This window comes from Drosophila guanche, unplaced genomic scaffold, assembly GCF_900245975.1.
Source record: "Drosophila guanche unplaced genomic scaffold, DGUA_6, whole genome shotgun sequence".
Classification (NCBI taxonomy): Eukaryota; Metazoa; Arthropoda; class Insecta; order Diptera; family Drosophilidae; genus Drosophila; species Drosophila guanche.
In genome coordinates this window covers 2480901-2756210 of record NW_022995751.1, presented here as the reverse complement: position 1 = coordinate 2756210, position 275310 = coordinate 2480901, and the positions used below count along the sequence as shown (strand labels likewise).

General features: G+C 43.0%; 32 protein-coding genes across 80 annotated transcripts; 14 read left to right on the top strand and 18 right to left on the bottom strand.

Annotated features, from left to right (window-relative positions):
- The first annotated feature begins 20212 nt into the window (after positions 1-20212).
- Positions 20213-36566, top strand: LOC117587021 (iroquois-class homeodomain protein IRX-4). The gene is made up of 5 exons (XM_034277435.1): positions 20213-21052; positions 24162-24662; positions 31523-31629; positions 33997-34295; positions 34390-36566. The coding sequence occupies exons 1-5, from the start codon at positions 21011-21013 to the stop codon at positions 35370-35372; spliced, it is 1932 nt and encodes a 643-aa protein (XP_034133326.1). The 5' UTR covers positions 20213-21010; the 3' UTR covers positions 35373-36566.
- Positions 36567-52572: 16006 nt separating this feature from the next.
- On the bottom strand, positions 52573-55508 carry LOC117587051 (protein ABHD18). Its single transcript, XM_034277486.1, has 7 exons — positions 55334-55508; positions 54226-54493; positions 54053-54165; positions 53797-53935; positions 53654-53743; positions 52888-53588; positions 52573-52827 (listed from the first exon to the last, which is right to left on the bottom strand). The coding sequence occupies exons 1-7, from the start codon at positions 55423-55425 to the stop codon at positions 52707-52709; spliced, it is 1524 nt and encodes a 507-aa protein (XP_034133377.1). The 5' UTR covers positions 55426-55508; the 3' UTR covers positions 52573-52706.
- A 159-nt stretch (positions 55509-55667) lies between these two features.
- LOC117586968 (tyrosine-protein phosphatase 69D) lies at positions 55668-62305 on the top strand. The gene is made up of 12 exons (XM_034277343.1): positions 55668-55955; positions 57102-57204; positions 57303-59137; positions 59199-59444; positions 59510-59753; positions 59819-60707; positions 60775-60921; positions 60991-61101; positions 61164-61343; positions 61400-61707; positions 61776-61911; positions 61967-62305. Exons 1-12 carry the CDS (start codon positions 55856-55858, stop codon positions 62042-62044), a joined length of 4377 nt encoding a protein of 1458 aa, XP_034133234.1. The 5' UTR covers positions 55668-55855; the 3' UTR covers positions 62045-62305.
- Positions 62306-62638: 333 nt separating this feature from the next.
- On the top strand, positions 62639-63871 carry LOC117587061. The gene is made up of 4 exons (XM_034277502.1): positions 62639-62778; positions 62998-63194; positions 63256-63544; positions 63603-63871. The coding sequence occupies exons 1-4, from the start codon at positions 62718-62720 to the stop codon at positions 63788-63790; spliced, it is 735 nt and encodes a 244-aa protein (XP_034133393.1). The 5' UTR covers positions 62639-62717; the 3' UTR covers positions 63791-63871.
- Positions 63872-64102: 231 nt separating this feature from the next.
- Positions 64103-65377, bottom strand: LOC117587062 (probable small nuclear ribonucleoprotein Sm D1). The gene is made up of 2 exons (XM_034277503.1): positions 65236-65377; positions 64103-64619 (listed from the first exon to the last, which is right to left on the bottom strand). Exons 1-2 carry the CDS (start codon positions 65247-65249, stop codon positions 64253-64255), a joined length of 381 nt encoding a protein of 126 aa, XP_034133394.1. The 5' UTR covers positions 65250-65377; the 3' UTR covers positions 64103-64252.
- Positions 65378-65991: 614 nt separating this feature from the next.
- LOC117587311 (ankyrin repeat domain-containing protein 11) lies at positions 65992-72998 on the top strand. 3 transcript variants are annotated; one of them, XM_034277935.1, is made up of 4 exons: positions 65992-66007; positions 70337-70528; positions 71112-72736; positions 72800-72998. In XM_034277935.1, exons 2-4 carry the CDS (start codon positions 70396-70398, stop codon positions 72971-72973), a joined length of 1932 nt encoding a protein of 643 aa, XP_034133826.1. In that variant the 5' UTR covers positions 65992-66007; positions 70337-70395; the 3' UTR covers positions 72974-72998. The 3 variants fall into 3 exon arrangements, with proteins under 3 accessions (XP_034133826.1, XP_034133827.1, XP_034133825.1); XM_034277936.1 differs by lacking the exons at positions 65992-66007; positions 70337-70528 and adding an exon at positions 69239-69305; XM_034277934.1 differs by lacking the exon at positions 65992-66007 and having other exon boundaries at positions 70126-70528.
- On the bottom strand, positions 65998-69019 carry LOC117587315 (kinesin light chain). 4 transcript variants are annotated; one of them, XM_034277944.1, is made up of 6 exons: positions 68951-69019; positions 67246-67872; positions 67054-67174; positions 66508-66987; positions 66140-66445; positions 65998-66072 (listed from the first exon to the last, which is right to left on the bottom strand). In XM_034277944.1, exons 2-6 carry the CDS (start codon positions 67845-67847, stop codon positions 66055-66057), a joined length of 1527 nt encoding a protein of 508 aa, XP_034133835.1. In that variant the 5' UTR covers positions 67848-67872; positions 68951-69019; the 3' UTR covers positions 65998-66054. The 4 variants fall into 4 exon arrangements, with proteins under 4 accessions (XP_034133835.1, XP_034133836.1, XP_034133837.1 ...); XM_034277945.1 differs by lacking the exon at positions 68951-69019 and adding an exon at positions 68807-68824; XM_034277946.1 differs by lacking the exon at positions 68951-69019 and adding an exon at positions 68030-68036.
- Positions 72999-73170: 172 nt separating the features above from the next.
- Positions 73171-75267, bottom strand: LOC117587318 (hsp70 nucleotide exchange factor fes1). Its single transcript, XM_034277949.1, has 5 exons — positions 75151-75267; positions 75019-75096; positions 73995-74541; positions 73728-73936; positions 73171-73656 (listed from the first exon to the last, which is right to left on the bottom strand). Exons 1-5 carry the CDS (start codon positions 75187-75189, stop codon positions 73612-73614), a joined length of 918 nt encoding a protein of 305 aa, XP_034133840.1. The 5' UTR covers positions 75190-75267; the 3' UTR covers positions 73171-73611.
- Positions 75268-75529: 262 nt separating this feature from the next.
- Positions 75530-88861, top strand: LOC117587306 (vacuolar protein sorting-associated protein 13D). 2 transcript variants are annotated; one of them, XM_034277901.1, is made up of 18 exons: positions 75530-75734; positions 75795-76585; positions 76641-77687; positions 77749-78692; positions 78751-78863; positions 78923-79703; positions 79774-79902; positions 79957-80287; positions 80350-81141; positions 81202-81458; positions 81515-81659; positions 81714-85052; positions 85107-85310; positions 85372-86235; positions 86297-86611; positions 86674-87168; positions 87227-88339; positions 88435-88861. In XM_034277901.1, exons 1-18 carry the CDS (start codon positions 75638-75640, stop codon positions 88483-88485), a joined length of 11808 nt encoding a protein of 3935 aa, XP_034133792.1. In that variant the 5' UTR covers positions 75530-75637; the 3' UTR covers positions 88486-88861. The 2 variants fall into 2 exon arrangements, with proteins under 2 accessions (XP_034133792.1, XP_034133791.1); XM_034277900.1 differs by having other exon boundaries at positions 80350-81145; positions 81206-81458.
- Positions 88427-94229, bottom strand: LOC117587307 (huntingtin-interacting protein 1). Of its 3 annotated transcripts, XM_034277902.1 has the most exons (9): positions 93986-94228; positions 92958-93376; positions 92161-92891; positions 91542-91651; positions 90948-91481; positions 90526-90885; positions 90028-90463; positions 89562-89966; positions 88427-89502 (listed from the first exon to the last, which is right to left on the bottom strand). In XM_034277902.1, the coding sequence occupies exons 1-9, from the start codon at positions 94019-94021 to the stop codon at positions 89015-89017; spliced, it is 3519 nt and encodes a 1172-aa protein (XP_034133793.1). In that variant the 5' UTR covers positions 94022-94228; the 3' UTR covers positions 88427-89014. The 3 variants fall into 3 exon arrangements, with proteins under 3 accessions (XP_034133793.1, XP_034133794.1, XP_034133795.1); XM_034277903.1 differs by lacking the exon at positions 90526-90885 and having other exon boundaries at positions 93986-94229; XM_034277904.1 differs by lacking the exons at positions 92161-92891; positions 92958-93376; positions 93986-94228 and adding an exon at positions 91730-91865.
- Positions 94230-94972: 743 nt separating this feature from the next.
- Positions 94973-100072, bottom strand: LOC117587148 (ATP-binding cassette sub-family A member 2-like). Its single transcript, XM_034277655.1, has 9 exons — positions 99855-100072; positions 99216-99795; positions 99013-99156; positions 97760-98956; positions 97045-97703; positions 96910-96969; positions 96476-96852; positions 95881-96013; positions 94973-95633 (listed from the first exon to the last, which is right to left on the bottom strand). The coding sequence occupies exons 1-9, from the start codon at positions 100052-100054 to the stop codon at positions 94973-94975; spliced, it is 4011 nt and encodes a 1336-aa protein (XP_034133546.1). The 5' UTR covers positions 100055-100072.
- Positions 100073-100192: 120 nt separating this feature from the next.
- LOC117587321 lies at positions 100193-100799 on the top strand. The gene is made up of 2 exons (XM_034277952.1): positions 100193-100432; positions 100495-100799. The coding sequence occupies exons 1-2, from the start codon at positions 100399-100401 to the stop codon at positions 100764-100766; spliced, it is 306 nt and encodes a 101-aa protein (XP_034133843.1). The 5' UTR covers positions 100193-100398; the 3' UTR covers positions 100767-100799.
- A 68-nt stretch (positions 100800-100867) lies between these two features.
- On the bottom strand, positions 100868-115337 carry LOC117587310 (mRNA-decapping enzyme 2). 3 transcript variants are annotated; one of them, XM_034277933.1, is made up of 6 exons: positions 114424-115337; positions 112813-113621; positions 112529-112747; positions 111723-112469; positions 103402-103492; positions 100868-100889 (listed from the first exon to the last, which is right to left on the bottom strand). In XM_034277933.1, coding segments are annotated over exons 1-6 (2010 nt in total). In that variant the 5' UTR covers positions 114566-115337; the 3' UTR covers positions 100868-100887. The 3 variants fall into 3 exon arrangements, with proteins under 3 accessions (XP_034133824.1, XP_034133823.1, XP_034133822.1); XM_034277932.1 differs by lacking the exon at positions 100868-100889 and having other exon boundaries at positions 103349-103492; XM_034277931.1 differs by lacking the exons at positions 100868-100889; positions 103402-103492 and adding an exon at positions 108769-111643 and having other exon boundaries at positions 111702-112469.
- On the bottom strand, positions 101394-106632 carry LOC117587319 (calcium channel flower). Of its 2 annotated transcripts, none has more exons than XM_034277950.1 (5): positions 106476-106632; positions 106125-106248; positions 104189-104396; positions 103997-104104; positions 101394-101729 (listed from the first exon to the last, which is right to left on the bottom strand). In XM_034277950.1, exons 1-5 carry the CDS (start codon positions 106476-106478, stop codon positions 101576-101578), a joined length of 597 nt encoding a protein of 198 aa, XP_034133841.1. In that variant the 5' UTR covers positions 106479-106632; the 3' UTR covers positions 101394-101575. The 2 variants fall into 2 exon arrangements, with proteins under 2 accessions (XP_034133841.1, XP_034133842.1); XM_034277951.1 differs by lacking the exon at positions 101394-101729 and adding an exon at positions 103486-103759.
- LOC117587316 (zinc finger protein 184) lies at positions 107076-108637 on the top strand. The gene is made up of 2 exons (XM_034277947.1): positions 107076-107282; positions 107352-108637. Exons 1-2 carry the CDS (start codon positions 107157-107159, stop codon positions 108366-108368), a joined length of 1143 nt encoding a protein of 380 aa, XP_034133838.1. The 5' UTR covers positions 107076-107156; the 3' UTR covers positions 108369-108637.
- Positions 115338-115842: 505 nt separating the features above from the next.
- LOC117587312 (kelch-like protein diablo) lies at positions 115843-120060 on the top strand. 3 transcript variants are annotated; one of them, XM_034277939.1, is made up of 7 exons: positions 115843-116050; positions 116252-116788; positions 116855-117148; positions 117215-117906; positions 117971-118160; positions 118232-118419; positions 119525-120060. In XM_034277939.1, coding segments are annotated over exons 2-7 (1845 nt in total). In that variant the 5' UTR covers positions 115843-116050; positions 116252-116308; the 3' UTR covers positions 119526-120060. The 3 variants fall into 3 exon arrangements, with proteins under 3 accessions (XP_034133830.1, XP_034133829.1, XP_034133828.1); XM_034277938.1 differs by having other exon boundaries at positions 118597-120006; XM_034277937.1 differs by having other exon boundaries at positions 118232-120006.
- A 213-nt stretch (positions 120061-120273) lies between these two features.
- Positions 120274-121856, top strand: LOC117587317 (protein C15orf41 homolog). The gene is made up of 3 exons (XM_034277948.1): positions 120274-120580; positions 120652-121134; positions 121194-121856. Exons 1-3 carry the CDS (start codon positions 120345-120347, stop codon positions 121417-121419), a joined length of 945 nt encoding a protein of 314 aa, XP_034133839.1. The 5' UTR covers positions 120274-120344; the 3' UTR covers positions 121420-121856.
- A 13-nt stretch (positions 121857-121869) lies between these two features.
- On the bottom strand, positions 121870-123109 carry LOC117587322 (zinc finger protein 706-like). Its single transcript, XM_034277953.1, has 3 exons — positions 122954-123109; positions 122387-122536; positions 121870-122326 (listed from the first exon to the last, which is right to left on the bottom strand). Exons 2-3 carry the CDS (start codon positions 122528-122530, stop codon positions 122237-122239), a joined length of 234 nt encoding a protein of 77 aa, XP_034133844.1. The 5' UTR covers positions 122531-122536; positions 122954-123109; the 3' UTR covers positions 121870-122236.
- Positions 123110-126582: 3473 nt separating this feature from the next.
- On the bottom strand, positions 126583-132347 carry LOC117587314. 2 transcript variants are annotated; one of them, XM_034277940.1, is made up of 5 exons: positions 131756-132347; positions 129371-129770; positions 128637-128805; positions 128187-128377; positions 126583-127592 (listed from the first exon to the last, which is right to left on the bottom strand). In XM_034277940.1, the coding sequence occupies exons 2-5, from the start codon at positions 129689-129691 to the stop codon at positions 126660-126662; spliced, it is 1614 nt and encodes a 537-aa protein (XP_034133831.1). In that variant the 5' UTR covers positions 129692-129770; positions 131756-132347; the 3' UTR covers positions 126583-126659. The 2 variants fall into 2 exon arrangements, with proteins under 2 accessions (XP_034133831.1, XP_034133832.1); XM_034277941.1 differs by lacking the exons at positions 128187-128377; positions 129371-129770; positions 131756-132347 and having other exon boundaries at positions 128637-128763.
- Positions 132348-137098: 4751 nt separating this feature from the next.
- Positions 137099-183469, bottom strand: LOC117587308 (glutamate-gated chloride channel). 24 transcript variants are annotated; one of them, XM_034277911.1, is made up of 18 exons: positions 183177-183468; positions 178309-178701; positions 165569-165626; positions 156513-157679; positions 156171-156191; positions 155399-155487; positions 154766-154840; positions 154420-154484; positions 154117-154337; positions 152772-152854; positions 151745-151882; positions 150194-150346; positions 147351-147565; positions 145420-145470; positions 143207-143791; positions 140232-140234; positions 139588-139698; positions 137099-139507 (listed from the first exon to the last, which is right to left on the bottom strand). In XM_034277911.1, exons 4-18 carry the CDS (start codon positions 157667-157669, stop codon positions 139361-139363), a joined length of 3114 nt encoding a protein of 1037 aa, XP_034133802.1. In that variant the 5' UTR covers positions 157670-157679; positions 165569-165626; positions 178309-178701; positions 183177-183468; the 3' UTR covers positions 137099-139360. The 24 variants fall into 24 exon arrangements, with proteins under 24 accessions (XP_034133802.1, XP_034133797.1, XP_034133796.1 ...); XM_034277906.1 differs by lacking the exons at positions 140232-140234; positions 150194-150346 and adding an exon at positions 151140-151292 and having other exon boundaries at positions 139588-139725; XM_034277905.1 differs by lacking the exon at positions 140232-140234 and having other exon boundaries at positions 139588-139725.
- Positions 183470-185654: 2185 nt separating this feature from the next.
- LOC117587022 (serine/threonine-protein kinase BRSK1) lies at positions 185655-209103 on the bottom strand. 7 transcript variants are annotated; one of them, XM_034277439.1, is made up of 16 exons: positions 208381-209103; positions 195109-195751; positions 194486-194580; positions 192754-192980; positions 192534-192684; positions 190322-190537; positions 189815-190014; positions 189523-189747; positions 188997-189460; positions 188709-188867; positions 188479-188645; positions 188310-188414; positions 188175-188250; positions 187939-188111; positions 187748-187878; positions 185655-187696 (listed from the first exon to the last, which is right to left on the bottom strand). In XM_034277439.1, the coding sequence occupies exons 2-16, from the start codon at positions 195194-195196 to the stop codon at positions 187588-187590; spliced, it is 2586 nt and encodes an 861-aa protein (XP_034133330.1). In that variant the 5' UTR covers positions 195197-195751; positions 208381-209103; the 3' UTR covers positions 185655-187587. The 7 variants fall into 7 exon arrangements, with proteins under 7 accessions (XP_034133330.1, XP_034133327.1, XP_034133332.1 ...); XM_034277436.1 differs by having other exon boundaries at positions 188967-189460; positions 208381-209102; XM_034277441.1 differs by having other exon boundaries at positions 185655-187672; positions 208381-209102.
- Positions 209104-210662: 1559 nt separating this feature from the next.
- Positions 210663-227489, bottom strand: LOC117587020 (cAMP-dependent protein kinase catalytic subunit 3). Of its 3 annotated transcripts, none has more exons than XM_034277433.1 (8): positions 227377-227489; positions 220824-221575; positions 213038-213206; positions 212795-212904; positions 212494-212739; positions 212250-212431; positions 211441-211518; positions 210663-210790 (listed from the first exon to the last, which is right to left on the bottom strand). In XM_034277433.1, the coding sequence occupies exons 2-8, from the start codon at positions 221467-221469 to the stop codon at positions 210665-210667; spliced, it is 1557 nt and encodes a 518-aa protein (XP_034133324.1). In that variant the 5' UTR covers positions 221470-221575; positions 227377-227489; the 3' UTR covers positions 210663-210664. The 3 variants fall into 3 exon arrangements, with proteins under 3 accessions (XP_034133324.1, XP_034133325.1, XP_034133323.1); XM_034277434.1 differs by lacking the exon at positions 227377-227489 and adding an exon at positions 226223-226237; XM_034277432.1 differs by lacking the exon at positions 227377-227489 and adding an exon at positions 225533-225963.
- A 674-nt stretch (positions 227490-228163) lies between these two features.
- On the top strand, positions 228164-229319 carry LOC117586862 (group XIIA secretory phospholipase A2). 2 transcript variants are annotated; one of them, XM_034277157.1, is made up of 3 exons: positions 228164-228323; positions 228380-228563; positions 228651-229319. In XM_034277157.1, exons 1-3 carry the CDS (start codon positions 228234-228236, stop codon positions 229085-229087), a joined length of 711 nt encoding a protein of 236 aa, XP_034133048.1. In that variant the 5' UTR covers positions 228164-228233; the 3' UTR covers positions 229088-229319. The 2 variants fall into 2 exon arrangements, with proteins under 2 accessions (XP_034133048.1, XP_034133050.1); XM_034277159.1 differs by having other exon boundaries at positions 228167-228323; positions 228404-228563.
- Positions 229320-229748: 429 nt separating this feature from the next.
- LOC117587267 (E3 ubiquitin-protein ligase NRDP1) lies at positions 229749-231403 on the top strand. Its single transcript, XM_034277842.1, has 5 exons — positions 229749-229940; positions 230003-230145; positions 230211-230655; positions 230720-230885; positions 230946-231403. The coding sequence occupies exons 1-5, from the start codon at positions 229824-229826 to the stop codon at positions 231047-231049; spliced, it is 975 nt and encodes a 324-aa protein (XP_034133733.1). The 5' UTR covers positions 229749-229823; the 3' UTR covers positions 231050-231403.
- A 692-nt stretch (positions 231404-232095) lies between these two features.
- Positions 232096-233251, top strand: LOC117587268 (keratin, type I cytoskeletal 9). Its single transcript, XM_034277843.1, has 2 exons — positions 232096-232354; positions 232424-233251. Exons 1-2 carry the CDS (start codon positions 232237-232239, stop codon positions 233158-233160), a joined length of 855 nt encoding a protein of 284 aa, XP_034133734.1. The 5' UTR covers positions 232096-232236; the 3' UTR covers positions 233161-233251.
- Positions 233252-234035: 784 nt separating this feature from the next.
- Positions 234036-241025, bottom strand: LOC117587264 (putative U5 small nuclear ribonucleoprotein 200 kDa helicase). Its single transcript, XM_034277838.1, has 6 exons — positions 240869-241025; positions 240046-240741; positions 235242-239985; positions 235012-235186; positions 234664-234946; positions 234036-234599 (listed from the first exon to the last, which is right to left on the bottom strand). The coding sequence occupies exons 1-6, from the start codon at positions 240911-240913 to the stop codon at positions 234114-234116; spliced, it is 6429 nt and encodes a 2142-aa protein (XP_034133729.1). The 5' UTR covers positions 240914-241025; the 3' UTR covers positions 234036-234113.
- Positions 241026-242012: 987 nt separating this feature from the next.
- Positions 242013-253751, bottom strand: LOC117587265 (chromosomal serine/threonine-protein kinase JIL-1). Of its 3 annotated transcripts, none has more exons than XM_034277841.1 (9): positions 253248-253751; positions 251583-252672; positions 248587-248655; positions 248373-248506; positions 246734-246818; positions 245856-246667; positions 245332-245789; positions 244717-245246; positions 242013-242733 (listed from the first exon to the last, which is right to left on the bottom strand). In XM_034277841.1, exons 2-9 carry the CDS (start codon positions 252502-252504, stop codon positions 242564-242566), a joined length of 3180 nt encoding a protein of 1059 aa, XP_034133732.1. In that variant the 5' UTR covers positions 252505-252672; positions 253248-253751; the 3' UTR covers positions 242013-242563. The 3 variants fall into 3 exon arrangements, with proteins under 3 accessions (XP_034133732.1, XP_034133731.1, XP_034133730.1); XM_034277840.1 differs by lacking the exon at positions 242013-242733 and adding an exon at positions 243107-244653; XM_034277839.1 differs by lacking the exon at positions 242013-242733 and having other exon boundaries at positions 243107-245246.
- Positions 253752-253856: 105 nt separating this feature from the next.
- LOC117586991 lies at positions 253857-256650 on the bottom strand. Its single transcript, XM_034277391.1, is given in 3 exon segments — positions 253857-254591; positions 254649-254925; positions 254927-256650. Coding segments are annotated over 3 exon segments (2466 nt in total). The 5' UTR covers positions 256412-256650; the 3' UTR covers positions 253857-253887.
- Positions 256651-257250: 600 nt separating this feature from the next.
- Positions 257251-257970, bottom strand: LOC117586989 (CCAAT/enhancer-binding protein gamma). Its single transcript, XM_034277389.1, has 2 exons — positions 257819-257970; positions 257251-257696 (listed from the first exon to the last, which is right to left on the bottom strand). The coding sequence occupies exons 1-2, from the start codon at positions 257936-257938 to the stop codon at positions 257445-257447; spliced, it is 372 nt and encodes a 123-aa protein (XP_034133280.1). The 5' UTR covers positions 257939-257970; the 3' UTR covers positions 257251-257444.
- LOC117586990 lies at positions 257288-258191 on the top strand. Its single transcript, XM_034277390.1, has 2 exons — positions 257288-257345; positions 257920-258191. Exons 1-2 carry the CDS (start codon positions 257297-257299, stop codon positions 257967-257969), a joined length of 99 nt encoding a protein of 32 aa, XP_034133281.1. The 5' UTR covers positions 257288-257296; the 3' UTR covers positions 257970-258191.
- Positions 258192-258732: 541 nt separating this feature from the next.
- Positions 258733-260644, top strand: LOC117587054 (nedd8-activating enzyme E1 regulatory subunit). Its single transcript, XM_034277492.1, has 6 exons — positions 258733-258812; positions 258872-259036; positions 259088-259733; positions 259790-260123; positions 260185-260433; positions 260507-260644. The coding sequence occupies exons 1-6, from the start codon at positions 258745-258747 to the stop codon at positions 260617-260619; spliced, it is 1575 nt and encodes a 524-aa protein (XP_034133383.1). The 5' UTR covers positions 258733-258744; the 3' UTR covers positions 260620-260644.
- LOC117587055 (elongation of very long chain fatty acids protein 4) lies at positions 260538-261685 on the bottom strand. Its single transcript, XM_034277493.1, has 4 exons — positions 261498-261685; positions 261268-261430; positions 261023-261194; positions 260538-260961 (listed from the first exon to the last, which is right to left on the bottom strand). The coding sequence occupies exons 1-4, from the start codon at positions 261677-261679 to the stop codon at positions 260642-260644; spliced, it is 837 nt and encodes a 278-aa protein (XP_034133384.1). The 5' UTR covers positions 261680-261685; the 3' UTR covers positions 260538-260641.
- Between the last annotated feature and the right edge of the window lie 13625 nt (positions 261686-275310).

Sequence of the window (275310 nt, the reverse complement as noted above, 5' to 3'; positions counted from 1 at the left end):
TATGTAGAGACGATGTAATTGTCTTCCTACTCTTTGTTGCAGTAATTATTTTAGGCAAAATCGGAATACCATCTTCCAAAGTATGTATTTACATACACAAGTGTATGTACAAATAGGACATGCACACATTTATGGCATACAAGCCCGTACATACTGTCATTGTAGCGTATCTGCATCGATGAGTGTCGCCAGCTCAGCGATTGATCTTTGCCCAGGTCTTTGTTTGGCCGTTAATTTGCGTGTATTACAAAATTTGCATAGCTATTGTGCGTGCTGTATAGAGCCGCCACCCAGCTGTGTAACCCCACCCCACAGCTGTGGGAGTTGGGAGGTGGGGAATGCGTCGTGCGTCATGCGCTTCGCAACTTGCATACATATGCCGCACCTGCGCCTACATGCCAAAAGCCACTGGATATGGATACGCCAAAGAAGGCGTTTTTTAATTGCGGCGACATGCCTCCACTGCCAATGACTCCTGTTGTCACTTGTGTGTGCCGATTGTTCGTTCGTTCGTTCGTTCGTTCGTTCGATCGCCAGATAGTTATGACTCTGTCGCCACCAAGTGGCACCCGCTGCTAGTTGCACGCAAAAAAAGCAACAACAAAACCTGCTAATCCGCACATGTTGTGTGTTTTGTGGTCGATTAGGTATGCATATGCGTATGCGAATCCAGCAAAAGTACGTCAGGCATCGGGCGAACACTTGGCGTCGTCGGAGTGTGTGTGGAGTGGAGTACTTGTCTTGTTTGATTTTGCATTTGCATTTGCATTTGCATTTGCATTTTGCTTGTGCCCTACTGTCAAACCTATAAACGGACTTTGTCCTTCCTATTGCAATGCTTTCTGTAGTCGAAGAACACGCATTCCAATCGCCCTAAACTCCTCCTCCGCTCTGGCGGCAACAGCTTATGGATTGTCTTAACTGATTGTTTGTTTGCACGTGTACTTTTGACCAGAGATCTATCTGTCTGTCACTAGGAGCTTGTATCTATGTAAGAGCCATCGCAGATGCGCGCCCGATGTGCCCGATGTGCCCGATTAGGGAAATTGTGTGAGAAACTAACTCAAATATTTGCCCACAGCCCTGTCCCTGTCGGGTTTCCATTATGACATTCGACACTACAGCTATTTGCTCACATTTAACGGATTGCTGGGTTTGTCCCGACTCTCGAGAGTGGTTGCTGATGGCGATGGCGGATACGTTTAGCAAATAAAAGCACACATCTTCCATGGGATCTTCCATATTCAACGAGGCAAGCCCGCCCAGATCATACATAGATCTTCGGCTTGCATCTGCCATTGAGCAAATAGAAATCGATGAATCCATGTCCGCTGGTGGACTGCCTCTTCAGAGCTCTTCAGCCGAGCTGTGAGCGGTTCCGAGTCATTGAATGACAAGTGTTCAAATACCAAAAGAGCCGCCGCTGCGCTGTTCCTCAATCGTCAGCGATGTTTTGGCTTTGCTTTTGCTTTTGCTTTTGCTGCATTTTATCATTTGTCTTACTCTTCCCTTTCGAGCTGCATATTTGCATTGGCCGTGTTTGTGCCAGGGTTCAGTCCCGCAGTCCCAGCGATTTGCATGGCCATGGCGTGTTTTCCCCGCTAATGCTGTGGCTGAAAACGCATTAGCAGTGGCTTAAGAGCACATCGCTCTGTGGTTGCTGGTGCTGCTGCTGGTGCTGCTGCTGCTGCTGCTGCCATTGCAGCTTGCAAAACAGAAACAGACGCCGATAGTTTGTTTAGTGCGCGTGCGCGTGTACATGGGCCGTTGTGGCTGGTCTGGGCTGGTCTGGTCTGGTCTGGGCTGGCGCATGCACACACAAGACTCGGAGATGGTGGAGCGTTGTAGCTGTTGCTGGTTGATCCGCGGCACTTTTTAAAGGAATGCTTGAAATGCTCATGGCCGTGCTGTGCTGTGCTGTGGGGATTACTGGCGTCCAAACATCGGTACAGATCAAAGAGCCTGGGGTAACATTTGATGGTAATTGCCGCTAAACGATTTTCAATGTTAGCTTGTGGAAACGTTAACATTTTAAATTTGTGTTATATACTCACTGGGACATGCGTACGTTGATGCCACCAAAACATCGCCTCAACATCGTACATCCAGACATACATACATACATACATACATCTGTCTGTCGTAAAGTTTTGCGTTCTTTCTCATTAGTGGAAATGGAAAGATTCGTTCTTGGGCATCGATACTAAATATTGATTTCGTATTCATTTGCATCGCGTTTCTGCATTTCATTTAATTTCAATAAATTGTGGCTTGAAAGGATTAATACCGCTGCAAGGACTTGGCTTACATTTGCATTAAGTAATGGATTTATTGTGCTCCAGGAGAACGTATGGGAACATCATTTCAATGGCATAAATAACCAAGCGACTGTTCGCTTCTTTTACAAGTGTCATCGCGGGACACAGTTTCATACATATGCACCTATTTATGTATGTAAATATGTAACTGTATGCATTGTCGAATAATATTGATGACTGCCGATGACTTTTCGATCATAATGAATGTATGTAGAGTGCTGCAGAGTAGAATTCTCCAATCAAAATCAGCTCATTACGGAGGCTAATGTAAGCACAACAAAGCCTCTTTCTGGCGAGAGATTTATTCAACAGCTTTAAGTGGTTCGTTGCTTCACTTGGCAGGAGGATGATGCAGCGCTAATGACATTGAGCACGACTTCTTACAATGACCTGAAGACTCGATCGATGTTGGGATCAGATATTGTAAGCGCGGTGTCAGTAAACGGATCGATGCAGTCAAAGCCAGAAAAGTATTAATACAAAAAGAAGTACATTTTTTGAATAAGAATTCTGAAAGGGAGCTGGGAGCAGGGAGCAGGGAGCACACCAAGAACTGGACGTAGGGCGGTGTGAAAAGGCTTTCATTTGAAACGCAAACAATCGCGTTGAGTAGGAATTGAAATTAATTTCATGTATCATCATTAATCAAAACACTCGCTGCCAACAAGGCAGCCAAAGTGCCTTCAGAGACGCTGATACGAATCGAATATGAATACACACATACATACATACATACAATTTATGTACAAATGTATGGCTGCTGTGTTGAAGAAGTTTCCTTGTGTATAACGATATTCATTCTGCAATCGAGACTCGAAAACGAAGTCTCTATCGCTGTGCCTGTGCTGAGGGGCATTCCCCGGTCTCGAACTAATCAGCATGCAAAGAAAACAACATTAAAGAGTCAACAACAACCGTCTGTGAGTCTCAACACAATTATGAGAACTGACGTTGCAAGACTTTCCATCCATGCTTAATGGCAAGTCACTTTCAGCGCCCCAGTTCAGTCATTGTCATTCGAACCAAACTGAACCGAACTGGAGCTGTGCCAGTTGGATATACATATGCGGATGAGTCTTATCTTGTCTCTCGCCCCCTCTCTAATGATGTTTTCTTTGGAAAGCTAGAAGCCGCAACCAGTAGTTCAATTACAACTTCACCTTTCTTTAAAGTGTTTAAAAATCGTAACAATTATTGGGTGAAAGGTATGCCGTATGCCCGTATGCCCCCGCTGGCTAAATTTATTAGCGAATCTCGTAGCTATTTTGTGTACATTTAGCCATGAATAATATGCATAATTGGAAACCAGTGGCAGCCGAAATGCTTCATTTACATCTATTTATTTTGTCTCCTTTTCGGATCACTATAAAATACATTAACAAAGTGTGCGCCCCCAGGGCGAGACCTCCAGCAACAGCAGCTCGAACACCGATACGAACAACAAGAGTAACACTGGTTGGAGTTGCCTTTTGTCTGTTCACCTCCACCTTTCTCTCTCTCTCTCTCTCTCTCTCTCTCCCTGTGCCTCTCTCTGTGTGTAGGTTGATGCTGACAATTTTGGGAACGGCTCCGGTTTCGGCCGTTAACAAAACATGACATTTAATAATACGTGTACAATATACAACATGAGTGTTATCGCCGACTAAAAAGCTTTTTGTTGCCACTCTCCTCGCCTCTCGATTGTTGCCGCTGTGTTGCTGTTATTTTCTGTATGTGTTTTCCGTTGTCATTTGTGTATCGTATCGGATTTTCTGTGTGTGTTTTGTTGCTGTGTCCAACATTCGGAATTCATAGCCGAATCTGAATCTGTTGCCCTGACTACTGCTGCCCCCGAGCCGAAAGGTTCAAATAAATGGGTTCTCCATATTCGGCTTTATTCGCCTTTTATCACTATTATTAATACTGTAGATTTCAAATGACACACGTCTGTATTTCCACTCGTATTTGGTGTGTGTTTTTGATGTTTGTTGTGCCTAATGGCTAGTACCTGCTCCGCTTTATCTTTCCGCGCGATAAGCATTCAAATTTGTATTTTAAGCGGGGCCTCGCTTTTTGTATAGACATTTTGTAGTTCTATGCTTAAGCTTAAGAAGGAAAATTATCCGTCGGGCTATCTATTGATTGAATCTACAGAGCCCCCAGAAATGGCTATCAAAGAAACTGCCGCAGTAGCCGCTGTAACGATGAGTTTTATAGGCTTGCAAATAAGAAGAAATATAAGAGAACAATTCATTAAAAATAGAAAAACAATTTTAGGTGGAAATATATTAATAAATTCATAATAAAATACTCTTTAGAAATCTTTAACCAATGTCCAAACATATCTAATCCTTTATGCATTCCGCTTGCAACTATTGTGAGTCCTCATGCCAGCCCCACAAAATAGTTTCTGATGTCTGTTGAATATATCTGTTATATATCCGCTGTCTCCACATGAAATATGAAATATCGAACCTGGTGGTCGTCGTCCCGCCATTTATTTCTACTTATTTACCAAAAACTCTATCTCTCCATCCGGTAGGGGCTGGCAGGGTTGGGCCACATTTGACGCATCAGAAAATAGTGGCTGACAATGAGTGTTGAATGGATGCCATTCCCTGTACCTCCCCAGCTGGCTGAAGTTCACGTGCATAGGGAATAGGATCTGTACACGCACATAGACATATATATTGTACATCTGTGTGTGTGTGTGTGTGTGTGTGTGTGTGTGTGTCTGCTCGCTTGTGTCAATACAGGCAAAAGTCGAACAATGCGGTTCAGTTCCGACAGTCGTCATCCTGTCAAAACAAAGTGTGATTATTGATAATTTATGATGTCACGGCGTTTTTTCCGGTCTTCGAATTATTATTTTACTGTGCTGGTTGGCCCACCGATATACACACACTCGTATGGAGTTCCTATTGCTTTAAGCTGCTGCAGGAAAATCACTCAATTTCCGCACAGATCGATTTGGAACTTTAAATCTCTGTGGTGGTTTTTATTGCCTAATAGTAGGAGGAGTCTGTGCCAAGCCGGGTCCAACTATTGCTAAAATACTAAAATTAATGTGACACTGTCTACTCTCTACTTTGTGTCTGCTGTTTTCCTGGCAGCACACGACCTCTCAGGTCATTCTCTGTGGCTGCGCATGCGCAAGATCACACAGCCCTAAGCAAATATTAGCCGTTTGTGGCTTTAGTCCAGGGACCAGGACAATGCTTATGGGTTTTGTGTGTTATTTGCTTAGCGACTGTTTTGCCAGGGATTTAGTGGTTGCTGCCACAGTGGTTATTGTGTGAAAATCTCTGTTTGTGCCTAGCGCTTAAATTTATTGACGTTGTAGGCATGAAAATACCAATGTAAATACGATCCTTAATGCGTTTTGTCTGGTTGTGTTTGGGTACAGGCTACACGCAACGCAAGGAATCAAATGGCAAAACGGAAGTTACGCAGGCAAAACAAGCCGGAAAAGTGCTGAAGATGTCACTGCAGCTCCTTAGCTGATATATCTATGAAATGTTATCAAATTTGATGGATTTATGCACAAATAATATTTATGAAGAATATTTATATGGAACCCAACCGGAAATGGGTTTGCCTTTAGTGCCTTGCACACATCTGGGACAAATCATGGTTGCCTCTTCTCTGTAGGGGTTTAATTAACGCCTTCGTCTGGCAAATGAAAGTACACACATATATGTCTGGCTGTATATAGGAAGTGCCTCCAGCAAGTGCGTTGCCCGCATGCGCGCCATGTTGCAGCTTCAATTCAGAGCTACGCGGAGCCATAAACGCCATAATTTGTTCTCAAGCGAGCCGCGTCGGGAACGAGAGTCAGTAAATCCATTTAGATCGCCTCGCCCTGCCCTGCCCTGCCCTGACCAAATATGACGCGCCACAGCGAGAGACAGAGCTGCGGCTCAGACAATACTCGTGCCGCATGGGGCACGCGACGCAACGTAACGCGTTCGCCACTTCGCCTCGGCTTATTAGGTTAATTACGAGTTTTTGATTGGTAAATTAAGGCTGTGCGCCCAGGGCGGGCTTTGTTGTCGTTGCGTTGCTATCGGCTGCCCCTGCCACAGACTCAGGCGGGGGCCCGTAATGCGGCACGCGGCACGCGGCAACCCGCTGCTATGGCCAGCCATTTCGAAATCAGTTCTTAAATGGATGCCTCAATTCAAATGCGTAAATAATTAATTTAGAAGGCATTTAAGAGCTGCTGCTGGCTGTCCAAAGCCATTGACGACGCTCTCGGCTGCGAGTATCTCAGAGATACAGATAAGCCACCCGCCGTGCCTCATAATTGGCTCCGCTTTTTTGTGAGGCCCAGAGGCACGGGCCAGCCAGGCCCGACACAGGAGCTAAGCCAAAACACCTACCGTTTAATGTCATTGTGGGGAGCCTGGCAGGAAACTCTTTTGAGAGCTCCTCTCCTTTTCCCAATAAATGCGCGTATATCGAGGAATTTGTGTCCTAATTAAACTTTGTTTTGTTTGCCAACTACGTGGGTAAAGTGATTACTCTGAAATTATTGAAATGGTAATCAGATAAACGAGACTCAACTCCACGCGCTATCACAGTCTGCCAAATGTATGTACTATCATTTATTTCTCTATTTACTTTCATCTGCCAAATATAATCTATAATTTTAATGTATGACAATGAAAGCAAAGATAGCACGGCGCAGAGCGATTTATTATCAGAGTTGAGAGGCGATAATGAACACACAATTACCGCGCCCCAAACAATGCGGTCAGCAAATATATTCGTAATCGTTTTTCCCTCACAAAATGCACAAATAAATAACCGAATGTCTGTTCTGCTCTGCTCTGCTCTGCTCTGTGGTGTTAAAAGGTGTAATTCCCTTAGTTGGACATTGTGTTTCCTTCATTGATTCTTCGCTAGTGGCAAGGAGCTGTGTTTCAGCCACTCGAATAGCTTCATTTGTGAATAGACAGCCAGGCAGCTGTGCCACTCGAGGGTTGTTACGGCACTGAAACATTTGTCCCCCAACAAAATGTTATAGGAAATTTATGTGGTTTTTCTTTTATACGAAACACTTTCCTTAAGCCCCAAGAAACACGCTTACAATAAGTAAAATTGCAATTGGCAGAAGGTGGCTACAGTATATAATTGTGTGTGTCACAAGGAGAGACACTGGCGCTGTAATTTTAGTGTCTAGCCCCGCACTTAAATGGAACCGGAAGGGGTCTGGAGTCGCCCCCAAATACTTGCAATTACCTATGTACATTTGTATGTATACATTCACGCACCTACACATTAACCCAATGCATACTTCAGCATAACCGCGAACACGCAATGATCAAATAAATCAAACAAAATAATTGCTTTTGTTTCAACACCGAGAACATAACATTCACTTTACTTCTGGATTGTTGGAGCTGCAGCAGGACCCCCGTTTGCAGGCGGTAGCACCGCGGCCTGTCGACCTGAAAATATGTTTCGCACCTGTTCAATAGTGTACGGGTATGTTTGTTTGTAGTTGCCCGAAGAAGTTCGACTTCTACCTCAGCCAACCTCCAAGCAAAACGCAAATTTACGACACGCAACTTGGTTCTTCTCTGTGCCGTTCTGTGCCGCTCTCTGGGGCTGTGCTGCGGGTGTACCTCGTACCTCGTACCTCGTACTCGTGTCTTGTGTCTCGTGTTCTCTGTCAGCGCCAAAGACGCTTGCCGACATGCCGACTGTCCTCTTAAGTGCACCAAAAATGAAAATTAACAGCACCTGCGCCTGTACGCGATTGTGGCAGGATTGGCAGGGAAGAGGATCCCATTGGTACGACCTTTTGCGGCTAAAACATGGCAGAAGTTCCCTTAAAAGAGCTTCATTTTGGTACGATTTTTGGGTGAATATTTACAGAAAGACTCAGAAAAATTGTAAAGCCAAATTAGAGCCTCAACACATGGGCACACACCAAATGCGATTATGCGAGTATCGCCCTGCAAAGCTGATAAAAAAGCGGGCTGATGTTTTTTTCCGTGTTCCGAGTTCTCGTAACGCTGGAATGGCGGCAGCTCGGGCGAGGCATCGACCTTGGTTATAATGGTCGGCCATATTTTATTGAAATCCTCCCATTGTCATTGCTGCCCCTCCACTAACGAGGTTGCCAGGGAGGCCTACCTACCACCCTTCACGCTGTATGCCGTGTCTCTGCCATGTATTTATCACTTCTCGTATGCCTATTCTCTCCCATTCGATCATTGGCGAGGCGAGGCGAGGCGAGGCTACGGCTGACGTCTATGGCATTATGGGTTACGGGTTATGGACGCTGCACCACAGGGTGCGGGCATTGAAAGAACTGGAAATGCTTTCAATCGGAACTGGCGATAGGGTGGGACTTTTGGCCATCAGCATTATAGTTGTGTGTCGTGGCTTTGGGTTAGGGTTGGTTCCGCCTTAGCCAATTTGTATCTATGCTACTCCATTTAGGTACTTACAAAATTATTGCAGGGATTGTCATTGCAGGGAGATCTGGGATCTATTTGTCTACATATGTATCCAAAGTTTCTGCTCATACATAAATATTAATAGCTTTAAATTTATCAAATAAATTACAAGTTTTTCCGCTTGATTTTTGAGAGCAAAACTGGAACCAGAAATTTCTTATTGGTGTAAAGAGGCGCGCACCTGGAAGATTTATTTTAATTTGTATCTTTTTCGCCACAGTAATATAAGAGACATTTATTACAAAAGTCGCTAATCAAATTGGCAACAAAAAAAGAGCGAAATAAAATGTGTTAACCTTGCACCTAAAACATGCGCTCTCTCCTCTCTCCTCTGTTTGTACTAAGCCACAAATACAAGTATTAACCAACAGAAAATCAATAATTAAAATCAATATTGGCTAGATTATTCCTCGTCGTAAGTAGCACAATTATTAATAAGCGTGATAGTGCTGGTGTAAATGGCTGCTCGCCCCAGGGGCTTATCTCAGGCTGCTACACGCTCCTGTTCCGACTCAAATGAATCGATGCGATGCCAACATTAACGAGCATCCTTCTCGCTGTGTGTGTGTGTGTGTGAATCCTGTGAGGAGTGGCACAGTCCCAATCGATTCGAATATGCCGCACACTCATTTCTGCTTGCTCTGACTCTGTACCGAACGGGCCGTAATGCGTTCCGGATTTTGAAATGCGATTGGCTTCGTCACGTCAATGACATCGGGAGTACAGAGACCGGAGTGCCTGTGCCGCAGGATATGGGCGTTGCATTGTCATTGTCATTGTGGACGTTAGTTAACAGTGCTGTTCAATTTTTCCGCACTAATTAGATTAAAGGGGGCTACAGACAAAAATCAAGGCTGCTCCTTTTGATGGAAATGCGAAAAGGCGAACGAGCGAGCGAATGCAGGGCTCAAAAGGGAGAACAATCAAAGAGGAGTTTGTGCGGAATTCCTGTATCGGCAGCCGGCGATAAAAAGGTCAAAACAACTGGCAAATACTTTAATCCTATTAAGGACATAATTCAACTATAACAGAGACACATGTTGCCAGCGCAGACGACAGGAAGGATAAAGAGAGCCGGTGAGATTGTCCTTTTTGCGCCGTTGTTGCCGTTAAAAAATAAAATTCTATCAAATGTGGAGAAATAAAATCGACCGAAGGGATAATGCCACATAATGGAACAGCATATCTGCAATCAAAATAAATCAAGTCCAAATATGGAACATTATTTTAGCGAGTTTCTGCCTTAAGTTTTGAGGGGAAACTTTTCACTTCACTGAACCGCTGAGAACCTGTGGCTCTGGAATAATTCTATTAGGCTGTGACAATCAAAAATGTTCGGCTATTCACACCGATCGGGAGAAGATTAAAAATATCTTTGCTCATTTCATGGGTTTTCCCATTTTCAGCCAAATCCTCTCGCTCCTTTGTGTCTCCTCCGCTCCGGCCGGCTGTCACACTGTCAGTGGTCCTTTGTTCGACATTGTTTGTTTGCATCCGTTTAATAATTGCAATGTTGCTTTTGCAACAGCGATGATGTCTCTTTTGCCAGTTTGTTCGCCCATTCTAATTTCCATCTGTTCTGGCAGTCCATCTCCGATGGCTGTGCCTGTCCACACTGCCTGAGTAGGGATATCCCAGAGACAGACAGACAGACAGACAGACAGACAGACAGACACACAGACAGAGAGTTTGTTTTGCCGATTGTCTGCAGTTAATGCGAAATCCGCTTAGGGTCTCTCTGGTCTCTGTACATATTTGTGCATTTCACAGAGTTAATACTTAAATTTGCAACTTTTTAATTATTGTAAGCGGATTCGCCGCACGGGAGGAACTTGTACAGGACATTCCCAAAAAGGGTACTCGCTTGGGAAGGCATGTGACATGTCCACACACTTACTTATATTGCTTATGTTTTGGCACAGACTTGCAGGCATTAAAGCAGCTCTGAAATATTTTATTTAAAATATGAAAGAAAGGGAAAAATGGGGAGCCAACAGCAGCAGTGGCTGCATAATATGTAATATGCATAGATAATAGCTTATTGTTAGAAACTTTTTTAATATGAATATGCATATTGTACGTACAACGGCATCCGGCGAATGCCGCATATCCTGATGTCTCTGAAAGAATACTCCTTCGCTGCTGCTGCCTCTGCTGCTGCCTCCGCTGCTGCGTTATTGTTAATCATTGAACAAAAAGTGAAACGAGGCAAAAATATACCCAGCTGGGGCATAATTAAACTCAGGCGCTGTTTGAAAATGAAAATAGAAGAGCGCCAAAAGGATGGCGCTGACAAAAAAGGAAAAAGAAAAATAGGTATATGTATGATGTATGTATAATGTATGTAAAATGTATGTATATGCATGTGTTTGATTCCAAAAAGGAGCAGCACAAATAAAAAGTTCTGGCTGCAAAAAGGACTGCGGCTAAATCTGAACAAAACCGAAAATATTTTAATGACAAAACCAAATGTTCGCAAACAAAGCGAGGGGCATATATGCATTCAAGGCTCCCCCAAAAAGAATATCCCAATGTCTGCCTCTGGTATGTGGCAGCAACAATTCAGAGCAAAAGCAAAATGCCACAGCCAGCAACCCATTATGTGTGCTCGTACGTAATTATTTGCATAAAAATATATATGCAGAGGTCTAAACAAAACAGTTTAGCAATCAATTATGAAAACACGTTAAATAGCTGAGAGCAAGCGAGGAGCAGCGAATGGGAATGCCGGAGGTACAGGCAGGGGTGGCAGGCAAAAGCATCTGAAACAGAGGCTGCTGGCAGGGAGGGGCTGCCAAAGGAAGGCAACAAATGGATGAGGGCTTTGCGCGCACTGGAGACAACAAGACAACAAGACAACAAGCGGCAGACAGATGCCATTGTCACTTCGAACTCTATTTACCTTTGAAAGCAGTCTCACAGGCCCAGACCCATGCCCAAGGCCCAAGGCCTACCAATACGCAGTCTCGTGTGGACAAAACTAACACGCTGCAACCAGTGCCAGGCACAGCAGAATGTGTGGCTCTTCGGTAACCAAAACCCAAACAACACCCAAACCCAAACCCAAACCCAAACCGATAAGTGAAGGCAAATACGAGTAGGTGAGAGAGGTGATAAACGACTGTTTGCTAAATTAAACAAAAGTAACGCCTCATGAGAAATGGCCAGAGGAAAGCACAGAAAATATCACCAATCAGAGTGTGTAATGATGGGAATCATTGATAGTTGATTAAGCCAACTTAAGAGCTACAAATTTCTTCCATTTTTCAACTGCGAATTGCTCAAACTTTTACACACGCATATTTCTATTATAAACGTTTAATAATTACTATTTTGGTTATATTAAACACATAAAATGTACCAAAAATATTACAAAACTTCTATGAATGGTGGGGTGCACTCATATATTATGTTTCTTTATCAGCCTGTTTGGTAAATTACTTTTTTTGGGCATATGAAAACTCCATTAGATGCGAGCATTTCACTGCCATTTGGTGAATATTTCCATTCAGCTCAAAATCAAATCCTACACCCTACAAACTCAACGATTTATGAGTCTACATAAATTCAGAGGGAATATTGTATGACGCTGCTTCTACCCACCGCAGTTAATCGGATTATAAAACGCAGTGTTTGCCTTGGCCACCTCGGGCTGGGCTCTTGGCCAATGCTGCCGCTGCTGATGATGATGATGGTGGTGGTGGTCTGGACGCTGATAATATATCACACATTATGCTGCCTTGCCTTGCAAATACATTATCTAAATATTTACACCTGCCTAGAAAAGAAACCTTTCACGAATGTAAACCCGATTGCGGCTTCCCCAGTCGAACGTTGATTATCTTGTTAGAGAGCTGAAGCGAATAAAGCTTTAAAAGTCGCGCCACTAAATTTGTGCGTTTCTTTTTTATTCATTTTTGTTTTCCCCCATAAACTCCTTGAGGACTGTTGGCTTGACAGTGAATCCTTCGCTCAAGTTGAGTTGTTATGCCCCGAAGTTGAGTGTTGGCAAATATTTAATGTACATAGCAAGTATGTACATATGTATGTACATCTCTCGGTCTCTCTCTTCCCATCTCTGTCTATCTTGAAGCATTGTTATCTGCGCCCATCCATGGGGTATTTCTTTTTGTCGGGGGTGGAAAGTAAAGTCCTCTTGCTCTGCCCTGCCTCTGTCTTGTGTATAACACAGAAAAAATCTAATTTTCCAACTTTTTACGACATTCGCGTTGCCAGTTCTGCGGCAATTTCATAAATATTTTCCGCTTCTTTGCGTTTTGCATACTTTGTATGCAAAAAAACATGCCATCATCAGAACATTATCCCGCCGCGTGTAAATGAAATTCTCCTTGTCTGGCCAACCGCCCGTCTGTCCGTCCGTCCGTCCTCTGGCAACGATTGTGGCAGCCACAGTGGCTGTGGCAGTGGCAGCAAAACGCAAATGGGGGAGCATCGCGAGCGAACGAACGACTGGAGGGTTGTTGACTTATATCATTTATCATAAGGAATTAGGTTCAAGCTTGTTATTAATATTAGACTCGGGTATACCCCTGCCCCTGCCACTGCCCCTGCCCTCCTGCCCGTACATTTTCCGCCTGGTCGGCGTGAAGCCGTTAACGTGCGAAGAGCGTTAATAAAGTTCATAAAATAAACAGAGTCCCGCAGTCAACATGTGAAATTAAAATCCTGCCAAACAAAGCTCTTGGCAAGTCTATTAAAAGCAGAGCCAAGACTTTGGGTGGTGGATAAGAGGGCATGGCTCTGGGCTTATCTGCCGGATAAGCTTAGTAACTTGACAAGTTTATGTATCAATCAATTTCGGATGTTTTCATAATTGAAGTGTTCCAAGAAAGTGAAATACTTGGAGCGCTGGAAGTCAGGCAGAACTCTTGAGATTTATGACTTGAAAATTTGCGTTTATTTCTAGATGACAGCTAAAACCCTTCTAGCAAAAGTAAACAAATCTAAATTAATTTGTGCGGCTAGCGCTGTCTTGGCCACAAATGAATTCCTTTCGAACCTCTTTTAATTCCGCGGCGGCTGCCATCCTTTGCCCCGACATGGCGGCCCTGCCTGCCCTGCCTGCCCTGCCTGCAACCCCCTAAGCGAGCTTGCGCGCAGCTACAGATATATTTTCTTGCTTCTTTTCTTTTTATTGTAAATTTTCGCTGACCATAAGCCACGCCCTGTGCATGTAGCAGCGAGTGCAACAACACGACTGGGGAGAGAGCGGAAAAAGTCAGTTGGCATGAAGGAGCCAAGACAAACACTTGAGCCTAACAAAAAACGATAAAACAGAGCCACCACATACATACACCCATGCGAGTAGGAAAAGTTGCAAACGGTAACAATCTATGTAGAATGCTGAATGTTTTATGGCCGCGCAGAGAGCCCAGAGGCAGTGGGGCCCAGGGAGCACCAGGGTGGGTTGAAGCCACACACATGTCCAATATTCGCTTAACGCGATAAAAATGAAGTAGCAACATTGAAAATCTGGCAAGGCATGGCCCAGGGGCCTCCGAGGTGGCAACAGACGACGGCGCAACATACACAGTAAAAAAACATCAGTTACATTTTGTGTTTTTTGTTATGCAGAGAGTCAAAACACACACACACACACACACACACACACACACACACACCAGCAGCTAGTTGTGTATCTATGCGGATGGCTAACCATAACGAATGCTAGACCAACCCATCCCGTGACTACTTTCACCCACACCCAAGCCCCCGCCCTGTGCTGGTGGGCACTCCCCAACTCCGGCATGAAATTTCGGCCATCTCTGTGCCGAAAAAACGAACGAATCAAATAAAATAAAAAAGATAGCGTGGTTAAACGCGCTTATTTCGGTTTATGATTAAATTTATTACATGTACAACGGAACCACAAGGCAGGAGTGGGGCAGCAGCAGCAAGCCCACCCAAAAAAATAGAAAGGGAAAAGGCAAAGGCAGAGGCAAAAAGGGAGCAAATGGAGAAAGAGGCTACCGAAATATAAAAGAAAACTTTGGCTTCCTTTTTAGATTTAATTACGACCCGTAAAAAGTGGCAAAAGTTTTGATCTAATTGGTCATTCATTTAAGCTTAACCCTTATTATTTTTGATGAGCACTTTTTCTAATTACGAGCCCCAAAAATTGATTCGAATTCGGCAGATTCCTGGCCACCATCTCCCAGTTCCCTTGGGTATCTCGCAGCTATTGAACTTTCGTGTTCAACCGCCAAGTGGCAGGCAGGCAGCTCGTTCGCTCGCTCTCTGTAAGTGCCTCCCCCCACACACATCTACAGACCCAGCCCGGACCCTTTTTGTGTGCCCCATTCGACGTGTGTGTGTCTGTGCGAGTGTGTGTGTGTGAGTGAGATGCAGCAACGTGTGTAGCTGTCGCCCGTGTGCAAAAGTATCTTTTTATCTGGCTCGCAGTGTTTCTACGATTGCCAGCCAGGGATAGGGATTGGGATTGGGATGGGACTGGGGATGTGGCTGTGTGCTGTGTGCTGCGGCCGTGTGCCCCTGCGCTACCAATCGAACGCTGCTCGGCAATGGGGAGTTGCAGGAAGGGAAGGAACCACAGGGTCCGACCGACCCCGGCGCTAGTTCTGGCGCTCGTGTTCGTGCTTGCTGGCTCTTTCGTACTCGCCACAGTCTCGAGCGCTCTCTCGCTCTCTGTCTATCTCTTGGCAAAGCTTTCGTTCGTTCTGCTGCATATCGTCCTGTCTCTGTCTTGTCTTTTAAGCCCGTTCACGTAGCTCGTTTTTCCTCGCTCGTCCGCCGTTGCCCCGTTGCCTCGTTTATTTATGATTATCTGTGTACAACTTGTTTCATGTTCATCGCATGTCGATGATGGCTGTGCTCCAGCATAGAGAGAGCATCAGGCAGTATCTATCTGGTCTGGTCGTTACACTCCAGCATTAAACCCTGCCCCAGGTGCACACATAGACACGGACACAGCTACAGATACAGAGATAGTGATAGAGCAAAGGCAGAGGCAGAGACAGAGGCAGAGACAGAGGAACACACCTTTTGCCGAGTTGTTTTTGCCGTTTGCTGGCAGCTTGCTGCTTGCTGCTTGCTGGTTCTTCTTCATTAATGGCTGGTTGGTCGGTTAGCTGGTTGGCTGCATTTCTGGCCCACTTGCAACTTGCAACATCCTCGGATTGTAGTGCTGCAGTTATGGTGTTATGGCCAAGCCATAAGACACAAGCCCAAGACGAATGCAAAGGTTTGCTCCTCCCAGACAACAGTCAAGGCCCCAACTTGATGTACACACATCTATTTCTGTACATATGTTCCCATTTCATTCCAGCATTTGTATCTTAATAATGAACTCGCAACTCCTTTAAGAAAATCAATCAAAAACTTTGCCACAGCCCAAAACTTTGCCTGAAGGAAAACAGAAGGCTGCCTGCAGATACCCGAGTAAATCAATATCCGATCCACTTGATTTTGGTGGATTGGTGCGGACTGGGAGGTGGTAAAACAAACCGCAGTCTCAGTCTGAGTCTCAGCCCTTCCTCTAAGCTCCAAGCGACGATGCCGACGAGTCAAAGCGATTACACCAGAGCGGAGCACCCAAGCACCTTTTCATTTGTATCTATTAGATTAAGATTCGTGTCGTACGCACACACGGCGCTGCCTGGCTACACGCGCTTCCCTTGTACACACACACACACACACACACACACACACACACACACACAGAGAGAGAGAGAGAGATACAAGAGATACGGGGAGCTGGGGCAGAACTGTGAGAAAAGTGCCGAGAAAGTTGAGCCTCAAAGCTCACAATCGTCATTGGCTCTGCACAAACACAAATGCCAAATGCCTTCTGGTAGTAACAACCTGAGCGGTGCTGTTGCTGCCACTGCCACTGCCACTGCTGTTGCAAGCACAAGAAAAGATACACACGTACACACAGGTACATATGTACACACAATCTGTGTGTGTGTGTGTGTGTGTGTGTGTGTGTGTGACGAGGCGAAAAGATACGAAAGGCAGCCCAAAAGCTGCCACTGCTGCTGCTGCTGCTGCCATCAATACTCGTACAACTACAACACACAGAGAGATACAACGCTGCCTCGCTGCCTGCCTCATGCTCTGTGGCAACACGAAAAACACAAAGGATACAAATATATCTCGTGTTCGAAATATAAAAATCGTTAAACAAAGACTGAACGTTGTTTCTGGATTTGGATCGACTGCGACTAACGACTGCGGACTGGCAGTGGCAGTGGGATGGCAGCGTGGCAGTGGCATGTGGCAAGCGGAGTGGGCGACTCCGGGCATCATCTTGCCCTCCCGCTTTTGCTTGCGGCCTTTGGGGGCAACTTTTCCATGCCATATCTAGCTCTCGCTCTCTCTCTCTCGTTCTCTGGCCTCTTAGCGCCAGTAAGCGACTGTGTGCCCGCCCCCCCCTTGGGGCTGAGCCCGAAAAAGACTGGTGGCCAATCTCGCGCCTCCCCCTCCTGCACCACACACACCGCCCCACGACTCCAGTTGCGGCTCTGCGGTTGCGAGTGTCATGGCCGAGCCGTGCCGGGGAGCTGCTGCTTGGAGTTTGTTGTTGGAGTCCCCGTGGAGAAGGCGACGGCAATTTTGTAGTCGCGCCAATGACTTGACGTGATCTGAATTTGTTGCCTGCTCGCGAGCCAATTAAGGCCGCACAACGTTGAAAGATGCTCTGCGCCGGGGATCCTTTTCTCAGTTGGCAGGATCTGCCAAATGATTATCAATTATATTCACGGGGTATGCAGTACAATATTTTCACTGATTTTGGTTTACATTTGCTGTTGTGGTGTGCCTGGCAATGTCCGTTAGCAATGTGAATGCGGGAAAAGGTGGAGGTCTGGGAAGGAATTTTAGTAAGTAAAGGGAAGTCAATTTTCGGTTTAAATTTATTTGATTACAAATGTATAATAAAGGGGAACCAAATCTAGATATGGAAGTTTTTTTCCATATTTTATTTTATATTTTTACCGAAATCGAATGTATGTTTCTCTTTATAATATTTGTATATTTTTTAGATGTTCCACAAATAATGCTTAATCATGAATTGATGCCCCTTCTGACCTTCAAAATTAACTGCATTTCCGTGTTGACAATATTGCGTATACGTAATGCAAATGCCTATACGAAGAACGCCTCTTCAAACAGCTTTTTGATGGGAATCGCAATGCTTAAGGATTCCATTAAAGATCTCAAACTTATCCTATTGGTAATATGAGTACCTCCACCATTGATCTCTGCACATGCAGCGCAGAAGTACGAGTATGTTGCAGGCAACTTTGGCGATCGAAAGATCGTTGAAAAACAAATGACTATTGAGGCAAACTAGTTGTTAATGGCTTAAGGAGGAGGGAGCAGGGGCTGGAGCTGGAGCTGGAGCTGGAGTACACGTACAAAGTGACTTCATTCAAATGTTGTAAGACTTTGTTTACTGCGTGTGCGACACCATGTGGCAGTGGCAGGGGGTAGGGGGTGTGCCACCGATTGCCTGCCACGACAAAGTAGCTTTCGAATATAGTCTACATCCATCCCATTTGTGTGTACGAGTACGAGTAGCTGAGTACATAGGTACATTTGTAGAGGGGGTTGGATGGTTGGATGGTTGGATGGTTGCACGGTTGGAGGGGGTGTGCGAGGGGTACATGGGATATACAGACTTATAAACGACGTGTCAGTGGTGTAGCCATCCCGCTCTAGCAGGCAGGCAGCGCCGTCACTCCTCTCGAGTGGCGTTTCAATTAATTAGAAAAAGTTAAAGAAACGCCACGGAAAGAGGCGAAAAACAGAGCACAAAAAACAGAAGAAAGAAACAAAAAAAAAGCAGAAACAAATACCTACATAATAAAATGTAAGAGCGTATGTTGTAGATGTAGCAGCAGCAGCAGAGGCAGCAGAGACAGCAGCAGCAGCAAACGTTGACTGCGGCAGCGCGAAAGATGCCACCAATCCCAGCAGCAGCAAACAGCCAAAGCGGTCAGTGGCAGTGGGAATGGCAGTTGGCGGGTGGCAGATGATAAAACATTACCCATCGCCACAGTGTACAGAGGTACTACGTGCAACGACAGCAGCAGCAGCAGCAGCAGCAGCAGCAACGGCAGCAGCATTTGGCCCAACCTCTTCTTCACGACTTTCGTTTCGTTTCGTTCATGTTCATCAAGCTTTTTCTTATTTCATCGAGCAGCAGGCAGCAAGAGAGTGAGTGGGAGAGTGGAGCGGAGCGGAGCCAAACACTTTGCTTTCATACGTCGCGACGTTCTCGTGTTGTTGTTGTGTTGTTTATGGCAACAAATACACGGCAGCAACACCCACGGCAGCAGCAGCAGCAGTCGCAGTCGTAGCAGCAGCAGCAGCAGCAGCAGCAAGTAGCAGCGTTGCAACGGAGGCAGCAACAGCAACAAAAACATTGCCTTACAAATACATACATCGGCATTTACAACAACACGCAATAACAGCCATTTTTCTAGTTGTTAAGTTAATTTTTTCATGTTCTCTCTCTGGCCGGGGCCACATCTTGCCGCACCGCTCGCACTCAGCGCCAAGTGCCAAAGAGCGAGGCGAAGCGCAGCCAACAGCCAACAACTGCCCTGGTCGTTGTCGTCGCTGCTGCTGCTGCTTGTGCTGCTGCCGAATGCGATTCGTGGCCCAGACCGGGCACTTGCTATCTCACTCTAGCACACCGCAACTGCCAGATACTTTATTTATGGTCACAGCAGCAGCAGCAGCAGCAGCAGCAGCAGCAGCAGCACAGGCAGACCAAGCAGCAGTTGAGATACTTTTTGTATGTTGGCCTGCCCCTCCGTCCGGATGTGTTCCCATGACGCAACCGGTTCTCGGTTACCATCTTCTCGCTCGCACTCACAGTACGTGTCACACACACACACACACACAGCTACAGCTTTAGCCACAGAGCCTGCCCCAGCGCCAGCCCACTTATAATGATAATCATTATTGCCGTTGTTACGCTCCGTGTTGGCTGTTCGTCGTCATCGTTCGTACGAGTACGAGAACTCGGAGTACACACACATGCACACTCGTTCTTTTTCAGATACTCACACACACATACAGAGAGAGCCACCACCACCACCAGATACAACAGCAATACCAGCGCACACTGCTGTGTGTGTGTGTGTGTGTGCCTGCAGAAAGAGTAAAAAGTAAGGGGGAGAAACAAGTTTTCTGTCGCTCTCTCTCTGTCGCTCGCTCACCAATACCTTGAGGCTGTGCACTGGTATGGAGTATCTGTGTGCTGCTGCTGCTGCTGCTGCCACTGCTGCTCTCGTCGTGGTGGTGGTGGTGTGCGGCATGTAGCTGTTGTTGTTGCTGCCTGCTGCTTGCTGCTTGCTGCTGTTGCTGTTTTTCGCTGTTTTCGATTGTCGGTTGTCGTGTAATTCCCATTTGTCGTACACTTTGTAGTTGCTCAAGAAACTCATGTTAGTCTACTTTCGACTGTTACGCAGATTGTTCGTATCGTTCGTGTGCTGTGCCGACTGTGCTGTGCTGTGCTGTGCTGTGCCGCCCGTGCTTGTGCCCTGTGCCTGTGCCTGTGACTGCCTGCCGCTTGGGTTTCGTCTGCTGCGCGCCGTCGCTTCAGGTTGTGCTGCCTGTGTGCCTGTGTGCCTGACTGCCTGCCAGCTCCTCCGCATTGGTTCGTATTCCGACAACACACACGACTCTTCGGTCTGGTCTCCAAACTCCGGCTCCAACCCATCATCGTCGTCGTCTTCCGTTGCCGCCGCCGTCACACAGCCGTCGCGGATTTGTGCATCTCCACTAAGCCGTGCCCGTGCCCGTGTACGTGCCCGTGTACGTGCCCTGCCGTGCCGTGCCCCGTAGTACTGGATTGCTATTTGTGGCTGCAACTGAAACTGAAACTGTAACAACGCTCGAGCCGTCGGCAAAGTGTCTCGCCGCGCCCCCACACAGTGTGCAAAAACATCCCACAACAAATACTGAGACTCCGTCGCGCCAATGTGCTAAAGCAAAAAAAACAACAAAATATTCAACCATTAAAAGGCAATTGTGAAATAATTATACATAAATGAAATCCCCACAAGTATTCGACATGCAATCAGCTCACAGCTAAAGTTTACAACAAAACAAACAGCACCAACAAAATCACTTATCGAATTATTTGGCAGTGCGTTAGTTTGCCCGTGAATTTGAGAGTTCTAGATCTAGATCGGGACTTCCAGAATACTTTCAAGTTTAAGTTAAGAGCGAGTAAAAAATAAATATTAAATGACAGTGCACAGTAATGAAACCGGTATCTGTTTAGTAATGGTGCGTATAAAACTTGGAATTACTACTACTTTTTTACAGCCATTTGGGGATATTTCTCAAGATGCTGGAACCACTAAATGTTGGCATAATTCAGCGTTCATTCATAGAGAAAACTATTGTGTAATTCTCTCTATGTGGGAGAGAGCAAAGTCTAAACTGACTGAGGCAAAATTCTGCCTATCCCGATCAAGATGATCATTAAGAAAGGATTAAGCTGCGGAATTTTAGATGATGTACCTTTGAACCACCTTCCCGTACTAACTACATTTGCCATTTGGATACACATCTACAGAGAGTTACATAAATTCTATTGTCAGACAGCACTTGTTGATCAAAGACAGACCACAACACGAATTTACTAGATTTGAAATCAACGGCAGGCTAAAGAGCGAAAGGAACATAGAACCGAGCACTTGTCAGACACAGTATTTAAATATATAAAAATATATAAGATAAAATGTATGTACCTTTGTTTCACTCGCTCGTTGAGCGTGTAAATTGATTTGGCAAAAGGAAATGTACTTAAAAATAAATTAAAGTGGATGCCTTACAATCGATTGTCTGCCAAGTCCACAGTGGATTTGGCAAATGTCAGGACCACAAATGTGCTACATTTGTTCTTAGCCACTCAACGACAACTACAAACGTCAGACATCATTCTACAGTGTGGAATCTAAAGAGAAAATGTCTCTCGAAGGTCAGCAAATTTCAATCCAATAAGATTCTGAGACACCCGAGACTCTTCCTCGGCTCAGACTCGTAAATAGTACATGAGCAAGAGGCCTGTTTGGTAATCCGATCGACTGGAAAATGTGGCAAGTTAATGCTGTATGGTTGCGCCTCTCTTTCTTGCCCAAATGTAAACTTGGAATGCAACTTGTGGCATGGCTGCAACCGCAAATGCAACTCTCAGCGAGAACTCTTTCTTCTCATTAAGTTCCATTAATCTTGGAGTAAATATTACTGAAAAATATGATTATTCCCTTGCCCCCATCACTTGTGTCATTCTATCCATCATCTATGCATCGCTTTCGTTTCCAATTTCAATGTTCGAGGAGTTGGAGTGCTACGCTTATTGGAACCTCTATAGATATACGTACCACTGGGAAGCGATAATCATCGGCGGCGGATTCAAAGTGGCAGCTGATAACACCCGCCGCTGCTGGCGATACATTTTCCATTGGGCAACACAAACACCGGGAATTAATTTTTAATCGTATAGGGCCACTTGAGTTGTCACTCGATGAAAGCACGAGACGGGCAGAGGGAAACGATCCCTATGCATGTACTGCAGGGCGTTTCATCTAGGGCCAGGCGGCGGAGTATCAATCATTGTTTGGTCTCGGCCGCCGTCCCGATACATGGAGCGAGCGATTTGACCGTCGGTTCTGCGATAAAAATCGTATCTTACGCCTTGGATCATTTGTAAAATGTTAAATGGGAAATGCAAAGAGAGAGAGAGAGAGAGAGAGAGGGAGAGAGAAGAAGCAACCCAAAGCACCAAACCGAAACCCAGGAAAAAGTTAACACAAGCAAACCAAAGAGACAGCAGTCAAGTCAACGATAAACAAACCTGAAAACTTGTCCGCGGATGCGTCCCTCCATGTCTCCACCATGTACACACGAGTATTGGCTGCAAGTATTGGTGTGTGTTGTGTTGTGTTGTGTAGTGTAATGTGTATTGTGTTCTCTTTGCCGTCTAAAAGTGTTGACAAAAGTGCGCGATAGGCTTATGTGCCGGCAGTGTGCACACAGCGCCGCAGAGTCCAAGTCCGAGTACGAGTACGAGTACGATCCCCGGCCAGTCATTGGACAACTTACAATCAAATTGCTCTTAGGACGTTGTTGCCGTTTGCCATCGATGTTGTATGTTGGCCTGTGGATGTTGTCGATGTCTTGAGGCACTGCAGAGTGCAGTTCAGCTGTTGTTGCTGTTGCTGTTGCTGTTGCCGCTGTCGTCGTTGGCAGCAATCGGCTGTGTAATTTAAATCAATGTTGTCAATCGAAAACATGATTTGTTGGTAATGGCGGCCCCACTTTGAAGATCCGTCCGCCGATCCATCGAAGGGGTCTTCGAGTTCAGCGAGAGAGTTCCATTTTATTGACTGAGACAGCAGCAGCAGCAGCAGCAGCAGCAGCAGTGGAGATGGTTTTGAAGGGCCCCAGTGCAGGCCCATAGACTTGTATTATGTATACCTACGAGGAGACGCGCTTATCGCATTGATAAGAGTCAACGTTTTTAATTAAGTTTTAGTGCCAGCTGGTAGCTGGTAGCTGCAAACACGGTACAGTAGACAGACAGACACACAAACCCACTGTAGACCATCGAACTTGTATCCAGTGAAAGAAAAAGCAACAGCAGCCACTGCCATCAACTGCCATCAACTGCCATCGGCTGCCATCGCTTTTAATGGTTCGCCATAAACTCAAAAATGAATTGGATAACAAAAAACTAATTTGAGGATCTTTTTTTAAAAGATAGAAGCCAAAAAATAGAAACCCTTTTAGTGATGATCTTGCTCTAAAGCTTTTTTGGTTGTGAAAATGATTAGCATAATTTTAGTAATTTAATTCAGATTTATGATAATTCAAATGAAAAAAAATTGACTCATTGGCGGATGATCATGAAATCTTGTAGATCATGAGCTCCCACTCGCCAATCGCTGAGGTGCACATTGCGGAGACAAGAACTTCAATTGGGAAATTGACAGAGATAGATCATTGAAGATATCAAATAAAACAAATCACTTATCATCTTATCACTTATCAAATCAATTTTTATATTCAATTATGATCGTAGAAATTACAGATTAAATATTAGAGCAGTTTTACTCGTAGTTCTTTGGAATGCATTAAGCAAATTTTAGTGTATAGAATTCTGCATTACATTTGAGAGCTCGTGGGTTAAATATGTACAGACTTATGTAAATGCACTATAGATGTACATTTTTACATAAATACGTACATATTTATTGCTGCAAGTGTTTGATCTTGACATCTTAATAGCGAAACAGCAACACCCCTTCAATTATTTAAATGTATATTAAAACCAAGTTCTCACTACGAATACTGATCACATTTATTGCTTTTATCTTTTATATATTGACAGAATGCCGTTTCAACTCACCTTGCCACTTCATCGCCCAACACACCTCCAACCAACGCGCCGTCGCAGACCCCTCCGTCGACGGTGGCGACACTAGCTTGCCCCGCCAACCAGCAGCCATTGGGTACGCCCGTGTCCGGGCCCGGTCACAGTGGCATGGTGACGTCTACGGTGCCGCAGGGAGCGCGCTCCACCTCGCCATGCGGTGCGGCAGCGGGACTGCCGGCACTGCCCGTGCTCGGCCAGCCGCCACCGGGACAGCCGCACTCATCCGGTCCACAGCCACCGCCCGCCTCTGCCAATCCGAATCGCTGCTGCGACACGGGTCGCACCATCTACACGGATCCCGTCAGTGGTCAGACGATCTGTTCCTGCCAGTACGATATGCTCAACTACCAGCGGCTGGCGGCGGCGGGTGGCGTACCGCTCGGCGTCTACCCCGAGGGCATGTCTGCATACCTTTCGGGCATTGCCGGCGATCAACCTCCGTTCTACGCTAATCCGGTAAGTAGTACCCCTCCTCCTCCCCGATCCTCAGACTCCGACTCGGACTCGGACTCGTGCTCGGTCCAGTCTGGTCTGTTCATAAGTCATATGACTGAACAATGGTGCAATAAATTTGTGAATTTGTCCAGCGTCGGAGCGGCAGACCACCATCGGCGTCCACGTCCACGTCCACGTCCACGTTGGCGTCTGCGTCTGCGTCGTCGGTTCGTTGTCGTCTCCTTCGTCATTTGATCGTGTACCCAGTCTATGGGCTACACTGGCTTCCGAACCAGTGTTGTCCGTCGTCTGCTCTTGGCTTTTGGTTTGCGCTTTAAGCAGCCCAGCGAGCGATTTGTCAGGCCTTGGAGCCTAGAGCCTCTATGGCAGGCTGACCTCTCATTTGGCCCGTGTGGTGTGCGCTTTGGGTGATATTTCAAGCCACATTGTGTGTGGCAGGCTCGACCTGGGAGACTCCAGCAGAGACTGGCCCGAGCCTAAAGTAGACATTTTTCTCGACAATGGGACACGTCTCTGACTCGGCCCACATGTCCGGCGCTTTGGCCGCCGACGGCCCTTTTGTTCGTCCTTTTACTTCTAATAGAACATCGTGTAATTTGGCCTTGTGTGTGTGTGTTGCCAACAATTCTATTTGGTTACAATACTTGGGGACCACATGCGGCGCACAATGATTCAGGTACGGCACCCATTTAGTTACCCACAAATTTGTAGTTGAAATTGGAGAAATATTCGTATCAATATCCATCTGGAGGAGGCCCCTTTTTTGCACTCAACTTGCCTCAAAAATGAGCCAATAAAATGTGAACACATTAATTTATTTGCTTACAAGTCAAAAAAAAAAACCAAAAAGAGAATCTCAAAAGTTGACAAACAGCAAAAAGAACAGAAGCAGAGACAGAACTCGCAAGAGAAATGCTGACATTCGCTGAAACTGAAACTCGCGGTTTAATGAATGGTATGATCCGTTGCGTACATATATCTTGTATATATGTATCTATATCTGGTGTATTTGTCACTACCGGGGTTCAGTAAATTGAGCTTCAGTCTTCGCACATACTTTTCCCCGCTCGATTATTGCATATTTCAACAAAATTAGATCCAACTTTGTTTTAGTGGAACAAACTCTAGTAAATCATTGAGGCTCGTGTTTTGGTGTTGCTCGCATCGTTTCGGCTATCAACAATGCCCAAAATTAAATATGCAATATTCATTCGCATTTGAACTCGTTTTTTGGGCACAACAAACACTGCAACAACAGCGAATAAAAACTTGTATATAGTAAAAACCGGTCGAGTGCCACAGTAGCCGCTATTTTGTATAAATTTTAGTTGCGTGTATTTGCGGTATTCTTTGTGTATTGTGCTGTGTGCTGTGTGCTGTGTTGGAAATCATGAGAGTGGCATTCGAAAATCCATCGATAAATGATTAAGCGCTGCCCAAACCCCAGCTCCCTGGCACAGACTTGTGCCCAAGAGCGCTGACACAGCCATTTGATGGAAATGTCAGCACTACGACGAGTAATTCCACGCACTTCTTCAATGGATCGAGGATTTACACACACACACAAATACAATTGCCATACGAGTGTGCCCATATTGATAGCACCATTTAAAAGACAAACTGTATGGGTCGCGTCTTTGGTAATATAAATCATCCGTGCCTCGTAATTAGTCACTTTTGGGTGTTGCTGCGACGCTCTGGCACTTTGCCGCCGGCGCTTAGATCCAACGCCTAAACTGGAGCAATTTCTCTTTGCATCTTCCAGGGGGTTTTCGGTGGAGAGCATATGATTCCGGCAGAGTTGTAAAAGTGTCTGCTCAATGCGGTGGATTCATTACTTTGACACGAGCTGTCAAGCGGCTGTCAGTTTGCCGCAGCGCGGGAATATATTTCTATATATTTCACGGCACGGCACGGGACTACCACTGGCACGGGGACTCTTTGACTTTTGCTCTAAATGGGAAGATGGTGTACAAATGGTCGAAGGTGGATGTCGCATGGTGTAGGATATGCTGAATGGTGGATGATGGTGCAACCGCGCTGTAGCGGCATCGCTGTCAAGATACATTTGAAGAGCCGCCGCCGCCCGCTAACAAATAGGCCGACCCAAAGGCCGCGCCCGGAGTTTCCTCCTGCTCTGTGCTCTGTGCTGTGTGTGTGTGTGTGTGTGTGTCGGGGGCGTCGTCGACTGCTGCTGCTGCTGTAACGTACCTTATTAATAAATTTGTCAACACGCAAGTGACAGGCTGTCCGCCTGCGACTTGCCCCCAGCCTGCCGTCACATCACTATCCGTCAAATTATTTATCCCTAAGGTTGAAGTTGTCGACGACCCGAACTCTGTATGTCTGTCTGTCTTACTTAGAGCAGGCAGGCAGCAGCACAATGTTGCATGCTACTTACTCGTACATAGGTTCAGCTGCACTTTTTATAATTAGTTTCCTTAGAAGTCTAATGAGGGAATGGAACACATTCCCAACGATCTGCATGCAATGGCAGCGCCTGCTTTTAATAAAGTTCCTTGGGAGAGAACGATTTCTCGTTTATTAATTGAGTTGAAGCTACTCAGCTACTCAGGGACAACCATTTGGCTTCATTTGTACACAGCAAGGATGGCATCTAAACACACTCAGAACACTCTCTGTGTGGGGTGTCTAAGCACTTGACGCTTGAGGAGAGGATGCTACATGGTATATTGACTTTTCCATAGCTTAAGTGCCGCTACATCATCAACGACAACAATGCAAGCATGAAATTTCACACTCGGCAACATAGTACAACTCTCTCTCTCTCTCTCTCTCTGTGACGACAACAAAGGAGGCTGCTGCTGTCGGGCCAAATGTGCTACATTCATGTCCTGTGGGAGCTACAAAAACTTTTGCCTTTTGCCTCCTTCTGGCTTTTTGGCAAAGTTCTCTTACAGAATGTAACAGCAAGGCACCAACTACAAATCGGACCACAGGCCGTAGTACCCCACTTGCATTATGCCCGAAAAACCAACCCCCAAAAACAAGACCCCAACACTCCAGATTCACAGCCAGAACCAGAATCAGCCTAGCCTCTCCTCTCTATCTCTCTCACTCTCTTTCTCGCTGTCTCTCCTCTGTACATCTCCATCTCCAAAGCTCACTTTGAGCTTCGGTCTCTCCATGCCGTTGTGTGTTCCTGCTTGCTGCTGGAGGGGGGTGCTGGAACTGGAGGGGGGGTACATGCACTGATTTGTCAACTTTCAAAATGTCGAAGTGGTGTCGTGTTGTTTTGGGGGTTGCTCCAGGGCTCTGGGGCTCTAATGGTTGAGGCGACGGTTGGGAGCAGGAGGGGGGCTTGAGCCTGGCAAGTACTAAATACATTTACGGGCTCTCCCTCTCCCTTACACTCTCTGACACCCATCCTCGTTGTTGTTGCAGTAAGTGTTGTGGAAAGTTTTTGTGTTGCTGCCGTTGTTGTTTGGCTTTTTGGCAAAGTTGAGAATGTTCGTTAACAGTAAATTTTGCACTTTTATATGGTACACACTCACGCACACACACACACACACAGCACATTATACACACCCACAAATGAGGGACGCGAAGAAGGGCAGGAAAAGGCAACCCCAGAGGCAGGGCAGGGCAGGCTCTGCTCTGTACGCTGTAAGCCTGAATGGTTGCCTACAACAAACAAATTAGCAGTCATGGCAACAGAACATACAAGAGCCACAATACCAAGGCGGCAACTACAGCAACAACAACAACCACAACAATTGTACAACTTTATAAACTTAATAAGAAACGAGCCAAGAAAATGTCACCGAGCTGGGTTCCAACTAGCACTAGGCACTCGGAAGTCGCAACTCCAAGACTCGTAGACTCGTCAATTTCAATTTCAATTTCAATTTTCTCGATTGTGATTCTGATGCCCATTCTGATTCCGATTCCGATTCCGATTCCGAAATCCAAATACGATTCCATTCATTCTTTAGGTCGGTCGTGGCCGTCGCCGACGGCAGAGCTGCCTCGGGGCGGGAATGCGCCGGATAAACGTGCGTTTATTTTTAAATCGAAGCAGCAATTAATTAACTCGACCCGTCATTACGCGCATCGTTCAAATTGTGGCGCATCAGGGCGACAGACCACAGGAGCCGGTCGCGGAGCGAGCAGCGCACCAAGTCGTTCCTTTACATTGTCGTCGCCTGTCGTTAGGTCTAACCAGAACAAAAATGTCCATTGACGTTTTTCGGTGTGAAGGGTACACAGTCTCAGAATTTTCAGTCGTAATGAAGATAAACAGTCGCTCGCAATTCAATTTGAATTATTTAATTTGCCAGTCACAGCCAGCAGTGGAGGAGAGGCAGCAGAACAGCAAACAGAAATCGCAACATACATTTGCTGCAGCTCAAAAGTGGGGTAATCTGTGCTTGGATTATCTTAGATAGTGCATAAATACTACTTACGGAATGTACACGTATCGTTTCGGTGCAATCTTCAGTACAAAACTTGTAAATACAAACTGCAGTTGTTCGCTGGTAATGCAATATGGAACCCAAGCCCGAAGACAAGTGGCAGCAGGCAGCAGGCTGCAGGCTGGAGGCTGGAGGCTGACTTCTGCATTGCATGACACTGTGTATTGGTAATAATAAACGCAGATGCGAACATGTCGAATCTTGTTAATATTAACCACCGCAAGCGCATTCGCAAGTCGACACAAGAGGCGTGCAGTTGCAGTTGCAGTTGCAGCAACTGTGTCTCCCGGCTGTGTTCCTGGCAACAGTAGCGCTGAGGACGCGCAGAACTTGCCGCTCTATTGCTGTGTGTAGTAGCCGGGTCCCAGCTACAATTTATTATGTACGCTTTACCCGCATGGACATGGCCAGTACACGCACTCCACACCGCTCCAAACACGCACGACACAGATTCAAAAGAGCCAAAAAGCAACACAGAGACACAGAGACACAGAGCTTGCAACTCTGTTGCAGGCTGGCTCTCTGGTTTTGGCCGGGCCTCACTTTTGGCAGTGGACTCGCGAATGATTGTTGTAAAGGTTGTAAGAAACCGGTTCGGATTTCGGCCCATTGAGAAATAGGAACCGAACCGAACCCAACGCAACGCAACGCCGAAGCAGAGCGCAGAGCGCAGAGATCAGCGCCCATCCGTTCGCTGTAATTTAATATAGTGTACGATGTTGTGTACGGATGTGTGTAAGGATGTAGTGTACGATGCCCAGGCTAAATGACTGCTCTTGGGTACCGTTCTGGTCTGCTCCGACATGGATTTCTGAACTGCAGTTTGTTGGTTTTGGCCTGCAGTAGGCTTGGACCTGTCAAAGGGCCTTGCCTTGGGCACTGCCATCGCCTTTGGCTTTGCTTTTGCCTTTGCCTGCTGATCTTTCTGTTGCTGTTTATCAGTCTATCGTCGCTGTACTTGTACTCAACCCCATGCTGCGCGAACCAGGACCTGAACAAACCCCACCTCTCTCCCAATCCCTATAGCAAACCCAATCCAAGTGCAAGAGGCACAGCCACAGTCGCAGTCGCAGTCGCAGTCAGAACCCGTCGATGGTCGATGGTCGGTTGATAGCGGTTGGGAACAGCAAACATTTTCGTGTTGGCGACATAAAAATATTTCCGCTTTGGCAGTAATCTTGCCAGACGTTCGTCGAGACGACCGACACCGACGGGTAATGGCAGGGCAACGGGAACGGCATCAGTTTGGTGTCGCCTCTGCCTCTGCCAGACAATAGATTTTGTATTGTACAGAAAAGTGAGGAGAAGAGACCTGCATACTGTGGTGCATCCTGCCTGCCTGACTGCGTCGTCGTCGTCGTCCTGCGGTGCCATGTAGATGTCTATCGCTCAATTCTTATTGATTTCGCATCTTGTTTTGTGGTACACCCGCTGACCAGCCTAAACCAAACGACATTGACTGAATTTTGACGGTGCATTTCATTTGGCAATATATAAAATGTACACACAGTAAAGCCAAATGAATACTGGTCTAGTTTTCAGTTCGGAAATGAGCATTAAATAAAGTATATGCATGCAGGCAGGCAGCCAAGTGTCTGTCTGTCTGTCTGTCTACGCCAGACAATATTCTGTGCGCCATCTTCGCTTCATTATCTGTTGGAAAACGGCAAACAGCTGACAACTGTCGCATCGAATTAAGTCAAGACAAGACAGTATTAGTAGTAAACGTGTAGCCTTATCTATATACTATAAAACAGAACACAGACAACGTACAGGAGGCTCTGTTGAAGTGCTCTATAGCCATGGAAGAGGAATGCTCTAATGCTCTTTCCATTGGACATTTATCGAGACATGCAAATAGCGATTTCCATGGGGCATAGGTATACTATTTATGTGCACGCTGAGACTTAACACAGAAATGCAGACACAATGCTGATGTTGAGCTTTCCAGTTGCTGCTGAAGCCCCACGTCTGGGGCACATGTTCAGCGATGCTGTTCAGATTGTCGCCTTATCAGTTAACGCAGCACTCGTCACAGTGGGCTGAAAACATGCTAAAACTCACACTAAATACATGTAGAAAATACCATTTATTTATATGTTCCATCAGCTTTAACTCAAACGCATTTAATACAATTTTTGCTAGAATTTTGACTTGTTAAAAGACTCCACAAAAATATTGGTTTTTATTCCACGACGTATCTCTTCCTGATAACAGCCCAAAAATAAATGTGGTACAAAAATAAACTTGGAAGATGTTTCAATTATTTGTTTAACATGATTTTTTATAATTTTAGTTCAAGGTCCAGCCAATTGGTCTTTAGTTCAGATCCAATCAGTAATTCGACTTTGAAATTTGTCTTGAAATTAATTCTAAAAAATATTAATCTATATTTATTTTCGTTTTTGCTTTGTCATCTTGCAGGCTGGAATCGATCTGAAGGAGAACCTTGTGGCCGGCGCATCACCCTGGCCATATCCATCGATGTATCATCCATATGATGCGGCATTCGCTGGCTATCCATTTAATAGGTAAGATTTGATTTTCAATTAAATTCCCCTGAGCAACCCAAAAGTACTGACAAAGGCGCGAACTCTTATGGTGGTCTCTCTGGCCTAAGGCGTTGATCGCCCCATCTGCAGCGGATCGTGAGTTGCATCCAAGCGAAGGGCAGGGGCAAGTGCGTGCAGGTGCATTCAAATGACTACCGAATCGGGTCGGGTTATGTACTTTTTTGTATTCTCCACGGAAAGTGCGTTGAAATAGTAAAAGCCATGCATATTAGCACGCATGCCCATTCCGATCTTCCATCCTCAAACACACACAATTTATTCGCTTGTAATTGATCGTATGCACGTCGGACTGAGCCTCGACTGTTGCTTCCGCCGAAACCACAAGCGCACAAGCCCACAAGTTGCTACTGTCGATAAGTACTACTTCTGGCGACTGGCTACTGCTGCTGTTGGCCACTGTGACATAAATTTCCAAACACAATTGTCGGTTAAACAATCGACAACATCCCGTCACGTCAGCCTCACGTTTCGGACAGGTACAATGCTTCCACTCATTGTTTCTACTGTAATTGACACTCATAACAAATTTTGAAAGTTGACTCATACATGCCCCCCGGACCCACGTCACTGTCCCCAAACCCCAAACCCCGAACAGTCGTTGTTGGTGTTGTCGTTATGGGTCTATCAGCAAATATATTCACGATAAATCAATTTTGAGTTATTTCGCCGTGACGTGTTGGTTACTGTGTTTTGTTTTATGTATGCGGCGTTTGCGTATACGTACTTTGGGGTGTATACAATTTACTGGCGAATTTTTTGATTCAAAATTCAAAAGGTATAACCTGCGCGAAATGCCGAGCCGAGCCGAGTCGGGCTGGGCCGGTCCGGGCCCTACCTTTTGCGACTAGGAGCGTGGCGGCGGCGACACTGTAACACAGCTTTGGCCTCGGGAATCGATCTGTAAGAATGCTAAAGAGGGAGAAAATATCAACTAGAAGATACCTTTTAATGGAGAACTTTTATAGGAGGACTCTTAGATGAAGCAGAACAATTATAAACATATTTCCAAAGACAACTTATTTATTTGAATTTGTGCCTGCGTTATTGAATTCTAAATTAATTAATTAACCAAAATAAAACCATTTTGAGGCTCAGCAAAAACAGAAATTTGCCAATACATTCGCTCAAAATATTTTATACATTTGTGGGGGCGGCAGATGCGGATTTCTAATGTTTCTAAGAAGGAACATGCACACTCTGACTGTTGCCCATAACCGCAAATACATTCTACAATCACAAATCGTATAAGCCCCCTCGTGCTGTACCGTGTAGTGGGGGGTATAATGAGCTGCTGGCAACGGCGGCACACTGATGGGAGAATTAAAAAAATATATTCAGCTGTCGTGTGATCAAAGGCAGAGTAGCTGTCTGCGCAGGTGTTTCGCACTCGGCGACTCTTCGCACTCAAACTTAAATTAATTAATGCAACAGAGCAGGCAGGCAGCATATACATATGTATATGTATATGTATATGTACATATGTATATGTATATGTAGCATCGGTTGACATTCGTTGTCAGCGTTGCAGTCACAGAGGAGCAGGGAACACTACAAATGAGACAGCTACACATGTAGATATAACTTCTCCTCCATCTGTACCTTCTCCGCTGCTGCTTTGCCTTCCCACATGGCATACCCAGAAAAGTATATTCAAACATTCACACAGCATTCACATCTGCACAATGTATGGTACATACATATATGTACGTATACATTTTATACTAAAAACGTTCATGTTAACTGCCCACAAAAAGCGATAAAGGACAGTTGTTGTATCCATCGAAATTCGCGCTGCATGCCGCAGTCAGGCACTGGGCACTGAGCACTGCTGGGGGGTACAGCAGGGGACAATGTGTCAGACCGCAAACTGCACATACATAAATGTTCCCGGCCATGCAAATGCGTTTATGATGAACAAATTTCACGCAGAAGAGAGACCAACCGACTGACCGACCGACCGCCCACCACCAATGAAGCGCTTGGACCCTTTGGCCTCTCTCGGACTGCGACAATGCCACCAGTTTAACAAATTGCAACAATTGTGTGTGAGTGTGTGTGTGTGTGGGGGAGGAGGCACATACACACACACACATACAACAAAACAGACGGTCATGGAAGGAACTTCAGGCGACAAACTGGCAACAGCTGGGTACAGGCCGTAAAGGCCAGGCTGGTCGCTTGGTCGCTCGTTCGGTCTGCATTCCATTTGCCTTTAATCACCTGCCTTGCAATTCGGGGAATGGTTTCGCCCAGTCCCATCGCTGTATTAATGTATTTGAATAACTCTTTAACCTGCTGCATTTTTGGTTCTGTGTTTCGTTTCAGTTATGGCATGGACTTGAATGGGGCTAGACGTAAGAATGCGACCCGCGAGACAACATCCACGCTGAAGGCCTGGCTGAACGAGCACAAGAAGAATCCGTATCCCACCAAGGGTGAGAAGATAATGCTGGCCATCATCACCAAGATGACGCTCACCCAGGTGTCCACGTGGTTTGCCAATGCGAGAAGAAGACTGAAAAAAGAAAACAAAATGACGTGGGAGCCAAGGAATCGTGTGGACGATGATGATGCCAATATCGATGATGATGATGACAAGAATACGGAAGAGAATGATTTGTTAGGTGAGCTTCAAACTCCTCTCGATGCACCATCGAAGCTTTCAAATACTTTATGCTAACAATTCCCTTTTCAATTTTATTCCCCATTCCCTTGCAGATGCTAAAGATTCTGGTGTGGGTTCTACAGATGATAAAGACCGTTCCGGACGCTTGGGTGATATGATGACGGATCGACCCGGCGAGAGCAACAACAGCGAGTGGTCCGAGTCGCGGCCTGGCTCGCCCAATGGCTCACCCGATCTGTATGATCGTCCAGGCAGCATGCCGCCGGGCGCCCATCCCCTGTTCCATCCTGCGGCGTTGCATCATCACTTCCGCCCGCCGGCGGGCTCACCGCCAGACATTGCCGCCTACCATCACCATCAGCAGCAACTGTTGCAGCAGCACCAGCAGGCGCAGCAGAACTCCCTGCAGACAGCCGTCGGGGGTACGGCGAAGCCGCGCATTTGGTCGCTCGCCGACATGGCCTCCAAGGACACCAGCAAAGAGTCCAGCTCGGCGCCCAAGGATGGTCTGGACAGAGCAGAGCTGCCACCGTCGCATCCGGGCTTCTATGGCCACCCTAGTCAGCAGCCGTCGCCGGGCAAGATCCTCTCCCCGCTGGCTGCCCGCATGCCCAACTATTCGCCGTATGTGCGGCCCGACCTGTACCGCGGCTTCTACGGTCCGGCGGCGGCGCATTTGAGTGCTCCCACGCAGGAGTTCCTCGAGCATCAGCGCTCCTTCAACGCCAGTTTGGCGGCGCACAATGGTCTCGGCATGAATCCGCTGCTGTGGAAGGCAGCCGTCTCGGGAGCGGCCAATGGTCCGCACTTTGCACCACTCAGCCTGACGACGACGGGCGGTATGGTCGGTGGGCCGCAGCAGCTGGCACCGCCGCCTGTGGCATCGCCGTCGGCCTCCAGTTCGTCCTCATCGATGGGCTGTGACGTGGTGCACATTCCCACATCGAGCGGACAGTCGGCTGCCCAGAATATGATGGGACCAATTTCCAGTAACTCCACCGCCTCGTCATCGTCCTCGCAGTCGGGCAAAATATCGCCGGGCGTGAATGTGACTTCGCTGTGCGCAAAGCCATGACCCCAATCGTCACCATGTGCGTCCCCAGATCCGACGGCGATGGTTAACCATGGCGCAGCAGCGGGAGGAGTAGCCTCCCCAATCTCTGCCTTTCGCTCCCTAATTGCTTTTCGGGAGCAACATCTGCAGCAGCAGACGCCAAAGCTGACGCTGCTGCGGCCATAATGGGGCTGTCGCTGATCGCCTACTGATCGCAGGAACCGGGCAAAGGAAAGGTATCATAAATAATACACTTTCGGACAATAATTTACAATGTGATTATTCGGTATTTTGATTAAAGCCGCTTTATACCAAATAGCAAGCAACAAAAGAAAGAAAACCAGCTGAAACATGGCGCGGTTCGGGCATTTGGCATTGAGAGAAAGAAACCCAAATCCCAACCGCCGCTGCACCACCCTTCCTACCCCTGACGTTGTGCAATTTTTTGTGGAGAACGATAGTCCAAAAATCATTTGAAACTAATTTAATTTTAATTAAATACACACACACAAACCAACACACACACACACACACACTTATGCAATCAGAGCTTATAGGATGTAAATTTTTGAGAAAATATAGCAGGGGGCGACCATCATCAATGAGAAAAAATAAATAAACTACTCGACAAAACTAAAAAAAAAAACATAACCAAAAGAAAGAAGGGAGTAATAAAAAGAGACACCCCTTAGAACAGCTTATAGAGGTGCACTTTCTACCCATCTATAACTGTCAGTTAATCAATTTTATGATTTTAATTTGAGTTAGTTCTAAGCTTGGGCTTAGTTTTGGTGGCTAGCTCATTGCGGAACTTCTAAAGGAAACCTGGCGGGTTAGGACATAAAACATATCAACCAGAAGCGATCACTTATCATCAGTCCAGAGTCCAGGGTCCAGTCCGAGAGCCCCGAGCCTTAACCCCAAGCCAAATGTACACGAGCAATCATTGATTTTTAGCAGCTGTTATCGTATTGTTTTTATCGTCTTAAGTTTTTTGAAAAAATTGTTCCTGTCGTTTGTAAACATAATTTATTCTACTTAATGTGTACCATAATTTTCGTCTGTAGTGTCTGTAATTATTTCCTAAACTATAGATCTATGTACGATGTACGATGTACGATGTACGAGTATTCGATGTACGTATGTATGCACAAGTTGTAAGTATGTAAGCTCGCGTAATTATAGCTCCCTAAGCGTATAGTGTAAATTAGTAAAGCAAAACTGTATATAAATACCAACAACAACAATAATAAAAAGAAAAACGATAAAGAGATAAATTCAAAAAACAACAAACGCCCGATTATTCCATCAAGCAATCAATCAGCGCCCATGGGGGACAACAATCACAGGAATTACTCCAACATATAGTCTCATCAATTTTTGTCTAATAAAGATCAAAGTATTGAGTAAAAAGTATGGGATGATTCTGGCATAATGATTCGAGATTTGCAGAGCAATTTACCCAACACAAGAAGCCAGAAGGAAACTCTTTAGATGCAAATAAAAGCTGCCAGAGTCACACATTATTAAATTGATCATTCAGGTATCCTTTTTGTTTCACATCATCAAATGGTTAGCTGGGGCTGCTAGAGCTACAGAAATTCCAAAAGCGCCCCCCGACAGTGGATAAATGTATCGCAAAAACATAAAGGAATTAAATATAGTATTAGTAATGTACACAAGACATAGCTATAAAGAACTAACTGAAGAAAAAGGCACACACAAAAGTGTGTAAATAAATTGGAAACATATAAAAACTGACGGTACGTTTTATTTGTAGACTAAACTCCAGTAAAAGTCAATTCAAAAAGGGAATCAATATTTAAAACAATAATAAAGTCCACAGAAGGCTTTCATTTTGTTGTCATAAATGGATGTTCAGATTTTAATTCTCGGGTATTTTTGCTGTTTAAGCATAGTTGTTGGCTTTGCTAGAAGCGGCGTTTTCCTGTGTCACTGACCGGAAACGCATTCGCAAACATAAACAAAACAACGGAGGAGCAGTGTGAGCACAAAACTTATGAATGGCACTGTGTAGTAGCAGAAGGTGCGCTCGGTGGGGTGTGCCATTTTTTATTGAGTTAGTTTTGAACCAAAAAAAAGAGAGCAATGCAAAATGATCCTGGTACTCAGACTGCGAGTAGCAATGGGATGGCTCAGCAAGAGGAATGTGAGAGTATTCCTTCTCAAGTTCAAGACACGCTCAAAATTGATATTTACTTCTCAAAATATAATGCATAATATCTTACTTCAATCAAATCGTACCTGCCCCGAGGGCAACGCAACTCAATCAAAGCAATCCAAGCTCCTAATGGAAATAATAGAACGCAGACAACAACAACGAAAAATCAGAAAAACCAGTAGCAGCCAAAAAGGTGAACCGAAATGCTAAGCTGACATCTGTTCCTATGAAGTAGATTATTGATTCCAGAGCGTATAACGCTTTGTTGTGTCTCTGTTTTCTGGTCGGGCTGTTTGCTGCATTGTCGAGTCACACAAAAAGCCTTTGCGCCTCCAAAAATATCAAAATCTGAAATTGTCAGCGCCGTTAAGAGTCAATGGGCATTGGGAAATTGGAACGGATTCGGGCTGTCAGCTTTATGCTTCAGTCTTGTATCTTCTTATAGTTTTAACATGAGAATAATTTAATTTTTACAGATGCGACGCGGCGTGGCGTGTCGTGTATAATTTACATCACAAAACACAAACTTTCTTCTCAGGGCCAGCTTAGGGAAATTCCAATATTATGTCTCCATTTGAAGTTCCAAGGCAAACTAATCGGTTTAGTGCATTCTCAAAGCCCACAGATCACAGTGCATAGTGAGCTGCAGCTACTGTATAGTAAGTGTATAACCACGTCTTATTGATAAGCTGTCGACATTCGTTCCATGGAGAATTATGACCTTTATAATTTTCCAGCTTAGGCTTGTTTTCCGATTGTTTGCATTAATTTCTTTGGGCGCTCCACAATGGGGGATTGGTCACGGTAGCGTTTCGCGTAACAAAAATTCGAGTAATCACCAAATAAAAGATATGTTTTGTGCGCTTATAAAGTGATTTCTCTTGCCCACGGATGTGTGTGGGATATGTGAATAAAATTCTACATATCTTTGGGAAGAGCATTTTACAATGATTGAAATGTTATACATTCCACCATCAAGGCGTATATTTAAGTACTCTGCTGCCCTGAATGTGTTTTTAAAAATTGTCCGAGGGTGTAGCCTACAATTATGCTAATCTTAGCAGCCAGCCAGCCACACTCGACATACGCGAGTAAGAACATGTGTTTCAACCATTTAGCACATTTGCCTTGGAAGCTTCACTTACCATCCGGAGCATACGGACTTGGCGTTATCCCTGAAGATACCTCAAAAACTGGCAAACAAATAAAATGATAATGACATGTTATTATGCAGACAACGATCACACTGAAACCTTAAACAATGATGAGACTGAGGGAACCGAAGGCACTGTAGCGACTCACTCACTCGTGGAGTCAATAGTTGATGTGTTCAGTGCAGCATTTTTCGCGCAGAAGCAAAATCCACATTTCCGTGTTCAACCAAGTGGAACCGAAACTCAAAAACATGTCCAAACCTTTCAACCAAAGACACTTCATTGTTTTTAACTGAAATTAAATGTAGGAACATCTTAATCATAGGTGGCTCACATATCATATCTTATATTTATTTTCTTCATTTGTTTTGAGGTAAGGTTTGAGGTAATTTATAATGCAATTTCTGCACTGGATTTTGGCCTTTTCTCTACTGAGATGAATTATTGGAACCAAAGGTTCCAGAAATATATTTTCTTAATTTTCTTACACCTCTGCATAACTGAATAAATAAAATAAATATTTTCCTGCGATCTACCAAGTAGCAAGTCTTGTTTTTATCCCAGCAACTTGCATCTACACAAGTCCACATGTGTATGTACATTGTGCATTGCCAAAAGGGGTGAACGCGGGTAATTATAATGCGGTATATCAACAATAATTTTGTTAATGGTGTCACAAATATTTTGACACGTGGCTGAGTGTACGGCTTCCGCGGCTTTCCTTTGATTTAAACCGTATTTTTGCAGGGAAAAATAAAGAGATCAAAGAGATCGTTTCCTGCTCTCATATTTACCTCAATTATAGTTGTACTGGCCTGTGCAAGAGTGTATATATCTGTGGCATACATGAATTTGCCAGAAACTAAACGGAAACCGAACATATACTTGGCTGAGTGCTGACTAAGATAAACTGCCTGGCAATGGGCACCGATGAGAACACAACAGCAGACTTGATTTCTTTCACTCTTTTTGTTGCTCAAATTGACTGAAATGTTCCACTGTCGTCACCGCGGGAGGAGCGTAACTGGGATTTACTGCAGATTGCTGACTGCTGACTGCTGACTGCTGTTTGGGTGCGAGTCGATCGTCGCCTGATCGTCAGAACACAACGATACAAAACAAAACAAAACAAAACACAACATGAGCTCTTGTTCATTGCCACATGTGGGTGGAGAGTGTCTGTGGTACAAGTATCTGGCCTGGTGGTGGTGCTAGGAAGGAGCCTACCACTCGGCACCCTCAATGATTGCCACATTTCAATGGCTCTCGCAAGAGATTGCTGTCGCTGATATCGCCACAAACTCGGATGTTCCTCTTCCTTGCATGTCGTGAGTGTGTCAGCGTTTTCGCGCTGTGCAGACAAAATTAAGCGGCAACCAATCATTGTTATATACTCGTATATATAATGCTCAAGCGACTGTAGGTTGTGTGTTGCAAAAGTTGTAAATTATCAAGCACTGCCATCAAAATCGAATCAGGCCAATTAAATTTGAATACAATCCGTTTTGTGACGTTCCACAGCAGATATCCCAAGGGGTACTCCACTCATTGATGCACTTGGCAAAACCGGTTTAGCGACTCAATCGTTGCAGTCTATAACTCACTCTTTCACTCACTCTTTTCCTTTATGATTGTTTGTCACATTTGGAATCAGTGCTGCTCAGTGCGCAGACAGGCAGTCAGCATAATATCTGTATCAAATGATTGGCTGTTTATATAGCAATACTTGGTAATAGTTCTATAGGAGCCAAGGCAATTTGTTTGTATGTAAAGTAAGTGCTACAGGCCGCTGCTACATGCTTCCCTATGGGGGCAAACTGAATTTGTTGTCAGCGTGATCGCGCCACATGAACATGATGATTCTGTTGATGTGGATGATCTTAATCAGGCATCATCTTCTACGAAGGACGCAGAGAGGGCCTCGTTAAGTGCATGCATACCCATATCATCGCATTGTCGTTGTCGGGCCAAAGTTTTTGGCTGGACAGACCAGACAGACCAGACAGAGCGATACGGAGAGAGGTGTGTGTGCGTCAGATGCTTAATTTAAATTACTCAAGGGGCGGGACAAGCGAGTCGGAGTCGACTGGAGTGGAGACTTCGAGCAGAGGCACAGCATGAGTAGCTGCGATTTGACACCTCGACTGACAGCTGGAATTGGGGAAAATTATTGAGCACATTGGAGAGCACAAGGGGGCGCCCATTAGAGATGGGCAATGCCGTAAAAAGAAAACAACTCACTTCCCCAAAGAACCTAAAGACTTGAGTGTGGTGTGCGGTGTGCGGTGTGTGTCGAGGCAGTTGCACAGTTGGAACTGGAAGTGGAAGTGGAAGTTGTGAACAGGAGAGACAAGACCGAGCCAGACCGCTAATTTATTCCACATAAATTAGTCATATAATTAAAATGTTTATACAAACCTCTCTCTCTCTCTCTCTCTCTCTCTCTCTCGCCGTTGTGCTTCACTTGAAGCGTGGGGCTTTACGATTCCACAAAACAGATAATCAAATATTTTGTAACTCAATCCGCCCATCATTTCTGTACACGTCTGCACACCCAACACACACACACACACGCGCGAATGCCACCTCGTACTCGCACTCGTATATTGTACATCCAACCAACAACTCGGATGGCATGAAATTCTATCTTTTATAAGCGGCTACTGGTGGCGCATTCATTTAGATGTATTTAAGAGCCCAGCAGAAAGCAATTTCAATGCCATAAAGTTGAGGAGTTCCCAGTTTTGTCTTTATTTTTGGAAAGTTTTTCCATCAGTCTCTAGAGAGTGCATCAGAGAACTGCTGTTTGCTAATAAACAATCAGCTCCTACCTTAGAAACTCTCTTTGCTTTCATCGTTCCTGCCTGCAGCCTCTGGGTTCTGTGTGCTTCGCTTTTAAACTCAATTTATAAACCATTAATAATTTCAAAATCATGTCTTTTGTCGCCAAAACATTTACCGCAACGAGAGGAACATAAAACTGTCATATGTTTGATGACTTTATATTTATGAAGGCCAAAAAATGTTGATCGCCTGCACACAAAAAGCAAAGCGCAACTGGTTTTCGAATTATGATGAGCATATCCCGAAAGGAGTCACAAAAATATGAACGTCGCCGAACGACTGTTCAGAACACACAGGCAGTACGTGCTTTACATTCAAAATGATTGTCAAGTCAGGAGCACTAATTGGTCGCTTTCGTGGAGCGTGGAATCTTCGGCAAAGTCCAGTCCACTCCACTCCACTCCAGTCCACTCCAGTCCTGTCCTGTTGCAGTCCCAATGATGCCCTGGTTGAGATGTACTCTCATGTCCCTTGTCAAAGAACTAGATTATTACGATGTCTCTCGTACGACAACATTGCCGACTCGTCGACATTTATTAGCTGATGCATTTCCACTCTCCCCACAGCAGCTTTGCTGCTTTCGTTAGTTTTGTGCGCCCCAAATTTCGCAATATTGGGTCTGAAGATTTATTAATTTATGCCATTTGGTCATGTTCCTCATAAAAATGATGCTGCAACAGAGTGAACACATGTTTTACGACTAGATGTTACCTGTTGCTTACATTTTTGAGATTTTTAGCAACATTTAACCAGCAAAAGAACAATATTAATGGGGACTTTGAAGGCAGCGAATTAGAATTATATTCTCAGGGCTAGCTGAGCTCCAGCTCCCACAATATTGTTTAACTTTGGTAAATTTAAACTAATGTACTTATGTACACTATGTACTAATGTACTGACTAATGCTTACTTATATGGGTTTATATAGACTCCTAAAGCCTAATTAAAACTAAAACAAATCTTAATTATAAGCATGTTTACAATACCTTTAAATGGCGCAAAATATGAACTCTGACTGGCACACATCATGGACACGGCTTAGCTTGGGAAGGTATAACAACAACAAAATATACACAAAAATAAACCATAGTTTTTTCTGCTGAGTTCTCAAATCCGTGGAGTATATACCATATATCAACAGTGTCAACACCGCTGTCGTTTGCCGTTTACCTGTGCTCTGCTCTGCTCTGCTGTGCTCTGCTGTGCTGTGCTCCTCGGCTAGGACGTGTCTGATTTCCAGACTGGGCCAAGCGAGTCCAAGCCGGGTACCCGGGGTTTGGCTGTCGCCGTAACACGAGTCTGCTGACCATTGGGTTTCAGCTTTCTGTTCTTGCTTTACACCGAATTCCGGTACATTTTCTCGGAATGAATTTTTCCCAAGCATTCTTTGGGCACAAAACGAGCCACAAACAATGTACAATGCCGCATGAATTTATAATTATCATTATTATTATTTCGGAATGGCTCAATTCTCGCTCAAAGACATGTGTCCAAGGCGGACAAAAAAGAAAAATAAATTGATGAGCGCTATAAAATGATTTTTTTTTTTTGTATCCATCAAAAGTTACGCATGAAGCGGGTAATTTGTTGTGGTTTGTAGGTGGAGTGATCCTGCCTAATGGGTCACACATACTCGATAACGATGTCTGCACTTTCGCTTTGGCTGGCATAAAGGTGTACTTATGATTTCCTTTTCTGTGCCCATTTGCTGCACGTGCTGCTGTCACAATCAATTGAATTTTCCCTTTCCTTTGTAAAATTTTAGCAATGTTCTACATTGAGTAGCTCAACATTAAGTGGAGGAGGAGTAGTAGTGGTGGTTGGAGGCAAACTTCTTAACCCCGAAAAGTAATGAAACTAAAATTTCTCTGCAGAGCAGAACGAAATGCCGCACACACTTTGCCCCATACATTCGGTATGTATTAAATATAATATATATAAATGTATGTATTATGATTGTGCAGTTGTGTAAAGGATTGCCGGAATGGCCTGTTGTTGCCACGCTTTTGGGCAAATGTTCAAATGGGAACAATGTGCGCGGCGCTACATTGTGTAAAGTGTTCAGACAACCGGAGCTGCCACTGCCACTGCCTCTGCCTCTACGTTGACGGGAAAATCTACAAAACACGGTGCCGGCCCTCAAAAACGTTTCAAACATTGTCGTGTGTTGCTGTTGTTGGAGCCAAAGCAAAGCTATACAAAACAGAAAGAAAATGAGGAACATTGTCGACAAGCCAGAACTGGGACTGGGACTGTGGCTGGGGCCTGGGGCCCGGGGGGCGCGCGAAGAAAATAAATGGCTTAAAAACTGTAATGATTATTGACGCTCTTTATGTTTTAATAATGTGTCAGAGAAATATACATTTATATATATTTGAAGGGTTAAATGGGGGCGGGAGCCCACCCACGTCAGCAGCACTCGTGACGCTCTTTCTTTCTTTTTTTTGCAGCAATAAAACTTTGAAATTCGTTTTAAAACGTCGCCGGCTGTTTGAAATTTATAGCATAATTCTCTGGCAACAGACGCTAAATGTGTTCATTGAAATGTTGGAATAATAACACCCCCAAAAAACCAGAGAAGGGTTAGGTTTGGGTGGTGTACCTTAAGGAATGAATACCCTTGCCTCGATATTGATTTTAAATTCATATTTTTCACAAGTATAATTCGATGAAGGAGATTTCAGGGGAAAATAAATACATTTGTCATTTGTCGCCCAGGAACTGGAGACCGGCTGCTGGACCACCCGTGGCTGCCTAAGGAGTACATCCTGTCGATCCTGTGGCACGGTTGTCGAAGTTGCCACGTATTTGCGCCTGCGTCCGCTGTTGCTGCTACCGCTGTGGTGGTCCATGGTGTGTGGACCAAAATATTCTGGTTTTCCTGTCCAAATTGCCACAATATCCTTTATGTCCATCGACATGGGACAGACAGCACACAACAGACAACAGACAACCGACAGCACACAGCGCTGGGTTATTGTCATCCCAGAGAAGAGGCCACAGTGCCCGCTGTGGAATAAGTCCCCCCACAGGTCGAGTCTGTGTATCCTTACCATGCCATATACAAGAATAATACACAAGCCATTTATCACTTTGGCATATTGTCCAACTCCAAGATTGGCATCGTATTGAACCCATTTCCCGCTTCAGTGCCACACATTTCCCTCTCCATCTCCCTCTCCCCCATTGGCATCATCATTTCTGGCCGCCACATGCGCTTCGCACTATCATAATAAATAAATACCAAGCTGTCCAGCGATATTCGATTGAATAGGATGACCTTTTCGCTCTCATTTAATTTCGAGCATTGTCTATTCGCTTTGGGAACGGAAACCCCTAATCTGCCCATGATGTTATTCGAAGTGCTATCATTAGGATGGACGGGCCGAGCCAGAGACCTCTCCTTTCAAGGGATGAAACAGAAAATAATGCCTGAATGAAAGCGAATCGAGTCGAGTCCGTTTGTCTTATTATATTTACTCTCTCCTCTCGCGCAGTGTCTCTCCTCTGGATACGGGAAACACAACACATTTGAAGTCAAAATATTTACTGTCAGCATTTTTCTTACTTCGAAAACCTTCCTGCACCAGTCCTCAGTCCTCGCTCTTCCAATAAGTGACCCTTATTGAGACAGCTCCATTACAGTTGTATTAGGGAATGTCAAGATTCATTATTATTTATGACATTCGCTTGCAAATCTGAAATCTTAATTAATTGTCAAAATATCAGAGGCTGTCTCTGATAGCTATGGGATGATAGTTGGGAAAGTACTAGCGATCGAGAATTGTGTCTGAACAGAGAGACAGCCACAGTCGATACAGCTGCTATGTGCTGCCCAGAATTTAGATGGATAAATAATATTCCTTTCCTGCAGGAACATCAGGCACATTCCTAGTTTTGGAATACGTTTATTTGTGATCAGCTTTAGCTACCGATTCATCTAATTGAATTCCTTGAACAAAGCACAACAGAAGAGGCTGCTTAAAAAGCATAGAAAAAGAAAGGATGCAGCTTTATCTGTTCAGTTACTAGAGAGAAAATATATCACTAAAAGGTACTCCAACGTCGGTAGAGTGTGACTCATTCGTTGCTTCTCTCTAACTTATTGTGTTTTGTGGTTGCCGAAGGACATCATCCCGCTGGCTGCTGTAGTTACAGAGCAAAAGCATACTGGAAGGGCCCTTCGTGACTTTTTGACGTTGTTTGGGATAATCAAAATTATATTTTGACTGATTACCCAAGCAGGCTCAGGCTCAGGCCCATGCCCACTCTCTCCATGTAGCCGCCGTGTGGATGGGCAGACACAGACTCGCACATAAGCTGACATATGAATAGCTTCATTCTACATCATGTTTACGTGGGTTCACACAACGCACACACAGACACATCCGAAAAGGGAAATTCTACACGATTCACGATGTGTGCCCAAAACCCCTTGGATAATGCTCGACAGCAGAGTTTAGATGATTTCATTGGGGCAAGTGATGTTTTGAATGTCATTAGAACATGGTAGAGAATATAAACAGAGTCTGGAACTACAAATGATATGCATTTGGAATACTTTACCATGTAGAAAGTACTTTCAAAACCTTCCATTTGCATGTGCATAGCAAGCTTCGACCCCCTATAAAATATCCATTTATATATATTAAATTATTTTCTTCAGTTTTTCCTGCGTTATCCGCAAAAGGGTTGGTTACGCATAAATTACCTTATAGCTGTGCTATGGGAAAGCACAGCAATTTCCATACTATCGCGAAAAACGTGTACACTCTGCTGCTGGCCACGTGCCACATGGTCGGCCAGAAATATTTTGCAGCTCACTTATTATGCATGGGAAGTTGCCCTTTAGCTAGTTGGTGTTTTTGTAAATTTGTATGTTTTCCTTGCTAATTAGCACATTTGTGCGGCTCCATTAGGACAGGACACGTGACGTTGGGGTAATCCAGAGTCCACAATCCACGATTGACCAGCAAAAACTTTTAGTAATTGGACAACTGTCGAAGCAGCATCCAGACTGCCAGACTGCCAGACGATACACAAATTCGAAGTGGAGCGTAGGCAAAAATCCAATCGCAAAGGTAAAAGAAACCCCAAATGATGTAACGGTGTGGCCTGTTTGGTGTCCCCTCTAGGCATTTACTCGTACAAGATGGGTGGGTGCGCCACAGCCCCAGGGATAATACGAAACATGTGTTGACGTTGCCGCAAAAACTCTAGCCTCCAGCCTCATGGCTGCCATGCCCATGCCCCGTGCATGCAGGGCGACAGGTGTAGCTGTTCGGACTGAGTGTGTGTATGCACATGCATGCCTCAGGGGTGTACACATTTACAGGTGTACTCGCCATGGTATGCCTCTCCATAATGCTCACAAAAATCATCGAACGATGGCAATGGAGTTGTCTCATTAAAGTGTGTTTGGCGCGCAGCTGCGGCAGCCGCCAGGCTGCAAATTTCCATATGGAAATTGAATTTTCACTGTCCTTGATGTGGTTTTTCGTCCTACAGGACGCCCTAATGGGCAGGGCGGGGCCTGTGTGACAATGTTTTAAATTGCACTTTTGGTTATGGGGAAATATGCGGCTACAGTTGTCACTTTGGCGGCCGTAATGGCTCAGACTTGCAGTCAGATGGATTAACCCCGCGAAGAACACAGCATAATTTAATTAAAATTGTAAAATATTTGTCGGATTTTGCATAAGCTACCCAAAATCCCATTAATTCACAGAGCAACCCATTGTTGACCGCAACACAATCAAAATATGCAAATTTATCGCATTAACTCGAGAAACTTCGAATGGCTGGCAGGCTGCTCGCTGGCTGGCTGGCTGGCTGCTGGCTGTCGCTGCCTTGTACCGCGGACCAACCAACAAATCGCGATGCTTTTAGTAAACAACTGCCAGAGATATATTTAATTGGGAAATGAGCAGCGTCTCACAGTCAGAAAATAAATGAAAAAGGATCAAGGGGAAAATGGTGGGCGTTCGCCCTTTGGACTCATTGGCGGCTGTTTGGCTGTTGGCTGTTGGCTGTTGGCTGGTTCCACCCACACAGATTTGCATTTTTAATTCTTTGGACAATCTACGGGCTTTACTTACAATTTCAGGTTATGTTTTGACGGTCAGTTTGGCTATCCTAGTTTAATGGAATAGTAGCCGTAAAAAGCGGCCATAGAATAAATTTGGCAACCGATCCGTGGAGCATTTCCCACTGAGGTTTACCGTCAAAGCCGTCACTCAGTTATCCATTAACCCCAAAGCGCTATCTCAGGGAGCTGGGGACCAACTTTGATTGCACATTTCAATGGAACAATGCCAACAGATAGTTGGACACGGGCATGTTTACACTCTGATATCGATTCATTGGGGAACACACGTCCGTCCGTAACCACTTTGAGTGATAAGAACTGTCCTGCGATATAGAGCACAGAGGGTATAACCATTTGGCTTATAGCACATAAAGTGCGAGAGTACAAACCCTTGTAAAAATATGCCTCCATGTATAAGGACTTTCGGTGTATTTGTCACAAACACATGTTTGCATTTTCCAATGAAAGATTTTGGCAGAGGAGGAGCGACAGAGCATAAGCGAACATTTGTGTTATTTTTAGAGTGCTTGTCGAATGAGTAATAATATAATGCAAATGTAATGAGAAAAGCATCATCAATTTCCAGTTTGAGAGAAAAGAAAATCCCCTTAAAGCACCCAACGAGCAAACGAACGAACGAACGAACAGAAACGACAAATGAAATTGTCTAGTTTGTGAGATTCTTTTTCTCGCCTATTCTAATCCTTCAGTGCATATAAATGAAATCAAATCCGAAAATTGGATTGGAAGGCAACGCCCACCCATTGTCACGACAGCTAGCACATATCCCTGGTCCGTGGCTCGCTCGGCTTCCACCCCGTATATGTATAGTCCCTTCGTACACTTAATGTGGCAGACAAATGTTCAATTGCGGTGTCGCAGGACATGCCGAAGTGAGCCCAGAACGGGATTTACATTCGGCTGCCATTGTGCTGATGCTGCTGCTGCTTCTGCTGCTGCTGCCGAGTCGAAGTGGCGTAAAGTGGCGATGCCGAAAATGTAAACAGAACCAAATAGAGATCCAATTACTTAAACGGTTAGTCCATTGTTGAATACCAAACCAAATTTGCATATTTCTTGCTTGTTTTGTTTATTTGTTTAGGCGCTGACTCGAAGACCGCGACGAAGTGCGAGTACCATTTTCAGTTTAAGGTGACCCAAAATTATTCCAATTCTATATTGAACGTTGCCACTAAGACAAAGGAAACTCAAGAGGTAGAGGATTACAAAGCGACTTTCAACGCCGACACTCCATGGTGTACAATGGCTGCGATTTGTATGGCCAAAAAGGCATCCATGTATCCATATCCACTTTGTTTTGAAATCAGGCAAAGACCCACAGGATTGTAACGCAGCTACTGGGCATAGAAATTGTATCATAAGAAAGATTTTCTTTATTTTTTTTTTTTAGAATTTTGGCACGTCATATGGGTGTAAAAAGAAAGCAAGAGATCTGGAACAAGAAGTGTTTGTTTGGCTACTCAACTCTCACATTATTTTGAAGGCTGTTGGAATGACTTTGCCATTATGCGCTCCGCTCTTGTGTCCATTCAGTAAAACATGTGGCTGGGGATTTTGAGACATGACAACGACTATCGTGGTGGTCGTCGTGTACCCAAAATACTTACCCCTGTAAGTGGTCTTTTGAAATCTTTGTCACATGTTCTACATTTTCGAATGTGTAAATCGAAGAATGAAATGAAATCCAATGCTGACAAGAGCTGCAGAAGAAAGTATTTTTATTGGACAATATTCTAAAAAAGAAACCTCCCGTTTAATGTTTGCTATTGATTCGCAAACATATTTAAAAGCACTTTGGTTTCGGAAAATGAAAGGAAAGGATGTGCCAGTCAGTCAGTCAGACTGACTGACTGTGGCTCACGCGGCCCCAGGGGGTCGGTCGGTTGGTTAAGGATGCGAACTAATGCCCCCAGGCCATATTCAGGCAACCCTCATGTCATCCCATTGTTTCGACTTGTTCTTGTGAAACAATCCCAACACGATACCCACAGCGGACAAGGAAATAAGACAACGAAAACGACAACTTGGAAGCATTCGCTATAGATTAGCTGGCCGTAGCCAGCCGATCACTGCATCACAGTTCGAGTAAACAAGTTCACAAATAAGTAACCAGCAATGGGGAGAGAGCGAGAGAGAGCAAAGAGCATTGTGTATCGTGGTGCCACATTGCGGATGAGATCAGAACCAAGAGTCAAGTCAACTAGCGCCTGCTGTGCCGGTCAAACACGGGCCTGCACTGCATGATACTCCTCGGTCGCTGTGCCAGCGGATGGGATCCCACAGATGGGATCAGCACAGGCAGGCACCGCGGCAGACAGACAGACAAAACAGTTTTTCTTCTCCCTATAATTGCACAAACAATAAATAATTATTATGTTTATTTTGACTGTCTCTGTTTCGGTTCCTGTTATGACAATCAAATTGTGGAGAACTTGCAAAAAAGTGCCAGAGGCTCGGTAGACGATGCATAGAGCAGACCCAGAAGCAAGCGCACCTTGCTGTGGTAACACCTTTATGGAAGTGCTAGAAAAGTGTCAAAAGTTATTCCTGACGTCACACAATTTGTTCCGCAAAATAAGAGCACACACACACATTGTAGCTCTTAGCTCGTATTATTCCTGGCAAATGTTTCACTATACATTGTACTTTTAGCAGCGTTAAAAGGGTTTGAGTTTGCAGTGGGATGTTTTATATATACTTACTTCTTGGTGAATGCCATTGTTTGGGCAGGACACTGTGTGAGACACGTGCCGAGGGTGCCATATTGTTACCGTTCATGTTGCTGCTGCTGCTGCTGCTGCTACTGATGCCCAACGGCCTGGCTACGCATGGGTTGGGTGTTAACACAATGATTCTATGCCTGGTTTGAAGTTTCCAAGCCCGCCCTCGCTGATGCTGCAAATGATGAGTTGTGCCTAATTCATAACCACATCGAACGAATTAACTCGCAGTATGGAACCGCCCGACAGATTTTGATAGCAGGGTGGGACATCATCTCGCACAACATGTTTAAATCCGGAGACGACTCTGATGATACACGTGTCTCAATTCGTTTGGGTGAGATACTTACAACCGAGAGAGAGACCGAGAGAGACCGGGACACCGGTACGGGGCGCCTTGAAAGTGAAATTAATTACGGTAACGAAGGGTAAGTGTCACCAACCGGATGCATGCCAAATGGAAAGCTGAGAATCTTTATTTATTGCAAAGAACAAAGTATCTGCGCCCCCAGCAAAGCAGATTATATTCCACCTCCTTCAGGCAGTCAGAATTATTCGATCGCCACGAATTTTTGGTGGATTATGTAGGCAAGACGGTAGCTAGAATGCAGTAGGAAAAGTTTCTATGAGGCAATGTATCATTAGCACTAAATATTCCATACACGTTTATGGAGTACGAGTATTTGTTAGCAGACACAGAAATATTCATTAAATTGAAATATCATACAACCCGGAGCTCGGACAAGTGTTTACACAATTCTTGAGTTTTAACTGAATACAACATAATTTACAGTCTGAGGACGGTCATAGCATCAAGTGCTGCCAGAGCCCAGAGACGCCAAAGGTTGGGGGAGAGCTTCTGCCAGCTGGCAGTATTTGCTGAAGAAACACTAATTAATATAATGAAATTCTGTATGTTGCCCAGAAAACCCACTCTACTCTGCAGAGCAGATACTTCATTTGCTTGCGTATTTGCACAGATTTTGATGTGTGTAATATATAAATTATTATATATGATGACTCGCTACTCGGATTTAATTGCAAATTACAAAGCGCAAAAATTAGTTACAAATAAATTTGTCTGCTATTATTGTTCCTAACATTTCCATTCGTCGTACAACTATTTTTATATATTTATTAAACTACATAATCGAAACATTTCTACCTTCCTACAGGCACCCCAAAAACTTTGCCCTTTGCTTTGCCCTCCCCACAGTTTGGTGCAACTTTTTGTATCAATATATTTATTATTATTTTGTTTATACCTTATCGCAATGCAAAGCCGCGGCACGTGTACAACACAAAATGTCTCTATTGAAGTTAAAAACAAATCTATGAATATATTAGAGAAATAATTAACAGTATCGGGAAGCAATAATCAAACGCGTGCGCGCCAGGACAGGCAACGGGGACGGGGACTCGCTCTAATCATTCTTATCTATTAAGGGCAAATGGAAATGTTAGGTAACCAGCGTCATTCAACAAATATTTGTCTACTTCAATCCGTCATTTGGAAGTCACATGCGTGAGAACTGTAAACAAAACTCCCTGTGGGCCAGGCACAAGTACACTCTAAATAGGAAAGTAGAAGCTGAATCACACCCCTATACTAGCCCTGTGCCGACTGTCGCGGAGGCTGGCTGGGATTTGTGCTGAACGAACTAGGACATACCAGGCTGGAAAAGTCAACGGTCGAGTCAGTGGGTGACTGACTACAAAGCGGTTTGCAGGACGCTGTGTGCCTTTTCGTGGATGTTTCATCCGCAACACGTGTCGCTTGGTCGACGCTTGACGCTTCAAGTTAAGCGTGGGCCAGTGGTAGTAGTAGATACGATACGATACGATACGAAACGATACGCAGTGTGCACACAGAAAATTCCAAGCGACGCTCACATAAAAAGCAATAAACTAAAATTAAGTCAGAAAACGTGTCAAAGTCAGTACTCACAGGCACTGACAGTGATGCAAAGACAAACACAAACAGCGAACGTTGGTCCTTGTTTACCTTAATAAAGCCAAAGCCGCTTCGTTTCTTTTGCATCGAAAAACTTTCCCAATCATTGGGCGCTCTTGTTCCTTCATAAAATATTGCAACAATCCATTTATAAGTAGATGAAAACCACCCACCGTAGCCACTAAATCATCACAAGTTGTATGATTGCAACATTTATTGAACTTCGAGTCATCTAAGCAGCAAAACATCAAACGGAAATTCACATTGCCGATCGTTAGGCAAAGCTAAAACGTCGTAAAAGTTATTATTTCTTTGCTAGGAAACATGTCTAGATTGTATCTGGACAGAGTTAATAATAATTTATTAAATATTGTCGTTTAAAACTATTCCGATTAAATATTTTTGTCATATTTATTCAAAAGCTCCTGATATGTAATGGCACACTTTAGGTCCTCACCAACATCCTTCCCATAGATCTTTTTAGCCCTATCAAAGGCTTCGATGATGCACGATCTGTCAGAGTTATCAATTATTCATACGAAAAGTTAGCAAATAAAGTTTTTTGTGACTCACCTGAATAGTTTCTGGTGTAGGACATATGCACTCACATGACCAGCATCCAAATATCGCACCTCTGCTCCCGGCCATATATCCTCGAGGCTGGAGCAGCCCTCTCGCGGCACATACGCATCCTCCTTGGCACACACGGCAATTATCAGCGAGGTGTCGAATGGTACGGAGAAGTTCTTCAGGTGCGTACACTCGTCCATCATGCCCCGCATGAACTGCAGAGCCTCGCGCTCCCACCAATTCGTTTTGGTAATGTCAATTTTATCACTTTTTTGTTGCGCCGCCAGGGGCAAAATGTACTTCATAAGGTTGGTCAATGTCGAGCTGGAGCCTTTCGTCGAAACGGGCACAATTTTTGAACTGGGTTCCTCCTTCAATGGCAATGTCAAATTTCCAGAGTCAAGTTTAATGTTTTGCAGCGACTTTGATAGGAATATCGAATTACTGCCATCTTTTGAGCTTGTATTTTTGGTTTCATAGTTATTGCCGACGGTGTCGCTGTTCAGTTCTTGGATTTTTCTAGTATCATTTATGTCCTCCTTCAGCTCGTGCAGAGATTGGTTAAAGTTCTTAATGAACCGCTGACCCGCCTCGAACGCGTCATCGATCACCGTCACCATTTTGGACAGACGCTCGCGGTACTGTCCGTCCGAGAAATACTGCATCTCGAGCATATCCCAGTTAATGGATTGACTCATGACACCCTTCAACAGCAGAGTGTGCAAGGAGGTTAACATCTGAGGGGCACAACAAATCCCATTTCACTTACAGTTGTAAACACTGCCGATGCCGTGGACCAGGATAAGCAGGGCACAAGTACCAGAGGTTTAGGCCAATTTGTAGCCGCCAAAGATGCCATCTGTAAGAAACATTCTTAAATTCTTGTATTTATTTAATAATGAGTCAACTTACGTGTCCTCCCATGGACAATCCAGTCACTCCGAGAGGCCCGAATCCATTCCTTTCACACCAATGCAGTAGTACTAGGCATTCAAGGATAAGACATCCTCCCATTACGAATATATCCGACACATTATGTAGATTAGAACGTCTATGAAAAGAGAATATGCGCATTATTAATAAAAGTTAATACAATCAATTAAAATTTCTGCCATTGCTGGGAGAGCGGTTTGCTACAAATTTGTATCTATCCTATAGTTAATATTACTTTTGATCCTCTGGTTTTCTTAACCCATAAAATGGGTTTTCCAATATGATGGATCCAATGTTGGCATCTTTGAGCAGCGGCTTCGCTATGAAATTTCTTCGCCGCCAAAAAAACTGTGGAATATAAAAATATTAATTAGAAATTAAATCAGCAACAGGTAAATTACAACTCACATGATCTCCAGTTCCAGCTAGATGTATGCATATCGGTTTATGCTGCTCGTTCTTCCAAGTGTTGGGTAACAACAGCTGAAAGTATGCGTTCCTCGAGGCCTTGGGCACAACTCCTGGTAAATGTAACTCCAGTGGAGATATGAATTTGCCCTCTATTAAGGTGCTCTCCGCATAGATTTCCTTTTTAGTTATCTCCACTGGATAGTCGCGGGGTACGAGTTTAAAGCAACTTTCTCTATTGGAGATTATTTTACGGAACTGAAATACTCTAAAAACGGGGGGTGGACCAGCATTTGTATAATTTATAATGTGTGTGTGTGTGTGTTGTGTTAAGTAGTAATCCCAGGTATATGTATATATTCCCACTTTTTCTTACAAATCATTCGCACCAGTGTCAGTGATGTGCATTATAAATATGACTTAATACTTAGTGATACGATTTGGGTCTGATTGAAGCTTAGTTGTGCACATTTTGTAACTTTTGATTGGATTATCTTTATGTAATTAGTTTCCAGAGGAGATCTTAAAAACTATTCCACTGAGAAGTCACCATGAACTGATCTTACTTAAATGTATACTCTAGGCACAGAAATATAGACATTCAAATGCTGTGTTTTCCATACCTGAACTACGAGGAAGTACTGAAGTGTTGGCATGGAGCCACTATTATTTCCTTCGTCGCTTTTTACGAACGGTAGGTACCTCACAAAGCTCTTGTTTTTCAACCGACTTTTCCTTGATAGTGTTGTTGTCGGTTCCAAAGTGCAGATCCCATATAGGCAGGATCATAACGTAGGAAAAGTCGGTGGTAAAACAATGCTTTGTGAGTGAAACTCAACTTTTACTGAAAATAGTCCAAAAACATTTTAAATTGTATTATCTCGTGCTCGGAGCCGTCACAACAATGAAGTGATCGCAAAATGATCCACAAACCGAAGATAATCCAAACAATTGTCAAATTTTGTAGTGAATCTGCATATACCGACTGCTACTAAGTACATGCCTCTACGCGTACGTTCATTTTATTAACAAAATAATATCCTCCGCCTGCGATTCGCCTATTACGTAAAGATGCTTAATTAGATACAGTTTTCAGTGTATCACTCACCTACGTAGGTTCTCAGGTTTCCCCCATCCTTTCTCGAAGAATCGAGTTATCAGCATTCGCCGATATAGGCTGTCGAGTTTACTTGGCGGCATTACGAAAGAATTTTGTTTTGCCTTTCGGCAAATTTTTATAAACAACAATATGCCAAATGGAGATGGTAGATTCGTATCGATTACGAAGTATCGATGGGAAAATGCATCAGGCAGAGATGCCAGAAATGTTGCCACATATCGGAGTACTTCTTGGAATTCCACTGTTCCAAATCGTTGGAGTGCAATCGATTAAGAGATGAAACATCGGGATGCAATATCGTATCGTCTGGCCTAATCATTAATCGAAAACTATCAGTATTAACAAAAAAAAAAATAACAAAGCAATTAAATTCGTATGCGTTGTGCCGACAAACAAATCAGTGTTTAAACCCCAAAGAGACCTTAAAATATTAATTAAATATACTTTGTTTCAACGGTTACAAGATCTGACATATGAATTTCCCCGGCTCGAAGTGAGAACTGGCGAGCCATGGCGTTGTTACTCTTCCGACGCATGTCAATGCTTTCAAATAGTATCCTCATATATATTTTCCTTTGCACAATATTTGTGCATGGATACAAAAAGCAAGGTATTACACAGTTTAAATACGCTAAAGTTGAACAAAAACACCCAAATATGTGTACAACAAAGCATTAACAAGACATTAACTGCAAAAAAATTTTGAGCGGCGCTCGCAAAAAACGTCTGGTTTTTTTTCGAGTTATTTTAACAATAAATTGTGCTGTTTAAGTGTTTGTTTGTGCCTTGGATGGGCGTACATGTATGATGCTGAACTTTCATCTATTAATTCTAGCGTTAAGCTACAATTGTACATACATATGCGTGTACATACATCGGTAACGCCCAAGATTGCCATTTTTTGTACACTGAGTACTTACCCCCATATGATGTGCAATTGGGTGGTTAGTGTACTAGCATCCGTTTAATTGAAGCGCAAGTAAATTGAAGGCAGGCGCCGTGATTTTCGACGCTGCTCCGCCTTGTCTCTGTTTCCGAAAGGCCTTTAATATGCACATCTTATTGCATACAGAAGTACCGTACGCACAGATATGTACATATGTGTGTACAGTGGTGTGGGTGACAATCTATCAATCCAGTAATCCATAGATATGAAATTCCATTAGTTAAGAGAGAAATGATTAAGAAGGTTGTCGAATTTTCATATCTTATATTTTCCTTATAGTACATTAAAGTAAGTAGTTGGCCGGCATTTAAGTGTGTGTGTTTTTTAGTGCAACAGTCTGCTATACACTCATATTTATGTATGTACATACAGATGTGCTTATTAAGTACAGGGGGCGGATATGGTGACCTGGTCCTAGAGCATGTACTGGCTGTCCGAAATTCCTATTCGGTATGGCTTTTACATACAAATGCTATTTTCTGCTAAATTAAAAGACAAGCAAGACTGCCAGACAGGCTGCAAGATTCTCGAATCCCATTAGCAAGAGAGCCCATGCCCTCGTGCAGTATGTGCAAATTGGTCACCTTCTGTTCCCTCCGTGCTGAGTGGTCATCCGGGTTATCCCCGCTCTTTCGCAGACATCAGTTTCTAGCTAATATTTGGAGCCAGCAACAGTGCAGCCAAGGCAAACGTCTTAGAAAAGCCCCTACTGAGCCCTGCCAATAAAACTAGTTGCTTCAGTATTAAGCCTTGGATTCCTAAGTTATTTTCACAAAATCAAACACTCAACCTTTTCTTTACCTATTTAAGAATGGGCTGAAATCGGGAGAAACTTCTCCTTGGAGTGTACGACGGAAGATGAAAAAGCCACCTGGATATTTGGCAACAAGACTATTGATGAAAAGACTACAAGGTAAGTAAAACAGAGAAATATTTAATATACATTTAAATACTCTCAACTAATAGCCATGCTTGAACACTAACCAATTATAAATAATTTATAACCTGCAGATTGAAAATCCAAACGATGCCCAACGCAAATGTTAGTGAAACGGAAAACAGGACTCACGCTTTTGTCAGTCGTCTGCTGTTTGCCGATGTGAATATGTCAGACGCTGGCAACTACACGTGCAAACATTCGGCAACAAATGATTCCATTGCATTTAATGTACAGACATACCTGCCAGCGAAGATTGTGCACAGCACAGCTGATAAAATAAGGAGAAAAATCGGCCAGGATGTTGTATTGTTTTGTTTGGTGGAAGTCTATCCACAAAATGAAACGATCCACAAGAATCTCAAGTGGCTGAAGGACGGCAGCACCTATGAGTTCATGGACAACTTCTCATCGATTGTAAAGCTCAATGAAACTCATCTAAACTTTACGCTGGAGTTTACTGAAGTCTACAAGAAGGAGAATGGCACGTATAAGTGTGTGGTGTATGGGAATGCTGGCACTGAGGATACTTCCAAGGAGATAAACGTATTCGTCATGGAAGTGCCACAAGTGAGCATTGATTTCGCCAAGGCTGTGGGTGCCAGCAAGATATTCCTCAATTGGACCGTAAACGACGGCAACGATCCCATCCAGAAGTACTTCATTTCCTTCTCCCAACAAGGATCACCCACATACACTTACTACAAGGATATAATTAATGGCAACAATACGTCGTACATTCTGGAATCATTCCTGCCCAACACCACCTACTCGCTGCGCATCCTTGGCAAGAACTCAATCGGTGATGGAGCACCCAACCAATATCCCGTGGCCATAACAACCCTCTCCTTTGATCCCATATTTATTCCGAAAGTGGAAACGACTGGCAGCACAGCATCCACAATAACCATAGGCTGGAGTCCGCCGCCCCAAGATATCATAGAATACATCCAATACTACGAACTGATTGTGTCCGAGTCGGGAGAGGTGCCCAAGCTGATTGAGGAGACAATTCACCAGCAAAACTCCAGGAATCTGCCCTACATGTTTGACAATCTGAAAACGGCCACAGAGTACGAGTTCAGAGTGCGTGCCTGCAGTGATCTAACCAAGACCTGTGGTCCCTGGTCGGAGGTCGTGAATGGCACCACCATGGACGGTGTGTCGACAAAGCCCACAAATCTGACCATCAACTGCCATCATCACAACAATTCCAGACTCAATTCCATATCGATAAGTTGGAATTACCCCAAGGTGCCAAATGGGAAGATTATTTCATATCTGATCACGTTAGAGGGCAACTATAGGTACACACTCGAGAGCAATGTATTCAACGAGAAGTGGGGACCAAAGATACGACGCGTGGATGAGCCACACCACAAGACTACCTATGACGGTGTTAGCCCAAACACAAACTACTCCGTGACCGTTTCGGCCATCACGCGACACAAGAAGAACGGGGAACTGGCGGGCGGACATTGTATGATGCCCGTGTCAACGCCTGATGTCGTTGGCCGCACAATGTGGTCCAAGATTAAGCATGGCTCGAAATATCTCTTGAAATTGTATCTGCCCAAAATCAGCGAACGCAACGGACCCATATGCTGCTATAGATTGTATCTGGTGAAGATAACGAACGCCAACAAGGAATTGCCAACGCCAGACAAGCTCAACATCGACACATACCATCAGGTGCACAGCGAGAATGCCACCAAGGCGTACGCCTATATAGCGGAGATGATCAGCAGCAAATACTTTAAGCCGGAGATCTTTCTGGGCGATGGAAATCGATTTGTGGAGCACGCAGAACTCATGGACAACGATGAAATATGCCGCAGGTGCTTAGAGGGCACGGCATTCCTTAGGAAATCTGAGCTGCCACAGAAAACACCAATGGGTTCCCTTTCCCGTAAGATATCCTCAGACTTTGTAGTACCCAAAATGCTAATATTTAGCTTTTTTTCTTGCAGATTCCGAATTCCGCATTTCATCGCAAAAGGAGCAATTGCTTAAAGCCGGCAACTTGACAGAAAATGCATTTAAAATATTGGAAAATAAAAAGCGCATCAGACGCAACACAATTAATCCAAACAGCGAACAGAATTCCAGCTCCAATCCGATCCAAGATGTCTTGCCAACGCCTGCGGCTGTCCATGAAATATGGGATGGCGAGATAGATATTAATGCCAATTATACAGGATTTCTGGAAATAGTCGGTAAGCGTTGCTGGCATGCCCTTTAAATGCATTCTTTCTAATTCCATTTATTATATTTTCAACAGTGCGCGACGTGAATGGTCCGCTCTTGGCATACAGCGATTATTTTGATGTAATTACGCCAGCCACAGAAGCGGAGCCAAATCATGCGATGAAGGATATGGACTACTATTTAAACATTGGCATTAAAGCGGGTGCCATACTGTTTGGCTTAATCATTGTCTTCTTTACACTATGGATATTCCATCACAATAAAACTAAAAATGCAATGCCTGGAGAGGATGCATTGACATTAAGAGATTCCTTGAGGTAAGCTACTCATTGCAGATGGAGTTTGCATAAAAACTTATATATTTCCCTCTGTCTATGATTAGAGCCTTCTTTGGACGTCGTAGCCACAATCACAGTCACTTTATTACGTCTGGAAACCACAAGGGTTTCGATACTGGACCCATACAACGATTTGAACTGGAAACTGCTTATAAAAATCGTCACAAAGACACGGATTATGGCTTCTTGCGAGAATATGAAATGCTGCCGAATCGCTTTAGCGACCGAACAACGAAAAATAGTGACATTAAGGAGAACGCATGCAAAAATAGATACCCCGACATTAAGGCCTATGATCAGACTCGCGTGAAACTGGCCACAGCCAACGGACTGCAATCAACTGATTATATTAATGCCAACTTTGTCATTGGCTATAAGGAGAGGAAGAAGTTTATCTGTGCACAGGGGCCTATGGAGAGCACCATAGATGACTTCTGGCGCATGATATGGGAACAGCATCTGGAAATTATTGTAATGCTGACCAATTTGGAGGAATATAATAAGGCAAAGTGCGCCAAGTATTGGCCTGAGAAAGTATTTGATACGAAGCAGTTTGGAGATATTTTAGTGAAATTCACACAAGAACGAAAGACTGGCGACTATGTTGTACGCACTTTGAATGTTTCGAAGAGCAACCTAATTGGCGATGAGGAAGATCGCAGAGAGATTACCCAATACCACTATTTAACGTGGAAGGATTTTATGGCACCCGAACACCCGCATGGAATTATCAAATTTATACGACAGATTAACTCTGTTTACTCGCTGCAACGGGGACCCATTTTAGTGCATTGCAGTGCCGGTGTGGGTAGAACTGGTACGCTGGTCGCTTTAGATTCGCTTATACAACAATTGGAGGAAGAAGACTCGGTTTCGATATACAACACAGTCTGTGACTTGCGGCATCAGCGCAATTTTTTAGTTCAGTCTCTGGTAGGTCGAAAAATGATCAATATTCATTTGTATAATATAATAATTTAATTTTTAAATGTTCTTCCAGAAACAATACATTTTTCTATATCGCGCTTTGCTAGACACTGGAACTTTTGGAAATACGGATTTATGTATTAACTCAATGGCATCAACAATTGAATCACTGAAGCGAAAACCAAATGAGGGTAAATGCAAATTGGAAATGGAATTCGAGGTAAGTGATATGAAGAGATTTTAATTTATATTAGTGGAAGGCAGAATATTACATTATAAATTATTTCAGAAACTATTAATCACCATGGAAGAGGTAAACAAATCATGCTCGGTGGGCGAAAACGAAGAGAACAATTCAAAGAATCGAAGCCTGGAGATTATTCCATACGATCGTAATAGAGTGAGTCAACAATAAGGTTATTTATGTTGCATTATAAGCCTTAAGTTTATATTGAATTCTAGGTAATATTGACCCCACTTCCTATGAGAGAAAACTCGACTTATATTAACGCCTCGTTTATTGAGGGCTATGACAATAGTGAAACCTTCATTATTGCCCAGGATCCACTTGAGGGCACCGTTGGCGACTTCTGGAGAATGATCTCAGAGCAAAGTATTTCCACGCTTGTAATGATATCCGAAGTAAGTCAGAAAACTATTACCAAAGTCCATTATTATAAGTCCATTTTTTTGCACAGATTGGAGATGGTCAAAGGAAATGTCCACGCTATTGGGCCGATGATGAGATCCAATATGATCATATACTTGTGAAATATGTGCACAGCGAGAACTGCCCCTACTATACGCGGCGTGAATTCTATGTAACGAACTGCAAAATCGACGATACATTGAAGGTAACACAATTCCAGTACAATGGATGGCCAACCGTCGATGGGGAAGTTCCTGAAGTATGTCGAGGAATCATCGAACTTGTGGATCAAGCATACAACCATTACAAAAGCCATAAAAATATTGGTTGTCGATCGCCCCTTACAGTTCATTGCAGGTAATTGACTTTAATGAGGAAACTTTTATCATTTCCGATTTAATATGCTTTCAATATTTATCCCACAGTCTCGGAACTGATCGAAGTTCTATATTCGTGGCCATGTGCATTTTAGTCCAGCATCTTAGATTAGAGAAATCAGTTGACATTTGTGCAACAACAAGGAAATTAAGATCTCAGCGACCGGGACTTATCAACTCATACGTAAGCTAAAAACTGTAATATTTTGGTATATATATTACCATTAATTTATTTTCAGGCACAATACGAGTTCCTACATCGCGCAATAATGAATTATTCAGACTTACACCATTTATCGGAGTCGATAGAGGATTGAGTGGGTTATGTATAAGCGACAGTTCATGGCACCACGTGGGTGGTATGTCAAAGCGCAGTGTGTGTTTTGGTAAATTATTTGTATATTTAACTATCTTTTAATGAACGTATTTAAGTAAATTCAGTTTTGCCTGAATATAATTTACACACAAAATATGTATGTATGTAGGTGTATACGTATAATGCTACCAAAGGAAATTAAGAAGACATATATTTTATAAGACGAAATAAATTACAAAACTAAGATTACAAATTTCATATAAATATTAAAGAGTTTTTCATTTGTATCAAGTTTTTTAAAATATCCCAATATACAGTACATAGTATATGGGGTTGGGCGCGTTCATCAGCACATTGGGGCTGAAAATCCAGCGATGGTTTTTTGACTATCGATATATCATTTAATAGATTAATTATTATTTAGAAGTACAACAATCTAATTATACGCTTTTGTAAAGGATGTGGAGGCTACTTCTAAATGTATTGTATATTGTGAACTATCCTGAGTTATATATATTTAATCTGAACTAAGATTTTGCAGATTTGAAACAGCGGAATGTGGAATGCGATACGCATCGATTTACTTATCCCGATGGATTTCTGACATTGCTCCCTGTTGGTCACACTGGTGTTTACATTTTGTGGTAGCTAATAACTAGAAGAAAAAAACCGAAATGGATCCGATCGTTTTAATCCTGTCTTATGGCTCCAAGACACCCCTGGAAATTGCCGAAGGTAAGACAGACCTAAAAGCATATGTTGAAAGACACCTAACTAATGTCACGTGCAGCTCGTTTGATTTAATTTCTAAAACGGCGCTAAGCGGGTCTCGTGCCTGTGTCAGTTCTGTTCTATCTTTTGGATCAATTAATATTTAAGAAATAATATGGATACACCGCTATTTACTTATTTATCACCATTTTCATCAATGTTTTAATATTTATTTTGTTTTAGGCATCCTGTCGGAAATGGATCAACCAAAGACACCGATAAATAACGAAGTTTATTCACATTTTTATAAATGCAAGATTAAAACCAAATATTTTAACACCTCAGTGAATCTAATTCCTTTCGATGGAAAGTGGGAAAATGTTCCGACCGAAATTACTAAAGAAACTGAAGCTGTAATAGTATTTTTTGACGCCAATGATGTAAGTGCAACCAAACTTTATAAGTAAAACAAAACTACAAATTCTTCCTTCTTTCTTTCAGCTGAACTTTTTGAACACTTTCTCAGATACTTTCTTAAAGGATTGTCCCTTGAAACTTGGGTTCCTCTTGACAACTTCGTTTCCATGTGAGGAAAATGGAATTTCCCTGTCCGACCTGAAGAAGCGCACGAGTTTCATTTTCGATTTTATATCTCTAAGGAGCAATAACGAAAGCGATACCGAATCCACAGCGACATCGACTGCTGATCAAGCAGAAGATGATTATAAAGAAATTGTGGATGGCCTGAGAAATGTGGTTTGGTCGAATGTGGAGATAAGCACAAAATCGGGTTAGTACGCTGAATAAGTCTAAAAGTACGAACCCTCTAAAAATACTTTACCTTACAGGCTCCCATCAAAAGAAATCGTTGAGCTCTGAGGATTTGGATGCGCAATTAAATGATTTCGAAACCCTTTTGATTTCCGCGCAAAGCTTACGCAGTGACACGCGCTTGACAAGAGACGAGTTCCTCGACAAGGCGGAGGAGCTGGCCGGCGTAATGTCCAACATTCTAAATGATAATGATAGCGACTAAGCCTTTGTCTAACGTATCGTTAGGCGAACATATCTATCGCATTATTTGGTTACAATATACATATGCTAAAATCAGACAAAAATAACTTTATACTTTATAACAATTAAGCATTAGTCGCATGTTCTTGTCTGGCTAAAGGCATGGAACTATTGGCATTTATTCCATTCCACGACGCTTCCTGTATCTGCAGAATAGAAGCTGACTCTAGGCTAATGGAAAATCGTAGTCTTAACCGGCTATAATACATATTATCATTATTCTAATGTATCAAAGTATCAAAAACCTTTAGACTTTTATATGCAAGTCCACAAGTAGTATTCTATTCGTTTTATTGAATCATTTTTCAGACGGTTCTCCAGTTTGAACAGCTTTGTTTTTTTGTATCAATAAATACAGTTGAGTAAATCCAACAAACATGTATTTAAAATGTTTTCATTTTTATTAAATTTAGGAGTTACAAAATCAACGTCCTCCTCTGGATCCTCCCCTACCTCGTCCGCGTCCTCTGGGTCCCCCACGTCCGCGCGCGCCTCTTCCACGGCCACGGTTACCAACGCGTCCGCTGTCTTTCTTCTTAGTCTTCGATTTCGGGGTGTCATCTATCAGCAAAGTTTCCAACGGCAAGCTGTCGGGCAGTATGAAGTACCTTATGTTGTTGCCACGGATGCTCAGCGACTCCAGGTGAACAGGATCTCTGTTCTTGATGGTCATCCGCACACTCTTCAAGTGAGTGTTCATGGCTACATCTACGCCTGTTATTGTGCCGTGTATTTGAGTGCCATTCTTCAGCTCGATTGTCACCGTCTCGTGGCTGAGCTTCATCAAAAATCTGCAAGAAACGAAGGTTATTAGTGATATTGTTATAAACTGTGTTTACAAGACAGCCCGATCAGTCCGATTCTGCTGCTCATGCTATTGCATTTAAGACCATCAAGCTACATGTGAATAATTTCGTCTGTGGGATGTAAGAAAACTCGTGGGCATCCATGTGCACAAATTATCTTCGCATTTGAATACATTTATGTTAATCGACACATCCAAACGCACTTTAAAAGGATAAACATCTTCCTTCCACTGCACACAGACGCACACACACATGCAAACTCTTATTCTACATGAGCCCCCGGTCTACGTATGTGTGCGTGTATGCGGCAACGTTTGGTCAAACTATGGACGCCACCATTCGCAGAAGCAATACTTAATACACTAACTAAAACTCAAGCCGGAAATAGCTAAGAAACCACTGGAACACAGTCTTGAACTGTTTAATAAAGTCAAATGCGAGCCAAAGACATTTTCTTGCTCCAAAACGCGCGGCAAGAAAGTGGCTGTGGGTGCTACACTTTGGTATTTGCACAAACAACAAATTACACCACGCGCTCGAGAAAACATGTAACTGCAACCAACAGTAAATGTAACATAATGACAAATAAAATGTATCTTACCGCACTAATTTCATTTTATATGTTTATTTTTAATCTTATTCTTCAGAAATTCGAACGCCGGCAATAAAAAATGGTTCACAAATTGTGCATGGTATGTTAAGATAGCAACCGCATTCAGCCGAAAATTCATCGATAGTTGTTCATATGCATATGAATCGCGGTCATGGAACGTTTTGGAAATTTAATTAATTAATAATTAGTGAGGTTAACAAATATTAGCTTTGAAATTATAAATAAGATAGCTTAACTATCTGAAATAATTTAAATGTATACACTTTGTTAGTAAAAATCTACCAGACTCGCAGTACAGTGTGACCAGGCACAATTTCTTTATCGATTGAATCTGACTGAACTACAAAACTCCTTTGATTTGCTTTCTATGTTGCTTTTGACTTGAATTGAATTTAACTATTATTTTTATGGAATTGTTGCAGCAAAATATATATATATATACATATATTCAATATACGATGATATATCAGATCTAGCAGTTAAAGGTTTTGTTCTATATCCATAAAGTACTCATTATATTATAGAAATATATGTACTGAAATACCTTATTTTATTTCTGGAATATTTGCAGCAACAAAAATAGAAGCAAGCGATTTAGACGATTCCGTTATTATTTTTGGTTTATTATTAAAAGCGGTACATATATTTTTCGATATAACAAGGTATAAAACTTTGTTTATTTGCTAAAAATATGCTTGGGAAAATAACTTAGGTATATTAAGGAATGAATAAAAAAATTGTTTTTTTTTGTATTAAATTTTAATCATAAACATAAAGATTCCAGTTTCGACGAAACGATTAATATTTTCATGGTTTTCCATTTTTCTGTAACGATTAAATATTCATAATTGTAATTTTATAGAGCCAGAAAACACCATAAGTATACTTTTACCTCCTCTGAGAAATCCATATCTTCTTTAATTTGCTTTGATCGTCGTTTTTCATTGGATGTTAAAAGTTGTGAGACCTTAGTTTGTTTAGCTAGATCGTAGGCTTCTTTTTTACTCCGCATTGCACAGTCTTCCAGGGTTTCGGCAGCTTCAAACATGCCCTGTCTCCGGTACAGCGCACCCAGATTTTTTAGAGTGGTTGTAACTGTGGGAGAGTCCACTTTGGCAGCTTTATGCCATCCACCATACTCGCCATATGGTGTGTTTTCCCTATTATCAAATTTGTGCTCCTCACGCTCTTCGGCCACCTGAAAGCAATCAATTTTTAAATTGTGCTATCCATAAAATAATACTCCAATTCCGAACTTACCTGCCAAATAGGCTTGTTTTTGCTATCAATTGCTCCGAACTCTCGCTCGTGCGCCCTGGTCAGCACCTGCTTGTAGAGAATTTCGGCTTCCGTGTACCTTCCCTGCTTCAAATAGCAGCCAGCTAGGTTATTTTTTGTCTTTGCCACATTGGGATCGTCTGGGCCAAGCTTTGACTCATAGATGTCCAGGGCTCTTTGATAATATTTCTCCACTTCGTCGTATTTGCCTTGATTTTGGCAGAGCAAAGCGAGATTATTAAGTTGCTTGGCAACATCTGGATGGTCCTTTCCAAGAACTTTTTCGCGAATTTCCAAGGCACGCTTACAAAGGGGCTCAGCATCTTTGTACTTGCCACGTTTGCCATAGAGCACTGCTAAATTATTTAAAGTGGCAGCCACGGCAGGATGATTCTCTCCAAGAGTTTTTCCCCTAATAGACAAGGCGTCATTCAATAAGTTTGCAGCCTCCTTGTACTTGTTCTGGATTGGACAAATATATATGATTAGATAATGTTCGCTTGTTTAATTGAGAGCATATGATCGCACCTGATCTCTATACACAAGAGCCAAAATGTTTAACATAGTCGCAACATCCGGATGATCGTGGCCACTGGTCTTTTCAAGATCTTCCAATGCTTGCTTGCAGAGTGGAACGGCTACCTCATACCTGGAAATATACAAATTAATTGGTTGCAATTGGATTGTTATTTTCTTTCCCTTAAGCATTAAATACAGTACCTGCCCTGCGATGCATATTGAATGACCAGATTGTGAAGTGTTCGCAAGCGTGCTGGAATTTCATATCCTGAAGTTTGGTTGGCAAACTGGCTCGGAGGAGTGGGAGACATATTATTTCTATCCTCATTGTCTTCATCGGGAAAGAGCTCAACCACAGGATCCGTTCGACTCTTTTCGCAAGTGTCATCCTGGTCCTGATTCTCATCGTACTTCTTCACAGAAGCCATGAACTCCAGGTGCTTCTTTTCTTCTTCCAGCTGGGCCACCAACTGCTCGGATGCCTGGAACTTCTGTTGGGTATTGGCCAGCTCGTCGCGCAGCCAGGCGTTTTCCTGGTGCAGACGGCGCACTTGTGTCTTCAGCTTCTGCTTCTCGGCCTCGATGTTCTGCAGATGCGATGTGAGGGCCATCATAACCTGAGCTTCACTCAGCCCCAGCTCAATATTTTCGATGTTCTTTCTGAGTATATCCCACTTTTCATTGTCCTTCTGCACTTCAGCAATGCCATTCATAATCGAGACATGTTCCACTCGCAATGCCTCGAGGCCTTGCAATACTGTTTTTGTATTGGTTATTATTTCGTCCTGAGACATTTGCGTCATTTTGCCGATTTTTTCAATTTTCTGTCTAGAAGGATATAAAAACACGATTAGGCTTTAGTTGAATGTGCAAACTTATGTTAATGTTTTCTGGGATATTATGTTAGAATAGTGAAATTTTAAATGTGTTTTTACATCCTGTATGTTTTTATAGCTTTTGAGGCAATCATTTTAACGAAATATACATGTATACGTATTATTCACGATGCGGAAATCAATACTATAAAAATGAAAATTCTACTGCGCATGACTACCAGCCAAGAGGGGTTGCACGGAAGTAAATCGAGTTCGAAAGTAACCGAATCTTATGCCATTGATGAGGTTAGCACCCTTACAGAAGGGATTACAATATATCATTTTAGTTTGAATAAATCAGTGGTATATAATAAGCATTGCGATGACGAATAAATCTATCATAGTGCTAGTAATGGTGCAAAATACCTAGAGATTTCTTAGTACTTTCTAAAAACAATTTGTTTCAAGTAAATCTGCTTCAACAGCTGATTGATTGGAACACCGTTATTTGAAGAATTTCTAAAATCAAATTGGAATAAAGAGAAAGCATGTTGTTCTGCATAGAAAAATCACAGAAAATTTCATGAAATAGTAATCTTAGTACATTTAACTAACTTGCGATTACCTATCACACGGTTCGATCGGACTATCGTCATGGACTTGTAATTTTAGCTACATATGTACGCACATATGTAGGCACATCAATGTACATATATATGTTTTAGCTGCTGCCTTCGTGCAGCTTTCGTCACTAGCGTGTGGTGCCTTTCACAGTAAAAAATTGAATTTTGTGTGTAAGTGCAGACCGTGGTTGACTAATAACAATATACATATGAACATATCTATGTTTATATGTATGTACATAAGTAATAAGTATGTGAGCACTTGCATTTGTGGAAATAAGCAGCCTGCATATGTACATATACATCTACATGTCACTCACGCACCGTGAATAATAGAAGAGGTTAGTTAATATAACACAGTTTAATTAGATGGCACTCTCTCTTGTTTCAATTGAATGCAGGACACCAAGTTCTCGGTTAAATATTAATTTTCTAACACAATAGGAAAGTACAATAACAATAACTTACTTTGCAACACTCCAACGAAAAAAAACGATAAAACATAAGTATATATGTACATATGCAATTGTACTATCGAGTACACTTCCCTCCAGATGCGATTGCCGATAGAAACAAAATGGAAACAATGGAACAAATAAATTGAAATTAGTTATATTCTATAACTTAATAATTTGCATTAATTAATTAATATTGTTATTTAACATAATTTCATTAAATATTTTATTTGAGTTGAGCCATCCCTGTTTGAAACAATATGGGAAACATTGGACTACTGAAGCTACTTGGTGAGAATCATTATTTCTCAAAAAGATGGACACACCCATCATCCTTATCTCGCATCCTGGACACCGTCATACCAAAGGTAAGATTACAGGTGGAACGCAAATCAATCTCTTATTATTGTTTAATTATGTTCGCTACTTGTTGCCATAGTTTCGTTTCCAAATTGTTTCAGGCATAAAAAACAGTAATTTGTTACACCATCTAATGTAGTTTTCGATTAAATTGGATTTCCAGATAAATTTACAATGTAATTGCTTATTTTGTATTATTATTGTATTATTGCAAAATTAAATAAATTATTTGTCCATATTGGGTGTCATTGAAGATTTTGGAAACCGACCTTGTTTACCTTACACACCTTGCATTTTTTTAGAATTGCCTTGTCCAATGCACCAACGTAGAAAGTGTTGAAATTATATTTAAATTATATTAAGTTACGTCCCAGGCTACAACAGACACTTCTTTCGCTATCGGCATTAAATTCTTTATTGTTTGCCAGCAAAATAGCAATTTTCCCAAAAAAGGCGCAAAAAATGGAATGTAGAAATATTGATAACGGAGGTTATTCACACTGGCGCTTCCACAAGCGGTATATGAAAAAATACGGCGAAACTTGTCAACACGTCCTCGTCAGGTGTCTCTGTCGATAATTACATAAATATGTAGTTCATTTGTAGTTCCTGTGTAGTCACAAAGTAATAACATATACATTTTGTGGACATATTTTGTTAAAACCCTTTTTCCATTAACATTTCCTTACAAATAAGCCCTTAAAATAAGCCAGTCTTGTAGGAAATTGATGAATTTATCGGGTGCAATAATATGATCAGATATAATGGCTCCATCTAGTTGTAATACTCAGAAGAATATCAAAATCGATAAATATGTTTCCACGGAAGGCAGCGCTGCCGGCGTTGCTGTGTTTTTTTTAACACGCAAGAAGTAACAAAATAAATTTAACAAAAAAACCTTTTAGTTTAATTAGACACAAAATGCAGCATATTGAGCTGCATAAATAGTTACCAAAAGTGTGTACGAGTGCACTGTTCACATATTAAATATTTGTCTTGGTTTTCGCTTTCATTTTTCGGGCACAACGAACGCCCCTCCGTGTTTTCTTTTGTTTCTATATTTTATTGTTACCGTATTAAACTGAACAACAACATAGTATGCCACCCCCAAGACCTAAGGGGACAGGATTTACTACAGGAGTTACCCCAGCCAGACCAAACTCAAACACGCCCATGTCCGAAAGACAGCAAATGGCTCTCTTAATGCAAATGACTGCTACATCCTCCACAGGTAAACAGTACATATATGCACATATACATGTATGTACACATGTATAAAGATAGTGATTTATGAATAATGCCAGTCAAAACGCAGCGAAAAAGCCATCTCCAATGCGTAATAAACGCATCCGTGATTGCGCGGGGCCTGCGGGAACCAGCAATTGCACACAAAAAGTAGGCCGCAAGGGCTAGCACTAGTTATAAAGTGTTTTTAGAATATTAATACATTAAAGCTAATATAGACGCCCCATAGTTTCCATTATATGATCTTCTAAAAGCTGCAAATCGCTTAGCAACTTCAATGCTTTCATTTCCATGATCCCACAGCTTATTTCGTACTCGTGGAGCCTGTACGCTTTTCATACATACATATGTACATATGGACACACCAACGCACACATATACAAACAGTACAGTCGGCAAGAGGAGTTTCCTTTCACTTAAACTGGGAGGTCCATCAGACTGGGTGCTAACTGGAAGCACTAACCAAATAATATAGTATATATACTATTTGGTTAGTGCTGGAAGCTCCCATATTCAATATTTAGGAAAATTTTGATACTAATGGATATCACCTAATTGTTTAATTACAGACTCAACCCGAACAACTATAAAGAAGAGCGAATCGAAGAAAGGAGACATAGAGATTGAGGAGACTAATTCCACGGATAAGCAAGAAGTGAATGACTCGAAAGACAAAACATCAGCGGATGAAAACAGCTCGGATGGCAAAAACGCTGATGCGGCCAACCAAGGTACGCCCGGTACAAAACGAAGCTTCTCAGACATAGAGGAGGAGTTCGAGGAATCTGGCGAAGAGCTAAAAAAGAAGAAGCGCAAGGACTCGGAACATTCAAAGGACTCGAAGGGTGCCTCCGTAAAAGTATCCGCCAGAGTGGAAAAGGGCTCAAAGCTAGCGGCGACCAAGGCCTCACCTTCCGGCAGTAAAGCCAACGCATCGAGTGCCGATAAGGAGCAGGTGGAGATTAATAAGAATGTCGATATTGAGAATGAAACGGAATGCAGCGATGATTATAAGAGTAATGATAGCATATACAATGGAGGACTCAAGGTGCCGCCATTGAAGATTGTGATTCCGCAACAGAATTGCTCGATTGATACCGAGGGAAATGTTCTGCGAACTGGCAAGGTGGCTGCCTCGCGAAGTGCGGCCCTGCCCTATGTTGTGAGCTCAAACAGTGACTCGATTGATGCCGTCATAACGACCACCCAATGCATGAGCCCACACGAAAGCCCACAAAAAGGTAGCAACATCATTTGCTCCACCGTCCTTGATGACAAGAACATTAAGCTATTCAATGATGAGAAGAATTTAAGAGTTCTGCGAAGCTCCCATCGGTCTGGTGTGGCCAGTGCCGAACGCAGTTCGAACAACTCATCCCCACAAATGCAGAGCAGCTCCCCGTCGCCGGCGTCGTCGCATCATGCCAATGATAATGTGGATGTGAAATTATCCTACGGTAACATGACTTCCAGTCCCATACCGCAGAGTGCCCAGTTTGACCAGGACGCGCTAACCAATGTGCCGAGTCCATCCACGTCGTCGACATCGTCGTCAAAGGATGTCAATCCCTCCTCAAACGTTGACGTCCATCCGCGAAAGCGTAAAATACGGCCAAAAACTAGCACCGATGATGCCTCAAAAAACACAAACCTGGATGCTGCTGCGAATGCTGAAGAATCTCATCCTCATGATTCCCCCTTCACAAATGGATTTCAAATGTTCTTGAGTATTCGAAGACAGATTGAAAAGAAGTGGAAGAACTTGTATCCCATTAAGCCACGGCCACCCCAAGGCTACAATGAGTATCTGTTGACAAAGAGAACGTATCTGTTGAGAAAAACGGCGGGAAAAATAGAGATTCAAATACCGAAAACATTGCCCGAGAGCATGCACAAGATTTATGAGGTTCAGGAAACGGCCAGACGTCATTTGAATCGGCAACATACGGTGGAGCGCGAGAAGCTTTGCTTGAATGTAGAACAGGAGATAATTCGTGTGCATTCAAAGGCGGCCAGAAGTATATCCGGCCAACTGGCACCGTACTCCGTTTGTACTTATCTGAAAGATGACGAGGTCTACAATATGTTTACGCCAGAGCAGGACGAAAAGGAAAAGAGTGCACGCTGCCGTTTCAATGGGCGTTTGTTACTCAGCTGGCTGCAAGATGTGGACGATAAATGGGAGAAAATTAAGGTAGGAATGAAGTTCGAAGGTAACTTAGGTAATTGCTACAATCTCTGGTTTCCTTTTGTTTAGGAATCTATGGTTTTACGGCATCACAATGAGGCGGAAAGCCTGCATGCCGTCCAACGTATGGATTGGAATATCTGTGCGAGAAGAAAATATCTATCGGATGCGCAACTGGAAGCGACTTTAGAATATATACCCATTGTTTCTGTTGGTGATGATTTTGACATACTGCCTAACTAACAAATAAAGTTATAAAAGAAAGCAATCTCATCGAATTCTGTCGGTTTGGTGGCTTCAATGAGAGATAAGGATGACCCAGAGTGTGTGCTTTGGTTGCTCCTCTCAAGCTGCAGACATATTTGCAAGATCACATGTAAGAATCAAATCTATTATTTGTATTCGATTTAGTACTTAAGTACTATTTTCGGTATAGATTTCATTGGAGCTCAAGTTCGAGTTTCGCCAATCCCAGTACTGTTTAAAATTGCATTATGAACAGACAGGTGATTACGGAACGGAGCCTACAAACTGTCCACTGTCGCACGGGGATCAGCGCTCCAAGAGGAATATGTTTCGTAAGTTTAAATCAAAACTGCAATCCACGTAATCGGCCTAACAAGCGCACAATTCATGTGGATCACTGGTTGATCCAAGACTACGCAACCCACTGCCATTGGAGCGCGGACTTCCGGGAGACAGTAGATCAGCTTGTAGGCCCTGTTCCAGCTAATCTTGTACTGAAATTTCCAATAATACTGAGCCAAAATGCATTAACAATTTGACGAGACTCTTGCGTGATCCCTTTTAAGATTTCTACCAACTAAATTAATATATTTAACCGTTTCTGTGATTGTTATATCGAGCAAGGCAGTGCTCTTTCAATTCAAGTTGTCCAAAATTTCCTTTGCATAATTAACTATGTCCTAAAAGTATAGAAAAGGAAACAAAATGCTTTAGAGAAATGGTCAACTGAATTTCTGTGGATAAACCTTACCTCACAATCTTCGTTTTGTTTGTTGTTGGAGATTACTTGTGCCAAGATAAGCTCCAAGTTCTTGCGTTTCTCCGCAGACAGTTTCAAATTCGTCTTCGTTGAGAGCGTGGACAGTGCATGGAGGGTGGTCTCCTGTTTCACATCAAAGTCATCGATGGGTTTCACGTTCTCCATTAACATAGAAAATGCGTCGGAATTAACAAAAGCATCTGCAAAATAAATGGTATTTAAATGTCTTCTGTTATATATTTTTAATAATGTTCGTACCTCTCAGCGACTTATCCAGTGAGGACAAGGATGCTATGAGAAATGCTGATTTTATATAGACATCTGAATTGGCGGACTTCAGGCACGGCAGTAGCGCCTTAACACCATTTATTCGCTTGAACTCATTCATGCCTGGCGGAAAGCTGCGTATTATCGATGAGATGGCATAGATGGAACACCGAACTATATTCTCATTACTCTTCGCTTCACTCAAATTTCGTGCAAGCGCAGGCAAGAATTTATCCTTGGTGAATATGTCCTGACAAAATATGTTATTTTGTGCCATTTCAGCGACAATATTAATGGACAATGCCTGCAGCTCCCTTTGCGGCGCTGTTACATATCGGATTAAAGTCTTTGTGCCGCCCATTTTGGCCAGGGCATTCGCCAGATCGATGTCATCAATGTGGCTCCTTAGATGATCCAGACTCTCCTTCTTTTCCTCTACACTCGTCGCTAGGCTGTCTAGAATTTCTAATGCGGTTTTAAAGTCATTCGATGCGCCGACTGTGAGTGAATTAAGTGCACCCTCTAGGAATCGACTTTTCTGAAAGTAAATAAATAATGGTTAGCCTTTTCGTGGAGAATTTTAATGTACACAGAAATAATCAGATTTGTTTGTCACCATTTACTGAAGAAATAAATCATTTAATCACGCCAGATCTATAAACAAGATTGGCTTCTGGCAGCCCTTACTTTCAGAATTTCCACGAATTGCAGCATAAACAAACAGAATTCGGTTCGAATTCGAAATGCGATCTAGTTAGAACCAAAGCGGCTATCGCTAAAATAAACGGTTGATTGTGAATCATTGTCATTTATGGAGTTACTTCTATGGTTCCTTCTAGAATCTAGATCATTCGCGAAGCCAAATTCCATGACAAATCGAAAACTGAATGAATTTTACTGGCTGCCAGGCGACACTGAGCCTGCGGAATCTTCTTTGATGAAAATATGTTGCATCTATTATCTTTACAGCTTTATGGGGATACAAATGACATAGTTTATTAGAAGATTCACATACCTCTTCATCTAGATCGGTGCTTAGCTGTGCATCGGCTTCTGTGTTTGTAGTGTGTTCAACCGAATATTTCAGCACACTCTACAAATGGAAAACATTAGAAACGCTAACTGATTAATCCTTTGTTTGACTTGCCTGTAAATTTAATGCTCTTCTCGGTGAATTACCAGACATTTTTTAAGATTTGTATTTCAGCTGGGCACTTTTTGGCGAACTTCACATGCTATTAGGTATGGAACTCGCTGACAGCAGTCGTGATGATTGAGATGGTACAGAAACTTATCGAAAATGGATTGAGGCAACTCTACACAATATATATTTCACTTATTTCAGTTGAATTGAAATGTTAGTTGTCTAAAATAAGTTGCCATGGTTTATTATGCATTAATATTTTTCGCTCGTTTAAAGTAGTTTGATATATATAAGTTTTGATTTACAATTTGTCTCAGACCACTCCACGTTCCTATTCATCGAAACGAGTGGAATAATTCATTTACCGTATTTACGACATGTAGATAGTTCCCATCATATGGTGGCAATTACACTACACCCATATGTTTGTTTGGAAATAAGTTAAACGTAAATAAAAAGCCGTAACAGCGGCTGCGGTGATTCAACAACCATGTTAAGAGACCTTATAACGTGGGTCTTGAATACCTATCTGGGCAAATACCTGGAAAACTTAAACTCGGCGCAATTATCTGTTGCTCTTTTGACAGGTAACGGCACATTCTTGCATATTTCATAATTGCATTGTGAAATTGTTTGTTCTCTTGTAGGCGAGGTGGAGCTTGAGAACATACCGATACGAAAAGATGCACTACGAGCGCTCAACCTACCGGTGGAGGTGGCCGGTGGCAGCATACGTAAAATCAAACTCCAAATACCTGTCCGGCAGTTCCGAACCTCCCCTTGGTGCATATCGGTGGAGGGGCTGTTCTGCATCATTTGCCCAAAGAACCTGGAGAACTGGGACTATACCAAAGAGAAACTACAGGATCTGGAATACAAGCTAGCTGTCTTGGACAATGCTGAGGCAGGCTGGCGGTCCGAGAAGGGAATGCAAATGGATGCATATTACTTTTCCTCCTACAACAACTGGATTAAATATGGCACGAATATGGCCACCAACATTATAGACAACATTGAGCTGAAGATATTTGATGTGCACTTTCGATACGAGGACAGTGTGGATGCGGGAAAAACCAAAATAGCAACCGGCATCAAAATTGCATCGTTAACCGCCCAGACCTGCGATTCTAATTGGACAAGCGGCTCGTTTAAGGCTGCCAACAACGAAATGAACTACAAACTAGTGGAGCTGAAGGAGCTGTCCGTTTACTGGGACATACTGCATGAAGACATTACGTGCCAGTCGTTCACCAATCAGGAAATTCTGAGTAAATTGCACTCGACCTGCGAGCTGCGGCCCCACAACTTTATCATTAAGCCGATTTGCGCAACTGCACGATGGAAACGAGACAAGTGCAAACAGGTTATACGCACAAAAGACAAGCCAAGAGTCTCGTGTGAGATTATAGTTCCTGAAGTAATTATAGATATATCTAAGGTAAGTTTTCCCACTCCATTAGATACCCTCTCTACAAATATTTGGATATTTTTAGGATCAGCGTCTGCAAATGTTGGACAAACTTGCAAGAATACGTAAAATTAAGGAAATCAGACAGTACAGACTTAAGAGGCCAAGTTGTAGTGTGGCAGAGGATCCGAAATTGTGGTGGAAATATGCCCTAGTTTGCCATGGCTTTATATTTAAAACGAGAGAAGAAAACTTTGCCATTATGAGCGAGAATCTGCGCTACATGCTGCTCTACAAGCTGATCATAATGAATCCAAATCATATTCTGTCGGACGAAGACAAAGAATTTAAAATGTATATCGAAAGCGACAGAAACGTTTCGGATCTAAGTATTCTGAGACGAATATGCTTTGACAAAGTCTTTAGCAAAGGTCTCGCGTTCAAGTCGCAAAATGTAAAGGTCAAGAAAATGTTTTTCCTTTGGTTTCCCAACTGGAAGGGCTGGTACACCATCATGCCAACGAGCCCTGCGAGTAACGAGCCGGATGAGTCAATCAAACATTTGGAAGACGACATTTTGGTGGCCCTAGAGGACTCCATGCAAAATTCCTCCGATCTCAAGTGTGATGCTGTCTTTGGACACTTTGAAATTAAGCTACTGAAAGGCCTGCTAATCGTGCGATCCGATAAGACGATTAAAGATGCTAAGAGCCAAAAGTCGATGGAAATGCAATTCAATAATTTTTCATCGTTTCTTCAGCTAAGTCCGCTCTTTACTTCTTACACTGTGGGCGTAGCCCTAGAGGAAGTTTATTTATTAGATAAAACCAACAGCAATACCAAACACAAATACCTAATTAAGCCACAGACCGAGAACGCTCCAAACGTGAATACACTCGAAAAGGATGTTCTATTTCAACTGCGATACGAAAATGCAAATCAATTGCGATTTCAACTAAATATTAAGTCAAAGGGTTTGGATCTAACATACAACAAGGATGCGATTTACTGGATTTTGGATTTCATAACCGATTCAAGTGAAGAAAATGCTTCAACAATAGCCTCGAGCCGCGCCGGAAAGCGACGGAAGAACTTTTTGAAAAACTGGAATCAATTGTTCATTGGCAATGAGGCAAGTAGGCAAAAACTCCTTTATAATGTGTTTTTTTTTAATAGCTACTCTTTATCCATAGGTTAATCGCAAGACCTGGTTGTTTGAGATTGAGATATTTGCACCGCGCATCATATTTCTGGAAAACTACAAAATTGGCAACTCGCTGATGGTTCTGTTGGACTTTGGAAAGTTTGAAATGAGAAAAATGGAGGCGAAGAAATGTCTTCCTGCTGTGGTAATAGATCCAGCAGCAGATAACCTTCAACAAATAGTTAACAATGATGATGATGACGACGATGATGAGGAAACTTATATGACGCCATGCTCTACGCCGCCTGCATCGCAAAAAAGTGGCTCGGTATCACCCACCATCCGTGAGAATGTTCAACATTTTCTCAACAAGAATGTAGAGCTGGAATATGTGCTGCACAATAAGATCTACGACAAATACTCTATCAACTTTTCAAATCTGCAAGTGCTGGTCTGCAAGTACGAGGAGAGGTGGCAAGCTTGCTTAAAAACCTCCTCGAACTTTCACTTAATTGATAAATTTGATATAACGATCACGCTGGAGCAACGCAATATATTTACAGTGGATCCCGAGTATCCGTCATTCACTTTGTTCGGCTCCTGTCCCACCATCCTAATACACGGAAATGAATTGCTCATCAATAACTTCTTTGGCATAATGAATCCAACTGTAGATACGCTCAAAGATGTGGGCAAAGTGTATAGAGGAGGAAACCAAACGTATGCCAGTGAGCAGAGGGTAAACAATCTTGACAGCATTGACGACAAAAGTCGAGTCGTGGTTGAGTTTGCCATTGGACAACTAGCCATAGAGATGCAGTCCAAGGAAAAAAGCATAGCTGAGTTGCAGATAATCGGTGCGAGAGCGGGTCTAATCAAGGAATCAAATGAAACAAATATAACAATGTCTGTGCATGGACTTCTGCTGGTGGATGCCATACAATCCTTTGGACCGGACTTTGAGCTACTAGTGGCCAGTCATCGACATGTGGGGTAGGTGCAGAAAACTTCCCAAATCAAATATGTATTCTATTTGGTTTTGCACTTGCAGAATGGATAGTCTTTCGGGCAGCCTAAAACATAGTCCAATCGCTTCGCCTATTACTCCTGGATCGCCTTTGCCTTTTGCATTTTCAGAAAATGCAGCAAGCAATCTACAAATGGGTATTAAAAAAAAACTTAACTCTTTATCTATTTTATTTCATTTATATTTATTTTTGTAGATGATCCAATTGCTGCCTTCTGTGACGATGAGGAATCTGCTTTAATTTCTGTAAAAGTAAAAATTGTTGGGCCCACTGCTAGCAATGCAACGCAACTTCACTCCACAGACATTACCTTCAATAATTTGGATATAATCGCCAATCAGGATACTATTCTTGAGATTTTAAATTTTGCCAAACGAACGATCTTAAGTCAAACTACGAGCACATTGCAAGACGAAAGTTGTGGCATCAAGGAAGAGGCCTTGACAGAGCCAACCGAATTGGATGAGCCCGATGCCACTCAGCAGAACCACAACGAAATATTCTTCGACTTTTTTCGACTGAATATTTTATTGTTATATAAAATAAATCATGGAGGTCGCAAAGTTGGAACACTGACCTTGACGGAAGCCAAGATAAATGCTTCTTTTCAGACGGAACTGACAGTATTTGGATCACTGGGCGGCATACAGATCATCGACATAACACCAGAGGCCTTTTTCCTGCCAAGAATTCTGTCCGTCGGCCGCGATCAAATACTGAGGACCTCCGACTTGAATCGACAAACAGTTCTGAACAGACTCTCGCATGAAATATATTCAAAAAATTTGGATGATGTAGATGAAGATGAAGAAGATGTAAAGTGCGATGAAATCGATGCGTTCAGCTTTAAGAGTCACTGGAGCGATAAAACCACATGCAGCGTTCAAGTACGAATGGCATCGGTGTCCTATACACATTGTCCCCGATTTTTGCAAGATGTAAATGCCTGTATAACATATTTCAAGAAAAGTTTGCGGTACGTTTAGAAGTAATTTATGTATGAATATTTAATGAAGTTAACTTTGAACCTATTTGTACATTTTCAGAGAGTTTTTGACTTCCATCGGCAACAAGGCAACAGATATGGCTAAAGAATTTGTGCAACAAATCCGCGCAACGGATGTCAATGATCAAACACGGCCAGTTAATCCACAGAAGAATCGGCATAACAATCGGTAAGTACCCGAATATAATTGCATTTTTATCACCTAATTTATCTTTTATTATAGATTGGATATCATCATCAATAGTCCCATTATACTATTGCCAATATCGAGTACTAGCACGCATGTTTTAATTGCAAATTTGGGCAAGATGACGTGCTCGAATATGATTGTAAATGACTCAAATGAGTTTGACGAATCATACACCATAAAGATCAAAAACATTTACGTATATTCGATGACAATTGATGAGCGTGAGAACTGCTTTAATGTGCATCCATCGAAGAATAAGGATGCTATTCCCATACTGCCCGACACGGCCATCACTTTGCAGCTGTCTGTGGGCTATAACGACGGGAACGGGAATGGTGAGGAGCGAAAACTAGATACGGTTTCAGTAAGTATTTTGTTAAAGGAAAAATGCAGAACATATGCTAATAAGTTCCGTTATACTTATAGATTGAAGGCAGCATGGTGGAAGCCCTTAAGGTTTCACTCAATCGCAAACGTTACGAGCTCCTCAATGAGTCCATTACATATGCTACGAATTTTTCCAATGGTAAAGCAAATGAGTTTGCACACCCCGATCCAAGTGGAGTTATAATGCCGGATTCGGATGCCACAGATGAGCACACCATTAGCACTATTATTCAGTTTTCGGTGCCGGTTTTTCAAATCAATTTGCAGAACCAACACCACGAAGACCTGATAAATATCACCTTTAAAGACTTCAACGTGAAACATCGCGTTAAAGGCTATGACAAGGATATAGAAATAATATTAAAGTCTGTGCTGATGGAGGACCTAAAATCGGATAATGCATCACCATTCAGAAATATGGTGACTTCCGTAAATCATGATAAAACCATCAAAAAGAAAGCTTCGGCTTCATCATCGTGCCCGGACATACCCACTCACTGTAACTATCGGAAAAGCCGATCCACTTCGGTGCCCTCGTGCTTCCAAGACAATAATCCATTTCAAAATCTTGATGGAGCCAAGAAATCTGAGTTCTCCAAGAAAAACGATAAAGGCAACAAGAAGGAAGGTCAAACTTTGGTCACCTACAATTCGCACAGAGGACGACCAGCCAAAGGCTCCACCGAGATGGATCAATTCAGTTATATTCAATTTAATTGTCTCAATTTGGCCATTTGCGTGGAGCGTTGGTACACAGTATTTGACTTTTTCGGTCTAATATCCGCAGAGAGCGATAGTCACAAAGTTACACAGGAAAAGAAGCTGGTTAAAAAGGGTAAAAAAGGTCATTCTGCAGCATAAACAACTAATCAACCATCAAATTTTCTTTTTATAGACACAGACGATATCTTTAGCACGCTGAAGGTGTCTATAAGATCCTTCAACTTTACGTTGATTCGAAATGATTCGTTATTATCGAGAGTGAATATGTCAAACGCTTTATTTAAAATCACCAATGACCAATTTGGTAAATCTGTTGAGGGCCACTTGGGCTCTCTGTCGGTTTTTGACCTCACACAGTATGGAAACATTTACAAACAAAAGTTTGTCACTAGCGGCACAGAAGCATTGAACTTCTTTTATAGAAAGTGAGTGGCCCCCTTCCCGGAAAGACTTATATTAATAAAACTTTGTGTATTCACAGAAAGCCGTGCGATGTGGAAGAACTAAAGACGTTGGATGTGGATTCTACATTGAAAATCGGCATGTCGGCAGTGCATTATATCCACACAAAGAGGTTTGCCACAGAGCTACATTTATTTGTAAAGGATCTGCTGCAATTGCAAACGGTAATGGACAGCATATTTTAGTGATTTGATTACTTAAAGATTGACTTCTTTTAGCCTGTGATTCGTAAGCTTAAAAAACAAAATGTGGAAAACGACCGAAGTTTGCGGCCAACACAAATGAAACTTTTCATACAGGCGGACTCGCCGGTTATCGTGCTGCCGGCATCGTATAACAACAAACAAGTAATAATTGCCAATCTTGGGCAGCTTACGCTTACGAATAGCTTCCATTTAGCGAGCGAGCCATGTGTCATAAGCAAGAAGTTGAATTCAGCAAAGACAAACGAAGTCTTGGACGTGATTCGCATCGATTTGGTCAACATTAATTTATTCTCGGGCGAAAGAAGTTCGGTGAAGTCAGTGGATCGAATAATCATTGCCAATACGAAGTTTGTACGCTTGGGAGAGGAGTTCTTCAAGGAATCTTGTTACCTCAACCTGCAGCTGGAGAGGAATCTATCAACGGAGAGCATTCGCGTGTGCCCCGATATTAGCACGAAGGGAACCTTCTCCAAAGTGAATGGCGTAATCAACATTGAGCAATACAAGCTGATTCGCAGCTTTTTGAGTAACAACATTGGAGAACAAATAGACGATGTGTACATTAAGTACACCAATAATGTCTCCAGTTCTATTGAAATGCTCTCCTCGATTAGTTTGGTGTCCAAGAGCGAAGTGTCGCAGACAATTTTGAACTTGATTTCAATACAAATTCTACTGGAAGACGTTTCTATATTGCTGACTCTGAATACGACACAAAATACGCCCATTGAACCACTGGCATGTATTCACTTTATTAAGTCGACGCTGGAAATTGATTTGTTCAGCGATGGTTCGCAGGATATAGATCTAATATCGACCAACATACTGATCGTGGACGAACGAAATGGCTGGGGCATAGGCAATGATAATGTTTTTAGAAATATTCTGCAGCCGTCAAAGAAGGAGGCTGTCAGTGCGACGCCCAGAAATGCTGTTCAAGTGGAAATTCATTGCAGAAAGAAGGCAAATCTATCAAAGTACACCATTATGTTGAATAATATGAGAGTGTTCGCTTTGATGGATATTCTGGAACAGCTCAAAGCATACTTGATGGAGGATTCGACGTCGGATACTGCTGTGGCAAATCCAATAGTGCAAAAGCCGATGCCCCAACCGATTTCGGTCACAGAATTCATTGTGTATATCACAGACTCTGAGATTATATTCACGGAAGACTGTAGTCGTCTGGACTCGGAGGCAATCATATTGAAAAGCACCACACTAATATCGTACAAGCCAAGTAGTGTCTCTGTTCCGGTATCTTTGAATATCAATCACTTGGAAATCTTTTCCTGCACCCTCGATGAAGAAGATGACAGTGCGCTGTCCATCATTGATCCGTTCACACTAAACATCGAACTGCGAAGCAATTGCTTGAGCATTCTCGTGCAGAAACCTTTGAATATTCGGCTATCCTATGTGGACGTGAAACTATTCTCCAGAATGGCAAGACTCTTGCCCGCGCAAACATCCAGAGTGCAAAAGGTTATATCCAAAGACGAGTCGGACCTGGAGAGAGTTGCGCCCCTTGTGGCCATGGGATTTCCCATCAATGATTGCCTGTATGCCATGCAAATAAACAATTGGAAGATCAACGACGCTGCTCTATGGCTATCCCAGCAGAAGCAAAATGCCAATCGCAACCCAGCGCTAGAACTGAAGGAGCTAGTGGTCGATGCGAATGTTATATCGGTGTTTATAATTGACGACTGCATGGATGCGGATGTGCCCCTGCTTGAGATTTCACTCTCCAAGGTGCTCTTTAAGCTGACTTTGAAGGCAAAGGAACATCAGTCCAAAATGCAATATTATAGCCTGGCCAATGTCGACACAGAAGTGGCGCTAAATTATTATAATCGTCGGCTCAGCGGCTGGGAACCTGTGGCCGAAACGTGGGAGTGCAATGCCAAGTGTAAATACACCAAAGGTCACGTGGAGAACAGGAAACGATTCGAGATTGAGATCTTCAGCAAACAGTTGCTTAAGCTGAATATAACATCCACATTTATAGAGCTGTTCCACATGGTGCTAAAGAACTGGACAAACGATTTCAATGACAATGGGGCCAAGAATTTCCGTCAGCGCTCGCCGTTTATTCCGTTTGCGCTGCAAAATCTAACTGGTACGCCGCTGCTGTTCAAGCCAATTTACGCACCACTTGGGGACATGTCCTGTTTGGATGTGCATCAACTGGAGATCATTAAGAACTGGCACTCGGTGCCGCCAAACGAGACGAAAACCTTTGATTTCATACAGAAGAGCAAACTGCGGCACATTCACTCGCATCAGCTGAACTTACATCAGATATTCGTACAGATTCATGGCTGGACATTGATAGGACCACTGTCAGTAGACAAAGTTGGTGTATTCTTCCGAACAACCAGCTTAGATTCCCTTGATTTGGCCACAAAGTGCCGAATAATCTTCGATATCTCGCTGATTGGTTCTGCACAGAAGCTGATCAAAGTAAAATCATCATTGGGGCTGATAAACAAACTGGATCGAAGTGTTTTTCTAAAGACATCGCTGAGGAGTGACTACGGTGATGGATTGTCCTCCATAAATGTTATCAAACCCAACGATGAGATGTCGCTGCCGCTTAAATTCATCGACGCTTCTATATACATTGCGCATTGTTCCAGCGAAAATCAAGTGCTTTCTGGCAATTATACCGACGATATTGGCTTCAGCAATAGGGAGATTTTATGGAAACTGTGCGGCGACGACAACATGCAGGAGCTGCAAGTGTGCTATGACAAAAATCGAACAATATTGTATACTCTAATCAGCATTAACAGGGAAATCTATCACTGCAAGGAGCCGACTCTGCCCGGGCACAAAATCACTCTGCTGCCTCCATTGAAAATAAATAACATGCTCTGCTGCGATCTAATGTTTAAGATACACGAAAGTGCCACGGGGAGGATCAGTGCCTCGGAGAGTACAAATATCTATAATGTCAATATATACGAGCCCTTTAACCTGAGCATTACACTGGACAACTTCCAGCTTTCGGGCCACGTGAAGGTTCCCAGCAGGCACATTGGCATTGTTGAACCAAAATTAAAGCTGATCGACATCAAGAAGCGGGAACTCCACTTACGCATATCTATTCAATCTTTTCAAGGCAAGGGCATGGAGGTGTACATAAGTGCGCCCGTTTGGATCATCAATAAGTCGGGTCTCCCACTGATTTACAAGCAAGAAGGCACCAATCACACGGCGGCGGGACAATTCGATGAGCACGAAACCGCACGGCAAGTTGCACCGCTCATGTTTTCATTCTCTGATCAAGAGGGATCGCCGGCACTTGAAGTGCGCTTGGGCTGTGCCTTTGGCAACAACAATTTGGTATGCTAAAATGATATTTTTATAAACAATTATTATAACAATTACCTTTTGCAGTGGTGCAAAAGTTTTAGCATGCACAAGGACCTCAGTCACAGGGAATTGCGTGCTGAAAATACCAAAGGGAGCTATGCCATTGGCATAAGCGTGCGACGTGGCAGAGGACTATATGCCTGCACAACATTCGTGACATTATCACCCAGATTCCATTTACACAACAGAAGTGGCTACAAGCTGGAATTTATACAACGCTGCGATATTGTAAGTAAACATTAGATCAGATCTAAAATCATTCCTGTAATGTCTCTTGTTGCCCTTTCAGGATCATCCCAGTACGAGGAACATAATTTCAGCGCCAATCGATTGCAATTTCGCCTTTCACTGGCCCAATTGGGATCAAGAGCAGTACATTTGCGTGCGCATACCGGATGTGGAGTGCTGCTGCTGGTCGAAGGGAATACCCATCAATGAGGTGCAAAGTCTGTACATAAATGTGCGAAATGATTGGAGTGAAATGTTTTTCCTGCGCTTGGAAGTCATTTCCAAAGATGCCACATATATTCTGTTGTTTACGGACGCACGAACATTACCACCGCCGATACGCATTGATAATTGCTCGGAAGTTGCCATTAATTTCTCACAAATGGGCACCAGACCGTCGTGGATAACGCCAGTGCGTGCTCAATCCTCGCTGGCCTATGTATTGGATGATCCCTCAGGCACACAAACATTGCTGGTGGAAGCGCCGGGCGGGAATATGGTAGAGTTTCCCATAAACAAGACGAACATCAAGAGATCCTTGACGTACTCGAACTTTATCTACATCGCCTTTCACGACACATTCGACCGATCAAGCGAACACGAGCGAAAACCCGACCAAATCTATCAGCAGCTGGTCTTGGGTGTACGAGGGAAAAAAGTTATCATAATGGAGAAGAACTCTGGTGATCGTTCTCAGCTGTGGCTCATGAACTCCAATGGCCAATTGGAGCACGAAGGATCCACGCCACCAATACAGTCCAACGAGGCGCATGATGTACGCTTAGTGCTGGATCTTGAGCGGCCACCCAATCCCACAGAGTTTACCACTTTGGTGGTACGAACACCGAACAAGCAGCGCGTCACCACACAGACATGGCGATTCGAAAGTGGAAGATTAATGTGTCATGCCAATATGTGTGTGCAGGTAGAAGCTATCTTTCATAATCGATTCATTCTGAAATTCACTTTTGGATTTTAATTTTCAGTCCCGCTGTGGTGCCCAGGGTTTGCAGCCCAACTCTGAAGCGGTTTTGGGTCGCATTGAGAACACCAGCTTGAAAAGAAACAATCAAACCATTCCAATCGGACAACATATAGTGGCGCAAAAGTTAAGACCTGGATCGGGGCAATTGGAGCTGTCAATGAAGATGGATGGTCCCATATGCACCATCGAGATTGGCGACATAAAAACTAAACAAAATTCTGTATATTTAGCGCCTGATTTAGTATGGATGCATGCCTCGCTGAACAATAGACAAATGGCCAATGAAACGAAGGTATCAGCACAGCATGAGTATCAGGTAAGAGATTAAATGTTAACTTACCTCAACGTCCATAAAAAACACAATATTTTATATTGCAGATTAAGGTGGAGTTGCTCAAGGGTATTGGTATATCGATAATTTCACGCAAACCCTGCGAAGAGATTATGTTCATCAGCCTGGATCTCATACATTGTGATTTTGTGCAGAGTGTGTTTGAGAATTCATTGGATCTGAACATTTCGTACATACAAATCGACAATCAGCTACTGGATGCGGGTACCCAAGTGGCACTACACACGTACAATCGCACTGAACAGGATCAACAGAATAGCGCTGTGGTTCTGAAACTGAAAATGTTACCCTGTCCCAACAAGAACGCCATCATCTTCAAGTATCTCACGCTGGACCTGAAGCCATCGATTGCGAATTTGGAGGAGAAACTCATACTGAAGGTTGCCTCCTTTCTAGGCTATGGAAAATCCAACAGGCAAAGCCTAAGCGTGGCCTACGATTTCGAGAACTTTGAGGAGAAATTGATACTCAAAAATATGAAAAGATATTATTTTGAAAATTTAAATATTGGCTCAACTCAGGTGTGTTTTGGTTTTGGCTTTATATAATTTAATTTGTAACTAAACAGCTTCTTCCTAGGTGCGCCTGTCGGCAAGTACTTCCTCCAAGTTGCCCAGCGAATTATCAGAAACCAAAAAAGTATTGGGACTTACGCTCATTAAGTTCGAAGATGCCCTCATAGAGCTCGATAGCTACTCGGATAAATTTCACTTTGAGACATTGAATGTGTACCTGAAGGGCATGAAGCGGCACTACATTAACCAAGTCAAGTGGCACGCAGCTTCGATATTGGGGAGTGTGGATTTTCTAGGCAACCCCCTGGGATTTGCCAACGATCTCTCCGAAGGTGTATCTGGATTAATTTTTGAAGGCTCAGTCAAGAGTCTAGTCAAGAATGTAGCCCATGGCCTATCAAATTCCACAGCAAAGCTCACGGAAACATTATCTGATAGTCTGGGCAAAGTGGTACTCGATGAGCATGACAATGACACGAGACTGCGCATCATCGAGCCACAGACAAACACTTCTGGCGGCCACCTGGCAGCAGGTTTGAAGGGATTCGGATTTGGTCTACTTGGAGGAGTGACCAGTATTGTACGACACACCTACGACGGTGCTCAATCGGATGGTGTTCCCGGCTTTCTGAGTGGCCTGGGAAAAGGCCTAGTGGGCACTGTCACAAAGCCACTTATTGGAGTGCTTGACCTGGCCTCAGAGACAGCAAGTGCGGTACGGGAAACGAGTCGAGGTACGGCTAGAATTTGTACAGAGAGAAAACGGCTACCCAGATGCGTGACTGGTGCCACTGGCGGACTCCTGCCCATGTATTCGAGTCGTCAGAGTAAGGGACAGCAGTATTTGTATCTTATAAATCGTCGGAACTTTGATGAGAAAATAATTTCGTACGAACCGAATCTGTGGAGCGATAAAGAGGCGAGACTGCGTTTGCTTGTGTCCACAGAATATGTTCGTATATTCTCACTTACTGACGGAACTCCAAACAATGTGCTTCATTGCCATTTGAGTGAAATACTCTCATGCCATCCCCTGGTCACCAATATGGGTGCTACCCCATCGACAAGCAGGCAATCTTCCTGCCATTACATTGAAATTTCAACCAATCTTCCAAAGATTACGAGGCCAAGGATACGATGTCGATCGGAGGAATGTGCTGAAGCTGCATCCAGATGCGTAAGTTACCTATTATTTTTGTTTTATACAAAAATATGAAACAATTTATTAATGAAAACACAATCATACATATTTACGTTTCGTTTCTCTTTCAGATAAACTACGCAAAGAGTGTGTTTCATGAACATGAACATGCCGTTTTATAAATAGCAATAAGCCTTTTCGTGATAATACAAAATTAGAGCTAAAAAGAGTGTATATAAAATATTTATGGTTGCAGCAATCGTTTTAAATTAAATGTATGTATGGGTTACAGAATGTAATCGATTAATCAGTTTACTTGATTTTTGGAAAAGTACAATGTGATAGAAGAGCTAAGTTAAACAAAACTCTAATTGTTTAAATAAATGAGAATATATAAAAATAAGAACAGAGAGCTTTAAAAGTAAATGAACCAAGTTGGAAGGTCGAAAGATATACGAAACTCTCTTTGGCTGTTTTTACATGATCTAATGATCTAATTCTGATAAGGATAACTCTATCTACATCTGTGCATTGGGTATACTAAATAATTTAATGAATTTCTTGTTCCACCACGAATTTGGATAGCTTACAGCAAAACAAACGCAGTTGTTAGGATAATCTTAGAGAGCCCTTGCCATCGCTTTGATCTGTTGATCTGCCCTTAAATGTACAAACAGAAAATACATAATACTTAGGTACAATTGAACATATTTAGTAATCGGTGTTTTTGTAGTGCTCCCTCCTAAACGCCGACAGTTTCATGCGCTGTGTCTGCAGCGCCTGCTCCGTTTCGAGAACTTTAACATGAATTTCCATTTCCATGGTTTTTATTTGGGATGGTGTTAGATTGGAGAGTTCCTTCTCGTTTAGCTCTTCCAGTTGGGAATTGCAATCTTTAACAGTGGCCACCAACGTTCCTGTGGCCTGAGTAACGCTTCGCGAGGCTTTCGTTAGATCCGTCAGATTTTGGCTATTACGATTAGCCTTGACTTTACTGGCAATAACCATTTGGGCAGTGCAGGCAGCAATTTCCTGGGCAGCGACTATAAGCTCAAAGTTCTTTCCAGATTCACTTTCAATGGCATTATTTGCGGCCTCCACTAGGTAATTTGCTGCCTTGGCAACGCTTTTTGAAGCCGATATCAAACCGTCCGACCATTGACTGTTGCGCTTATAAAACTCGTTAGCACTTGCGTTTCCTGTAACAAAGAAATGCGAATTAAAACCATTGAATATTAAATTTCGCTGCACGTCTTACCTTTTTGAGATGCGACAATTTCTTGCTGTAGCACGCGGGATTTCAAAATCAAGACTTTAACACATTGCATGAGGGTTGTGCATGCATCCACAATTTTTCCATTGACTTCCAAGTTGGTTTTGTCATCCTTCTCGCGTGCCTTTGCCAACAGGTTTATAATCTTTGATGCTGCCTCATCGATCGCACTATCCATCTCACGAAGCTCTATCTCAAGCAGCTTGTCAAAGTCCATTTTATGCTCAAAGGTCTGTTTAATTTTATCAACTAATTTTCGTATATCCGACAGTTTTGATTGAGCATCGCTTAAAGCCTTTTGCGTTTCCCTATCCCTCGGTTCATCGCTGAGAGAATATTGGAAAAAGGTGCCTATGTCTGCGCATATGGATGAGGCCTTCGTTAAAATATCTAAAATTGGAAATAAGTCAGTAAATATTTAGTGGGAAAATGGAGTGCTTCAACGACATACCTTGACCAGTCTCAATCTCTGTTGTTGATTTGTAGATGACATCGCACTGGTCATATAATTTAATAAACGTATAGCCAAAATACATAGCAGCCTGCAATCCCTCAATGGATTTCGCCTTTTGCAGTTCAGGCGTGGAAATAAATCTAACTATGAGCCCATCAATTTCTGTTGTAATTTTTGGTATAGCATCTAGCGGCTGTTCGGCGGAATCGCTCAATTTGGCACTGCAAATATCCTTCACAGTTTGCACAACCAACTTTCTCACATCATTAAGATTGGAATGGCAGTTTTGATATGATTCCGTAATGGAATCTACTTGTTTCGTTGTTTGTTGGAAGTTTTCTTCCAGAGCCGCATGCTTGCCCTGCAAATCCTCGTATTGTTGAGTCACAGCAAGCTTTTCTTGCTTTAGTAGCGCCAGAGCACCAGTCGTTTCCTGTGTGAAAGCATACGAATATAAGTAAATGTAAGAAAAAAGGAGATTATATATGGTTCTACCTGTAGCGATGTCTCCTTTTGGTTAAGGTTATTTATAGTTTGCTGCAATTCTTCCCTTTGAGCCTCAAATGTTGTTTTATGCTCCAGTTTCAGTTGCTCATTCTGTGCTAAAAGAGTTTCCTTTTCCGTTTCATGCGCCTTCAATTGCTTTTGTAGCTCCTCGGTTTTCTGGATTATTCGTTCTTCAGCAAGTGAAACTTTTTCATTGGCCTCATTAAGGGACGAATTCAGCTTCTCAATGACCAAAGAATTTTCTGTTAATCTCGCAGAAGTCGAAATGGAATCCTGCTCTTGTATTTCCTTTTGTTTTGCTACACTGCTAAATTCCTGCTTTAGTAGCGCCAGAGCTTCAGTTAGTTCCTGTGTGAAAGCAAACATTTGTAAGAAATTGTAATGCAATGGATTATCTAGGGATTATCTACCTGTAGCGATGTTTCCTTTTGGTTAAGGCTATTTATAGTTTGCTGCAACTCTTCCTTTTGAGCCTCAAATGTTGTTTTATGCTCCAGTTTTAGTTGCTCGTTCAGTGCTAGGAGTGTTTCCTTTTCCGTTTCATGCGCCTTCAAGTGTCGTTGTAGTTCTTCGTTTTTCTTCACTATTTGGTTTTCCGCAAGTGAAGCCTTTTCTTCCGCTTCTCTTAGGGTCTCATTTAGTTTCTCAATAACTACACTATTTTCGCTTAATCTCTCAGACGTGGATATGGAATCCAGCTCTTGTATTTCCTTTTGTTTTACTACATTATCAAATTGCTCCTTAATCTCATTCCTAACCGATTCAAGCTGCGAAAGCTGGTCCTTTTGGTCTTCTATCTGTTGCAGCAAATCAAAGTTTATTTTATTCTTCTCTTCGACATCGCCCTTTATCTTTAGTATTTCATTGTTGAGAACTTTTGTTTGCAGTAGTAGCTCGGAGTTGGTTTGCTTTTCTTTATTTAAAACCTTTGTGGATTCACTTTGCTGAAATGGTAAAGGATTCATTTAGTACAAATCGTTGGAAGGATAGAAATGTTTGCTTACCTCACGCAATAATTTAATATGCTCATCCCGAATTTGCGTGTAAAGTGTTTTCAGTTTGTTAAACTTTTCTGAAGATTGTTTCTGCTTTTCCTCCTCTTCCATTACCTTTTCTGTAAAGTAGATTTAATTTTGGTTAGATACTAATTTAAACTATGAACATGTCATTAATTCTAGCATATTTTAATTACCTTTTTGATAAATATGTTTTTATTTTAAACTAGCTGAACCCTCGGCGACATTTTAAATCTTTTTGATTCCAGACAATGCCCTCGGGGTCCGAGTCCTGCCACAGCTTTGCACTGTTCCTTTTGTTCTTTATATGTACAATCATTTTATTTACACGCCTGAATATGCTAATAGAAGATCTCAATTTAATTCGATAAATAAAAGAGAGTCTCTAGAGTCATTCGAGTATTTTGAACAGTTTGGCGAGCTCTTTGTACTAGTCAGAAGTATAGTTGCTTCGGGTTCAGCTGGTTAAATGTATATCAGATACATATTTTTGCATATATCAGATGGAAAATACCTCTCGATATATATATGTAGATATTTACAGACAAAAGCTGGCTCTATATATTAGGAATTATATTTTCTAATATAAAAGATATTTTTTACTCACGTATTAACATGGGATTCTGATTTAATTGTGCCTCAAGATCGTCGTTTTGCATCCGTATATTTTCGCACATTTCCCTGGATATTAACAGATCGTTAGATAGCAGCGCATTCGTTTTCTGCATTTCGGTCACTTCACGTTGGTAGCTCTGTCCAAGCTCATCGAAATTTTGTTGTAATGAATTCAATCGGAATTTAAGCTCCTCAATTGTGGCTTCCTTTTCATTGACAATGCTCTCCAGTGTATTCAGCTGCTGCTGCGTTTGGCTATAATCTGGCTCTGAGGGACTGCTGGTTTCCACGAGATCTTCCACAACTGGTTCGGGCTCTGGTTGCACATAGACTACTGGCGGTATATAGCTACTGAAATCCACTTGTGATCTGAAATTTGGACTGGATGCGGGCAGTTCCGGAACCGAAATAAGGCTTTTAAAATACTGAAGCGGTCGCACATTCTCATAGAAGTCTTTTAACTTTAAAAATAAAACGTTAAACCGATCCCTGTGGCCGCTCAGGACGTCGTTCGGTAGGTTTTCATGCAGTTTAAACATAATCCTTACACTATTATCATAGAGAGCGTTTGAGTCTTGAATAAGACAAATCATGGGAGCCAGTCTACACTGACCCTGCTGCGTCATGGACGACATTCGGTAGGTGTTTATAGAAGCGAATATTTGTAACTGCAGTGCAATGATATCCTCCAAGTAATCAAAGATCTCCACGCACAATTGAAAGCTAAAATGAAGTCACAAAGACTGGTGTTAATATATAAAATATCTGCATGATTATGTCAAGACTTACAAGTAATTTAAATCCCGATCGGCGGCTTTCGAAAGTTCCTTAAATGAAACGATTAGAGTTCCGGGAAATGGATTCTTTTCATGGAAATTTAGTTTAGTGACCAGCAGCTTGCAGTAGGCGTTTATACAGAGTCCAATATCGTCCTGCAGCAGGCCCCACATTTTGCCCACTTCTAAAATCATTTTCCTGTGACTTTGAGAGTGTTTTATAGCACATGGATGACCCTCTCTGAGGACCTTGTGCAGCAGATGGCAAAACTTCCAGGCAGTGAATCTGCTCTGCATTAAGGACTGCCGCGAGATGGTGTTCCAAAATGATTTTGCTTCTTTGGTTTTGTGTATCATAATAATAATGGATCGAGCATGTTTTATTTTTAATGGTGCCTCTATGCCATTTAAAGCTTTGTTCGTGCTGACAGTCTGTAAGAGAAGAAAAACAGGTTAATAGGGACAAGAAGCGCCAACCCTTAAGCTTATGGTCATTGAAAGGTGCTACGCTTATACGAAAAATCATCCCTTGCCAGCTGTTTCGAAGGTTCCCCGCAACGCACGATTGCTATCTACATACATAAAGCATTTGCGCAACCGCGAATGGCGGCCCTATCTGATGGCCATCGATCATTCCATTGATAGTGGCGCTCCCTTGGGGAGCACTTTTATTTGGGTCAGATGTTTCCAAGGCATCGAGTCCATCCATATTGTAGGGCAAGATCGGGTCCAAATATTGGTTGCTATGGCAACAGATTTCGTTTTTCTTTGTGTTGTAGTTAATGAGCCTCAACGTTTAAAACATTCACTCTGCACTTGCAGCTGCTTGCAGACATGGACTAGATCGACTCGATTGTTGTTGATGATCCACACATACATACAGACATGAATATGTAGGCAACTTTAGCTTAATCCATTCGCATTCCCATCCACTTGCAAAAATGCTAATCGCTGTTGACTGGTTTCCCATATCTCTTGGCATTCGGAGCACATAACCATCTTTGGAAAACTGCATTAAAGTAAACTGCATGGACTACATACCAACTGGTAAAAGTCCTTTTCGGCTAGAGTTGACATTGTGTTGATGGAATCCTAAGCGAACGTGTGGGAGTAGCGTATTGGGCTGGCTTGTGGTTTATTCGTCAGCTCATGAGTAAACTGCAGACTGTTTGTTCAAATGAATGAGAGCTATCTTATCTTATCACAATGCTTTCATTTGTTGTTCTGCAGAAATTCATATTTCACCGATTCGTGTGTGTGTGTGTGCATGTGTAGGTATGTGAATCATAACAAGTGTTACCGTATCTGGAATTAGTGATGGATATCGCATCGATATTTTGCATCAACAAAACTGCATATTTTCATATTAAAAAAACACAAATTCTTAATATTAATAATAATTATAGTTATTTTGTTATAGGCTAAAAGTCGTAACTAAACTGTTGATTAAGTAAAATATTTTCAGACCTTTTTAAGTGTATGTTTACGTATGCAGACCTGATTTCAAAATGCCGCCGATATTAAAAGCTATCGCACAAATATACCGATAATGTTTTTGCAACATATGCAGGCTATCGATCTGCAAAATATCGGAGAAAACAAGAAGGACGTTAACAGTTATTCCAATTAATGAACATTTATTTTAGAATTCGAAAGTTTTGAGTGACAAAGGTTAGTTCCATGTTCTCGTGTTTTAAATAAAAGTCCGAAATGAAAAGGTCGTGTCGGTTTTGCTCTATTATTTTGAAGGCGTCCGCGAGTGGAATCGTAGTGTTGTGTATGTAATACAAAAGATCTCCCTGGATTTCCTCGCTGCAGAGACTCGAACACAAAGTGTTAAGGGATTTTCAGTGAAAAGATATAAACAATACCTACAGCAAATAAACATTTTGGAATCTGTGCAACAGGAATGCAGTTATATTGGCAACAATTTCTTGCTCGCTGGCTTGGAAGCGTCCATTTCTGTGAGTACATTTTGTTATTGGATTACGGTTTACGGTACATTACAGTTATTAAAAAGTCAATGGCTTACCTCACACTTTGTATTATGGCATGTGGCCTGACTTTTACCATGAGAATCAGTCCTGGGGTTAAACTGTTTCGGAAGCTCTCCACTGATCCAATGCCAATGACTTTTCCCCGCTTCAGCAGTGCCATTCGGTTGCACAGAGATTGAAAATCTTCAACATTGTTTGAGGATAGCAAAATGGTGCTGCCACATTCGTTGACACTCTTGATCACATCCAAAACATCCGCTCGATGCGCCTTCTCCACTCCAGCGGTGGGTTCATCCAATATGATGAGTGGGGGAGTTCCTATCACAGATATTGCAGTACTCAGTTTTCGCCTATCACTGACCGTATACTTCCACGATTGTTTATCCAAATGTTCTCGAAAGTTGAGATTTTCGGCCAGTTCCTCGGATACTTCGTGCACTTTATCCGCCCTTAAGCCACGTATAAGGCAGAATATTTTTAAATTTTCACGACCCGTAAATTTGGGCTCAAAACAATCATTTTGTGGGCAATAACCCATATATTTGTAGGCCCTGTATCGGTTTATTTTCTTGCTGTGTACGTCGACACCTTTGACTAGAACACGACCCGAAGATAGCTTGATATTCGATACAATTACTTTGTTAATGCTAGTCTTGCCAGAACGTTCACCCACTAGTCCAAGGACATCCATGCTAAAAACAGAGATTAGAAAATGTAGATTAATTAAATAACTATATACTTGCGGTTTGAGTCCAAAAGTGACATCTTTGACCGGACTTCTTTTGTTTTTTGTTACCACATTCTCCAAGAGAAGTGTGTGGTTTCTAAGCTCATTTTGGGTCATTCTTTGCACATCACAATAGTCGGGATATTCACCACCTGTACGTCTATCAGATAACATTAGAATTTATATCAGTAAAGTGTTAACCGAGGTCTTACCTTCTTGGTCTCCTCTTGCAAAATGATCCACGCTCCAGCAGCAGGAGTAGGATATAAAATAACATAGATGTGCCCATCAGTGCCATTATGTATGGAAATCCAGCGTACGTGCAGCACCAATGTGAGTGGATCTCTAATGGAAATTAAGATGAAGATCTCTCTTTGTTTAATCAGCAATTTACTTATTCACCGCATCCTGCATATAGTTTGTCTGTTCTTCCCTTACAAACTTTATACGATGATGCCTCAATGCAGATGGAATGCATCAATGCAATGGCAGAGTATGTGGGTATTAAATAGAGGAAAGCAAATTCTTTATCGGGTGCAGGCCACTCAAAGGGTATGGCTGCAAGCAAAGAACAATCAAAGAAGCCACATTTAAGTGCCAATTTATACTAACTTACCCAAAACAAACAATAGTAATACCGGTGTAGCCCATCCATAAATCTCTCGCGTAAAGAATTGCATCAACAAGTATAAGAAGAGTAGCAGGGCACAGCTAAATAGGATCATGCCAATGACATATGCCACTACAAATAATTTATAATTGCCAATATAATTATATACCAAAATCAAATAACAACTCAAACATTACCTGTCTCATCATCGAAATTCTTATGTAGAAGCAGCGTCATGAGTATTACCAGTGATACGGAAAATATGGAAAGACACATCCAGTCCCAGAATAGGTGGGAGAGCCAGAATGTAGTCATATTAATGCCCTCCACTTGTTGCATCAACTTGAATCCAATGCGTCGCTCTCTGACAATGTAGGCGGCAAAGAACCCGCTGAAGATACTGACACAAAACAGATTCAGATACAATGGTCCACTCTCGAAGCACTCAATTTGACGCACTGTGGAATTTTCACTCAACTGAATGGATGGATACGGATGATGGTTGAAGTTTATGTTTTTCGTTAAAGATTCCATGGGTCGGTTGGGTTCAGTGCAAAATAAGCCCAAAAATCCACTGAAATTTGAAAGGTTTTAAATATGTTTTATGCTAAAATTATAAACAAATACTCACCTGTTGGCCAAGTAAGCCATTAGGCTTGCCGCAACTGCCTCCGAGTGTAGAAATTTTCGGCTATAATATATTTGATATTCGCACATGTTGATTTTAATGCCAAAAACATAAACATCATTCAGGATATCTGCATACGTGTCCACGTCTGTCGCTGATATATCATCGGTGCGGCAGCCACTTATTTTCATCTTCAGGAGATGTATAAGTGGATTCTCATCATTTAAGTCTCGTAGAAAAGCCACACGACAATTTGGTCCATACATTTCCAACCTGAGTGGCAACAGGTCCTGCGACACAAAATCCGCGCCCGACTGCGGAAGATATTTGACTGGAATTGGCCAAGTATAAAAGTACCTTTGCAGCGCCGAGGCGCCCAATAACAGCAGCGATAAAAGCATAAAGAAAACCAGAAAATTGTGCCGAATGTGATAGAACTTTTTAAGCAACATTGCATTCCATTGATTGCAGCACAATTTGTAGCCATACAACAAACTTTCATCTGGTTCGGGCGAGCTGCTTGCAAAATTGCCCCTGTTAGTGTCGGAGCCCGGCGATGTGGCCTTGACAAATTTATTTATAATGGGCATGGTGCCAATACCAATGGCACCCATTTTAAAGCAATTAGCTCCCTGCTCCAGCTGCCGAAGCAATGGCACAATGTTGCGACAGTAGTCCTGGGGTATGCTGTAAGCAATTTCAGATGGCTTGTCAGAGGATGCACTCGTCTCTGGTATGTACTGCAGCACTAAAGAGGTTATCTGTGGCTCCTCGCATATTTCACCTTGCGAACAGACCTGAGAAATAAATACAAATAGCAGATAGAGCTTATAGGGAATGGTGTAACTCATACCAATTGATACCCAGAGCCATGCGTGTTCTTTAGAAACGTGGAAGTGCCATTAAAAAGCAGTTGACCATCGCATAGTATGGCCAAACGATCTCCCAGAACATCCGCCTCTTCGATATGATAAGTTGTGACAATTAAAGTCCTGCAACGCTTCTCCGACTGTAGCAGATCCCACAGCAATCGTCGTTCGCAGGGTTCCAGACCCTCGCTGGGTTCATCCAACACTACAATACGTGGATTGCCACAAAAGGCACAGGCCACGGATAGTCTCCGCCGGTCGGCTCTGTCCAAGCAGCGGCTTTTCACATTTCTAACTTGCCAGAGCTCGAGGGCCTTCAAATACCTTTCCGTGGAACGAGTTCTGACATGGGCGCTCACATTACGCAGCGAATAGAAGAAGTACATGTTCTCCTTAACACTCAGATTGGCAAACAGTGGATTATGCTGGGGCGACAATCCCACCGCAGTTCTGGTCGTCCTCGCTATGTCTCTGTCGTCAATTTTCACCCAGCCCGATCGGGGAGGAATGCTGCCCGAAATGGCGTTGATAACAGCGGACTTGCCCGAATCCGATAGTCCCAATATGACCGTGATCTGATCATCGTACATATTCATGGCGAAATTGGTCAGTGGCGGCTTTCTGTGTTGACTCTTGTGCAAAATGCATGCCTGCACCACGGCAGGGCTCAAATGGCGAAAGTTCCTTTGAAAGTTCTGTTGGCAGCTCAAGGCATCACGATTACTTCGAAAGCGTAATATGGACACTCCGTACTTGCCCGGGCAGCACAGCTCGACAGTTAGGCACAATACCAGAAAAGTAAAGGCAGCCATCAGCATTATAATGGATATTACGGCAAAACTATTGTAGAAGTTTCCTCTCAAGAAATGATACCACTGCAGTCCCGTATTATCGTACTTCTCGTAGTAAAGTATTTTTCGCAGGCCAGTTAGGAAACCAAACTGATACAACAGACACAATGGATAGCGCACAACTATTCTTGGGACATCCACATAGATATACAACAGGAAACACAAAACCGATAGGAAGACAATCACAATGGCAGCAAGGGTTGCACTTCGAAGTAAACTATGGATTAAGAAACATAAACAAATGCCACACACTGTCCAAATGGTAAAGAAACACCAAACGGCTGTGAAACTCGAACAATTTAAAATGTTGCCATTTTTGCAGATGGGTGCCTATGAAAGGTTCTAAATTATGTATAAAATATATGTAAAATACATGAAAACCCTACCGTAAGTAAGAATATGGTCAACAAGTTAATCACAGTGGCCAAAATTAAAGTAGAAGTAAACCAGGAGAGATACTGGGTAATCCGATTTGCACTGGAAATGCTCATCAAGTCATTTAGTTGATTGTTCTTTTCCTTTTGCATGTGCTGCACAATAAAATATACAAATCTTTACTATAGAAAATAAACTCCATTCCTTAACCCACCATAACCAAGCGCACAAATGGATAAATGTAAAGAGAACTCAAATAAAATGGCAACACATTTGCAAGAGTTGTACCCATTGGGTCAAGTATTTGTGGATCAAAGTATTCATTATACTCTTTATCGCTAAGAAACGGCTTTGACACGATCGTTATTCCATCATCCTTGTACCTTTTGGTTATGTTGCTGACTGCAGGATATGCTAGAAATGCCACAATGGCATACATTATCTGCAAGAATCCTTCGTTCATGTACAGCGGTCGGGGCGTGTTCCCATCGCCCCTGACATGATTGGTATTCCATAAGTCAGTTGGTATCGTTCGCAGGGCACTGGGAAATCGAATTGTGATGTCCGTGTATTCAAAGTATTCACCAGCATTCACCTTCCAAATAATTCCGCCCAAGAAGTTTTCGTTTATAAGGGTAGTTTCCATATCTTTTTCAGAGTTGACACGCTCAACAGATCTCAGCTTTAGGATATTAAATAAAGCTGATTTAAGTGGTACGACTATTGAATCCTTGTTTGAGTATAATAAAAGTGTTTTTTCTGGTGTTACATCGGCAATCATTTCCATTAAATTACTAAATATATGAATTGAAAAGGAAGCCAAGAGAAATTAACTCAAATCCATAAAACTTACTACAATGGACTAAGTTTTACATTATCCCCAAGTGTGCCATTTCGCCGTAAGAAACAATGCGAGGAATTCTCTTGATTTACGGAACATCGTATATAAACCAAGTGTATCATTAGCAGCGGCAGCAACAGATAAAAAACCATCTCGCATCGCGTATAACTCTTAAAGTTCTTTACCAATAGAACAAATAATTGAATGGCCATTACGAATCAATGCAAAAATTAGTAAGTTAAATTCTTATAAATAAAAATATTTATAACATGACATGCTACGCCTAGAAATAATATCTATGTCCCAAAATGTGCGTAAATTAACCTTGTGCTATTAATTACTCACCCACCGAAGAGCTTGAGCAAACATTTGATTAGTTGTTTCAATTTCGCATTTGAGGGCAAGTGACGTAGCTGGGTTATACACATAATAGCAACATCTGTTATGCCATAGAACTGGCACGGCATTTGCCAAAAAATTTTACTACAAAAGGGGCCCCGAACTGATCAGTCAGCATCGAAAGCAGTTCAAGCAACAATCAAACCAAATCATCAATATGCAGTCCAACAAAGTTATCTTCCTAGTCTTCGGTAAGTTGAAAAATAAAATTCCAAGCCATAGGAAGAAAAACTCATTATATGGCTTATAATAGGTGTCCTGGCCCTGGTCATTGCCGCAAGCCTGTCCAGTGAGGCTGTGGAGCAAGACAGCGAAGGTATCAGCGATCGTCGCTATCGTTGGGCTTCGGAAGAGGACAACTCCGAGGATAACTCGCAAGCCTCAGGGGAAGATGCTGACGAGGAAGATCAGGATGATCAGGGCAACAATTCTGGAGATGATGGCACCTGGGAAGAGGAAATCATTGAATATGTGCCAGCCGAACAGTCCTGGGAAGACCTGGAGAGTGGCTCTGCTGAAGCTTAAATCAATTTAAATGTTTATCAATATTGTTTCTTATTTATATGTGTATTAACTTGTTTTTATGAAGAATCAATCAATTAAATATCTATATAATCCATTTAAATCTACATATCAGAATTTCCTTTCTTGGTTTCCACAAATAATAAACAGTCTCTGCTCTGGTTTGTATAATTTATTTTATTTAACATAATTTAAAGTATGTATAATTCAATTTTAATATGGTTCGCACATACAGTATTTATAGTTTGATTTTGCATTAATTTAAACATTTTAGTATTATGCATTTAAATATATTTTAAGGTATATATTTAAACTATGACTAAACATAAATTTTACACGGTTCTCTCTCTTGCCACGCCACGCCTACCACCTCACCTCGCTGGTGATGATGTCGCTCAATAATTTACTTCTGCAATTTCTACTAAGTTGAAAACAATAATTTTGGAATGATGGGAGACAGGCAACACAATAAATATGTAGATAGGACACTGAAATATACGAGAAATACATTCATACATTTAATACAAAATTGTTTCTTCACATCTGATCTGTTATACATCTTGAATTGCTCTAGAATGGAGAGATCAGAGCTAAAATTGATCTGATTAACGTGTAATGTATTCTTCTGCTTTTGGACGTGTGTTAGTCATCGATTAATTGGAAATTGCACTTGATTATGTAAATTGCCTGTTGATGTTCTCTTTTTTTTGTAGTAGTAGTTTTGCCCCTCAAATGTTGCGCGTTTTGAGTCTTGTTTTCTCACGGCACACCTCCAGCTCCCCGCAAATCCGCTCTCCCGTCCGCTTGTACAATCACACATTGCTGTCCGTACCAACGGCACCGGTGAAGGAGAAGGGCTGGGCATTGTTCACAATCCCCGCCCTATCGTTGGTGGTCGATGCGGCTGTGCCATTGACTCCATAACCAGTTTGTTGTGCAGCTGCCCGCATGTCCTCGGCCGACGCTCTGTTTGCGAGAAAGCAGAGAAAAGGGGTTTAATAATTGTTTAAATAAATGCGATCAATACTAAAATTATAAATAGAGAAATTAAATAGTATTTATGTGCTCAACTAGGGATATGTGTGTGGTGTGTGCTTTGTGCCTACATAGAGAAACCAAAAGATTCGATATAATTTTTCAAAACATCAAAAGATATCAATATAATTTTTCAATACATCAAAATTTCGGGTGCTACAGGAATGTACTGTACAACTAATTCAATTACAACTCAAAATTTACATAAAATAATACTGAGCTACATTAAAAAGGTTTTTTAAATTCTACTTTCTAAAAATAACATAAAGTGCGTTTCAGGACATCCAGACAGTTGCTAGATTTATGGATAATATCACAGTTTTAATGGGTTTTACTTGCAATTGTGTCAGTGTCTGTGAAACGCACTGTATATTGATTACATTCATAAAAGCTTATACAAAATTATTTGCCTTTTGTGTTTTCTTGGAGGCAGCAAAGTGTTTAGCGAGTTGTTTGCTGTTGTTGGGCTATCGATGTTGCAGTTGCGGTAGACCCAGTCGATGTTGTAACTGCTCTTGGAACTGTTCTTGGACAGTTTTTGATGTGGCATGTACTTGATTCGGGCGCAAAAAAAAAAATTTGTTTACATAGCAAATTTTATTTTTAGTGTTGCCCTTCATCGATTTAACAAATTTATTCAACTTTTATGCTTAGTTCAGGTGAGATATCTCTGCTCAATTATTAACAAGTTATGGCGAGTATTTTTTTAAATGATTTTTATGTTTTAAGAACTAAAAACTAAAATTAAGTTAATGTATACATTTTGGAATGCACTTTTTCAAAGGAATGGTACAACAAAAACATCTCTCTCTGTCAGACTTGAAAAATGAATAAATTAATTAAAAATTATGAATGCAAAATAAGTTCACAACATTTAAAGAACACAAACACGGTACTTGTGTGTATATGGTATATATAATATATTGTATATTTGTATATTTTTTTATGTCTAATGCTTGATTATGTTCAATTTCAATTTCAATTCGTGGACTATCTTGTGAGCAAACTCAATTCTCAAATAACTGTAACATTTGTTGTATTAATTTATTTTATTTTATGGTTTACATTCAAGCCAGCGCATATCCGAGTTAATACTTCATCCGACTTGTACATATTGCTCTATAGTTTGTTCTTTCTTGATTCTCACTTTGTATAGTATCATTTATATATTTGTTTACTTGTGTGTTTACTAAGCTGAGTGTGTGTGTGTAGAGTGAGTGTGGAAGCTTGTGGTTTCTGTTTAAATAAGTTTTGTATTATTGTTTGCTTTCGGGCTGCTTGCTTTCAATATAGCTTTCAATTTCTCACTAAAAATATATGCTGAGCTGCAGCTTCGACATATGCTTGTTTGCTTGTATGTACGATTATCAATGTGTCTCTTCAGTATTTTCTCTATGCACTATATAATATATTTAACTGTAGTTTTTAACAACACCAACCGTTCGAAGAAAGACATTTAAAAAATGGAAACACGAATTACATGCACAAAAGGGACAAAGACAATCGGGGCCGCAATGACGAAAATGCATTTGCCCCAAAAAACACTTTGGTTATGTTTAACAAACTTTTGTTTTCAACAACAATTTCAATTACATATGAGAGAATTTCATTTCGTTACATTTCTTTTGTATTTTTGGTGGGGTGTTCTTCTGTATTCTATATATTCCCAGATGCCCTATAACGCCCTGCTGCTGCTCAATCAATTTCTGTTGGCGTTTCTACTGGATTGGATTTGGAGTGGAGTGGAATGTGTGTTGATCTGTGGCTGTGTGTGTGTGTGTGTCTTGTGGTTTTGGCAGTTGCTAATTTCGCAATTAGGCATTTATGTGGGACGCCAGACATCGGGATCTTCCATGAGTGTGATATGCTGATCGCCGCCCATTTGCATTTGGCCTCCCGCCTGACCGCCGGCCATCTGTGTGGGCGATGTGGCGGCAGCAGCCATATCCTCGCGCGAAGCTCTACATAGCGTTATCGTGTATCGTAATTTTATTGGTTTTTGGTTTGTTTTTTGTTTTTTTTTAGTTTTGTTTTAAATGTAAGCATTATCACAGTGGTAAGCACATTGAAGGAATATAGAGAAAACATTGGTTTCGATTAGCAAAAAATGCACTTGGCCAAGTTCTAACTAAGTTCCCGCTCTAACTTAGAGGCTAAACAAATATGGCAGATCCCCCCTCTAGATGCTAAGTACTCACTTCTTGCCTAACGCCATCATGGCGTACACGGCGCCGGTTGCAAAGATCAGCCCACTGCCGAATAAGCTGGCCAGTCCGAAGCACATGAAGATTGGCGGCACCGCCAAGCTATATATGGAAATACAAATGCATTCCAGTTAGATATGTACGAGATTTTTTTGTTAAATTATTTTGGTTCATTTAAATACTCACGCGCAGTACAGACCGGCCCGGAAGTACATGGGCTTGGCATCAACCTTGTCCGCAATGCCGTTCACCTGCTCGATGCACACAAAGCAGCAGGGCGCCTCCAGGACCATGACTATAAAGCCGGCTATCATCTGGATAATGCCAGCCACCAGGCAGGAGACACTGAGTGTGATAATTGAGAGCACATTCCAGAGCCCAAAGAGTATGGCAACTAAAAGAAAAGTGAATTTTAACACAACAGCTAGCAAATAAAATAAAAAATAGATACAAATAATTGAAAGGCGTTCCCTAACTCTTCCACAAATTTATGAGCAGATATGCACCACATTTCAATCTCGAACGCCCACTAAAAATATTCCCTCATTATCTTACCGAATCGCTTCACAAAACGAAAGCCATTAGGAAACGAAATCTAATCATCATCGCTGACTCACGCGTGTGCCAATTGTTCGCTTTTATTTATAATAAAAGTATAACAACAATAGACCACAACAGCCACAGAAGCGTGACAATTTAATGAAAATATAGTGGGTCGTGTTGTCAGTAGCAGACACTTGAGAGTCGTACGAGAGAGTACGGAGTAAAATGTTCCCATTTTAGTGCTCTAAGCTAGTTCTAGTTCTTGAAATGAGAGCTAAACCAAATTCCATTTAAATACGAGCATTTTATCAGCTGGTCTTACTGATAAAAAACTAAGTAAACAAGACACAAATAAACAGTTTTGCTCTTTACGTGATAAATGACTGGAAAAATATTGCGAAAGATATTTTTTTTGAGCGTAGGGGAGAGTGTAGTCAGCATTTCCTTGGGCTTCTTCAGCTTATCTCCACAAAATTGTTCTACAAGTACTAGAATTTCATGATCTTTAGTCTCCTCCTAGTGTTCCTCTTCTCCCTTGTTCTCTCTTTTTCCCCAGTTTCGTTTTACTTTGAAGCGAAATCCGATCTCAGCTTTGAGGTTACTGCGGTTCATAAAGCTCGTCAAAACAGACTCAACGGAGTCGATGTATAAACCGGCATACAAAACATTTATTAATTATAGACTTTTGGTTTTAATTTACAATCAAATATAACCAAAAGCCAAACTGGTTTATGAGTGCAGAAGCCGCATGAATGAATCTACATAATATTTTTCTCCTTCCAATTTGTTGAGTGTGGCTGGTTTCTTCAGACCCGATAAGGTATCCCAAATCCCGAAATCCCACTGCAGAGGCTGAAGAAATCATTGAGTAAAAAAGAAAAGTTCAATGTCATTGCAGAGAGGGAGAGGTTAAAGCATAGCGCGTAACAAAGAAAAAAAGCAATCAGGCGTAATCAAGTGAAAGCAGAGAGCGAGAATACGGAAGAGAGGAGCAGCTGCCTCTCCCGCACCCGCACCCGCTTCCGCGCTGCACTGCACTGCACAGTAGTGCTTGATAATAAAAAAGCATGCAAAATTACTGCTTAATGGGCAACAAAAAATTGCATTCTCTATGGCATATGTTCAATATTGGAAATACAATTGAAAAGGAAGCGAACAGTTACGAATTAAAGCGCCAAACTTGACACAGAAAAAGCTCCTTTGGCCCCGTTTGTCTCTTTCTCACTCTAGCACACCCACATCCCACTCACATACTTATGCATACACATACTATACAATTTCTGTATCCTTTTGTTACGTTTCCTACTACTGCCTCGTCTTCTTCTTCTTTTCACTGTTATGCTGCCGTGCTGTTGTTATTGTTGCTTTCTTTCTTCCTTTATCAATGTCAGAGCGTGCGTATTGTGGGAGGCGATACACACACACGGGCGCACACCCAGAGGGGCACACAGATAGGAAACGTAACAGCAACAACAAAAGGTACACAAAAATCGATGCCCAACATTTATGGAGCACATAATCTTACATGAATTGGTCGTTACTAAAGTAGAATTAACTGTTTTCCTCAAATGAAACTTACAAAAGGCGGCCACAATGCCCAGCAATCGACTGCCATATTTGAGGTACCAAGGCTGCTCCGGTCCGCCCGCTGGATCCTGTTGATTTGGACGCGCCAGCAGCCCCGTGATTTTTTCCGCAATCGACTGCGATGCATATTTAAAAAATACAAAATGCAATTAAGATAATTGGAAAAAATCGAAGCAGTACAATTTGTATTGTGACGCGGCGGCCGCTTCTTTAACACGCACACACGGGACCGACATACACGTACACACAAAAACACACACTCGCACGAAACACAAGTGAGGCTGAATATTCACTTCGTCAGCAAAAAGTTAAATTCTTTCAACTGACAGAATCGTTTACATACCATGATTTGTTTTGCTATAAATTACACTTAAACTAGTTGGAAAAGTATTTATTTTATGCACTTTTTCACGTCTCAGAGGGACAGAATTTGTTGTACTTTGCGTTCTGGTTAGAGCTGGCAGAGCCTCGATAGCATCAAGTGTCGCGATTTTGGATAAAATCGATTTTTCGTGCTACAAACCATCGATGTTTTCGGAATACAGCACGAAAAAGTAGAGCGTCAGGTCCTAAGCGCAAATGAAACAATGTTTTTTTAAATAGAATCATGTTTAGCAATGATGATGCTGAACATCTGCATTACCTACAAGTCGATGCTATCTTTCAGACTAATCGGAAATCGATGCCTGCTCTAGTTATGTTGGCAACGATAGACGATAAACACGAGCTTGATTAAAACGGCTTCTTACCGGAAAACGTGGCTTCTAACACGTTATGTTAGCACGCTTACTTTGCGGACACCAATTACAAAGATGAAGTATACTGTTTCGGAAAAGGAACTTTAAACATTGTCCCTAACGATGTTTACGAAAATAATGTTTCAAAATTATCGATAGTGAACATAGCGACATCGATGATGACCGATAATGATTTATTCGATGACGTCGATTAATTGTTCCTCGGACTCGATTTCTGTGCTGCGTATTTTACTCTTTTCTGGAAGTAATTTTACAAAAAGAAAGCTATGGATGATCAACGACCGTGCCAATTGTGCCAGGAACAAATCGCGGTTGGCATTAAGCTCGAAAATGAAGTGATCGAAGATTCAAAGGAGCTACTCGAAAAGCTGATTGTGTGGTACAACATTAATGTAAGCACCACTAACACCATGCCGAACAAACACGCATACACATGTATCATTCCCGATATTCTTTCATAGCCATGCATTCTGGAGAAGAAGTCGTGCCTCTGTCAGCCGTGCTTGGATCAGGTGCTCAGCATAAGCGCAACATTCCGGCGTTGGAACGCCGCGCAACCCAAGACGGACTTAAATGAAACGGTTACGGTTAAGGAGGAAAGCCCTCTGGAAATAGATGGCTGGGAAAACATTGAATTATTGCCCGAACAGAATCTGTGTTTTCCCTCTGGTAGTGGTGCAGAGGAGGAGCTTGAAGCAACCGATACAGAAAAAGATGCCACAGTGATAAAGCCTCATGAAAACTTTGCCATTGCGGTACGACACGATGGCCTTATATTGGCTAAAATTTATAAGGATAATACAAAGGCTGCCAGGATTGTCTGCACCTGTTGCCACGTTGAGTTGAGTCTCATTTCCCACATACGCACACATAGCTTAATGCTTCGCCCATGTCCCAAATACATTTGTCGGAAGTGCGACAAAACATTTAGCACTACGACGAAGCTAAAACAACACGAGCATGCCGAGCGTCACAGCGTCATCTTGAGCCGTTCAAAGGGATTTGACTTCCGTTGTGTGCAATGTGAGAAAGTCTTTGATGGCTACCATGGGATCATACGACACGCATCTTTTGCACACATGGCCCGTCCGTTCCACTGCATCTTTTCCAAGTGTTCGTGCACCTTTAAAGCCAGGGGGGAACTGGACTTGCATATGAAAACACACGAAATGCCGGTATATCGTCCACCGTTGTACATGTGTCGTGTGCCTGAGTGTGGGCATTCGTACTATATTGAGAATCAGTATGTCAAGCATATGAAGACCATTCACGGAATTCAGGCATGCCTACAGCCCGGTTGCACCGAAATTCCTGGCACTCACTGTCAACATTTTAGGAAAGGAGGGAATTCTCAGCAGGGTGAGTTTGTGTCGATAGAGACGTCAGCACAGCGGAAACGCAGATTCTCATATTCACCGCCCAACGACAATAATATGGGCAAATTCATATGCCTGGAAAAGCAGCTAACATTAAAATGAAAATGTTGAAATTTAACCATTATTCCTAAGAGTACAATACTTAATCTTGTACATATATTATTACGTCATTATATGGATGGATAATCCATTAATTTAGTTGGAAAAGAAGAGAAAAATGAATTATTATATCGATATGCCGACGATGATCTGTAATCGAAATTGAACTAGTTCTCCCGGTCGGCGAGCACCGCCTGTACCTTTACAGTCGATAAGCTAGACAGTTGTCAGCTTTTACATTCATTAAAAGAGGAAAAAGAACAATAAAACAGCAATAACTAAAACTTGATACATCAATTTATTGCCGGATTTGTGGGAGGGAGTAGGGAAAATATTATAATCTTTACGTTACAATTGTTCTTGATTGGAGATTTAAGTTTGTTTTTTCTTTTCTTGTTTTTTTGGTTGAAATTCTACAAATTGTGTGTGTTTTGATATTGTATGATCGTATAAGGAAGTTCTAGCACCAGAATAGATTTGTATTCAACTCATGGGATGGTTATCCTTCACGGTTAATTCCTTTACCGAGGACTGCCAAGAATCTATTTGGAGCTGGAGTCTAGGACGCACCTTAAGTTCTCGTTTTTGGACGTGTTGATAGTTGATTTAATTTTGTTTTGTTAGCTTTGCCCGATAACATGGTCTGAAATGCATAACAATTTCAGCTCAGAGTGAGTAGAGTCGTAGATTTTGTTTCGACTTGATGGTGTCGTCCAATACCAATCGGTTTAATGAACATTTGTTTATCCAGACTCCCATTCATGATGGTTACATATTGCCATGGATTTGGTATGGGTTGGTTGTTCACAAATAAATTTAAAAAAAATTGAAATTCAAAATATAGGCATAAAAAAATACAAATTAATATGGCTTTTCAAAAAGCTTTAAAAGTCAAAATTTAAGAAATTTATAAACAAATGCAAAAGGTTTTTTGGTCGAAGTTTGCAGAATTATCAAGCGAATTATAAGCAAAAGGCCATCTTAAGGGAATATTTTGCTAGCTTTTCGTGTTCCTTCGAGTTACGACCGCGTGGAGACGGAGACCCTGCTTAGTGGCTTAGTCTAAAGATATACACTAATAGGCAACAGTTTTACACACACATTGGAGACTATGTTTGGTGGAGAGAGAGAACGAACCCCGTTGAACATGCTGCAGACATGCTTACAAATTATAGGAAACTTGGATTTGATAGAAACCTTGAACGAAGTCTACGGGATACGTTATTATCAAAAGGCTTAACACATTTCTCGAAGGGTTTCGCATCTGATGTTTCTCCTCTTCTATCACTTACGCACTATTGGCTCACAAAAATATAGCTACATCCTCTTCTGATCCTTGGCATTTGTCGTTATGTCAAATGCACAGCTTTACAAATCATCAATTACTTCTTTAACCGTGCTGCCTACTATACCATTTGTAATCATTCAAATTTAAACTAATTTAAATTCGTTAAATGTTTGTCATTCATATTCATCATCAGGGTTTCTTTTCAATTTTATTGGTGCTCTCCTTACGCCTTGCCTGAAGATATGCCTCATAATTGCCACTCATTTGTGGGTCACTCAAGCGCCTGTCTGTGTCTGTCTCCGATTTCAGGGGGGAGCAATTTTGATTGTTTGTTTAAAAATGTCCTCACGTTTGCTTATAAAAGTTTGTTGTTGCACGTAGTAGCTAGCCGTTTGTTTTGTTTAGTTAAGATCACAATTGTGCTAAGAAATACGATATCACAATTTAAATATTTACATTGTTATTATTTGTATTCTTTTCTACACATCTTTCTCTTAGGTGGGGAGGGGCGGGCAGTAAGTATAGCGGCCCAGAAATTCCAATTATTTCCCTTTTCACTTGCCCCACGACATTGTATCCAACCCGTAATCAGATGAGTCGTTAAAGGACTTCAATTCCGAATACTTGCACAGCAATTGGGGGTGTGTGTGGATGTGTGTTATTGGGCGTATTAAAGCTACGCTTTAGTTAAGTTTAGTTTTTGTTGGTTTTTGTCTAAAAATACGTTTAAACGGCGCACACGGCACGAAGTAGGGGCTTGGTTCACGCACACAATAAACGTTTGGCTGTTTTCTAAGGACTCTTAACAATAGTATTCATAATTAGTAATTGTATTGTACTTCAATCTCAATGTCGGTCTCTTTTGTGTCCTTGTCCATAGAAAAATAGCGCCCTGCGTTACATATGTGTGTGTGAGCGGAAGACTCGAGTTCTTTTTTTTTTGGTATGAAAATCATTTCATTTTTTATGCCTGCTGTTCCCTATATAATTTATATAGAATTTATATATATTTAAGTGGAAAAGTTTGATTTCTCCTGTGAGAGATCATAAAAGTTGTTGAAGTTAACACTAATACATAGTCTCCAAAGCCTAGGACTAGACATGATTAGTTGTCTACAAGAGTGGTTGGTTGGTACGTCGTTTTAAGGTTTAGTTTTTTGCTTGTTTGTTTGTTATAACAACTGTACAAGTGTACTTGTTAAATGCAATTGGCATGCTTCTTTCCCTCTTACTGGCAGGGTCTCCCAAGGGTCTGTCGGTGTCTCTCTCTCTGTTCTCTCACAAAGCATCCAAAAATATTCCCTTTAATCTGGCCTTTTGCTTGAAAATGCAAATTCAATGAGAATTTTGATAGAAGGAATAGAAGAAAATTGTGTGAAAATGTCTAGCAAAACACATTTGCTATCCAATTTTTGGAGAATGTGAAATTCGTCCACGAATTAAAGTTGGGCGTAAACTCCATCGGCCCTAGAGCAGGCGTGCCCACGCCTACCTGACTCTGCTGCTGTTGAAGTTGCAGCTGCTGCGATGGCTGCTGAGATTGGGCTCGCGGTAGTACCCTCAAATTAGTGCCCGACGGCATGCGCTGCAGCTGGTGGTGGTGCTGCTGCTGCTGCTGTTGTGATCGGGATCCTGTTGTTGGGGATCCCTCATAGTTTAGCGAAACGGATGCTGGCCGTGGACGTGGCTGTTCCGCTTTTGGTGTCTTTTGCTGAGCTGCCGCTGCAGCCGATAGCATGGCTATTAAATCCATGCCGGTAGTGGGCTGTTGCTGTTGATGTCCCAAGTTATTTTTGACCAGCAGCTGTGGTTGTTGTTGTTGCTGCTGCTGCTGCTGATGATGATTTCCTTGCTTCTCGCTTTGCAATATTTTAGGGCGCAAGCCTTGCAGCAGTTGTTGTTGCTGTTGTGTCTGGTGTTGCTTCTGCAACTTGGCTGCCCTTAGTTGCTGCTGCTTCTCCTTGCGTATCAAATCAAAGGAGCTGATCACCTGTAATGAATGAAAGTTTAGCCAGTAGCAAGTAAAAGGGATTGCTAGTGGAACTTACCTTCTCACTGCCATTAAAGGCCTGTTGCTGCTGTGCATCATTTTGACTTTGGCTATGGAACAATTGACGCTTTGATGATATAGCCGCTGCTCCATTGCCTCCTCCTCCCGGAGTTGCGGCTGCCGTAGTGTGTGTTGCCGTTGATAGTGGCGTTGTTTGATTGCTGCCTGCAGCCGCATTTTGTTTATTGCGTTTGGTGCTATTGATTATGTTCAGGGTGCCTGTGGTGGTGGTGTTGGTGGCCGATGCACAAGCCACTGGCCCAGAACCAGCTACCGGTTTTCCATTGAGATTATTCAACTTGACACCATCCAAGTCCCCCATGGACTTGTGTCGCTGACGCTGCGAGGCAGCCGCATCCTTCTTGCAGCTGCTGCTGCTGCTTCCGCCATTCCCATTCACATTAGTTGGCGAGAACGCTTTGGGACTCTGCTGGCCAGAGCATTTGCGACGACGGGGTCCGATGCCAGCCTGACGCTCGCTCACCCACTTCTTCAAGCGCTTAACAAAGGGTATAATCATAAAGAAGGAATTGGCATTCTTGCCCAGTTTGGCTTTCGATATGGCATCATTCTTGTTGATCGGCAATTCATTAATACGGAACCAGTCACAGCATTTGATCTCGTTGCGTGTGCGCGGAGCGAACTGCGTCTCCATGGGGACATTCCGCACGACATACAGCCGCGTGTATTGATAGTTGATAAAAGCCTCAATATAATCATTGGCATCGATAATGTCGGTGATGTCGAAACCAGTTTCCTCATAAACCTAAAAGGAACAGAGCAGATTAATAAAAAGTAAAGTAATTATGCCAGGTGAAGGCAAACCTCTCTTGTTGCACAATGTGCCGGATCCTCGTTCTCATTGATTTTCCCCTTGGGAAAGCCCCAAGAGTTGCGTGCGAAATAGGATTGCACTAGCAAGCAATGATTGTGATCCTCAGCCACCAAAATGGCACCATATGTGGGCACCGACATCTTGTAGTTCTTCCAATCTTGCAGTATCTGTTCCACAGTGCCGAAATGTTTGTTCAGGAAGGGAATGTGCTGTGGCAAAAATATTAAAAAGTTCATATTAGAGAGATTAACTAGGAGGAGGATTCATCACTCACTTGAAACAATTGCATGGCAAATTGTTTGATGCCCACCGCTGGCAGCTTGCGCTTCCGAATTGGCACACCTTCTTCATTGAGTTCGGGTGCACAAAAGAAATCCAGATAGAACCAATGGGCCAACTCGATTTGAAAGCAAATTCTTATTAGATTGTTTAGCTCCATGTCCGGTACATTGATTATAAATTTACTGGCCAGATCATCAAGTATATCGGACGGAATTTTCGATTTCTCTGGCAATTTAATGCTGGACGCCTTTGCGGATGCTGTGCTTCCGCTTCCTGTTCCTGTTCCCTGGGTCCTCCTGCTGCTGCTGCTACTTGTGCTCGTCCCGGCCACAAGTACATCTTCGGACGAGGAGCTGCCATACGAGGAGTTCGTTGATGTCGATGAATGTGTGGATGATATGGATGAATTTAGGCGTTGCTTCTGCGCGCTGCTTTGTTGCTGTTGCTGCTGCTGCTGCTGTTGTTGCTGGTGCAGCTGCTGTTGTTGTTGCTGATGCTGCAGGTGCGCATACTGCGACTGCTGCTGATGCTGCTGCTGTTGGTTCTGCCTTTTCTTCTCAATGGTTATGGGGGCTGAGGGCTGTGTTTTGGTGAACACAGCACCATTTTTAAGCAATTGATTTAATACATCATTCTCAGCTTGAATAGCGAGGTTTCGTCTTTGTTGTTCATTTAGCCTTATGCCTGCCCCACTATTGCTGCTGCTGCTGCTATTGTTGTTGTTGCTGTTATTATTATTATTGTTGTTGATATTCAGCACTTTCTGAAGTGTAAGGGAGGCGAGCAACGCGGGATTGTTGACTTGAGGAAAAAAAAACAAAACATTTAAAGATAAGCAAAGGGCAAACACAGACGAAACGATAGCCTCCACTCGGGGGGTTTCTTAATACGTCATCGCAGATGGTTTAGATCGTTTACTGAGACTGAGCTTGTTCTCAAGTTTTGGGAAAACTTGATCTTGAATTTATTATCTGTGGCCAAAGTCTGATTGAAAAAAGTATTAACCATCGATAATTTACAGCAATTGTTGCTAGGGGTAGACAAATATCGTTTAAACAAACATCTTACAACGGCCTTTATATTGTCTGTTGCCATGCTGTCTAACCACTCGTATATGTGTACCTCTTATGTCGCAAATGTGGCTACTTGGAGGAGCACCTTGGCAAAACTGCTGACTAAGCGCCCGGGCAATGATCTGCGCCAGCGTAAATTGCGCAACAACTTTAAAACTATTACTATTTGTTTTGCTATTGTTGTTGTCGCTACATTCCGTTGGCCTCCAAAAGAATTAAAAGAAATATGACTGTCTAGCTCGGTTCAGCGACCTCCTCCTCTAAAAGTGTTGCAACTTGCAGGCGACTGCGCTGCGCTGCACACTGCGCACACATACAAGTACATAGAATTCACTGCTGCATACATGCATGGAAAACTACTGGCAGCCAGAGAGAGAGATAGAGGGTTATGGTGTGAGTTAGGACAAGTGGAGTGGGACAGAGGGGAAGTGCAGAAATTGTATAATCTATACAATGTTTGCTTTATTTTGTTGACTTGATGACTTTGTTATGAATCTATTTTTGGGGACATTTACGCTTATCAATCTTACCGTTATCGTTTTCTTTGCTGCTACTGCTTCTGCTGGCTTGGCTCTCGCTCTGGTAAGCGTATGTGGACGAGGTAGAGGCTGAGACGGCAGCGACGGCGGCAGCGGCAGCGGCAGCGTTGCTAATCAATGGTGCGATTTCCATAATATTTCGATATCAAACTGATGCGCTGCGTTTTGTTTATGTAATTCACTTTTGTTGAATATTTGGGGGTCTGTCTTTTGCGCAAAATATTTCTTATTTGTTTGTTTGTTTGTTAATTCACATTTGCGTTTCTCCTCTTCTCTCAGTCTCTCTCTCAAACACGCTGTACGTGTGCAAATGTTAGTGTGTGTGGTGTGTATATGAGTGCGCTGCTTATGTGTGGCGTGTGTTTGTGTGCCTGAATATTTTTTGTCACGTACTTTTACAACAGATTTGTTTTTGTAGTAAATATGGCTGCCAAGTTTTGAAAATTTCTGCAGTCTTCAGCTTTTGTCGCACGAATTTCAATTTCCAATGCAATTTTTGTGTCCTGCTAATGATTCTTTTACATTCTTTCGCTATTGTTCTATCGTTTGGTGTTGTTCTTTTTGTTGTTTTTGTTCGCTCAACATTTTCTGCATTTGTTATTGTTGTTGTTGTATTGTGGAGAGCCATCCACAAATAAAAGTCCGCTCCACTTCAGGCGAATGAAAAAACTCGTTCGCACGCACACAGTCACACTTTTGGTTTTTTCACGTACTTTCTACTTTGGTGTTTGGTGGTGTCGCATTGGTTTTCCTTATTCAATTCAAAGATTATTATGTGCAATGCGCGACCTGTTTTGCTTTTATTTGCACTTAATGTGGTAACTATTTTGCACTATTTTGTAGGTTTTTCTTTACAACTTTTGGAAAACCGTCAGCGTCGCGTAGGGATCAGTGTGACGGCGGAACTATCGGTAATATGTATATATATATATATATATATATATATAGATATATATCGATAGAGCCCTTACATTTTCAAAATATACTGTAAATATACCGTAAATCTAAAATCATTTTCCTCAATTTCGGTGTTATATTTGATATTGGTACCTGGTTAGGAGTCTCCGCGCTAAAACTATAATTTTATCCGATTTATCAATCAATTTTGCACAAGATTGGCTAGTTCTTACGACTTCCTTGTGTTGAAATATTTACAAAATAAGTTTAAAACTAAAAAGGTCAGCCAACAAAAATAGCATAAAACGTTACGTGAGTGGGAATGGTTTGCTACGTTTTGACAATTTGTGGCTTTTCAACCGGTAGGTATAGTCACTGTAGTATTATATGGAATAGCATGGGCATTGTTGGTACTGTTTCCAGTAATTCATATTAAAATATCATTATCACATCACTACTATCGATAAAATGCTCGATATGATGTAATTGGATAAACGCATTCGATATATGGAATCGATACGGAGAATTACATAGCTACTGTAGTTTCGATTTTTCCAGCCCCAAATAAATTTTCTGTTTGCAAAAAAATAAGCGCTTTTGTGCAACGAAAACTTTACAAATGTGGTCGCTTTAAGCAAGCAGCAAAATTGCATTTTCGAAATTTTCCGCCTGCAGCTGGCCCTGGACGTGCTTTGTATCCGTGGAGAACAGAGAAGCAAAGGTATTGGGACATCGCCATCGCCATGTGTGTGTGTACATGAGTGCCAGTGCCAGTGTTTGTTCCTGTGCGTGTGTTTGTTTGTGTGTTACATTGTATGTCTGTGTGTGTGGGCGGTGGGGCATCAAGGCTGGGTGAAAAAGGCGCTGGAAAAACGAACATTGCCCCAAATTTAAGCCATTTCTCATATTTTCATATCCACAGATAGACGCCGTGTGGGGTTGGGTTGCTTCCGCCCCGCTGCGCTTAGCGGCGAACAGAATGGGCGACCTTCCGGGCTCCACGGGCGGAGGAAGTGGGCCAGCTGCAGCCGGAAATGCAAGTGGAAATGCTAACTCTGCAGGTAACACAGGCCTTGGTGTGGCCGGCACCACGGGCGTCGACCGTCCACCATCCCCGGCCCGTCTCTCCCACACATCCGAGAAGCATCCAAAGGTTACGCTGACCGAGCTCAATATGCTGCGACGCCACCGCGAGCTTTGCGACGTTGTGCTCAATGTGGGCGGACGCAAGATATTCGCCCATCGGGTCATTCTGTCCGCCTGCAGCTCCTACTTCTGTGCAATGTTCACGGGCGAGCTGGAGGAGTCACGCCAAACAGAGGTCACCATACGAGACATCGACGAGAATGCCATGGAGCTGCTCATCGACTTTTGCTACACGGCCCACATCATTGTCGAGGAGTCCAACGTGCAGACACTGCTGCCTGCCGCCTGCCTGCTACAGCTGGTCGAGATCCAGGTCAGATCTGAGATTGCTTTGCTTATTCTGTTCTCTTCATTGAGTTTTTTTCTCTGTTTTTGCTAGGACATTTGCTGCGAGTTCCTCAAGCGCCAACTGGATCCAACCAATTGCCTGGGCATACGAGCCTTTGCCGATACACACTCCTGCCGTGAGCTGCTTCGCATTGCCGACAAATTTACACAGCACAACTTCCAGGAGGTGATGGAGAGCGAGGAGTTCCTGCTGCTGCCCGTCGGCCAACTGGTGGACATTATCTGCAGCGACGAGCTTAACGTACGCTCCGAGGAGCAGGTCTTCAATGCAGTCATGTCCTGGCTCAAGTACAATGTGGCTGAGAGGCGACAGCACTTGGCACAGGTGAGTGTAGCGCTCAAGCTCGTATCTCTCACATCCTAATGCCTCTTTGTCTGCCTTCCACTAAAGGTACTCCAACACGTCCGTCTGCCTCTACTCTCTCCAAAGTTCCTGGTCGGCACTGTGGGCTCCGATCTGCTGGTGCGCAGCGACGAGGCCTGCCGGGATCTGGTGGATGAGGCCAAGAACTATCTGCTGCTGCCGCAGGAGCGACCACTGATGCAGGGACCACGCACCAGACCCCGCAAGCCAACACGCCGCGGCGAAGTTCTGTTTGCCGTGGGTGGCTGGTGCTCCGGCGATGCTATTGCCTCAGTGGAGCGCTTCGATCCACAGACCAATGACTGGAAAATGGTTGCACCCATGAGCAAGCGACGCTGCGGCGTGGGCGTGGCCGTTCTCAATGATCTGCTCTATGCTGTGGGTGGCCACGATGGCCAGAGCTACCTGAACAGCATCGAGCGCTACGATCCGCAGACGAATCAATGGTCCTGCGATGTGGCACCCACCACCTCATGCCGCACCAGTGTGGGCGTGGCCGTGCTGGATGGCTTCCTGTATGCTGTGGGTGGCCAGGATGGTGTCCAGTGCCTCAATCACGTGGAACGCTACGATCCCAAGGAGAACAAATGGTCCAAGGTGGCTCCAATGACCACACGACGTCTAGGCGTTGCGGTGGCCGTGCTTGGCGGCTTTCTCTATGCGATTGGAGGCTCGGATGGACAGTGTCCATTGAATACAGTAGAGCGCTATGATCCTAGGTGAGTTCCGCAGTAACTTTCTGCCTTGTTCCCCGATTAATGTGAAATTTCCCTCTGTGTACAGACAAAACAAATGGGTGGCCGTCAGTCCAATGTCGACGCGTCGCAAGCACTTGGGCTGTGCGGTGTTCAACAATTACATCTATGCCGTGGGCGGGCGAGATGATTGCATGGAGCTCTCGTCCGCTGAGCGCTATAATCCATTGACCAACACCTGGAGTCCCATTGTGGCCATGACCTCGCGACGCAGCGGGGTGAGTGTTGGGAATGCCAACACCTGCAGCCAAAATGTAACTTTCATTTTGTCTTTTTTGACTACTTGCAGGTTGGTCTGGCCGTGGTGAATGGACAACTGTACGCTGTGGGCGGCTTTGATGGCTCCGCCTATTTGAAGACCATCGAGGTGTACGATCCAGAGACGAATCAATGGCGTCTCTGTGGCTGCATGAACTACCGCCGCCTGGGCGGTGGCGTGGGCGTGATGCGTGCACCTCAGACTGAGAATTATATGTGGTGCGAAAACAGTTTTAAGCAGCAACAGCAGCAACAAGTGCATAACACTAATAATACCCCATCCCAATTAACATCGTAACTTTGCTCGTTTCACTGTCATTCATTTGTATGTTTGTCTTTTGTCTTCTCTTTCCTCCCTCCCGATCCCCCTGCTTACTCACATGCTAACAAATGAAGGATACGCAAGGATTCTGTTGTCTGATGGGAGAAGCATCCGCCGTCGTTGACGTTGCCATCGCAAACGTTGCCGCCGCCGCATTTCTACTAACAATTGAAGCCAAATTTCGAATGCCCCACAAACCCATCTCCCTCCCCCATCCATTGTTTAGCAGTTTTGTCTGTGAAGTGTACTATGTGTTAATTGTTTATGTGGTAGAGCCTAAGCCTCAACTTTCCCCATCCTCAGATTAGTATTAAGAGAGTTATATAAGAGCCACCAACTAAACCCTGAAACTCCTCCACCAACCATGCCCATGCCCCCACACTCCCCATTGTAACTAATAATACACCTATGGTAGAATATATATATATATGTATATGTTTAATGGTAAGCAGCTATAATTGATAGACGAACTCGAAATCGTAATAATTAGATTGTTGCTGGTTGGAATTTCATGGAAATTGCTAACGCCGTGCCCCATGCCTTCTTTTCGGAAACAAAGTTAAAAACAAAACTAATAACTAAAAATCAAATCAAATGCTAAACTAAATTCAGTTAATTTATTTATTGGAAAAATGAGCTCTAAAGTCAAGTAACAAAATTGGTATTAAAATAATTGAAGTATTAAGCAAATTATTTAACGCCCCCTGCCTCTACCTTATTTATTATTATTTTCCAACCCCCTGCCCGGCCTCTCTTCAGCTACTTGTCAATAGGACAGACAGTTCTTCGTTTGATAGGATTTCAAGTAGAGTAAAAAATGCTTAAAAGCTTAAAAATACAAATGGGATAACAAAAAAAAAACCAATTACAGTTGCAAATGAACAAAAAAGTCTTAAGATAGCCCCCAAGAAACATTTCAATAGTTAAATTAAATAATTAACAATTAAATTTAAAGTCTACGCCTAGTTCTAAGCCTACAAATTTTAATATTGTTAATCGTAGATTGAATGCCGATGAAGATGAAGCCCGAACCCCTGGCTGACCACTCGACACATCGAGTTTTAACGTTTTATTGTTAAACAAAGTTTGACCTGGATCTGCTGGGTGATGGAAACTCGAACCAACTTGGAATTATTCATTGGCAAAGGAAAATCCTCTCCTTTCCTATTTTGTTATTTCAATTGAACAAATGTTCTTTATTTATTTATTGTACGCTTTTGCATCTCATTGTATTGTATTGTATTTAGTTGTATTTTTAATTATTGTGCACCTTTGTCATTAATTTATACCTGTTGTTGAGACGATGAAAGCCGTGAGCAAATCGTATGGAACTTTGCTTCCACATTGACGAATAAGAATAGCATTTACAAAACGAAAACGAAACCTTAATTGTATGTTAGAATTAAGAATGAGATAAACAAAAAACTCTCACACCCACACACACACACACCAAGCAAAGATTAAACAATATAAATTGATTGATAGTTACATTAAATGGAATACAAATACAAAAATATAACGCAAAGATTAGCACAGTGTTCAAAATGTCAAAAGTTCATCAACAATGGAAACCATACTAAGTGTAGGGAAATATAATAATAAAATATATATATCTATACTAAAACATTTCCCTGTGAGAAAGATTTCATTATTCTAATTTGAATTCGATTATTTTCAGCCTGTCGAATCAATGCGCCACCTAGCGACTTTAAAGTGTAGCCCTTGGCTTCTATCGATAACTCCCCACACAGCTGTTCATTCTGGCGCTTTATTTACCATTGCCAATTTTTACAAATAATTTTGTTAGTTTTGCGCCGCAAAAATGGCCGCAGCGGCAGGGAAAACTAAAATCCTGAGCAGTGGGAAGTACGCGCAGATCTGTCAGTTTATCAACGGATTCCATGGACTGCCCATGGACTGTGAATTCGAAATGAGGGACACATACTTTCCGAATGTGGACCCGATGGCCCTGATGTGCATTCTGCAGTCGGAATGGTCCAACAAATCGCGCACCCAACACTTTCGGCACGAGCAGCGGGCAAAGAAGCTACTAAAGACGTAGGGCCGAATCTCTATTAACGTCTCCCAGTCTATATTTGTTGGTTTAATCTCTCGCTGTCAATTCGCAGATATGAGAAGCAAGCGCCCATGTACAGCGACATAATTATACGCATGGCCTGTGCCGAGGGCATCAATCCCGTGGCACTGTGTCGCATCCTGCTGCAGGAGAAATACGATCTGAGACAGAGGCTGCAGGTCTCCCACCTGCTCAGGAATCCGCATTTGATCAGCGATCCCCGTCTGGCGGCCAATGTGCAGCAGTGCATGTTCAGCGATAACCAAGAGGGTCCCATCACAGACCTACGTCGTCGCATAGTGGGCGAGGAGTACGAGCTGAAGCTGAAGGATCTGTCAAAGCAGTCCGGCATTCACTTCTACGACGAGCAAGATCTGCGCCGCATGGGCTACGACAAGACGCCCGACATCAAAATGATCTTGCCCTTCCTCTACAAGGGCGGCGTTGTCAATTGGATCGAGAGCAAGGCCAATTTCGGTGACACCAAGAGCCACAAGCGGAACATACACCTACAGCTGCAGAGTTATTGCAATCGGTAAGTCGTTGAGCATTCACTTGGTCTTTCCTGCCTCACGTTGCTTTTATTCTCTTTAGCTTCGGTCCTGGCATCATCATTTATTGGTTTGGCTACCAAGAGGAGACTCCCTCGCTTCCAGACAATGATATAGGCATCACCGTACTGACGGACTTTCCAGCCAAAGAGGATTTAGTCTTAATGCAGCCAACGGAAGGGCAAGCGACAGCCCCAAGTCCAGCTGCTGTGGAAGCAGCTCTTGCGCAGTCCACGACAATCGCGAAAGCTGCTCCAAACCCTTCGTGAGGGGGCTGGATTTATATGCAGGTATATTCTCATTTATTGTGTGTCCTGTCCGTCAACATTTTTTTGTATATGTTTCAAAGTTTTTCCAACATTTGGAAATGGCTTTAAGTAGGGAAATCAAGACAAGACGCGAATGCCATTGCATTTAAATATTAACTATAAGACCAACACCTGACAAATACTCATATTTTTTTTAAACAATTTTTTGTATTTTCTTTTTATTTAAATTCTCATTTACACTCGATTAACTCGAAATTTGTTATGGTACAAAAAACATTTTGTTGTTGTTCTCCTCGTTTCTGGCATTGTTCGATTTGTATAAACGTAAATATCCAAAAAAATGGTGGCAGAGCAGAGCAGATTAATAATTAATTAATTGTTGTTCTCAGAAAAAGACAGGGGGCTCGGGGTAAGGTTAGATAATTAATAATAAAAAACAAAAGTCATAAATTATGCTATGTGCTTGGTTGTGTTTTTTGTGTCTTGTATTGTATAGTTTTATCATTTAAACAATTGCCAAACACCGTCACGAGCGGCGTGTCGTGGCGTGGCATGACGCAAAGATTGTGGCCAATCTCCAATCCTAAGTTAAAGAAATATCTAAACCAAATTCAAAATGTTAGCAGTATGTATACAAAAAATTCAGCTGCGTTTCCTTTATTGGCAATAAGTCGTTGTTGGCGTCTCCCATTAAGATCTCATTTGGTTCGGCTGATTGCTGTTGCTCTGGTTGTTGATGTTGATGTAAATTAATTGTTGCAAAGATTTCGTACTGGTAGGCAACTCGTCGTTGAAATTTGCCTCGTTTCGCGTCGTCTCAGACATCCTTAAGCTCCTCGGGCATATCGTTCTTGGGATGCTTATTCTCAAAGTGCTGTTTGTACGTCTTGGGATCGGGCATTTGCGACTGCAAGTGGACTCAGATTAGTTTCGTGTTTTGGCAGTGGGAAACTCGATAAACACTCACCTTGCAAACAGCGCACACATGGACTAGCGCCTTCTGGGCTGCCTTCTTTTGGTCGGTGGCACTGTGGCCCTGTTGCTTCTTCATCTTTGCCTGCTTGTCGGCCGCCTTCGCCTGTGACTGAATCTTCTGATGTCCGCGTGCCATTGTGTGCTGCCAAATGATAATAAAAAGTACACAAATTAATCAATTAATGCGCTGACTTGGCAACAATCAACCAGCTTCTGTTGTTGTTGCTGCTGCGCTTAGGCGGGATTCACAGCAAAGGCGGCATAACGGCAAACGACAGCAGCTGCAGAAGCGCAGCACTGGCAACGGAACTTTCTCTTTCTCACCAAGCCAGCAGTCAGCAGACAGCAGACAGCAGACAGCAGCCACTGGGGTTCACAGGAAACGCGTTTTTCTATCTACGTCTAATGATCGTAAATAAAATGTAACCGTGACACGAGTACCGCCACCGCACTGACGGCGTTCCACCCCCGTTGCTCTCATCATATAATGGGCAAAAAAAATGTGGCCACCGACGGACGACCACGTTCTCTGTTGTGCCTGTGGGAACATCTTCCTTACCTAATTGCTGCGTGTTTCTGTTTGGTTATGTGTGCGAAATGGAATTGCGCAGAATTTGGGTTGTTTCGTTGATTTTACGAAATGTTTTGCACGTTTTGTAGCCAAAATCCAAAATTTTGTTGACGAAATGTTTCCACTTTTTATGGCCGAGATTTGTTGACGGAGTTATCGACAAAATATACCGACAGCCCCTCGGAAAAATACCATAATATACCAACTCATTTTAAAAATATACTGTAAATATACCGTGTTTCTAAAATAATTTCCCTCAACTTTGATCTTCTGTTTAATATTATCAGCTAGTTAAGATACTCAGCTTTAATTTTTTAATTTTACATTAACCATTAATCAATTCTCTACAAGATTGGTTGATCTTCATGACTTTCTTTATTGGATTGATTGCAAAATAAGAATAAAACAAAAAGGGTCAACAACAAAACTAGCATTAAAACTTACGTGGGTTGGAATGGAATGTTTCCTCACTTGACAATTTATTGCTGGCCAACCGATAGTACTATTTGCAATATCTTTCTAGCGCTTGTCCCTTCGAGAGGCCCGTCTCCTCAATAGTAAACTTCGAGCCATTATCGTTGACCAGCAATTATGAAAATAATTTTAATAATACATTAAAATACATCGATAAACTGTGGCGATACTCATGTTAATTTTGCTGATCTGAAAATACCGAAAAGAGACCAACTCATATTCAAAACCGTTATTTTTTCAATGAAAAAACAAACTTATTTTTTCAATGAAAAAACAAACTTATTTTTTCAATGAAAAAACAAACTTATTTTTTCAATGAAAAAACAAACTTAGCCCACGTAACCCCCTCTATCTAAACAGAAGCGCAACTTCCGGTAAACCGGAATATTTTCGTTTTTATGATAAGAGATGAATGAAATTAATTATCAGTCGCCAAAAGAAAGATTTTCATTTAAAGCCATAGGCGATGTGAGCTAACAGAGAAAAAAGTCCCACGCTACCTACGTGCCGTGAACTACACACACATGTACACATACAAAATCAAAGCGAGAGAGTCAGATCTGCTATGCACACTTCCGATTTCGTGCTTTGCTGTGGGTGGGAGAGGAAGACGAGGAGAGCGATTGCAGATTTCTAGAGCCGAGCTTCGACTTCGCTTCGCTGCTCTGCTGCAGCGCTCTCACATATACATGCATATTCTCGGAGTACCTGCTTGGCTACGCGCTTTTCGTTCGTTCTCAGAGAGGTAGGTGAAGAGAAAGAAACGCTGCTTTCTAAGCTCAGCTGCAGCACTCTCACACACACATATACTACGATTACGCTCTTGCTCGCCCACACACTTTCGCTTTCGTTCTTTGCTGGCAGAGGAAGAAGCGCTGAGCTGACCACGCGGCTGCATTTTTTTCACAGCCTGCAGTTTCCCCCCACCGTCCCTCGTGCAATGTTGTCAATTAATACGCGTGTTTGGTGCGCGCGCGTCTCAATGCACATCTTATTACATACATAAAGCCCATAGCGCAGGAGCACGTGTTTTCGTTTTCGTTTCAAAAAACCCAATTGTTATCAATTTTCACAGCTACCCTTATGGGTAGCTAAAGTTTGAAATGGAAATCTTGCGAAAAAGTGCAGTGAAAAGCCGGAAAGGAGAAAGGAGATAAGATTGTGGCAAAATCTGGCGACAAGCAGTGAGTGTAAAGGAAAAGTGAAAAGAGAGTGATAGTGCGAATGAGAAGAACACTAAAATGTACCGCAAGACTAAGGAAAGATTGGATATATTGAGCGCATTGATGGCCGCAAGCAAAAGCAACGGCAAAATATGAGTGTTTTTTTTCAGTGAGAGTGAGAGTGATGGATGGTCAATAATGACGGCAAGGAGTATTTGGCGAAAAATAGTGAGTGTAAAGTGAAAAGTGAGTGAAGTGATGGATGGTCAAGTATTATGGCAAGGGGCACATGACGAAAAATAGTGAGTGATAGTGATAAAGTGAGATCAATTGCGAGTCAGAACAACAATAAAATGTACCGCATGATTAAAGAAAGAGCGGAAATTATTGAGCGCATTGATGGCCGCAAGCAAAAGCAACGGCGAAATATGAGTGCTTTTTTTTAAGGGAGAGTGAGAGTGAGTGAATGTTGGTCAATAATGACGGCAAGGAGTATCTGGCGAAAAACAGTGAGTGTAAAGTGAAAAGTGAGTGGAGTGAAGGATGGTCAAGTATGACGGCAAGGAGCACATGGCCTAAAATAGTGAGTGTAAAGTAAGTGATAGTGATAAAGTGAGATCAAATGCGATTGAGAACAACGATAAAATGTACCGCATGACTAAAGAAAGAGCGGATATATTGAGCGCATTGATGGCCGCAAGCCAAAGTAACGGCAAAATATGAGTGTTTTTTTTCAGTGAGAGTGAGAGTGAGAGGGATGATCAATTATGACGGCAAAATGCACATGGCGAAAAGTAGTGGGTGTAAAGTGTAAAGTGAAAAGTGAGTGATAGTGATAAAGTGAGATCAAATGCGAGTGAGAACAACAATAAAATGTACCGCATGACTAAAGAAAGAGCGGAAATATTGAGTGCATTGATGGCAGCAAGCAAAAGCAACGGCGAAATATGAGTGATTTTTTTTCAGTGAGAGTGAGAGTGAGTAAGGATGGTCAATAATGACGGCAAGGAGTATCTGGCGAAAAATAGTGAGTGTAAAGTGAAAAGTGAGTGAAGTGAAGGATGGTCAAGTATGATGACAAGGAGCATATGGCACAAGTGAAAAGTGAGTGATAGTGATAAAGTGAGATCCAATGCAAGTGAGAACAACAATTAAATGTACCGCATGACTAAAGAAAGAGCGGATATACTGAGCGCATTGATGGCTGCAAGCCAAAGCAACGGCAAATTATGAGTGTTTTTTTTTCAGTGAGAGTGAGAGGGATGGTTGGTCCATAATGACGGCAAGAGGTACCTGGCGAAAAATAATGAGTGTAAAGTGTAAAGTGAAAAGTGAGTGAAGTGAAGGATGGTCAAGTAAGACGGCAAGGAGCACACGGCAAAAAAGTGAGTGTAAAGTGAAATCACTCACTTCACTTCCTACCAGTTCATTCTGCCGTTCCTCGTGTGCCGTTTTTTTCACTCACATTTCACTTTTCACTCACTTCACTTCCTACCAGTTCATTCTGCCGTTCCTCGTGTGCCGTTTTTTCTGAGTGTAAAGTGAAAAGTGAGTGAAGTGAAGGATGGTCAAGTAAGACGGCAAGGAGCACACGGCAAAAAAGTGAGTGTAAAGTGAAAAGTGAGTGAAGTGAAGGATGGTCAAGTAAGAAGGCAAGGAGTACCTGGCGAAAAATTGTGAGTGTAAAGTGAAAAGTGAGTGATAGTGAAGGATGGTCAAGTATGACGGCAAGGAGCACACACCGAAAAGTATTGATTGTAAAGTGAGTGATAGTGATAAAGTGAGATCAAATGATCAAAAACTGAGTAAAGACCGAAAATAGTAAACGCATTGCTGGCAAATGAACATTAACGCCACCATTAACGGTTTTTGGGGTGAGTTTTGCACAGTACGTACCTTACATTACTTACTTATTTACATACAAGAAACATTTCTTGATACAGAAAGTGAATCTGGCATTATATGGAATTTACTTTTATATATGTATGTATAGATAAATATAAATTTATTGGGTAGTATGAAAAACTTAACAAGATCCAAATATATTCTGATTATAATTAAACCAACATGCTTGCATTATTGTCGCAAAACTCATAAATATTATCAACAAATTGCATTTCATGTGCAGTTTTAGCAACTTGAGATGGTGTTTCCTCTTTCGGTGGTAGTTTTGCAGGTGCTTTTCGGGATGCTGCACCTTCCACACCGCAGACATTTACTGCTCCTTCCGTCTCCTCCAATGTCATCCGCTTGAGGTTATTAATCAGGGAAATGTCAAGCTTCATTTCGTTCTTCAAATCGAGCAGCTCGTGTTCCGTTTTGATTATGTCCTCGGCGTAGGCTTCAATGTTTTGTTGTAGCTGACCCACGGAAACCTCCATTGCCGACCCCTTGTAGCGCTGGTTCTGAATCCTATACATTCGACACTTCTCAGACAGTTGACGTGTCAGTGCGTACTCCCGTTCGTAGCGTTGGTTCATGTCAGCGTGCAGGGATGCCAACTTATTGCGCACACTGTTACGCAACGGTCGATCCTTGCGCCTGCGTATATAATTATTCACATTATTATTGCATTCTTGGGGATTTTCTGCTGTGGCTGCTGTTGAGTTTGATGTATTCGGGTCATGGCGGCTTCGACGACGTCGTCGCTGCTGCTTGGAGACCCGATTTTCGGCGAGTTTATAAAGCTTTTCCTTCGCACAGTTCTCTGCGCCTGTGTACAGCTGATCCGGCATGATGACCAGAAGCAGCTCATCCGCCGTCACTTGTCTGGTGCCTTTGTAGCGCAGACCCTTTTCTCTTGTCTTGTTGGGCACTTTGGGAGGAGTATTTGTGGGTTTTGTGTGCATATTCTTTTTGTTTTTGCTCAAATGCAAGAGTTTCTTGAGCCATTTGATCATGGAAAAGCTGGCAGCTGGCGGAGCATGTGGCATCAACTGAAGCGACATGGGATCCCTGAAGTTCTCCCTCAACTTGAGCGATAGGCGAAGCTATAAGTAAAGTATGAAAAATAAGAGATTTTAGTGTACTCAATAACATTTGTAGGGGGCCCTAACACTAACAGAAACTACTCGATTAGGAAACCATTAGGAGTAGGCCCATGCTAATGGTGGCTTGATCATAAAAAATTTACAACATAATTACCAACCAAATATAAACATGAACTTTAATACAAAAATCAATAAGAAAATTGATTTCGTTTGGTGCGTCATAGGGAAATGCGGAAACACCGAAAGAAAAGGCTCAGGCAGCATAAGTCAAATGCGAGGACAATCAAACAGACATATGCGGTGGGGGGAGGGTGTGACCAATTGGGAAAGGGAAGGAAGTGTGGGTGTTGGTGTGGGGACAGGGGCCGACATGAATTTCACATTTCTTGGCTTGCGTGTGGCGCCAGGACGGCCGAGCAAAGTGAGGGAGAGAGAGAAAGAGAAAAAACGCTTATTATGCAATCACTGTAGACTTCTTTTTTGTTTGTGTTCATCCGCTTTTGGGCTCTGTTTTTGCACGCCAGGTGGGCGCACTGTCGGCTTGACGTAGGGAAGGGTAAGGAGGGAAAAGGAGAGCTGGCTGCCTCTTATTACCTCATTGTGTACACGACTCCAAGCGCGCCAAACGGGCAAAATGGCCATGTTGCCGTCGTAGCTTCGCTCTATGCCGCCCCAACTTTCCGTTATAATGTAATCGCTGTAGTCACGCGATGCTGCCTCTGCCGCTGTCGCTGCCGCTGCCGTCGCCGTTTCCTTTGTAGTAGCTGTTGCCCTCTGGCCGCCATCTTGTATTTTTTCAAAACGGAACCCAACGGAAAAGAAACGAAACGCAAGAAAAGAGAAAGAAAAAAATACAATAATTGTAAATAAAAAGGGAACACAAATAAATAAAAAGGCAAATTGTGAAATAGAAATGAACGAAACCTGCAGTCACGTCATAACAAGATCCAGTCGCTACATTTTGCTTTCTCACAGCTGTCACAGTGTGGATCCCCGTATCCTACTCTGCATCCCCTTGCTAGACGAGTATAAACATTGACTTACCTTTGCCATCATCACTGCTGCAGTGCTGCCCAGTGCCAACAACGTTGCTCAGCTCGTCGTCAATCAGGGCCTTGATTATGTCATTGCATGTGGTTTTGTTGGTAACACCCGATACGTAGCGCGGCTCACCATCGTCCATCCAAATGGGTATTTCCTTATGGCCTTGCTCCTGTTTTTCCGATTGAAGTAGAGGTAGGTAAGACAAGCATTAATCATTGTTGACACAAACTTCAGTAGAGCTTTTAATTACAGTCAAAATTTTAGTTGATGGATGGGGGCATGATGACTGGCATTGGAATACACTTTCCGAGGTAGACAGCAGTTTTCTTATTGATTTATAAATCTGGCTGGCAAAATTCTGTTCATTTGTACTTTAGTGGAATTAATCTCCCAAATGGCATCCCGTGTTTGAAAATTCTTTTCCAATCGTTTTCCATCACATTTGATTGTTTTTGTTGTGGGGAAAAGGTTGCCTGCAAGCCATAGAATTATAATAATTTCCTGGCACTATTTCCCAGGAACAACTGTACCAGGTGCCGGTTCCGGGTGCCGGCTGTCGGCTGCCCTGTCCATGCATGTGACTAACCCTACAACCAATCTTCCCCCCTTTGAATGTGCCTGTGCCTGCCCACCCAATTAGATGATTTGTTTGATTTCAGTGGAAAAGCTGGCGCCGAAATGCAAGGGGGAAACGCGTGAGCTGTGGTGAGGTGAGAAGAGGTGGAGGCACTTACCACGGTGCTATTAACGCCATAGAGGGATATGGAACGATGGCGACGATTGGCCGGGGGGCCGCCGTTTCCGTTTGCCTTGCTGTGTTTATTTTTGCACGGTGGTGGCATCACGGGTACTGGTGCTGGTGCCGGTGCCGGTGCCGGTGCTGCGTTCACCAAACGCTCCTCGAATGCAACCTGCTTATTATGGTGGTTATTGTTGCTGTCTTGATGTTGACATCGCCTCGTGGGCAATATGGGGCTTTCGGGCAGATTCAATAGCGATGGACAGCTGTCCAGATTATCATCGATGAATGTCGAGTTCTGTTGTTGCGGTGCCATGTTTATTCTCCACTCCTCTGCTCTCCTTCCCTCCGTTTCCTTCAGGTATTTCCTTTAAAAACTCTCTCGTTAATTGGCACTGCAAGGATACAAGGGAGAGAAAAAATGTAAATGGAATGTACGTACATACATACGTTCATACATAGGTATTGGCAATGGAAAACATGCAATATCCTTGTCAGACATTTTGTTTGGTTCGTTTTCTGTGTTCCTGTGTTCGCCTACGTCTAACGATCAATTTAGATTTGTTGCTGGCGATTAAATAAATTATGCACGAGACTTTACCACTGTGCCTGCCACATATGGACGAAGGATGTGTGTCTGTAGTTGCAGCAACTCCCCATAGACACTAACCACCCAACCAATCCATCCATCCACCCCATCTACATACATAGATTCCTAGAAAATTGGCTACCAACGCCAAGTGGCGCCGCTAGGCCCATTATTCAGTACTGTTGCCGGCATTTAGCCTGTTTCGCCGCTTGCCCCACATCACCATCACTTCACCCAAGTCGTACCATACCGTTCTACCATCCTGACGAGACTCCTATCCACGTAATTTGTTGGCTGCTTTTGATTGTAGTTCCAGGGCGTTGTTCGGGTGCCTTGCACTTTGTATGCAAATTTTCAGCTGTAGCCGAAAAACATTTTTGCATTGCATTTGCGGACTTCCACTGCCACTGACTTATGAATTAATGCTAATTTATGCCATGCCGCCGGAAAATGCAGGCAAGAAGGAGCCTCTCAAATTATATATATTGTCTGCGGAGAGACTGGAAAATTATAGTGCAAAAATATGCAGCAACTGGGGAATACATTTTTCGTAAAATTTAGAATCAGATCTCCAATATTTAGTTTTAGCCGTCTACCATATTTTCTCTGCATTAAATATTTATTTGCGCTTCTCTCTGGACAGGTGTCCAGGTGTCTGGGGCTATTAGGTAAATTAATTATGAGTGAGGCAATTTGCAAAGGGATTTTTAAATCGTATCAGTGTATCCGTGAGTCATTGATTACGCCGGACGCCTGAACAGGCCGCTATTCGTTTAAAAATTTAATTTCCAATCAAGATAAGTTCAAATGTACACATTTACATACATGCATATATTTCCCCTTGGCGAGGTCAATTACTGTCCCGCCCCTCGGGTAGTGCACTCTTAATTGTTTCTGTGTAGGAGTGCCATCGCCGCAACTGCCACAACCCACAACCCACGCCCATTATATATTTATGGCCGAGCTATATTGGCCAAGTTTTCAAAATACCTTTGACCCCAAAAGTTCAATGTCTTTCAAGTTTAGCCAGCAGCTGAAGGCTCAAGTTTCCTCCATACGGAATATTATATTTTCAAGTGCTTAACAATTTGTGTCCCCCCAGCCTTAAGTGTGTAATTTTTATAGCATTTCCCTGCTCTTTTAATATTTATTTCCATTGCGTGTGCAGGAGAAATTAATTTTGTTTTGGTATTGCGCATTGGTTTTCCAAACAAGAAACTGAGCGAGAAATGACGTTAGTCGTGGGGCGTGTAGGAATGGGGCCGATGGGTTGGTGGGGCGTATGAGTAATATTGAGATTGCTGTGATTTGAGAGCAAAGAAATTGATCTAAAATAACACAACTTTTGAGAGGTTAAATCTCTAGGGAATATGGAATTTATGGCACGAGCTCATGGGTATATTTTTCCGCTGAGATCTTTGCCGAATGATTATTGCCAGATGTATTTATTTTATGTATAAACTAATCTCTCAAAACCTTAAAAAATAACGAATTGAAGGAAGTAATTTCTGTATAGACTATTCCGATTTTTACCCTTTTTCGATGTATTTTAAATATTTTTGAAATTTTGAAATTTTTGACATATTTTGCTGAACCCTTCCTGCTGCTGTTTCGAGCCGAACATTCGATTTTGGCACCCGCAGAACCACAGAATATCATAAAATCAACTGTGAATTCTCCCAGTGCCAAGAACCAATGCCAGCAATAATGATCATCACTGTAGAAGACTTTAATCTCTAACAAGGGGCACATTATTCGTAAAACCTAAGCGAGTATCAACTGAGGGCTTACCTCTGCAGGATCCTCTCCAGTTCTACGCTTTTGCTTTTCGATGCTCACACGAGTTGTTGGGGTTCCACTTTTTATGTGGATTGATCGATTCCTTGATTCTCTGATTCCTTTGGCCACTGGATGGCTGAATATTTGTTGGCTGTCTCTGCACTTGTTCACACTTTTGGCTGTTGGCTACTGGCTACCAGTGCTCATGCTGCAGCCGCAAGGACATGTTAATCCTTTGAGCTTTGACACTTGACTGAAGTTCAAATTTGAATTTGCGGCTATGTAAGGTGAGCCCAGGCGGCTGGCGACGGCGGCGTCGAAGCCGCTAACAGCTAGTAGCTAGTGGCTAGCAGCTAGCAGCGCTGCCTCGTTCGTATATAGGGGAAAATTGTTCTAGATCTAGACAGGTGCTAATGGTGCTGTCCCTGTCTGCCTGGCACTGGCACTGGCACTGGCACTGGAAACCCTTTGCTCGCATTCAAATTTTGCACACACACTAACACACAGAGAAACACAGGGGTACGTTCTGCAGCAGGTCCTTGTTCGGTTCGTTGCCAGGGAGAGGAACGTTGCACAACAAATAACTGAACGGCGTATCCTTGACGACGGCATGTGACTAACTAAAATTTTATTTGCTACCACACAAAACTTTAAACCAAAAAAAGAACAGAACCAACTCCAAGAAACGTCGAGCCACCACGCACACACACACACACATGCAGCACACACACCTGGCCAAGACAGAGAGAGGAAGAAAGAGAGGGAGAGCGAGCGAGAGAGCAGGAACTGGAGGGTAGGTTCCCCTACTCCCCTCTAGCAGCGATATTGGTGTTGCTGCTGTCGTCATCATCATCATCATCATCATCATCATCCTCCTGCTTTGGCCAACCAGCAGGCAACGCAACCACCAAAAAAAAGAGAAATGTGGAAACAAAAAATGCTGTACTACCAATTTCCACTAGCCCTAGCCCCAGTCCCGGCCCCCCCGCGCTATACCTTCTCTCGACCACTCCCTCGATTCTGGCTGCAGTTTCAGTTATTTCATAAGCGAACTATAGCGTGTGCTGCTCGACCATACATACACATACTAATACCAAGCCAACACCACACCAACACCAATGCCATGACGCGCACTTTGCGTTATTTGGTAAAACGAGATTGTTGATAAGGTGCCACCAACAACAGCAACAACAACGACAAACAGCTATAGCAAACTATAAAAAAACTCGCGGTACATAAAAAACGAATTTCTGCCTTGTTTTGTCGTCCTCCCTTTGGTGCTCCTGCTCCTGGCTAACCGCCACCCCCCCCTCAGCAGGGAGCCGCTATACATTTGGTTTTTGTATTTTATTGTTAATGGGTAGCATTTGCTTTTCGATTCGATTTTGTTGTAGTTTGCTTTTTGGTTGTACTTTTTATACCGTTTTTTTTTGGCTGGGCTAAGGATAACAGAGAAAGAGAGAGAGAGAGGACGTGGGAGATAGAGCCTCCTACATAGGCTTATATAGTTTTGTACATGGAAAGACGGGAGGGGCCGTTAAACATCCATTGAAGAAATCAAAAGAAATCGTGCTAATGGCTTTTAGCTAAATGTATTCTTTGATTATGCCATTTGAGAAAGTTAAAGGGTTTTATTTATGTTCAAAATATATTTTTATATTCTAGTAAATCTATATTATTCCACGAAAGAAAGTACTAGAGAAAATACTGGCAAAACCTTTCAGCTGATAGGTTCCAGGTTTTAGTCGCTATCAGATGTTTGACCTTATAACCAACATTTTCTAACCCACTCCCAATTCGATTTCCATATTCAAACGCAGATTGATGTACTCTGACATTTAGATGGTATACTTATATTTATTGTTGTGGAAATATTTCATTGTTAATAGCACTTGTTTTGGCTTGTTTGGAAAGGGGCAATTCAATAATGTTCAAGCTCATTAGTAATCGATTGCAAATACTCTATGGATATGGATCGATCCTTTGGTGAGTAGTAACTCCTACTTCAGGCTGGTTGGTTCTATGGCAGGTGCCAACGTATCTCTGTGTAATATGAGACATTTCCACTTGCTGCCAGTCATTAAAAGTTTGCTTAGTAATGGTTGGTAGATTTACAACAAAACACTGTCGTAATAAAAAATCGAATAAAATGTGGAAACAAAAATACATGCATAAACAATTAAAAACACGCCACTTGCCCATTTTCTCACTTCTGTGGAAAAGCGCGTGAAATTCTGACGTGTTGTAGGTCCAACGGCGAGCGAATGGCGATTATGTAAATGATTGATTTCGAGTCCAGTGCGGGTTAGGCTGTACTTTTTTTCCAGCTCCGCCTAGGGGTGGCTAAAGTCCCACCTCGTCTCTCGTTGCGGTTCAGCGCTTTCACGGTACGCGGCGCCGCCGTCCCCCGTAATAAACAAACATAATGCTCATAATATCCTTATAATGGCACCAGTGCCAGCACCAGCGGACAACTCTCCGGGGGGGTTATTATTATTGCTACGCGTCCAGCAAGTGTGGGAACAACTCTGGCCAACAATTGTTGTTGGTTATTAATTTGTATTTGGATTTCTTTTTGGCCATCGCAGTGGCAATTAATGCTCGCACATGGAGCCTAAGACTAATTGCAACGCCTCCACAAGCTTTAGGTACCTAATTTGGCAAGTCCCATGTCCAGTCTTTCCACACCTCCCACACACACTCTAATTCGATGTCCCTTCTGCATGCAACTCCTGGCGCCACGACTGGGACTGGGACTAGGACTGGGGCGTTGCATGTGTCGCATACTCGTATACGAGTATATGGAAATTCCGTAATGACAGGGGCGTAAAACCCGTGCCCCAAGTTCAGTTGTGGTCGAGTTCAGTGCTCAAGCAATGATTGAGTTTTATTGTTGATTGTTGAACAGAGATTGCAGGTTGTCCCATACAGGGTGAGTGCCAATGCGTTATCCAAAACGGGTGCTTAAACAAAAACACTTTGAACTATTTTGGGTGGGGAATCGATTGGAATCTTTGTATTTATCTGTTTGTAGGAGTCGTCCTCTGTCTTTGGTGTTTGGCTTATCACCTGTGTGCCATTCTCTTGCAGTTCATAGACTTAAGGATGGATCAGATGTTACACCCAAAATACCATCAGCTGTTTTCTGACTTTGTATCTTTTGTTTTCGCCCAACACACATGTGTGTGCGCTCTGGGGCTGACTCGCCCTGACATAAATATTTCCTTAGATCAATCCATATGTTTTCTCTTTCCTCCCTCGTCGGATAGTTGTAACGTATTTTTGCCCCTCCCAAGATATATAGAGAATTGTTTTAATTCTCTGTTTAAGGGGTAGATTATTACCTTTTGGGCCACTTAGTCGTAAATAATTACGAGTGGCAAACGGCAACGGCAGAGGGTACTGCTGCATCCAGACAGTCAGCCTGTTGGCCAACTTAAAGCAGGTAGAACCCGGCCCAGACCCTTGGCTGTGTAGTCAGTGGCTACAGCATTTTACCGCGTGCCATCATTGCCGGCTGCTGCTGCTCCTGCTCCCCCTGCTGCAGGTGCAGGAATCAACGAAGCGAGTCGCAGAACCAGAGCCAAAGACAGTGCATTCGGATCGGGGCGGAAGGAAGCTGTTGCGCGGGTCAAAACACTTGTCCCCGAGCTGCCAGTTCCGAATTTGAACCTAAAAGGCGGGAACCTGTTCCAGTCGCATCAAAGGGCTGTCTGCCCTCTCCGAGATGTGGGCCTCTGGCCAGCAGGCTGTTTGAAACACCAGTCCAGTCATTCAGTTGTCATACAATGGGCAGGTTGCTTCTCATTTTAGGGGTTGTCCGTCTTAACGGCAACGGGAACGGCAACTGCCACTGCGCCTGCGCCGCTGACTCGTGTGCATTGACCTGAAAACAGAGCGCGCCTTTTGTCCCTTCTTTTCTTATGCTGGCAGGGGATAGAAATGTCCACAGATGGTTAACTGTAGTAAATACTTACTTGGTCTTACTATCTAGTGTGCTGTCTTTTTGTATGCAATTGTGATTTGGTGTAGGATTCCCCACAAGACTAGCTCTTTATATGCGTATAATTTCCGTCATTAATTTCCCTTTCCATTAAACTTTCAATCAAACACATCTTTGTATTGAATAATTTGTTGTTGTTTTTGTTCGTTTTCTGGTTGAGACGAGACGAGACGATCTTTATTAATGCGAAGCTGCTTTATTTGTTTCGGTTGCTTTTTCCATAATTTTCTTTTCAAATATTCTGTCGTTTATAACTATATCATGTATCGTTTTGCATTTCGGTTTATGTACTTGGTGTATTTACAGGATGTTTCGTTTGTCGATGCAATGTTAATAAATTGTTGTTGTTCTTATTATGCTCAAGGTTTTGTGCATTATAAAAAAGTTGGTATTATTATTATTAATTTATGTTAGCATTGCATGGGTTGTATTCGGTTTTTTTGTAATTGATCTTTAAGAAATCTACTCGTATGTGAAATAAATTGAAGAACTTAAACTGCTCTCTAATCTCTGACAATTTCATACCTTCATTTCATTTTTTTTGTTGTGATTTTTCTATTTTTTGTATGTTTTTTTTTTATAACAAATCCTGCCTATAAATAGCAAATATTATTCATAATGAAAATTATGTTATTCGATAAAAATTATTTAACTAGTGTATTCGTTTATTTATGTTTTATTTACATTATTTTGTCTTAGCATTTACAAATTATAAAGCTTTTCGATATTGAGAATTTAAAAAGTGGTTTTGAGTTAATTCTGTTGTTCTGGACTTCTCCCGAAATCTAGATTATAATTTGCTTAGACAACTAATTTCAATTTATTTTAATTTCTTGCTAGTTTTATTATTATTATTAATGCTTTTGTTAGTGGTGAATCGTTAAGGTTAGATCTTTACCATTTATCGTTTTACTGGTCTTTGGTTTAGCTTCTACTTTGTTTTATCAGCAGTTTAGCTTGTGAGGAGTTTCGAACAGAAGACAAAATCCAAACTTAAATAGTTATGGGGGCTCACATACATCTGTTCAGCTGTATGTCCATATATTTGTGTAGGCACAACAACTCAAAAAGTGTTTCGCTGGAAACCATCTAAGTAATCAAAAATTGTTCTAGTTCTTTTAAAGAAGGCACCTTTCCTTGTCCCCCAAAGCGGTGGCTAAATAACATTGGATTTGGTATTCCAAAACGAATCGATTAAACTCGTACATTCCTATTGTTTGTAAGGATCTATCTCAATCGTATTTTATTTGTACATTTCTTACATTGGCCACACATTCAGCAATTTCTCCAACTTCCCAATCTTAATTCCATTCCCATCGCCTCAATCCTTTTTGCAACATAAATTGTTATCCTTTTGGACGCCATGAATTTGAATTTTTGTATATATTATTTACTGTTCTATTTGTGGCTTTCATAGGCAGCTAAGTATATAAAAAAGGCTCCGAATTCTTCAACATTGCTTTTTCCTTCTCATTTATTGAGATTTCGTTTTTGGTATTCATAAATTGCAAAAAGATTGTCCTTGTCTTTGGGTTTTCTTCTTCCTTTAATTTTAGCTTAGTTTTTTGTTTTGTTTAGATTTTCTTTTTGGGTTTTGCTTTTATAAATTAGAGAAAATTGCGCAGAACTTGCAAAACGATGCAAAGAAAAGTTTCCAAAAAATGTCTACAAATCTCTAAAGTTATAAATTTATATATTTGCAAAAAGCATTTGGTGTATACGCATGTTGTGTATGTTATCTATAAGTAACGTTGTTTAAACAATTGGTAACGGTGGCCCTCATTAACCTGCTCTCAATTAATTTCAATAAAATTTCGTATGCAAAGGTTTTGTTTTTTAGTTTAGTTTTAGTTTTTTTTGTTTGTTTTTCGTTTGCTTTTGTGTTATCACAAGGTTTAAATTTGGTTTAGGTTCAAGTTTTAAGTTGTGCTTGCTTAGGGTTTATTTTTTCATACATTTTGTTTTTATTTTGTATTATAATTTCTACAAAGACTTGCAGGGCATTTGTTTTTGGTTTGACATACATTTTATCTAAAATACTTGGGTGTTTATTTTGTGGGTGATAGTTGGGTTGGCATATGCTTCATAGCTACTTATGGGAGCTTTATAGAGTTCGTTCTTTGTCTTACATTTTATGTAAATATTTGTGTGTGTGTTTTGCTTCGTTCAAGGTTTTTTCTTCTATTAGCTTTGATATGTATTTTAAGAAAATTTTTAGGCAATTCCTGTTTGCTACTGAAAAATGCTTCGAATGATGCGAAAAATAACTCGATTCGATAACTCTCTGGCAAATGACTATAAATTGTGTGTGGCCTACTCTAGGGGGTGTTTCGATGGCTCATTAGGGGTTCCTTGTTCCCTTTCAAAGCATATTTTTGTGGGCTTTGTGGTAATTACTCCTTCTTATTTCACCTACATTTTATAGTTTTTAGGTAAGCATTTTTTGTGGTCTACTTAGCGGCGGTATTCTTTTCTATAAATTTCATGTGAGAGTAAAAGAACTTCGGGGTTCACAAATCGAACATTTATTCATAAAAAATAAACAAAATAAAAACAAAATCGTTTAACATAATGTAACTAGAATCTCTGTTCTGTGATGATTAACAATTTGAGAGGGTTGTTCCTTTATTGGGGGTTTTCCCTTTGACAGTTGCGGAAGCATTTCAACAAATCATAATGTAATTTTCATTGATAATAAATATCTGACTAGAATTGTAAATATATGTATGTAGTATTTATGTAGGTGTATACATAAATATGTATGTAGGTCTGTACGTTTCGGACTACTCGAGTAGGTGAAGCCCTAAAGCTGTTTTTGGTTTGTATTTCGTTTTTTTTTTAGTTTCATAATTTCGTAGATTTTATTTAGGCTAGGTCTTTTATCCTTTTTGGGTTTTTTCTTTGTTTTGTTTTTGGTACTTTTAGCATGAATTTCTTTGCTTAATAAATTGTTTAAATATTTATATTACAGTTTCTAGACAGTGTTTTTTGGTTTTTTGGGCTTTTGTTTGTTTGTCAATTAACTAATGCATTTTCGAGCATATGCAAAAATTTGCAATTTAATTTAAAGTTTTTTGTTGGTTTCATGTTTGTTTGGTTTTTCATTTTTTGTTTCTACTATTTGTTTAAAAAAAGGCAGTCGAAATTGTTTCTTTCGTATGTTTTTTGCTCATTTGCTTTTGCGTAAATGTAACTTTCGTTACGTTTAATTTTCAACAACTTATTCACTTTGTTTCCCTTTTCTTTTTCGTTTTTTACCCACTAACAACTCAGTTTAAACTAATTTCCTCATTTTGACGTATTTATCACTTGGTTTTTGTCATGTGTTCTGTTGTGTTGCTGTTGCCATTTAAAGAATAATTAATTGGTAATTAGATGTACTTTGTGTTTCACTTTTTGTTATATTAGAATTAAATGACTTTGCAAGGCCCTAGAACTTAGTGAACGATTTACTCCAGACATAGCACGCGGTGTCTCTACAATATAGTAGTACGAATAATGATTACATCTCTGGACTCTTATTCCCCTTAGCTCTGCAATTTAGCGTGTTGTGTTTTCGTACTCGTACTTATGTATGCATCATTATCATTAGGCAGCTATTTCTTTGCTTAATTTTACGAAAATCCTTTATAGTGTACAAAGAAGAATACCAGAAAAATGGCATAAGCAGTTGGAAATGTAATTCTAGCGATGACATCGATTGTCTTGGCCACTCGTATCGGATGCGGTGGCTCTTTTTTGCGCACCTGAACGAAGCATGTCTGCAAAAAGAGAAATTTAACAGATTAAGATTTGATTGCATTTTGTGGGGACTTTTGTGGGGGGGTTGATAATCTCTCACCTCCGTGGCACAGCCATTGTTTGCTGAATGGGTGCACGGACTGTTGCTGCCGCCGCAGGTGGTGCATGCCACAATCTCGTTCGGAGCGCCAGCATCGCGTCTCTTCTCGCCCTGATAGAGGGCGGTAAATTTAAAAAACTTTTACGTTAATTTTGATTGACCCATTTTGAGAGTGTGTGATTGATTGATTGCATGCAAACAAGTTTACAAGACAAGTTTACATTTTAAATTACAATAAAATTACAAAAAGGAGTTATTTACACACACGCACACACATCAATGCACATACGAAAAAGAACGCAAAATTTGTTTGGAAAATTGGTTGGAAAATGTGGCAGTTGAAGGTTACAGGATTACATTATGGTTGTTTGCATTTCGTTTTGCAAAAACCCAGCAAAAAGCATTATAGTTATAGTATTGTGTAAATAGTATATGAAAAAAGGTAGAAAAGAGTATTTTTCTTTATTAAAGTTCGTTAAATATGTATGGCACAAAAATTGAATACGAAATTAAACCAAAAATATTACTACTAAAATGTATTACAAAAGCGTTTGAAAGACATATAGCAACTCGTTTTTTGTTTGTTTTAACTACGAAATAAATGTAGAAAAAATATTTATAAACCTTTTTCGGTCAATACTTACGGGCTGTTTTAATTAAATTTTTGTTCGTTATATTTTTATGTCAGTGGCAGCATTTGAAAAAGCAAAAAAGAGCAGACTCGCATTTAGTAAATTGAACGGGACCACTTCACTCAGAAATTTCATTAAATGTTATTGAATTTTAAAAGGTATTTATTTTTAAAACAATTCTAATAGATTTTTTCATTTGTTATTTGTTTAAGCTTTAGCAATTTTTGTATAAAATTTCGTAGTTCGATTGACATGAGAATGGCATGAGAATTTTGCTGTGTTTTTTCATTTTCTAGTAGGATGAAATTATAATTGGAACAAATGTGATGAGAATCGAAATTTCAACCAAAAAGTAGACACTTTAAGGACAAAATTGAATGTCTTTAAATAATTATGAATTGATTAATTGTGTTAATTGTAGGTTTTGTATTTGAATGAATGAATTTGGAACTCTTTATGAATTGGAATTTTCTGGTGTGGGAAATGATTGGTTTATGGAATACATACAAGTAGGGTTTTAGGTTATTGCTCGATAGCTATCTGTGCCTTCTATGGTGTCGGTGTGGTGGGTTAAAGCGTGCTTAACATTTAGGGAGGGGGTTATAATTAAGCTAATGTGTTGTTTGATTGAGTAACACAACAAAGCCTTTAGCTCCTGGCAGTAGTTTACTATATACAGCACATTGAGGCAAGGATAACATGAATATTGTAACTTTTATCTTACAGAAAAGTTTTGGTGCTTTTACACTCAACAAAAATATACCCAAAAAAAGTTGTTACACAAAAATATTTTAATGTTATTCCAATTATGTTCTTAGTTTTTTCCATTTCCGTCTGGTGTAAAGTGTTTTGGAAAATTGCATAAAAATGTATTATTACTGCAGAGTTTTCTGCGAGAGTTGTGCGCATAATTAACATCCACAATTCGTGGACATTATAAATAGTCCTTTAGGTCGTAGGTTGCAGTAGGAGAAAATTAACTGCGTCCGCTTGAAAGTACGAGTATGCTACAATTTATTGCACCTAAGAGGAGCACGTCCCGAGTTGCATTTGAGACACACACCAGCTAGAGAATGGGCGGGATTTGCCCAAGAGGGAGACAAGAGAGAGAGACTGCTGTGGACCTGCCAGGGGTCTTTGTTTGTCGGGGCTACTGGCCGCCATTTGCCGTGTGCACAGAGGAGAGTGGAGAGGGTCCGTGGGGAGTCAGGAAGCTGTTACTTAGACAAGATGTATTATACGGGTGTGTTTAAGCAGCCAGGGAGTCGGATAGAGTGGCTGACCCAAATACAACACGGGAGCTGTGCCAGAAGTTACTTTCTCTTAGATTTCTACAAAAAAAAGGCGATCAATTTGCCGTAACAAATCGTTAAAAAACTTAGGCAAAGTAATACGATCAAGGGAATCTTCCGATAAAGAGGATCTTCCTCCTCATAATTGGGTTTACAAGAAATATTTTTCACAAGTCGTCCCTCAGCGGCTTTCTGCACAAAACCAAAAGATTACTTTGCAACTCCTGAGCTTCTGAAAAATGAATGCCTAGAGGAGCCTTACATATGTACATGTGCTCGTATTTATGCTCTGGGCAATTACATACTCGTGCTCCCCCCTCAGAATTTGGTAGAGCTTTTGCAGGATTTGCATAAGAATCCCAAGAGGGAAGGGAATGCGAGATACTCGAAACTTTTCAGTTTAAAATCCTCTCCGTGCATCCTTTCCAAGAATTTTTCGACAATTATGATGTATGCAGGAGCGGTCCAGAGGTTGGGCTCCTCCGCATTTACTGTCGGCTCTCTCCTGCCTCCACTGTCACTCCATATCGTCCTGCTCCGTACAATCTTGGCGTCCATTTGTTTGTGTTTCATTTTCGTGTCGCTGGTTTTTGCGTTGCTCTGGGGCTCATTACGGTATTTTCCACTCTGGCTCGCTCATGAATAATTATGTTGTCCTGTTGCGGCCCCAGTCATCCCGGCCAGCCAGTGTCCTGCTCAGCTGCTGTTGGGTCCACCTGGCCAGGCGCCAATTTAAACGCGTGCCCCATTTTTAATTTACATGTTAATGGTGGAAAACATTTTTCCAGCCACCTTGTTGTTGATTGTACACTGCTCCTGCTTCTGCACCTGCACCCTCTATTGGATGGTGTTCTTTCTCTTCTCGGTTCTGGGTGCTGTCGGAAGTCGTCGTCAGCGTGGCAGAATTTTCCCATAAACTACGAGTAAGTAGTTTTACTGGAAAAGCGTTCCCTCAGCGCAAAAGGCCACTTGAGTCGGTTTTATTTGCTTTACTGAAGGTAGGGGCTCTGCTCTGCGCCGGTCTGCATTCTTATCTAGATGATGGGTGGGTCCTGACGTTGCCCCTGGGCCGCCTCTTGTGATTGGTTTGATTTGGTTGAACTCTCTCCAGCGGAAGTTGAATGATTTATGCGATTGCAGTTGTTGGCTCGGTATCTTGATAGGAGATGATTTGTGTGGATAGCCGACAGAGGCATTACCTTCCAGAAGGAATAAAGTCATTCCCCAGCAGCTGACGTTTTAGGTGCTAAATGACATTCTATTTGGCTTCCTAATTGCTCGATTTCCATTGTTTTCTCATGTTTGCTCGTGTCTAATGCAGTTACTCTGAGTGTTTCCTTCGTTGAAAGTTTGCGAAAAACTTTGAGTGGGCATGTGGGCATGGGGGTGTGTGTGTGTGTGGGTTTTTGGGTGCTCTTTTGAGTGCATTTGTGTATATTTTGGCAAATGGCAATCAAAATAACCGCAGGCAATCAAGTTTAGGAGGGATGGCGGGGCTGCACCCAGAGAGCGATGCCTTTTCGGCTAACTTTTAGCTGACTTTCTTTGGCTCTTTCTTTTCTTGTTTCCCCATTTTTACATTGTTATTGTTAGTTATTAGTTGGGTTTGTACAACGACAAGAACGACAAACGAAGGAAGGGGCTTTTCTGGTTAGTCTCGGGAAAGCTCTGCATTCCTGTCCACAGTTTACTCACAGTTTCCATGCCACCAGCACCGCTTTCAGCATAAACCGAAGCTGGGGAACTGGAGCGGGATGGCTTCTTGCGTGGTGGCTTCTGCGGCAACTGCAACATTTCCATATCCTGTTCCGCCTGCGTCTCTGCCTCTATGCGTACCACCAGAGCCGGGGTGCTGGTGGCCACCGAGCGACGCAGCGAGGATGCAATGCTCTCCTGTTCCTCCTTCTGTGAGTCTTCCTTCTGATCATCCTTGAATTTGACCTTGGTTGGGCCAGCAGTGCCACTGACACCTGGCTCCTCATAGATATGCTCAGTGGCAGCCGTTGGCGATGTGGATGTCGATGGACTTCTAGCCGCCTTCCGCTTGATGGATCGGGCGCGTATATTTTGCACAGCCGCCCCAATAATGCCGCCATGTGCCTCCTGCCAGCGCATGCCGCCGCCAAAGAACTCCTCCACAGCCTCCACAGTGCGCGGCGTGCCGGGTGTGGCCGCCGACGACGAGGCAGCCGGTGTGCCAGCCATTGACATGGAAGGTGTGGCAACGGCGCTGGCCTTTTCGGAGGACAAAGCAGCATGAAATTCTCGATCGATTATATCCTACATGGCAGGCAGGTTGTGGTTCAATGGGGCAGTTGGTGGGGGGTTGGTATAAAGTAGATTGTTTTGTATTTTGTGGTTTATCGAGAATATATGATTCGAAGAGATTAAACACATAAGGTTTTAGTTGGAGTAAATTGAAGGCCACATTTGAGTTAATTGATGAACGTAAGCGCTGGATTATGGCACGGTTCGGGAAATATTTTTCGAGGTATTTCGTGTTTTGGTTAGTTAAAGCTCCCCTTGATAAATTCCCATAGGCCCACCGCTTGAAACACCTAATGAACTGCATATTTCGGTGCACATTTTGTTTCTCAAAAAATATTTGTGTTAATAGTGGTATGTAGATTGCTGATGTTAACAATAACATAAATGTATTTGAGGAGCATATCTAGAGTAGAGCACATACACATACACATACAACACCAAAATGCTGTAACAAAATGCACTAAAAACTATACGCCTAAACTAAAAAAAAAACGGCTTTCAAGCATTGTACATACACAGACAACACAACAAATAAGAAATACTTGCACTTCAGCTACAATTTGGTACTAGCATAAATAATATTTGGCCAACACTTCCGGCAATAGAGCTTTTTGTTTGGCTTTTTTTTTGTTGAGGAAGGCAAGGGCGTGTGTCATAAAACCAATAAAAGGGAACTTCATTTAAATGTATTCTTTGATTTTTTTGGGTTGCAAAGTTAGTGTACCAAAATTAAAAAATTAAATCAAGCGAATAACAGAAATTGATTCATAGCCGAATATATGTATATATAATATATTTATTAGTTTATTTTTCGCATAATATTTGGTAATTGTTTGCTTTCGCTTTTTGTTTTCTGTCAGAGTTTTGCTCTCGTAACATTTTTCCCAACTGTAAGTGACCTTAAAGTGTGTTTTACATAAAGAATATATCTTTATATGGATTTTAATATGTTATATGTTGTTGTTGTTGTTGTTGCTGCTGTTGTTGTTGGTTGGTTTGATTTGGTTGGTTCTTGTGGCTGTCATTTATGTGTGGATACTTCAATAATAATCATACGAAGCATATATGTATGCAGAGATTCTTGTTGTCGGTACTTTACGTTCGGTTATGGTTGAAATAAATCAAAAATTGTTAGAAATAAACACTGGAAACAATTAATGTATTAAGTATGAAATTATATACATTGAAAGCGAGTGCGAGTCTACTAGTAAATTATTTAGGTTTAATCATAGTTATTGTTGTTAATTTTATTGGTTTTCCCATTTGGCTTCCAAAATTAAATGAAACAATGTAGTTTCTGGAAACTCAAAAACCAAAATCGAAATCGAAATAAAACATTTCTCAATGCATTTTCATCAAAGCGAAATTCGCATGCCATTTGTTTTTTTTTCATAAGTTTTTCTTTGGGTTTTACTTTTCGCTGACTGGAGAGGAAAAGTACAGGAATTGGGGAGGCTGGAGTTGTACAGGGGAATATTCGGTTGTGTGTGTTTCTGTTTTGTTGCTGTTTGCTGCTATTTGATTGTTAGTTTTTAAGGTTTAGTTTTTTGTTCGGTTTTTTGGTTTGTTCGGTTTTGTTTCTTTAGGGGGATCTGGGGGCGGAGGTGGAGTGGGTGCATGAGTTGTGGTTGATAGCTTACCAAAGGACTTGCAAGAATTACTCCGATCCTGCTTAGTACTGCTGGAAGACGCTGCAAAAATGTACACAAAATAATGTTCATACTCAAAACACACTTTAAGTTTGGTTTGGTTTGTCATTTTTTTGTTAGGTTTTTTAGTTTTCTTTTCTGTATTTTTTCCTGTTCTGTTCATTTCTCACTTAGCGGCTATTTTTTGATAAGAAATTAAATTTTCTGGTGGCATTAGCATCGAATATTCGCATATCACAAAAATTGGGAACAATGTTTTCGTTTTGGCTTACGTCTTTCGGTTCTCTTTTTTTGTTGGGAGAGAATTTTGTATTTATACATTTTTCAATGAATGAATTGAGTGTTTAATGAGTGGCATATAACTTGGATTGCCAGGCCGATTGCTCTGATTTTGAGAAGCGTATTTGAATTTGAGATTTTTATTGGAATATGCCACCACTTTCCACAAAAAATTACGCTGGCTGTTGAAAACTTTTGAATCATATCAAACGAAAATAAAATGCTTAACGTGCAAGAGTAAATGTTTTATTCTTAGATTTGAAAAGTGCCTACACAAAAACAAAATGCATATTGTATTTATTTTACTGTTTTTATTGGAAACTTTCATTTTTTGGTTCCTTTTTTTGTTGTCTGTTTTGTGGGTGTTAAATAAGAAAAACATATACGAGTAAATGAACATACATACATACCTACCTACTGGCATGTAAAACGCTTCAATTAATTTCTAATTATTATTCATATTCATATTATTTTTTTTGGATTTAGTTTAAATATTTGCAAAACTAATTGGAGATGAAAAAACGCATTTGTTGGTCGTACGAACAATTGTATAATACAACATTTATACAGAATAATTAAAACTGATCCGAAAATAAATGGGGTTTGTAAAAAAGGGTGAAGAGTAAGTTCAACACTTTGATGGGCGTTTTCGGTCCTCGAACTTAACCTTAAAAGTTCATAAAAATGCAAACAAAATAATACAACTGAGCATCAGCACAATTAATACACATACATTGACAATTCCTTTTATAAGTAATACGTATAAGGAGGACAAAAACCAAATTCAATCAAATGTGTGTTGGGTAACCAAAAAATCAAATCGTAAGATTCATTTGAAGTCACTCGTATTATTATTTTTGTGTTTTTTCTTTTACTGGTTTTTAATTTTTAAATATAGGACACAAAAGTTTACGATTTGTTAAGTTAAAAAAAATTGATATACAAAATGCTAAGTTGGGAAGGATATTCGGGATATGAACACAAAGTGAATTATTATAGCGAGCATTTTGTTGTTGTTGTTGATTGGGGGATATCAATGCTGGTATGGGAATTGATAGAGTTATATTAACTAAAAACCATACATAGATATATATTTAATTGAAATTAGAAGAGACAGTACAGAAATAGTTGGGTAAAAGATACACACATTGATAGAGAAAGTAGACAGACAGAGACAGAGGTAAAGACTGAGAAATGGGGACTCAACACAATGGCAATAATCGAATTGATTTTGACTGAAGTTTTTATAGAGTATATATATATTGTTGGTATGACTTTTGGGAGCAGGTGTTTCTTGCTTCTTAAATAAAAGAGAGAACAAATAACTGGTTGAACTTATACAAATGTTTGTTGTAGTTTTTGTTGAGGTGTTCATGGTGTGTTCTGCTTGTTGGTAGCTTTATTTTTGTTGGTTTGTTTGCTGTTAGTTTTTGTTTTGTTTGTTTGTTTTTATATTGTTGGCTTTTTGTACGCTACACTCATGTAAAATTCATATTTAATTGCTTTCAAAATGCATACGAAATTAGCTGTTTTTTATTCTTGTGTTTTTTTTCGGGGGCTAAGAGCTCTCAGCCATAGCGCCATTAAAGGAGGGAACGACTGGTACTGGGGTGTGAATAAAATGAAATTATTATTTAATTTACCTGTGTTACGGGATTCTCGCCCGGCCGATAGACGACGTTGTGCAGCGGCCGCTTACGGCCCACATAATTGACGCAGACGAACTCCAGCAAGGAGGCGTAGATGAAGCACATGCAGACCCCGTCCCAGACATTCATTGCCGTCAGATTGGAGACGACCGGCAGAGTGCTCCGGAAACCGTTGGAGGTAGTGAAGAAATTCAGCATGGTTGTCACGCCTGCCATCATCGTTTTCGTTGGAGATTTTCGAGATTGCGAGATGGTACAGAAAGTTGCATTAGCCATTTGACACGTAATTGGAAAAGCGTTGCATACTTAGGGGCGGATAAATGTAGCATGGGCGTGGTCATGGGAATGGGCAGGGGTTGGGGACAGGGACTGGGAGTACTTCCGAACAGCAGGAAGTATGGTCTTTGGCATTTAGTTGGGCTTTGTAATTAGTTTTTGGCATATGTACAATGGTTTATAATTTGTGTTTAATGGTCCGAGGGACTCAGGGCAGGCATGACAGGAGCTCTCATTAATGTTATTAAATGTGGGATTTAATATTTCAGAAAGTGTGTGCAAAAAGCTCTAAAAGTAAACAATACTACAAAATGTAATGAAGGGAAATATTGAAAATATAATTACGACTATTAAATCATTTCGAGTGGAATGCACCTAGTAATTTTTGCATTTTCTAATATACATTTTCAATTATTTTAATTGGTTTTATATAGTGTTTTTGTTTTTAGATTCAATGTGCTATTAATGCATCTGATATGGGTACTTAAATATTATTCTGTAAGGTTTTTCCAGTTGTTATTTGATCATTAATCTCTGTTTTACATCCTCTCTCGCTGGCAACCATTCCTTTTTATTTTGATTACAATTTCACATTTTTACCATTAATTATCTTCTTTATATGTAGTGAAGCACTACCTTTGTTTCATTTATCAAATGGCTTTGTCCAGATTTCCTTTGTTTTATTTGCAGCAAGCACTACGGTGCAATTAATCAGAAGGGGGGATAAGGAGGGTAATGCCTTTCATTTAATGTTAATTATTCTGCTCATGCTTGCCGAGACTCTGCACAACACAAAAATTCAATTCACAGATTGAGCCATGGAGCATGGGACACAATCAATCTTAATTGCCTAATTAGTTGCGTCAACAATTTGGTAGCTGCTCTGGTTTAAACTCTGGCTGAGGGCTGCAACATTTTACTGGTGCACTTGCAGCATTCGGTTGGTTGCCTTCACGACCCTCATCGATTTTCAATTTGCCTTTGCCCAATGTCTACCCCGTCTTCTCCTTCTGCCACGATAGGAAAATCTCAATGATGCACTCAACTGCTCAGATGATTCGTTTGGGGGGAGACACGAGGACTGGAGCGGGTCACAAATGAGGTAAGAAGATGCTGGGATGCTGGTCTTTGATGCCAAAAGGACGGAACTGGATCTGGGACTGCATGCGCCGCGTCAGCAATTTGACTAACAAAATGCCATCGTTTGCTGTCAGCCATTTCGCTGTTACGCCATTTTTTGCCTGTTTATTTATTTAGATGGTTTTTGTGAGTGGAATATCGCCTGATTGTGTGTCTGCTTGTGTGAGCAGACAATGGCAGCTACCAAATTGAATTAGCCAAACAATTCCACATTGCAATTTAAAGTCACGTAAAGTCTTAAGCTCTTTATAATGCTCCCAGTCCATGTTTCCTTTTCCACACTATGGTTTCTCCTTCTTGGGTCTGCAGTTGGCAGAGGCACTCTGCTGTTCCTGGCCCATGTGGGCCATATGGCTTATGCATAAATCATCATGTACTCGTATGATGTGGCCAACTCTCCACGTCATCGTCATCAACATCATTCCACAGTCAGGGACAGGGCAGCAGGCAAAGCAAATACCACGAAATGGTCGTGTCCATGTCTCGGTTCGTGTCCATGGAACAGGCTGCCAACAACATCTGATGTCTCGGTTGACATTCCCCTTTGGTTTAGCCTTCTTTCTCTAGCTTTTCTGGGGTTTTCTTTGGATGCTTTTGCTTGGGGATATCTGCATAATAATTACATTAGCCACAGTACACAGTACACAGTACATGTGTGTGTCTGTTGTGCCTTGGCTTTCTCAGGGGTTTTGCTTTCTGAGTCCATCTCTTCCCAAGACGTCTGCCTTTCAGGCAATCACCTCGTGCCTTATTTTTATAGCTCAGCTTCGTATTTATTTGTTTATTTATTGCTCTTTGTTTATTTCTAAAGGTTCAATGTTTATATATAAGCATGAAAAAACTTTAAACTATTGATTTAAAAAATCGAGATGCAGATTTTAGCATAATCGATGTAGAGTGCTTTAGTCTATGGTTCGTATAAAGTTATACCAAAGCCTCTGCCAAGGAAAAGAGCTCCATAAAAGCTGCCTAGTTGAAGTAAAGATTTTCAAAGATAAGATTCATGCAATGCAAAACTTCTCAGAGCAGTTTGGGGCTTACTTTTACCAAAATACGGAGTGCAGGAATAGGCAGAAATTACAAATGATAAAATAAAGGATAAAGGTCTGTCGTAGCAATGGGTACAAATTAAAGTATTAAAGTTTATGGCTAGCAAAAGTTGATTTCGGATGATACGAACCTAATCTGTTCTATACATTTATTAGACTTAGAATAACTCTATAATTAATACTCTGTTGGCCAATTGTCTCTTGTGTTTAAAATTTGGACTTGAACTGCGCCTAAAATGCTCGAGCATTTTCACTATTGGAAGACTACGATTTCTGTATGTCTTAACACTTAATTCCATTTGGAATTTGGTTTCTTGATTTTGTTGTGTGATTTTAGTTTGTTTTTATTGATTTTTGTTGGTTGTTACGTACCGATCATAACCCGGGCTGGGACTGCATTCCATTCCAGCCAAAATGTGATAAACGACGAGGTGACCAATATAATGCCAGGTATGAAAACGGTTGTGAAATAATACGCACGATCACGGGTAAATGTCAACTCGACCTGTAGGCAACTGTAATTACCTTTAAGAAACGAGTTGGCCCAGAATTGTATAATTCAGAGCCAGAGGTTAGCACACGCACACACACGTAAAAACACACAGACAGAGACAGTGATAGAGAGACAGACAGTAAGTGGGATATTGTACACAAGTAGATGGAAAGAACTAGACAGAGAGACACATCCATAATTGGTAAAGTTATATATCCTAGCCTAGTCTAGCCTTGACTCCTTATTCTTTATTTGTGACCTCTTCTCGCTGAGCTGGATACTTCTGGATAAGAACATAAATGATAATACGATATAACGGAGTAATTGAAGTGATATTTTTGGGGCTGGCTTTCGATTTGGTTCGGGGGGTTTTCAATTTGAATACAAGGAACAGAAGAATCCATGCAGAGCAAACCTTACGAGCAAAACTCAAAACTTGTGTGGTCTGGTGTGGGCATACTTTTGGTGGGCACTGCTTGGCTACTGCTAAAGATAGTACTTGTTTGGTGGGCATTGAAATGAGATGGTTGAAAATCATAAGTTAAAAGTTGTACAAATTACATTACAGAAGGGCAATGGCAATCGAAAAAAGAGCAAATTTCTACGAAAAGGCAAAGGCGGGAAAGTAAATCAATTGTCAATGGCGTACAAAATTGATTTTTAGTTGATTTATTTTCTTAAGAATACGAGTATAAATATTTGGTTGATTTATTGATTGGTTTAATGTGAGATTTATAGAGAGAGAGAGAGAGAGAGAGCGAGGGGTAAAAGTTTGTTATGGATTCAATTATTTGTGGGTGTTTTGGATTTTGGCATTTTTTTTACCTATCATCGATCTAGCTGGCACTGCATTCCATTCTAGCCAGAATGTAATAAAGGACGACGTCACCAATATAATGCCGGGTATAAAAACGGTGGTGAAATAGAATGCACGATCTCTGGTAAAAATTAAATCGACCCTAAGACAGCTGTAGTTCCCTAGGGACCATTATATTTGTAGGTTTTTTGGTTGTTTGTTTGTTGTAGCATTTATAGAGAGGCAGTGGGCGAGTGGGAAGGTAGACAAAGATTATACCATTAATAATTATCGTTTTCGGTTTTGTTTTTTACGGTTTGCTAAGAGTATAAAAAGCAAGGCCTAGCCGAGGTCTGAGACCACTAAATGGAATGTAAATCAAGACAAGAATAAGTTCAAAAGCCAAGCCAAAGAATTGTTTAAGAAGAAACCTAAAAGAAATGCCATTTTGTAAGTTGTTTCGGTAGCATAAGAAAGAATATTTCATTGTACCAGAAAAATACTAGGACTACTCAGTTGGTTCTTTTTTTTTTCTTTTGGCCAATATATAAATAAAATAGAATATACGTATACAAGTACAGTTACAGATAAAGATAGTTACAGATTTGTTGGCTTGGTGTTTCCGAGGACTTACCTCTCCAGCTATTCTGATCGCAGGCCGTTGTTTGATTTTTAATCAAATACGCATTCAATGTGGTCAGCGATGGACTTTTCCGCAGAGTATCCTCATCGTTTTTCCAAACATACTTGATCTGTGCCTCCTCATAGGAAACTTTTTTTTGGATGAAACAAAGGGAACAAATATTTAGAAAGGGTTGAACCAATTAAATTGCAATCTTACATACTTATACATATGTAAATATGTATACACTCCCCCTTGTACATGATCCCTTCATTAATTAATGACATTAATGGGTGAACTCTCATTTTGTGTGCTGGTGTGTGTGTATGTGGGGAGTAAATTAAATCATATTTGACAAACAAGCCACGACATGAAGGCAGCAGGCAAAAAGCAAAACACTTCGATGTGTTTCCTCTAGCAGATGAGAATCTCGGCAAGGACATCCTCCACTCAGCCTCTCGAAGTAATTTACGATGTTGTTCACGTTCTTGTGTGTGGGGCATAGGTGGTGGGTTGTTGGTTGGGTGGAAACAAACCGGAAGAAACTTTCGGAAAACAATGTGAAAGACAAAAGGAGCCTGGAAAAGCGTTGCTGGTGAACATCAAACAAGGCTGAAATGTCCCTCTGTCCGTTTGTCTCTCTGACGAGTTTGGCAGGCAGTCAGCCTTGTTAGTCACTTTGTCGGCTTTTGTCGTTTAGCCTGTCTCCGCCTCAGCCTCCCCCTTAGCCTCTTGTTCATTCCATTCCATTGTTGAACAAATACCGACCGAAAGACAGACTGAAAGATGCAGATACAGGCAAAGATTTCCCTTGAGTGTCAGTCAACACGCTCTCGCCTTTACTGAGGAACCACAACAGTGTAGAGAATCATCATCAACAGCATCTTCAATTCATCTTCTGGTTGATTTTCAACACTTTGCCATCATTTTCATATTATGTACACATTCAAGCAGCACTCATTCTCTTAATTATATTTCTAATTCAATTATTTGAGGTAGGATCGTGAGGCATAATAATGGGGAAAAGGTTTATTCTTACTGCTTTCCATGGAGAAGGAGCACTTGGGATCATCGAATGGAAATATGTGTAGACTGCCCTGACAGGATAAGATCAGATGACGTCTGAAAAGAGTACAAAGAAAACATTAAAAAGAGGAAAAACAAAATTCTGCCCATAACGAGAAATTAAAGCTCTTATTTGTGTTATTTAGCTCAATTGTCTTACACTTTCGGCACAAATCATAAATCATCTTTGCTTTAACCTGTAATGGCAGCTTTGACTCGAATCTATCATAAAACATTTTGACCTTATAATTCGTTGGATTTGCCAGAGGGCAACTTTCATGCCTTGCTTGTCTTTGCCACTTAATAAAACGCTTTGTTCTGCCAGCATTAATTCATAATATTCTCCTATTCTGCCGTACTCTCTCCCTCCCTCTATCTGTCTCTCTATCTGTGCTGCTTTTTCCTCCTGCCCCATTTGGAGCAAGTTTTTCCAACGTTTGTTCTTGTTGGTCATGCAAACAGTGGGGGCTACAGCCAGAGCAGGGATAGTAAATGGCAACTGCAACTTATTTTAATTGCTGGACGACACTTTTGCGCTATGCAGTCAATTGGAAAAGTTCTGTTGAATTAAAAATGTAGACAAGTCGTGGAAAATGGGAACAGAGTCGGAAAGGAGAGTCGAAAAGGGAAAATGTAGAAGAGAAAGGTAGATATAGAGCGGGCAAAATGAAGACAAACATGAGCATCCAACTGCTGCACAGTGCTCTCTTTTTTCTCTGTTTTTTTTTTTACAGCATCCCGGACGAAAGCAAACAACGTACGAGAACGAGAACGAGTGTTCTACTCTTACCTGTCTGGGGTATTTTTTCTGTTCACCTGTTCAGGATGGAGATGGGATATTTTACCTGGCCAAATATTTGCATACATTTTTACATTCTACTCATATTCCTGCCCCATTTTCTTGTGCTATTTTTCATTACTGCCTCGGTGCTCGTATGTTTACCAGCAAGCAGCTTACATATTTTCACAGTTCAGAGTTCCTATTCCCTTTGCTCGGTTTTCTAACATTTTTGAACATTTCCACTAGTCAGAGCCAGAACCAGAGTTAGAGCGAAGAAAATTGTGAAAAATTTACAGCCAAAAAAAAGGAAAGAGGGAATACAAAAAAATATCTCCGCACTCTGGCTGTCATCTTGTGCCGCTGCTCTCCCTAATGAATATGAACTTTGAGCAAAAAGAATTTGCATTTTCTGGCGCCATTAAAGCCGCTTAGCCTGCCTCCTGGCCTCGTCTCGCGCTGTATAAAAAATTCATTCATATTCAAATCTGGGCAAGCGCACACACACACACAGGGACATGGACAGGGACAGGACACACACCTCATTGCGTACGTAATGGTCCCGTTCCGAAATATTCTTAAAGCGAAATGCATTGGTATGATGGGATCCTTGAAATCGCCATGCATAATGAAATACGTATCCGGCGTCCAGATGCTATCATGATGATGCAGAGCATTTAAAAAGTCATAATGAGACTTATTGCCATATTGCAATCGTGGATCGTTCCACTGCTGGTTCAATAGGAATTCCACCTCATATTTCTGCAAGAGACAAGACAAAGCATTACTTCATTTAGAATCTTAAACGGAGTTCGCTTGGGTTTATTTGTGGGCTGAGACTTACCAAACTGCTCTCATCGGGTGATGCTAAGCTCAGGAGCAGCACATTCACGTTGACCGTCAGGGTGCCTATTCAATGGGAAATCCAAAAGAAAAAAAGGAAAATAATTATTAAAAAATATCCATAGATGAAATATATTCTAAAATGTAATATTTTGATGTGCCAATCGAAACAATAACCAAAGAAAACGAAACCAAGTTTTCAATTAACCAAAAATGGGCCAAAAACAGATTTCGAAATGAGCGTTAATCAATGGCTACAGATCTATTTAAGCAAACAAACAAAAATATACAAAAATTAGAGTGTTTTTGCTTTTTTGGATGTGGAACTTTTGGATTTGTACACCAACCGCGATTGTGGGGTCTCCGTGGATTTTGATTTGTTGCCATATCGGGCGATTGCAAACCACAGCAAAAGTCTTCATCTGTAAAATGCAATGGGAAACTGTCTACAACAATTTGCTAATTCATTTTTGAAATATATTCTGGGTAAACTTGTCTTAGATTTCCTAACTTTTATGACCTCCCTTTGGCAATGTCTTTAATGATTTTCCAATAGCATAAACATATCGGAAGAAAAGTAATTACATTATATTTATAGTATAATGGTCTACCAGCAATATGACACCCCACGTTTAACCAAACCCCTTTCAGCAGACAGTACATCTCCTTTGTGCATCGCCCATTAAGTTTAATTGATTTTATAGGGTCCATGCAGCGTTGCCCGGGCCCCTGCTCCTCTTCAGACGATTGTCTGTTGTCTGCCAAGAACCGAGAGTGTCACGGATCCCCCTTTCCACTTGCCACAAAATTCTTAACGATGCCAGCCAGAGACACAAAAGCCAAAATGGAAACTGCATCGCATCGCTTGTTATTATTGTTATACTCTACTCCGATGTACACTCAGACAAATTGGAAACGTAACGTTCAGAACGAGTGGAACACAAGTGGAAATGGTTTGGTGTGTGTCATGAACTTCTTACCATTTACAGGCGGCAGTAATCGTTTGTCGTAGCGCTTCTTCTCAAGCAGTAAATCTAATATCTCCTTATCCGAACTGGACTCGTCGAATCTGTGTGTGGTAAAATAAAAAGATTTCTTTAATGGGTGGGTTTAGAGACGTGAAAGGGATCTACATTTTATGGTTAGTACGAGTAATTGTCCAAAAATATATACGTATAATATGTATTTGTTATAGCCCTATGTAATTATGTATGTATCTATGTACAACAGTTTTGTGTGTGGCTCATAGATGGAAACAGGTTGGTTAGTGTTAGGGATAGTAGGAACATTGTATGTTGAACAACAAAGCCAATTAAAAGATTACAACAGCAAGCAGAGGGTTCTTATATTATTATAAGAGTTATAGAAGCTTTACTTGGGCACAACTTTAAGCCATACTAGGGCTACAAAGTTCACCGTTTTGCTCAACTTTGGAAGTATTTGAAGACTCGGTTAGAAGCTTATTTTTTTAATGGCAAATAATAGACTTGGTTTTCGATTTGCATGCAGAAACTGAACTGAACCCCAATTACCTTAAAGGTGAAGTCAAATAAAAACTCAAAAAGGGAAACGAAATATTCTGTTTATAATTGGAGAAAAAGATAAAACCGAAAATTCTCGCTTTTTTGTTTGGTATCTCGTTGTCCAAAGCATTTTCTCTTTTCGATATTCATTTTTTTGTGATTTTTGTGGGCGAGAGATAGAGAGAGAGAGAGAGACAGGAGTGTGAGGAAGAGGTGTGCAATAACTTACTTCGACCAATCGATGCCATGACTGAAAGAATTTCAAAAGAAAAATAAATAGAAAATTTTTTCGTGTTGTTGTAAGGGTTACCAGGCAATACAGAGATACGTAGATGTAGATGTATGTATATGTGTGTGTATAGAGAGAGTGGGGGAGAGACAGATAGATAGATGGATAGATAGATAGAAAGATAGATAGATTGATAGTCGGGGGGATGGAGGGACTCCTCAACCAACCAAACAAAAAAAGAAACGTGTGTGGAGTGTCACTGTGTATGCATTAAATATGGTGGGATTTTAGGGGATTTTTGGATCGGGTTTTCGCAGAGTTTCGCGGATGCACGGCACTTACATGGGATGCTTGTCGAGGGCACCCGTCTCCGACTGTGTGGCAGCAGCTGTGGATGTGCTGGTCAGATAGCAGAGCATCAGGATGACACTGGAGGCGGCATAGAAGCTGAACGATTGGCTATAGTGCTTGTAGTGCTGCCCCAGATACTGGTAGGCAGCCGCCGAGGTGGCAGCGGCCGTTGCACTGACATTGGCTATGATTGCGGCTGACATTGTGGCGGGCAGAATGCCGGCGGCAAATGTGTCCTGCCACGGCTGATAGGCTAGTGGTTGCTTGCGTGAATCCTGCTCCTGCTCCTCGTTGTCCTCCTGCTGCTGCTGCTGCTCCTGCTCCTCCTGCCACTGCAGTGAGGTCGCTAGGGCAGCTCTCGCATGCAGCAGCATCTCGTGCAGGGAGAGCGTTGAAATGCCAGCCAGGGTGGCAGCAACCACTGCCGTGGAGCCAAGGCCGGGCCTAATCCTGCCCCAAACCGCCTCCGCAGCCGCATCCGTATGTAGCCGTCGCCGTCGACGATGCTGACGCAGCAGCTGCTGCTCATCGCGATCCCGATCTCGTTCTCTGCTTATCTCTGGGCTGTGGCCTAAACAATTGGGGCAGAGTGTTTGTGTTTGCTTCGTTGTTGCCACAATATCGATTCCTGCAGCTGATGGGACTGCTTCTCTATCGACGACAATGGTCGTCCCGCTTGTCGTCGCCAACTCGTCGTTCTCGTCCTCGTCTTTGTCCTTGTGCGCCACTTGACTGGGGTTCTTTTGGGGCTGCTGTTGATGTTGTTGTTGTATCGTTAAAAGCACTCGAGTTCCCGCTTTTAGATGTTTGGCGTTTTCTGTTTCTGTTTCTGTTTGTGTTTCTGTTTCGACTACGATTTCTGCTATTTCGGTATGCGTTTGCGTTTGCGTTTTATGATTTTGTTGATAGTTATCCTTGATTTTGATGTCCTCAGCTGGTCGCAATGTGGTGGTCGTTGTACCGCCCGCCAGTCCTTCTATGACTTGTGTGACTGTATCCGCTGTGGCCCAGCCTGCTCCAGTCGTTGTCGTTGTAGCTTCTCTTCTGGCACCACATTGATTCCTTCTCAGTTGCTTGTTGTGGGTTGTGGCTCTTGTTTGTGGTTTTTTGTTGGGCTGCTCTTTGGCTGCTTCAAAGACGCAGCCCATGTTACGACAACTGCAAAGAGACGAGAGAGAGAGAGAGCCATTAAAATACACAAATCAATTCGCAATCATGGCTGAAGACTAATTAGGCCACTGCAAAAGCCATTACCACTGCAACAAAATCTAAAATAAGAATCTATTATGGCCACTGGGACAACGTCACCCACACCCACTTGACACTTGTCTTTCCCATCAGCACACCGCACACGCACACACACACACACGGATATAGCAACCTTTTGTGATGGATGTGGTAATATCGGATTGTTTCAGACCGCACCACGCCCAGCTGCGTGTGCCCCAACTAAATGTAAGTGTCAGTTGCAAGTTAGCATGATTCCTGAAACTGATTTATACTCAAAGTACTCAAGGAAACATTTGGGACATGACATCACTGATGATCCATTGTACACCGACACACGGATACTCGTTACTCTGATATGATTCCCATGCTTTATTCCTTGATTGTTATTATTTGATTGATTCTTTTTACACATAATTACACATAGGAAACTTGTTTGGTATTCTTTTAAATGAATCAGTAGATAAAAGCTCTACCATCTATCTCAACTTTCATCATAATATCTAAAAAATATGAATTATGAAATCAGAAATACCTTCTTCGATCTATTACACCCTCTTAGTGCAGGGTATTACGGAGTTTTACCTCCATTTTCTTGTTAACTTTGGGTCTATCGCCTAATACTTGTGTAAGCTAAAAGTAAACTGCAGTCACATGCTAAATTCCATTAAAAAGGAGTCTCCAAAATGTAGTTGCTGTTGTGCCTGAGTGAGTGTGTCATTTGGGTGGGACAGACACACACAAAAACCCGATTGTCAGTCAGACAGTCAATGGGCCAAGCCAATTTTTATTGTTGCATGTCAAAGCCGGCTGTCTTTGCCGTTTCTTCTCTTTGGCTGTTGGTTGTTCTTCTTGTTGGTGCTGTTGCTGCTGCTGCTGCTGCTGCTGCTGCTGTTGTGGTTGTCAGTCTGTGGCCAAGCCATAGAGGAATGCAATTTTCAATTTAGACAGAGATATGTAGACAGACAGGCATATGTACATACATATATGTATGTGTAGATACATATATGCACATATATATTTATTTGTATTTTGTTGAGATCGATACAAGTTTCGGGCTCTCTTTTCACCAATGCGAAATGAATTCCAACCGCAACAATTCAATTTCTTTTTGAACTTTAACTAAAACTGATTTGATGTCCAGTGATATGGGTCTGATTAGTGAGTCTGAGGAAAATGTACATTTAATCGGCTTAAATGAACCGAAGTTTTGTTTTAAAAAGGAAATCATCGAACTAGTTATTTGTAAAACAGTTTAAGCTGCTTATGGAGGCTCTTATAAGTGATTTAGATTGTTGAATTTATGGAACAGCAGAAACCAGACCACAGGCGATCCAAAGTTGATTGCCAGAACAGCTTCTTAGCAGCCGCATATGGCAAAGCCACTGAAAAAAAAACTTTGACATGGCCAAGTCCTGGTGCCCTTTTCCCGCAGACCCAATGGTAACCACAAAGCACACAAACACACAGACAGAGACACTCATGTGTGGGACTGGATATGTTCTGCACACCCAGCAGCGCCGACAAGCCAAGTCAAGCTGAGGCACTCAGTAGCTCTGGAATTCCACTGCCATCCATCGGTTGGTTTTGCCCGTCAACTGTGGGAGGCTTCATTATACATTTATTCGATTTTTACGTGACTCTGGCCATAAAGCACGAAAATAAACCCCGAATAGAAGAGACAACAGATACGAAAAGTAATAGAAGCAGCAACAGGGAAGGGAACTAGGAGCAGAGAGCAAGGAACAGCTCTAAGGAGTAGGCATGTAAATGGTGTTCATATACAAATTGGTACCGATATGGCATAAACGTTTGCCCCCCATCCGCATTTCACGTCTCTCACATGTGCCAGGACAATTATCGACCTCAATTCAGCTTAAACGTTTGTACAACTCGAGGGCTTGTGCCCCGTTCCTTTGGCTTTTCAAAAACTGTCAATTCCTGGACTGCAAACACACACAAAAAATAGAAGACAGACGGATGGGTGGGGAAAACCTATATCAAAATGGAAAACTCTTTCCGGCTGATTATCGAGTGGACCACAAAAAAAAAAGAAACAGAAATATAACAGACCATAGATCAGTTCATGCCAGGCTTCCTTTGTATCCTTCCTGGCCAGCACTCCCCCGCTGATATCCTTTATGCCTTCCGGGCCATAAATTTACACAAGTCCCTCCGCCCCCCTGCTCGAGACTCGTCCTCGTCCTTGTTCTCGAGTGCAACTTGGTCCGAGTTAATCCTTCCATCGTCTGGCAAACGGAAACGGCACCAACTCTGACAGGCCACAGCCAGCAGCCACCAACCTAACCCGAAACACAACCAATCCTCCATTTTCCCCGGCCTGGAGGTTTTTCCCCTACAGCTACCCCCCCGCCCTCTTCTTGGTTAGTTTCCTTGTCCAGTTCGAGTTGTGCATTTAATTTTATGCTCTCAACTTTTTCATATTTTTACTGTGAAAACTTTGTATAGCGTTCCCTCCTCCATGCTCTCCTCACGTTTTCTTTTATTTTTTATGCTTTTTGTCTGTGCGAGTTGTTCAGTCAATTTAATAATTTGTTACCAGCTGTAAGCCCCTGCTCGTGCCCCGCACTGCCTATCGCTGTCTCTCAAATTAGTTGACACTGTGGGGCATTTGAAACCAAAATTAGTTGAATAGTTTTTGTGTTGCTGGTGGCTGGTTGCCGTTGCTGCGGTTAGCCACACACATGTCGGATACTTAATATACTCTGCAGAGAGAGCGACAGACCACGTTTTTTGTTGGATCCAACGATCAGCCAGCTTTAATGACCTAATTTGTAATTTTACCCAAATCAAGCGGCAATCCAATTACACAGATGTGTGACCAACGACCAATATGTATCCAGAAGTTGGGGCAGGGCTAGAGACCATAAATTAATTGCAAACTCTATTAAATTGGTATGAAAGTCGAGGCGACAGCATGAATAATTAATAATTACCAGACTAGGGCTGGGGCTGGGGCTGGTGTCTTTAAATAAATTAAACTCGAACTAAACTGCTCGAAGGTTAAATAAATTTGCTAATTAATTTGCTGAAATCCCATCTCAATTATCGATGACTCCACCCCACCAAATTACTTGCAGCAGGAAGGTCTCCAATTTCAATTCCAATTTTCCAATGCCAAAAGCACTGACCTTTGGTATATTTTCTATGACCTCCAACCTGCACTGCACAACCGGCTTTAAAGAACCTTTCAAGGAGAATATTTTAATTTGCCATTAAACGGGCAAGTGAAACGGCTAACCTCAGCGAACTAGCAATAACAATAAAAAGCAACTTTTGCCAACAACAAACAACAACAAAAAGAACAAAACCCACAGCAATAAGCAACAATTACAAACAACTTGCCATCGATTTTCTGTGTGTTTGTGTTTTGTTTGTCATGCCGCCCATTGTTCGAAGTCACGAACTTTTCAGGCGACGAAAAAGACAAAACCAAAATAAAAGAAAAAGAAAAAAATGTTGATTAAACCCATTGAAGTGTTCTCGGTGCCATATATACGAGCGAAATTGGGGGAGGACAGATTATGAATTATTTGGTGGGGCAACTCAGCAACTCAACAATGGAATATATTATTTGGTGTATTCCTTAAAGACAGGATTACGAGCATACACGAGGGTTCCTTAACATGCTTAAGGGCTTTCAGAGTCGCGTAACACTTCGCATAGATGGGGGGGCACGGCGGCACTGCGTTTCAATCAAATTTCCACCAGAAATTAAATCCATTATAAATGAGCTCAGTTCAGAGTTTCCCTGGCAGCCCAAAATCGTTATCCATTATGGACCATAATCTGTTGCATTAAAACTGATTAAAATGTCATGGCATATAGACCAGAAATTTATGGCCAGGCAAATGTGGTAATTGAAGTGCGGCACTTGACCCAGATATGCACTCCAACTGTGCGGATGAAAATGGCAATTGGGGATGCAGCAGGCAGGCAGGCAGGCAGGCAGTATGAGCAGTCACCAGAGGGGCATAGGGGCTGGGGAGTGTCACATTCTATCCGGATGATGCCGATGCCGATGCCATGCCTAATTAAATAACTCGATAACTAAGAGCATTGGTATGCAGGTGAGGCAAAGTGCAATGGAGTCGATTCAAGTGGAGTTCATTCGCATTTCAATTAAAATGGAGACCAGCAGAGAGCACAGATACACGCAGATACAGATACAGACACAGGCACAGACACTCAACAAATGGCAAACCACTCAGAGGGACGTTAAGTCGTTTAGGCTTAAGTCAGCTTATTGCTTGGAAAAGTGGAACACGCGACGACATAGTTGACATACGCCAATGAGAACGCCAACGACAGCGACGACCTGTTGGTGGTTGAATTTTCCAATAATCGAATGTACAATACAATTTTAATTAAGGGTTGCCCCTTTTTGGCGCTAATTTGTTTTTAAAACTCATTTTCCTATTTATTTTAGAGATCTATCTCTCATAACTGTAACCATTTGATTTGCAAATGCATATGTAATCATATACTAGAATATATATTCATGTGATTCATGGCCTGAGGTGAGCCATTCATGGACCGGCTAATTGCACATTTGGACAGTTTGCGGTGCCAACGTTTGCACAAAGTTAACGCAAAATGACAAAGTGCAAATGTGGCAACGCTCGCGTGGAGATAGAGCATGAATTGCGGTTGAGCTTGGGGTTGGGAATACACGTAGCGGTGGGTTAGCTAGAGGGGAGAGAGGATGCAGTGCAGGCTGCAGGTGGGGTGCAGTTATGTGTTTGTGTGTGTTTCTGTGGTGCTATCACATTCTGTTTACATTAAGCTGGGACCAGCTCTACGCTGCACTCTTTCCTCTGCCCTCACTAGATGACAATATTTTTGGTTTAACGTAGAAGAAGTCGAATGCGCAAGCTAAAGCCAAGCTAAATTCACAATTCTTTTTATTTTTTGGAGTTCCCCCATTTGACAGTGTCATTTACTGATAGATTTGCTGAGAATTCCCTCTTATTTTTATTAAATATTTCAGTTACATGTATTATGCAATTTCTCTTCTTTATTTTCCTCTCGATTTCCACTCTCTCGACTACGAATTTTATTCATAATTAAATTTTAATGAATAAATTGCGGTTGCTATTAATGGCCGACCGCAGATGCATCAGATTACAGTGAAAATCGAATGTCGGTGTAAAGCCCACAAATATGGATACGTGCATACATTTATAAATATTACATAACCTTTATATCCATGGCCCTTTCATCGATTTGTTTGAGTAATTAAACAATCGACAGAACAAATCCCTCGTGATCCAATTATTCGGTGCCACTTGGAGCACTTTAACTGCACGAGAGGCTGCCTAAAATGTCTAAGGGAGGGGCGGAGAGAGCTGTCACAGCCACTTACATAAATGCCATGCATCATGGATATTTATGTGCATAAATTATAATCAACGAAAAAAAGACGAACAGCAAGCACCCTTGCAGACTGTAATAATTCAGATTAAAAAGTATTTATACACACGACACTGACAGAGGGAAGTTGCTCCTGCTGCTCCTGCTGCTACTGGTCCTGGTGGGGTGTCAGTGTTGGGTGGGGCTTATGCTGCTGGTCACGCGTGTTTTCGCTCTGATTTCGCTATAATAAATTGACATTTTTCGGACATTTCTCTTGAGCTTCTCCGGGCTCTCCCCGGCTCTTTGCTCTTCGCTCTGTGAAATGGAAAATGGGTGCCGAGCGCTGTGGGAGCTGTCCGTCTTTAAGCTTTTTCTCAATGCTTCTTTTTGTTGTTGGTTGTTGGTTGTCGGTTTTCGGCTGTCGGTTGTCGGTTTTCGGTTTTCGGTTGTTGGCTGTTGGGGGCAAGCAGCTTATAGAGAGAATTCTCGTCAAGAGTTGCACTGCGGGGAGGGAAAAAGTGCACCCCAAAGTAATCTCTCTCTCATCCGATGCCACTGTGGCCCCAAGCTAATATTTAAAATGATTTCTGTGTGAAAATTCTCCCTGACGAAATCTGGAAAAGCGAAAATGCTTGGCGTTCGCTTGGTGCGAGGGGAAAAAAGACAACAGGAAAAAGCAATAAGCATTCAAATAAAAAGTGGCAAAGTAAGAGACAAAACGAGAGACGCGAAGAAGCAGCGACAAATAATTTGGCACAAAAGCAAATAAACAAGATAAACGAACAAACAACCATGGGGAGGGTGATGGGGAGGAAGGAAAGGGAAACAACAAATACCGAGGAAAGACAAAAACAAGACAGAAACAAAGCCAAGTACCCAAGCACATAATGAGCATAATGGGCGTGTTGAGTGGGAGGTCTTATAGTAGGGGGCAAACACACATACAAACACACGGACTCGTACCCCCAGCCATGCCCTTATCCGTACCCTTAGCATACGAGAGACGAGTGCCAAAGAGCTTTTTGTGTTGGTTTTCCCTCTCAGTGCCTAGAATAAGCGCCACTTTACATGTAAACATGCACAAACACACATGCAGTGGAAGAGAGAGAGAGAGAGATTGGTTAAAACAGAGGGACAGAAAGGCTTGGGCTGTGCCCCTCTGTGACTGGGATGCAGCTGGAACACTGGGATGCATGCAGTGGCATCAGGCATCAGGCACCAGGCATCAGGCAGGCCAAAACGAGGGCAAAGGCACGTCGCCCAACCATTTAAACTAATCTTGAGGCAGTTTATTTATATATATCTCGAGGGTCGTTTGTCCTAACAATGTGCATCGCATAGGAACATGTGCTAAGCCATAAAAAAGAAAGGAGAGCAAAAGAACGAACAAACACAAACGCCAGAGACAGGTGAGATCTATGAACGCATCGAATATACACATGCAGGGGGGCCATAGTTCATGGGTGTCTCTCTCTATCTCTCACTCTGTATGTGCCATGCCATTAGGGGAACCACAAATATCCATCCAAAGTATACAAAGCCAATGAGGTGTGCAGATATATATCCCTTGGGGTGCACGGGCTAACTTTCGGGACAGTTTTTCGCCAAAGATTTATACAAATTTGGTTCCAAAAACCATACAAATTTATACCAAATGTATTACATATTCAAGTGCCTCGTAAGACCTTGTGAGAGACCTCAACCTGATGGCCATTGAACTGTGTTATTCCCATCCTTAAATGGAAATGAACCCGCCTGTTAATCTGCCTGTTAGTTAGTATCTGAGAACATGAATTGAATACCTTACTTAGGGCGACTGGGACACAACCTTTGGCCACGCCCATGCCTTGAGCATTTGAATAGATCGTTGAAGTCACAGGCGCGCACACTTGACTGACCTTTACCCTAGGTAATGTCTGGTTTTGAGGCTATTTAATTTCTATATAAATATTTTGCCTTAGAACACAAATCTGCGGGTCATAAGCCGCAAGGACGCTCGGCTGGGCACACGGCGCACGACACGCAGCGCCTTACAAGCCTCGAGACGAGAGCATGCCAGACTGAACTTGTATTAAAGCAACCGGAAATTAAACACACAAAAAGTTCTATAAGACCCTGGCTGGGCCGCACCTTTAGACACACACAGACACGAGTACTAACTATACATGCAAAGGTCTTATAGTACACACACTCATCCATGTGCATATTCTGCTTGTTAAGAGCTTTTGCATCTTTTATGGTTCCTCCCCCCATTCCATTTTATATCCATTTTTATATTTCTTAACAAAACTTCACCCAAAGAGCTCCCTCCATCCGATTTTCCGTTTGGCATTCGAGATACGAAACGAAATGCATTCAACACAGAAATGTCTGTGTAAAAGCTTCAGCAGTGATGGATGCTAGCAGAAAAGGTTTTTCCAACTGAGTTTTTCCTTTCTACTCACCAAATTTAACTCCGCAGCCAGTTCAATGGAATCCTCTGACGCTCCAGACAAGTGCCAACTGCAAGAGATGAGCCAATTAAAAGAAGCAATTATTAAATGAAATATCACAAGCCAAAGAACTCATCACACAGCCCGCACAGCCCGCACAGCACGCACATTTTCGCACTTGAAGATGGAAGATGGCAGAGATGAGATGCGTCCGTCTGGAGATGAGATGAGTCTGAGTCTGAGAGGGTTAATTCCCTACTGTCCAGGCGGCAACAAAACAGACTCCTACCAATTTGTGGGACTGCTCTTAGACAAAATTGAACATATGATGATGATGACATGGAAAGGGGGCTTCAGCTCGTGCTTGGGTCGAGTGGGGAATGGTAGGGTTCCGGACCCAGGCCGATGTCATTGGTATTCCCCAGCATGTTCCTGCTGGCGCAAATGATGGAAATCACTTAACAAAGAGAGTGGGAAAGTGGATGACGATGACAACGACAACGACAACGACAACGACAACGCGGCTTATATGACAGGAGAGTGAGCTGGTTGCTGTTGCTCTTGTTGTTGTTGCTTTAGTGGAGGCTGCTTTGCTGTCTGCTGGTGTGAGTGAGTGGAACTTGTGTGTCTGAGTTCTTAATGAGCTTTTGTCTGCTGCATACTTTTCAGCGCTGTGCTATGTGGCACTACAGAGAGAGAGTGGCTCGACTCTTGCGTCTTGGGCTGCTTTGTTCAAATATTTGACAGCCAAGCGGCAGGCAGGCAGGCAGGCAGGCTGGCAGACAGGGGGCTCACAGTCCCTTGGTTATTAATGCTCAGTTTCCCAACTAATGAAAAAATATACCAAAGGGTTTGGGCATAGAAATTACCCAAATAATGTTTTCGTACATCAAGTGAATGTCTTTAATGGGGAAAGTCTTCTTACCCATGAAGTTTCCTTTCTGTTACATCCACACTAGTGTTTGTTCTTGAAACTGTCCTGCTGTGTGGTGCAACCGATCCAGCCACAAAATCACTTTGGGTAAAGTTCAATCAAACGAGTTAACAACTTCCGCAATGTGGCAGCCAAAATTAACCGTAAATCTCGGTCTACAACCCAACTAAACTGACCCATTAGCCGCTGGTCTCCCTGTCTCAGTCTTAGCCATGATGGTAGGTGGACAGGTGGGGGCCACACAGGTTATTCGCTTGACTGGCGGGACATGGCGCCTTGGGGTGACGGGGTAATATGTGTATGGTAATTTTAGCGCTTGTCTCTCCACGGACCCCCACACACACACGCACACACACACACACAAATACACACAACAATCGCGAGAGATGGTATGGGGACAGCTCAGGTGCACATGGAATAAAAATGCCGTAGCACATGTCACATTTGCCACATGAGTTAACGTGGCTCATTTATCATGGCTACCCGTTCTGTCCTAGTCTGTCCTGTTCGCTCTTATCTCCCTCCGGCTGCGGTTCAAGGTGACCAAGGCATTTGCCGGCCAATCTGCGGTCGTGTATGCAAGGTATCTCTATGTGTGTTTGTGTGTGCTATATATATGTGTATATATAAGTCAACACCAAAATCTAATTGTAGCCTCTAGGTATTGGGAGGGATGGCAGCAGCACAACTTTAATTAAGGTGCCAGCAGCTCCTTTCCCCAGTACTCGCATCACAATGCAATATTTATTAGTGCGTGTGGCTCCCTGCTCCCGCTCTACATAAAAATCGTAAATGTATGTATACATATGTACATATATGCACGGGGATCCATGCCATGTGCTCTATGGCATAGCATTATAGTATGTCGCCTGACTAAATTTAGATATTCAAATCGATAAAAAAAAGAAGCAGGAAGCCCTGGCACGCACGCATTTTTAGTACTTTGAGCTCGAGTTGGAGTCTAGGAGACTGGCAGACACATGTGTGCAAAGGTCGCGCTTTGCAAACTTGAAACTAAAGAATCGACATCGACCGTAGCCCAACTAATGCCTTAGCCTATGCTAAGATTGAGGCTATCCTGATAGTATATCCCCATGCCACCGCCTACTCATTTGTATTCTCTATGCCCTGAAAAGGTAAGCAGAGTGAGACTGCCAAGTCAAAGTGTATTTAAATATGGATTTTAGTATCCATGAATCCATGGACTTTGTTACCAGGAGAAAAAAAGTTTTGTTTTTCGGTTTGTAAAGTCTTCAAGTCTTCTTTAAAATCCTCTGCCAAGTGCCTGGTGCTTTCAGCAGCTGTCCGGCAGTCTGGGCTGTTTACCTTTAATTATAATGTTTGATAGTAATTATAGGTATGGTCCTCTCTGTAGGACATATGTGTTTGGCCTGTTTTGTGTGTGTGGGAACTTAAACTTTTGCTTTACTTTCACTAATTGAACCAATTTGGGGCCACACATGGGAATATACATACGTTTATATGGCATACTCGTATATCTCTGGCCCATGACATGCCTAAGGGCTCTCTGCTCTGCAATATTTATGACCATATATTGATTAAATAATTAGTCGCTCCTCTGCTACAAGCGGCCGCTTCACATGCATATAAATAAAATTTATATCAAATGCCATCGCATATAAATTTCTGCCACCCGAAAGAGCCAAAGGCAGCACAATTTGCAGTTGCATTTCATTTAATAAAGCATTTGGCACAGACAAACACGGCCCAGACGAGTGGGGCGAATGGCCATTGAGTGGGAATGGGGGGAGAGACTTAATTAATTATTTATACTCAGCTTGTTAACACATTTTTTTCCCTCCTTTTGAACATTCTCTGTGTTTGCTTTTACATTTTCTTTTTCTACTTTTTTTCCTGTTTCTGGGCTGGCATACCGGGGGCTGTTTGAGTTGCAGTCTCACAAAAAATAGGGTTAAGTATTGGACCAGGTTGAGGCTGAAACTGAATCTGAGGCTGAGACATACCAAGGGGTTTTGTAGGGGAACAGACAAAAAAAAAATAGTAGTAGATTTGTATGCAAAGTTTGCAGAGAGGGAAACATTTCCAGCCTCACTATATATATTTGAGGCTTTTTTCATGCCAACCATGGCTAGATGGGCAAATGATAATTATAATAGCAACTGCCATAAAAATTATTGATTTTATTTCAAATTTTTAAAATCAAATAATATATATTTAAAAACAAATCTTTGTATTCATTCCACAGACAATTACCCTGATGCTGAGCATGTACGGACGGACACTGCTTCCGCCACGTACTCGGTAAGTGTTTTGTGTTTACTTTTAAAATATTTTGTTTTTATTGTTATGGAGCCTGCTCTTATATTGATGGTTATTTATGGGGTGTTCGTGGTGCCAGAAGGCAGAAAAGCTCTCAAAACACGTGCTTGATTAGAGTCACAAGCCCCCACACTCCGGTGCGGAAATTGCGGATATTCGTAACGCCAGCGGACATGGCTCAATCAGGATACACAAATAGCTGTAGATGTGGATGCAGGCCAGGGGTTTGGGCTGAGGCAGAGCATCTAAATTGGCTTTGTAACTGTTGGAATTTGTTTGTCCACCATTTATTTGGCCACATCGCATCAGCGGAATGCCTGTCCCCACCCGACAGTACGCGGCGGAGTGGCGTCAAGCGCCGGGGTCATGTATCGATTTTCCTATAGAAACTTTGACCATTTTTAATGGCCCATTTTTATGTTTTGTTTTTCCTTTTTTGCTTTTGTCAGTGGCCAAATATTTGTGCCTATTGTGTGTGTTGAAAATATGTATTCTGCATTTGTTTCCGCTGTGATTTGGCTACGGAAAAGATAATTTCCGCTAATTGCCTGCTGGGGGAAGAGCCGTAAATGCGGGACTATTTAGTGAAAAGTTATCGAATAAATTAAGAGAAGTCAATTAAAATCGGACAATCGTATTTTAAAGCCATAAATTAAACATAAATCTAGGTTTAATTTCACTTTAATTTAATATTTCTCCTTGTACATGGTGGAGATTCAAAGGCTGCTAAAGGCTGCAGATTCTAACTGGATTTACTTAAGCAGATTACAAATTCAGGTCTAGTAGAAAAACTCCACTCCGCCGCCACCCCGCTCCTTCGACAAATAACAAAGTTAATTAGTTTTATTCACAACCTTTGTTTGCACAAAAGAAACACAGAAAAAAATATACGGAAAAAATAAGCGAGGGGAAATCAGTAGAAAGTTTTCACATTTCCGTGCAAGGACATGCGTGACGTCGTCGGGTGACCCCTCACTAGTAACTCTCTGCTTTCACACTTGCTGCTTCTCGCACATATAGAGGGGATATACATATATATATATATTCGGTGTGCCTTTTTGGTACTTTTATTTTCTTTTCTTCGGGTTTTTGGGGCCAAGACTGTGGCAAAGAAACTTGCACGAGGTTTGAGAAACTAAGAAAGTGAGTGGGAAAATAATACATATTACAACTACTATAGTATGTACATATGTATGTGGTATGCACGGTATATCCATCTACAAAGGACATTGCTATGATTAGCATTTCAATAGTAGGAAATGTTGGAAAATGGTTGGTGTTTTTACTGGAGCTACTGCCAAGGATATTATTCATAAAATGCAATTACTTTTAATGCCCAGGCAGGCCTCCGTGCCGCGTACTTGCACTGTGCAACTATAATTAGATGGCCAATTATGGCGTTGAAAATTGAAATTTGCGGCAACTGCAGCACTCAATTTTCTTCTCTCTTTTTTCCCACCGCAACAATGTCGATGCGGCGGGATCTGCATCTAGCCTCTGGCCTACAAATAGCCCACTCACGAGAGACCTCTTAGTCACGCGTTGGCATCTAAAAAAAAAAAATAAAATCGTGTGCCTGCTGCAGGCAGGTGGTGGCCCACATAAAAAAGTGTCATCCAAGCGATTATCCTTGCGTGTCCATGGATTAATTCTAATGCTCAAAATGACGCACGATTTGGCCTAATGCATGCGGGCTTTTCCAATAGAATGTATGGGTCAAAGGGGACCCACACAGTCCCTCTATTTAGGTCACCTTTAATCCGTATGCTCGTGCCTCGTACGTGTTGTGGACAACCCTAACTGTAACAGAATCTCTGCACGAGTCTAAACACGGCATCCAGGATCAGTATCAGTATCTGTAAGGGAACGTTTTGCAGCCATGTAATCCTTTGACTGATTTTAAACATTGCATATCTGACTCGTTTACTAACCGCAACTGAGTTTCAGTTCATTCTGGGTAAACATTTAGTTATAATACTCGTAAATGCCCTCCCAACCATAACCATGGGCCGTGAGTCTGGCGTTGGTTCCCATTCTGATTGAATTTTAATTAAATAAAAACATCCGCGAATCAAACCGAAACACGTTGGTCGTCGGTGTCGGCCGTCAAACTGTTTGGTAATAAAGTCAACCGGTTCATTGGGCATTTAAGGCAATTACACTACAATGTTAATATCAATTAAATGGGCTTCGGCATCCCTCTTTCCCTCTCTTCCTCTCTTTGGGTGTCCCCAAAAGGTTTAAACAGCAGAATAATTAAAAGTAATTGTGTTGAATTAAATGACAAGTGAAAATGCAATCGATAGTGCGGAATTTATAGCACAAAAATTAAAATATTTAAATAACTAAAAGGTTGAAAATGTAAACAAAACTGAAACCCAGTGGACCCTGCGAACTAGCCTTTGCCCAGCCAACTGACTAGCCCAGTTGGACGAGCACTTGTCAGTAGATTCTAACCAGACGCCATGTAAAATCCTATAACATTTTCTTATCTTATGTGTGGGTGATGGGGAATAAACCAATAAACCAGGGGAAGTTCTTTATTCAACTGGGTAACTGCAACATCAAAGTGCAAAGAAGAATCTTTAAGATGTTCTCATACACACATGTTACATATACACATATGTACATGGCTATACAATGCACATACATATGTAAATTATTACCATATAGCATTTTCTTTTGCTCACACGCGTAGCTGAAATTGTTGCACAGCATGTGGCATGTTGAAAGTGGGGGGCAGCAGCAGCGTTAGGATCTCCCTTTCTCTGATGCTGAGTAGAGCAGAGCAGAGAGCATATTTGAGTTGAAGCTCTGCATAATAATCTTACAGCCATGCTATAGGTATGTACGCGTATGTGTGTGTGTGTGTGTGTGTGTGTGTGTGCTGTATTTGTGTAGCTGTGTTGAAGGGGATTGTAAACGAAATTTGTTGTATTGAAAGCACGGCTTGGATTTCACCGTTCATCGTACGTACCCTGCACATGGCATATGACACTGCTGCCTGCCACACTCTGCTTCCACTCTTCTCCTCTCTTCTCTTGCATTTTCAATGAGTTTGGCTTTTACCTGCTGGAGACGGGAGATTGTTGCTGCTTGTTTGCTGCTTTGGTTTCCGATTCCACACATACACATAGGGTTGACAGATTAAAGAGCCACACAATATATCATGTTTGAGTCAATATGGTTGGGTTTTATGCCATCATATTCGAATAAACGCCGTCATTCAACTTTGTTCATGTGTCGCCTGCCAAAGTGGCTGTAAAATGCAACTCCTTCTCATTTTCCTCACAGCAGCAGTAGCGACAGCAGCTTCAGAGCTTACATTTTTCACACTTTTTCTCGCATATTTTGCCTGCACTCGAAAACTTTTTTTGCAACGCAAATTTCCTTTATATCAACATGAAAAAAATGAAGAGAAGAGAAAGAGAGACACTGACAGAGAACGGGTGAGGGTAACTCATTTAAGTTGTGACATGTGATGCTTCCCCCTGCAGGCTGGCTGCCTGGCTGCTTGGCTGCTTGGCTGCTTGGTTAGGTGATGGCCAAGGGTGAAACTTGTGCATAATTCACGCTGAGCGCGAAATGTGAAAGTTTGTGCCAGCCCCCAAGCTCATCCTTCCGCCATCATTTCCCTTCGGATGATTGGTGTCATGCTGAAGGGCAAATGACTCTGGCTTTGCCAGAACTGCAAAGTTCAGTTAGTGTTTTTCATTTTTTTTTTTTTGTTCAGCTGCAGCATTAATTAATGTTGTTATGGAACAGGAAAAAGCATGTTTACTGCTGAGCGATTGATTTGCAAGGTAAAGTTCAAGGGAATTATGGGGTCTATTTATATACAGAGCTGGCAGTAGAGATATATACATATAATGTTATTGGAAGACTCTTTTTTCTCGCATTTTTGTTTAGTTTTAAAGCATCGCTTTCCATTCGTTTATGGCCTCTGGCAATAGCAAGAAGATTGCGAATGAATATTGAACAAATACAAGTACATATGCATGTACTATATGTACATATGCACCCATTCACATATAAAAATTGGCATTGGACAAATACATTGTACGACAAATCAATTTCTGTTTGACCAAACGCTCCACTGAGCTGAACAGTCAACCAACTCCACTTCAGTCCAGTCCAGTCCAGTTCCCGAAATAAACCCCATCCTACGGCCCTGCCCCCTCCTTCTATTTGGAGCACTCTGCTGCTTTGGTTTATGCCTTTTTTCGTACCTGCAAATAAACTTGACTCGTTTGCTGGGTTTCGTTTTGAGCTCATCTTGCCCCTGGCCCTGGCGTTGGCACTGGCAGTGGCACTGGCACTGGACCTGCCACTGACACTGATTGCCTGTGAGGCATATGCCTGACTTGACTGCAGTCAAGACGGCCATTATTCACTTGCACTCGCCACTCTAGAAAACAGCAAGAAGCAAGCAGAAGGCAGCTGGCAGCAGAGAGCAAGGAGCAAGGAGCACTCGCTGAAACTTAACGGGTAACGGGAGCTCAGACATAAAAGAAAGCAGCGAGCCGTTGTTGCCTCTCGAGAGGAGGAGAGATGTGCTGCTGGTTCTCCCTTTGTAGGCTTGGCCATCATACCGTACCACACCAACACCGCACCGGATCTCCTGGCATTTCCGCCTTGCTAATACCGAATCGCCATGAGTCAGCCATTGTTTGGGAGCGGGCGTCTCTCATGTTTGCCTTCTGCCTTGTGCCTTGCGACTTGTGCTTTCTAGCAGTTTTCTTATTTTTTCATTAGCATTTCCCTTGCAGCTCTGCGGGGAAATATTGTCGTCAATTATGTTACATAATCAACAAACGCACAAACGCAAATACACAGAAAAACACACGAACAAACAGAAAAATAAAACAGTTCCTTGGCTTTCCCTGACTTTGACACGGTTCCATTTTGTGTGGGACTTTCCCTACGTAGATTTACATTAATGATGTCCACTTTGCACGCGCCAAACAAAGAAAAAAAAGGAAAACCTGAACTGGGTTAACCGTTAACTCTGCATTTGGGTTAATTTCATATAATTTTTCATGATTCCTGGCATGGTTCTGGCAAGATGAATGGATCAGGAAACGAACCACAAATGGCGTTATTATGATGTTAGCAGCGGATATGCCATAGCCCCAAAAGGCTTTTAGTTCAAGTTTGAAGTACAAGTACGTGAGGGATGGGAAAAAGCTACAGCCATAAGAAACCTGGAGGAACTTTTCCACTTTTAGGTTACCCAAATGGGAAGGGATTTGCTCTACAGATTCGTTATATGTAGTTCCACCACAACAATTCAAGTGCGGTTGTCGGATGATTCAGAACTCTTTCTCCACTCTTTGTGGAGCCTGTAGGTAATCGATTCGTTTTGGTGCCACAATTTTTGTTTTGTCCTCAAAAATCAACTGGAAACTCCAGTCCGTGGGTTTCACTTTGGTAGACGATGTTTTCGTCTTGTTTTTCCTCAAGCTAATGAGGCTGAATTTATTGCCAAAGCTTTATGGACATAAACACAGTTTGCACATACTCATTTTATGGCCAACAACGGCGTATAATGTGGCTGAAAGGCAGCCAAAATCGACTAATGTATGCAAACCTACATACAAAACAGACAGAGCGGGAGAGATAGAGAAGGAAAGAGAAGGATAGAGCCGGGCTTGGCATGCCGAAAAAGTTGCCAACATTTGCTGTTGTTGTCTGCTGTTGTGGCCCCCGCACACACACAGAGAAGCAAAATGGATTTTGTCTGCATTAAAATAAGTTCTAGATAAAGCGAGGAAATTGCTTTTGAATACACGATATAAGTACGGGAGTACGAGCTGGAGTATATTTTGTGTATGGCAATTCGTTTTTGCATCGAAAAATTGAGACATATTCTGTGGCACTTTTCAAGTCGTTAAGTCGCTGCCGAAAGTCGTTTGCCACTTGTGACGCATAGGTTATTTTGCACATTATTTAACGCTCTAATCGAATCTGCTATGATCACTACAAAGTGTAGAAATAAACAAAAAAAAGTGTGTGTAGAAAAGAGTTTCTAATGAAGCTGTGGAAATGGGTCCAGTTCACATCCGTTCCATATTGATGTGCTGCCAACTGTCTGGAGTGCCAATTGGTACGGCTCCCACATTGGACCACATAAATCTAGACCTAAGAGACAAGACATAAATCTAAATTTGACTGCTAACGAAATCATATTTTCCAAGCACGCACAATGAGTTTTGTTTCAGTTTTTCTTTTTGCCCAGTGGAATGGGACGGAGCATATCTTAGTCATAGTTGAACCCCATTGGCACTGGCACTCAATAAGTTGGCATTTCCAGAATCCCGAATGATAACTGGGTCAGTTGTGGAAGCCTGAATTATGAGGACTCTCGGCGGCATGGCTTAAAGAGTTTGGCAAACATCATTGTAAAAATGAAATGAAATTTCTGTGTGGCTGCTGCTCCTCCTTCTCTCTTATCGTAACCTTGACATCCCACAGGCCCACTGCTAGGCTGGATGGCTATGGCCAGCCGCACGCACACATAAATAATTAAAATGACCTCATAATGTTTCGATTTTTCCTCTCTTTTTTTGTGGGTTCTTCTGGTGGGTTTTTTTTTTATTGTTTTCTCTGCGCTCTGTGTGGACTTTTTGGCGCTTTTTCGACTTTTTGCCGCAGTCATTAATGTAATGGTCTGCATTATTTGCCTACATTTAGAGGTTTAGGACTCCAGCCAGCACCTACTCGTATCCCTCTTTCTGCCGACTTGACCCTTGGAACACATTTGCAAATGACACGCAAGACACGACGCTGGATGCCCCGTTACATACATAAATATGTCTATGTGTTGCAAATCAAATGGGGTCCATGGCTGGCAGCTCTTCCATCAGCTGATCCATTGCCTGGCCTTGTCCTTGTCCGTCCGTGTGTTTTCCCTGTGCTTTTAGCCTTTTATTGCCGGTCACTTATTTGCGTTCTTTCAATGGCGAACTTTTCTTTCCGTTTTGGCTGCTTTCCTCAGCAATTTTCTCGCTGCCTGGCATTTTCGATGGGCAGTCACTCATGTCGTTGCTCCAGCGTAATCCTCGATTGCCGCTTTGCCTGCCAAATCGTCTGTGCCATCAAATTAAACGACAACTAAATTGGCGCACAGTTTGTGCTATTTGGCAGGCTTTTGTCTGCGCTTCGAGGCTTACATAAGCAGACCACGAACAACAACAAAAAAAAACAAAAGAAAAACCCACCAGCCATCCAGCTCAGTCTCTGGCTGGTTCCAGCAGGAAATTCAAATAAAATGCCAGCAATGACAACAGCTGACATTGATTGGGGTTATGACACAGGGGGTGCATGGAGGAGGCGGATCTAATAACCGTAATAATATTAAGTAGCTGATAATGTGACACTAAGCCACAGTGGCCACAGATAGAGCCCCACAACTGGCACAAATCATTGGACTTGATAGAATTATACTGCCTGGGAAGTGAGAGCAGCCGCTTCAGGTTAAAGATACTCTTCTCGAGGCACAGACAGACTTGCCCTGTCACTTTCCATTTCCCAATTTTTCCCACATCGCGCCACTTGTCGGCTACAATTTTCAACCCGGACTTAATTAGTTGCTGTCACACTTGCTGGCAGACAAGCAATCCCTAAAACCCACGAAACCAACACCACATTCTCCAGCAGACACAGAAGCAAAAGCAGAAACATCCAGCAGCTTCAGTTCCCTGGGCGCCCATAGAAAACTTTCAAAATAGATTAAATTTGTTCTTGACGAAGGTGCAAGGACGGAAATTCACCGCAGCAGCCCAAAACCCCAAAAAGAAACTGCAGCAACGGCAAGAAATGGCTAAATTGAGTGCACACAAAACGAAGGCATGGGCCAGACGGTAAAAGGTGGCGAAAAACAAGAGAGGGCAGAGTTGGTTGCTGCACAAGTGCAGTTTTCCTGTTGCAGCAGCTTTCCTGCTGGTCAAACATGAAAAGGATAACACATGGTGCGGCCCCAAAACGAAAGAAAGAGCCAATAAGATAGTAGTCCCCGGCAACAGGATGAACCGTTTTTGCCCATGCCTCGGAGCTCGTCCTGGTCGGTCGCTCAGTTATGACAACACAAAAGGATGAGCCAACACAAAATCCCAAAAAGGATGCCGAGCCAAAGAGAGCCAGAGAGAAGCCCAAGGCGCAATGCCAATACCCAAGCTCTACTCTGTGTGTGGACACCAAAACTGGAAGTGGATGCCGCTGCCTTTGGTCTATTCAATTGTCCGCTTGATCCCCGGCAAGGAGTTGCCAGTTAGCCACCCCCACGCCCCTTATGAACCTCTTCTTGTTTGCCCCCGCTGGCCATTTCATTTTATTCTCTTTGCTGTTGATTTTCCATTTTGGTTCCATCACAGGCTGGATCCTGCTCAGCGTTTAATGTTTCTCGGCATTCAGTTTTTCGGTTTTCAGTTACCTGTGACTGCAATGTAGGTCAGAATGTAGGCCACCTTTTTGTGTGGAACGTGTGTTTTTCTGTTTCCAAGAGATATTACGCGTACGTCACCTCGCACATGGTTGGGTTTTGGTTGTTATAATAAATTGACAGTGCAACAACATGTCTCCCCAAAAAAAAAAACAATGGCTAAGCAAAGCAAAGGGAATGGGCCATGTTATTTGCATTTTCTGTGGGCAGGTGCCACTGTGTCACAGGCAAGTTTTGACAATCAACCACAGCGGCAGCAGCTAGGAAAAAAAAACACAAATATTTGAATGTGAGGAGAGCGTATACGACTATAATATATACTTTCTGTCAGCACTAAATGGTTTTGGCCATTAATCACAAGCTATAACTGATATTCAACTCTTTAATGCATAGATCCATTATACATATACAGATGTAGGAAGATATATAGAGACAGAGAGAGAGAGATGGCGGATGCTAGATAAAAATTCGCAATCATCCAACGCAATTTATCATGCAGTGCAGCAGCAGCCATAATGTAAAGAGAAAGTAATGTGGAATACCAAATGATAGCTAAACATTGCAACGTCATTTCACCTGTGTGCATGACCCTCCGACATAAGCGCTCTCTCTCTCTCTCTTCCCCGCGATGTAATTTAGTTAGGAAATTCAATTTAGCGCAACGCGGTTTATCTAAAATGAGGAGAAAGCAGCTTGGTTGTTGTTCGGCTCGTTCATTTATTGCCATAGCATCGGCGAAAAGTTTGCTAGAACATTTGGAAAACTTTTCAGCGCGATTCACCATGACGTATGGTTTATATATGTTCATTCATTTGAGTAGCGTATGCGTAGCATTTGTGTGCCACACCTGACACATGTTTAATATTTGTTAGCACTCAATCGTGGGACAGACACCATGTAGGTTAATATTTGTAGCTCTTAATCGTAGGACGACACTTTAATGTTCGTATGTGTAGTGTTCGTTGCACTTGAGCTGCAGCTCAGGTAAATTGCCGTAATTAAGGTCCCCCTTTCCCCAATCCCAACTCTGTAAATGAAATAACATGATGCTCAGAGCACACTCTGGTCGAGACTTACCTAATTAGCGACAGGCTTTCGAGGCAGCACAAAGTAGATTCTTTTTCTGGCCGTAGTTACTGTTGCTGCCCAGACACTGGGGCATGCCGTGTGCGTCGACGAACTGCCTGCCACACAGACACAGACACAGACACAGACGGGTGGATGGACGGACCTAACCAACGTTCATTTGGCCCTTTGGGCTATTGTTTGAGGGTGGTCCTGTGTTTGTAGTTTTTGCTAGCATTGGTTGCTGTTGTTGTTGTTGTAACGTTGTTAGCCAACAATCTGGCAATGCCTTTCCCTCGCTCACAGTGTTTTTTTTTGTGTTTGTGCTTCGCTTCTTACACAGCTTGTTGCAACTTATGTGCAATTGCCGCTGGCTGCACGGAGAAGAAGAGTGAGTGGCGGGGGCTGTAGAGTAGAGTTGGTGGGGGGAGGGTTTAACCAAAAGTTGCAAGGACACGCATTGCCTGACGAACGACACACACAGGACTTTTACACACACTGCGAGAGAGAGAGAGAGAGAGAGAGCGAGAGCGACAGAGAGAGTGCGTGGCGGCGGCGGCGACGAGACGTACGACACTTTGAAATGTTTTTGCTGGTGTTGGTGCTTTTGAAATTACCTCCGCTCCCCATCCCACCCGGCAACAACACCCAAACAGCTACAACAAACACAGGGCGTTGGGGCGTGGTGTGTCATGGTGCTGCGGGGTGTGCTGCGGGGCACCGGGAGTTTTATTTTATTCTACTTCTTTCTTTTGCCTTTATTTAGCCAACTTTTGACGCTTTGCTTTGCTTTGCTTTACTTTACTTTACTGCCGCCCTTGTTCCCCTCGTCACCTTTTCTGCTCTTGCTGCTCCTTCTGTCATTCTTTGGTTTTATGCTTTTCGCGCTTTTTGTTTGTGTATTCCTTCAGGTTTATTTCTATATTTGTTATGGTTCTTCGTACTTATTTTTTATGATTGTTTTCTTGGCCTTCAATCCCCTCCGTTGCTCACCGCTTACTTTGAAGTTTTAACTGCCCTGCGATGTATGCTATGCCCCAAAGTTTCTCCTGGTATGCTTTCCCTCTGGCTTTGACTTTGACTCGCTCTGGCACTGGCAACTGGCACTACTCGATGTTCTTTTGGCGCCACTGCTGTGCCCCTAAAACTTTTGTATTCTTTTCTGTGGGTTTTGCTCTTCGTTTGATTTGGTTTCGTTTCGTGTTTTGAGACAAGACAAGTAAGTGATAGGCAGCAAGCTGCTTATGTAAGTGGCAGCAATTTGCCAAACAGTTAGTTGTTGAGTAGGAAAAAACTAGCAGAGAGTAGAAGAGGGTCTCGAGCTGGCTCTGACTCTGGCCCTTCCTCCAGGTGGACACTTATGTAAAGTGATGTAAAGCTCGGGCAGGATAAAAGTCTCTGAGCATGACAGGTGGAGACTTGAGAGAAGACTCGAAGAAACTTTAATGTGAAATGTAAGAAACCAGAGTAAGATTGAGTTTTATGGGCAGAAAGTTGCGTGAGTGGAGGGGGAAAGTTGCAAAAAGAAAAAGTGGTTGACTGGTTGGTTGGTTGATTATGGAGAAAACGTGTTCAAAGTTCCACGAAATGTAATATATTCCTAATCAAATATGTCTCTGATTCTAAGGAAATACTTTCCGTTAATATTTCATACGTTTACCCCAGGCTGATGCATTTAAAACATCCCTCTCCGCCGCCCTTCCTTGCACATTCACATATTCGCAGCAAATTCATTAATAAATCATTTCTCGTACTTCCTCCAACTGGCGCACATATGTACACGTCTCTCATATGCACTACACCACATGTACATACACACCTACAGACATGTATATGTATGTACGAGTATGTGTGAGAAGCAAAATGCGTTAAAAATTGTGTTTGTCTTTTGCCTGAATGAACTATTTTTATTTATTTATGCACTAGATTATTGCCAGGCAACTGCCCGTGAAAATATTGCGCTTAAATAAAATAAAAATTCAAATTTAAATAAAACAAAAATAACTTTTTCATATTGCCTGCATTCTGCGGCGGTCTCTGATATTAAATTTGCATCTACACATCGCCAAGTAATTTCCAGACTATGCCGTTTTGCGGCACTAAAAACTATTTTATACGCTCCAACGCCTTGCAAAAATGTTTGGAAATTTATTATCAAGAATGCCATAAGGAAGGTTGCATGCCACCCGCCTCAGGTGATGCATATGTGAGGCAGCTAATAATTTATCTGCACTCTTGCCTTATCTATTATCTATTTTCACGCAGACAATGTAACGTAGAAGCAGACAAATTTCTACTCTGTGCAGACTCTTTGGCTGTGCACGAAATATGTTAAAAATAAACCAAAGCAAAGCAAAAGGAACTGCAAAAATGCGAAGCACCAGACCAAAGCAAAACGGACTACAAGAGAGAGACAGAGGGAGAGAGAAGGAACAAAAGAAATGAATTAAACTGGCATGTGTGCTTCGCGTCGCATATTCAACAAGCCAAAAAAAAGGCAAGGAACCCCCAACGAATCTTCACACTAAATTGAATTTATTTGTAAATTGTAACAACGAATTCGTCTGCCCTGTGCTCACAGCTACAGCAGTGGTCACAATAATAGAAGGCACAAAGTAACTAAATTCTGATATATATTCATTCAAAGATTTATGTCTAAAGCTATCTTCTTGGAGAATTATGTACATGAGGTATTCTTGAAATATATGACGTTAACTAATTTGTTAGAGGAGAGCTGCTAAGATTTTGACCGCTATTGTATGCATTTTATATATATTACCATATATACTATATTTCTACCATATCATTACTTCGAGGTGGTCATGGCAGACAAATGTTTTGTGTGTGTTTTGTCAATGTTCAATGTCTGTCCTTAACACAGCATTGGAATGCTGGGAATTTAGCTAGAAACGACATTTTTGTCTAGCAGCCAAACACGCCCAGAAATATGCAACACGTCCTGCCTGCCTGCCTGTCCCTTGTTCGCCCCGTTCAATGTGACTCCACCCAAGTGCACGCAATGTTGGACCCACACAACTGTGGCTCACATACTGGTATTCTCTTGACTTTGACTTGGGCTGGGGCTGGGGCTGGGGCTGACTCATAAGGCATTTCGTCTAATGATTGACTGACTGGATGACTGGCTGACAGACCGACTAACTGACAGAATGACTAACAAACTAACTAACTAACGTGTGTGACTTTTCCCAGTTCTGGCCCTGTTCTACGTTCAGTTTTCTCCGCTCTGTTTTGGCGCTCGGTGTTTCTCTGACTTTGCGTGTAGTTCGTAATTTAAGTAATGTGGGTCGAACCTGGTGGAAAGCTGAGCCCCTGCGTATCCTTGTTGTTGCTAACGCGATTTACTTTTGAGCGAAAACACGCGCCATGGCTCCACCATATCATACTACCATATACATAAATACTATGTAGTAGGAGTAACAGTAGCAGTAACAGTAGCTCCCCTCCTCAGGCTTGTGTATTTGGTTCTAGCAGCCTAATTGTCATTGAAGGTGGCCCACCTAAGACATAAATTCAATTTCTTTTGGTTCGATGCGACAAGTCGTGTAGGACAGAGGCCCCTGCCATCCATACCTCTTTTCTACGGTACTGTGCTGCGCTTTCCCCTGCCACTGCCCTGTGCTGTGTTCTTGTTGCTATTATTTTTGGATAGCCACCTTTTGGCGTACGTCGCCTTCGTTCGTGTTGCTTTCTCGCGATGTCGTCGGCGCTGCCTTTTGCTGCTCCTACGTGCGCCCCAACGCTCATACGCCTCTACCTTTTTTTCTTGTGGTTCTTGTTCTTGTTGTAGCCGCCTGCCTGGTTCTTGTATTCTTGTTTCTTGTCTCTATGCTGCACTGGCACTGGCACTGCACCTTGACACTAATATTGAGCAAAGGAGAGACAGAAGGAGAGCAAGTGCAACTAAAAATAGTCGAAGAGAGACCGCTAGAGGCAAATTGATTTGGGTTTCGGGTGCGGGCACGGATCTCTCTCACTTCCACCACTTAGCGCGGACACTTGGCGATTTTATTGTCATTTAAAAGTTATAATTGGTAATTGATGCCCCATGGGGCTCACAGACTGCGCGAATGATTGATTGATTGACTTAGTGACTGCAATTGGCTCTTGGGGGATTTTCTTGAGGGAATTTCAGATGGATTGGATATTGGATTTACTTTATGGCATGTTTTTCTTTTCAATAATTTATTAATATTTTCTATTTTATCAACGATTTAATATTTCACGAAAAATAATTGTTCATTCTGTGGGGTTTTTGCATTTCTAGTTTCGACATTCGTCGACACGTTTAATTTTTAATAACAGTCTTTTTTGAAGCCACTCGATCTTGCATCGTTTATTGTGCTTCCACACGCTCATCCACCACACTCACACACACACACACACTCGCGCAGTGGTATTGGTAGGACTGGTGTTGGTTTTTATTCCGCGTACCCATACCCCCACCCGTATGCACAATCCAGACCGAGCGACCGAGCGACCGACCGACCCCAACACCAGAGCTTTACATAACTCACTCGCCGCTCACTCACTGCACTCTCACAGTGGAGCAGCAGAAGAGCCTGCAGTCAGACGAGAGCCCGAAGTGAAAACACCAAACAAAAAGCAGGATACGTTAAAAATTCAAAACACAAATGCACATTGAATTCCCGCACACAAACACACACACACACTGCCGTTTCCATTGCGTTTTTCAATCATTTCTTAGCACTTTTGTTGGGAGCAGCACGGGAACACGGGCACTCGTGCACTCGGGCACTCGAAACTCAAGACTCGAGACTGTGGAACTTGCAACGCGTTTGTCGTATGCATTTTAAATGCAAGCACTTTTCGCATATATATTCACTGCTACATTTCCTTACGCTGCTTTTACTATATGTACTATATAGACATGGGTGGTGTATGGTTGTAGTCGATATTACTACGCTGGCTTATTGTTTTGCCAGTGCGCTCGCTGCCTGCGTAAGAGTATTGGGGCTGGCTGTGTGTCTGATGAGTGTTTGAACTACTTCTAGTTAGAACGAGGAAATTTTCTCCGATTTCGCTGTGCTGTTGAATTGCAAACCCGACCCGAACTGAGAACGCAAATGACCAAGTTTTCCTTTTCATGCAGTTGGTTGAGTTGGCACTCAGTTTCTTTTCGGACTCCCACTCGTGCCTTGCGCTCGTACTCGTACTCGTACTCTGACTCGGACTCAAGCAGGATGGCGATGGCGGAACGAAGGCAACACCGAAAATACTCTGGTGCGCCGCTTGCTTTTCGCTTGCATTTGCCGTTAGCTTTATTCGGAGTGAAAGCTTTCTCTTTGGATTCTCTCGCCAAAGCTAAGCAGGAGAAGCTTGCCGAAAGCTTCACAGCTGATTGCCGCAAAATGCATGCGGTGTTTGTATTCCTCCTTTCTGCACCCACTCTCTCTTCCCGGAACAGCTGATGGCCTCCGTGTGGCAAAATGACGCAATGCTTTTGCAGGTGCCTCAGCACAGTGGGACAAGTGGCAAGTAAATTGTTCGACATCGTGGAATGTTATTTGAAATATTAATTTTATTTTTAAATTGCAATTACAATTTGTTGTTGTTCGCCTTTCCCTCCACTTTGGTTGTTTCTTTTGTTTTGTTTTTGTTTTATGCTAAATTGTATTTGTTTTTATTTATATTTATATATATATTTCACACATTTTGTTGCAAACAATATCAATAATTCTTTTAACCTAATAACAGATGCACTTTTCTTGTTTTTATTTAATTATTTTTGTTGTTTTTGTTGTTTCTCTTAGACTTGTTTTGGTTTTCTTAGTTTTGTTTTTATGGTTCATCCCTGGCCTGACTCAGACTCCGATTTCCTCGAGCTTAAAATTAAATTACAAATTACAATCATTCCAACTTAGTTACGAAGATACAAATACAAAACAAAGCGCACAATGCATTATCCAACTTAAACCTTAAACACTCGCAAAACTAATTACAATTATTTCAATAATTTTCTGAAACGGAAAAGGAAACATATGAAGCAGGGTAAGGGGGAATACAATACAATAGATACACAACATTACGCTCTAAATTTATGTTTAATAAGTATTCGAATCGTTTATCGCATAAATGTTTGTTACTCGTAATAAACCTCTTCCGTCGTCTCCATTCTCCCCCATTATTCAATTTGCATTTGAAGTTAAGCGCTTGCTTTGGTGTATAATGTGTACGTGTGCTTGTGTTTGTGGTGTGTGTATATATATAGAGGGGGTGTATATATATACTATATATGTATATATACAATATAGAAATATGTATACGTTGCATATAAAATTATTTCGGCGCAAAATTTATATTCGCTGCTCATGCACAATGTGAAGAAGCAGTTAAAATGAGTTAGTTCTTTGGGTTTGGTGGTTGATTATGCTTTTTTTTAAAGAGAGCGCGAAATCTGGTTGATTTTGTTTTTGGGTTTTCCCATCTACTCATAGGTTAGAGGCGTCAGTTAAGGTAAAAAGGTAGGCGTGGCATAATGCAGCATTGAGTATTAAGTGGTTCGTTCTCCATGGTGTTTGGTATTCCTTATATAAAGCCTTTATCATTATTATTATTAATTGTTATATCATTTTTTCATCTGCGTTGCATTTTGCAGAATTTCTTTAGTTTGTTTCTTTTTTTTGTTGGGTATTTATTTTAGAATTTTGTTTTTAGTCGTTCTTTATCTAGGATTATCTTCATGTCAAAAATATGATTTATTTTTACACTTCCATATAATACAAAATTAATAACAATCTTGTTTGGTATTGAAATGATTTCACATTTCATTGTTATTTAAATGCTTGTATGTAAATATATAGATGGATGTACATATGTTTGTATGAATGTGTGGATGATGTATATAGATAAATGTATATAGTAAATGTGTACGCTTTTCGTATATGCTGGGTATGCCATGGGAAGGAGGACTTTGTTTTTGTATATGAAGGTAAATACAGGAATAGACATATGTTTGTAATATGTGTATAAAGATGTGTTGTATATGATATATGTATGTATGTATGCATGTATAAATATATGTTTCGGTGAGCTTAATTTTGAATGTATGTTGTTCGACTTATTTGAGTAAATTTAATTTGATGAGCGATCAATTTATATGATGTACTGTAGTTAATGCTAGAAAGTAATTCCATTTCAATATTATTGCATGATTTGTTTTGTTTGCAGCTTTTCCTTCTTTTTTCCTCTCAAGTACAATCTTATCTGCTTTAAATACGTTTAAATATTTGTGTATATTTTAATGCGATTTTATTTAGTATTTTTAAGCATTTATTAACTCTTTTATAATCTTTCGTTTAGTATCTTTGCTAATCACCTTTTTAGTATCGTGCCATTTCCATATCCGATCTTCCCTTCCTTCCTTTTGATATTGCTGTCATACACAGTTTTCGTACAAGTAGATAAATATCCTTATACACCTTACACACACATACTCGTAATCGTCCTTAGAGCTCCACTTTGCAAACACACACTCTGCCCCCAGTTAGATCCCACAAATTGCTGAGTTGCCTCTACTTGGTTGTTGTTAGCTTTAAGTGGATAAATGGACGGTTTTTTGTTTTGTTTGGATTTCATTTTGCTTTTATGTCAATTTCTTAAGTCTTTTAGTTTCAAATTATCGTATCGTATGCTTTATAGAAAAAAGAACTCTGATTCCACACATTTAACTAAAACTATAAGCTATGAAAACCACTCAAAAGTAAGGTATAGGTATAGGTTTAGGAGAGATTCAATGTGATTGTTTTGTTTGTGGGGTCGGTTGGTTGTCATGCGAAACGCTGCCTTCTTACACAGAGAGAAAAACTATTCTAAGTCATTGATGTCATTGCCAATTGCAATTTGTGCATTCCTGGACAGCTTGATCTTCATCTTGGTCTACTTCCATCCAGCCCAAAGTGTGTTTGTTTTATCCAATAAAAAATATGCAAATTTCAATGGAATTCTCTCTCTCTCTCTCTCTTAGGTTTTTCTCATCTTCATTGGCGCTGATGCAACTCAGCAATTTGTACAATCCTTGTTCCACACTCTACTATATACTATGATGTACAGCTACATGTGTATAAATATCGTACCAGTTTGCCTTTTTTTTACATTTAATTATCGGTTAGAAAGCTTTGTTTTTGTTGTTGTCTCATGCCCATGCAAAATATATATTGTTTCTGGTATTCGTATTTTCATATTTGTTGTGTGCCATATGTCCATCACTACGCTGTGCCTTTTGTTACAAATTTGTTAATGGTATTTCCTATGTACATTATACATTATACACCTTATGGATTGTGGATTTTTACTGATTAAGTCCACCCATCCAGTTACCACACAACACTCTTTTTTTTGATCGTCATGCATGCATGTCAGAAGTTCAAAGGCCTGACGCGTTTTCTTTAGTATTTTGGTTTTTAGGAAAAATAGTTTGTCCATCGATTCACATGTATTCTTTTAGTGGCTAGCAAAATAGTTGTATCAATTTGTTTTGGGCTTAGAAAAACAGCAACGGCTAAGTTAATGCAAAAGTTTCATTCGGTTTCCCCTTTTTCTTTTTGGTACATATTTTATATCATATATTTTATTTAGTAGTCAAAGATCAGTGCATTTTGCTTTATTACACTCCCATTTACAAATTGTCAGCATATCGTACTTTCTCTGCTTCTCTGGTTAGCATTTATCATTTGCATAGCTAAATATTACGAGGCCCTAATCTAGGTAAAGAAAATGATGCTAGATTAACTCTAGTTCGAGATCTAAGCTAGTGCATAATTTGGTATTCCTTTTTTGTTATATTTAGTTTCTTTTTACACGGTGTATTTTATTTGCAAAGCTTTTTAGGCGCGGCGGCAACAATGTCCATCAAAAACGAACATACATAGAAAACGCATTCAAAAAAATATAGAAACAAATTCGAATCGAAAATGAAAGTTGGTTAAAAGCTAGAGAGCTAGCTGCTAGCAAAAGTTCTGTTTAAACTGTATCGGTACTCGAAAATTTGTGATACTTATAAACATTATTATTTCTATATAAATTCCACTATTATTGCTTTGGTTTTTCGGTATATTTTTTTGGGGATTTTTCTTGCAGTTACTTTGAAGATCTCTTGGTGTTTGGGGGTACTTGTGGGGAAAATACTGTTTGAGTTGCTGCTGATTCGTTTCAATTCGTACAATATTTGGGTATTATTCGTGGTGTCATACGGAGTAGTAGTTGGAAACAAATATCCTTGAGAAAAATGTAACTAAATCAGAGAAATAATTCTCATGCGATTGCACTACCGGACATCGTTGTCGCCTGACGCTCACTCTGCAGCTCCCGGTTGCGTTCGTGCTCAGCGGTCTCCGAGCTGTTGGATGATTCAATCAGAAATCTGAATAAGTTTTTAAGTGATTCGATTGGCAGTCGCGATGGGTATGCTTACTTGGAACGCACTGCAATGGGACTGCCGGGTATATCAACAGGATTGGCATTATTGTTGTTTGTGGTCGAGGCTCTGCGGCCATTGCCTGATTTGTACGAGAATATTGAATCGTTCTCAATATCGTTCTCAATCTGCATAAATGGATTTCGATTAACAAAGATTTTGAAGTTAAATGGAGTGGGCTGACTTACCACCTGTCGCTTATAGGACAATCGTTCGCTGGACACCGAGCCACACGATGAACTCTCGGAAACGGCCTGCGTTACTGATGTCACCGTAGGCGGACTGCTGGGACCCGGGAAACGTTTTGAACACACCTGGGATTGAATGTGCTCACAAATACGACGAAAACGTCGAATGTTACCTGTAGAAAACGATGCATTTTTATAGTTGTTCGGAGTAGAATGTGTGGCGGGAGATTACTTACCCGATAGCAGCGTAAATGTTAAGGCAAAAAGCATATCTGCTATGTCACCTTGCTTGCAAATGGCACTAATGTCAACCTAAAATAAAGATAAAGTTAGCTAGGGTTAGCTAGCTCTGGCAGCTACCTGGGACTCACCTGGAACTTTACATGGCGTTGGAACATCACAGGACCATTGCCATTGCGTTTGTACTCCACTCGAAATGAGGTGGGCGATACTACACTATGCGATAGTTCAGCCATCTTAAAAGGAAGGGTTGAATAGTTATAAAATGATCCTAATATTAGCTTGAGATTATCAACTTACAGATAGAAATGCGTGTATCAAATGCGCCTTGACTGTGGCTATGGGCTTGCCCTTGACCAATATGGTAAAAGTTTCATCCTTTTCTGTGGTTATTAGATTACCAAACCAGGAGCGTTTCGTTAGCTCTGGCGATGATTCGGGCGTCAAATGCACTTCATCTGCAGAAACTAAAACAGGCAGCAGATTAACGTATTAGAAAAGGTTTCTATAGTTGATGGACATCCATTTACCCTGCATTTTTCTGCGATGGAAACGCGGACTGCCCAGGAAACTGTTTTTGATGTTCGTGAGCCGCGTCTTCCACAGTTGACCGCCGGGATTGTTGCAGGGTGAGCCAGGCATCCCAGGACTGCTGTTGTTCATCATGGGTGAGGCATTAGGATTCACAACTGTTTGGAAATGCAGCAAAGTGGGAGAGGTAGATGTGGATTAGTATGCTTTGATTCGGGTTAGGGGTACCACAAGGGGCCTACGGGGCATGCACACACCACTATTCGACTCTGGATCGTGGAACATACTAATGTTAATGGTCGGACCTGAGTTGGCGCGATGATGCACCGATGGCGAGGCCGCTCCACTGACGGAGTTGCCGCCGGGACTGCCTGGCGGGTGGCCGCACTCGCTGCGATCCCTCGCCGATCCACCGCCCCGCTCCTGCCGCAGAGAGTCCCGTCGCTCCAGTCGTGGTTCTCTCACCACCACCACATCGCCCTCGATGCTCTTCTGGGAGCTGTGCGAGGGCGTTCGACTGACCGAGGAATGATGCCCGGAGCCGCCCCGATCGCCGCGATCGCCGTAGGTGGAGTGTCGAGTGCCCGCCGCTGGCGATGAGGGACGCGAGATGGCATTCGCCTGCTGCTGGGCGGAGGTCATGGGGGAGTTGCAACGCGTCGGACTGTGATATGAGGAGCTTCGCACCGACGAGGATACCGTTGTGGGTGAGCGTCGTTGGTGGTTGCGAGTGCTGCTGTACGAGCGGAAGCTGCAAAAGGAGAGGACCACAGATAAGTCGGATATAAATTGGGGACTAGGGCTTGGACTCACTTGAAGGCCTGTCGTCGCGGCGTGAGCGGTGATCCCTCGGAGATCTGTCCATAGCTGGGTGCATTGGTGCCATTAATCCGGCAAGTGTCCAACCGCTTCCTTGGCGGATCCACTGCATCCAGTTCACTGCGTGACTTTTGGGCAATCTCATCGTCATCCTCTAGGGCAGGACGCCTTCGTTTGCGTTCCAGCAAAAGGAAATAAATTACCTTTTCGGTATTGTGACTGCCAGGAAAGAGGAACATTAATTGCTTGAATCAGAGTCTGTCCCCCAAGGACAGTGTGTACACACCTCGAACTGAGCAGCTCTTGGATGAGCTTTTCCTTCTCCTTGAAACAGCCGAGCGAGCAAATGGCATTCAGCACATCCGGATCGACAGCTGTGGCTGTGGGTATAACATGTGTCTGCACCACCTCCATCATTGGCAGCTCCAGCTCCAGTTCACCTTTGCCTCCAGCTGTGACCCATGGATGTCGGTTTATTTCAGCCAGCTGCACAGATGGTCATTGGAATGAACAAGGAAATAAAAACCAAAAGCCAGAAACCAGAAACCAAAGTGAGAAAAGGTAAAAGAGGGTTAACCAACTCCCAAAGGGAGTGTGTGGGTTGGTAGACCCAAAAATGGTGACCCAAAAACCAACAATCGCTACAGCGGGGGTTGGCTTTAAATGACTCACCCACCGAATGACCCACCCAGCCAGCCAGCTGTCAGACAGGAGGACCGAAGCAGCGGCATTTGGGTTGTTAGGGTTCGTCTTGGGTCAGTCATTGTTGCATATGGGTCTGTGGATGACTCACCGTCAGACGCCTATCCGGATTCACTTCAATCATGCCACGCAGCAGACTCTGGCAATCGGGTGGCACAAAGTGTGGTATGTGAAAGACGCCGCGCTTGACTTTCTCCAGCAGTTGGCGCAAATTGTCATCGTCGAAGGGCAACGCACCCACCAGCAGGGCATACAAGATGACACCACACGACCAGACGTCCGCCTTACGTCCATCGTACTTCTCCCCCTGGAATGACAATAACAAAAAAATACACACACACACACACACACACCACGCCCAAGGATGTGTGGAATGAGTGCGAAATCAGAAATTGAGACATTTTCCTTGAACGTTTTCTGTGTTTGCTTTGATATTTCATATGAATGTTTGTTTGTTTGTTTTTTTTTCCCTTGGTTTGCTTTCAGTTTGATTATTTTGAAATTCGATTGAAGCACCAAGACCAGGACCCCTCCTTATGGGTGCGTGGCATCCAATCGTTTGAATCTTTCTACCCTTTTATCGAACTACTTTTACGTATGGATATCCCATAAACCCCAAAACTTGAATGTTGAGCTAATTTACAGAGTTTTCTTCTATTCTTTCATTTAAAAAGGGGAGAATAATGATTGTCCATTGGGGCATGGAGAAGCATGGGGCAGCATGGGGCAGCATGGGGACATGGTGTAGGTCCGTTCAACTCGTTGACGTCCATTGACGTGTCCATCAAATGCCAAGTTTTCTCCAACTCACGCTGCCTCTCTCTGTCTTTCTCTGTCCCACTCTGTCTCCGTCTGTCTCCCTAGGGGACGGTTATTGACTTGGCAGGTAAGTGGCACAATGACTTGTAGTTTGTTGCCCACTACAATATATAATTGTGGCACGATTGTACATGCACCAGTTGCAACCAATAGCCGATTCCCAGAACTTAAAGCTACACAATGCTAGGCATGGGGAAAAATGCCATAAAGTGGGTAGAACTATGCGGGTTTTGGTTCGGACTATGGGAAAGGGGAATGCACTAAGTGTCCGGGGAGTCTCCATCTTTCTTCAATGAAACCTTTTGTCAAGGTAGCTCTCGAATCTTATAAGAATTCCCTCCTTTTCCATCATAGACCTGCTCTAGGTCTAAATGGAGATTCTTTGGTTATCTTTACACTTTCCAACTTCCTTCACAGATAAATCTTAATAGCTGGCAATCATCACTGGCAGCTCCTCTCTTATCATTAGCTTGCTGCACTCCAAAACTTTTAAATTAACTTTCTCAAGAACTTCCATCAATTACAAGACATGTTTTCCAATGAAACAAAAAACCAGCAACTACAGTTCCTTAATTTATTCGAATATCCCTTGGGTAAGCTCGATTAAACTGAGGAATTGGTTCCCTGCTTTTGGGGGGGAGGTGGTAATTGGTAACCCTATAGCCTGCTTTGGGGCATGAACGTGAGAACCCCTTGCGAACACTTATGGCGCACACGTTTGCAGGGGATTGATAAACGACCACTTAAGTGATTGAGTGTATGGGCTTTCCACGCAATTTTTCCCTACAAATTGCCGGGCGTTTTTCCCCCACACAGACATCAATTATGCGGTTGAGAAACTACAAATCCTCGCCACAGCTTTGACTGTTGAATATTTATAAAAATATATACCCACACACACACACACACGTAGACACGTGAAGATAGGGGAAGGAATATCACGTAGCCATCCAGATTTATAACACAGCCCGAATAATATATGATAAAGCTGCTGCAAGGAAATATTTTAAAATTCCCCTTATGAATTTATAACAGCAGCAGCAAGAGCACAAGTAGGAGCAGGAGCAGGAGCAGGAGCAACCACGGAGCAGGTCCTGCGTGAATGAAATGAGTGAAAGAACAAGAGCAGAGATGGAAAATCATATGCGCACATGCGGTACATGGCACATGGATGAATGCATTTGCATAGACAGGGTAAGGGGAGTCTGGCCAGAAATTTGCATGGGAAAGCGACTCCAGGAAGATACTGCCACAGATACTGCCACAGACACTGCTACTGCGGTGGCTCCTGCTGCTGCTGCATCTGAAAATGTGCTAAAAAGTTCGCCTTGATTGACGTTTATTCGTTGGCTAACCATAACACCAACAAGATAGCACAGCTAGGGAGGGATAGAGAGAGAACAACTGTGAACGTGTGGCCCTGTGGCATTTCAAGCATTTCTCCCCAATTCTATCGTATTCACATTATTCAAAGTTGGACTTACCCGTATGACCTCCGGACACGCATAGTGTGGACTGCCGCAGGATGTTTCCAGCATGCTGCCAGCCGGCTGCAGCGATGCCATGCCAAAGTCCGCTATCTTAATGTTGTTCTTCTCATCCAGCAGCAGATTTTCGGGCTTCAAGTCGCGGTGGCTGCAATGAGTGTACCCCAAAAACTGTAAGATTGATTGGGCTTTAAGTGAGAGACTGAGAGAAGCTTACCATATCGAATGCGAGTGACAAAAGTCCAGGGCGGAGATGATTTGCCTGAAGAATTTGCGCGCCTCCTTGGGCGTGAGGCGGCCTTTTTTTACCAGATAGTCGAAGAGTTCGCCGCCTGAGACATGCTCCAATATTAAATACAAATACTTTTTATTCTCGTAGACATCGCTCAGGCCAAGGACGTGCGGATGATCGATTAGTTTCATTATGGCAATTTCACGTTCAACCTTGAGCCGGGGGCATAAACAGAATACAAAGAGAAGAGTTTTTAATCGACTTATCGACTTCAAGCAAAGTTCTTCCCCCCTACCAAACCCTCCAATCTCCCTGCCTTGACCCCCGAACCCGCCCACCCTTTACGAGTACAATGCATTCAAAGTGCTTTGGCCATAATGACCCATTGTTGTCCTCCAACTGGCGTCCAATTTCTGTTTCTCATTGCGTGTTCTGGTCCTCATGCTGGCTGTAGTCCTACATGGACAGCACACGCAATCGTCGTTGGTTTCTTTCTAGTCATTTGCAGCACCCCCTACAGCACACCACAGCACCCGCTCACCTTGCATTTCGATTGTCCTATATGTCTGAGCTTTTGTCACCCCAACAGAGCTGTGCTCTCCCCTCCCTACTAAATTCCCCTTGAATTCCGTTTTACTTTGTTGCCACACGCACTAATTCGTCGCATGTCCTTTCAGTGTCCTACAAAAAAAAGTGCACCACATTTTTCGGCCAAAGTTGTGGGGGCTGAGACGAGTGTGCCAGGGTTTTATTATGACAGCCACAAAAAGATAAACAGTTGAGCTCTATTTTGACTTTAATGGGGCGTTTGAATGAATGAAATGAAATCTATTTTGGAGTTCATGTTTCCTATTATAATAGAGCTAATATATTAACGATTGTGGCAGAAAATCGATTAGAAATGGGGAATGTATCGCACGGAGTAGATTGGAAGATAATTTGCGTGGGACTTTGGTTGGAATTTGAGTATCTGAGCGGGTAAATGGCGTTAAGTTTGGATGGAGCACAGATTAAATGATAAGATCTCACAACACACAGAAATTGTAAATCCGAATATTTGTCCGAAGAGAAAATCTACGCTTAAAGACCCTTTCAAGCTTATCCCTCTCCTAGAGAGCATAATTTCTTACTAACTTTGCAGTGCTTAATACTTGCACAAAGTTTATGGCTAAACCACTTAAAATTAATTCAAACTAAAGGCCCTGCTGCACGTAAAATATTTCCTTGACTTTACCCGACTTTGGCACACTGCTCGGTGGGAAAACAAAGCCAAGGAAAACCCCACCAAAACCGAAAACAAATCCCCAAAAAAACAAAGAGAGCTCTGGCTGTAAAGGCTTTAAGTTTGACTGCATTGCCCTCCTGCGTCCGCTCTCTCTACACCCTGAAATACCCTAAATAAGACAGGCCCAACCCACACTACTCTGGCAAGAAGCAAGTAAATAAAATAAAACAACGAACCACAAAACAAATTTTATTGTCACAATTTTTTATGACCTGTACGCCAGGACAGAAGACAAACAACGCGAGAAACGAAGAAAGCAAATGCGGGAGAACGAAAAACAAAATCATAAAGAGAGCTCAGTAATAAAAAAGAAAGAAGGAAAGAAAAAACTAAGGCAACAATCGACGGGGAAAACTTTCCATCAAGTGCCGACCTTCGACCCCGTCACACCAAGCCACCCACACCACAGCACTTCGCCGTGCTGGCACTCACCTTCATTAGCACCGATTCGCTGAGTTTTTCTCGATTGATTATTTTAATCGCAACCTTTTTGCCAATCACACAATGCACGCCCAACTTGACGAGACCTGCGAATGGGAAAATTGGTTAAAAATGGCAAAATGGGAGAGGGAAATTGAAGCGTAATTGTAGTAGCGTACAAAGCGGATTTAGTACGGTAGATATTGGCTATAGAGGAAGGAAGTCCAGTACATAATAACCCTTTGAGTGTCAAAGATTTGTAATAGAGATTTTTCATATAATAACTCCCCTGACGGTTTTAAGTCCCAATCTATGAACATTATACTGCAGTGCGAAGTATTGCATGACATCCAGTCACGCAAATGCCGACCTTCCGGACAACATACGTGCTTACGTACAACACTAAGGACACAAGGAAACAGGACTGTCAGTCCTTGCTGGTGATTGAATTTCTTTACGGACGACTTGGCCTTAATCGAATCATAATCTTAGGTGGAAAGTATTCTATCAACACTCCACGAGGAACCGGCTTGCGGCACTGAACTTACATCAGTTTATTACATGTTCATTTTATTGAATATCCACTGTACGAGCACCCATATATCCACAAAATGGTGTTCCTGGCTGGCACTTACCCGTTTGACCCTTGCCAAGAGTTTTCTCCAGGCGATAGGGCCCCACAAATTGGCAATTCTCCGCCGTGACATTGTTCTCCTTCTGCATTTTGCTGGCCGTGCCCGTGCCCCTCCGTGGCTGCTGGTGCTGCCTCTGCTGCTGCTGCTGCTGCTCCTCCGTTGCCCCGATGGTGGCTATGGCTGTGGCTGTTAGCTGTTTGCGGCTGGCAGCGTCAGCTGGCGTCTGGCCATGCACAGGACTCCTAGCACCACGGCCGGCTCCTCCGGTCCCTGTCCCGCTCCCAATGCCGATGCCGATGCCGTACGGCTTCTACGAGCAACTTGGTTGTCGCATAGCGTCAATGGAACTTGTCTGTGTGTGTCCCTTGCCCTTTCCCTTTCCCTGTCACAGTGCCTCTCCGTTGCTGTAGTTGTAGCCGTGTGTCCGGGTGGAGTCCGTGTGTGAGAGGTCCTTTAATTACTTTTGTTTGGCCAAAGTTTTATTGCAATTGTTAAGGATTCCTTTTTGCAGTTTTGCAAATGATGCAGCATTTAATTAACTTTTGCCTATAATTGTATTGGTCGCCGCTTCAGGGCAATAATTGTTGCTGATGTTCTTGATGTTGTTGCTATTTCCACATGACTTCATCACAAACAGAAACTGCTGCAATTACACAAAGAGAGACGAAAAGAGTGAGTAAGAGAGAGAGAGAGAGAGAGAGAGCAAGAGCGAGAGAAAAAAGGTCAACGTGATTAGCATTGAATATTTATGTTCCCTTTTGGCCTCCCAAATGGAATTTTTAATTGAAATAAATGGAAACTAACTATATAACTAGATAAATAGAGAAACATACACGGATACTGTGTGTGTATGTGAGGTGTGCAAGAGACTGCTCTGTGTGTGTGCGCTGGTAAGTCTGGTGTTCTAATTAAAAACACCTGCAGCTATGCCGGAGTATTTTCTGTGCTTCTTTTGCCCATTTGAAGAGTAAATTTATGAGCCACACAGCTTTCTGGAGAAGAGCAGACATGAATACACAAGCATACAGTGCTCTATGTATCTATATGTTGGTGAATATATATGTATATGTGTATTGCTTTGCGGCTCCCCACAATCTGTACTATTTCAAGTGGTTTGTTTTCAATTATTTGTCCATTAAGTTTAATTACAGGTGGAAAATAAAGACATGTTTATGGCAAAGTGGTAAAAGGAGAAAATTAAACTTGTTTAAAGAAGCCTCGAGAGACATTTTATTACTGATTTCTTAGCATCAATCAAATGTAAAACTTATTTCCACTTCAAAGTTCAAGATAACTCTTCAAGGATAACTGCTCCAGCTCTGAATGAATATTTTATACCAAGTTAGAAATTATCATAGAAAACAGAGAACAGAAACGAAGACCAGACCCGACCCGACCCGACCAGGGAGACAGGCCCACAGACAGAGCGCCTCTTCAATCTGCTGCTGGCCATTAAAAAAAGAACGAAACCATTTTAAAATGTTCATTTGGAGAGCACTAAAGGAAAAGCTCAACAGTGCGTGGTGGGTGGCTGGCATAAAAAGGCTAGCATAAAACTTGGCCAACTACAGAATGGCCAAAAACAAAGGGCATCCGACAGATAGATCGACAGAAGGGACGAGGGAGTGGGAACAGGAGGTATGTAAGTAGTAAATTTCGATGCTGACGCAGATCTAGGCAGCGACGCCAGTCACTGATTATTCTCAGAGATGACGCCCAGCATTCGCAATGGGGCTCGTTCTCTCTACGCGTATATGTGTGAGTGTGTCTGTGGGTAAAGGATGACGGCAGATGGAAACTGACAAGCAGATGAATGCCCCTCCAACGCCATGCCACGCACACAAATTGAAAAATAAGTGCGCATCAAAATGAAACAGTACGCAAATGGGCAAAGGGTCGGGTGGGATGGGGAATGTAGGGTGCGAGCATTAAGGTTAAACGTGAGGCGCAGCTGGCAGGAAGGAAAGATGCTAACAAGCCCACACTGGAGCACCCCTATCCCCTGTGTCCCTGCTCATGCTATCACCGAAAACAATAAGGAAACTTTCGCTGGAAGGGCCAACGCCAACACGCTGCCGCCGTTCTGTTAACCTAATTTGAAAAATGCGCTAAAAGTCGAGAGCTGACATTGTTTGGCAAGTGGCAACAGCAAAGTCACTCAGATAAGGTCAAATTTAGGTACACGACTGGCAGATACTCCGCAAAACAAACAAAAGGAAAGATATGTCTATAGGGATTATATTATCATATTTTTTACATTTTCATAATTTGCCCTTAACTGTATGCTTTCTGCAAGTCGAACATTTACTTTTGAAAAATGAAAATGTACGAGGACGTGTACGAGTATGTGGAACATTTCATCAAAGGAAAAAGTTATGAAATAAACCAAGTGCTCAGCTCATACATGTATGCAATGGAAAATATGTAAAGGGGCGTGGCCGCAGCCTACCATAAACAAGTCATCGTCATGGGTCGGTCTCCAGGCGCCTTTTTTGCAGCTTTTCGCACTTAAGGCTGCGGCAAAATGCCGTCACAGGGTGCCTCCCCAATACACACACATGTACATACATATGAGTGTGTGTGTGTGTTTGCCGGTTGTGTGCGTGCAATAAAAATCATAAGCAAAACGTTTAGAGCATTTGGCGTTGATTTTGGCCTAGCCACGAGAAATTTATATTTTTGCGTCGTGGAAAACTGAGAAAATGTCACCCGGGAAAGTGGAACCGGAACGGGGAAAGTGGATCGAAGGAAGCGGAAGGCTATTGATGTAGGCCCAGAGCTTGGGCCTGGGCCTGGGCCTGGGCCTGTGGGATGTGACCGAACGTCTTTTATGGCCCGTGGCCGATGCCCCAATAAAATTCCATCAACAATAATTAAGCGATTTGCAAACAATGCGCGGGGCATGAATAGTGGTCGCATAGATCGAAAAAGGAAGAGAGATAAATGCCTTGATTGTGTGGCAAAGTCATTTGTGGGGCAAAGAGTCCTCATAAACCGCTTGAATATTCAAGACAGCTTAAAGCAGAAGCCGACCCAAAAGAGTTTCTATAAATATTTAAACAAGTTTGGTGAAAGTTTTAGGAACGAACAATAGACTTTTTTAAGTTTTTAAAGGATGTTTTGTTGATCCAAAGGTGCACTAAAGCTGCATGTTTTCTTTTTTGTGTGGGTTTACGTCAGTTTCTGCATTACAAAATCAGTTTTAAAATGTATTCTGTACCCTCAGCCTTTTTTCTATGATTTCTTAAGAAAATATACCCCAACATACTCCCCAAATTATTCCCACCTTTCAAAAAGTTCCCCATTAACATATGAATTAACAATCCAAATGATGGCGAAGTAATTAGGCAGCGTTTCCTTTTCTTTACTCACTTTCACTCATCATTCATATTCGTAGCAGCTGAAAATCTCAACACCACCCCCAAATGGCAATTAAGCATTCCCCAGGCACATCCGTTTCCGCATTCCCATCAGAGTGCTTCTAGTTTTACCCCAAAAATGTACATCTCTTTAATGTTCACTCAAGGATTTCAAAAAACAATTAACAATCTGGCGTCAGATGTGGCCCAATCCGTGTGCTGCGTACGCAGTGTTCATTAGCCCACTCGCACAATTAACCTCGAGGGCCCAAGTACATGCCAGCAAAATGAGTCCCAGCTCCATGGCCCAATGTGTTACCTAACCAGCAAGCAACCAAGAAAGAAATGAGCAAAAGTGACTTTGATTTCTCAGGCGAGTCTCTGTCTGTCACCGCTACATCTCCTTCACATTTACATACTCGTACATCTGGGCTGGAGAAAACCTTGAGGGCTAAATTGGCTTTGCAGCAGCAGCAGCATCCAGCAGCAGCAGCTGCCTGAAGGGACCCAAAGTTTAACCAAGTTTTGTTGAGGGGATGGTTAAGGTTTTTTGAGGGCAATCTAAAAGCCAGAAAAACTCAATTTCCAAAACGACAGTCAATAAACGCACCCAATACCCATACTCCCAACCCAAAATCCCAAAAGGAGCCGCAAAGAAGGCGCAGGATTCTGTGTGCTCTGTGGAGCAACGTGGCATATGAGTTTTTTTTGATTTGTTGCCCATGGAAGCGCCCTCCATCCGGCGTTTTTAAAGTGCAATCAATAAAATGCTTTTGAGTTGTGAAAATTGTGCGTAAGTGGCTTTTCATCAGGCCTCAGCTTCAGCCTCGCCTCAGCTCCAAGCAGCACAATGGCCGTAGAGGCAATAGAGACAGGCAACAGACAAGCCGAAAAGGGGAACAGCAAAAGGGCGTTGCTGGCAAGAGAGGCGCTTACAAGACTAAATGAATGCACAGTGGCGAGAAAAGGGTTAGTTCTACTCAAAATGAAATGAAAGTCTGAAATAAATCACAATGTTCAGGCCTCTGTGGACGCTTGGAACCATTTTAAATGATTTTGGGCAACGTGGGTGCTTAGAGCAACTGTCAGTTCTCACCAATCTCTGTCGTATCTGCATCCATTTGCCACATTTTGACACCACTGTGCCACTTGCAATGACTCGTACTTCTGGATCGCTGCCTGCTTCAACTCAATTCCTTGTCGAGAGCTGTTGTTATATCCCCCCGGATTGTCCCTGTTGCTGTTGTCTGTTGACGATGTTGCTCCCACGACGTACACGATGCTCAATCTGAATCAGACATCGTCAGGCAGCTGGCAGCCGGATGCAGGATGCAGGATACAGTAGAACAGAGGCGTCCGACAGCAACAGCTGCCTCCAATATTCATCAACTAATTGCAATTATGTGGAAAATTAAAATCAATATTTAACTAACATTCTGCTGTGCTCCCTCCCTGCTGTGCTCCACATGCTGTGCTCCTCGCTACCTCCCTCGCAGTGTTTCCCCTCTGCTGCCATTGTCATTTGCCATTTAACATTGATTTCAATTTGATTTGAGTTCATTTTGTAGGAGTATTGTGTCAGCAGCAGCAGCAGTGTTCACATTCATTTTGTGTGTATTTCTGATTGCTTTTGGGTGGAATATTTTGAATGTTTAAGGTGCAAATTTCAAATTATAAATATGCAAAAATGGAATCAAGATAGCCGAAGCCATTGGGAACTTCTCAGTTGGACTTCTCTCTTAACACATTTCTCCTTGAAAATTCCTTCAAAAAGTATCACCAATTAATTATCAAGTGGGGAAAATCAATCAGCATATTAATTGGATTCTGCACTTCAGCAGAAATAGAGAAACCACAGAACCCACAAAGTAAAAATAAACACCTTTCAGCTTTCAAGAAGCCAAAACAAAGAAAACTTTCAGAGCTGTCAACACATTAAACTGCTGACAGAAACCAAATCAAACAGACAGAGACGACAGAGCGCTGCAGGAGCCAGCAGGATATGTCGACTTTAAGCTCCAAGCTTCGCTGGGGGTGCAGAAGCATGAATCGAGGAAACCCACTGGGGACCCTACTTGGCTCATTATTAAATAATGGCCAGAATGATGCTGCGGATGGGCATCCCTGCTAAGCAGCTTACTGGCAAGTCGGGGCTAATAAACCGCTTAGATCAACACGCAAAATGCAAAAGCAGGCAGCAGGCAGCTGGCAGCTGGAACCTTTAACCTGTCCCCTAACCAACTTTGACTCCCACTCGAAAAGACCCGCATCTGGCGCAACAACACGAAATTCGATTAAAACCAACCGAAAAACTAGCAGCCAGAGGAGTAGCAGGAGGCGCCAGCCATAGGCCTGGGTCCAGGGTACAAATTAACTTGATTCGATATGGCCAAAAAGCCAGAAGCAACCACAGCGTCAGGCTTTGGCTACAGCCAGCTGCTCCGATTCCCAGAAGCAGGAACAAACAACAGGCAGCAACACAGCGAAAAGCGACCACCAGGACGAGTACTCTGAACTCTGTTCATTGCGATTTTAGCTCATCTTTTTGTTTTTGGGCAAAAAGCAGCATCAAGTCTTGTTTGCCTACGGAGGCAGTGTCCACCAGTGCCACCGGTTTGGACCATGGGCCTCCATTTGGGTAGACCCCTTTTTGGTGCGGTTACAGACCGAAAATTTGCAAGTGGAAAACATTTGCCAGTTTATTTGCCATTGCCATTTAGCAGTAACAGGGAACAGGATGGGCATTTCGATTACCACACACACAGAGACAGGCAGAGTGACAGAAAGAGAGACAGGAAGGGCAGATTGCCACTGACTCGTGACTAACCTGGCCGGAAGCTAAAGAGATGAAATGATTAAGGTCGCAATTAGATGGCAAACATCCGAGTGGTGAGTGCAGCCGAACATTGAGCACCGAAACTGAGCTGATGTCCTGCTGCAGCTGCACATCTCCTGCCTCCCTGGGGGCGTGTCGAACGCGAGAAAAAATGCAATTATACCTCTCGAAAAAAACACGAAAAAGGGAAAAACGAACGAATGCATGCAAGGGCAAAAAGAGTAAGACTAAAGTGAAAATTGGCAGCGCCATAAAAGAGAATCACAAATGGAAATAGCAGGCGAAAAATGCGGGGGAAAACTATGTAGCAAAATCCCAATTAAATATGAGGATGAGCAGTGGCTGAAGGGATGAAACACTCCCCACTCACACAATAGTTTGTTTAATTCAATCCGAAAACAAAAGCACTAAGAAATTATTGCCAAGAAAGAAAATTGGATGTAAAAAATCTATTTTCAAATGTATTCGGGATCCCTTTCTCCACAGTTATCATTGGATATTCTTATAATCCAACAATAATATTGAAGTTGCCAAAGCCCCTTTGCCCTTGCTCCCTTGTTTCAGACACATTTAAAGTAACATCCACCACACCGCCACGAAATTGCTCGCTTTTCGGATATGGAAATCAAATACAGAAAAACAAGAAAAAAGGCCAGCAGCAGCAGGAGCGGCAAAAGGAAATCCAAACAACACACACAAACAAGCGGGGAATTTTTCAATTTTCCCCCAGGTTTTCCGCCCCAACAGAAGATGTAGAAGCAGAAGAAAATGTTGGGACCTGGACATGGGACTTGGCAAAGCTCGCATTTGTTTGCCAAAAAAAAGAGCCCAGAGGCTCTTAGCCAGCCATCAGCATCACCTGAACCTCCAACTGCTGCTGGTGCTGCTGCTGCTGCTGCTTCCTCCTGCCGATTGCAGACTGTTGGATGGTCCTGTTCCTGATGCTCCCTTTCGCTTAGAATTCAATTAAGGACTGGGGGCTGGGAACGGACGAGAATGATTGCTCGCCTCGCGTATATTTTGTGGTTTTGCAACCGCACTCTTGATTCAATTTTCATTTAGTCTGTTATGCATGCGTGTTGCCGGTGCCTTCTGTGCCACACTTCCTCCTAAGGAAGAGGAGGAGGCTTTGGTTGCTGGCTGCTGGATGATGGCCAATTTGTTATTGCCTGCCACTTGTTATATTGTTGCTGACTTGACACGTCTCGTACCTGACTTTCTCTTTAGCTTCACCCACTTGCACTTTATGCAGCTTTTAATTCATTTGCACTTTGTGCCTTTTAATGCAATTTCTTGGCCAGATTCGACGTTGTCCGAGTGAGGCTCTTCTGATCCTTCGTTCTGGTTCGTTGTGGTCCGTTGGCATTGCACTTCAGATATGGCTTAATTGCCAGCCGACAGTCGACAAAACTTTTCAATTAGAATTAATGATGTTAGGGACAGCGACAGCGACAGCGACAGCCCGCCGCAGGGCAGGATGAGCCGGATAGGATGGGGGAAAACTTGCACACTGCACTTCCCACTTGTCATTTCCCATTCCCATTTTTTTATTGTATCCTGAAGCGGGTGGGTGGAAATTATTTTGCCAATTACAACTGCAATTTTTCCACATTGCAGTGAGGCTGACAGTGGGCGGGAAGTGGGTGGGAAATGGGTGGACGGAGTACAACCCCTGGGGTCGAAAAACTGCTGACAGACAACTGAAATATGCAAATTAAATTTATTTATTTTTTTTTTTTTTTTTTTTTTTTTTTTTTTCTCTCTCTTTATATTTACAATCTGTTTTTAAACAATAAGTAAATTGTATAATTAATATTCAATTAACAGAAATAGCAGTTTTCCAATGAGCCCTGCTATTATATATAACATCTTTTTAGTTTGTTAAATTTATCTATCAGGGATATCGAGAATGTGGTATCTTTTCAGTCTTCTTACTGTTAGGCTATTGTCTAATAGACTTAAGGCTAAATTATTTTCGTGGTTGTGGAGTCTGTCGATGTATTTCTTACTAGTTTTCTTTATTTCTTCTTTAATGGTTGGAATATTCAGATCTTTGTGGATGTTTGCATTAGATACGTAAAACGGAGCATTGACAATTTGTCGCAAAGTTTTTGATTGGTAAAATTAAATTTATGACTCGAAATTCCTCGAGGCACAAAGTGCAAGCTGTGAAATACGTTTCTCGTGTTGCACANTCCCATTTTTTTATTGTATCCTGAAGCGGGTGGGTGGAAATTATTTTGCCAATTACAACTGCAATTTTTCCACATTGCAGTGAGGCTGACAGTGGGCGGGAAGTGGGTGGGAAATGGGTGGACGGAGTACAACCCCTGGGGTCGAAAAACTGCTGACAGACAACTGAAATATGCAAATTAAATTTATTTATTTTTTTTTTTTTTTTTTTTTTTTTTTTTTTCTCTCTCTTTATATTTACAATCTGTTTTTAAACAATAAGTAAATTGTATAATTAATATTCAATTAACAGAAATAGCAGTTTTCCAATGAGCCCTGCTATTATATATAACATCTTTTTAGTTTGTTAAATTTATCTATCAGGGATATCGAGAATGTGGTATCTTTTCAGTCTTCTTACTGTTAGGCTATTGTCTAATAGACTTAAGGCTAAATTATTTTCGTGGTTGTGGAGTCTGTCGATGTATTTCTTACTAGTTTTCTTTATTTCTTCTTTAATGGTTGGAATATTCAGATCTTTGTGGATGTTTGCATTAGATACGTAAAACGGAGCATTGACAATTTGTCGCAAAGTTTTTGATTGGTAAAATTAAATTTATGACTCGAAATTCCTCGAGGCACAAAGTGCAAGCTGTGAAATACGTTTCTCGTGTTGCACACTTTTCGACAAAAAAAAAACAACAAAAAATATGGAAAACCAAAATGAAAACAAGGAAAATTTGACCCACCATCATGGTTCTGGCACTGCCTTCAACCTTAGACTGCAAATGTATTTTGTTCCTTTGGCTGTCACGGATTTTACATTTTGATGATGGCTCTTGTGTCACTCTAGGAATATCTTTCCTAAGCCCCAGCATTAGGACTAAGCAGACTAAGCAGATGGCTCTCTCCGATGGCTGCAATGTGCGCGAGTGGAGTCGTGTCTCTCTCTGTCTCTGATGTAAGCCAACTTTTGTATAATTGATGACATCAAAGGGAACTACAAATGGAGGCCAAGGCAGACAAGGTGATGGACTTATCCAAAGACTTTACTGCAGCAAACTATCCGATTGAATCTCCGATTGTTCAATTGTGTTTCTTGTGCATTGAAGGCTCCACCTTAAGTGTTTGTTGTTTCCCGAAGTAACTTAATTGAAATTGATATTCTGACAACATTTATGCAGTTGTCCATTTGCATGGCAGGTTCATGGCATTCCAATTATATATATTATTTAATTTGGTCAGCATTTAATGGTTCCAAAATCGATTGTGATGACGCTGTCAAAGGATTCCATGGCCGCTCTCAACCTGTTTCCACTCGTGCAGGGCAATAAAGCATTCCCTGCACCCATAATATTTGCCTAAACCCAAATGCCTGTCCCCGTTACTGGTTTGGATAACCATGGAAGGGGAAGGGGGACAGTGGACAAACACATTCCCAAGGCACAAGGACGAGTCCAAAGGCATTCCATATGCAAAAATGTATGCGGTCTCCGGCATAAATACATTTCAACTTTAAAACAAGACAAACAAAAATTGAAAGTCAAAGCTTTTGCCCTATCTTTGGGCTATGGATATGGGATAGCCAAGCTGCTTCCCTCTACAGACTCGTAGGAGCCACAAAAAACCAATTCGATTTTAGCATTTTACAATGCCAAATCCCCCAAAGGATTGTGCATGTGTGAGCTAGGGACATGGCGGCACATGCTCGAGCATGAAAGAACGCAGAAACGTGGAAACACTAGGAGTAGTAGAAACTGGAGGAAAAAGCGTTTGCATATGCTTTAATCAAAGGCAGTGACGTACGGGAATGTGGTTCATTCTTAAAAACGTAGCCAAGAGGAAGAGGTTGGTGCACCACAGGGGGAGGTGGAGGGCTGGCTGCAGGGTTTCTTTCTCCACGAAACGGAACTCTGTTGACAAAGCCATGCGGGTAGCTGCTGCTGCTTGGCCAAGGCTTGGGAATGGACATTTGTGATTGTGTCCACATGCAGCGCGCCCCCCTCAGCGCAGGCGCAAGGGTTAAAAGAGAGCAAGAGAGAGGGAGACAAAGAGCAAGCTAAAGGAGAGCGTGTGCTTGCCTGCCGACACTCGACTCGCTCTCTCTCTCTCTATCTCTATCTCTCTCCACGCCCCAATGGGTGGGTGGTTGTTGTTTTCATCGCAGGGTTGGTTTTCGCACTCTGTTTGCCATGTGCCCCACTGTATGGCTGACGCCTCTCCTCTCTGCCCTCCCTGCACGTAATACTACACACTCTACGAAAACACTCTCTGTTCTCTGCTCTCTGCTCTCTCTCTCTCTCTCTCTGAGAGTCCCCTCCTTAGGGGGAATGGGAACTTTCTTAGTTGCCGCTTATAGCTTTTTAATTACAAATAGAAATTGTTAACATTTTTGTTTGCGTTTACCGAACTAATTGGATGAGGTGATGCCACTGCATACCTGATCATTATTGCCACCATTTCCCTGTGTGTTCAAGGGCTGCCAAAAGGAGTCCCGATACCGATATACGACTCCCCCTCCGCCGTTAGTCTACCGTCGTGGTAATCCCCTGGGTCATTAAGGCGTCTACGTGTCTGCAACGTTAGGAGCAGCCACATCATCCTGATGCCAGAATGCCTTCCTACTTTCCCGTCCAGGACATTGTCGCCTGCCGATTGTCGCATGTTTTATTCAGCTACAGCGACATCGTTCTCCTCATCGCTCTCATCAGGTTGTAAATATTGAACAACCAGAATACACTAACAACGGCAACAACAAACTGAATACTGAATACTGAATACAGAACACAGAACACAGAGAACACAGGATAAAGGACACAGAATATGTTTCTCGTAATGCCGGAAGCTGAAATGGCTCTCATATTTTAAGATGTTGCATTTTTGATCTGACGCGACAGTGTTTTTTATTGCCCAAGACAGGGACAGCAGCAGCCCCAGCCAAACGGAAAGGCAGACGGGATTCGAGTCAAAGACAGAGGACACCTTAATTGTTTCCCACTCTCGCTGCTAGATTGACGTGGGTTTTCCACAGGCTGAGTGGATTCTAGTGGGTTTCAGGGGGAGATAGAAAATGCTGCAAATGCAAGCGATTCATGAGACGTGAGCCCTCCTAGCTTGCCTGGCCTGACATTGAGATGCGAGCAGATAGATTGGAGAACTAGAGATGGAGACAGAAAAGGGTTCGAGTTGAGTTCAAGGAAAGTTGAGCTTAACGAAGCTAAACATTTTGTCATTTTATTGATAAGTAACTTGGTATCCGTAAGATATGGAAAAAAACACAAACTTCCATGGCCCTGAGTATGATTGATAAAAAAGTTTCGCATTACAAATGCGCGATGAAAACTTTCGACAGTTGCCAACTTCCGTGGGTGGCAGAAATGTCACAAGAAAGTCGCATAGTATTTATTATCCCCCAATATTCTACTCTTGGGGGACACTTGACAGTTCTGTAAAAGTCAAAGCTATAACAAGAATTTAATACTGACTCTAATTAAAAGAAAGAAAACATTCATAACGTGCTAAAATATTACCTTTAGCAGCTCCTTTAAACCTTACCCCAAAAATCCATCAACTTCCATTTTTTGTATCGACTTTTCCCTTTGGTTCTTCTTTTTTATTTTTGCTTGAATATATTTACGTCTGAGAGTAGTTCATTAGGACACTGCAATGTTGTTGACAACATTTCGAGGGTTGAATACGGCCATAAAGACGAGAAACTATATAATGCGACGCTCTCTGCCCACAAGAAACTAAGGAACAAGAACGGACCGACACAGCGAACATGGGGGATCATCGGCTTGGGGTTGGAAAGTAGACGGCAAATATTCATAATAGGCCTGCCATGACGTCATGGCCCCAGCAATATGATTGCAATTTATTGATAGATACTTGTACAAGAAGACATCAATCAATTTTTTACATTTCCCCTGTCCCCTTATCTGTATATCAATATTTTGTTGAAAGACAACCTGATAACGAAGACGTTTTAGCCATTTGCTGGGCCAACTTCAAACGCACAAGTGCCTGTTCTGACTCTGCCTCTGGCTCTGGCTCTGGCTGTGGCTTACCTTCTCCTCCTTGTGGGGCACACTCTTGATTAATGCCCTCGCCGTCAGGCCAAACACCTCGAGTGCCTATCGAGAGGGCCCCTTGGAAGCGAGGAGGGCAGGTGAGCAGCACTCGTAAAACTCAAAAGCCACATCCGCACCGCCATATTAAATTCTGCAATCCAACTTCGTTTTTCGAGCAAACAACGAGAAAACAACGGCAACAACAACAACAAGAGTAGCAGCAGCAACAGCAGCAACAACAAAGAAAAACTGTCTATAAATACTGTTAAATGAGTGAGGAGTCCTGCCTGCGTCCTGTGTCTGTGCATGTGTGAGTGTACGGACTGGACGGATGTACACTGCGGAAAAATGAAAGCTTAAAAGTGATTCGAATAATCCACAGGTATCTACTTAATGGTGGAAATAGGTAAACATATCATGGAAGTGAAGAGTGGAACATCCGTTCCTTAATTATTCCATCAGATTCCCGTAAAAACAATAATATTCAATAATTTCAATACACAATCGAAACATTTGAACCTTCATAATTATGATCAATGAATGTATAGATTTTCTTGCAGTGTAGCTGCGGTTGCTTGTGGTTCCCCCCGTTTGAAATAATTGTGGGTGTGCGTTTATGTGTTTGTGTGTGTGTGTATAAACCTGGACGTACGGCTGGATGGTTCGGTTCGGTGTGTTTCATGTTGCTTCCTAGTTGTTTTTGGTTGAAAATCGATATGTACACACAAAAAATCCATAAAAACGAAAGAGTAGCCAACAAAGGGAACAGGAACAAAGATATACACATAGATGGAATAAGGGAATAGGGATAAAGAATATGTATTACTCGACATACCGACTATTTCCGTTTGGGTGTAAGTTATCAGAAGGCATTCGGCCTTATACAAATCACTTCCGGGATGGATGAAACGTTCACGTTGTTGCACCCACACAAACACACACGAACGGGGAATGCCACGAGACACTGACACAACTGCACGGGGGCTACACACACACACTCACACTCAGTGGCGTATGCGGGAGAAAGATGTTGAATGAAGAAGAGAGGAGAGCCGTGCCGAGAGCCTGTGCAACCTTTGCTTTGCCTTCGCCTTTGTAGCTTCTTTTTTTCGCCTATTTCTTTTGTCGAGGCAGCTGCTGGACACTGTGCACTGTGCACCGTGCAACCTTTGTGGTTGCCGCCGCTCCCCGGATAATTATATAATTTTGTTTCACTTAATGCACTTTACGATTTGGACGCAATTGGCGCACATTTGTCGCATGATTTGCATAAACATTTTACTGATTTTTCCCCTGCACACACGCACACACGCACACACGTTCACATATGTACACCAATACGCGCGCAGTCCGTGACGTACGCACACGCACACAGAGCCACACAGACACACACGAGAGGCATTTACAATAGAACTTTCTGCTTATTATATTCCGGGGCTGCTCATTCGCGTTGCCGTTTACAGTTGGACTTGCTTGGGACTAGTATAAGCACTATTTTAACTGATTTTCGTCCGCTCTCTTTTTGGCCAAGAGCCCACACGGCAAACGGCGTCAATAAAACTGTGCGCCGTCACCGTCAAAGCTTGGAAAAACGCCGCGCTCTTCCGTGGCCTTACTTGGATGGATTCCACCCTCTCTCTCAGCGCCACCCACTGTCTCTCTCTCTTTAACTCTCTGTTGCTCTCGCTTACTGTCATTCTCTCAGCGCCCCAAACATGCTCAGACGTGTCCAAACGAGTCGTACCCTACCATACACGATTTGTAAACAAATCGCAAATTTAAATAAAGCTATCCAATGCGGAGGATCAAATTAGCGGAAATGTAATCATTAGTAAATTTGTGATTGAAGAAGGGCTTGAGCAGCTCATTACAATAACTTGATTCCGCTAAAAATGGAAACCCAAACATTACGTTTTGGAATATATTTGTAACAGTTATTCTCTTACAATTACCCTACTTCTAACACCCTATGCTGCTGTAATCCTCTTGATATTCAAGCAACAATGGTTTTAACATTGAAAAAGCACGCGAAAATACAGAGAGAGCGATAGAGAGAGAGAGAGCAAGAGTAGACAGGGTTCCTGTCGCAAAAAAACACCCCAAAACACGACACGGTTTTGGACATGTTTGGCGCATGCGTTAGCTTTTGGGTTGATGTCTTGGCTAAATATATGGTGAATAAAATTTGAAAGCATTCTAAGAACAAGCAAATACAAAAAGAAAACGAACCAAAATGATGAAATTTTAAAGAATACATATTAAGGGAATTTATTTATTGGCTCTCGAATATAGAAAATAAAATAAATATAAGTATATATGTTTTTCTTATATTTGAGATATTTTCATCATAAATTAAGCAGCAACCCGAAATAAACCTAGAAGATAAAACGTCAAACAAAGATCAGGCTCATCAGCGCATTCAACAGATGGACTCGTGTTCCTCCAACTGACAGATTTACTGATCGAAAACTAATCCCCCGTAAAAGTAAAGAATAGAACGCGCAGATATAAAATGAGACGGAAAGAAAGACTAAAGAAACTAAATAAATAACATGTGATATTCCGCCTTTGATTGACGACTGTTTATGATTAAACTAGATAGAGTGACAGAGCATGTCCCGAAATCGAAAGCCCTGAAGAAAGCCACATAAACACTCGAAAAATATTCAATCTATCACTTTATTCAACGTTTTACGTTAATATTTTCATGGTTGTTGTTTAATAGTACAGTTTCTACTGTTATTGTAGCCATACTTTTATGGGTGGGTGTGTGTGTTTTTGTTGTATGGGGATAGGTTGTTCGAAATTTGAACATTTAAACAATTAAACATAATAATAATAGACGTCACACGCTAGAAATAACATTATGGGCATAAACTTAGGCTTATTGTACATATTTTTATTTTTTTATGTTTATATATTTAGTCGTAGATTATAGTATAGTTTAATGTATGTATGTAGATGTATCGTACTGTTAGTTATCATTGCTTGAGCACGGCACTTTAAACACTTAGTTTCCAGTATAAATAATGAATGTTCTTGCCATCGCAAAATTATAACAAATTTTCAACAGAAAACAACAAAAATTTCATGAAATTAACGACAATTTATTTCTTCTTTTAGAAATCATTAAAGTACTGCAAATCTCTTTGGTCTACTGCCTTGGCCGGCTTCCAATCCTGCTCGGGATAATCATCAAAATTTTTCGTATCCCCATCATGATGTACATCGGGCAAAATTGGTGGCTAATAAACGAGACAAATTCAAGGGTAAATAATTATTATTTTGATTTATATTTCTTTTAAATGATTGAGTATTTATGGGCTTGTAAATTGGTACTAAAGGGGTGAATAAATATTCCACTATGCCCCCACATCTGTTATCCTTATATGGGTTTCTTGGCAGTGAAAAATCTCCCGGTAATGTGCAAAAATCTGCACATTTGTAAAAGTCAATTCTGACGCATCTCACAGTGTCTCTCGCCTGGCTGGAGGCGTACATTTGGGCAATTAACGCCTTCTTATGGCCCCCTTTTGTTACATTTCGCTCGCACTCACTCGCCTTTGGAGATTTTTTTGTTGCAAATGAATCGGTAGATTTATGGGGGCCAACACCCACCCACCCAAGCAGCCAGCCAGCCAGCTAGCCAGCCGAAATAGACGCTGCGGTCATTAACTAAAGGCATAGCTAATTTTCAAAACTGATTTGTTTATTTGCTTTTAATTACGAAAATGTATAAAAATACATTCGCCAATTCAGATAGCCCTCTCCTCAAACAAAATGTGCCAAGCGTGTGTCGCGAAAAAGAACATAAAATTTTTTTTATAATAATTAGGAAAGTAAAGACCAAGGGGGGATGTACTATACGAAGAGATTCCCTGCGAACAGAACTCACCTTTAGTTTCTTGTTGTAGACGTCATTCCAATTCAAGTGCTTGAACCAGCGATGCCTCTTCACGTCATCGGCACCGTTCTGGGGGAGAGCCAAGAAGATGATCCGGGGAAAGCATGGAAAGAAAAAAACAAATATTAGACGTAAATAACGTTTTGCATTTTCTTAGCTCGTGTTGCGAAACGCGCGACAAATCTATTAAGCAAAAACCAACAACAACAACAGCAAATAGGAAAACAGAACAGAGTGGAAGGAAACAAACTCGAGGAAAAATGGGGAAAAATGATTTCGACAGAATTTATTTAGCTAACTGACAACGAACATGTGCAGATCTATCTGCGATCTGCTCTATGCGATGTCCAACAATTAATGGTTGATATATGCATTGCATTTTTTAATGCCAGCCAGCAACAAAGTCAGTTCCCCTGCCCTGCCCTGCCGTGATCATCCAAAAGAAAGTGACAAGTGTAAACAACAAATTCTCTATCTATACATATCGAATTTAATAAACCAGAAAATTTGAACAATTCTGTTGCCAAAATATGTTGAATCCGAAGAGGGATGCAGTAGGAAGGGGCTTGTCGGAAGAGTTTCACAATCGAACAGGTGAAACCAGAAACAATCAAATTAAAATTATGACAGCTTTCAAAATGTTTAAAAATAGTTTATGTAGTCTATAAAAGGATTTCTAAGAACGAACAGCTGAAATGCGTGCCTCTACCGAACATAGTTGATCTTGCAATAATAATCATAGTTTATTTATTTAATTTCTATGTTAGATCTTCAAGAAGTTCTCATTCCTTTTCTCTCACCTTCATGTTGCCCAGCCGCTTGGTTCTATCATTCACCAACAGCTTCTTGATCAAGTCTTTAGCAATGGGATCCATATGACGTTCCCATTCAATCTTTCCACTCAATATCTTTTCATATATGCCAAAGGGCTGCTCATCGTAGAATGGTGGATAGCCCACAAGCATTTCATAAATGAGAACACCTAAATTAAAGCAAAAAACATTAGTTTTATAAATTTTAGCTTTTGCTTTCGTTCTGTCTTACCCAATGCCCACCAATCGACGGCCTTGTTGTGGCCCTTGGATTGTATTATCTCAGGTGCAATATACTCGGGGGTGCCGCACAGTGTCCAGGTGCGGTCCCTTAGCTTTTTGGCAAAACCAAAATCTGTAATCTTCAAATGGCCATCGCGATTGATCAGCAGATTCTCTGGCTTCAGATCACGGTAGACAATTTGTAGTGAGTGCAGGTACTCCAGGGCGCTGACAATCTCAGCAGCAAAGAAGTTGGCTAAAAATGTATTTGCAATTAGCGAATCAGAGTGGAGTGTTTGTTTATTACTTACAAGTTTGACTAGTAAATTTGCCTGCATTACGCAGATATGTGAACAGCTCGCCGCCGCAGACATAATCAAAGATCATATATAGGTTTGACTCATCCTTTGTGGACCATTCCCTAGGGAGGGGGAGACACAAAATGACGTTAATGGAATCACAGATGTTTTTATATGGAAAGGAAATTGACAGTTCCTCCTGCTCTCATCTTTTGAATGATTTATTATTATATACACTTTCTTGGATTTACTTACAAACTGATGACAAACGGATGTCGTATTTCGCGCAGTATATTCCGCTCATTCTTGACGTGCTCAATCTGCTTTAGACGAATGACTTCGGTCATGGCCAAAATCTTCATGGCGCAATACTTCTCCGAAATCCGATCGCGACATAGGCACACGCGTCCAAAGGTGCCAGTGCCTGAAAGGGAGAACGTGAGTGAAAGAAAAATCATGAGTTAGATATCATATGTATGTTTTCCTTCCCGAATGAATTCAAGCAAGAAAAACCACAAACAGCATTCTTAAATATCGGGGCATGCCCCATTAAAGTGTTTGTAAATGATACGGAAAATGGGTCTGGTCGGGGCAGCACATATACTCATATGTGTGTACAATGTACAGAGCTCGGTGCATAATTACTTTTTTCACTTTTGAGCACGTTTTGAGGTTACAAAACCAAGCTCTTGGGTTGGCTTGGCTCTGGCTTGACTTGGCTATTGCTGGGGGTGTTGGCTTACATCGCCCATCAGATTTTCTCAACCTTGAATTTTTAATTGGGCTAACGTCCGACTCACCGGGCGAACGAGTGTGACTAAGACTGAGTAAGACCAAGACTAAGGGGGGGAGTAACTGACAGAAAAGGAAACGTGGAACGTGGAACATGGAACATGGAACGTGCGAGCAGCTCGCATTACCTCCTCGTACCTCTCTGTATGTAAGGCCAAGACCAAGAGGAAAATTTCTATTCGTTTTCTCTCTTGTTTCGTTTTGTTGTGCTAATGGCAGGGGAAGCAGCAAAACTGCTACAAATTGATTTGTCTTATAAATCAAATGCCGAAACGCAATCATTTTCCAATGAGAGTGCGGCAAAAGTTTTCCTTTCTGCAGATGCTTTTAGTTTTTCAGCACGTTTGGCTGTTGGCTGCTGTCGATGCTGATGGGTGTGCTCGATGTGCTCTTCGATGTTCCCATTCGGGGCCGACAATAATTAGCCATGATTTTTATTGTAATAAAGCAAAAGTGAGCGGATTATTGAACTCGGCCACCAAAATATCGGCAGAGCCACAATCATTTGACGTGCCACGTGCGTACCCTGCCATCCAACAATTAAATTAAACAAAAGCGAAAACCGCCAGTGGGCGTGGGCAGTGGGTGTGGCAGGCCCCATATGATTGCAGCTGTCTTAGCCGGGGGTCGGGAGAGCATTACACGTGCAAATCAAATATGAATCTCAGAAGTTGTAATTAATGAATTTTGTGCGCCTTTTGTGTGGCACACAAATTGGTTTCTCGATTACGTAGTCGGGATGAATCAGCAATGAATTGGGATTAGTGCAGGAGAGGGATTGGGCGGGGTATTAGCTGATTGCTGATGTTTGCCAGAGACTTAACGTAACGGCGAGTCAATGAGTTGAAAGTTTTTCCTGTTTCCATAACACAATATATATTGGAAATTCCCAAAATATTATTTTCCCAATTTTAAAATATAGAAATATATAAAAAGAAGCACCCCTACAGTTCTAACAATCAAAAATAATCAGCTAATAATAATAAAATATATACAATATGTTTTTTGGAGGGGTAAAATCTCTCACAAGATGGAAATGTTGTTTAGCAATTGCTTCAGATTCCAATTCTATATTTGGATAAACGATGAATAAATATGCGAAATATTCCAGACGATATTAAATCATCCAGATATAACTACATCCAATGAAGGATGCTTTTATGGATGAAAATCGAATCAGAACGAAGAGAGATATTCCCTGCTCAACGGCCAGACACTGGGCCGTGGGAGGGCGCAAAACAAACTGAACAAAAGGGGTAGGTGATGGGGAGGGGAAAACTATGGAAAGTATTTCCCATTCGCAATGTTTGAAAAAATATTTCGGTCGGGCAGCAGATCTGCAGATCTGCAGTCATGCATGGCACATGGCCATCATGAAACAATAACAGAAAAGGAAAAAGTTTCACAAAGGAATTTGGGTTTCGATTTAAAAGAATTTAGTTTTTTAAATATTTACACATTTTAATGGTGTAAAATTCTATTGGGAATGTTTAATAACTGATTCGGCATTCCGCCTGGGGGTTTCTGGTGTCTTAGATATCAAATATTTGCAGCATCTTTTAGGATAATTTGAATTGTACAAGTCGTGGTTTTACTTTTACTTTTGCTGAGTGCTGACTTAGTACGTTGACTTGAAAAATACCCATTAAACCGATCCCTACTTTCTGTTTTCAACTATTTGCCACACACTCTGCCGTGTAAGTGGCATCTTCAGACTCCAGTGAAGCTTGGCAGCAGTCGAGACGATCTTTTAGCACCTCATACACGAGCCACTTCAAGTGCAGCGTCGTCTAGCATAAAGGAAAGTGCTTTTACCGACAGTTTAACTACTGCTACAACTCGCACTGCCCTCCGGCAGCACCGCTCACACACCTGAGGCAGTTGCAGAGACTGCTAAACGTCTCTGGCCAAAGTGAAATTGTGACAGCTGCAGAGCAGACAACAAACAAGCGGCGCAGACGCAGACGCAGAAGCAGCCGCGTAAGTGGATGTGCATGTGGATGCCATGGATCCAAAGCCAGACACAGACACTACAGAGCAAAGCCAGTCAACAACAATTAAAGTCTGGCTGAGTTGTGGCCAAACCTGTTGTTTCTGTGGCAGACGCAGACTCCTTCATAAAAGTTGCAGCAGCAGCAGGCAATAACAGGCAACAGCAAGAGCAACTGGCAAAAGATGCATCTGCAAAAAAGTGCGTGAAAAAAGGCGAAGAAACATATTTTACATAATACATAAAACTTTCTATTTAACGATGCGATGGCCAGCAACTGACCAGGCCAGACCACAGGCCAGACCCGACCCGACCAGAGACATATTTATTTTGGCGCGACAGCGTTCATGGATGCAATCTCCGCCTCCGCCTCTGTCTGATGGATGGATGGATACGGCTGTCCCATGCCATGCCTTTCATTTGCCCAAAAAGAAATAAAAATCATTTCAATCTTTCATGAAAGATCTGTGCCAAAAGTTAAAATACTGTAAATGGCGAGACATGTAAATGGCAAAGGAATAAACGACCCAGGCGATGCAATTCTCGTATAAACTTGGCACACTTTTTGCACCATTTTTTTGCAGCAGCTGCGGCTGAGGTTGCGTTGCAAGTTAAATAAAGTTAATTGCGTTTTATACAGTGCATTTAAGCAAAGTTTGTTTAAAGATGCATAAATAAAAGAACCCCGACAGAGAGATACAGTCATGGAAATGCACTGCAAGCCATGGAGGCCAGGTTAAAAATAATCGACTAGCAAGATGCTTAAGTTTAAACAATACCAAGTCAACACTGAGATGCGATCAGTGAAACTGTTGCAAATAATAGCAAACAAAAGTGTTTTTCAGGTCACTTGATAAGTGCTGAATGAGTGAGCTAATTAATAACAAGGAGACTACTAATTGAGGCTGTCTAAATTATATTTCCCACTTAACACACACTGACAATCCCTCAACACAACCAGAACCATTGCCAGATTTCAGTTCTTAGATCATCCACGTCTGCTTCTACAATTTGATCATTTTAGACAACAAATTCAAGAAGAAATGCACCACGGAAGTCGCCTACTGACCCACAACACACACCGTGTCCAATCATATTTGCATTCGATGACATCTCCCTGGTCATAACTTAAGCGATTTATGACATTTACAAAGCACATGTTCGCCCATTGGACAACGCAAGCAACGCCAGCAACGCCAGCAACCCACCTGCCTGTGCCAGTTCGTGTCGCTGTTGTTGACAAGATTTTACACCGCAATTTACAAGCCACAAAAATTGTGACAACAACAGTAGCAGCAGCAGCAGCAGCTGTGGGGGAGGAGGCAGGTGGAGATCGAACATAAATTCAATTTGGAAACTGTAGGGTATGGATGCAATTCGATTTGCCAGATGCACTACAGATGCATTTGTAGGTCACTTTTATTAATAAGACAAAAACAGAGCAGAGCCACTGAAATGCTGTTTATAAGGCAATTTTATATGCTCATTTAATGTTTGAGAAAACGCCGAGACATGCATGCGAAAATAAAGCCAAAAGCCCATCGGACGATTCCCCGAGTCTGGGGTTTGGGGTCTGGGGTCTGGGATCTGGGGTGTCCCATACAGCAGGCAATTTTCTGCGAGTCTTTTTTTCTTGCTTTGCTCTTTTGGACTCGATCTGGGCATAGTGCCAAATAATAATTTCTATAATATTTGCTTATACGTTTGTCCGATTTTGTTGAAATAAAATTTCGGATATTTTCTGGCTTCAAAAAGTTTACAAAGATCGTGCGGCGCGGCGCGGCGCAGTGCGGGCTGGCAGATTTCAAATTTTCCATGGTATCATAAATTTCTTGTTGACTGATTTTGTCTTTTCATGCGGCGAGAGTAGCGAATGAAATTATTATTATAGATACACGGACACATACTTATATAGAGTCGTAGATATATTGTTAGATAGGGGCAGCCGCCAGGCACTTAGCAGACAACAAAAAAATCGAGAAGGATGAGGATTGAGAGAGGAAATCCATTTTGAACTATGAGTTATACTTTGCAGACGGAACGACGACACACAACTTGTTGTTCCACACACAAACATCCACTGGGACATGTGTTTTTTTGCTATCTGACAGATACATTTAGCTGCTTGAGATTTGATTGCCTTTTATTATTTAAAAATCAATTTATTCGAAAAGCGCAGAAAAACATAAAGGAACCCCCGGCCCAAACCCTACCAACAAACACTGACACTGACCCGCTCTCTCCTCTCTTTGAATTGATTTCAATTGGAAAATGGCAACAAACTTTGTTTTGGGGCCTTGTTTTGGGCAACAATTTGATGTCCCAGCAGCTGAAATTGTATTTCCGAGAAACGTGCGTAAATATTTATCTTGTAGCAGAAATCTATCAATCAATGCCCACAGCCCACAATTAGCAGTCCAAGAGCAGATGCGGCAGTCAAAAAGGATTGTCCGTCTGTCCCGATCCGCGATCAGTGATCCGAAAAACCACCCCCTACAGGGACAATTTGTCAACTTTAAATATTGTCTGTGGAAGGTCAAGCAGCGTCAAGATTGTCAGAGATTTCCGCATGCCATTTGTCAAGATGTCACCCATAAAGTGAGAGAAGTGGGCCACCAAATAGTCACATGGGGGACTCTTGTCCATTAGCCAAACTTCTCTGAGAGATCATTGATCTTTGGGGAACATATTGCAGAGTTTTCCAACCACTTAAGAAACCGAGAATAAAGGGGAGCTCCCTACATTTCTCCCGGATACTTTCTGCCACACGCCACGAACTTTCACTCGCTGAACGCTGTCCACTTCCAATCCAGTTTCCCCCGAGAGAAAGAAACATTTCCTTTTCGAGCAGAGTCCATTCCACTTCGGTGTTAATGGCAGCCTGAAACACTGATATGACAGCTCTAACGCCATAGTTTTATGGCCTTTCTCGGGCATGATTATAGTCTATCGCAAAGGCATGCAGCCAGAACATGCACAAAACAGAAACATTTTTAATTTGTTTGCCCAAGGGAGCAAAACAAAAGATCTGTTGTTGTTATTCGAAAATTGTGAAAACATTTCTTGGGAAATTTTCCCTCAAGGAAATCCCCGCTGCTGTTTTTTCGTGTTGGATTCCATCACTCGCCCTGGTTGAATCAGATAAGCGTCTGTGGTCCAGAAGGTAAACTTTCAATTAATCAATGGAATTGCATACAAGCATCCAGCGTAACTATCAATATTTATTAAAAGTCTTAAAGGGGGGGCCATGTCGGGATGTTTTGCTTTTAGTTCAATGCATTTTGTTCCTTCTTCCCATTCAATATAGCTCTCAACATCCCCTGGGTTTTCCTCAATTATGGCTACTGCATGCGATGATGATGATGATGCCCCGCATCTCCTGGCCATTGTTCTTATGGTTATTGTTATTATCAAAATGGATAGCCACTGGGGCAGGGGAGGATGAGCAGGCTGATTATTTTTCGTATGCCCTAATAGCAGCGTGACTCAGTCGCATTTGTTTCCACTCTCTCCCCAGTCCCAGTCCCAATCCGAATCCCATTTCAATTCGTATTCCCCTGACTGTGCCATGTGCCTGTGCATAGCATGATTTCCGCTCTAGTTTATTTACTTTTTACGAACATTTCTTGAAAATCGTACTCAATACTCAATACCTTTGCCCGTTTCCATGTTTGTCTAGCAATTGTTTGAAATGAATGCTAGATTACTCATACGCTGGATGCTGAAAGCCAATGCGGAAAGGCACTCGCCGGAATTACTCACTCACTCGGTGTGAAATTTGCTGATTGAGGAATTTTGTACGGAATGAATTCAGCACCGGAAAGGCATTCGAACATCCCACTCTTGGCATAGGGCATGTCTTCTACAGGAAACGAACCCAACAGAAAAGCCAGCAGTGCGACTTGATGATTTTTGTAGGGGATTTAAGTTCTTGGGAATGCTATTAATTACACCCACAATCATTTTAGAAGCTGTATAATTTTATATAATTGCAAATTTCAACACAAAAGTCGACGATTTAATTGATCTTGAGGCAATTACCGACTCCCACATTGACTTTATAGAACTTTGAATGGATCCAATCTGTTGCTTCGCAGCGCAAAACGATCGATAAATAAATGTTTTCAAATGACTTTGATACCACCGCAAAGAGCAGAAGGAAAACCGTTTCACACGTGTACTAAAAGCAAATGCTGCAGTAATAAATCTTGAAAACGTCCCGATTTAGCCTCAAACAGAGTAAATATTTATGCCGCAAATGCTTAATGAGATTTTGGAAATCCCAGGCGATGGTGCACTAAACTTAATACAATGCTAAAATGTTGTTCTTTTTCGCTATTTGTTTGCCATCATATCGAACACACCAGCGCAGACGTCAAAATGGGAAAACAAATCAAAATATTATGGGCATTAATGGGTTGAACGTCCATGCGAGTACGTAAGACTCATTCATGATCCTAAACAGAGTCCAAATGTAGTACATATACTCGTTTACCAACTACACTTTAAATATTTTCTAAATGAAATTTTACGCAAGCAAAGAGAAGGCAATTGCCTTGGCCTCTGCGGTGCCAAGATGCTCATAATAATCATAAGAAGAACATGGTTCCCATTCGATCCACGAGAACCCCATTCCATTTGCGTAATCAATAAGATTTTATTTACGTATAAAACGAATAAAAGGCAATAGAAAAACTGAAGCTAGCGTTAAGCTAGAGCAAACATTAACAAAAGGCAGATGCATAAAAAATGAGGTAATAAATATTTGAAATTAAATCGCGGAACGAAATCAAAAGAATAGCAAACAAAATCAAAACCCCAAGAGAGCAAGAGAGCAAGAGAGCAAGGGAGGGTGAAAGGTATATATTATATGTGAATCAATTGTATCCAGATGAAATAACTGAACGAATTGATTGAACAGGTGAGAAAAGTCTTAAGGGAATATCTGTTCTGGTTCGGTTCCCGTCTGAAATATCTTTCCATGGAACTCGTTCTGGTCTCGTGCTGTAACTTATTGGATCTTGCTTATGATCTCATCAAAACCTTGACTCTTAAACCAACCTAGAACTACTTTACTCTACTCGTAATGTGTTTTGATAGCTTCACTCTAAACAGTTTCCCTCCTACACAAACAAAATGGAAATCTCTGAGCAGACAAGTTGAAGGTAATCGCAGGAGACGAGACCTTAACATCAATCACTTGATGCCTGGAACATAATGTAAACAGCTGTCGTATGTATGGATGTTCGAGTGACTTACCCACAGTTTTGATTATTTGGTAGTCGTCCAAGTGAAATTTGCGAACTCCCTTGGCTGTCTGGACGCTGCTGCTCTCATCGGAGTCATCCTCATCCTCCTCGTCGTCGGTCTCATTGCCGTCATCCTCCTCGATGCTCTCGTTGGAATCATTGGTAACATCGTCGCCGTCGCGACCATCGCCATCATTCTCATCGTCGTCATCCTCCTCCTCTTCCACCTCATTGTCATGGTCAGCGGAGCTTGTTGTGGTCGTGGCACTGCTGCTGCTCCGGCTGCTTACGTGGTTCTGGCTCTGACTTTGGCTCTGACTCTGCTCCGGCTCCGGTTCTGGCTCTTCCTCCTCCTCGCTGTAATCTGATTCCAAAGGATCTGATGACTCACTTGAGGCAACGCTGTGGCTGCCAGCGCCCCCGTTGCTGCTGCCGCCAGTTGCACGGCCCAATTTGAATGTGAATGTCGCCTCTGTGTTGGTATCATTTGCGGGAATTTTCTTCTTGTATGCTGACGTCATGCTGCTGTTTCCTGTTCCTGTCGTCAATTTTGACGACGATCCTGTGCCCGATGTGTTGGACTTGGCTTTGTTGGAGCCGCCACCGCCTCCAGCTGTCAACGGTGTACAGAAGCGGGCACAAGCGGCTGCGGACATATCTCTGCCAATCCCTGGCTCCTCCTCCTCCTACTCAATTGTCCTGCGTTTATTTCTGGCTCTCGCTTTCGCTGGCCCTTTCCTGTTGTTTTTGTTGTAGTTCTTCCTGCAATTGCATAGAACAAAAAAAAAATGGGTTAGAATTCAATTTTCCCTTTGAAATGGGTTCTTTTTGTGGTCAAAATCTCCTATATTTTGATGGGTTTTCAATTTGAGTATCGATGGCTGGACGTTTAATGTCTCCTACAATCCTTTACAGATATCATGGAATTAATAGGCATATTTTTATGGCTTATTCATAGTCAATTCCATTCCCACTTCCCAGGGACACCCCCAACTAAGGGAATGGATGGATGCTGCCCTTTGTATATAGGCCTGACACAGAATGAGACACACAGCAGAGAGTTTGTCGTGCGCATAAATTGAAAGTGAAATGGCATGGCCGCTGGTCAGCAACAAGTGGTGGGGCCCATGTCTGTCTCGGGTCTTATCAGAGGACATGCAGGCTGACAGACAAGGGCATTGTCATTGATTGTCAGGATGGGAAAATTGAGTTCTATACATGCCAAAGGGTTCTCTTTTCTTTCCATCTCCCGGCACAATGGAGGCTTCAGTTAATATTACATACTAATATTATTAATAACAATGAATGCATTCGTGATTCAATTTGATGGCTGGCTGCCTAGCTGCCTAGCTGACTAGCTGGCTGGCTGCCTTGCTCCAAGTCCCACAACAAAAGAAACACCAAGAGTGTGCCCCCAGACGTGTAACTTAATAGCTGAGACACAAAGGCGCCAAGAACTCTCGACTCGTCTTGGGGGAGTTGTGGGACTCGGGGTCTTGTGGCGTCCGAGTCAGTTCGCCTTAATGCACTGATGCATTTAATTTAACGATGCAAAATACAAAAGGAAATGCCCTGAATATGAAAAATTATGATGCATCTATCTATCTACATGGATGTACGAATATGAAAATCAATAATCATCTACGAGCTCGAGCACTTGCGGCCGCCTGAGTGGCTTTTATTGTTTAAGCGAGTGCCGGATGAATCTAGGGCAGCCAGCCGGCAAGCGCCAGTCAGCCAGCCAGCCAATGCGAGTAGAAGACCATTCAATTGATTCAAAGATTGCACAAAAAAACAACCCCAAAATGGGGCCTCGTATAGAGAAAAGGATTGAGGAGTAAGTTATTAGCCAGCGGCATTTGCTATTGGCTGCAACAAAGGCCAGGAATATGACAATGGATGAGCAGCTGATATTAAAAAGTAGGGATTAAGACTGGGGAATATGAGAAAAGTTCATAGAAAGTGATAAGAAAATATTTCGAGGCCAAAGAAATATAAATATAAAACATTCTTTGGGGACTTTCTATAGTTCCACAGTACATCCTACGAAATTGTTCCCTTTCTATTATTTTTTGTTCTACTTCTTAAATGTCTCAGTCATAAGTACGTCAATTGTCTCACGTCGAAGCAGAAGCAGCAGCAGCAACAACAAAGACAATTCACTTCACACGCCTCACGCTCTAATGACAAGGCAAATCCCTAACGTTGCGAATATAAAACAAACACATATATTTAAATATATAAAAATATATTACTGCGCATCTACTAAAAAAAAACCATTGCTAATACTATTTACAATATTTTATTATTGGAGAAACCTTGTCAAAGTGGAATATTTTTTGTTTTGTTTTGTTATTTTTGCGATTTGCAAACAAACATCTTCAATATTTTATTTGATTTTTTGGCTTTGTTTTATACATATTCGTAGATATTATTGTTATTACACAAACAATATGTATACATTTTATGAACAGTCTGTCACTCAGAATTATTTATGTACGAGTTTAACCTTTTTGCACATTTTCGGGCCAAACGAAACGCCAACGCGTTGAAATTGCGGAAATATAACTTAAAGTTGCCCGAGGCAGAGTGCAGAAGATTGTTTTGAGAATAATTTCTCAAAAAAATTAGTGTAGACAATCACTCGGGGGGCTGTAAATTAGCCACAGACCCACTGGCTACAGCTACAACAAGTACAAGCAGGCACGCACACACACGGACGAATCTCGGATCTTGGTTCTATATAACCCACTCTGAGCAGCGCCTCCCCCCCATTCACCTTGGTGGCTGCCAAAAACTGAAAATGGAAATGGAAATGGAAATGGAAATTGGGGTCGTCGTAGTCGTAGTCGTCGCTGCCAGAGCGCCAAAATGTTAAATTGTTGCTTAATCTTCCGGTGGCCAGCAGCACTCTGCTTTCAGGCTGATTTCGTGAATGGAAAAAGCCCATCGAAAAATGTATACTAAATAAAATACATACATACATATGTACACATGTATGTACTGTTCGAAAAGTTTGCCGAGAAAATCAGGTGAATGAAAGTGAAAATCGTAAAGATCGTTTGGATTAAACATAAATCTCGGGCAGCTTTAGAAGTGCTAAAAATAAATGGCAGTTCCTGTTTCAGAATACAACTGCAATTCGCAGGGTCAATGCACTTTTGTATGCAGTTTATAGTTTTATTACTAAAAAAAAAATAAATAGAAATAGAATTTGGGGATTCTCCTCCCTCTGGGACTTTCAATATCACTTCATAATTTTCCCTTTTATTGTCTATTTATAACGTTTTGTGTTTTCATATTCGCCTGAGCTAATTTATTGCCAAAATCTGTCTGTGTTTTTAAAGATTTCATTTCATTTTCTTTTTTGAGTAGATTTCCACTCTCCGAAAAATTATGAAACTCTTCCCATGGGGCTGTCTTGGCACACCTCACATTAAGGCACTGTGATTTATATAGAATATTAGAATAATATTCGAATTGGAAACAAGATGAGATTGCCTGCAGGTTGGCCACTTGATCTCTGGTACCACGAATTAAATTTACGTTCAATGCTTGCAACATTTATTAATTCGTTGGGCCAGCCAGCGAATAAATTATGTTATTAATTAATTAAAAGCAGCGTGAACCGATTTGTTCCGATATACGCATATGTATGGGTGTGATATATGGATAGAACACAGCCAGAGGCTTCTCATATTTTTATCATCGTCATCGGTGTATTTTTGAACAGAGAAAGATAAATTGTTGTAGGCGTTGTGGGAATATTATTAATTTGCGTCCACCAGGAAACCAAGCATCACGAAGTGTAATTATGAATAAGTGCATACGTTCGAATTAACGATTTGCGGGGTGTTACCAAAAAAGAAAATTCATTGCCCATTTCAAGTTGACAAAATACAGATTTTCCCCCTACCTCTCTTTCTGTGTGGGCAATAAACCCCAAATGGCAATAATCATCAAAAATAATGCCGGCAAAATGTAATCATAACACGACAAAACCCCTGCCCTGCCACACTCTTTGTTTCTTGTGCGCTCTTCGGTACCGGAGGGGGTTTCTCGAACTCATATAAGGGCGAAACAGATTTATGGATTTGTTTTTACAGAGCAAAAGGTATTTCCTTTCCGTTGTCCTTGTGCTAGTTCTAGTAGGTACTGTATTTGGTGATGAAAATACATAAAAGTTTCATGCGTTTGAGGAAGTTTCGAAAAAGATTGACGTGTTGTCCTTGACTCAGTCTCAAGCGGGAGAGTTATTGAAGTGAGGCATGAAGAAAGGCTATTTAAATGGGGTCAACCACATGGATATTGTGGGTGCACTTGAAGCACAAAGATAGAGAGAGAAAAAATGCTTGGAGTTATGGTAAAAAGGTGTGATTCAATAGGAAAGATGTCCGAATAAGACTGGGAAATAAGTGGAAAACTATTACCAATTATTGCAAAAAGATTATTAAAATTATGAATTACGAGTACATACTTTTCCACTCTAAAAATGAATATAAATCTCTTCCTATTGTTCCCAATTAGCTAATTGCAATAATTTAATATGCTCGGATAATTTTAGTGTTCAAAGCTCAATACGAAGCGAATTCACAGTCTTTACTCTTTTTTTCTATTTTGGAAAGCAAAACATGAATAGATTATTACTGTGGTGGCTGTGGCTGTGCTGCTGCTGTCCACTTTTTACACCATTTCGTACGAGTATTTATGATTACTCACCCAGCTAAATGTTAAGAGGCCACAATCGCCGGCTGTTTTGGTTTTTCTTAACGATCGCTGGCGATCTATTTTCTTGTCCGTCTGTCCGTCTCTTTGTCTGTCTGTCTGTCTGGCTTTGAGTTCTAATTTTTTGCTGGAGCAAAATTTGAACGCTTGCGAAATTGTTAAAAATAAATATGTTACTTTGAGAGCGCACGATTTTCCTTCTTGCCGTCTCGCCGTCTCGATATTCTCCCTCTTTCTTCTTCTGTTGGTTGGCAGCAACAAAAAAGCGAAACCCGCAGAAGCCGACACACAGAAACAGAAATCAGAAATAAACTCAACACTCAGCGTTTTCTCATGGGCTATAGGTACACCAGATCGACTGGACACTGGACCCCGGGACAGACGATGGCGATACTCGTACAATTTGCTTTATTTGTGTCACTTTTTTGTGGGATTTTGTTTTTAGTTTTAGTTTGTTTCTTGCGATTCGTTTGGTTTTGTCGCGCTTTGCTTTAGAAGAGAAGACAAAGTACCGCTTTGGTTTACAACAACTTCAAGTGTTTTTTGTTTGTTTTGTTTTGTGTTTTGTTTATAGTGTATGCCTTCTTGGGGATCGTGAGATCCGAGTGATCTAGAATTTCCGGTTTTGCAGCTTGCAGTTTTTACCCTGTTGCTGTTACCGTTGCCGTTTGTTTTTGTTTCTACCTTTTCCAAAGTTGTAACAATTGCAATATGCAAATGAACCGAATTATGAGTAATTAATCAAAAAAGTTGCCACAACGTTCTGACAATTTGAATTTGTCTGAGATCTTCCAATGCCGATTTTTCAGTTTCAGTTTTATTCAGATTTTTCAGATTTTCGTATCGTTCTTTAGTTCTATTGTGGGATTTGTATTTGGTTGACCAGCCGCTTCCACGTTTTGCACGAAACTGAAACGTAAAATCTGCGAATCGCTTGCCAGAGCACTCGTTGTCGGCGTCGGTCGGCCCCCAGTCAATTGTGGCAGGGGCAGCAACAGCACCAGCAGCAGCACCAGCAACAGCGAACGAACATTCATGATGATGATGATGGCGCTGGTGATGGTGATGACGATGAGCTTGGGAGGCTGCCAGAGGCTGTGGAGCTTCATTGGATGATGTTTGTGTTTGCTCTCATCATCCATGTGTGTGCCAGTGCCCATGTCTGTGCGGTTGCTGTTGCCTTTGCTTGTGGAGTGTTCCTCTTAAACAGTTTGGCGGCACAAAGTGGCCAACAGGATCAGTGGAAGTACAAGTTGTCCGTGATAAGGGAGCCCATTGTGTGTTGTCGGGCTAATTTACACTGTGTGTACCTCTCGTTTACTTATACAGAAGACAGACATCTGAAAATGTTTTGTTTGTTTTTAGTAGACATCATGGCAACACAGCAGCAGCGAAGAAAATCTGGGAAATATGTACTTTATAAGTATGTATATTTACGAGCCCTCCCAAGTGTAAGCAAACAGCGAATGGTTCTTCAACCGTTTTGGATTTTTGGATATTTGGATGTTTGGATATTTTGGTTTTTGGTTTGGTTTGGCTTGCATGTTTACGTTGATTTTGTTGGCTGTTGTAATCAAGCTTGACAAGGTCAGGCGGCGGCAGTTAGTCGGTTCAGACGCCTGCGTGCCAGAGCCACATTTCAGGTGCGGCAGGCTACATATGAATGTAGTCCTCGTACAATTGTTTTATGCATTACAATTTGATGTTATAATTAAGCGAAAGCAGGCACGAGATGTTAGCTAGCTTTGCCACTAAATACTCGCATGTGTGTGTTGCAAGTGTGTTTTTATGGGCTGCTGCAGTTCTGCTGTCAAGGGCAAGGACAACGCGTGGCTCACCTGCTTAAGTGTGAAATGTGGCAGAGACGGGCATGTATTTTCCTCCGACTGGACAGACTGTCATGGTCTGGACAGGCTGCTAGAAGAAACCGCCAAGCCACAATAAGCTCCATGTTGCAACAACAAAACAAAACACGCACAGTTTACAAAACATTTTGAATTCTCCCTCCGATATATCGATTATTGTGCTCACAAATGTTGCCAGATGGCTCAAGTTTCTGGTATATGTTATAACAGTGACAAGCAGCCATTCCCTCCACGTACATTTTATTCTTTTATTTTGGGTTGACCTTTTTAGTTTGATCCTTATATTCTAAACAATGTCATGAAAAAAAGTCATGAGAACTAGCCAATCTTGTGGAGAATTGATTGATAAATCGGATAAATTTATAGTTTTAGCGCTGAGAAACCTATCTAGCTAATACCATTAAGTATAAAATCAAATTCGGGGAAATGATTTCATTTTACGGTATATTTTTAAAATGAGAAGGAATTTTGTAGATGGTCTTGCTGTTCAAAATTCAAATACAAATTTGTAAAATATAAGGTCATAAGATATACAATCAAATAAAAAAGAGTATTTATGATATTCAAAATTGATTATTCAAACGGATTCAATTATTGTTTCAGTGGTGAAAGTCTTTGCAAGCTTGTAAAATCAAATAGAACACAAAAATCGAGGAATATTTAAGAGTACGGTATATTTGAAAAATGAGAAGGAATCTTGTAGATGGTCGTGCGGTATATTTGATCGATAAGTCCGCGGTAACCAGCTGTTCAAAACAAAAACAAACAAAAAAACGCTCTTATATCTTTTCCGTGGTCAAATATTAGTTTTACACTAATTCAAACTCAAGATGCAGTTCTCGTGGATGAAAGTGGCCATATATGTGCTGACATTTCTCACATACGCCTACTCCGGCTACGGATCAAGCACAATTGTCCATGTAAGTGAGCGGTCACTTGGAACTGCAATGCACTCTTCGCCCTTACTTAATGCCCAGTGTTTGTATTCCCCTCTGGACAGCTAAGGGATGCTATTATTGCAGCCGAGGCAATCTTCGGTGACGTGTTCAAGAATCTCATCACGGTTGTTCGCAAGTTTCGCACCGTCCACGAGGTGTTCGATGCTGCCGTGGAGGAGAATTGTGTGTTTCAGTGTCCACCGCCAGACGGAGGGGGCCCAGGTACTGGTACTGTGACGCAAATTGCGTTCGCATTATGTAAATTCTCGATACACTATGACAACTGACGTGTGTCTTGTGGCTTTGCAGCACCTCGAGCAGTTCAGAATAAGTTCTACACACCGACCGCAGATGGCTGCGGTTCGCTGGGATTGCGGATAAGCACGGACTACCTGCCGGCAGTGGAGATGGAGACATGCTGCAACGACCACGATATCTGCTACGATACGTGCAACAGTGACAAGGAGCTGTGTGACCTGGACTTTAAGCGGTGTCTCTACAAGTACTGCGACAGCTATGAGAAATCCTTGACCAGTGACCTGATGACGAAGGGTTGCAAAGCCGCTGCCAAGATGCTGTTCACGGGTACACTAACCCTCGGCTGCCGGTCGTTTCTGGACTCACAGAAGCGCTCCTGCTACTGTGCCCCAGCCAAAGCAAGCTCCTACAATGGCAACAAGTATGCAAACAGCAAGGAAAAGCAGCAGCGCCAGAAGTCTGGCTGGAAAGATCGCAACGAGATATAGCACTTAGCTAATTTATAGACGCACAAGCCTTAGAGGACAGACGTATAATTAAGAACATTTGTGTTGAATGTTGTCGTTAAACTTCGTTTCATGTTGGTTTTTAGTGAAGCGGAGCCCATTTCCCGCCATTAATGGAAATTGGGCTTCCTTATCTGACGAATTTTTGTATTTATAAACCAAAGAAAGTATCTACACTCCCCAATAAATATGTGGATATTCTAACCAATGAAAATGGTCAAAACAATCCGTTTGAACTTCAACAATTCGATGATGAAATCAGTTATCATACATGTGTCTCTGTTAATAATTTACATGCTTTTACATACAGAAGACAAATACCAAAATGCAGTATTTTTTTCATTGTTCTTATAGCTATTTGATCAAAACTAAATTTTTAGTTTGAAACTTAATTTGTACACATTCCAACACAGTCGTAAGTCGTAAGAACTAGCCAATCGTGTGGAGAACTGATTGATAAATCGGATAAAATTAAAGTTTTAGCGCGGAGACTCTTAACTAGCTAGTAATATTAAATGGAATATCAAAATCGAGGAAAAGAATTTAAGATTCACGGTATATTTACAGTATATTTTGAAAATGCAAGGGTTTATTTCGGTATATTTTTGAGAGCCTGTCGGTATATTTTAGCGATAATTCCGCGGTCACACTGGTCACAAGCGCAACAAAAAAAATTTTGCAATCTTCACAAAAAATGATTTATTAAAATTGTGTCTTTATGCTATGCACACAACCCAAGGCTAACATGGGATACGATGTCAATCGATTTCAGGGAGAAGTGGACGAGGAGCTAACATGCCCCATTTGCTCTGGCGTACTGGAGGATCCGCTGCAGGTTTGTTTGACCCACGAACGAGATTGATCTCCGAGTGCAACTCACAATTTTTGCTATTGCAGGCTGTCATGTGCGAGCACGCCTTCTGTCGCGGGTGCATCAACGAATGGCTGACACGGCAGCCCACGTGCCCTGTGGATCGCAACGCTCTGACGACAGCGAATCTACGTGCCGTGCCTCGTATATTGCGCAACCTACTGTCCAGGTGAGAACGAATGACCGACCACCCTCTGCTTGCGCCTGTAACCCAATTAACTCTTTCACTTTCAGACTATCAATTACCTGTGACAATGCACCGTATGGCTGCACCGCTGTGCTCAAACTAGACATATATAATTCCCATTTGGAGGACTGCATTCACAATCCGAAGCGTCCCTTTCCCTGTGAAAAAGGCTGTGGCTTCGACATACCCAAGGACGAGCTAAAAGACCACAACTGCGTGCGGGAGCTGCGCACGCTGATTGTCAAGCAAACGGAGAAAATGGGGGAGCTCAAATCGGAGCTAACTGACCAGCAGCTGACCATCAATGAACTGAAAAGAGAGCTGCAGCTGTTCAAGGACTTTATGCGTGCCATGCGCGTATCCAATCCGGCCATGCGCGCGATAGCCGACCAGATGGAGCGTGACGAGGTTATTCGCTGGAGCAGCGCCCTGCCCCGAGCCAGGGTCACTCGCTGGGGAGGAATGATCTCTACGCCCGATGATGCACTGCAAGTGAGAGTCTATACACAGAGATGGTGTTTACAACTAGGCTGACAATGTCTGCGATTCATTACAGCTCATGATCAAGCGCGCTCTGTCCGAGTCGGGCTGTCCACCACACATTCTGGATAGTTTAATGGAGTTCTGCCATGAGAGACGCTGGCCGCGAGGCCTTAGCTCGCTAGAAACGCGTCAAAATAACCGCAGAATCTATGATAACTACATCTGTCGGCGCATTCCAGGTGAGTGGGTGAAGGTTCCGCTCCACACAAGCCCCTAGACAATTCCCTATCCCCCAACAGGCAAACAAGCTGTGCTCGTGCTGAGCTGCGATAACCTACACATGACTGAGGACGTGATGATCGATCCGGGCTTGGTTATGATCTTTGCCCATGGCATTGAATAGGCAGCCACTACCACTACTTATCTTAGGTCAAGTTCTCACAATAATTCCCCCACCCCCAGCAGTGCTCAGTTTTGTTGATTCCTTAACAATTAGGTTTAAGCATTGAAATCGTCGATCAGCGTCTCGTGTAGCCTTGGGACTAAGAAAAAGCTCTCACTCGAAGGATGATCAATAGGAATACCATTATCATTATCATACCGTTCAAGCGCCTCATGACGACTTTCAAGTTGTACAAAAAACATTTATTCATACGTACATCTATTTCGGATCGTTGTTTCTTTTATTCCATTTAGTTTGTAACAAATTATTCCTCACGATTATACACCTAAAAGCCAAGAACATCAACAACAACAACAACATTATTTTATTTCTCTAATTAAGCGATCTCAACGAAGAAAAAAAATATCTCAATTTGTTATTGTTCTCTGTTCACTTTCCCCTCTATTCGGACCATGTGAGTGTCTTAATTTGTGTTTCGATTCCTATTAGAGAGCACATTTTACTCGAAGTTTTGAAATTATTATTAATACTTGTATTAGTTTAAACCAGGAGCAAGTAATAATAAAAGATTTATTCAAATACAGCCGCCACTCGACTCGACTCAAGTGGAAGAGATTGAGAAATCTCCCCTAATCAATAAGTTCACTGGGATGCTCCCACACACATATGTACGCACGGGCATCCATCCATCTCTCTCTCTCTCTTCGCCTCTGTAAAGTTCTGGGTGGGGTGGTGGAGCAACATCTGTTTCCAGAAAAGGAAATCAAGCCCACAGCAGGGGCAAACAAAATAAACAAAAGAAAAAGCCAAACTAGTTCCTCCACTCCACTCCATGAGCTTTACTCTTACGAACAAATACAACAAAAAGGCAATTTGGAAAACCGGTTTCGGCTTTTGTACACCCGTTTCGTATCGTTTCGTTTAGTTTTTTTCCTACATAACATAAAAAATTATTTAATCTTTCTGCCTGTTACTCGTGCCAAAATCTTTATGTATATATTCGATTTGCCGAAAAATATTTGTAATTATTGATAGAAACCATTAGCGAGATCGTATCAGGGGACGTCCCTCGTGTGGCGATTGAAAAGTGAGAGTTGATCGCAGAAAGGCGAAGATTTGTAGAGATTTTCAAACAGTTTTTATTGAAGCTTCGTAGCTAGCGGACGTGTCCGGGGAACAGAGCCAAAATGAATTTGTCAATTTTGCTACTTATTGTGGGTGTCGTCTGCCTGGGAGCTGCATCAGCAGCACCTCAGTTAAGGCAGCGCAACGAGAAGCAGGTCCAGACGGTCGAAGACGAGTTCCGTAAGTGTAAAATAAAATCCATTAATGATTCGTTATATGATTTAATGTTAATTTCTAATCATTTTGCAGCATACAAAGGTGCCACCATTGAGGAAGTGGTTGTGGAGTCTGCTCTTTACATCAAGCCTAAGGCTACACAGCAGACGAGACGTGTGCGTTCGGCAGATTCGGAAGATTCCGCTCTGCAAGGCATCTATGCGACACACAAGCGGGTGAAGCGTGGCCGTGGAGGCCGTGGACCTGGCTTTGGTGACCGATATGCAGGAAATCCTGGTTTTGGCGCCGGGTTTGGTGGTAATCCCAGTGGCGGCTTCGGAGGCAACAACCAAAGATTCGGCGGCAGTAACACTCAGGCAGGCACCTCAGCAGGAGTTGGAGGAACTAAGGCCGGCGTTGATGTTGGTGCCGGACCCAATGGCGGCAATGCCAATGCCAATGTGCAGCTGAATCCACTCGGTCCACTGGGCCCCAGCGGCTTTAACCAAGAACAGTCTGTCTCCAATGGCGCTGCCCACAGCAACTACAACAACGGGCTCAATGCCGGCTCCTCGGCAGCCAATGCACAGGCACAGGGATTCCAGTCGCAGACTGCTAATGGTTCCTTCGGCGCCTCCTCCGCCAGCACAGCAACCCAGTCGCAGAACATTAATCCATTCGGGAGCAACAATGCCGCTGGAGCCTCGCTTAGTCAGGTGTACAAGCTGCCCAATGGCCAGACGATCAATTTCAGTTCTACCAATAGCTTTGCCAACAACGGGGCCAACCAGGGAAACAGTCACGGTGCAGCGGTGTCTGTGAGCCGCTAAGCTTTAGGTCAGATCAAGTCAGATCATTAAATTTTTCTGTGTGAAAATAAATATATATTGAAGAATTAAAAAGGATGTCTTAAAAACTAAATCATTTTTCTGGGAAAGGATAGGGGCAAGAAAAAAGAAAATGAAAAATGGACTCCAACAGAGAAAGGATTTTTCCCATCACAGGAAGCCGTCACATGTCCCGATCGGCCCACATAGCAAATAGGAGAAAGCAGCAACAGAAAACTGGCTTGTTGTACAACAAAAATACAATGGTTGTACAACAATATTTGCTTTTGTTTTAGTTGTAAATTAAACGTTTTTTTGTTATGGGGTGCAACCTTTGTTTCTTTTCAAAAAGTATACTCTGGCGCCCTCATTTTGTCAGCGATTAGTTCTCGAACTAACCAAATTTAGTTCCATAAGTGGCTGTCAATGTAGGTCGAAAACAGAGGCGCCACTGTGCATGATGTCAAGTTCCATCAAAGTAACGAAAAAATGTCTGCATACTTTTAATGGTAAACCATGGCATACTTTTGGGGGTCATCAACAAAATTTTAAGATTCAAACGCAAAAGTATGCTATGGTTTAACATTAAAAGTATGCGATATTTTTTTCGTAAATTTGATGGAACTTGAAATCATGCACAGTGGCGCCGCTGTTTTCGACCTACATTGACGGCCACTGATAGAACTAAATTTGGTTAGTTCGAGAATTTTCCCCTGACAACATGAGGGCGCCACCGTATAATTTTTGAATTGGCTTTATTGGCGCTAAATTCAAATGTGCGAATTGTGTCGTAAATCAACTCATGGTAACTCTGCCAATTATTGTCTGATCAGGACGAGCCACGACTCCTTTTTAATTCGTAAAAACTTGGCCTTTAATTGATTGACAAAATGGTTACATATTATTGTATTTATGGTGCATCGATATTTTTCCTTAAGCATAACTTAACCTGCGCCCTAATCCGACTCGCTCTCACTCTCCGATTGGAAGTCGCCCACCTCGATGGAGAACGTGTACTCCTGATCGCAGCCCAAGTAGGAGTCGCTCATGTAGTACAGGGTATAGTCGTGCTTGCCCGGACTGGGGGCCACAAAGTCCAGCTTGACCTTGGCCTTCTGCTGGAGCGTGAGGCGTTTGATGGAGAGCAGCGAATTGGTCTTTGGATCACCAATAACAACCCACCAGCCCTCTTCGCGCTTCTGTGGGAAGAAGGGCGCAATGACGGGTCCAGTGACCTCATCTTCGCGCTCCAGCTGAACCACCACATTGATGGTGGATCCCGAATTGATGCGATCCTTGTCGACCACTTCATAGTTGAGCTCAATGTTGGGATAACGATTGCAGAATCGTGCCACATCGGCCATCTGTGTGTCGGAGAGCTGCAGCAGACGCGTACGATCCTCATCCTCCAGCTCCATGATGTCGAAGACGGTTTCGATTTTCTATAAAAAACACAAGAGAATGGGTAAGGGGCCGGGAATATTGAGACATGCTTCTTAATTATACCTTTTCAGTGCATCTCTTGACAATATCTGCACTGAAGTACGGCAATTGCCGCAAATACGAATCCTTGGTCCACATGGCCTGGGTGACCATCTGTGCCAGTTCCATGGCAGCCACAGCAGGCGACAGCCAACCGTTTGAGCTCAAAACATCCACACAGGCCTGTATCAGACGAATCGCACGGCTCAGGATCTGTTCCGTATCGCCCTGCAGTTCGGGTCCCAGCTGCAGTCGGGAAAGATGTGCCTGGAGCAGCAAATTAGTCTTGATATGCGGATCATTGAATCTGAGGCGGAGAGGGGAGATATGTTAGGCAACAAAACAGAGATGAGGGGGAGGATTGTAACTCACTTGGGTGCCGTCTCATTGGGACCGGTCAGCTTGTTGGGCAGTCGCTGGGAGAGGGTACGCAGAACCTGCTCTTCGTGATGCCTGACCACCACATCCTCGTACTCCGCTGCCGATGAGATGATCTCCAGCAGGCCACGCACCTTAGTCTTGCTGTTCAGCGACAAACTGAAGAGTTCTGTGGGCAGAAAGACATTTTAGGTACAATTCCCTGATGGGTTTTCTCCACTTACCAATTGTCGTATAGTTGATGTAATAATAGGCCGCAATCATGCCCAGATTGAGCGGCAGGGTATCCATATCATCCTCCACGCTGATGCACTTGGATTGCTCCAAATCGCTGAGCGTATTCTCCACCAACTCCGACAGATGATCGGACAGATGGCGATGTGTGACACCCTGAAGGTTGTAGTAGTTGGGATTCTGCGTGAGTCGCCTGTAGAGGAATGTCCAGGTGAGGTAATCCACGGCATCCTGTTTGTTCTCAATCGTTTTGGTCACCACCTCGGCATTGAAGTGGTCGTGCATGCGATGATCCAGATGACTCTCGATGGGCAGCGGCTCGTTGATGAACTTCTTGAAGAAATCCTTCTTGCTGCTCTGACACATGAGCACACACTTGGCGTCTGCATCCTCGTTGGGCCGATTGGCGCGACCCACCATCTGCAGCACATCCGTGATGGGGTAGTCCTCGTACGAGTGATTCTTGCCATTGTAGAACTGCGTGTCCATGATGATGATAAGATGTGCGGAGATGCTCATGCCCCAGCAGAGATCACGCGAGACGACGGCCAGCTGCACGGCGCCTGAGTCGAAGAGTTGCTCCACCAGACGATGATCCGAAGAAGACAGGCCCTCGTGCAGGTAGGCCACACCCTGGGCCAGGGTCTCCTTCAGCGTCTTGTCCGTCATGCGCTCCAGGAAGGGTTTGATGTCCTCCTCCTCGGCGTGGAAGAAACGATTCGGTTGCAGATCGGAGGCAGCATACGTCAGTATGTCGATGGCCGTAAGACGCGCCTGCTTCCTGGAGGAGACAAACACAATCACCGGCTTGTGGGCACTGTACTTGAGGATGGCATTGTACACAGGCTTCGACATGGTCGCGATTCTCGTGGCATTGTGCGTCACATTGAAGCCCTGGATGTGCAGCTCCAGCGGAATGGGCCGCACGCTGGGATGGAAATTGAAGGTGGCATTCGGATTGCAGCCCAGCCACTGGGCCACGTCCCGGGCATCGGTCAGCGAGGCGGACAGGGCCACAATTCGGATCTGCTTCTCGATCTGCGAGCTTATGTAACGCATCCTGGAGCACACGATCTCCAGCACGGGTCCCTCTTCGCCGCCCACCAGCTGCAGCTCGTCGACAATGAACAGATTCACCAACTGGACATTCTTCCGCTGCTTCCAGCGACGCGACAGCACATCCCACTTGTCCGCCGTCGTAATCACCAACTGTCCCTTGGCAATCAGCTTTAGATCCGTTCCTGTTTCGCCCGTCAGCTTCACCACCTTGATGTCCAGTGCCCCGAACTTGAGGTGCCAGTCGGCAAAGACCAGATCAGCGAGCGCCTCCTCGGACACCAGGTAGACGCAGCGTGCCTCCGTCTGTGTGGTGAACAGTCGCATGATGGCAAACTCTGCGATTGTCATCTTGCCAGAGCCCGTTGGGGCACCCACAAATACATTCTCGTCGCTGTTGTAGACGGCATTGAAGACCTGCGTCTGGATTGGGTTGAACTGTGGGAAGCGCTGCGCGTAGAACGACTCGAACTTCGGCTGACGCAGCGCACTGATGGGCAGCGGTTGCAAATCCAACAGCTCCGTGGGCGGTAGGTTCTTCTCTGGCAGGATCAAGTGGCGGAACGAGACGGGCAGCTGTGTCTCGGCACCAATCCAGCGATCGGAGACGATGCGAAGGAAGTACTGCGGTGGCAGGGGCTCAAACACGGGCACAAAGAACTTCAGCTGATGCTCATCCTGTGCGTACTTTTGCTTCAACAAGAAGAATTCGTGGTGCAGGATCAGCTCCGAGTCAACGTCCTCGATGAGCACCCAGAAGCCCTCCGAGGCGCCGTGCACCTTCTCGTCCCACTGGAAGTCTGGGGTGATGGTCAGCTCTACGCGGAGAGTGCCACGAGTAATGGGCTGAATGTGCGTGGAGAGCTCCAGCTTGGGGAATTGATGCACAAACTTGTGTATGGTCTTGCCCAGCTTTGGCACGCGTATCAGTTCTCCCAGCTCGTGGGGCTCCAGGTCGTACAGCCGGGACCAGGGGAAGTGCTTCTTCTCCAGCTTCTTGGCTATTTCGTCGGGCATCTTCTTGAACTGGCGCAGCGGTGTCATCGATTGCCACATCCTCCGGTCAATCATCTTGCACAGCGTCAACGTTTTGTCCGCCAACTGGGCCCAGCCACGCGTGAGGACAATCTCGAAGATGGCACGCATGAGACGAGCAGCCGATTGGGTGATGAAGACCATGTCCGACATCAGGGCAAAGCCCTCCAGCTTCAGTTGGGAGATGTACGCCTGCAGCAAAACATTCACCTTGGCGCTGTGTTCCTCGATGGACTCCTTGATGGGTATGGGCACGCGTTCCATCAGCTTCTGCAGCTCCAACTTCTCCTCCTCGCGCACCGAAATGTGACGGAACTCCGAGGAGAGCGAGAACACGCGGAACAGTTCAATCTCGCTGAGTGTCTGCTTCAGCAGCTGGTTGTACGTGAGCATCGTCTCGTGCGTCAGATAATAGTGGGATGCAATGCGTGCGAGATCCGTGACTTGGAAGTGTCCCGTCTTGCGCTCGTACTTGACAAGACCGCTGCGCTCCAGGCAACAGGCGGCCGTGTGCAGCAGATCCGCTCGATGCTGCTCCAGCAGTGGATCCGCCTTGATGGCATCGTGCGAGACGCCATAGAGAGTGGGATTACGCAGCATGCGGATGTACAGGTACGTGTAGCCCAGCCAGTTGACGGCATCCTGCAGATGCTGCACTGTGCCCAGCACAATCTCTGCGTTGAGCATGTCCGGCAGCTTCGAGATGAACTGCGACTCTATGGGCAGCTGCTGGTTGAGCAGCGACAGGTAAAACTGCAGCTCACTGTGGTTCGTTATGAGGATGCCCTCGCCCTTGGTGTCGTACTGCGGTCTGCCGGCACGACCCAACATCTGGAGCACATCCAATGCGCTCAGTTCCACCCAGCGTCCCTTTTCGGGGTTGTATACTTGCGTTCCCTTGATGATGACCGTGTGGGCAGGCAGATTCACACCCCAGGCCAGTGTGGCCGTGGAGACCAGCACCTGGATGTGCCGATCCGCAAAGAGATCCTCCACCAGGGTACGATCAACGCGCGTCATACCGGCATGATGGATGGCAAAGCCGTAGGGCAGCAGCTCCTTCAGCTCCGAGTTCTTCACCTGCTCGGCCTCCGTGCGTAGCACCTCCATGCTGGCCGAACCCTCGCGGAGGAAGCTGCCGAGGGTGTCCTGCTCCAGGCACATGTCCCTCACCGCTCGTGCCGTCTTGCCCGTCTCCTTGCGGGAGTGGACAAAGACCAAGACTTGATTCCGTCCCGCATGCTCCATCGTCTTCTCGTAGACGATCTCGTTCATCACCTGGAAGCGCTTCAGCGCCTTCTTCTCCGTCACACCAATGTACTGCTGCTCGAGGGACACGGGCCGGTAGCTGTTGTCGAAGTAGAAGAGACCCTTGTCGGGCTTCACGCGCAGGAACGTGGCCACATCCTGGTAGTTGGGCAGCGTGGCGGATAGTCCCACCAGTCGCACATCCTCCTGTGTTGTCTCAATGTTCCGAATTGTACGGGCCACCAATGCCTCCAGCACCGGACCACGCTCATCGTGCAGCAAATGAATCTCATCGATGATGACCAGTCGCACGAGACTCACAAACGTTCGCTCTCCCCCCTTCCGGGTGATGATGTCCCACTTCTCTGGCGTGCAAACAATCACCTGGGTGGCGGCTATCTGCTCTCTGGTCAGCTGATGGTCGCCCGTCAGCTCGGACACGACCAGATTGTAGCACGCGAGACGTCGTCCAAAGTTTCCGACCATTTCCTGCACCAGCGACTTCATTGGCGCCACGTAAATGATCTTAAAGTCCTGCGTGTTGATGGTGCCATCCTCGTTGATGTGCTTGCCGATCTCCCGCATCATTGTGAGCAGCGCCACATTCGTCTTACCCGCTCCGGTGGGGGCGCACAGCAGCATATTCTCGTCGCTGTCCAGGGCGGCCTTGTACAGGCGACTCTGGATACGATTCAGCGTCTTGAAGCCCTCGAAGACGGGCTGACAGTACTTGGGCAGCTTGTCGATGGGCTGCAGCTCCTCGTTGTCGTCGAAGGGCACAGCCTTGAGGGCCGGCACATGCACTTCCTCGTAGCCCTTGCGCTGCTTCCTGTAGGAGCCGTCGGGCAGCTGGCAGCGTTTATTCGCCATGAAATGGGAGCCATGGGTGAAGGCCAGCTCATCCAGCTCCAGCAGTTGCCGCACGCCAGCCACTTGACCGGCCGCCGCTGGGCCACCATCTTCCGCGTCGCCCTTGCCACGCTTACCGGCACGCGTCTCGCCCTCCTCCTGCTCCTCCGACTTACCCGTGTCCAGCTGACGCAGGATCTTCGCAAGTGCCGTGTTGCCGCGCATCTTTTCGCGTATTCGCTGCCGCTCGCTGTCCGTCTGGGCCGAGGCCAGCATGGTGCAGTAGAGGATCATCTGACGGTTCAGCTTCAGCTGCTTGATGAAGTCAAAGCAATCGTAGCCCAGCAGCAGCACCAACTGGTTCTCGCAGTCACGCTCATCGGCGGCATCCTTAAGAATCTTGAGCACATCCGCCGCCTTGCTCTGCGACACCATGGCATCCTTGTAGAACTTGCTCAGGCAACGCTGCAGCCAGTAGGCATCGATGTCCAGCGGATGCAGAATGCGATCTTTCTTCACATTGCTGGCAGCCTCCTCATTGGCCAGCTGTGGAGCAAGGAAGTTTTTCATCAACATCAATTCAAAGTCTCTGCTAGATATACTCACATTTTCTGCGTGCAGGGTGTGATCAATGCGCGCCTCCTCGCCCTCATCGGGCACATCATCGTCGCGTATCTCGCCGTACATGTCGTTGTCGCTCTCCTCCTCGGACTCCTCGAACTGCACATTGATGCCGTACTGCTCGTCAATCTGCTCCTCAGTGTTGGTGGTGGCTGTCAGGGCGTTAATGGCATCGCTGCCAAAGTCTGTGATCTTCTTGCCCAGATTCACCAGCAACGCGAATCTTTCGTCTGTCACAGCGCCCAGCAGGCTGTCCGTTTCCCGCTTGCGCTCGCGATCCTTTAACCGATCATTCTTCAGCACAGCCAAGATCTCATCGGCCGCACCACACAGGATGTCCCTGGGCTGATCGCCCAAGGCCTCCTGGATGAAGCTCAGCAGCACCTCGTAGGTCTGACGCGTCTCCTGGGTCTTTGGGCGGTACACAATGCCGACCATCTCGTCAATGCCCTCGGACAGCAGAGTGGCACCCTTCATGCGCTCGAAATCGTACTGGGCCTCGTCACGCTTCTGCCGTTTCACCTTCCGCTCCTCTGTCTTTTCCGGCTTGGTGCGTTGGTACCGGTCACCCATCCGCGTGCCATCCAACTTTCCCACCAGGGAGCACACTTCGCCAGTGGCCTCATCCCGACGTGGACGCTCGATGAGTCGTACATCGGCTTGCAGCACAAGATTAGAGTTCTGAAAACACACACCAAAAATACATTTATGAAATGTTTGCAAAATGTTCATACAAACTTTTGCCACAGGCACAGAAGACGCCGCATGGAGGTGTGAAAATTTGGTACTCCGTTCGTTTGGTACTTACCGCCTTGTACTCGTACTGCAATTGACGTGCAGCGGCATCCGCCATGACTGTTTATCGTTTCACTTAGGTTTTTATTGCTTAATTTAAGTCTAATTAACCTATTTTAGTTGTTTTTTCCGAAAATCGTGAAATATGCCGCTTTCAGTGTGACCGGTGTTATCGATAAAATTTACCGTCAGACCCGCAAAAATATACCAAAATAGTTTAAAATATACCGTATCTTTAATCATATTCTTAGATTTTGATCTTCTATTTGATATTACTACCTTGCAAAGACTTTTAACACTAAAACATTAATATAATCCGATTGAAGAATCAATTCGACTTATTATAATTAATCCTTCTTATTGGATGGTACCTTAGGACCTTATATTTTACAAATCTTTTTTTGCATTTTTCAAGACAAGGGAGCTGTTTGTTCAGTATGTAAATTAATAACAGAGACACAGATTTCATCGTCTCTATCGATATTTGCCGGTGTTTATCATTTTTGAAAAAATAACAATAGAATTTCATATCTTTTTACACAAATGAGAAATCTCACAATCTTTATAAACAGAATTAACGGATTTGCATTAAAATGGAATGCCATTTGGATAGAAGACTGGCCATTCGGGGCTTCATATAACATTAAATATCACTTGCATTGCTCCTGTAAATCAGGAAAGAAAAATTAAGATCAATTGAAATGCTTTCTTTATTTTAACTGCATTTTGATATAGTTTTTATGTACAAACTTTGGTGACTTATTTCCTAGCAACTTGATTCATATTCATATATGTATATAGCATATATAATTCATTCAAATCCACGATCTTTACACACAAACAAACGCTCGGAAACGAATCGATGTCGCTGTGGACGCTATGTTAAGCTAATTATCCATACATATAACGCTTTGGCCGAACTAATTAAATCGATCTCAAAACGATTTGATTGCATTACTCTTACACTAAACTAGTTGCATCCCACTTTTTGTTTGTTGTTTTGTTTGTATGTATAATATAATATAATATATGTAGGTAGATCTAACGCTTATTGTACATATATACATATGTGTGTGTCCTTAGGCTACGACAAATTGCTTTTGCTTTTGCGTTTGCTGTGGTGTTCCTTCATATCGTTTCTTTATATATGTAAAAAAAAAGAACTCTTTGCCAAACACAACAGCATCCACTTGATTGATCAGGTTTTGTTTTGTTTCTTACACATTTATACACCTTTTTTATTGCAACATCTTCTTGGAGTTTTGGTTTTACGTTTGTGTCTGTCTGTGTTCATTCTAAGGCAACTGGTTTAAAGGCAACTTTAATATAAATTGTTACTTCGTTTATACTAAAATGTACACTACACCATGATCTCTGTGTATCATCTTTTTAACTTTACTCTTTTATTTAATCGACTCTATAGCAAATTTACAAAAGTTCGATATGTGAGTTGGTATTTTGTTTATGTTTCAGCGGAGGGTTTTGTGTGTGTGGGCGGTGTGAAAGTTCAAGCTTGGATGTTAAAATCAATGTACAAACAAATAAACAATACAAAAATACAAAAAAAGTTAAAAAAAAACAGTCTTTAATAACGAATTAAACGCTCTCTGAGTATCCGGGCTTCGACCCAAGCAACCGGAAGTACAATTTTCTTGTTCTACTGTAGATTTTATTTGCCATTCAACGATGACTCTTTTAAGATGATGAACTAAATATAACAAACAATTTCAATAAAATGAACATTCACAGAGCCTATTAACAAAAACAAAAACAGCCAAAAAGCTGTTAAAGCTATAAAAAGGTGACCACTCAGTTTTGCACACGCTTTAATTCGATAGCACCGATTTCGTGGACGAAGTCGCAGTCTCCATCCGTTCGCTGAAATTAGTATTGCAAGGAAATATTAGATTTTTTAGGGTGCAAAGCGTTGCCAAATCCACCTGGAGTAGGCACAAGTAACCCCTCCTGAATATCACTGGCAACTACATTCGAGCAAATGCCGTATCCATGGATTGGTGTCGAAACAAACAAAAGATAATGATGATATGGTGTGGTGGTGTAGAAATCAGTATCTGAATGAGGAATATGTTTAACGAAACTAGAAGCAAAACTTAAAGAAACTTTAGCAGGTAGATATATGTGGTTACAGCATGAGAGGTCGTTGGATGATGTCTGTGTGGCGTGGTGTGGTGTGGTGTCTCTTTATCAATGTTTGTTGAGCTTAACTAATAACTATATAACTGATAAATGATTTTAGTGATTGTTACATTCTCTGGTATCGTATCTAAATGGATCTTAGGATCGCCGCTTGAACAAGAAGCGGACTAGCGTACGATTCCCGATTTATTATTGAATTTGTAATTACAATTAGGCTATTTAAAAATTAACTAGCACAACATATCGCATATAGAATATATATTTTATAAGAATTGTTGCCCGGTTTACTTTTAACTCTCATCTCATATCCTCTTGCTACCATTTGTGACGGGGTCGTGAGCCATTTTCCGCACAGATGGTTGGCAAAGAGGTGTCCCAACTTATGTCCAAAGGTTTTATATTATCTATTATAGTATATAACAAAACTTGAAAGGATCTTTGGTGCTCCTTGCGGATCCTTCGACTCTTGCTTTCAGTGTTAGTCTGTATGTTGGTGTGTGTGTGTATCTCTTTGTGGGTAGTTGTGTGGCAGTTAGACAGTTACTACACGCTGCGGCCTAGCCCTAGTTGTCCTCTTTGTTGTCCTGCCACCATCTGTCCGCATCTGTCGTCAGCTGCCCAGTTGCCTTCTGGAGCCAGACGCCCACTGCATGGTCGCCGCCAGCACCGCTTGCAGTTGGCGCTCCTCCCCACCCGCGTCCGCGTCCGCATTTGTTCCATCCTCATCGTCATCCAGCACCTCCACGACACTACCCGTCGCCGCTCCTTTGCCGAACCATCGACCGACGGCGCGACGTCATTCGAACACGTACCGCTGGCGCAGGGCACGCGCTCTTTCTGGTTGGACGCGCGTTGGTGGTCGCGGCACCTTGAGCGGCCGCAGCTGCTGCTTACGCGCTTTTGGTCGAGGATATATCTGAGGCAAATTTACTACATCCTCGTCAGTGATCTCGACTTTAATATGCGGTAAGCAGTATACTTGGCGTTGTACCTTAAAGCGCTTTAGAATCTTCTGTGCATTACTGAGGACGAGGCAGAAGTGTCGCCAGCTGGCCCGCGATTTTCGCCACGAAGCTTGCGTCTTTGAAAAGCCAACGAGATTCTCACTGTCAGGTTTCGAGCGGCCCATTTGGCTGGATTTCGTGGCGGGCAATGTGCGTGCGATTCGTTTTGCTATTGATGTCGTGGTGGTGCTGGTTGTGAGCGGTACCTCTTCTGCAGGTGGCGGCAGTTGTTGCATCAGCAGGTAGAGACCGACCTTGCTGTCCTCCGCATCTGTGGTAGATTCATTCATTGCTACAACAGGCGGAAGTACATTGGTCTCGGTTTGCCTTTGCTGGCGTGTTCTTGGCCGTCTGTTTGTTAACTCTTCGGCCTCTGTTTTTGGAGTAAGCGCAACTGGAGCAACAGCAACTGGATCAAGCGGCGGTGGCGGCAACATTGCGTGGGACGTCTCCTCCACGATCACGGGCAGTGGCAGCTCCCCAAAATATTGGGAGGGCAGTTTAAGGGGCGGCAGATTCTCATGGAAGCCCAAGAAATCGCTTTCAGAGTGGATTTCAATGCGTTCCCTAAAGTCTTCGTCCTCGGACAGAGGCGGTGATGCTGCGGGGCGAATCAAGAACGACTCGCCCGACGATGCTGGAAGGTGGAGCAAGTTGATGGTGTCGATATCGTCCTTTGCCGCATTAGCGGGTAACATACCTGTTGTCGACTTTTTCAAGCTATCGTCGTCTTTTTTAACCACCTCCTTCTCCTTCTCATGCACCTCTTTATGCTCCTCCTTGTCTTCCACCTTTTGCTCCTCCTGTTCTTCAGGCAGGGGTGGCGGTGGCACAATAATTGCAACGTCCAAGTCACCAGACTGAACCCAGTTGCTCGCCAATATATCATCAAGTTGCGGACGGTTGGCGGGATCGCGCTGCATGCACCACTCTACCAGCCTGCGGAATTCCGGGCTGGCACTTAGCCAGAGCTTGGCCTCATGATTGAATGTCTCGGTCTGCATGCGTCTACGCAACTGATGATGGATATCCGGAGAGTGTTCCTTGTCCTCCTGGTCCTGGCGATAGGGCGGATGGCCCACCAGCATCGTGTACAGTGTCGCGCCAAGCCCGTAGACATCGACGGCCGGCGTATACGTGACCATATTGGGATCCTTGAGCATCTCCGGCGGTGCATAGTCCAGAGTGTAACGCGGCTTGTCCTGCCAGCTCGTGAAGCTGCTGCTGTAACTGTGGACACCAGAGAAGTAACGATAATGCGATGAGAATAAATAAAGGCAAGGTGCAATAGAGAGAGAGAGAGAGAGACACCCACCAGGCACTGCCAAAGTCCACCAGCTTCACCACCATATCATCACGACTCTCAAACACAATGTTCTCGGGCTTCAAGTCACCGTGGATGAACTTCTTCGAGTGGATGTGTCGCACTGCTTCCAGAATCTGTCGGAAGAGATCTCGGCAGGTTCGCTCATTCAGGGCATTGCGTTTAATGGGTGCGGAAAGCTCCTCGCCAACAAGGAACTCCGTGAGGATCCATGTGTCGCATTTGTCCCGGAACGTGCCCAGATATTGGACAATGTTCTGGTGGCCTTCATCATCCATGGCACAGGAGGTCAGGGCATCCACCTCGGATGCACGAAACTTTGAGAGTGGAACAACCTTGACCATGAATATCATATCGTTGGTGCTGTCCACGGCAAAGTAGCAGGTACCGTAGGATCCGCCCGCAGTGCGACTGCCAAGATCGAGGTCCTGCGGTCTTGATGGCATATTCTGATGGTGATAGAGAGACAGGAGATTAACATAAGTTTGGAAGTGGCAGAGAGACTTTTCACTGACCAGTAATCCTTTATTGCAATACTCAATGTGGCAGTTGCTGTCCCTGCGCATCTGTTCCAAATGCTCGGGCGCCACATAGGTGTATCCCCGAAAAAGGCGAATGCGACTTGGGGGTGCTTCGCATTCTACGTCCTCTGGCCGCTGTTCGGTGAACTCGCTGCTGAAGTTCTGGACGTCATCTTCGGATGTGAGAACGGGCTTGTAGGGGGCCTTGCGCCGCTTGGCGCGCAGATCGTACCAGTTGATGCCGTGGAAGAAGGGATGCTGCTTGATCTCTTTGGCATCGCGATCGTTCTTGCCCAGGCGCAGCTTGGGGTTCTTCTCCAGCATTTTCAGCACAAAGTCTCTGGCAGGCGCACTGAATGTTGACGGTATCTGCGGCTGGTCCCTTTGTATGCGCCTTGAGATCTCCGACTGTTGGCTCTGGCCATCAGACGTGGCAAAGGGTGACCCTCCGGTGAGTAGTTCAAAGGTCAGAACACCGACAGACCACCAATCGACGGCACTGTCGTGACCCGGCGGACCAGTGCGTATAATCTCCGGGGCCATATACTCCAGGGTGCCACAAAAGCTGTGCGCACGGTGATCATTCTCCTCCGATAGGATCTTCGAGAGCCCAAAGTCCGACAGGACAATGTGTCCGTCTCCATCCAGCAGGATATTCTCGAGCTTTATGTCGCGATAGATGATGCCCAGCTGATGCAGTTGCTCCAGAGCCAGCACCACCTCGGCAATATAGACGCGCACACGCGGCTCATCAAAATGCTCGGCATGATACAGATGTGTGAACAGCTCCCCGCCCTTGGCAAAGTCTGCAAAATCATTGGCATTATGGTAATTTGGTCAACATAAAGCTGCAATCATCTGGGTAATCTTACCGAGAACCAGATAAAGTTTCGTTGTTGACTGGAAGGCGTAGTGGAGGCCGACCAGGAAGGGGCTGCGCTGTACGGCTTCCAGTACCTGAAAAGAGGGGGCAATAATTAGGGTTACAGTAAACACAACATCAACAACCATCGAAAAGTGCGATCTCGGAAATATTTTTTAGCGATTCTCTTTGTGTGCCTTTTTTCGCTGCTTTAGATACTTCTCAAATGCTGTGTGTAAGCAGCTGCTGTGTGAGTGTGAGTGTGCGTGTGCGTACGTGCACTTCATTGCAGCTGCTCTCACGTTTAGGCAGTGCTCATAAGTTGATACATAGCAAGAGAGAAAGAGGGTGGGTGGGTGGAAAATGGATAACTAAAACAGTTAACAGTTACTTCAGCCAGAAATCATTTCAATTATAAAAGATTTTCGTTTTCGCTTTTGTCTTTCTCTTTCTTTTTCCATTTGCAATTGTTGGGAAGAAGAAAAACTTTCACATTTCAGGTTTTGTTCCTTTCTATTTTGGCCAAATTGTAGATAGCCGGCTATCTGGTTGCCGGGCTCTGGGCTATAGGCTACAACTGGGTTAGTGGCACAGAGGCATTGGTACCTTGAAAAAAACGAGTGCTCCCGCCCACACCCCCACGGCGGCAATCGTCTGACTGTTTGTTTGTCGGAATGTCGGCTATCGGTGGGAGGGAGAAACGTTAATAGCACCGAACACCAGGCGAAAGAGTAAAGCAGGGCATGGCAGTTGCCGTTGGCTGCCCAATTGTAAATTTGTTCAATTTATCTGTCAGACAATGCGCGCTGCTTATCACGGCCTCTCGTGCTCTCACTCGCTCGCTCGATCCCACCCCCTCCAGCTGCACCTGTTTGCAGTTATTTAACGAATTTTTGTTATTTTCTTTTCGGTTTCTATTTTCATTGATTTACTGCGATTCTCTCAATGTCGCCACCGAAAACCGGTTTCAGTTGCCGCTGCCAGTAACAACTACCACTATTGATCGAAGCTCTCTCTCTTTCCTATTCTCCTACTCTCTTCCTATTTAAGCTCACTCTTGCCAAGGTACATTAAATATGAGGTCAATAAGTTCCGCTCTCACCACTCTGAAGAGTACCTGAAACAGGTTTGGCTGATTTACCTTCTACTTAATTTACCTTGCCGCTTATGTTCGCTCCCTAGTTATCCTCTCTTTATGTCGTCTCTTTCTCTCTCTCTCTCTCTCTGCATTACTCCGTTATCTTTATGCCGGTGCAACAAGAACAAGTCGAAATGTGGGTCACAAGAAGATTCACGTCGATTCGTGGCTTTTCCTCCTTGTTTTGCTTCCTCGTTTACTCTTTATCTACTCTACTCCTCTCTTCTTTCTTGATTTGCTACTGGAAACTGTACGTGTGCAGCTCGAAGGTTGTCTCTGTCTTCAAAGAGCTGCACTTTTATTGAGAAAAATAAGTTCGGCAGCAGTGATTGCAAAACCAGCACGCAGCCAGGGGCAACGGTAAAAAGGTAACGGAACAAGTACATAAACCGAGAAAATAAACAATTGCAAAAAGTCGCTGCGATTGGGACACGTTCCCCGTCTCTTCGCTTGCTGCGATTAAAAGGGCTGTATATCACATCCTCCCTTCTCCCACCCGTTAAGTACTTACCACTCGCTCTGTTTTGGTGTGTTCGGCCGTTTTACGTTTCTGCACAACGGTTATCTTGTTTAGGACCTTCATGGCATACAACTGGCCCGCATCGTGACGAGTCAGTTTTCGTACAAGGAAAACTCGTCCATACGCTGTATATAGAATTGGAAATGTAAAGTAACTTCAAGGTTTACATACATATATGTAAATATGTATAAAAAGATCCACTTACCGCCAGTACCCAGCACGCGTATTATTTCAAAGTCGACTAGACTCACTGCCTCTTCACTGTATAGTTTTACTGTGTGAGAAATATATGGATAAATATTTGGATACAATTCAATTCTTAAATAATTAAAAGAATAGATATAAATTTCCCAACATATCCAAGTTTCCCCCATGTCACTTTTATATGAGCCGAAAGATTCAAACAGAGTCAAAGGCGAGCGCATTTTGTTGGATTTTTATGGGTATTTGAGTCTTTAGACTAGAATTTGAAGCTTATCAAAATAAGGCATTTCCTGGAGTTCTATGTTTACATGGGAATCTATTCTAAAACAAAAGGGGTTGGGGGGAGATATTAAATGAAAGACGATCAAAGCCTGCGAAACAACCGAACCCCCAATGCCAAGCAAATATGTTCACCACCGCTCTCGCCTTTCGAATGCTCTCTCTTAATATTCTCCCTGTCCATACACGTTCAATATATCCAAACAGCCATACATATTTGTATAGGCAGAGGCAACAACGGTTCGTTGGCCTGTCCGTCGTCTCGCCAAAATGGGTAGAATTTACGATTATTTCGTGGCCCAGACACATGCCTAATCCAGCTTATTTCATAAAATTTCGCCAAGAGTACTTTATGCACATAGGCACAGGCCTGCTCCTACAGGCCTACATGGACACCTCCCACTCTTCTAACTAACACTAATGTGCTAACTTGTCCTTGAACCTACTTGACCTTTAAGAGAATGCCTCTTCTCAACGGGAGTGTCATCCGTTTGAATCATTGGATAGTTCCAACGACGCTTTCGCTCGTGTCCATTCAACCCTTGTATAACAAATGTACTACCAAAATGTCGAATTGTTGTGAAATTTGGGGCGCATTGACACAAACTTCGTAAGAGGTTAATGAAACCGCCTTGCGTTGGAACAAACCTGTTGTTTTATTTGAAAATACAAGTTGCTAACAACGAGTAAAGGTAATTTACACGAAACACAGGCAAAACACACTGAATGTCTTTAGGGTACAATAACCTAAAAACACCCGAGAGCCTGAGTGGAAGGGTGAATTGTGGTAAGCAACTCATTCAATTGAATTATTGATTCAACAAGAACTGGAGAAAAACAAGTGTCAAAATATGAGATGGCATCCACAAAGGGGGAAACTTGAGGGACTCCCACAAGCAGAGGCAAGAAGTTGAACCATTATATACACAATATGCGGCAGTTCTGGTACCAGACACCTCTTGCTGTGGCTAATATAAATACTTATTTATAAATGTTCATTGTCAAAATGGTTTCAGGGGTGGGATATGGATTCACCGAATTTTCTGCAGAGCGTCTGCTATCAATACTTTGAAACTCTACTTTATTTCAAACAATTAAAATCTACAATTAGGGAACACTCATTTAACGAATTATACAAATAATTTTTTAAGGCGTCTATCTAGAAACCGCAATGCTTAACAGCAACTGGCCTTGATATGCAATATAAATATAGCAGGTTCTTAAACTGTATAACCGCACAGAATGTGTTTCTCTCATCGTGTTCTGTGCAAAGTTTAATGAACGCAAAACCGAAAAAAGAAAAGACAATGACGACAATCGAGCAACAAGTAGGAATGTCCGTTCGGTTGCCATCATCTGGTTTTGTTATCCTCACCCCCTCCCATCTTATAGGAAGCAAATGTTTGTCCAAAATTCTGTACATAGTGCACTTCTGGTATACAGCTGTATGTTAACAGAACGGGTGCGGTGCTGTACAGAGCAGCACTGAGAGGCAGACGGCGAGAGCATTCTCTGACGATCAGATCACGTAGGGGTGTGAAGAGAGAACGAAATGGGTAAAGAGGAGGAGTAAAGATAAGCATTTAACTGGAATGTTTAATCATTAAACAACTCAAATAGCGATTAAAGGCAATTATCTACAGAGGCTAACGGGTTCCTATAGCTAATGTTCGAGGAGTTGCATTGTCAAGTTCAAGTAAATAAATTGTCTACTACTGCACTGCACCCATTCCCTGCTAACCATTTCCAATCGCACGTTTATGCAAACAAGCATGGACACACACACATTCATACATACACGGCGTATGTATGAATTTAGGGTGAGGCATTACCAAAAATGCACTCCATCTGTTGCGCTCTTTATGCTTTTAACGACTGTTCTGTACTATTGCATGGGAGAGGTTCCCTTACCCCTAAATAAATACACCTTGGCACGTCGATGTCGAAAAGCGAAAGACAGTGGGTTGGAAACTTTCGTTTTCTCAATCGCTGAGAAATTCGAGCTTCCAAAAACTAGCGGCACATGCTACGATAGAAATTGGTGAGAAGAACAGCTGGTAATGAATAATGAATTTGTAAGCCGGATACATTTCATTGATAAATGGGCATCAACCGATTCCACTGTGCCATCCGAATGTGTCGTCGTCTGTCGTCTGCATGCCCCCTGCCTGTTAATGTTGTTGTGGAGACGTGAATAGATGCGAAAACTGGCGGGAGAACTTTCGGTCAGTGGAATCCACACCCAACACCCAATATGGCATTCACATGCACCGCTCCCGAAGGCAGGCAGCCTGGGGGGCGGAACTATACGCACAGGGTCGACGGTTAGTGGGTAATTGTGTCAAGGTTAAATGCATGTGCTCCACTTTCAAAAGGATACCAAATGCCGCTCGGCATTGACCAAGTTGCAACGGAAGCACAGCCACCCACCCCGCTCTTCTTTGACTAACTAACCATTTGTTGTGCTCCGATGACTGAAATATGAGAATACAGTAGAAGTACCATAGGTTGACCTTGCCAAAAATATTCATTAGACGGAAATGTTTCCCGGAAATGTGTATTATTTCTTCCATCTGATAACTGCTTTGGTCTTTTTTCAGAGTTCAATTTACTGAGATTTCAACGTGCTCATCTTTGGCAAGCTTGACTGTAGTTACCCAGAGATGGGGAAACTGGATGTTGGAATGAAACTTGATTGGAATTTTCCCCCTGACTCACCGTAGGAACGTAGATCTGTCACGGCTTCCAGGTCCTTCTGATGCGCCTCGTTGTTAAGATCCAGCGGCGTGCTGTTGCTGGTGGGGATGCCTAAGTTGGGTGATGCGGCTGCTGCTGCAGCTGCCGCGGCTACGGCTGCCGCTTCTGCTGCCGCCGCTGCTGCTGCCGCGGCTGCAGCTATGTTCTTAGGATTAATGTTCTTTAGCTGCAGTTTTGTCGTGGGGGTGGAGGCTGTGTCGTTCACCAGAACCACCTCCTCCTCCTCCACTTCCACCAATTCAGGCTCCTCTTCGTCGTCCTCCTCCTCCGTATCCCTGTCAAAGTAATCAGCCGGTTCGTTCTCCTCGCTCTCTCCATCGGAAATGCACACCACCTCAGCCACATTGATTGGGGGTGATGGAGGCGAGGGCGGTGTGGGTGGCGACATGGTGTCACGGTAATTGTAGTCTTCTTGCTTTTTCGCTGTTGCTGCTGCCGTCGCCGTCGCTGCTACTGCTTTTGGGGGCGATGGCGATGGGGTGTTATTGGCGTTGGTGGCCTTCTTGTTGTTGTTGTGTTGCTGACCATTGGTCACATTAATGTTTTTGCTGTTGTTATTGTTGTTGTTGTTGTTATTGCTACAGGCAATGTACCTTTTGTTGTTGGTCCTCGTGGTGGTCGCGCTCTCTGGATTCTGTTGCTTCAGCTTGGGCCTCTTGCTGTCGCCGTTGGTCAGGACGGGCGACTTGCCAGACTTGCTGGCCCGCCTGCGCTTGCCACCAACATTTGTGGCATGCCCATTAGTGCGATGCTCCTCATTGGCATCTTCTGAGGCAGTAATCAACGCCGCCGCCACCACTGCAGCCTTGCGGCGCGACTCTCGGCCGCTGGGCTTTAAGTTGCCCACCATCTCGGTCGGCTGCTTCTGCGGGCGACTACTCATTTATGTGGCTTGACTGGGATCTGATAGGGATGCTGATTCGTTGCTTCTACTTGATGCTTTTCTCTACGTATCCCTTACGTAGGCAACAAGTTGTAAACAATTCAACAATTCTAACAGTGACAACAACTTAAAAGGTCTGTTTGCTGACTATCATGTCGCATTGTTGGTCTGCAAGATGAGAGAAAATAAACAATGGAAATATAATTAGTTTTATAATCTTTGGCTCACAGTCGACATTGTCATGGAATCTATTTTCGTCGCATTTAAGTGGTGCCCACCGTAGGCCCCCACATGCCATGCCATGCCGTGCCCCTGCCCATGACCATTCCCCTTCCGCTACCCACAATATGGTACAGTTTCAGCAAAGTTATGCCGCTCTCTGCTCAATAGTTTCAATAGGATACAGAGTTAATGTTAGTTTAACGAAAGAGGGCGCCCCCCACACTCTCTCACCACGCGAACAATAAGAACCTAAAATAATATTTTACGACGGACGGGACAGGAGAAGACACTTGATGGAACTGTGAGGCTGGGAGGGCGAGTTTGGATTATGCGTGGGGCTGGGCAATTCGCAACACTGATGATATTGCAGGGTGATTTTTGCAGCACTGGTATGGGCTTAAATATTATTCAACAATTTAATGCTGCGTTTGCTATTATCACCATCTTTAGCTGAGTGCGTTACGCTACAGTTTTCGCCTCCACCTCCTCTTCAATTCCCACATTTTACTTTTCACACTCACACGCTGGCATTCCTCGGTATCGGCGGTTCCAGGGGACGCGTTTTGTTTTCGTCTGCTATCTCCGATCGCTTGCTGCGCTGCTGGCGTTGGACGCTCAAGGATATGTTTCACTGTTTTTTTACTCGAGATGCACCAACGAAATAATTATTTATTAAATATCTCGTTTTATATGTGTAGGTTTTTACACGCGAACAAGGTTTTTACCGCCGCTTTCTACTTCTCATTCACGCGCACACACACACACTGACGCGCGGGACGCTCTCCGCCATCTGCTTTACGCTCTCATTCGTGGGACACTTATTAGCTACAGCCACCTTGAGTGCTGCCACAGAACACAATCAATCCACGGATTAGTGTGCTTTTCAGCCACTTTATTATCCACTAGTGGCGCACAAACTGCAATTATTTAGTGGAATATTCCACTAATTTTTTTCTCAGACCACGGCGCGACCGATGAAATTTTTCTTTTGCGTTTGTGTCATACGAGTGTGGGAAAACCACAAACTGCCAAATATTTGTTCAACACTGACAGGGTTCAGAAACATCGGATGTATCGATTGTGCTATCGATAGGATTTTGCAGCCCTGATTTAGAGAAAACAAACCAAAGCACATTTAGTAATTTATTTGGAATGTAAATGTTAATATTTAACCATGATCTCGTCCAGACGTTTGCGCTCCAAGTCGGGCACCTTGCAGTCGTCCGACGGATAGCCCACAGCCAGGAGAATCAGCAGTTTCTCGTTCTCCGGTCGCTGGAGCAGCTCCCTCAAAGCAGGGCCACAGTTCAGGGGAGTTGTGACCAGCGATGATAGACCCGCTGCCTGCAGGGCGCACAGCAGGATTCCGGCAGAAATGGACGTGGAGATTTCATTGTAATAGTGGGTTTTCCTTCGTCCCTCCTTGGTGGTGCCGTAGGTCTGCTTAAAAATCAGGATCAGATAGGGCGCATCCATGAGATACGGCTTCACATGGCTTGTTTGGAGCGGTCGCAAATCCGTGACCCACTGGGGATGCATGCGCTTGTTGTAATTGATCTGCTCCTCGTGCTCCACAATCCAGCGCACGGATTGCTTGACTCTGGCCTCCTCCACGACACAAAACGTCCAGGGCTCTGTGTGCGCTCCACTCGGAGCAGTTCCTGCCGCCCTTATGCACTCCTCAATGACGCTGAGGCTGGGCTTCGGCAAGGCACTGAACGAGCGGATGCTACGCCGTCCACACACCAGCTCATAGAAGCGCTGGGCGCCATTGGGATTGAGGGTCTGGCCAGGAACGAACTGCACATGCGGCTTCTCCTCCAGAGCGGGCTGCAGGTCGCCGTCAGCTACCTCTTCGAACTCGGCTGCAAGGAAATTAAATGAAGAATGACCAAACAATGACTTAGTTACTATCAATATACTTGCTATATCCTCATCCCTGACAGTTACATCTTGCTTGGAGCTATCCTTGCGCTTGCGGACGATGTATTTAATGAATAAAACGAGGAGCACACCAACCAGGCAGCTTGGCCAGTGCTGCAGCAGCTTGGAACTGTTCAGAAATGCCTCCACTTCCATCTCGAGCGATTTTGTATCTGCCGCTCGCTCGCTTGGGAGAAAACAAGGAAGCTGCCCAGCCAGACGCTTATCTGCCGTAAGTGGGTCAGGGTTCTTGCTGATAGCGCCGAGTGAGATGGATTTGCTCGATTCAGTTCGTGGGCCGACGGCAGAACTGACAGTCGCAGGCGCGTGCTGCTCCGACCTTTTGTCCCGGCACCGGCAAACCTCTTCGCGAGGAATTCTGGCTGGGCGGAAACTTCTTGAGTGGCGGTGCAGGCGGACAGCGTTGCCCATTGCAGATCGGAGTGCCCTTCAGGTGGACCAGCTGGCGTTTATGCACCTCACGCAGTATCTCGATGATCCGCCACTTGGCATCGAAGTAAATAAAGTCCGGCGCTGAGGTCAGTTCTGTTCGAATCATGTCGCAGAGCATCTGTACCTGTTGGGCATTCCCACCCGGCATCTCAGCAGCGGATGGGCTCATCTTCTGGGCCACAGGTGCAGCCGCAGGGCATGGCAGTTCACGTGGACAAATCCCTGGGCCACTAGGTCTCCGCTCCTGCCGGAATTCTTCCTCTGGCGGGGCCCTTTCGACTGTGTGCGAGTTTCGACCCAGGTCTGTCACCTCCTTTTCCTTTTCGGTGGAGTAGAATGAAGATTCAATGGACAGTCTGGATTCGGGCACCTTCTGGGACTGGCTCGGTGCCTTCCGTTTGTGTGCGGAGGGAGAGAAGGTAATATGCCCATCCGCATCCACCTGCGACTCCGCCTCATGAGCAAGCGGCTCATTATTTTCTTTACTTTCCTCCTGCTGCTCCTTTGGCTTCTTCTCCTTCTTGATTTCGTTTGCGCTGGGTTTCTCTTCGGGGTCTCGCTTCCTACTCTTGCCAAAGCATGCACAAGGGGAGATGCCACAGGCCGCCAGATTGGCCAGCTTGTTGCGCAGCATCTCGTTGGTGGCCAGCGTATTCTTCAACTCCGTCGTGGAGGGTTTCTTCTGCGACATCGTGCTGGAGGCGGATCTGGAGTGCTTGGCCAGCGCCGGGTCGCTGGAGCTGCGTGGCCGATTCTTGTCAAAGTTGATGCACAAATAGGGCACCAGAAAGAGGAACTCGTTGTAGTACTGGATGGACGGGGTCATGATCTCGCCGTAGTTGCGGCAGGCGCTCTCGATGATGGTGTACTCCCGCTCGAAGAGGTTCTTCAGCTCCTCCAGGTAGCCGCGCAGCTCGTCGCTGGTGTGGCCGGGAAAGGAGCGTGTCATGTCGATGTAGCAGTCCTCGTCGATCTCCTTGTTGCCGTAGTACGAGTTCTTCGGATTGTACAGATTGTCGTGCTTGCAGTAGAGTCGGATGAGCTTGCGAATATCCTGCTCCTTCAGTGGTATGATGAGATCGGGCTTAAGGCCCCTAGCTTTGGCCTGCTTAAGGGACATGCGCTGCTTGCGCAGCTCCTTGGACTCCTTGCCCCGCCAGAGAAACGACAAGAAGCGTTTCTTGGGGCCACTTTTGGTCATCTGGGAAACGGAGCTGGACGAGGCTTTGCCGGCGGCTGGCATGGAGTTGCCCGAGTCAGTGGGTTGGCTGCGAATATCGGCGCTTGGACTCGAGATGGACTTCGACATCGTGCGCATTTCTCTCATCCTGCAAATTGAATCGGAACGCTTGAAACAGCATCTCTTGTGTTTTCGTTCCATGCTTCGCTATCTGGCGCTTCAGCGTGTAAGTGTTGAAACTGGCGGGTTGCTCGGGCTCAAAAGTCTTTAAGGGTAGCAGCATTATTACTTGAATTTGTTTAGTTTTGTGACATTCTTTAAAAGGAATTGTGAGAGGTGAATCTTGGCTATTGTAATTTTAAAATATTTTGTACAGACAAAAAATGATGCAGCCCTGATCAGCTGTCACCAGCGGCGTTGTTCAACACTAGCAGAGAGAGCGGACTTACACCAAGAGAGAGAGAGAGAGAGAGAGACCAAAACAACTAAAATAAGTTACGTGAAATTATAAATAAAAAATAAGGAAATAAGCGTTTAGCCGTGGCCCTACCATAAGCGACAGTATCCCCAAACGCTCAACAGCCCCGCTGGCTCTGTTCTAGCTGTCGTTCAATTCAGTTTCGACTGCCTGCCATGTGACGTTTGTACGCTTCAGCCTCAAAAAACTTCCATCAGAATCGTACCAATCCGATCCGATCCGTGCGGGTGTGCTAATTGGCGGAAGACTTCAATTCAATTAATTACAAGCAAAAAACTCCCCATTTCAAACTATCAAAAGAAAATCCGTCACGCAGTCAACAGTTGGAGCAATGTTAAAAATAAAAGTGCAATAAATCAATGGAACAGGCGGAAGCAACAGCAGCAGAACTGGAAAAACGGAAGCAGCGATAGCAACAAAGAGAGCAAAACTTAACGGCACTAGCGCTCTAACGGTAGAAAACGCCTAGCCACTGGAAACACAAAATTTCTACATTTTACGGGGATTTATTTTGCGACTAAATCGCGATAACGAAAATGGACGAAGTCTTCAGCCTGCACATGGAAAAGCTGGACGTCTATGACGGTTAGTACACACACACAGACACAGGTCAAGATGCTTAGAAGTAGGTGAATAGTATAAAGTAAATTAAAAGCAATTGTTCGTTGGTCATGCTGCTACAATCTAACTGCTGGGATCATCGTCGTCATCCTCGTCGTCGTCGCCAGAGTCTGGGGCGCCCAAAATCTCCTGTATGATGCGATGATGATCCTCCGTCTTCTCGCCCTGTATGATCAGCTCGCGCAGCGTGGCTATGTGCTTCTTTCCCGACTTAATCTTCACCTTGAGCTGCTCGTTCTCCCGTTTCAACTTCTCGATGCGCTCCTTGCGTTCCTCAGCCGACTTCTTTGTCTTTTCTCGTGTGCGCTGCACTGCCTACAGAAACAAAACAAGATAAATCAATAGATTATAGTGTGGCTATTTTTGGAGTGGTCATCTAGGCTAGCAACATGTGTGCTTCCTCAAGCAGGTCACTCGTATCTTTACATCCCACTTACCTCATTGTTCTTTTTTCTTTTCATTTGGTATGCGGGATCATCGGATTGCGGACTCATCGGCGATTCTCCGTCTTTGCTGCTCGACGCTGCCGCCGCCGCAGTTCTCCTTCTGGCTGGCATACTCTCCGTAATTATTTTAATTTGTATTTAGTTCAATTCCGTGTGCAAGCTGCTGGGGCCTGGACAATGTAGCTCCAACAATCAACGGAGCGTGTTGTTGTGAAATTACAGCGCGAATAATGTTACCAAAGAGGAGACGGAAAACATATGGTTGCTCTTGAGCGAGTATTGGAAAATGCGCAGTCGCAGTATTGCCCCTCGGACAATAAGTTTACGGTATTATACAGTTAAATAAATTAAATTATGAACAATACACCAGAATACACCAGATTTAAACAGCAAATACCGCCCCAACCCTACAACACCCACACAAAGCCAGCCAAGATTTCCGTTCGCTCAGAATTTGTAGCCTTATTATTTATTGTAAAGACTGATTTCGTGTATGTAGCTGGTAAGATCAAGCGTCGAATGCAATTAAAACTAAATAAAATGTAATACGTAATAGTTAATAAATGTTTTAAGCAAGATTTTGAATTATAACTAACATAGCACCAGCAAGTCTGCGCACGTTTAGCAGCACTAGACTGAATTATTCGCCACCCGGCGAACTTTGCATTTCGAAATGGGTACGAAAATGGGTTCAATGTATATTTACAGTGTAACGGTATGTTTATTTCTTGTGGAAAATTGATTAAAAAACTAGATTAAATTATAGTTTTAGCACTGAGACCCCTAAATAGCTAGTAATATCAAATAGAACATCAAAATCGATGAAACTAATTTAACATCTGCGGTATATATGCAGTATATTTTGAAAATGCAAGGGTATATTTTGGTATATTTGCCAGTGTATTTTATCTGCAAAAATGTCTTCGCCAGCACCAAAGTCGCCAGAATTGTCCGATAAAAGCAAAAAATATGACAGACAAATCAGGTAAACGTATAACTATTGACGCAAACCAAACTGAGACTCATTTAATGTGCATTGTGCAGGCTTTGGGGCGAGCATGGACAGACGCTGCTTGAGGCGGCAACCGTTTGCTTGGTGAACGTGACTGCTGTTGGCTGTGAAACAGCTAAGGGGCTTGTGCTGCCCGGCATCGGGGGATTTACGGTGGCCGACGGTAGCACCGTCAAGGAAGAGGATTTGGGCAACAAGTGGGTGCTATATATTGTCCAGAATGTGGGCTAATGCTTCTTTTCCTTCAGTTTCTTCCTGGATGCCAGCTACATTGGCAAGTCGAAGGCGTTGGCATGCAAGCAGCTACTGCAGGAGCTCAATCCCGATGTCAACGGTGATTATGTGGACGAAAGTGTGGACTATCTTCTGGAAAATCGTCCGAATTTCTTCGACAGCTTTGACCTAGTCATTGCCTCGAACCTGAATGAAAAAACTTTGCTGTTGCTTTCGAACCGTCTGTGGGAGTCGAACGTGCCGCTGCTGTACTGCCGCTCGCTGGGCATGATGGGCACCATCCGCCTCCAGATTCGGGAACATTGTATTGTGGAGGCCCATCCGGACAATCCTCAGTTCGACTTGCGTCTGGCTCAACCGTTCCACGCACTGCAAGAGCATCTGAACAGCACAGAGGTAACAAGCAAGGTGCCCTGGCTGCTGGTGCTGTACAAATACCTCAGAATCTGGCAGAAGGAGCAGCCGGATGGCCACAAGACGCCCAACAACTACAAGGAGAAAAACCAACTGCGTGAAGTAATCAGAAAGGAGATGAAGGCAGATGAGGAGAACCACGAGGAGGCCATCAAGGCGGTCAACACAGCATTCGGTGCAGGCACTGTGCCGTCAGCACTCAAAGCCATATTCGAGGATGAAGCCTGCGAGCTGCTGACCAAGAAGGTAAATCTTAATGTAGATATTTGCAGATAGGTAACTGACTGTCGTTCATTACACAGAGCAACATCTTCTGGATCATGGCCAAGGCACTGAAGAGCTTTTTAATACACGATAACAATGGAAATCTGCCTTTGCCTGGAGTACTGCCCGACATGACAGCCAACACGGACTCGTACATTGCCCTGCAGAACATTTATCGCCAGCAGGCGCTGCAAGATGCCGATCAGGTGTACCACAAATGCCAGGACTACCTCAAGCAGCTGTCCCTGCCCCCAGACACAATTGACGAGCGCAGCGTGCGATTGTTTTGCCGTGAGGCTGCCGGTCTGACGGTTATGCGTGGCACACGCATTGCCGAGGAGTATGAGAGAAACAGCCGACTGCTGCCATTGAGTGAGTTGCTCCATTCAACTCAGCTTAATGCTTTTATTTGATTAATTTCGTGTCCTTTCAGTGGAGGAAAATGAGGTGCAGGACAATCTTACCGCCTACAACTTCGCCCTGCGCGCCTATGAGCGTTTCCTCAGCGAATGCGGCCACATTCCAGGCGAGTGCACTGCCGAGCAGGACATTGGACGCCTAAAGACGATCGCTGGCAAAATGCTAGGCGATTTGGGCACACATGCGACCATCAGCGATGATGTGCTGCATGAGATTAGTCGCTACGGCGGCGCCGAGCTGCATGCCGTCTCTGCATTCATTGGTGAGGGGCACAAAGCACGCAGCACTCTAGAAGCAACTCATTTAACTCATAACCTTTAAATTCTTCCTTACAGGTGGCTGTGCTGCCCAGGAGGTCATCAAGATTGTTACCAAACAATACAAACCCATTGATAATACTTTTATTTACAATGCTGTAAGCACCGAAAGTGTCACATTGAAGTTGTAATACAAACTGTGCCCTCAGAACTTTATTCCTTGCACTTGAGCTGCTTGACTGCTGCTGTCGCTGCTGCTACCCTGTACTTTTGGGCATAGAAGCGGCCAAAGAGGTAGAGAAACGTCAGCATGTAGGCGACTCCGGTGAGACTGACCCAGGTGTGGTATTCGCATTTCTGGATAATGGCCTGCGAGCCCCAGGCCAGACCAATGGCAAACTGCACCAGCTGTAGGGCAGTCAAGTGGCGCTTCCACCAAAGATACGGCTGTATGCGGGGTCCCAGCGCACTCAGCGCGTAATAGCCGTACATAATGATGTGCACGAAGGAGTTCATCATCGCAGGCAGAAAGGCTGTGGAAGCAGACAGATACAGATAGCTAGAGGAGGATGAGGTTTGTGGCGTGAGACTTACTCGAGCCGGTTGGTATCCACTTGACAACGATCCAGCACATGGCAAACATGGTGCTGTGATGGTAGACATGCAGGAAGCTCAACTGTGACCACTTCTGGCGCAGGATGAAAAAGGCCGTGTCGGCAAATTCGAGAATTTTCGAGATGTAGAACCACCAAAAGGCCGCGGCAATCTGCATTCCACAAGAGATTCACTCAATTTGATGCCATTTGTGCGGGTCGGAGACCCAACACAGAAAAACTTACACGCATTTCATGGGGGCTATGGCTCACCCGACACGGCTGACAGCTGATGCTATAGTTGAGGGCTCGCGACGCCGTAAAAAGTTCCAGGCATATGTGGGCATTAAGCAGGGCCATGGCCAGGTTGTGGCAGAACAATGGGCCGCGAAGCTGCAACGGTTTGTACCTGTGTTCAAGCTTTCATGAGGCATTGTACGTCGCACAAGGAATGGGGCAGTGGCCGGTTGCCTCACCTGGCCATCCATTTGGGTGCATAGCGCACCATCAGCAAATACAAGGCCAGCAGGATGGCTGCATTCCAAGGCGACTCCACCAGCGGCCACGTCCGTGTGCGCTCATCCGCCAGCTCCGCAAATGGATACGGATAGCTGCCAATGCCGGGAAAACCTATTTTCGTGCTGCCATTGAACGACATCGTTGTCCGCTGCACGTTTAACGTTCGCTTTAAGGCGAATTCTTCAGCAAAACTGAATGCGTGCCCGCTCCGACATATGTCTTTTATATGACCAAATGGTTGACCCTGCTGCTGATTGCTGATGCGTTTACATATTCGATTGCCACGTCTAATTAGATCCGAGGAACCCTCCACTGATGCGTGACAGTTCAAGTGTGGTCTGGGGTTTTACAGCAGCAACCTCTGCTGCCTGAGATAACTCTCTTTTACTTGAGAGTCAAAGGGCGTAGCATAATCTCAGCATTGAATGGAGCATTTCAAATGCACTGATACCAATCCTTTGTTGTTCCATTTAATGTATTGCACACGTGAATCCCAGCTCACGTTGGTATCTTGATTAAGGGAATGCATTTACTTGCCACTTGCCTCTTAATCAATGAAGCGTTAAACATGCTCTCGTACTCTCGCTCGTAGTTCCTTCTATATTCGTTCATTTTGTGGCGTCTCATCATCAATATTGATAAGTGCAAGTGCAGCTGCAGCTGCAGCAACAATTGCGACTGCCAGGAGGGTGCACAATAAAGCGTGCAACGTGAGCCGGATTCGGTGTGGCGGCGGCAGTGTGTGGGTGTACTGAAAGCCAAAAACGAAAAACAAACATTTCCCTAAGACGTTCCAAACGGTTGTAGCCGGCAGTTTGCCAAGAAAATACTCTAACCGTGGGAGAGGTAAATGGAGTTTCAATCTTAAAATCTTTTCAATATTCGAGTGCGTATTTTAACAGACAGATCTTCATGGGGTTTTTACCATAAACTAACCAACTAATTTTGCATTAATTCTGAAGGGATTCTGGTTGTGTTGTGGACGCAAACTTCTATGCAAATCTGGAAAATACTTGAGTAAGTCCATATAAGGAAGAGTATTTACTATTCTTTGGGGTAAATATTTCTTCTGGTATGCCCTTAGCGCTCGCTCGCTCGTTGCTGTTTGCGCTTTTCTTTGGCTTTTGGCCCCCTTTGGCTTTCATGTCTCTGGCTTCGAGTCCATTTTCTATTATTGTTTTCTTTATTTGTATTACTCTACGTGTTTGCACCTCTGGCACTTCGCTGTTGCTGCTGCTGCTGCCGTTTGCTGTTTCCATTTTTGCTTCCGAGCAGCTGCGTCCAAAGGGTTCTCCTTTGTTTCCCAAGTTTTGCTCTGTTTTTTGGTTCTACGGCAGCCATTGAATGATGTTTTTGGGCGGGGGTTATTATATTGTAAGCCTTATTTTTGGTACTCGTAAAACGCAATTGGATCGCCTTTTGACCGCAGCAGTTGGAGCGCCCACCATATTATGGGCTCAATCATGCGGGTTAGAAGTGGATTGAAAGTGCCAGCGTACCCTGGCCCACGCCTCTTGCATCAAGAGTCAGTTTTCATTAAAATAATGTCACAATTCAGTCTGGCCTCAAAATGGCTTTTGGCCCATGCCTTGCTCCCACCCCTGCCCATGCCTTTTCTGCGGCTTACCGCATAGCTTTGCTTCTCAACCGGAAGCTGCACATATGCCAGCATGTCCTGCGGCCTCACGCCGCCCTCTATCCGCATATCCGCCCTCTGGGCCTGTGCGTGCTTACGTATGCGTATAATTGAGTTAGTTTGATTGTTATAATCAGCACCCACCCACCGAACCCCCTGCCAACACCCACTCACTTTTGGAGGAATGGGTACTTCCGGGTATATGTTGCCAGGCAGTTGCCATGGTTCATGGTTTCATTTGTAAATTATATTTTAACGGACTAAAAGCAACAATGCCCATCTATAATCCTTTTTTTGTTGTTCTTCCTTTGCGTAATCGCATTGTTCCTGCTGTATGTCCTGTTCACCTCTGGCCACGACATTTTTATGGCATTGTCAGCAGCATATAAAGTTTATTTTGGGAGCACTGGGCAAATACATCTGATGGATAGTTGGATGGATGTACGTTCTGTTGCCCTTCGGCGATGTTATTATGTCATTTCCATTCTCCAGTTCGAACTGCACTCCAGACACGTGGAAATACTCCTACATAGAGTACATAGATATATATGTATATATCGTATGTACGTACCGATCCATTGGAGCGTTCACTGGGCATTGAATAATTTATTTTTGTGGGCAAGACTAAGACAGAGGGTAGAGACTCCGTATGTCGGTTTGCCACAGGTCAAAGGTGTTTGAGCTCCACCTTCATCATGGTGTGGTATCCACCATGAAGTGGGGGTTACTACACCTCTTTCCCCACATCTGCTTCCTCATGTAGTGGTGCTCTAAAATGTCGCGGGACTTCTCTAGTGTGCAGTTCATCGCGTTGACATTGTTGAAGCGCTCCTCCCCCGGCTTGCACCATGTGAGTTATTAAATAGATTACAGTTTTGTGCCGCACAACTTTATGTACATTCAGCTGGACAGTTGTTAGGACTCGTACCCTGCTGCATTGGCACTCTGCTGTCTCCCTGCCCTGGCCCTTTGTCAGCAGCAGCCGCTGGGTTGACGCATTCTGGCAGTCCGTTTCAGCTTTTGTCAGCTTCTGGTCCCTCCGGACATGGATGGGATATGTCAGCGGAGGTCAGTGCAGGCAACCAATGGGGTTAAAGTGGACAAGTTAGACGAATTTGTGTGCATATGCGAGTGGATGCAAACGGGAGATTGATTAGAATTCGATTGAACCCCGCTGAACTCTTTTTGATGCTATGAAACTAACGAAAAACAGAGGAGAATATCTACTCCCAAGGTTTCCCAGAAACATTTTACATATTTCTCGATTTATGTAGCTCTCTTCGAGCAGCCATAAATACACTTGCAAACAAACCAAACAGCATTCCCCACAATAATACACAAAGCCATCATCATCATCGTGGCTGCTGCACCCACAAAATCGACGCTGCTCCGCCGGACACTGGTTTTTGGCATCATTATACGCAAGGAGAATGGAACAAGGAGCATGGAGTATCAATATTCGGACATTGACAGCGGAGAGCAATTGCTGTCAGCGAGAAAAGAGGGAAAATATCATGAAGCAAGTCAAGCTGCCATTGGAGGTCGCCACTTCTACTCGTTATGCTGTGGAGAGTGTAGAGTGGAGAGGGGGGTTTATTGACTGGAGGGGAAATGCCACTGACCTCCCAAGGAACTGATAGCTCTCCTGTCACCATGGCCATTGCCATCCCGTATCGATGGCCATCCACTGTCAACTCGAACCGCTTTCCGTGTTTACTCGCATTTCCGTGCACCATTTCCGGCTCAATGTGAAGCTGTGGCAAGCTGCTGTTCATCTCTGTCTGAGAAGAGAGATGTGGCGCAATGACATATCTGTATCAGATTTATATATTTTAATTCCAATAATCAGCAAAGTGCATGGCTGCATCCTTAAAGTATCCTCTCGTTCATGTTGTCGTCTGTGCCCATAAATTGCAAGTTCCTTTTGGCCTTGGGAGAGTCATTTTTCTTGGCTCTCCACTGCTGTTTGTCACTCTATCTCTTGTTATCTGTTCTTCCCCCCAGGTGCAACTGCGCGTGTCGGAGTGAGTGTCTTGAGTTGAGAGTTTGCTTGAGTTGTCTCCACGAGTCCTTTGCCCATACGCCACGTTGTCACATTGCCTTGATGCGCGTTATTTACAATACATTTGTCATGGCTTCGACACAACAGCACAAATGCAGTGGTTAGGAAGGAGCATCCCAAGCGAGTGAAACTAATGGTTAACCCCTTTGGCTTCATTCTTTGCCACTCAATTTGGGGGCAGGATGATACGATGGATGCAATCGAATGCACTGTCTCTAAGCTCTTATTTATCTCTTAATGCAAAATGAATTGATTAAATGCACTGAATTCGCTCAATATAAATCTACAATTAGTTCTCCAGCAAACAGAGCAACGAACAGCTACAACTTACCTGCAACAAATTGCTCCTTAGACATAAATATTTAAACAATAAACTGAGAGAATTTGTTGTGCTCTCTCTACCCTTGATACATGCACAAAGGCAACCCACAAGCTAGCTCCAGCTAAAGGCAATGCGTTCCATTAATCCAAGTCTAATAAGTTTAGTACTTCACAGCCACAGCATCCTTGGAAAAAACATATACAACAGCCAGCAGCCCGCCACCTCCTGCTTATCCTTAGTATCCTTGCTTTGTGGCTGCTGCTGCTGCTTTTGCTCTCTAATAAATTAATTAAATTGAGCTGAGAAAATGTACAAACGCGTGTTAGCACGAGGAGGGGTAAGCAACAGCAAAGAGAGCAAGAGAGAAAGTTGTTCAACATTTTGCACGATTTTTAATTGCATTTTAATGACTTTATTCCGCTGAAATATGCCCACACAGAGAGCGTTATAGAGCTATTAAACTGATTACACCCAGCCATTGACACCTCGAGGCTCTAATTAAAGTGCGACTCTGTTTCTGTCCAAAAGGTTTCCCCACTCCCACTCCCACTCCCATCATAACTCGCAGCCAGCAAAGAAAAACGAAATGGCCTGGACACAAAAAGGAGCCTCAACTTAATATTGCAGAGCTCTCTGGCTGTCTGTCAAGCGGGGAGAGTGGGTTTTTCGAAACAGAACTAGAACATGGCCGTGTGGCATGTGGCATGTGGCACCAGGCACCAGGCACCGGTCACCAGTCACCAGGCATGGACAAAAAGTAAGTCCGGCAATTGGCAGTTTCACAAAATAACTTTGTTGCCGCTGCCAGTGGTCCCAAAATAGCCGACACAGCACATATAACTAATACTCTCAGTTGGCAGCAGACCACAGCCAGCCAACCATCCAAGCCAGAGACCAGTTCCAGAAAAACAAACCCCTGAAACCCTACCACCCCATGCCCAACCCAAGCAATGGACAATAAAACAAATCGAATAGAACTTCATTTTCTCCAACAGTTGTTTTTCCTCTTCTTTTTTCCCCCCCTGCTCTGCTTCTCCCCCTGTGTTCTGGGTGTACATGCAGTGTGAAAATGTCCATAAAATGTGAAACGAAAATCAGTGTTTAATTAAGTTATAAAAATGTTTTGGTCATTTAAGCTTAGCTCGGCGTGGCAGAGTACTTGCGACTTGGCCGAAGCGACTTACAGAGCTAATGAAATGTATATTTTCTAGCTATCGGGCAGTTGAGTTATTTATAGACTAAATATATATATTTTTTCTATTAAATAAATTAAAATTTGGTCTATAGAAAGAAAATCAATAGCTAATTTAGCGCTGGCAGGAAACACTTGGACTCTTCCATAAATTGTATACAATAAATGAGGGAACCTACGGAGCTGCAGCTTTGTTCATTAAGTAGTTAAAGTTAATTCAAAATCAATAAACTTTCGACCGACTTTTGGCCAAAGCTTAACTTTCATTCCCTTTTTAAGTATTTAAACTTATTTCTATTATATCTGCTGCTGTTCTCTGATATCGTTCAAGTATATAGTACTTGTCCAAAGTAATTGTGTCCCCTTAAGCTGTGGAACAGAGCTTCAAGTCAAGTTTAAATCCTGGCTACACTTTCAGGCGACACTCCAAAATTGCTGGCCACCACAACATCAACATTGCCGGCACAGGAGTGGAATCTCTTCTGCAATTCTGCATTCTCCATTTTGTTTTTTGTTAGCCTTTTCTTCTTATTGCTTCTTTGTTAGGAAGAGGAATATTTATGAGCATTTATGCCCAGTAATCGTAGAGGGAAAAGGGCATAGCAGGCAGCTCTATTTTTCAGCTGCTTGGAGAGAGAGATTGTATATACAATAAAAGAGAAAAAGTGGGTATCTCTGCAGTCGCCACCCAATTCTGCACTGTCCTGCTGCATCCTGCTTACGAGTATGCTCGTGCTCGTATATGAAATTCGTATGAGCTGCAGCTCGTGAGCTTACTTATTCTGCAACTTCTTCATCCGTTTCCTTATGCGAATGTGCATGCTTAAGCTGCTTTTCCACGCACACACACACACACAGAAATGGAGAACCCTGTGGGGGAAGTGGAGGGGGAGGAGGAGACTCTTTTGGGGTGGGGCAAAACAACACATTGAGCCGAGCTTAACGACTGGCGCATAAGTTTCAAAGTCAGCAATGGCAGTGTCCCCGTCTAGAGGAGGATGCGGAGCCCGAGACTGTCTTGCAAGTTTTGCAGCGTCGTCGTCTTTTGGGCTTGCAGCGTACCGAGGGGACTGGGCGCAACAATTTATCTGGGCACGTCGTCTGTGTATTTCAAATGCAATCCATTGTGCTGCTCCACTGTCTCTCTCCATTATTTGTGTGTGAAGTCTGTGTGGCTGTGTGCTGCTTTATGTCCAGGCTGTTGTTGTGTTTGCGTTACCAAAATCCTCGCTGGCCATGAGAAATACTTGGCTTTGGGGCGCTGCGTTTGCACTTTGTCCTGGGTGAAAACTCTTTTAAACGCCACTCGGATACGCATTTTATGTTTAAGTCTCTGAAACGGCCATTGGTCTGGGCTCACAGCTCGTAAATCTTTCATGCTATCGCTTCAACTCACAATTACAGCAGCTGTACTCGTATTTTTCCGGCATTTACCATATCATAATTTATTAGCTGATAATGCTACAAGCAAAGATAGCTTCAGATTTGTGGGAATTTAAGGAATGAAACTCTTGCCAAGCACTCTATAGAGCGCCTTATTTAACTGCGGATCAGATGCAAATGAGCCGCTAAGTTCATTTGGCAATGCGAAACGCGTAATTGCCACGGGCCCTGACGTTTGAGTGTTTGATTGAGGGATTGGATTGGATGGGATTGGGCGACAGATTGTAATCGAATTTCAATGGAATTATGCTGCAGCTGCTGCCAGACGATGATGAGGTTTTGTGGCAGGCAAAACGTACAGTTGCTACAAGTGGGAAGTGGGCTCGAGACTCGAGTGGTGGGAGGAGGCATCCTTGGAGGTGTGCGGCTAATTGGTTTTCCATTCGGAAATTAATTCAATGCTAATTATTGTCTAACATGCACACAATAAACGCAATTATAATTATGCCACAGAAGCATCAGCAGCAGCAGCAGCAGCAGCAGCAGCAGCAGCATGTAACATGCAACAACAACAACAGCTAAGGCCACAAACTTGCAGCAAAGGCCTCAATTAGGATTGCATAAATGCTCCATCACTGTCGTGCACACACGTGTCCTGCCTTACTTTACTCTTTTTTCCTTCTTTACTTTTTGCTCTTTTTTTTGTTGCCTAATTAATTTGTGGTGGGCCAGGGCAGGGGACACGTAATCAGCATTTCCCCTCATTTAGTTGTGTCAACAAATTGCATTAATTTTTGGGCAAATGCATTATGCATGCAGACCCCTCCTCCCGCCTCTCTCTGGACCACATTTCAGTGTTAGTCGAGCGAAGCGGCAAATTGTTTACTCTGGAATTTTGAGTGCAAATTGGGAGGCGGTCGGAAAGTGACAGGTGTGACAAATATTTAATGTGGAACAACACAAACTATAATTGTGTTCAATGCATACGAAATCTGTGTGCGACACACTCGGCAGTTGAATTAAATAAACGATTGTTCCAATAAATGTTGGGCAAATTCAAGCGTCACTGATGTGTCAACGTTTCATTAATTTTATTAGTTCCAGTGGATGGATGGACAGAGAGAGACAAGAGCAGCTGCTGCATGGCCCCAAAGCGGCTTTCAAGTTGTGAATAAACAACCAAATAAATATTCAAGTTTATGCTACAATTCTTTTGAGTTCAACCTGTCAACCACATATGCACTCACACACGCACACACGCACACTCCACACTCATTCACACAGACAGGGGGCGGGGGCAATGCATAACTTTTGGTTTTCGGTTTGACATTTTGTGGTTAGACTTTAATATGTGTGTGGCAAAGTGAATGAGAAGTTACGCAGGACACACAAAATGGGAAGAGATGGCTAAATGCATTATGCCGCTGCTTGCCACTGCTTGCCGCTTGCCACAGTGAAAACTTTGGCCACACACTCTTTGTTGCCCCCACCCCACAGAACTCTTCTTCCTGATTGCTATCAGTGGCAGCTGGTGCTGCTGCTGCTTCTGCTGCTGCTTCTGCCTCTGCTGATGGCATGTGTATGGCAAATTAGCATTCTTGCCACCAGAAATTCAAGTGTGCGTCTGTATAGTTTTTGGTTGTTTGTGTTGCATGCCTCACTGTCTCCTCTGTCTGCCATTGTTGGCTGTTTGTCTTTGTAGTCTGAGGGTCTGAGGCTCAGTCCGGGGGCCTGGATGTGGTGCGGGGCTTATGCTGTCAGCGAGCTGCAGTTTAAAGCCTGGCAAACGCACAGACAGAGGCGAGAGCCCAGACCACATGGCGGATGCGTGACACTGCATAACTCACTTTGTCGAAGTGGGAGAGAAGGAGCTCACCAGGAGAGGTGTGCTCTGGTGGGAGTTAAATTACAACTTGAGCAGGGATACCGCCTCGGAGGCGGAAACAGGAGGAAACTTTGTCTTGAGCGTTGTCCCTGAAGTTTTTGCAACAACGTCCGCAACGTGCAACAAGCAAATGCATTGCAACTTTATTAAAAAGTCGTAAAAACTTATCAAAAAGCCACTATAAGCAATGGGTAATAAGTTATTGTTGTTCTTGTATTACAATTATTATTATTATTATTATTTTTAACTATTATTATAGCTTGTTCTTTTTCGGTAACAACTTTTCCAGTGTTGACAATGTTCAGCAACGAAATATGAGCACAGTACGAGGGCTTTGGCTTCTGTTTTCTGTGTTATTTGATAAGTGCGATATGCGGCGGTAAAGTGTATTATTCCACCACGAACATTGCTCCATGGCAGGCAGTTTCTTTTCCATACCATAACTTAGCTTTAGCTTGATGTTTTCTCTGTTCTATTTATTGCCATTTGATATGGGAAAACTGCATATCAAAAGAGACTAAACAGGTGGGGCTGTACTGTGATGGTATCTCTTTCTCGTATATCAAATATAAACCAATGTATCAGCAATGCATGATGCCAACGGCAGCGTGAGAGCATTACAGACTTACCTACGTCCCGCTGCATACATTTCCAACTATCTGTGTGGAAGCTCTCTCTGTCTGCACTCCTGACCATTCCCCCAGCAACGTTTACCAAGCGCATTATTACCGAGCGCGCAGGGCCACTCGCACATTTGTGTTTGCTTCTGTTGCATTTTGCCATTGCAACTGTCGGTACCGCAGTTGTTGCTGGTCTCAAGCTTTTGTGAGCCGTGTACGGGTACAAGTATGGGTAAGGGCTGGGGCTTGGGTATTCATTTGCTGCACCGCTTTGTTGGCCGCCTCCTCGTTGTGTGTTTGGCTTCGAAATGTCATTGTTAGGGGCCTCCTCCAACCCAAACCCGCACAAGGACAAACGCTTGCCGGTTCCTACGGTTACTGCGGCTTATGTGGCGCGCCTCGTTGTGGCCACAACAATGGACTCTATCGATGTTTATGATATTAGAGTCAAGCATCTTCATCACGAGTTTGCTGGCGTAAGGAATTGCTGCTTGGCCCTTAAAGCGTTGCTTCTGCTGGAAAGTTTTCTTCCCATTTGTTGCAAGTAGTAATTGCAGCAGACTCGAGACTCGGGAGGGGATGCAGGGCTGCCTTGTGGTGGGAGGGGCACTTAAAAATCCAGCAGCAGCAGCAGCAGCAGCTGCAGCTGCCACATGCTCAACGCTTAAGGCGGCAGGCGTGCAAGAAAGGACCGCAGAAGAGGCATCCATCAGCAGAAGGAGGGCGGGAGTACTGGTTCGAAGCTCGAGTGGCAGCAAAGTGGCATTAACATCAGGAACAGCAAAAGCAGCAGCAGCAGCAGCAGCTGTAATAAGACAGCTTTGTGTTAACTTTTGCTCATTTGTGCCCCAACCTGCTGCAGACAGAAGGAGAGACGGAGGCAGACGGAGAGACACGACTAGGTGTGGAAACTTAGTAGCTAAACTTGACATATTAACGCGATCACTTAACGAACAAGAGAGGCTCTTTTAGTGAGCAGCAAAAGACTGCCACTGCCTGCATGCAAATTTAACAAATAATCGAGTAAATGTTTAAGTGAAGAAACGTTTCCTGCCTTTGCCATTTTCACTTTGCAGCAAAACTTTAGTAATTAAAAACTTTGCCAGGGACCAGCAGCCACACCAGACGAGAACCCCAGCCAACCAGAGATCCCTCCGGCTCCGAGCCAATAGCCGCCTCGATACTGGCAATTAAGTATTGCTTTAATATAAAAAGCCCTCTTAATAAGCATTAAGATAATGTCACACGCATATACATCTATGTACTTATGTACATAGTTATATGTACGCGGATCTGTTCGCAAAGTAATATATTTTTAATGGTGCTGTACATCGTGTCCGATGTGAAACGATTGACTTGTTAACTGTCACCGATTATCCTTGGCAATTTTTGAAACACGTCGACGGCGTTGAGGAGCTGTTCCTGAAAGCGTTTTGTAGCATAAAAAAGTGTTTCATGTATGCCAAGCAAATATTAGATTAGAACACTTGGATAAGAGGTTCTCAATTGTGTTTCAAGGCCAACAATAAATCGAAAGAATATGATTAAAAATTGTGAAATTGCATCCTAGAATGTCAAATAAATGGGCTCAATGTGCGTATGTACATACGTATCAATTTACCATATATTTACGCACATACAGATAGGTTCGAACAAGCACATACACACCCGGAAACACACACACATGTGTACATAAAACTGTACATAAATACGGATACGGATGCGGGCAATGGCACCGCAAGTGGCAAAATGACACTCAACGAGCGTGTAAGTGCATGTCAATCGTGTTTGCCTGGCATCAATAAAAAGCAATTTCATTCCACATTAAAAGTGCCAGAGAACGAACTGTAATAAACATCCATCCGCACAGGTGAGTGCTTAAAGGCGCTGTTTAAAAAACCACTTCAAAGGATGCTTAAACATGGTTAATTGTACTCAGAAATAAAGAGGAAATTGCATACCCAATGAAATTGAACGCAGCTCCAAGCAGACAATCAACTTCCCATCAAATATTCCATCTCTAATAGCACAAAATTCGTTCAGTTATTCACATAATACCCAAAGATATTCCACAGATTCCACCTGAGGTCTGTTTGCTGTCCGATGCAACACACATAGGAAATTAATTTCAAACCAAATTCAAGTGGTAAATGCAGCATGCCACAAGGCCAGCGGGAATGGTAGAAGGTCAATTAAATCATTTTAATTGAAATTTATTGCAACATTTTTGACATGGCAACAATCACAAGTGAAGGCAGTTATTGCAAAATATTTTAAAGAAATTTTAAAGACTGCTTCACGGCTTCATTTTCGGCACTTTCTGTATCCACCTGACTTCTCTAATCCCATTTTCTTTCCCTATTTGGAAGTGCTCCCAGCATGAGAGTCTCCCTTACCCCATCGTTGGTTGGTTAATTAAATGCTGACTGGCTCCCGTCGTTCCCTTTTCGTTCTTTTTTTCTCCCATTCGCCAACTGCTTGTGGGACCGCTAATGTTGTTTGTGGGCCACAAAACTCACTTTACAACATGTGGCACAAGAGCTGCCGCTGCTGCTGCCGCCAACTGTCTCTGCGTGGCTCCTTCCCATTCGAATGGGCATTCCGTATGCAAAGTGTGGGGCATCAAAGACATTTCATTCCCTGCCGTTTGCTGGTCCCCGCGTGTGCGTGTGTGTCGCTGCCTCAATCAATTTCAATTTATCAAGTTTTACAATCAACTGATTTTATCAATTTTATGGCGCATTTTAAGGCTACGCACAGCACATAGAAGTGAGTCGGAGACAAGCGGCAGGGATCGCATGGCAAAGCCTTCCAGCTACAAAAAAAGGACATGCCAAGGAGGAAATTTGACTGCCAGTCACAGGCGCAGAGAAAGATAGAGCCTCCATGGCTGCTAGAGAGGGGTGAGGAGGTTACGCTGGAAGCCAACGAAGCATGTCAATAAAATCAACAAATGTCGTTGCCGGTTTATTGGCATCTACTTGGCCCGATCCCCTTGTCCATGTGTGGAGCTCCTGGCTCCTTGATACTCCCACATCCTGTTTCCTGCCTGTAGACTTTTTCTTTTGCATTCAAATAAGCATTTTCTCAACATTCTCTTCATTGCTGGAAGAGTTTTCAACATTTTTAAGTTTGATTCTCTGGCCAAATGCCAAGTCTGCCGCTGTCTGGGGCTAATAAGCCAGCGGTAAGTCGCATAAGATCTTGGCAACGTCTCAGTTTAAATTATCATTAAGTCGATTCATCTTTTTGTTCTTTATTTTTAATCTCTGGGATATTTACTCGTATTTCTTTGGTCATCTTTTGTCATCTAATCTCCATTTAAGATAATTGAAAAGAACGACAAGCGTTGGCTCCTTTTGTTGACTTTTTATTTGTAACGAATGGTACTCTGTATTGGCTTCCCGTATTTAACATTTAATTAAAATTAAAAATTCCTCCCTTAAAATGTCCCCTGAAGCATTTTTCACAATAACTCTGGCATGCCATTAAGTTTATAGTGCATGGCATTGGAAAACTGCTCGTATTTCCTGGCGAATCATATTAAGTCGCAGAGAACATGGCCAGCCGCAAAAACTTCAGAGCCATTGTCCCATAATTAACGAATAATTTGTGGGTCGGGCGAAAGGCATCACATGGCCCCGGGAAAACGCTCATTTGGTTGCCATTCCACTAGGAGGAGAGTAGGGGTGGGGCTGCCTGAAAACTCACTAATTAAAGTCAACACTCGTGACTATGACCTCATTACAGGCAAATCTGCCACAGAGAGAAGTAACTTTTCACAGAGAGAGAGCAGCACAGAGAGGGAGAGGGAAAGGTAGGGGATGGTGGTCACCTGGTGATTGTCTCCGAGAGCTCCACCCACGCCCGACTCTCTTTGACTTTGTGTACACCCGATACTTTTTTCAAGTTCATTAGGGTAATGAAGCAGCCACAGGCCGCCTGCCGCCTGCCGCCTGCCTGCTGCCACCTGACCAGACCTAGACCTGTGGGTAACACTAGAACTAAGGAAAAATGGCCGAGAATAAAGTGGCGTGTGCTTTACTTTACTTTATGCTGCTCATAACCAAGCGCCACCCCGCACTCCAGTTGCTGGCTTTTTGCATAATAAATGGACATAAACATGGAAACTTTTTTCCACCCTGCTTTGGCGTCTACTCTTTGGCGCACTTGACTCCATGCCGTCCAGCCATGGTTATTGCCTCAGATATAATTTTAAACAAGTACATATTATATTTACTTAACGCCATTTACTTAATTAATAATCAACTTTCTGGTTCTGGCTGTGTTCTGGCTCTGTATTTGGGTTTCGGTTCTGCTTCTGCTTCTGGTTCAAGGAGCTTGTCTGGAATTTAAAAGTTCTCTCCACAGAGTTTTGACCAGGATTTGGCCAAGGGAAGATTAGTTTTTCCAATTTACTTTGGTGTACAGGGAACTTTTGTGTGTGTCCATAAACAGGTAGCATTTATTTGGCAATAATAATTGTATAACCCATTCAGGAATTTATATTCATTTAACTGTAGTTAAAGATATTTTCAATGAATTTTCCATGAATTTTAAACTTGATTTAAAGTGCAGAAATTCAAACGAATCGAGACACACAGAGTGCTGGCAATTTCTGTTAAATCCTTTTCAATGGCTTACACGTATCAGCGCATTCAAACTCTTTT

Excerpts from the sequence above, each read along its gene's own strand:
- LOC117587021 (XM_034277435.1), top strand. The coding sequence starts at position 21,011 with ATGACAGTGCACAGTAATGAAACCGGTATCTGTTTAGTAATG. Across the intron at positions 21,053-24,161 it reads CCGGTATCTGTTTAGTAATG|AATGCCGTTTCAACTCACCT; the intron begins GTGCGTATAAAA and ends ATATATTGACAG. Across the intron at positions 31,630-33,996 it reads GCTGGCTATCCATTTAATAG|TTATGGCATGGACTTGAATG; the intron begins GTAAGATTTGAT and ends GTTTCGTTTCAG.
- LOC117587051 (XM_034277486.1), bottom strand. The coding sequence starts at position 55,425 with ATGCCGCCAAGTAAACTCGACAGCCTATATCGGCGAATGCTGATAACT. Across the intron at positions 54,166-54,225 it reads TAGCTGGAACTGGAGATCAT|TTTTTTTGGCGGCGAAGAAA; the intron begins GTGAGTTGTAAT and ends TATATTCCACAG. Across the intron at positions 53,589-53,653 it reads CATCGGCAGTGTTTACAACT|GGTGTCATGAGTCAATCCAT; the intron begins GTAAGTGAAATG and ends CTGCTGTTGAAG.
- LOC117586968 (XM_034277343.1), top strand. The coding sequence starts at position 55,856 with ATGGCGTTGTTACTCTTCCGACGCATGTCAATGCTTTCAAATAGTATC. Across the intron at positions 55,956-57,101 it reads GCATGGATACAAAAAGCAAG|AATGGGCTGAAATCGGGAGA; the intron begins GTATTACACAGT and ends TACCTATTTAAG. Across the intron at positions 57,205-57,302 it reads ATTGATGAAAAGACTACAAG|ATTGAAAATCCAAACGATGC; the intron begins GTAAGTAAAACA and ends TATAACCTGCAG.
- LOC117587061 (XM_034277502.1), top strand. The coding sequence starts at position 62,718 with ATGGATCCGATCGTTTTAATCCTGTCTTATGGCTCCAAGACACCCCTG. Across the intron at positions 62,779-62,997 it reads ACCCCTGGAAATTGCCGAAG|GCATCCTGTCGGAAATGGAT; the intron begins GTAAGACAGACC and ends ATTTTGTTTTAG. Across the intron at positions 63,545-63,602 it reads GGAGATAAGCACAAAATCGG|GCTCCCATCAAAAGAAATCG; the intron begins GTTAGTACGCTG and ends TTTACCTTACAG.
- LOC117587315 (XM_034277944.1), bottom strand. The coding sequence starts at position 67,847 with ATGACGCAAATGTCTCAGGACGAAATAATAACCAATACAAAAACAGTA. Across the intron at positions 67,175-67,245 it reads CAATATGCATCGCAGGGCAG|GTATGAGGTAGCCGTTCCAC; the intron begins GTACTGTATTTA and ends GTATATTTCCAG. Across the intron at positions 66,446-66,507 it reads AAAACAAGCCTATTTGGCAG|GTGGCCGAAGAGCGTGAGGA; the intron begins GTAAGTTCGGAA and ends GATTGCTTTCAG.
- LOC117587311 (XM_034277935.1), top strand. The coding sequence starts at position 70,396 with ATGCCACCCCCAAGACCTAAGGGGACAGGATTTACTACAGGAGTTACC. Across the intron at positions 70,529-71,111 it reads GACTGCTACATCCTCCACAG|ACTCAACCCGAACAACTATA; the intron begins GTAAACAGTACA and ends GTTTAATTACAG. Across the intron at positions 72,737-72,799 it reads ATAAATGGGAGAAAATTAAG|GAATCTATGGTTTTACGGCA; the intron begins GTAGGAATGAAG and ends CCTTTTGTTTAG.
- LOC117587318 (XM_034277949.1), bottom strand. The coding sequence starts at position 75,189 with ATGTCTGGTAATTCACCGAGAAGAGCATTAAATTTACAG. Across the intron at positions 75,097-75,150 it reads GAAGAGCATTAAATTTACAG|AGTGTGCTGAAATATTCGGT; the intron begins GCAAGTCAAACA and ends TTCCATTTGTAG. Across the intron at positions 73,657-73,727 it reads AACAAAACGAAGATTGTGAG|GACATAGTTAATTATGCAAA; the intron begins GTAAGGTTTATC and ends CTATACTTTTAG.
- LOC117587306 (XM_034277901.1), top strand. The coding sequence starts at position 75,638 with ATGTTAAGAGACCTTATAACGTGGGTCTTGAATACCTATCTGGGCAAA. Across the intron at positions 77,688-77,748 it reads AATTGTTCATTGGCAATGAG|GTTAATCGCAAGACCTGGTT; the intron begins GCAAGTAGGCAA and ends CTTTATCCATAG. Across the intron at positions 81,660-81,713 it reads ATCTGCTGCAATTGCAAACG|CCTGTGATTCGTAAGCTTAA; the intron begins GTAATGGACAGC and ends GACTTCTTTTAG.
- LOC117587307 (XM_034277902.1), bottom strand. The coding sequence starts at position 94,021 with ATGTCAACTCTAGCCGAAAAGGACTTTTACCAGTTG. Across the intron at positions 93,377-93,985 it reads AAAAGGACTTTTACCAGTTG|ACTGTCAGCACGAACAAAGC; the intron begins GTATGTAGTCCA and ends CTTCTCTTACAG. Across the intron at positions 90,464-90,525 it reads AAAAGGAGACATCGCTACAG|GAAACGACTGGTGCTCTGGC; the intron begins GTAGAACCATAT and ends GCTTTCACACAG.
- LOC117587148 (XM_034277655.1), bottom strand. The coding sequence starts at position 100,054 with ATGGCCATTCAATTATTTGTTCTATTGGTAAAGAACTTTAAGAGTTAT. Across the intron at positions 99,796-99,854 it reads GTAAAACTTAGTCCATTGTA|TAATTTAATGGAAATGATTG; the intron begins GTAAGTTTTATG and ends TCATATATTTAG. Across the intron at positions 96,853-96,909 it reads ATGGCTTACTTGGCCAACAG|TGGATTTTTGGGCTTATTTT; the intron begins GTGAGTATTTGT and ends TTCAAATTTCAG.
- LOC117587321 (XM_034277952.1), top strand. The coding sequence starts at position 100,399 with ATGCAGTCCAACAAAGTTATCTTCCTAGTCTTCG. Across the intron at positions 100,433-100,494 it reads AGTTATCTTCCTAGTCTTCG|GTGTCCTGGCCCTGGTCATT; the intron begins GTAAGTTGAAAA and ends GGCTTATAATAG.
- LOC117587319 (XM_034277950.1), bottom strand. Across the intron at positions 104,397-106,124 it reads GGGCATTGTGGCCGCCTTTT|TTGCCATACTCTTTGGGCTC; the intron begins GTAAGTTTCATT and ends CTTTTCTTTTAG. Across the intron at positions 104,105-104,188 it reads CGGGCCGGTCTGTACTGCGC|CTTGGCGGTGCCGCCAATCT; the intron begins GTGAGTATTTAA and ends TTCCATATATAG.
- LOC117587316 (XM_034277947.1), top strand. The coding sequence starts at position 107,157 with ATGGATGATCAACGACCGTGCCAATTGTGCCAGGAACAAATCGCGGTT. Across the intron at positions 107,283-107,351 it reads TTGTGTGGTACAACATTAAT|CCATGCATTCTGGAGAAGAA; the intron begins GTAAGCACCACT and ends ATTCTTTCATAG.
- LOC117587310 (XM_034277931.1), bottom strand. The coding sequence starts at position 114,565 with ATGGAAATCGCACCATTGATTAGCAACGCTGCCGCTGCCGCTGCCGCC. Across the intron at positions 112,470-112,528 it reads CACATTGTGCAACAAGAGAG|GTTTATGAGGAAACTGGTTT; the intron begins GTTTGCCTTCAC and ends TGTTCCTTTTAG. Across the intron at positions 111,644-111,701 it reads CCTTTAATGGCAGTGAGAAG|GTGATCAGCTCCTTTGATTT; the intron begins GTAAGTTCCACT and ends CATTCATTACAG.
- LOC117587312 (XM_034277937.1), top strand. The coding sequence starts at position 116,309 with ATGGGCGACCTTCCGGGCTCCACGGGCGGAGGAAGTGGGCCAGCTGCA. Across the intron at positions 116,789-116,854 it reads TACAGCTGGTCGAGATCCAG|GACATTTGCTGCGAGTTCCT; the intron begins GTCAGATCTGAG and ends TGTTTTTGCTAG. Across the intron at positions 118,161-118,231 it reads TGACCTCGCGACGCAGCGGG|GTTGGTCTGGCCGTGGTGAA; the intron begins GTGAGTGTTGGG and ends GACTACTTGCAG.
- LOC117587317 (XM_034277948.1), top strand. The coding sequence starts at position 120,345 with ATGGCCGCAGCGGCAGGGAAAACTAAAATCCTGAGCAGTGGGAAGTAC. Across the intron at positions 120,581-120,651 it reads GCAAAGAAGCTACTAAAGAC|ATATGAGAAGCAAGCGCCCA; the intron begins GTAGGGCCGAAT and ends GTCAATTCGCAG. Across the intron at positions 121,135-121,193 it reads CTGCAGAGTTATTGCAATCG|CTTCGGTCCTGGCATCATCA; the intron begins GTAAGTCGTTGA and ends TATTCTCTTTAG.
- LOC117587322 (XM_034277953.1), bottom strand. The coding sequence starts at position 122,530 with ATGGCACGCGGACATCAGAAGATTCAGTCACAGGCGAAGGCGGCCGAC. Across the intron at positions 122,327-122,386 it reads ATGTGTGCGCTGTTTGCAAG|TCGCAAATGCCCGATCCCAA; the intron begins GTGAGTGTTTAT and ends GTCCACTTGCAG.
- LOC117587314 (XM_034277940.1), bottom strand. The coding sequence starts at position 129,691 with ATGGCACCGCAACAACAGAACTCGACATTCATCGATGATAATCTGGAC. Across the intron at positions 128,806-129,370 it reads ATGGCGTTAATAGCACCGTG|GAGCAAGGCCATAAGGAAAT; the intron begins GTAAGTGCCTCC and ends TCGGAAAAACAG. Across the intron at positions 127,593-128,186 it reads GGAGTCGTGTACACAATGAG|CTTCGCCTATCGCTCAAGTT; the intron begins GTAATAAGAGGC and ends CTTTACTTATAG.
- LOC117587308 (XM_034277906.1), bottom strand. The coding sequence starts at position 157,669 with ATGGGCTGCGTCTTTGAAGCAGCCAAAGAGCAGCCCAACAAAAAACCA. Across the intron at positions 154,841-155,398 it reads ATTACTGCCGCCTGTAAATG|ATGAAGACTTTTGCTGTGGT; the intron begins GTAAGAAGTTCA and ends TGCATTTTACAG. Across the intron at positions 154,485-154,765 it reads ACGGAGACCCCACAATCGCG|GCACCCTGACGGTCAACGTG; the intron begins GTTGGTGTACAA and ends CCCATTGAATAG.
- LOC117587022 (XM_034277436.1), bottom strand. The coding sequence starts at position 195,196 with ATGCAGAAGGAGAACAATGTCACGGCGGAGAATTGCCAATTTGTGGGG. Across the intron at positions 189,748-189,814 it reads CAAGAGCTGCTCAGTTCGAG|TCACAATACCGAAAAGGTAA; the intron begins GTGTGTACACAC and ends CTTTCCTGGCAG. Across the intron at positions 188,112-188,174 it reads AACATTTACGCTGCTATCGG|GTAACATTCGACGTTTTCGT; the intron begins GTAAGTAATCTC and ends CGTTTTCTACAG.
- LOC117587020 (XM_034277433.1), bottom strand. The coding sequence starts at position 221,469 with ATGTCCGCAGCCGCTTGTGCCCGCTTCTGTACACCGTTGACAGCTGGA. Across the intron at positions 212,905-213,037 it reads CATCCGTTTGTCATCAGTTT|GGAATGGTCCACAAAGGATG; the intron begins GTAAGTAAATCC and ends CCCCCTCCCTAG. Across the intron at positions 210,791-211,440 it reads TCTACAACAAGAAACTAAAG|CCACCAATTTTGCCCGATGT; the intron begins GTGAGTTCTGTT and ends CTCGTTTATTAG.
- LOC117586862 (XM_034277157.1), top strand. The coding sequence starts at position 228,234 with ATGCAGTTCTCGTGGATGAAAGTGGCCATATATGTGCTGACATTTCTC. Across the intron at positions 228,324-228,379 it reads GATCAAGCACAATTGTCCAT|GTGTTTGTATTCCCCTCTGG; the intron begins GTAAGTGAGCGG and ends ACTTAATGCCCA. Across the intron at positions 228,564-228,650 it reads GCCAGACGGAGGGGGCCCAG|CACCTCGAGCAGTTCAGAAT; the intron begins GTACTGGTACTG and ends GTGGCTTTGCAG.
- LOC117587267 (XM_034277842.1), top strand. The coding sequence starts at position 229,824 with ATGCTATGCACACAACCCAAGGCTAACATGGGATACGATGTCAATCGA. Across the intron at positions 229,941-230,002 it reads TACTGGAGGATCCGCTGCAG|GCTGTCATGTGCGAGCACGC; the intron begins GTTTGTTTGACC and ends TTGCTATTGCAG. Across the intron at positions 230,656-230,719 it reads CGCCCGATGATGCACTGCAA|CTCATGATCAAGCGCGCTCT; the intron begins GTGAGAGTCTAT and ends GATTCATTACAG.
- LOC117587268 (XM_034277843.1), top strand. The coding sequence starts at position 232,237 with ATGAATTTGTCAATTTTGCTACTTATTGTGGGTGTCGTCTGCCTGGGA. Across the intron at positions 232,355-232,423 it reads GACGGTCGAAGACGAGTTCC|CATACAAAGGTGCCACCATT; the intron begins GTAAGTGTAAAA and ends ATCATTTTGCAG.
- LOC117587264 (XM_034277838.1), bottom strand. The coding sequence starts at position 240,913 with ATGGCGGATGCCGCTGCACGTCAATTGCAGTACGAGTACAAGGCG. Across the intron at positions 240,742-240,868 it reads TGCAGTACGAGTACAAGGCG|AACTCTAATCTTGTGCTGCA; the intron begins GTAAGTACCAAA and ends GTGTGTTTTCAG. Across the intron at positions 235,187-235,241 it reads CATCAACTATACGACAATTG|AACTCTTCAGTTTGTCGCTG; the intron begins GTAAGTGGAGAA and ends TTCTGCCCACAG.
- LOC117587265 (XM_034277839.1), bottom strand. The coding sequence starts at position 252,504 with ATGAGTAGTCGCCCGCAGAAGCAGCCGACCGAGATGGTGGGCAACTTA. Across the intron at positions 246,819-248,372 it reads ACACCAAAACAGAGCGAGTG|GTACTGGAAGCCGTACAGCG; the intron begins GTAAGTACTTAA and ends CCCTCTTTTCAG. Across the intron at positions 246,668-246,733 it reads GAAACTTTATCTGGTTCTCG|ACTTTGCCAAGGGCGGGGAG; the intron begins GTAAGATTACCC and ends ATGATTTTGCAG.
- LOC117586990 (XM_034277390.1), top strand. The coding sequence starts at position 257,297 with ATGGACGAAGTCTTCAGCCTGCACATGGAAAAGCTGGACGTCTATGAC. Across the intron at positions 257,346-257,919 it reads AAAGCTGGACGTCTATGACG|TTCTCCTTCTGGCTGGCATA; the intron begins GTTAGTACACAC and ends CCGCCGCCGCAG.
- LOC117586989 (XM_034277389.1), bottom strand. The coding sequence starts at position 257,938 with ATGCCAGCCAGAAGGAGAACTGCGGCGGCGGCAGCGTCGAGCAGCAAA. Across the intron at positions 257,697-257,818 it reads AAAGAAAAAAGAACAATGAG|GCAGTGCAGCGCACACGAGA; the intron begins GTAAGTGGGATG and ends TTGTTTCTGTAG.
- LOC117587054 (XM_034277492.1), top strand. The coding sequence starts at position 258,745 with ATGTCTTCGCCAGCACCAAAGTCGCCAGAATTGTCCGATAAAAGCAAA. Across the intron at positions 259,734-259,789 it reads GCGAGCTGCTGACCAAGAAG|AGCAACATCTTCTGGATCAT; the intron begins GTAAATCTTAAT and ends TTCATTACACAG. Across the intron at positions 260,124-260,184 it reads CAGCCGACTGCTGCCATTGA|TGGAGGAAAATGAGGTGCAG; the intron begins GTGAGTTGCTCC and ends GTGTCCTTTCAG.
- LOC117587055 (XM_034277493.1), bottom strand. The coding sequence starts at position 261,679 with ATGTCGTTCAATGGCAGCACGAAAATAGGTTTTCCCGGCATTGGCAGC. Across the intron at positions 261,431-261,497 it reads GCACCCAAATGGATGGCCAG|GTACAAACCGTTGCAGCTTC; the intron begins GTGAGGCAACCG and ends GCTTGAACACAG. Across the intron at positions 260,962-261,022 it reads GTGGATACCAACCGGCTCGA|CCTTTCTGCCTGCGATGATG; the intron begins GTAAGTCTCACG and ends CTGCTTCCACAG.